The 284875-nt window shown below is 35.6% G+C and overlaps 1 protein-coding gene across 1 annotated transcript; it reads left to right on the forward strand.

Moving 5' to 3' along the window:
* Positions 1 to 2527: 2527 nt before the first annotated feature.
* ncam2 (neural cell adhesion molecule 2) lies at positions 2528 to 226498 on the forward strand (the record flags this gene model as incomplete). Its single annotated transcript, XM_079420652.1, has 18 exons — positions 2528 to 2579; positions 162209 to 162283; positions 166356 to 166562; positions 171979 to 172122; positions 174471 to 174608; positions 178333 to 178450; positions 184617 to 184786; positions 189775 to 189920; positions 195671 to 195821; positions 199867 to 200054; positions 201024 to 201120; positions 204371 to 204544; positions 208019 to 208132; positions 208538 to 208659; positions 214731 to 214905; positions 220883 to 221090; positions 223129 to 223248; positions 226384 to 226498. 18 exons carry the CDS (start codon positions 2528 to 2530, stop codon positions 226496 to 226498), a joined length of 2514 nt encoding a protein of 837 aa, XP_079276778.1.
* Between the last annotated feature and the right edge of the window lie 58377 nt (positions 226499 to 284875).

A 284875-nucleotide genomic window follows, 5' to 3' on the forward strand; every position in this document is an offset into this window, starting at 1 on the left:
TGCATTAAAGTTTTTACAGAAGGGATTTTGTATTTCTCTTTTGATCTCTCCATAAATCATAAATTACTGTCAACTGACAGAAAAAAATTACCACATCTTTTTGGGTAATAAAATGCTATATAAATCATCCAAATAATATAAGAATAAACACCTCAGTAAAACCTTTCAGAACATATATAGGAATAAGACTGTTAGGTTTGGTGTAAGTAATTGCTAATGAAGGGGAGAAACAAACTCATTTTGAGAAAACAGACATATTGAAATGGAAATCTACAAATGCAAATAGATAAAGTGCCATAAAATAAACACTGTATGCATGTATTTTGGATGTTTTCTTTCCACTAGTCTGTTATGGAAACCAAATACAGCAAAATCTCAAAATTGACTGGTGCATGAAAAAACAAAGCATGCCTGTGGTGTCTTGCCTTGAAATGACTTCATTGTAAGTGTTGAGACAAAAGCCAATAACATCACACAAGTGGATGTATTAAAAACAAACATGTCTGGCAAGACTGCACTACACTTCTGAGACTATAAATCTCAACAGTAGAATCTTACATTAAAACATCCAACTTTACAACTGAGTTTAAATATTAATAAAAATGGAAATTTCGTAAAAGCATGTCATACCATGGTGCATTTTAGTTTTGGTGGAATAAGAAATTCTACTTTTAGAATTCTATTTTTAGGAGTTCTAGCTGCAATGAGCACTATTATTTTACCACAGATAAAATGTGCCTCGTACCTGATTTTTATTCGTCACATACACAATTATACAGAGTATAACCTGGCAGAAATCACTGCAATAGGTGGGCTGAGAAATCCCACCTGTCCCTGTGACAGAACTAGACAAACAGCACAAGAGTCAGGGATGAGATTTTAAGTTGAAGCACAGCAGTGTGGATTAGATGTTTAGATGCAGTAAATGAGATTTGACAGTTTCAGCAGAGGAGGAGCTTTCAGTGAATAGGAAATTATTATTTCCTCACACTTCCAAAACTGGTTTATATGACACATGAATGAGTAAATGAAGAGCAAATATTCATATTTCTCAGCAAACTGCACAATATTTTGCATTGTGGGATTGTTTTCATGTCAACAGAGTTATGACAGCTTCTAATAAAAATGCTCAGCTGAGTTAGACAAACTTAATTCGTAGCATTAACACAAATTTTTAAGTTGATAACTCAAAATGAGTTATCATGACAACTCTTGGAGCGACTGGCATAGTAATGTACATGACAGTGTTAATGTGTTCGGTCTTGGCGGAATAGATCTGCTGCTGCAGCAGAGCAAGTACGAGACTTGCTAATGCCAATATATCCACAACATGCTGCTGTGAGCATGTAAGAAATGCTGCTGCTGCACATATGATATATAAATAACCCCATTTATAGCTTACGTGAAATATCTTTACAGGTGGAGCTGGGGAAGGTGGAGGGTTTCTGAAGCGCACTGCAACTGCAAAAGCAAGCACTAGCCAAGTATCTGAATGTTGAGCAGTGAGCTCATTGGCTGCTGATACAAAAAGAACCAATCAGCTGTGATAATGTCATTATGTCATGTTGAATTAGACCTATCAGACTACACCATCTAGAGTTTCATGCCAGAACTTTGGATTTGCGCTGACTAATTCAGTTGTAGCCCCTGAACCAATTAATCTTATTTCAGTTTAAATCAACATCTAGCAAAGCACATGCTAAATGTAACTTATTTAACGAACAAATATTAATTGTTACATTGTCATTGCTAAAAAAGTAAAAAAAAAAAAAATATGGTGTAGAAACATTTTGATAAGAAAATTCACTTTTTATGTAAACATTTAGGGGGAAAATGTAACAAACTCTTAATCATCAAACATAACAGCATTAACAGGTCTTTCTATGCATTAAAAACACATTAAATAACACTTCCTTTCAACATGTACTCCTATGCAAAGCATGCTGGTAAGAATACTCCCCAATTTACAAAGTAACAAGACAATTTTATTAAGTTACTACAGTTTTTCAATTAAATAATTTTAATTAACATAGAAATATTAGGTTAATGCAGTCATCAACATTATTATGTCAAAATAATTAATATCAAAATAATGTTGGCAACTTAAAATTCTTATATGAATAAAATATTGCATCCATGGATTTAAGTTGTGGTAACAGGTCCACTGAATTATTATTTTAAATTAAAAAAAAACAATCTGTAGCCCTGCAAGTTATACATGTTTTCACTGTATTTTTGCATATCATGTTGTGTTGTTTAACAAGAACCACTGAGAGAGAGAGAGAGATAAATCAATAAATAAATACGAGATATAGTGAGAGAGCTCTTAATGGTCTGTTTATTTATTTGTTTGTTTTACAAAATAGTATTTTTACGCAGTGATTCAGATCCAGACACACACACACACACACACACACACACAGAGAGAGAGAGAGAGAGAGAGAGAGAGAGAGCGCGCGCTTCATTCGGTCTCATTGAGGTTTCAACTCGCGACAGAAGCGGCTGTCCGTCACTCTCTCTGCTGAAAATGATGCTAAACTTCACATGTCTGCTGGGATTGCTGCTCTGCGGCTGTCAAGGTAAACAGATCATTTGAGTGGGCGGTCAGTTGGGCAGCTCGGTCTGATTGAGGGGAGAACGGGTGGTTTCGGGTGTTATATGGATGGACACTGGATTAAAGACAACAGTTGTGCTGTTATTTCAGCGAGGAGATCCTGTGAGGAGAATAAATGCGTGTCATGATTCCTTGGCGATAATTTATGAGTTTCGGCAGTTAAACATTCATTTCCTGAGGAAAACATCAGGGTATAGCTGATCGGATGTTATGAAATATGATTTATTTAGTTAACACTGCGATAAATGTACTCTAGCAGAAGATAATCGGTCCGTCTTCTGTAGTTTTGTGAGGTAATCAGTGCGTTAGTATGTCCCTCATACTTTTGACCGTTATTTCGTTCCCGCGTTAAATTATTTTAAACGCGCAATTGTCGTTTTCCTCATAATTTGATTGATTTATATTTGTTGGTCCGGCTTGTTCTCAGTTTGTATCTGTCTCTTGTAACTTGATGGATTTATTCATAAGAATGTGCGCTGTAATGTTTATAAGGGTCGTAAAGTCCGAGGAACGCTTATTAAATCCTGGCACGCGCGTTTGGAGGTGACGCTTCATCGCGTTTATTTACAACGAGACTGATTTATTTCAGAAGCTGTTTGTTGGGTTCTGTGTGCATCAGACAGATTGTGACGGAGAGTTTCAACGCGATGGAAAAGCTCCTCTTATAAGGAACGAAGGTGATCGGAACGCCCTCTTTATTAAAATAACTGTTTTTCTCCTGGACTTCGCTGTTTGTGCAGCAGCTTCGTTCATTATAACGCTCGTGTTCTAGATCGGGATCTGTGTCAGAACGACAGGTGGAGGTAGAGCGCTGTTTGCACTTCAAGTGTATCAGCATCTCTCTGTTCATCCAGATCTCACTACGGGGAAAAAGCACTGGGGGTTTCTTTAAATTAGTCTTGGGGTTACTGCCTCTCTTAGTCTGTTTAGTTCTAGTTATTAGGAAGCCTGACAAATTAACTGTTTTGCTGAATGAAGAGTTTTACCAGCCTTTGTTCTTTTTTAAGTGCGTCAAATAGCTCGCCTTGTCTATGAAATTAAACCACTGTTGTTTAATCCCCTGAAGCTATTTATTTAATATATTTTTTTTGTATGCTATTTGAATGCTGGAAATCTCATCTATTGGATGTGTTCATCTCACATGCAACTATTAAGATGTGCATTTAAAATTCACATTTCATTCTAGTGTGCAGTGCCAAAGCAACTGGACATCTTTCCTTTTTTGGATTATTTTTGAAGACTTTTGCTCAAAATACAAGTATCAGTGCTACGTGTTTATTGTCAGCAGCCGATCTGACATGATGTTGTTCATCACAGTGGAGGATGATAAGGACAAATTGTGAAAAATACCCATCTTTGGCTGGTGGCGAGTGCTAATTTCCCACCCTGATTATACTTACCATGCCGTCAAAATCATACCGATCATTTCAGAAATGCATTGTGTAGCAGTATGATTTATTTGATTGGCTTTATGGATTTTAATGGTTGACCAGCTGTTTCAGTGATCATATCCATGTTAAATACTAGGTTGATTTAAGTAGTCAATTAATTCCATTACACACATTGGCTGCGTCCAGAACAGATGCCAGATGTCATTGGCTCAGTAGATGACATTTCTGCATGAAATGCATCTCTTTAAGTCAGTGTTTTTTCAACCTTCCTGAGATCTTTGTGATGCTCTCCATTGTTGAAAATAATAGCTTACTTGAAGGCCTCAGGACTCATTTGGCGCATCTGGGGCTGAGAATGCCAAAATTTTTGCATATAATGTCAGTTTACATGTTGTACATTTTGAGTTTAGCTGGTTTTAGCTTTTAATCAAGTTTTAAGTCTTTTAACAGTATCATATTTTAAATCATTTAAAATAATTTTGTTTCCTTTGTAAGTTTGTTGAGGCCCCCTAGTGGTTAAAAATGTCTATTTTAGATTGCGCCTGCGACTTTCTACATAGATTATTTTTGATAAAAAAGCATTTTTAAGGTTACAAACACAGAACAGTGAACACTGAAAGAAGTATATCAAGTATAACGTTTATTTTTTTTCTGTTTTATGTTACAGCTGATGAAATATGTTGATGAAACGAAACAGTGGCATCCCAGCTAACAAAAGTATTCTATGGACGTTTTGCTAATGTTTTTATTACATTATGAAAATGTTATTTCGGAATGTTCGTTGAACATTCTAAACATTCAGTTTTCTAAAAATGTTTTCTTTGTCAAGCAAACTTTCCATTCCATTCCATTTGACCATTTTGCAAACATTATGGGAATGTTACTTTTCTCTGAACGTTCTGAAAAAGTAGTAACATTTAAAAAGTTTCAGGAATAAAACTTTCCATGAGCAATGAATAAATAATGTCTATGATAATGTTTTGAACATTATTAAAGACCAGATAGCTTTGAGTGAGCATTCTATTAATGTTAGTAGAAAGTTTGTATAACGTTGAGAGAACGTTCACTGTTGGTTGGGAATGGGATATCTGTTATTATAGGAAAAAATGTGAAATGTTGTCCAGAATCCTGACTGTAAATCTGTCAAAAATACTTGCTTTCTTTAAATTTTGTGCACGTGTGTGTATAAATAATTACTGAGTATTGAAGTCTGCAGTTGTCCACTGAAGGATTGTGTCCTCAGGAAAGAATGATCGAAACCAAAAACACTTCATGAGCAGATTTTCCAAAAGTGAATTTAAGCAGCCTGAACTGAGCTGTCCTAAATTTTGACTCTGAATTTTGCAATAATATTACAGCTCTTATTGATGTTCTTCAAGTTCAGATAAGTCATTGTAAGATACTGAGCTTGATATTCTGTTAATGTTTAAAAACGCCCATATTCATGCACTCCAGGTTGAATGTTAACGCTTGAAATTGTCATTCATTTTATTTTGTCCTTTTGTGGGACAGAAACTGTTTGCTTGAGGGCTTTTTCTCAAGAGCCCTTCTTTGTGATTCCTCACACAGCATCACGGATATAAAAACATTCTGTCTTCATTCCGTCTTCACGCTCAGTGTTTTTGAGGTCTGGGCTCTCGGCGCAGTGAATTATGCGCTCTGCGGCGTGGCTGCAGCTATCGTGTGCTATGTTAAGTGCCATAATTAAGAGATTTCTCTGAGTTGCGGTGAAGAATCTCAGTGGTGGGAGTATTAAAAGATTTATGTGGTGTGCCGTGTGGAGAGTGTATGTCTGAAGTGCATCTCCACTGAGATACGTGCACACTGGGGATGGGAAAAAAAGACAGCTAGAGTAATGGTCATGTTTGTACAAACACGTACGCATGCAGATGCATGCATGCTCTCAATATGAAAGCATACTGGAGTAACCTTTATTTACCTCTGTGCCTGGGGAAATAGCCACACTGCAGCATCAAAAGAGCTCAAAGGAATAAGAAATTTACTGTAAAATAGTATGTTTCTGGAACAAATGTAGGATTCCATCACTTGCTCTCCAATGGATGCTCTGCAGTGAATGGGTGCCGTCAGAATGAGAGTCCTAACAACTGATAAACACATCACAATAATCCACACCACTCCAGTCCATCAGTTAACATCTGGAGAAGACAAAAGCTGAAACAAACCCATCATCGACACGGTTTTAACTTTAAACATTTGCTTCCGTTTTCAATACTAGTCCATAATCCATAATAACGCTTCCTTCAGTGAAAAAGTGGTCTGGCCTGAATCTGGAAAGAAATCTGCACAGATCAAGCACCATTTACAAGCCAAAACAGCTCTAAACAAATATGTGGTGGATTTTGATGTGAGAGACAAAGGGAGATGGATTTGTCACTGGAGGAAGCATTATTATGGATTATGGACTCATATTTTAGTTAAAAATGTCTTGATGGATTTGCTTCAGCTTTTGTCTTCTCAAGACATTAACAGATGGACTGGAGTGGCGTGGATTATTGTGATGTTTTTATCAGCTGTTTGGACTCTCATTCTGACGGCACCCATTCACTGCAGAGGATTCATTGGTGAGCAAGAGACGCAATGCTTAATTTCTCCAAATCTGACGAAGAAACAAACTCATCTATATCTTGGGTGAGCACATTTTCAGAAAAAAAAACATTTTAGTTTTTTGGGTGAACTATTTTTTTTAATGTAGAAATTACAGAGAAATGAAGAAACACATTGAACTCAGTTTTGAAGTAGAAAGACTAAAATTGTATTTTCTTTTAAAACATACTCTGATAATCTTTGTTTGATTACTTCAAGTGAAACTTGACTTCAAAACCACCACTAATAAATATAGATAAACCTGTCAAGTACAAAAAACCTGTGTATAGCTGTGCAACCACTAACATTTTGTACAAAATCCTGCATTTGGCTTGTATTCTGTAAAAGTCACAGCATCGTTTGATTAATGAGCGGAAGAAAGGACGTATAGATATAAACCCTTGAAAACAGAACTATATCAAGCCCCTCCCTCCCAGGGGAAATATACATGAGTAAAATCATTTTAAAGTGCAGTCGCATTCAGCAGGCCTCAGAGCTGCATAAAGTGGTAATTTCAATGAAGTAGATGCTGCATTCATATAATAATATGCTTTGATTCCCATGAGCCACAGAATCAGGGCAGATTTGCATAGATTCTGCTCATAAAATACAGGTAATCCTGAGAACAGTTCACATGTTAACATAAACTACCCAGCTTTTATGTCTGCGAAACAGCATAGGGAGTTTTTTAATTGAGTTTGGTTGGTTTTGTACCCAGTAGAGGTTAAATTAAATGATGTTGTCATTTAACAGTCTTTTATCCAAAGCAACTTCTAGTACTTTCAGTTAAACAGATTTTCCATCTAAAAATGAAAGTTTCCTTCAAATGCAATGTTTGTGTATAAGTTGCATTTTATTATTATATTTACGCATTTAACAGATGCCTTTATCCAAAGCAACTTATAATAGAGGATCATAAACCATTTGTCACAGAGCCAACAATCAGAAATATTGTATAATACTGGTAAATAAAACCAGTTTTCAGAAATGATAAACGTGTACTTTACTTCCCCTTACTCCACAACAAATCCTTCAAATTTAATGGTATATAGACCAAGAACAAAAAAAAAAAAACATAAATTATAGACAGCTTTCATTATAAACAACATTTATTATAAACACTAAGCATAAATTAATTTAAACACCCCCCCCCCCCCCCCCCACCAAAAAAAATATACATAAGGTGCTATACAGTAACAAACTATGTTCAAGTTGAATGTGAGGAGAGATAAAAACTGAAACCCATGATATAAACATTTCTGTATGAATGCACAGACCAGTCATTTCTAATTTGCCAACAATTTATTTGTTGTGTCGGATGTTATTTACTGATTTGCTGTCAAATCATCTTGTCAAATTCGAAAATATATTAAAAAAAGATAGCAATGTTTTCTGTTACAACAGACTTTTCAGATTGAGTCGTGTAACTATTATATGTTTTAGATCTCCACAAAATTACAATGTGCTAAATATTTACTCACTCTCAGGCCAACCAAGATGAGGTAGATGAGTCTGTTTCTTCATCAGATTTGGAGGAATGTAGCATTGCATCAGTGTCTCAGCAATGGATCCTCTGCAGTGAATGGGTGCCGTCAGAATGAGAGTCCAAACAGCTGATAAAAACATCACAATAATCCACACCACTCCAGTCCATCAGTTAACATCTGGAGAAGACAAATCCAGCATTAAGATGTTTTTAGCTAAAATATGAGTCCATAATAACGCTTCCTCCAGTGAAAAAGTGTTCTGGTCTGAATCAGGAGAAATCTGCACAGATCAAGCAGCGTTTACAAGCCAAAACAGCTCTAAACAAATATGTGGCTGGATTTTGATGTGAGAGACAACAGGAGAGGCACTTTTTCACTGGAGGAAGCATTATTATGGATTATAAACACATTTTAGTTAAAAACATCTTGATGGATTTGTTTGAACTTTTGTCTTCTGAAGATATTAACCGATGGACTGGAGTGGTGTGGATTATTGTGATGTTTTTATCAGCTGTTTGGACTCTCATTCTGACGGCACCCATTCACTGCAGAGGATCCATTGGTAAGCAAATGATGCAATGCTTCTTTTCTCCAAATCTGATGCAAAGCAGATCATAATTTTTGCATGTTTGCAACTTGTTCCTTTAATTGTCTTATTGAACATTTCACGTACATTCATGCATTTCATCCCTTACATTGTGTTCATGTTCAACACCAGAACTAGGAATGAGTTTACAAAATCTGTGTGATTGTGGATAAAAGCAGATGTGAAATTTCCTGAATGTAAAGGAACGAATGTTTGGATTTAGAAATCAGAATCGCGTTTTATCTCAATGAATGTCTCTGCTGTGAATGGTTGCTATCTATTCCTGCTCCTGCGTTTCATGTGCACCATCACGGTGACTCATCAAGACTTCGGTTTCCACATCCTCCTCCTCTCATGGCTTATGCTGCTACAGCGCAGAGAGCAGGGGAAACACAATATCTGCAGCCGAGTTTGAGACGCTTCACAGGCAGCTGTGAGTGGGCGTCCAGCGAGCTTTCAGAGAGACACAGACTGTCAGTCTCTGTGAAGACTTTTCTCACATCCACAGTCGTGTTGTGTCTCGGTCACTCCCCACAGGAACGAACAATCACTAATGAGATCTCTCTAAAATCTTGCTTGTTTCTCCCAGACAGCGCTTTGGTTATTTGGAGAGCATATGGGAAGCGTTAGGTCTTTAGCTTGAGAAAAAGACCTCTGTAATCTCACAAGTCTGAAGAGATCTCAACAATGTCTCAAGATTTTACAAGATACCGTAACCTGCAATCAAAAGTCAAAGTTATAAGATCAGTCCGAGTTTCAAGGCATGAATAATTTGTGCATTCAGGAACATGCTGTGACCCCAGTCAGGCTGAAAGTCTGTTCTGGATGGCCCAGTTTGATTCTTCATGCAATAATAATAATAATATATAGCTGAAATAAAATCTGACATAGCTGATATATGAAATAATATCTGTATAATATATATATATATATATATATATATATATATATATATATATATATATATATACACATATATATATATAGAGAGAGAGAGAGCCATTAGATGAATCTCATGAAACCTGTTGACAACATTTGTGGGTCACATTTCACTCCAAAATCAAAAGATGCATGCACTATTATTATTAATATTGTTATTATCATCATCTAAAGATGTAATAATATTAATAATAATATATTTTTTATGTTTGGCACCACTAAGATTGTTTTTCTTGTATTAAGACATTATTTTCTTGACAATTACCATCATCAAAATGCAGACAAACAGACAAACAAACAATAAATAAATAAATAAAAAATCACATGACTTTTTTTATTAGTATTTGTTGTACTTGTTTATGCTGTTTTTCTAAATGTACTCTAATGAAGTAAAAATGCAAAAAAATTAAACAATAGACATTATGACAATAACAAAGTTAAAAGTAAATAGATGCATTAAGTAGATGCATTACACTAATGAAAATATAGGGAAGAAAGGTCCTTATTTTTTGCAAGCACAGTGGAAACGGTAAAAGTTTGTTTTGTTATTTATCAAAAATGCTTATCATCCTGCAAAGTTATTAGTTTCAAATGGCCCAAGCCTTTTTTTTTTTGGTTCTTTTATCTGAAAGTGCTTATTTATCTGTAAGGGTTTCATTAGTCAAAAGAAGCATCTTCATTCTGTTTCATTGTGGAGATAAATAGTGCTACTCAATAATAACAACAATAACTGCAGTAGGTCGACAGTAATGAGGCCTTTGTAGAATAATCATTGATTACTGCTGAAATTAATCATGCTGCTAGAGCTCCATAGGTGGCCACAAAAGAATGAATCCAAGAATGAAAATATCCTATTTGTTAGAAACAGCATTACACACATGCATTAAAATAAACACCTTTGTCTGTATGGATTCCTTTGTTTTGAGATGGGCAGAATGACCAAAATTTCATGCAACTATTAAAACCATTGACTTTTTAAAAAGAAGGTCAACACTTGATGATTTAAGGTTTTACTGAGAGTGCTGAAATTGTTCTTCTATTGTTTTGCAATTTAGTTTTGCATTCTGAGAGCTGTCTGACCCTCCCATAGACAGCAATGGAATTAACACGATCAACGTCCAGAAACGTAGCAAGGAGATCGGTAAAATAATCCATGTGACATCAGGGGTTCAACCGTAATTTTACGAAGCTATGAGAATACTTTTTGTATGCAAAGAAAACAAAAATAATGACTTTATTCAACAATTCCAGAGTATCCACTGAACGCAAACAAATCGTTCAAAACAAAGTGTAGCTAAATAAAATTGTTTCTTGTATTTCTTGTCATCAAAACACTGTTTATGCTCTCATTTTGTCAGTCCAAATGTGGAGAAAAAAAGGGAACTGCAATGATCCCAAGCATACAGCCTCATCTGTAAAGCATGGTGGAGATGGTGTCATGGTATGGGCATGCATGGAACAGGCCAAGTCAATCTCCAGATTTAAATCTGATTGAACATGAATTTCAGCAGCTGAAGAGAAGAGTAAAGGCAGAAACTCCCCAAAACAAGCAACAATTGGGATTGGCTGCATTAAAGGCTGGGAGAAGTATTTCAAAGGATGAGAGCAAGAGTCTGGTGATGTCTATGGGTCACAGACTCACTGCTGTGATTGTGTGCAAGGGATCTGCAACTAAATAATAACTTTTAATATTTTATATCTGCCTTTGTTCAACTGTCCCAGATTCAAAGGTTAACATGGCTAAAATCTTTCCTTCTAACTGATTTAACAGATCTACACTCTCCATTTGGATTGATTTAGATGTTCCAATGAAGGCTTTTCGGTCCAACTGAGTTATAAAAAATCTATTTTGATTTCATGAATAAAAAAAAATTATAATTAGGCTTTTTTTTGTTTTGATCTTGTAATCTATAATGAAAATATGACTCACTTGACACCTATGAAGTATGCATACAATAAAAATAAATTAATATAATAAGTAATTTATAAATAAAATTTAAGTTAAAATACAGAACCAATGTTTTTTTTTTTCCTAGTTCAAAGGCCATTTTATTCGTAAATACATCAAAACTTCAATTTCATATTGAATTTCACAAATTAGGTTGCATATAAACATGCATGTTGCAAGCAGCCAATGATTTTCTTTCTTTTCATTTTAACCATTTCAACCAATTTCTTAATTTTTTTAACTTTTAACATTTGGATCCGTTGACTAGTGAGAATCTCTGAGAAGCAGGTCCAGTTGTAAAATCTGATTTTAGTTGTATTCCTGTTTGATTTCAAGCTGAACAAAAAAATTCTGTGAAAAACAAGGGGAAACGTGTTTTGATGATGGTGAAGGTTTGTGTACGCTTCTCTTTTTACTCTGAAATGAACAGAAATGTGCCTCTAGGAGTTTCAGCGTCTCTTGATTGCTCGTGTTTAGCTGCGGTAAAGAGCATGGATGTGTTGTTCTGTGTAGAGTGGCCTTTCATGAGGATGAAGGGACACATAAGACAGAGACGTCGCGTCAAAACAAGAAGATCTCACGAGACACTCGACTGAGACTGAGCTTCAAACACAAACTCTCAGTGCTCGTGGACTAACTAATGCCGATCAATATGTTCATGCTCATTGCTTATGCATGTGGATCTCTCTCCATCTGTCTCTCTCTATGTCTGTCTGTCTTCACACAAGCAAGTTTTATTGCTCAGAAGTTGCTCTTTCATAGCTCGAAAGATTTCCCTGCTGAAAAGACCAGCATATATTGTGTTTTGGATGCTGGCTTCCCATAAAGCTTTTTACCCAGCAAATCATTCCTGCACAAGTAGCACCAACCTTCAGTTAAACTGGTGAAAAGCACGACTATGCTGGTCTTTTCACAATCACAATCAGATTCCATCCAGATATGCACAGAATTAATTCTGTGATGCCTGTATAAGTATCAGGGATGTGGATTTTATTTACTGCATGATGATTGAAATTGCGCAAATGGCGCAAGTTATTACCTAAATAAACTGTGAAAAGATTGTTTTCTAAAACATCATGGACGGAATGATCCTGAGAGCTCGCGGTGCCATCTGCAGGACAGTTTAAAGCATTCAAATGATTCAAAGCGCCAAATGCGAGTAGAATCGGGCGCTGAAACGAGTTACTTGACCTGGTGACTTTTTATGAATGGCGGTGAGAATTTGAGATTGCTAGTGCTGCCATATTTGCAACGGTTGGGATGTAATTGTTTAATAGGCTGTAGTCTGATGCGCTACATGTCTGCTGTTACAGTACTGTGTTTAGTTTTGATTCACTGTTACTGCTAGCTGCGCTGCGCTTGGTGTGAGCCGCTTTATTTTGCATTTGGGAACGCAACATTCATCATTAGAAACATTTAAAAATCTGTTGTTGTTTACAAAGAGAAGTTTCAGTGTCACATAATCCTTCAGAAATCATTCTAATATGCTGATGAGCTGCTCAAGAAACATTTCTCATTATTATCAATGTTAAAAACTGTTTTGCTGCTTAATATTTTTGTGGAAACAATGATACCACTCAAACATATGTATAAGATTAAAAAAAGAGAGAGGAATTAATAATTTTATGCATGAAAGTGATAAAAAGTGAAAAATTCCGTTAAATTTTTTTCTAAATTCAATTTTTCTGGACTTTAATGGTCAAATTAAATTATATTAATCAAAAAGCATGCCTAATTAATTAAAATCATGAAACTTTTACAATTTAACATTAATTGATTAAAAGTGTAACAAAAATGACAAGTTTAGGGCTGTATGAAATGTTGCATTTTTTCCTCACCTTGTTTTATTGTTACAAAATTCTGTGTTTTAGCATGTCTAATAATTTGAATGCATACAATTTTTTTTATTTATTCTTACAGTTACCTTATGAAATGTTTTTTTCCCCCTTAGAAATTCTGTATTTAAATTTTACTGGTTATCAGATGAAGGCATAAAACATTGATTTAATTTATATTTTAATTAATAAAAATTAAACATTTACATTTTTGGCAAATAAAAGGGATTTACTATTAATATTAAAATATTTTGTGATTATTTCTCAAAAAAAATAAGTTTTATTATTTTTCAACAGTAGTAGTAGTATCACGCACATTCTAATAAATAATAGCAATATAGCCTATTTCTGGCACAATGCCTTTAATAAGTTTAACCAAACTTTTATTTTTACCTTTAAAGTTCTGTGTGTATATGATATGACGCTAGTTTTACTCAAATGAAATGGTAAAATGCTCGTGAAGTGACTCTCAGAGCAGTTCTGGAGATGTTGTTCATGTATTTATTATGTCCTCATCATTAAGAAGGCAGACACTGAAATCACCGCGAGCGCCACGTGCGCTGTGTATGTAGTAAACAAAACCACGCGTCTGCTCCATTCATACAGAGATGCAGGATTCATATTTAAATCGACTTTTGCGGCTTAATATTTACAGATACTAGTCCATATTGCGATTTGATTTAAGTGTAATGACCTACTTTTGATTAATTCATCCACACTTTGACAAATTCCGTGACATTCCGCGGGAAACTGTAAATTCTGTTTTTATGACTGGATTCCGCGATTCCGTCCGCGTTTTCTGCATCGCGGAAATCATAGAGCCCTACATATTTTATTAATACATTTGATAAATGCAAATAAATGTTGTTCATTAAACTTTATATTTATCAAAAAATCCTGAAAAATACCATTTCCACACAAAATATGAAGCAGCAAAATTGTTTTCAACATTGATAATAATCATAAATTTTCTTGAGAGTCAAATAAACTGTAATGATTTCTAAAAGATCATGTGACACTGAAAACTGGAAATTATGCTTTGCATCACAGGAATAACATTACATTTTATAATAGTCTATATTAAAATTGAAAACTTTTTAAAATTTGAAATAATGTTGCTGTTTATTTTATTTTGATCAAATAAATTTAGATGAGCAGAAGATATTTATTTCAAAATCATTAATAGTGATATTTCCAAACTTTTGGCAGGTACTTTAATAATAATAACAATTTTATATAATATAATAGTACTTTATCATAATATATTATATTGTTATCATTATTAAACGCTGCTTTTTAATTTTAATTACAGGACAATAGTATGTATTATTACAATATAAGAAATATCTTTTAATGTGCTAAAATATATATTTTTAATAATAAGTGATGAGGTCATGACTTGTGAGTGTGACTTGGGGCGTGGTCAGATTTTCCTTCTTTTTTGTCTCTAGCTGATCACATGCTTGAGTATTTTTGTCTCTCAGAGTGCCGGTAGCCATTGACTTTCATTTTATGAATCACCAAGGACCACGGTTTCTAAAAATCTTGTTTACTGTTCTACTGAAGAAAAATATGCCATCTACATCTTTGCCTGAGGGGGAGTAAATTAACAGCACATTTTCATTTTTGGGTGAACTGTCTCCATTTGCTCTCTGGCTAATCTTGTTATCTAAGAGAATTGAATCTCATTTGTGACGTTTCCTTTTCTTTCTCTTTTTATTCCATTCTATTCCATTATCCTCATACATCATTTTATTATTAAATAATATTAAGCCATTTTCTGCAGAGGACCGAAGCACTTAACGTGGAGTGATTAAATCAATAATAATTAATTAATCAAAAACTGAATGTAGAAATGTATTTATACTAATTAATTAAATTAAATTGTCCATAAATGCACCCATTTATTGTCTAATAGTCCATTAAAATTGAGCAATTATTCTTTTAAATATGTCAGTCTTCCCTTCAGTTTTGAGCACTTTTGTCCTCTCCATGTTTTATCGTTCAAATCACCTTTCTTTTTTTTGGCTTTGACTTTCATAAGTAATTGCCCTTTGCAAATTATGATGACATATTCACTAAATTCAGTGGTAAATGCTTTGTGCGTTTCATCCAGGCTGTACGTTCAAGCGTGTTTGCGTAAACTCAGTTAATGATGTTTATCTAGGAAGGAGTAATGATGCTTCCTTTATATCAGATGCACATGTTTACTGTGCTACTGGAACGGCTGCGGCTCATGATTGAGCAATGACGGCGTTAACGTACGAGTCTGATTGGTTCAGTTAAGTAGCGTTTGCTAAACAGAGGTAATGGTGTTTGTTATCAGACGCAGTGGAATAAGAGAATGTGTTTGTTTGTGACAGAGCTGTGATACCGCAGGGGCAGTCGATGGCTTCATTTATCACAGCCGCTGGTGAAGCATCTCACACACACACACACACACACACACACACTCCATCCTTTGTCTGTGGAGCACATCGGTAAACATTAAACACCATTGATTAGTTAACTACATTTCCCATCATCCTCCAGTCAGTCTAGACACCTACTGTTAGAGTACTCTCTTAATAGTATCTGAAAGCATAAATAAAATAAGTAATTGTTCAAATGACCTTTTTTGTTTGTTTTCATCAAACGCATGAAATAATCTTCTAATTATAGTCAACTGTAAATTATAATCTAATATCATAATCAAATTAGCTAAAGTACGTGAAACACGAGGTGAACTGTGGGAATTGTGAGATGGAAAATTAATTTCCATTTAAGTTTTTCTGAATTCCAATTTTATTAATGAACTCAGTTTTAATATTTACATTTTAACAATCGAATAGTATGTGTAATTTAAGTCTCCCGAATGACTAAAAACTAAACTTTAGGGCCCTATGAAATATGTTTTATTTTTTTCTTGAAATTCAGTTTCTATTTTTTACCAAATTCAGTTATTTGTTTTAATTATGATTTTTATTTATTTATTTACAATAATAGGGCCTGACGAAATGTGTTTTTCTCTCCAGTAATCCTGTATGATTTAATTTTTCTGATTATTAAATGAAGCCATAAACCATCAACAGTTCAATTAATGTTTTAAAGGGGTCCTATTATGCTTTTTCACTTTTTGAATTTTAGTCAGTGTGCAGTGTTACACCCAAAAGCTTCAAAGTGCAATTATTTAATAAAACTAAATGCTCAATCTGTATTTTGCATGATTACAGGCTCTTGTCCACTGAGCATTGACATTAGCTCCATTGAAAACAGTTTTTTTTTTTTTTGATAGATCCTCGTGGCCATGAATCAACTGACTTGCATGGTCATATTCATGTAGAAAAGAGTAGATTAAATGATGCCTGATGGTGTGATATTCAATCACCCATGCATGCTTTTCAGACTGTAAATGGCTATATTCATGGGTGCATCTGCAGAGAGTTTTCTGGAGCCATAAGATGAAACACTAGTATTTCACTGCTTTCCACAGATCATAAATAAGCTTATCTTATCTCATTCCTCATTCTAAAATTCATATTCTCTATAGATTTTACAGATGAGTAGTCCTTGATGTTACCTGATGCACAGCACACTTTAAATATTTTTAAAGAGTATGATGCATGATTGCATCTTCAGTGTTTTTGTAGCATGCCTGATAGTATTATAATGAGGTATAAAAGATGAGCTTATGTTTACGAACTTGCAAAGCGATAAAACACTCCGCTTCTTAACCGCATGGAATCCTCCGCTTTCAGACAGATCCACGGACACATCGCTTCTGTCCTAATCCAGCCGTTTACAGTTTCAAAGGCGAGCATGGCTCTCCCCGGCCTCTCTAAGTGATGCAAGCAGCCACCAAAGCGGAGGAGTGAGCCAGAGAGCACATAATGAAAGCAAAGACGGACGAGAGTAGCTGGGTTGCGGCTCCCGGAGGACTGCAGATCCAGTGTGTTTCGTCGTCTTGGCCGCAGCTTTGAAGCTGCAGTGATGTGTAATAAGGACTACGGGGAGATGGCCTGGCCTTCAGGTCCTCAGCAGAGCAGAGGAAAAGTGTCCAAATACAAAAGACACCAGTGGGAGGAAAACTATAAATGAGAAAGAAACATTTGAAGTTCTTATTACTATTATTAAAAGGAGTTGTTATATTAACTCTTTCCCTGCCAAACACTGAATTTTCCGAGTTTCCGTGTTCTCACTGTTATACGCTCGGGGCGCTATTATGCATCTCCTGAATGAGTCCAGGATGTGGCGATCAAAAACACAGGCGAGGAAGACGCAGAAATGGACAATCTCGTATGTATGCAAATGCATATGAAATATGATGCGATTTTTTAAATATGCCTAATATGATTGCCTATTTTTAAATAGGCAAAACAACACAAAATTCCTAAAACGAACTAAAATGAAAACAGGAAATTTAAAAATAAAATGAACTGAAAAACTATCATTCAAAAACTGTAACATTATATCAAAATAACACTGGTTTCTTCAAGAAAACAATTGAAATGAACTTGTTTAAGTCTTATTGTAGGAGCTCTCAAATGACTTCTCTTTTGATTTGTCACTGCAAATTGTTGTCAGAATAGTGCACTAAACCCATGATAGTGAGCAGCTTAATCTAATTTCATTGAGCCAGATTGGGAGAATAAATATTAAAATGAAGTGTTATTCTATGTGTTGAGTATAGGGAGAGACTATAATGTTTCATGTTCAGTTATGTTGGAGACTATATTTAGCATGCCTACATGCACCATTGCATTCAGAACGTAATTCAAGTTTATTTCAGGTTTATTATAGTAACAAAACAAAAATATTTGTATTAATTTAAATAAATAAAATAAATGTTAATTGAAAATAAAATACCTACAAAAGTTTTTTTGGAATTTCTTTAGTTTAACTCGAAATATTAAAATAACTAAATCTAAAAAAATTAACTTTTAAAAACATTATTATATATTAAGAAATATATAAAAAAAACTAATAAAAATGACAAAGATGTACAACTAAATTACTAAACATTTCACTAAAATTGAAATAAAAATAGGAAATAATTAAATCTATAAACTATAATAGTATGACAATGATACTAAAACAACACTGGTTTCCTCAACAACATATTATTTGTTTTAATTGTTCTAGTTTAGTTTTGATCTCTCGAATGGCTTCTGTGCGAATCATTGTCAGTATAAACAACTAAACCTGTTCTCAGATGAGTTTTTACGGTTGGGTCATTAGATGTTTCTGGTCTGCGTCCGTATGTTACTCTATCCATGTTGATGTCCCAGCTCTCTGTAAACTAACCTGGGGTCACTATTTTATTTGGGCATAATCAGTCAAGGTCAAAGGAAAGACGACGTAGACGATTGTCCTATAAGCATCGGGTAAAAGCGAAGAGTAACCAGAGCTGGCTGGACTCGACTGAATAACGCTTCAAGTTCTCCTCCAAGACAATAACAAGAGCGATGATGTGTCCGCGCAGGTCGTGTGGCCTCGGGGTAGAGTTATCAACCAAAGTAAATCCTTCAACATGGCTTCTCCTAAACCCATAAACTCAGGTGTAGCCGCTAGGAAAGCAGCTCTAGCTGGAAGGTGCCACAATCCACAGATTAATTGTGCGAGCCGCAGCGCTCCGCGGCTTCATTTAGAGCAGTCATGCTACATAAACTCCACTATGAACAAGTTGTTCCCTCAAGGGCCGAAGCAACCTCCAGCATGCTCCCAAAATAACACGGTCTCGCTGGCATCCCTCGATATTCGGCACGGATAATACTCGCATCCCCAGGAGCCTCAATAAGCACCGCACCACGGACAATAGGCCCTCCTCCTTTGTTTTCCTCACCTTTATGGGGTCAGTTTGTAGGATGTTTTCTGTTTTCTCTCTCTTCTTTGCTTATCAGCCTCTGTCGGTCCCTTTATCCCGAGGATTGACCCGGGGTGTTGGGGTGCGTTTCAAACTCCCCTCCATAGTCGCCAGATTAGTGTTGTTGTTTTTTACTTTAGACAGCAGCCACACACACACACAACAGCACACAAAAACACTACTACCAACTATACTCCAGTTGTTTTAGCTGCTGTTTTGAGTGTTGCAGTCTTTCTCATTCATTCATTCACCGTTTAAATGGAAATACTTATTAGCTTTTTTAAAATAAAACATTTATTAAAATATTTTCTTAATACAATATTTGCTTATAAAAATACTTATATTGCTAAGCTGCTGTTTTGAATGTCTTTCCTGTTTATTGCTTTATTGATTGATTTACTTAAGAGTACCTCTTTTAAAATAAACTCTTAAAATGTTGTTGCCTCTACTGAAAATACTTGTTTTGGGTGTTTCTTATTCATTTTATTCTTTCATTGATTGATTGATTGATTTATTCATTCATTCACTACATTCTTTATTCACTTATTTATTCACTTAATTTTTCAAATGATACTTATTGCCTATTTTGAAATAAATACTTGTTGCCTCTACAACAAGTATTGGGGTGGTGATGGCGCAGTGGATAAGACACATGCCTTTGGTGTGAGAGACCCGGGTTCGAATCCACTGTGAGACACCAATGTGTCCCTGAGCAAGACACTTAACCCCCTAGTTGCTCCAGAGGCGTGCGACCTCGGACATATATAGCAATTGTAAGTCGCTTTGGATAAAAGCGTCAGATAAATGAATAAATGTAAATGTCTACCTCAGGGTGATGGGGTGCGTTTCAAACTCCCTTCCCAAGTGGCCAGATTAGTGCTTTTCATTTTAGACAGCAGCCACACACACAGACGACAGCATGCATGCTATTTCTGGACATCTGAACGAGATAAAGACTTGAGAAGTTGAGTACAAAAGACTTGACAATAGTGATAATCTGTGTCCAAGACCTTGCCGTGGTTTCTCCGTTTATTCCCAATTGATCAGATTAGCTGCTATTAGCATCCTTTTCATTATCTAAAGCCTCAAATCCGCTGCATGATTCAGGAGGATCAAATCAGCACAAGACGCTCGACAAATAACAATGATCGTCAAACAGAGGCAGGCCGTTGTGTTGGGATTAAGCAGGCGGGAGGCTTACGGACACTTCCAGATAATTTGTGGCAATAAAAGAGCACGTCTGATGCCACGGAAGGCCAAAACGCTTTCTGCAGCTTCTTACATCGGGATTCTTGCGTCGTATAAACCTGAATGCATGGGCTTTTGTGTCGAAGTTCATTGAGCTCCACCTCACCAAGAGCCCTGATAACATGCAGTGAAGTGGATAAATAAAAACTCTCACAGATGCAGTGATGCAGTTCATTTGATCTGCCCATCACTGCACTGTAGAGATGGCACTTACAGTAGGCTGTCTATTGTAAACTTTTGGCTACTGAGGGAAAGTCATTTGGCCATTGGTAAAGTCATTACACATTGCATGTGGATGAATGGCATGACCAACATTTTATATCAATGTATTTATTTGCTTGTATGCGGTTTTTTTTTTTTTTTACTGTCATAATGCAGTCAAAATCTGTATATAATTTTCACATTCCAGATCTGTTTAGAACCAGAGAATTGTTGTTTTATAAAATAGTCTTTGCCGTCTTATCTATTTATTGATTTATTTATTTGTGTGTTTGTTTAAATACCATTTATTTTATTTATTTAGCTGTGCCTACTTTATGAATTAAATGTTTATTACTTACAGTATTTTAAAAATAAAATAAAATAAAATACAAATAAAAAAAAAAAATAAAAAAAAAAATATATATTTTATTTTATAAAAAAAAAAAAAAATAATAAAAAACGTAATAATAATAATAAAAAAATATATATATACTGTATATATATATATATATAGCCATCATTTTGAGTGTTGATTTTTCCTATTTATTTATTTATATATTTAGCCATGCTTATTTAGCAGTTTAAATACTTGACTATTTTTATTGTAATATTTGTTGATGCTTCTTTTCTTGAGTTTACTGTGTTCACATTTATTCAGCTTCATACCAATCAGTCCGTTCACTACTCTAATGATGTGTGTTTAAATGTTATCCGCTAGTTTAATGCGCTGAGTGCTGATGCTCACGCACTCTAAATGCATCATCACAATGGTAGAAGACATTATTTTTGATGGTTGTTAATGAGGATGGCATGAGGTAGATGATTTACAGGTCATGGACTGATCTCATGAATTGTTGCAAAGCCTCATAGAATATTCAATGGAGGCGGTGTTTATGGATGCATGACTTTAGTGTCTCTTCACACAAACAGTCAAATTCAGTTCTACAGTATTTATTTTCATCCTATGCAAATGCTAAAGTTAATTTCTACAGTGGGGCTTTTGGTAATTCTGTTAGAGGACCAGATTTAGTCGGTGCATTTCCAGTAAACGTTTGACATCGTCATACTCAGCGTGTGCTTTGAGATCAGACGCGTCCGTACCTCAGCCTCCCGCTCGCCAGCTCTGTAATTCCTCTTTTGTAAGTTTGCGGCTCACGAGCCACATGATGATTCAGCAGAAGTGCATGTAAAACAGCCACGAGCCCCAAACAACCTCATTTATCCACTTCTCATTGCTGCTTATAGAGCAGCACCATTCGTCCACATCTCATCTGCACTTCATTCGCTATACATAGCCATGCATTCATCATTCTCATTGGTTAATGTTTTATTTGCTGTGAACATGCATAGAATACATAGAATAAATAACGTGAAGCATGACTCACTATTAGAAATAGTTTTTTTTTGTTCTTTTTCATTTTTCCTAAAGGGGTACAGTTGGCTCATATGGATATCTATATAGTATCTATCTAATGTATTAATAATAATAAAAAATAATATATATATACACACAATATATAGTATTGTATAAGATAGTATATATTGTAAACAAAAATATACAATTAAAATATAAAACTAATATATTTTAATATTTAATTTTTTATATATTTATTTTTATTAGTAACATTTAAATACAATATACTTAAATTGTATATTAAAATATAAGCTATATTGATTATTACAACACTATTTTGTATTGTATCTTATACTTTATTAGATTTTATATTTTGTATATTTTAACTTCTATTAGTAAAGTTTTTAATGTTTTAATAAATATTTAAGATTTTAATATATTGTAATATAATATTAAAGTATTAGATATTATTTTTCATAATATATATTATTTGTAATGTATTTTATATAGTTATATTTTATATTTCAATGTTATTTAGTAATGTTTTTAAAAAAAAATATTAAAATAAAATATATATTAAAGTATACTATATAATTCAAGTAGGATATATATTTTATATAAAATATTTAAATGTATGTATTTTTTAAATGTATCATACTTCAGTATTTTGTATTTTATATTTATAATTTATTTTAAATTTTTCTTTGTTTTTGGAGCTTTTAAATAAAATTAAAATGTTAAAATATATAAAGTATGAGATATATTAATTTAAATGTTTCATTAGTATATGTTCTACTTTAAAATATTTTATTTTTATATATTTTAATTATTTTACGGATTTTTTTTATAACCCATTTTCTTAAAATTCCTCAAATTTTCAATGCACGTCGGAAAAAAAATCACTAAGAATGGATTGCATTTGGTAATAGTGTTGATTGTTTGCATGCGCGTCTGCATTGTTTGAGCACTCGTTCACACTGAAGGTGGTGTAGGGTTGTGGGATGGGTGGGTGGATGGGATCTGAAGAGGTCGTGACGTTCAAGAGAGTAATCAGAGTAAAAGAATAATCACGGCAATAGTCATCATAGCCTAATCACTTTTTCAGCCCCATTCATATTCAAATGAGAGGCAGACAAGAGCAGCACATGCTCATCAGCCCCTTTTGAAGAAAAAAACACAACATATGATTGGAAACACTCATTACTTCTGTCTTACAGCTCATCAGCTCAGATGCACTGCTGGGAATCGACTGTAATCTTACTGAGAGAATATGCTTAACTCCCAGAAATGTCTTAACTTTGTGCTAATGTTTAAAAGCTTCGCTTTAAGGAGGCAGACAGTTTTATTCTGGTGATGGTTGAAGAAACTCTCTCAAGGGTTTGCTTTGATGAAAATCTGTTGGCAGAGCTTTTAAAGATTTCAATCTCGTAGCTAGTTAGGCTGGTTAAGGGAATACTATTGTTTCAGCTAAAGATGAAGAATCTGTCATCATTTCCTCACCTTCATGTTGTTCTGATGTTTAGCAGAAAGCTTCATGCTGGCGGTTGAGTAGTTTAGTTTCGTGTGAATACATGGTGAAAAGCTGGGAGGTTTTAAAAGAGTGCTAAGGGAATTATACATATGAATATATGAATGAATTAATTGTATGAATGTACCTCTGAAGGTTCTGACTGTCTTCAGAAAAGATTGGATGGCATTTTGTTTTCATATTCACTCCATGTAATACCTAATATAGTAGTGTTTTAATCGCAATGCTGTTTTGTACACAAAGGTTACGGGAAGCAGCTGTAATTCTGCTGTTCCAGAAGCGCCATCTGCTGTCAGAGACTGGATTTACAGAGACTTACATTCACATTCAGCCTGTGTGCAGCAGGTTTTGTCTGGTTGATGAAAAACAATATCTAGAATTATTTAATAATTAATAATTGTATTCATTATTTAATAAAATACGTGCGAAGCATAAACAAAGCGTCAGTGAAGAGTTCATCGCTGCTACTGTTACTTTCTGGAAGAAGACGCGTTGAGTAAAGGCTGGATTTCCCTCAAAATCGATCTGATGAGTAAGTAATGTTTATTCTCTGCATTAGTTAACGTTTTATTGTGACATAAACTTGAACACATTACTAGTTGGGTTGTTTCCAAACTACAACATGATGAATACTACACATCTAAGAATGTTTAGACCATGTTTATTATTAATAATCTGTTCACAAATATATTTTAATAACGTGCTAAACGAGAACAATTAGTTCTCAGATATAAAATATATGTTTTATAGTACGAAGTATATCCTTTTATAGTACAAAGCATGCATGAGTCTATGACTTCAGAATCATATATTTTATACTATAAAATTATACATCAGGATGGCTATAATTCCTGACTAAAATGTTTGAAATCCAGTAAAACATTGTGAATATGACGGGCAATTCATTGTATTTAAATTTCTTATGGCATGATGATGTTTTCATGCTCTATATAAAACAATAAAAGTAATATGAGAGTACATTGTAACTTGATGAATGCTACGAGTGTAAGTATGTTTACAACATGTTTATTATTAATGGCCTACTCTGTTCAAAAATAGATTTTAATAACGTGCTAAACAATAATAATTAGTTTCTCAGATATAAAATGTCTTTTTTTTACGATAATACAAAGCATGAATGAGTCTATGACTACAAAACCTATATGGTAGCATTCATCATGTTGTCGTTTGGGAAAAACCCAACTAAATGTGTTCAAGTAAACAAACTAACAGTAGCCGCGATGAACAATCTTGCTTTGTTTATGTTGGGCGTCTCCACGCGACTCACGTGGTTATTTACATGTGAATGGCTCGTGCCGCGAGGGGGCGGGATCGCATTAGAAACAATGAGTTAGACGGGAAAGACTGAACATATACGAATTACTTTATCACAGAATATTTGTTTTCGATATGAAAGCAGACACTTCAAGCTTTCTATAGAGATAACAGATCGCGGAGACGAAGAAGACAGAGAGCACACCCTGTTTGTTTTCTTTTTTGTTTTGTTTCTGTTTTACAATCTTTTTTGTTTTGTTGTAATTGTGAGTGTGCACAAAAAAGTAGACACTTAACAGTTTCGATTGATGTATAAAATTTTTTTGTGTGACCAAAACCAACAGAGTATTTTTAGTGTCTTTTGCACTGATCTTAAAAAAACCGAGCTTGTACCGTCGCCCCCCCCCCCCCCATTTAACTGAAAAACCATCGCTTCAGTGCCCCTCTTAAGTTAACTCTGCTTCAAAGTTTGCATGCATGCAGACTGATGTTTTGTATCTTGATGCACCAAATTTGAATATGCACAAACTTTGATCTGTTTGACTTTAGTCTACTTTTATGGCAGTTTTATGCTACTTTTTGTCATTATTAGAGCTTGACAGAAGCTGATAACAGTATGTTTTCATTTCATGCACAAGAGCAGCGTGAACATGGTGGTCCTTTTGCTTTAAAAATACTCTACGAATGATATGATAAACCAAGAGAAGGAGTCTGGCCTTGACCAGCTTCAGAAAAACACATTGAAAACATTCAGCCGCTTTATTATTTAATCTCCCAGTCTTTGGATAAGCACCATGAAATATCCCATTTCATGCAGAGAAAATAAGCCACGGCACATTCTCCAGCCGTCTAACCTCAAACCTGCGCGGTTAACCCTCGATGAACAGGCTTGGACCACAGAAACCCTGTTATGATGTACAGTATCTGGGAAGCAGATGTCATGTTGTTGTTGTTGTGGACGGCGGTTCTGTGGCGAAGGTTTGGTAAAAGCAGGTTAGGACCTACTTCTGGATCCTCTAGAGAGGTTTTAGTGATAACCTTAGATAATTAGCCTCAGTCTCCCGCTGCCCGTGCGTTTGGGAATTGTTGGTAGATAACGCCACATGTTGTGCACCAGCGTAAACATATTTATCTCCAGATGCACCTGGCTGCTATATCTACAGCTGTAGGAGATTCATTTCAGTCTGAAAAACCACAGGATCACACCGTATCACCTCAAATATTCCTTTGCATGTACTTTATCATGTTCTCTGGACATTGTTCAGCCCAGTTTCACATCGGAAATGGCACTCGATGTCCTCGTAAAATAGCCGAATGTGGCCTGTTAGTCTTTATTTTGTGGCTTTTCTCATCCTGAATGTGGGTTTATTATAATAGCACTCAAAAAGTGCACTTTTTATTGTAATAATATATATGTTTGGGGTCAGTATGATATATTTTTGGAATTAATTAATACTTTTATTTAGTAAGGATGCATTATTTTGATCAAAATTGCCAGTGAAGACATTTATGTTGTTACAAAATATTTCTGTTTCATATAAATGCTGTTCTTTTGAACTTTGCTCATCAAAGATTCCTGAAAAATAAAATGACAGTTTCCTCAAAAATATTGTGCAGCACAACTGTGTTCAACATTGATAATAATCAGAAATGTTTGTTGATCAGCAAATCAGTATATTATTATGATTTCTGAAGATCATGTGACACTGAAGACTGGAGTAATGATGCTGAAAATACAGCTGCAGATCACAGAAATAAATTACACTTTAACACATATTCAAATAAAAAAATTGTTTTATTATTTTTTTTTATTTTATTTTTTTAACTTTTCCAAAGCCTTAACAAATAATTTTTGTTTTTGCAAACTGCAATTGCAATTGATTTCTCTCCCATATTAACCTCTTCTGCCAAAATAAATTTAAATATACATAAAATATAAACAAAATAAATAGCACACATAATAAACCAATAGATGAGCATTACTGTATATACACATTTTACAAGTGATCATATCCATATCAAACATAAATAAATACATTAATAAACAATCTAAAAATTATTAAATAATTAATATATTGACATAAAGAGTTGTCTCCAAATATGTGATTTTAGGTTTCCAAATCCTTTCTTTGAACAGATCAAGTTACTTTAAATTGTAATAATATTTCATGTAATACAGTATTTTTGATCAAATAAATGCATCAGCAGAGATTTCCATTCAAAAGCATTACAAATCTTTTACACTTTGGAGTGTTTTAAAGAGACTGCCATATGCGGCCGACTCTATATTATTTGCATAACCCCGCCTCCTGTCAGTGATGTCACCGTCTCACTGTAATGTGAAGCCCGAGGCAGTGCTGCTGTAGATTAATAGCAGCCATTAGCATCGACCTGCAGCTAATGCAATCAGACAGATTCAAACAAACAGCCAATGAATGAATTATCTGAGAAAATATACAGTGAGAGAAAGGACGAGGAAACATTTCTGCCACTTAAAAGCGTGAAGCCAGTTAAATGATTTACTTTTCTTCTCCCTGGCTTCGGTTTAATGGGAAATAATGATTAAAATGAAAGACTGAAAGCGTCTGAGACTCATAGTGGCTTTCTATCTCAGAAATTACTGTAGTGCTCCATTAGTGTGGGTTTTTCAATAGACGATGTCAATATTTAGAGCATATGCATTGACAGTAAATGGTCAGATAGGACAGCTTTCGGTAGCATGTGTCTGTGTTCATGCACGTTCGTGTTTTCTGTCATATTTGTGTTGGAAAGCTGTTGTTGCTCCCAAACGTAGTGTTTTTCACGGGAGCTGAGGATGTTGCATCAAGCTTGCATCATTTGATTGTGTTCAGCGCTGGACTGTTTTGAGAAGGATGTGAGACCCGCTGTCATTTACTGAGATCACAGCAGGTCTTGCATTGCCCACCTGCATTCATGAGCATCCCATCAGCAGCGAGAGCACATGATTTCAAACCAGTCTATTAGCTTAGTGGTTTATTTTAGTACAATTTTTTAATAATAAATAAATATGTTTAAATATTACTATTTAGGGTTCATTTGATTTGTTTGTTTATTTATTCAATTTAATGTTTTACTTATTTTCAGTGCTTATTTCAGCTAGTTGCCAAGACAACATTTGCAATTATTTTATTTTATTTTAATTATTTAGTAATATAATTTTAACAGTTAAATGATTTCTAAATATTATGCAGCTTTTGATTCAAGTATATAGGTTTACATTTAATTAATTAATTAGCTTTTACATTAAATTTTTTGTTTTCCTTTTTTTGGGTTTTTAGTAAATTTGTTCTTTTGTCTTTTTTTTAATTTCTTAAGGTTTATTTTTTATTTCCGTTTAGTTTATTATTATTTCCAAAACTTTTACTGTTTTAAATTATATTTCTAATTTCCTTATTTTATCATTTTATTTTAAGCATTTAAACATTTAATTTAATTTCAGCTTTGTTTCACTTAACACAGAATGTTTTTCATGGTTCCAGCTTTAATTCTTATTTATTTCCATTTAGTAATTAGTTTTTGTAGGTCCGTCTTTACAGAAGTGTACTTGGTTCTATGGGCTTGTTCACACCAGTGACACTAATTCTTCTCTAACAAGCAGCACTGATGAAAAGAGTGCTGTTAATAATGTCCCACAGCCTCGATCATGATGACTACAGAAGCGGCCTGAATGCGATATTGCGATATGTAACAATAATTTGCACCTGACTCTGAAAACATGGCCTGACTGGCACATTTATTCATGTGATTTTTCACACGTTCGCTGTAGCCATCTCGCAGCATCCCAGAATGCCCCAGTGTTTATGTCTGTGTTTCAGAGGTGCTGAACTCGATGTGTGTTTACGGGTCCGGAGACGTGCCGCCGGGGCTCGTGGGTAATTGCAGCGAGAGAGACATTTGCCTTCTGCTGTTGGACGTGTGACAGCGAGGCCTCATGGGAAGGTCACATGCAAACACACACCGATGCAATTAACCGCCGAATGCATCCAAAGCAATCCGACTGACTAATGCACACTTTATTTCAGTGTCGAGATTTAAGGTTAAAGTTCATGTACAGTGGAGTGAAAACTCGGAGCAGTGTTATTTTAGTATATCTTATATACTATTATAATTTGTATTCATATTTTGATTTAGCTTTTGTTTAAAATAATTAGATTTTATGTATTTATTTATTTATAATTTATACTTTGTGGTCATTTTAAATATTACTATTTATTTATTTAGTTTTATGTTATCAGATTTCATTTTTATTTATTGTAATTTTGTTATGGGCTTTTGTAATTTTTATTACTTTATGGTCATATTGCTGTTCGTTCATTTTTAGTTTTTGTTGTAGTTCAGTTTCCTGTTAGTAATTTTAGTGCTTCTACTATAACTTAATTTAATTTGTTGATAAGGCAACATTTCATATTTATATTTGATTTTATATTAATTTGAATTAAGTCATGTTTTAATAGTTTTATTAATGATAATAACCCTGACTCTGAGACCACAATAAATAAATAAGCAAAGAAAAGGTATGAAGTAATTTAAGAATTATTCAAGAACATTTAGATTTTTTTAGAAGTAATTAATTTATTATTCTTGAGAAAATTGTTTAGATCTGTTTTAAGTAATTCATTTTTAAAGTGATCCCCATTGAATAATGCAAATCTATTTAATAATAATAAAAACAAAGATTTATGTTAATTTGATACATTTCTGTAGTTTGATGTCAGGACAATTTTCACATTTATTTCAAATGATCTGGAAATTAAAAAAGCTCACACTCTTAAAAACTGCTGGGCTAAAAACAACCCAATTTGGGTTATTATGGGTTATTATTTTTTATGGTTTAAAATGACTACATTGCTATAATGATCCCAAATTGAGCTAGGCATTAAACCTGATTTAAAATCACTTTTACACACAAAGAATGACTATCAAAAGGTAAATATTTATTAAAAACAAGAGAAAACAGTCAAAAAGTAACATGCATGTAAGAAGAATAATGCAAATCTATTTAATAATAATAAAAACAAAGATTTATGTTAATTTGATACATTTCTGTAGTTTGATGTCAGGACAATTTTACATTTATTTCAAATGATCTGGAAATTAAAAAAGCTACCACATGAAAGGAAGACCAAGAATGATGACTCTCCAAATCAGACAACTCCAAAGTTGAAAAACACAGACATCAATGGTTTACATAAAATATGATCACACTGTTAAAATCAATAAAATCCTTTGAAAAAAGAAGCATAGCATGTCAAATGAGAACTCGATCACCGCAGACGTGCAATTATGAATCTATGCAAATTGAATCTTTCATGGCATTATGCATTTGTAATTGACCTGCCGTCTGAATGTGTCTGAATCACAGATGCTTGTTCTTACATAACGTCTCTTATCTGCTGACTTTATGAGGCTTCTGAGAGGTTTTGAGTCGTTATTTCATGAGCGAGAGTCTGTCGCGCTCGTCTGGGGTCAGACTGAACATCAATGAAATATAAATCATATTCACTTCAATGTTTGATGCAACTTAAAAGGACCTACAAATGCTGTAAAAATGTTAATGCATTAATGTAAACCAAACAGACTTTATTGTAAAGAGTTAGCAAAACCTTACAGAGGAGTGAAGTAAAGAATTAAAAGTAAACATTCAGAGATTTCTTTCAAATGTAAGGCAGTTTGTCCTGCGCTGGGCGTCGAGGAGGTGTTGATGTGCAGAACGAATTGAGGCTTATTGAGAACAAGGAAGCTTAAGGACCTGGAGAAAATACAGAGAGAAAAATAAACCGCTGGCAATATTCATCATGCTTTTCTCCACACATGGCTTCTTTAAGATAAAGGACATGTCTGTATTCAGACCAGTGTTATTTCAGTATCACTGAAATACTATTATAGTTGTTGTTAAAATTTTGATTTAGTTTATTTGTATATTTTTTGTTTTTAAATTTTAAGTTTTAATTGTTTGTCTTTTTTTCAATATATATAATTATTATAATTTTTTTTTCAGTTTTCAAAAAAAATTATACAACAAATTGAACTAAATGAAAATGAGAAAATACGTTGAAATATAGGTAATAAATAAATATATGTTGAAATAATAGGTAAACTAAAACTAGACTAAGACTGAAAAAAATAAATAAACCTAAATAGTAATATTAAAAAATAATAATAAATGTAAAAAAGGTATTATAAAGTTTTAATTCACTCTTCCACAAATTAAGGCCTAAAAAGGTCTTAAATCATAGCAGAAAATCTTAAATTCATTGCATTAAATGTTGCATACACTAGGAAAAAAAAAATCCCTTAGTTTTTTTATTTTTATTTTCTAGAACAAATGTTCAAAACAACAAAATAAAGATTTACATTGTTAAAAAAGTAAAAGGTCGTTGCAAATCTGTTGTTTTTGTCCTTTTAATTACTTTAAATACTTTATTAAATAACATCATATTATATAATATTATTTTATATTAGAATATTATTATTTTTTTAAATATGTGACTATATAATTTTTATTTTATTACATCAAATTCAAAAAGAGGGTTAGAAATCCTGCCTTGGAGGTTGAAAGTAAAATTACTAACTGGAAATAAATCAAAACTAAAACTGAAATAGAAATAAATTCAACCTAAATAGTAATATAAAATAACACACACACACACAAATAAAAAGATAAAACGCATAACAAATTTACCTTAATGAACATACCTCATTTAGTAATGCGTCCTGAGCGTTAGCACAGTACAGAATTAAATGAGCAGTCTGTACTGAGTCTATGAGGAAACAAACTAATAAAGATATATGAGATAAACCGCAATGTGTTTATTATTTCCCCTAGTGGTCAATGCAGGGACTACACAAATAAATAAACAAAAATCATTAACAGCCATCAAAAGCGACCATGGATTGTGTCAGAATGAAAAGGTTTGAAAGCTACATATAAATGGCAAAGATGTTTGCCGGCTCTTATTATCTTCATAAAACCCATTGTTGCAATTCCTCTGATGAATATCATATTCATAATCTTCCAAGGCTGTTCCTAAAACGAAACCATTAGCATCATTTCATTACCTCAGTAAATGACATCTGCCATCACGGGGGGCTTCGGCGGATTCAATTAGCCGTGGTGTTTGTCTGTGCGTTTAATACCCAGCAGCCTGTGTTTCTGATGACTGCATGTAAACAGAGCAGACCTGAGAACAGCCCACAGCGATTACTGACCAGAAACTCACACAGCGGACCTGTACGCTTGAGCCTTTAATGATATTCATGAAGTCAAAAGAGTCCAAGGTAGTTCCCCAAAAGTCAGAATAAAGGAACATTCAGGATTCAGTGTGAGTGAGGTTATATAATGTTGATTACAATAACAAAAATAAATAAGGTTGCTTGGAGGTACTTGCAATGGAAGCAAATGGGGCCACATTAGTTTAATACATATGAATAAATATTTAAAATGTACTCAAAAGAAAAGTACATTTATTTGATCAAACATGCAGTAAAATCAGTAAAAATTGTGAAATATTATTTCAATTTCAAATAGCTGTTTTTTATGTGAATATGTGTTAAACTGTCATTTATTTCTGTGATCTGCAGCTGTATTTTCAGCATCATTACTCCACATGATCTTCAGAAATCACTCTAATATACTGATTTACTGCTCAACTAACATTTCTGATTATAATCAGTGTGTTGAAAACAGTTGTGCTGCACAATATTTTTGTGAACACTGTGCTTTATTATACTTTGTGCAATGCATACAGTAAGAAGTACACTAGTATTTTATTCTGAATAATATTTACATAGCAGTAAACAACCGTGATGTGCTAAATCCTCTTTCCTTCCTCGTATACGCAACAGAAAACATCACACTGTGAAACACTTGTTTCTGAAGATAAAACACACACACGTCGTGATCTACAGACACTGCAGAAATGTCAGAAAGCCAGCGTGAGATGTCTGATGCTCTATCTCTGTAAAAGTGCACAGGAAGCTCAGGGGACAAGCACTGAGAAACGAAACGTTTACCTTCACCAGGACTAAATGATGCCAACACGCCGGCCTAAAACGAACATTTGCTGTTCATTTACTCGTCTTCATACCATACAAGATGACTTTTTTTTTCTTCAGTGGAACAGTGAAGATGATTTTTAGCAGAAACCATGGTTCTTGCGTGAGTCAATGGCTACCGTCACTTTGAGATCGTTTCACTTCATAAGATCTCAATATATCGTCAAGAGCCACAGGGATTCATTTTGTCATGCCTGTATATGTTTTTTTTACATTCAATGTGTCGATAGCCATTGACTTGCATTTTATGAATCACAATGAAGCACAGTTTCAGCTAAAAATCTTCTTTACTGTTTTACTGAAGAAAAAAAAGGCATCTTGGATGGCCTGGGGGCGAGTAAATTAACAGCTAAGGTTCATTTTTGGCTGAACTATCCGAGTTTTTATGGCATGTCTAAAGAACAATGAATGTACTGCTGCGTATTTTCTGTTTGATATTATGAAATCGGTGCACTTAAGAGCAATCGTCAGCTCTATAATCTCAGTGTCCCACTTTTCTAGAGAAAGATGCTGAAAACTGAGGCGCTTAAATTGAGTCGCTGCCTACGTAGGCTGCATTTTAAGACATCGTAAGTCTGTTCCCGGTGCGCAGGCTGAAGGTAGGCAGTGTGATTATAGCCTTTAAGATGTTTTCTTTTGGCCAGATGCTGAAAAACTCATATCGAGCGCTAATTTCTTTCCATGCAGCACTGAAATCTAGTGGCAGAGCTGCGATTAACGCGTGGCATCCTTCCAGGACCGTCATACGTGAGCTAATCCACTTCTTCTGACTGAGATGGATTACAGACGCTTCAGATGCTGTGTGTGTGATTACAATCAGACGGGACGCTGGAATCTGATGGAATCTGATGGGCCGTTCAATAGCGATCGCATGGGTCTGCTTGAATGTAAAGCAGCTCGCAGTTGTTTGGTTGATTCTGACAGAAGGTGAACTTCAGTAACCGTTCTGAGGTTCAGATGGATGATAGATTATTATAAATTTTTTATCTTAATATAACATAAAAATATCTCAGTATGACCTTAATATTGTTTTAAAATGAAGAAACCATCTAGAAACCATCCAGAACATCTTAGCAACATAGCAAGACACTAGAAACCATTCTTCTTGATGTTGTTCAAACTATTTATTGTTATTAGTTTAATTTCTTATTTTATTTGTTTGTTTAACAAACAAGTTCCTTCGCAACAGCTGTCAGTACGTCATAAATAGAGTTGATTATAATAGGCTCTATTGTATTGCCGCTCGTGTCCGGTGTAGACACGGTGTTATATTTGTTATTTCTGATTTAGTAAAAAAATAATAATAATAGTGTTAAATTTCTCAGTACAGCGTTTTTGTTTAGTGATATACCAAATAATATACTATGTATTGAAATTATACATGGTATAAAAAAATAATAATACTTTTTTTTTTTTTTTACTAATAATTTGTGCCAGGTTTTTTTTTCTATTTCTATTTAACATTATAGTTTCAGTTTTAGTTTTTTATTTTTATTCCATAATTTTTTATTTTAGCTAGTGTTTGAGTCATAAATAGGTCTTTTAATTTAGTTTTTTGATGATTGTTTTTGTGTCATTTAAAATTATATGCATATATATTTCTTTAGACATTTTTATATTTTAAAAGGCATCATTTAAAATGTTGAACGTTTTCCTTAATGGTTAACGTTTTCTAAAATCGTTTCATTTCTCTTGTTTTTATTTAGTTCCATTTTTTTGTTTCTACACGTTTCATAATGTACCATATGTGACCGTGCAGCACAAAAGCTGTCATGAGTAGCACAGGTATATTTGTAGCAATAGCCAAAACTCAGGTCAAAATTATCCATTTTTCTTTTATGCCAAAAATCATTAGGATATTAATTAAAGATCATGTTCCATGAAGATATTTTGTAAATTTCATACTGTAAATATATCAAAACTTCATTTTTGATTAGTAATATGCATTGCTAAGAACTTCATTTGAACAACTTTAAAGGAGATTTTCTCAATATTTAGATTTTTTTGCACCCTCAGATTCCAGATTTTCTAATAGTTGTATCTCAGACAAATATTGTCCGATCATAACAAACCATACATCAATGTAAAGATTATTTATTCAGCTTTCAGATGATGTATAAATCTCAATTTCGAAAAATGGACCCTTGTGACTGGTTTTGTGGTCCAAGGTCACATATATTAAAACTAAACCAGCTGAAATGAATTTGTGTCTATTTTTGCTTTATTTTAGCTGGTATTTCTCATGCAGTTTTCGGTACAGATAATGCCGCAGTAGTGAGGCTGTGTTGCGTTTACACTAGAGGATCCTCTAAACATAAGGTCAAACTGTGTTCCAAGCCCTTGAGATCGTAAGAAACATCAGAAGTCATCGTTCCCTGAGCGAGACGAGTAAACGCGTCCCCGAGCTTCACCTGCTCAAGGTCGATCATTTCAGTTCAGCAGAAATTAGCCGTTTCACCCGGTCAGCGGGGAGCTCGTCACCCCTGAGGTTCGCCAGGCTCATTTACATATGGAAATGAAGACAAACTCACACATGAATATTTCAGCGCCGCTGTGGAAGTGCCGCAGAGCGTTGGCTGTTGATTTTGACGCCTGCTAGCGAGAGAAAGACGGTGTCAGAGAGGCTCCTGCGAGTGTGTTTACCGCGGTTAATGACCTCTATTATGCTAGTATTATTTTTACTGTCATCATTATCATAACGTTAGCGTGTGCGATTCATTTCTCTGTCTCACCCCCGGGACAGCGAGCGCTCACCCTCGACAGCAGAACAAAACACGCGTCAATGATTCAATCACAGTGTTTTTCTCTACAGCCTGTGTCAGCCGTTCCTATCCCGTCACTTCAGTCTCCACTTTAGTCTGAAAGTCATCATTTGACAATCTGCGTGACATTATGGTTAAGAATCAAGTCAACATGACTCAAAATTGACTTTATTTACTCTCTTAATTCATGTTGGCAATTTATTATTCTATAGAAAAACAATATATTTGTTATCCAACAAGCAAAGTTGCACTCAGATCTGTCTTCATTCTCATATTCATATGAGTTTTCATGATCCAGACAATTCTAAATGAATAAAATGATGGGTTGAAGGCCATTGTACTCATTAAATAGTATGTTTTCATTTGGAAAACATCATTAAAATGTTTTTTTTAACACTTTTCATGTCGACTTTATTACACAAAGGCATTGCTTAAAGGTACAGTTCCCCCAAAAAATACATTTAGGTCATCATTTACTTACCCTTTGTGGAAATCTTACTTGCTAATTAACTAACTAAATAAATAAATCATGTAGAAAAAATAATTGATTGCTTGTTTTCTTCATTGATTGATTAATCCTTTCATTGAAAGCCAGTGAAGTCCAGTGTTGTTTTGAATAGAAGTAGACTGATATATATATATATATTGCTTATGTTTTTGACACAATGGTAAAAATAGCTATTTTATTTTATTTATATATCCATCCATTGAAAGCCAGTGGTCTCCAGTGTTGACTGTCATCTGTTATCATTGTGTCAAAAACAGAAGCAAGACAATAAATACATATCAAAATATCTTCTTTTGTGTTCTTATAGTCATACAGGTTTGGAGCAACATGATGGAGAGTAAATCATGACACAATTGTTCTTTTGTTTTAAGTGAACTCTCCCTTTATGATTTCATATGGCTTTTTTGGGTAAACAAATCAACCAGTAACTGATAACAGCAATGTCCTGTCATTTAATATGGGATGTCAGCTGTCCATGTCCTTGATATATGAATTCAGTGTCCAACACCAGACACATAAAGCCAGTTTAAAGGAAAGTGGAGTCTGTTTGTCCTTTTGAAATGATAAATACAATAAAACGCCTCCCTCTTCTCATAAAATATGGTAGTTTAGTTTATAGTGAACTGCTGGAAAGTTTCTACAAGCGAAAAAGTTTGAAGATCAATTTGAGGTTCAATGGAACCAGACCATAAAGAAGAATCAGATGGAGTTGTGTAAATGTCAGCGGTGGAATTAGACGATTCACAAGGTAACAAACAGAGCTTTGGTTTTGGGGAAACGGATCCTGAGCTGGACGTGTTTGTAGGAAACACGAATGATTATACATCGTCTGTCACGGTCAAGGGCGCGAGAGAAGAAGACCTAGATGAAAAGATCTCAGCAAAGACTGCTGGAAATAATGATGGGAGTTCATTACTGTAGCAAACACCTCCTGTCTTTATTTGTCAGCTGCTTCTTTGATCCAGACTTTGAAGAAAACAAACTCTACAACTATATCGGATTGAACAGTTTTCTTTAGTTGCTGTTTTGGTATGTTTAAGGGCTGGCAAAGTTAATGAACTGGTTTCATTTAGAAGTGTTTTTCAGCATGAAATCTCTGCACAGTTTACTGTTTTTTGCTATCTAGTGCCATTTTAACGTTTAATGATTAAACAAATAATGTATTGCGTATTGAAATCTAAAGTGACATGGATTTGTGGCTGTTTTTATTTCAGTTAATTTTGGAGGCATAAAAATCTATTTTATTTTATTTAGTTATTTTTTGGCTTTAATGTTTAACCAAGAACAAAGCCATACGCGTGATTCGTAATGCTCAGGTGAAATGCTGTAGTAATACTAAATCTGTGGAAGTATTTGATATCACGCATAAGGCAATGAATGAATGGTGGATGTTTGTTTACTACACACTTACTAAAGGTGTTTTCATCTTCTGCCGTCTCACTATGTTATTAACACACGAATATCCTCTCCAGCTGCCCTGAGAGTCATTTCATTAGCATTGTACCGTTTAATTTGAGAAAACTACCGTCATATCACATACACAGTGTTAGGGGGCGAACAAGACGTGAGGCGTGCGGATCCATATGCAAACTTTTATTTATAAAGTCAATTCACAGGCAGGGTCAAACGACGGCAGACAGGTATGGCATGGGCAAGCGTGGGTTGACGATCGGTGAACAATATCCAATAGGGCGAGGCAGAGAGATAATCCAGGTACACAAGCAAAGATCCAAACGAGGGGCAAACAGAGTCCAAACGGCAAGGCAAAGGGGTTAATCCAGGAGACGTGGGCAGGAATCAAAACACAGGAAAACAGGCTAGGCAAGACTAGGAATGGCTTGGTAGAGTAGCTATCGACAGAGACTGTGACAAATGCTAAACAATACTCGGCCGTGACAGAGAGGAAGTCCAAGGCTTATAAAGCGTGTGTGATTGGGTGATAGTTCTCAGCTGTGTGTGTGTCGTCAGTGCAATGCATGATGGACAATGGAGTCCAGTGTGCTGTGTAGTGTGAAAGTCCATGTAGTGAGCAGGTGACCTCTGGTGGTGAACAAATGGAGGTTCATGGCCGGGATTCGTGACACACGGCAACCTGTCAAAATAAAAGTTTAGTTGAACGTGCAGAAACTGTGTCATATTATATATTACTATTTAGCAGTTTTAAGACTCCATGCTATTACTACTAATAAATATTAATAAATCTTTATTTTTAAAGGAATAATCCCATTTGTTTTCTTTTTAATTTTAACCGTGAACCTCTGTTGTGCAGCACTTTGTTTGGCAAAAAATAAAAGGGTTTAATTTTCATTTGATTAAGATAAATTAATGTTTTATGCCTTCATCTGATTTCCAGAAAAATTAAGAACATTTTATAGGACCCTATTATTGTTTAACAAAGGACCCTATACAAAAAAAAATAATAGGTGTGTGTGTAAAATACAGGCCTGTGGCTCTTAATTTCTTTTTATTAATTCACCATTTGTAAACTGATGTTTACTGTTCATTTTTTGAAATATCAATAGCTTTTGTATTAAAACTATATTTACTAAATGTAATAAAAAAATGGAGAATCGAATCGAACCGGGACATCTGAATCGATACCCAGTCCTAGTTTACACAAAGATTGTTGATTTTTGTATTTTATTTATTCAATTTTCAGTTTCAGGTTTCTTTATTTTATATATTTATGTATTTGTTTAGCTTATAATATCCCTTTTCAGTTTATTTATTTATTTTACGCCTGGTTATTACAAGGTGCAGGATCATGAATATTAAAGAGCATAAATATAAAAACACAGTCTTGAGAGTTTGTTCTCATGTAAAACGAGATCTCTGTTGGCTTGAGCAAAACTCACACAAAGCCCGAGAATCTCCTACAAGCCAAATTAGCTTGACCAAAGCCAGAGAGTTTGCTTTCCTTTTAGCACATCGATCATTTTTATAGAGAACAAGTGGACATGCTGCAAGAACATGAAATTTCAAAAAAGGCATTTTTCTGATCACTGTTTCATAATTGATTTGAAATTCATAATTCTGTGGGAACTAGTAACCCGCTTTGAAGCATCTCAGATTATTCTCCTTTCTTATGATAAAAACAGGCACAAATGAGCAAATAATACGAGTTTAGAGCTAGATAATGACTATGAAACAGCTATAACATCAAAACGTGATTTTGAGTGCAGATTTGAGACGTTGTTGAGATCTGCATGTGAGTTAAGTACTTTTTCTCCATTTACTTTCATTGTTATAGAGGAGAAGCATTTTTCTTTCCTAATTGATTGTCATTTGATCATCAGTGGTAAATGACACCACAATTAATATGTGTATCGGCAATAAATGATTCAGGCTCATAAAATAGTTTTGACGCACGAATAAGCGAATAAGACACGAGTGGTTTACTCTCATGTATAGCAGCTCAGAATCACTGGGGAAATGTCGTGTAGCAGCGTTTATCTGTCAACGCTCAAACATTTCGACCTCATTTCATCATTCGGTAAAGCTTCTTTATATCTAAAGCAATCACACGTTTGACTGAAGTACAAACAGAAGCAGCGTATGAATCAAGCTTGTGTGATTGTGATAAAGATGATGTATTTGATACCAAACGTCAAAAGTATTTTTCACATTTATTTATTTTTTTCATAGATGTTTAAAAAAAAAATAAAAAATTGTTAAATGAGCCATGAACATTGTTGAATCACAACATAAAGTGGATGAAAATCAGACAAAAAGACAAAGATACAAGAATGGGAACTTTATTGATGGAAAGAACTACAATCCCATGAAGCATTGCAAATGAAATTGATCAGATTAAAAATATAAACTGTTCATTTAAAGTTGTTATAGATGTATACACACACACACACACACTTAAGCATTTTGTGGTGCTTTATGGGAGTGGGTGGAGCTAAAGATCTTTTTTGACTGCGTCTCTCTGATTGGTGGAAGTCTCTAGAGCATTTTTGTTGTGCTCAATTAAATTTCAATGCTTTGGTATTTTTCATCATATAGTTGCAAAAAAAGATGTGTTTTGTTAATTTTGCAATTAACAGGGGCTTGCAATGAATTCTGGGCACTGAGACTAATCTAGGTTGAGAAACAGCTTCTAGTTGTGGAATTGATGCATGAGATAGTGAGCTGGCTTGATATCTACTGACTACAAGATCACTACCAGTAACAACAACAATAATAATAATAATTATTATTATTTCTCCTGAGGTATTTGGAGAGGAAATTCTGAGATATTGATAATGGAGCCTGGAAAGTGTAGCCTGTGAGCAATAATGATTTCTTGTTAAGAGCACATAGTTATTAAAATTTAAAATAGATAAAAATAATAAAAATAAATAATTAACCATTTTTTTTCTCATAAGCAATTTCTGAAGATTCTAAGACATTGTTTATACTTTAATAAAATGGAAAGATCAACCTGTGAGAAATATTTTCGGTAAAAAAAAAAATATAATTATAAATTAATACTAATAATAATAATATTTATTATTATTAGTAGTAGTAGTATTAGTAGTAGTAAAATAGTTATAATTATATAATAATTATTTTACATTTATTATTATCGTCATCATCATTTTTCCTAAGGAATTTCAAGAGAAAATTGTGATGCTGTTTATACTTTAATTAAATTTAATGAAATCTTTGAAAGAGCAACATGTGAGGAAAAAAATAAATAAATGATAATAACTTCAGAAAATTCAGAGACATTGTTTATAGCTTAATGAAATGAGCTTTGAAAGAGCTTGTGAGCAATAAAAGTTTAATTTCTCGCTGATAAAGAGACGTTTGAGGGAATCGCTGGCAAAACGACTTTCATCTACATCAATTGGTGTCACGGGGCACGTTTGATGACTGTGTGGAGTTATCATCTCCCTGATGGACGTCTGAAACGTGTCGCAGGAAACTTGCCAAATATGAGAGATTTCAGGAGAACTACAGCTGCTTTATCCCGTTTCTCTCATGTCCCTTTCCAGTTAAGAAATCTCATCACCAATAATAGCAGTATCTTGCAGGATGGTTTAACGTGAGAATCAGTCATATTTCTGTTCGCTCTGTGATGTTCAGATGCGTTGTTGTAGTTTTATGGTATCCACTGTTGCATTAATCTTCAAAGTTGAAAACAATGAATGGAAATGATGTGAGCTTGAGGGCAGAAATCCACATGAAAGTATTATAGTTCATCGACTGACACAAAACATTTGCTTCTTCACGAGTTCTTTCACTCCATCATATTTTAAGCAGTTTATAAACAGTCTATAAGCGACTTTATAAATATCTATGGAAATTGCAGGGACATATTTTTATGAAACTCATTTGTTCTATCAGTTTTGCTGTGCAAGCAATTAGTTTTTTCAGCGTGCACACAATAACGAACAGTGTTTGCTTGTTTGCTTGGAAATATGTTGCTATTAAGATGATAGTAATATGATGCAGTTAAAATAGGCCAGGTTTAATTGCGTCTCGCATCATCTGTACACTAAACATCTGCGCTGCTGCAGCTCAGTTTGTGTGCGTTTGACAGCCGGATGTCAGACTGACGTGATGATGGAGACGTGACAGGCGTCTCATAACATCTCACGCCTGATTAATGCTAATACACTGGAAGAAGCTCAGTTCTCATTTAGAGGAACAGAAGTATGTCATATCAGCTTGAGTTCATGTGTAATAATTCTGTACGGACTGTGTTTAGTCTAATGAACTTTTGATATTGATATTTGATAGTGATTGATTAATAGTGCAGAAACAATGTAATTAATTTCATATGTGAATGTGTGTGTATGTGCATGTGTGTTATGACTTCTGATTTTCTAAAGTCGACTTTTAGTTGGTGCAACCCCTGGTGTGTTTGCACCTATTTAACAATATCTCGTGGACAATTTTGTACCCAGAAGTGAGAGAAACTTGATGAAAGATATGTTTGGGAACATCCTCATTTGTAAAAATGGTATACAATAATGGTATACTACGGTGGCCGAGAGAACTCAACGCGCTGCAAATAGAAAAAACACCTGCAAATTAAGAAAACAACTTCATCAATTTGACAACACGTGCTGCAAATGCACACAACACAGCCAAATAAAGAAACGAAATCTAAAATCTAAAATTCTTTATTTGGTTGTGTTGTGAGCATTTGCAGCACGTGTTGTCAAATTGATGAAGTTGTTTTCTTAATTTGCAGGTGCTTTTTCTATTTGCATGTGTTTCCTGAAGTTGCAGCATGTTGAGCTCTCTCGGCCACTTTTGTATATATTTTAAATTTTTTATACTTTTAAATATATATTTATTTTAATCCATATGTTCAGTAAAAAAATAATAATAATAATTAATTCATTAATTTAAATTGGTGTGTAGTCAATTATGTATATCAGGCTTCAAATGCAACTTATTAAAAAAAAATCAAAGCAAGAAAAAATCATTGACACTAAATCTGCTGTCAATTAATGTAATTAGTACACACTGAGGACACAAATTTAAATTGCAAATGTGTTGAAATTACATGCTTTTCATAAATATTGCAAGAAATTTCAGAAAATTCTGCTTTGTCACCTGTTTGGATGGATTCTTTTTAGCTTTTTTAATTTGAATTGATATCTGTTTCACGTCACAGGTGTTACTGCACTGAAAAAAAGGTGTACGGTTTACTTTGAAACAACTGTAACAATAATTTTTTAAGTAACACAAATGAATTAAAAGTGAGATTTAGAAGTAGAAAGACGGAAGCAAGTAGTATTTTCTTGAAAAATCTACTCTAATAATCTTTTATTTGCAACTTGTTTCCACACAGTTTATTAGTATTTCATTGCAATTGAAGTGCAGAGAGTCTCAAGTCTGTGTTTTCTAAAGCATGGTAAAGAACTGATTTCCAGCACATCTATCATGTGCCTGAGGACTGTGGTTCTCTGCGGCCGCAGCGGCGACTCCCAGAGCTGCACTTCATTTTCCCAGCAGCGTCTGGATCAAAGCACCTCTGCATTAACGAAGATGAATCATCCAATACCATCGATCGATGACTGTGACACTGTATCTGGGGCAGAAAGTCTCTGGCTGAGATGAAGTTATACTATAAACGCTCACGACGTCACTCTGCATTCACGCCTCTTCAGTTAAATCGCCTCGCGGGATATTATTTGAAGCGAATGCATTTGATTCTGTTTGCTCCCATGTTTTGAGACTGAAAGCAGCCTTTTGAAGGGCGACTGCTGTCCTACATTCTCCTCCGCCTGGTTTAGTTTTCTGAGCGGACGATGATAAGCAGGAAAACGAGCCGGATGTCTTGGAAAAGTAATTCAGTAGGCTTGTCAATCGCTTCCCAAATTTCTAAGACGCTCCGTCTCTGTTTTGGTTCACTGTAATCTCATTAGCCCACTTAGAGGAATACTGCACATCAATTTCTCTGGTTATGTGAACGGGCCATATTTAATGATCTCTAATTACCTCTTGTGAACAGGAGAGGCATCATAAGGCATATTTAGTCAATTGAATATGCATAGCATTATGACAAGCTTGGGTCAAGATGCATAACTTTGCATTGGCTGAAATTTAATGATGTTATTGACATAAATGGATGGTTTTAAAAAATATCAAGTGTGTTTTTGCATCAAATTATGAGTTATTTACTAAAATTGTAGCTAGTGTTTTGAAAAGGAAAATGGTGAGCTGATTCATCAGCATATGCCAATAACTGTATCCTACAAGTGCAAATGTCTGAGTAAATGTGTAAAATGATTCAAATCTTCTTCAGATCGTCATATACATGTTTAGAAAATGTAGTTCACATAAAATAAAATAAAATAAAATCGTTCTTCTTATTTACCCTTTATATTTCTGACCCTTTACAAAAATATATATATATATATCACTGAGATACTATTAGTTTTCATTAATATTTTCAATGAGTTTTAATTGTCACATGTCCATTTTAAGTTTTTGTAATTTTGTGATTTTGTAATTTTAGATTTTTTTTTATTTATTAAAAAAATAACGAATTTTTGATTTTTATATATATATAGTTTTTATTAATTTTATTTCAGTATAATCTGTCAAATACGATCTGCTCCAAGTCATTATTAGGTGATGTGATGTAGTAATGCTATAAATATGAGGCCGTGACATCAGAATACAGTAATGGATGCATATAATATGAGTCCAAATGAAGACCTGAGCTGTGATAATTAGCCACACGTGTGATTTTAAGATGCTGTCAGAAATGAGCTCATTACCGTAATTAAGCAGCCAGAGCTCATCTCTGAACAAGAGCAGCGTGGGATACGAGAAAGGGGCCGCCTTATGTTCCCCTCTCTGCTGAAGATGGGGAAGCTTATGATCTGTTTCAAGTCATTTCACACATTAATATTTCATGGGAGATTTCACAGACGCAATAGAGATTATATTTGTGAGAAAAGCTGCATTTGAACTTTGACCTTGATGATTACGCTCTTATATTTAGAATATTTTGAGGAGTTTCAGTGGGGATATTCAAATTATCAGACTTTTAAAGCCAACGTCTTGCATAAATGTGTATTACATAACATGCACTTAATACATAATGCAAATGCTGAGAAACTGAGAAATAGAATAAATTCTTTGAAGTCTGTAAACGCAACATTGCATAATTATAATTTCAAGTTTTATTAATAACAAGTATCAATGTCTCATGCAGTTTTGCTTCTCTGTTCAACTGTCCTCAATTTAAAGGAATAGGCTAGTTCACCGAAAAAAGAAAATTAGCTGAAAACATACTCACCCTCAGGCCATCCGAGATGTAGATGAGTTTGTTTCTTCATCAGGTTTGTATAAATGTGTCTCTGCATCAGTGTCTCAGCAATGGATGCTCTGCAGTGAATGGGTGCCGTCAGAATGAGAGTCTGATAAAAACATCACAATAATCCACACCACTCCAGTCCATCAGTTAACATCTGGAGAAGACAAAAGCTGAAACAAATCCATCATGATGCTACATTTCTCCAAAAAATGAAGAAACAAACTCATCTACATCTTGGATGGCCTGAGAGTGAGCTCATTTCCAGCACATTTCCATTTTTGGCTGAACTATTCCTTAAGGATGCATAGATATTTTTACTTAAAACGGAGACAGAAGTCAGTTATTTTTATTTTAGGAAAGCACATTTTGAATCTTCCATAATTTTTATCAGAATACTTCACTGCTTTTTGCATTGCTACTTTTATGTAGTTGCTTGTACTTCTCAATACTGCATAAAAGCATCAGCATCACATATGAGGTCCATCTATATGGACTGAAGATGCTTATGTCAATGCTAACTCGCTCTTATTCGATTCTTTTCTTAGACACACTCACACACGCATGCATTTGTTGGATAATATTCCCTTGAGTTATTACGAGAAGCCGTAACGTGATGTTCAAAGCGCTCTGAAACAACATTCAGACAACACTCCATCAGGTTTGTGCCTGAGAAGGAACATAATTCACTCACTCCCTACTTTTCATTTGCATACAGCGCTGTGTTATTTGCATAGCGGCAGCGTTGGTAATTTGCATGCGAGGCAGAGACGCAGGGAGTCGCTTCTCTGAGGTGATGCGCTCATGCCTCATGCAACTTCTCCCCATTTGTCTACAGCGCTCGCCCACAAACGCCTGTGATGATGGGGAACGCGGACTAGCTTAACTTACTCTTCATGTCTCTTTAGCTCCATGCATCCAGTAAAATACTTCGTTAGACGGTAGAGTGGAAGGTGACTAAAATTATCCCAAAGCGAATCTTGAAACGTGGACTTTTCCTGCATGTTGTGCTTTGGATTCTAGTATGCGGCGTCCTGTGGGACAGAAAATCACAAACAAGATCTCGGTTTCATGTTTCTCTTAGACAGCAAGACGATTACATGGAGAGCAAACTCTCCTGGGAAATCTCCTCAGAAGAGATCTCAACCATGACTCAAACTGTGCTCAGATTTGCCTAGCTTAAGTTCATTAAATTAATTAAAGTTCAGGTATATTTTCCAAGTTTAGTTTATGTAGTGTACTTTATATAGTATGCTAATTTCAACATACAAGTAGTGTACTTGTATGTGTATTATTTCAATACTTCTTGGGACTAAACTAGCCTGTAAACATAAACATTTAAATGTAGACTTTGTGTAGTGTTTGTTTAGTATTGCAACAATACAAGTCAATTGTATGTAAACTGTTAGTTTACTTTAAGTGAACTAAGCTCAAGTATATTTTCCAAGTGCACCTAGTATATGTACTAATAATTTACTCAATGTACTAATGGTATACTTGTATGTGTATTATTTCAGTGCTTTTTGAGACTAAATCAGCCTGCTTTTAGTCTATAAAGGTAAATATTTAAGTGTATTTTGAGTGCACAGTTTACATCTAAATGTTTCTTTAGTATTGCAACAATACAAGTTAACTTAAGCTAGTTAAACTCAAGTAAACGTAAGCTAAGATCAAGTATATATTCCAACTTTATGTAGTAAACTAATAGCAATGTATTAGTATTGAGCTTGTATGTGTATTATTTCAATGCTTTTGGAACCAAATCGGCCTAATTTTACTCTATAAAACTAGACATTTGCATTTATTTTAAAGTGTAACAGTAGTAAACTTTGAGTACACAAGTGTTTCTTTAGTATTACAACTATACTACAAGTTAACTTTTAGTATACTGATATTTTGCGATAGATAGTAAACTATAAGTATAATGTTAAGTTCACAATTATACTTGAAATGCAACAATTATTAAGATAGTTTCTGAGAGTGTTCTTAAAAGTGTACTTTTGAAAACTAAAATGGGTTAAAGGAATATAAATAACAGTATGTTAAAGAAGTTAGATGTAAACTAGTTTTGTGCTCAAAGTTTACTACTGGTACACTTAGGCCTGGTTTCACAGACAGGGCTTAGACTAAGCCACGATTAGGCCATAGTTCAATTAGGACATTTAAGTAACTTTTATGAACGTACTTAGAAAAAACATTACTGGTGTGCATCTTGAGACAAAACAAAGGCACTGATATATTTTTAAATCAGTCAGTGCAAGCTTCTTTCAGTTGAAACAGCTCAGACTTACACTTTAGTCTAGGATTAGGCTTAAGCCTCGTCTGTGAAACCGGGGGTTTTAATGTATGATTTCTATTAAATAAAAATGTCAATTTAGTCCCAAGAAGTGATAAAATGGTACACATACAAGCATACTATTCAGTCAATAACTCTCTCTTTTTGTAACTAGTTCCTGTTATCACTAGTACCTGCTGTCATTACAGAACAAAAATGGGTCATTTAATTGTTTTCAGTTTTTTCTTTTCCTGTTGCATCACTTTGTAGCCTAGCAGTGCTAATTAATGCCAATTGAATTAACTGAGAGTAATTTTTCTGCCTTTCTGTTCCGCATTATTCTTTTCAGTGAAATTCTGCCCAATTATACACAAATGTACCCACTAACATCCACCAAAAAAAAAAGTCTTGGTCCCGCTTGAGAGATCCCTTTACAGCCACTTGACCAGTTATTCAAGCTAAAACTCCCATTAAACACTTAAAGTATGATTACTGCCAGCCCTCACGAAAGGAAGTTCATGTTTTGTGCTTCTGAAAGGCTTTTCTAGATCTTTCCGACTGTTAGATTGCCTCGCTGGAAAAGTGTGCTAATAACCCCTCGCTTAAGTGCGGTCCTCGTCTCGGAGATGAAATCGGCATACGGTACTGTGGTATTATGTGCTGGAGAATGCGGGCAAACACAGTGTTTTTAGGGAATGAGAGTGGAGTGGTTAACTGGGTTGAGTGATTCTAATGCAGTGAGATTAGTGACATTTACTGGTTTCTGAGAAATATTCTTCCAGGCTTCAACACTAAAGTGAGTGAAGAATGGCATTGTTTCTCTTGAGGTTCAGCAGGTTTAATGTGCATGCAGCAAAATATCTTTATATATGTTGTTGTTGTTTAGTTGTATATGTATGTTTAATACAAAATATCTGTGAGGTGCAAATATATAGAATATTACTGAATGCAAAACCCCATGATTGCTCAGTCAGAATCAAGTAAGCTCAGACTCAACACAGATCAATATTTTATGTCCATGCATTCATTTATTTATTTATTTGATAAATAGCCATGCATCAAGCAGGATAATGCACAGACAGACAGTCATTATCACAAAATAAAGATTGATTGATCAGGATCTCGATTTGAAGCGGAGATTGAGTTCACTGCGCTCTCGATCTGTCATATAATAAAATAATTTCTCACATCAATACTTTGTGCATTTTTTATTTATTAGAGAGTAGATGGTGCTTTGCGTACTGATCACTGTTGAGGTTTATGTGTGTGTGTTTTTTTCTGTGATATTTAAGCTAACTCAGTTTTAGTACGCAGATAAATTACGTTTTATGTGTAATTTAAGAAGTCATTCATTCATTTGTACAAATTATATGTAAACTAATACAGCCTTTTATGTGAAATACTATAATATTAGACCAAATGACATGCATTTCCTTCAGATATCCAGCTAGATTGCAGTTATTTTAGAAATTGCTTAATGCGTGTCATTAAATACAGTACATGCATTCTGTAATGTATGTCCTTAAGTAAATGCCATAGCTAATTGTTTTGAGAATATATACGGAATAAGAATTAACATCAGAGACTATAAAGAGATGATGTATAAACGTGCATTAAAACATCTTCCCTTGTGTTTTAATGCTCATGATGTAGTGGACTGTTACTGGCCTCTTTGTGGTGATATATATAGACTGTATTTGGAGGATAAGCTTTAAACTACTAAACTTTGTCATTAATTTAGAAAGTTCATGGCATGATGCTGTTCAAGCAATTCTAACTAGGGATGTTAGCACTTTATCTGTGTGAATAAAACTGCTTTATTGGTGTATTTGAACTTATGAGGCATTTTCTATAGCTAACAAAAATATGTTTTAAATAGGGCTGGGTTTCTCGATTTTCCACCGCAAAAAGATATCAGCTTGCAAACAAATATTGATTATATTACATTGAATAAATCTATAATGAAAACAAGTCATGATATACATTTGATATATTTCAACGACCTGGAGTAGAAACATAAGTTATTGTAATACATTTTTATTGGTGTTGGGGGAAATAACAGACTGTACCTGATTGCATATATATATCCAAATTTACTAAATTTACCAATATTATATAGAATTCAATTGAATTACATGCATTACATTTTAAAATAAAGTTTTGACAAACACGTTTTAAAATCTTACATTTCAGTCTTAAAACCAATTTTTAGTAGGGATGTAACGATTAACCGCGAGCCGATTAAGTGCAGCGCTGCTTTGTTTACGGCGGAAACCAAGTAAACGCTTAAAGTCCGTGTAAAGTCAATATTAAATGTGTGTTCTGAGTTTGTCACACCACAGAAAAATGTGTTATTAACCACCCAGCCAAATTTGAATGCTAAAAAAACCAGCCGAGTAAAAAAAATAAGCTATCAAATCTTGAAAAAATAAGCGGTATTTTCTGGTCTCAAACGCTGGGGGCGTGTCCACTGGCGGCGCTGAAACCACGCCCACTCGCGGGAAAGCTGCCGTCTCTCTCAGCTGTCTTCCTCTGCAGCTTATTTAATAAGGAGACCGAGCTGTTTTGTAAATGATCGCAACCAGGTATTACGCATTTACATGACGAAGGCATAGCTAGCTAGCAAACTGTAGGCTGTAGTAGCTAACGGTAATGAGAGTAACTCGCGATTGAGCCGTGAACCACTGATGCTAATGCGCTCTAGTTATTAGGTGTGTTCGACATGAAGCAGCGCTGCAGAACGATCAGTGTATGAGACGAGAGCGATTCGAAATCATGAGGAGCCATCTGCTCTCTATAGCTCTCACTGTACGATGTCACACACCGGTCGGTCTGTGCAGTCAGTGCTGCTTCAAGTCGAACACACGTCTAAAATCAGGGCTAAATCAGGACTAAAAAAAATAAAATAATCATGAATCGAATCGTGAGTTGAGTGAATCGTTGCATCACTAATTTTTAGAAATGCGATATGAGTCAAAATAATTAACGATTATAGGTATTTTTTCTGCCTGGTTAATAATTCTATACCTTATCTGAACTGTGTAGATGTTTAGAATGAAATGTACAACTGTGTATTCTGATTTTGAACAATAACCACAGACAGGTTGCATGAAAATGTAAAGTGGAATGAAATTGGCAGCAGGTGGCGCTTATGAAACAGCAGAAATATTGCTGTAAGCAAAGCAGCGCTTTATAAGGCAGTGTATGGAGGGAAGAAAAAAGAAAGAAAATGGCATCAAAATGTGCTTAATGTTAGACAGTATTTACAGAAGTTTTTCCAAATCCCAGTAACCAAATACATTTTTAATGATAATTTAAAATATTTAACAGCAATTCTAACCGTCTGAAAATTTGTCTTGTTTTATCATCAAACTGTAACCGTTTCATCCATATTTGTGACCCTGAAAATAGAGTAAACTTGGTGACCCTTTATAAATCTTTAGCGACCCCCAGGTTGGGAACCTAGATGAATGTCCAACAAAAAGTTTCAGGAAAAAAACGTATAAAAATGTTTTTGTGCTAATGTTTTGAGAACATTAAGTACCAGATATTCTGTTTATAACCTTGCCAGAACATTTTGAGAACGTTTTTCTGTTAGCTTGGTTTGTGTCTGTCAGTCTTCAGCTGCTTTTGTCGGTTTTTGTGAACAAACTCAGAAAGCCTGATTCAAGATAAACGAGTTTGAACGTCTAACACTAATTCTCTCTTTTCTCTTTCTCTTTCATGTTCGGTGCTCGTCTTAATTGCCGTCACAGGTAAGTCAGCGCTCGTTCACTTATTATTCACATCATAACTTGGCCTAATGATGACTTCCAGAACAACGTTTACTCTCATCTGTTGTTGACGATGCGTTGAGTGAACTCGGTAAAAAATGAACCAATGAAAAATGAAGATGAATGTGTGGGATCTGAGATAATGTGTTTTAGATGTGTTTGTTCTCGGCTTGATGTTGAGTGATTTAGCTGTTCATAAATCATCGAGGTTTATGAGTGAGAGACATTTGCTTGATCAAGGAACTCGAGGAGTCGTGGCTTATCGCCTGGAAAGAAACAAACAAACGAGTCCATCTCCATCGTCTAATTCCACGCACATCTTTACGTTCTGGTGTGTGTTTCTGCTTCATGTTGTCCATGAATAACCGCGGCTCTGGCTGTAAGTGTGAGATACAAAGCAGAAGTGAAAGTGGGTTAGTCTATATCGTGCCGTAAATTGGATTTGAGAAATAACTCTTGAAAAGAGGTCACATCTCTTTTGAGAAGATTTTACTGTACCTCCCGTATCACTGAAAGTGCTGAAGATAGTGAGACTCACTATCTTTTACTGACCCGTGCTTAGGAAGGATTTCTTTTGAGTTTCTTTATATATCTTATATGAAATCAAAACATATTCTTTCGTAATGCATATTTGACTTTCATAAATATGAACGATTCATTGGTACAAATGTTTCTAAAGCATGTTTGCCTTTGTATTCTTTCATCGAAATTATAATTTCATTTAAAAGTGCATTTAATTTCTGCCAAAAAAAAACAAATCACTGAATGCCGAAATCAGTTGTGATTCATTTTTGTTAATTGTAGTCCATTTTGTGTATGTATGAAAGAAATCCATCCTCTGCTTATGCTGTAAATTGTTTTAAGTCTGTTTTAAGTCTGTCTTTTTGAGCTGTTTGTTGAAAGTTTGTTTCAGGATTCGAGTTACACTGGTTTTGATTTGGTGATTTGATTAATGATGGCTTTTAATAATTAAATCTAGGAAGTAGTCAACAAGATTTTCCTTACAGGCTTTGCAGTCATTTTATTTATTTATTAGATTTTTTTGTGTTGATTTGTGGCTGGATTTTTGGAGAGCCGAGACCACCTGTAAACAGCAGATGGTTGTTTCAATAATTCATCTTTCCAGCATCAGGTTTGTTCCTCATTTAGAATTACATTTATAATTGGTTCAATTCCTGAGTTTGAATTGAATTTGAATTGTATAATATTTAATTTTCGTCTTTTTCCAGACACTTTAGATACTATTAATAATCCATATTTGAAATACCACTGATTAAAATGTGTATGTAATTTATATATTGTATAAATATATTTAAATAGTATAATAATGAATAAATTATATTGCATTTTAGTAATATTTTATATATAAAATTATATTCCTGTTTTTATTTAATATTTCAAATAGACGTGTTTAGATGGCAACTTCTTGATTCTTTTAATTTATTATAGTATTTTTTCGCAAGTAAAGAAATTGTTTAAAATATTAATAAAGGCATCTCACAGCTGAATTTGACTAAGTTTGCGAGATTAGTGAAATTAAATGTTTATTAGAAATTCAAAGAGCTTGTTTAAGTGAGATGAGTATTTGCTGAATTCTGATGGTAAGTAGGAAGGTATTAAATAGAAATAGAAGCAATCACTGTAGTTTTTATTCTGTATACCATATATTTTGTTTAAAAGTTCTGTATAATAATTTATTGGCCAGTAGTCTTAAACAGAGATACTATGAAGAAAGAGCTAAAAATCAAAAGTCCACATATTGACCAAACAGGAGAGAGGAATACCAAATATCTGCCGATATATCGGTTGACGACTAAAAATGACACATTTTTGGTTCACAATTGAACTGTGTAAAAAAAATAAAAAAAATTTCAAAGTTGTGAAGAGTACACACACAAAACAAAAAAAATATATATATTTTATTAGTATGTCTACTTTAAAATTGCATTTTTAATTTAATGTATTACTTTTTCATTGTAATTGATTGTGAAATTTACATTTAAATTTTTTTTCCACACAATTTTTTTTTTTCCAACATACTGATTTTAGGCAGCTTTTTTTCCATTTTTTTTGGCTTGTTGATGTTGAGTCAATATTTTCTGTTATTTGCGACTGGTTGATTTTTAACGTTTTATAACTTTCAGCTCTGGTTATTTAACTTCTAGAAACAGTATTTTTCCCTTTGATGTTCTAAATGGGTTCATGTAAGAATATACGTCCACGTCTCCTTTTCATAAAAGCTTGTGTTTTAGGTGCATAAATGAAAGCAATATTCTGCGAATCAAATTAGACAAACTGCACAGTGGCACAACGTGAGTTCAGCTTTGGTTATCTGATTTAATAACTTACAGCAAAGTATTCAGCTGATTGGAATAAAAACGTCCCTGACTTTTCCCTTTGGTTTGCTCTAATGGGTTCATGAAAGAATACACATCCACTTGTCCTTGTCATAAAATCTGTTTTAGGTTGTTTCAAAACAATATTCTGCTGCAGATGGTTTTCGGAGTCATTTGGAGTTTTGGATCGAGATATTAATGATCGCGACTCATTGATTCAGAATCAATGTTCAGGTGAAGGCTGATAAGAAGACGAGTAGTGATAAGGAAACGGGTTATCCAGACAGGAAGGACACTTCAAAGACACTTGAGGACCAAGTATCCCATGAGGCTTTGGTTTCAGTAGAATAGCAGATGATCTTCAATGCTTCATTACTTTTTCACAACAGAATTGGGGCGATAATGGAAACAGTCATAGCAAAGCTGGCCGAGGCGTTTTATATGTGCTTAAATCTTTGATATGTTCATCTGAGTAGTACATTGGAGCAAATCCAATTACATTCTCATCTAATTAAACTCACATATGTGCTGAAATATTGACGGCGCTGTAATAGCCGTGACCGAATCTAACAGGGTTCTGCATTACTGTGAGTTTCCCGCAGGACTCGATTCAGTTCTGATGTGACAGTCTGACAGCTCGTCTTGTTGTACTGGGTGAGTTTAATGTTTGTAAAGGTTCTGAATTAATTAATGTGAACTGATTGGTTTATTGATTCCAGCAGGTCGTCAAGCAGTTCACATCTGAAAGCATTTGTGGCTGGATTTGTGTTTCAGTACTTCAATATTCCCGCATCGAGGTCTGTGAGTCATTTTAAACTGAACTAATAATTGAATCAATTCCTGAATTGAATTTAAATTAAATTTGAGATCGGATTTATGGTGTTTCGTTGAACAAATGCAGCATGCAATAGGTAGTTTATTTGCAGATGTCCGTTCTTCCTCTTATACATTGCTCTATGACATAATCGAAAAGAATCAACAGCGTTAAAAATGCAGGATTGTGGGCATGCACGGTAAATCTTCAGGAGTGGGTGGAATAAAAACTAGAAAGACGGCAAAAATCCTCCCCTTGCAGCAGAAGCATCTGGAGGCTAACGGGAGGTTTTCAGCGATCTGGGACATTACCGTCCCCTCGAGTCGACACGACTGCAGAGAGAAGAGATGGGAAACTCACATGTACTTGAGAAAGAGTCAAATCGCTCTCTCACGCTGCACTGGCACAGGCTTGAATGAATCACTTAGCCTCTCAAGAACCTCACAATGGCATCAAATGGCCATTAATTCATCAATAATGCACAGCGGCTCGGTCAGAGCTGTTACTGAAGGTAACGTCTTGCGTGCTGATCTCTAAAGGAAGAGATTTGTCTCAGTCGTTTGCTGCATCGCTGATCTCACATCAGTTTGTGACTGATTTCTGTGGCTGTTCTCAACAGAATACAAGCATGCTACTGTTTTAATTCACTTGATCAAATAAATTAACTAAAATGATTTAAAATATATAGATGTATATAAAAATGTTAAAATGACAAACACAAAATTACTAAAATTTTAAATAATTAAAATGAAAACAGAACATATAAAAACTGATTCAAAATATTAATAAAAATATAATACTATCTCAGTAATACTAAAATATTTCAAGGCATGTTTATTTGATTTTTTGTAAATGTATTTGTTTACATTTATGCATTTATCAAAAGTGACTGAAGGTAAACATTTGATTTGTTGATGTATTGGGAAAATTGGAAAATCTTTCTTTATTCATCATTTTTAAAGACCACCAAATGATAAGCTAAAAAAACTAATAAAAATGTATCCTTAATGATAATTCACATGCAACATAATTATATGTTTTAATAATAATATTTTATATTATAATGTTTCTTTTTTGTTGCATAATACATATATACAATAAAACAGTAATCAGTGTTATAGTTAACTAAAATTAAAAACACGTTTTTCTCGAAATAAAAGTAAACATTAATTTTAAAATTATAAATTCAAATACATTAAAATGACACTTTACTAAAAAACTAAAATTAAAACAGAAAATATAAAAATAAAAACTGATTTGAAATATTAATAAAAACTATAATAGTATCTCAGTGAGAGTAAAGTAGCACTGGTCGAGTGTAAATTGAGCAGTAAGCCAGTAGTTCACAGTGAACACAGCCTGTGGTGTTTTGTGAGATTTAGGAAGAGCATGTTGGTTCTCCGTTTGTGACAAAAGACGAGGTTTTACCCAGATCTCCCTGTGCACTCGCGGTCAGCCAGTATTAATGTGTTGAGAGCTCCAGTTGTGATCTTTTGTTCTCAGTGTGCTGAGAGAGATTACAGCTGCAGAGAAGATTTTCCCTGTCGTTTAAAGAGAATAGGAGATAAATGGGGAAGATCAGTTTGAGTGCGAGCCTTTTACCTCTTTTCAGGGAGTCACATTGTGCAGCATTCAGCTGAAGTGAGATCTGTCCCTGGAGATAAGGAAATGGGACGAGCCACACAGCGTCTTTGAGGAGTATTACATCACAAAAGACTCAGGGGGTAACTGCAACTTTTTAGGGCTTTTTATTGGAAAAACTCAAAGTTGAGGATCTGGAAATGTTCAAACTGGAGTTGTACCTTGCCTCTGTGAAGAATAAAACTGATGTGCACACTGCTAGGCCATGCAGTCATTGAAAGTTTACCAGCATAAAAGGTTTACTTCATGTTTTCAAAAGCTGATATCATATCTGGGTCAAGTTTTGGGAGAAAAAAAAAATCTATATTTGTTATTTATTCATCTTTTGCGTATTAATAAATAAATAATGCAATAAATAAATAAATAAATAAAAATAACTGCACTTTGTAAATACTTTTTATTTTTTAAATATTTTTTTTGGTAAATAAAAATACATAATATGTGCAAATAAAAAAAGATATAATGTGAAATTATGCATAGGAAAGAATGTAAAAAATAACAACAACATACCTGTATTTTGTATAAAGAAAAAAGCATATTTTAGCTTTGCAATTATATGCTATATATTTTTCATGACAGTAATGAGAATGTGGGGTTCTTAAAATAATAATAACACTTAAAAAAGGTTTCATTTCTTGTTATTTTATTCTGACGTTTTGGGTAAAATACGACCTGGTTGTGTTCTTGACAGGTTTAGACAGTTATGTGATGAATATGCTTCCGGAGAAACACGCAAACAGAAACATAATGGTCTGAAATAAGTCAAAGAGAGAGAGAAATGGCTCAGGATCCCGAAGCAGCGGAGAGAAAGCTCAGGAATAAATAGTTAACATCCATTTTCCTGCTTCCAGCAGCAGCACATCTTCATCCTCAGAGGTCTTCAGTTATTGATGGGCTGTCACACACTCCTGATAGCATCGGCACACAAACACACACTCTGGGCTTGTTTTGGCTGATTCTCATCAAGGCTGCAGGATGCACACAAAAACACGCAGATGTTTCTAAACCTGAATGCACACACATCTGAACAAATGCATCTCATTTTAATGGCCACAGACACACTGGAAGTCTTGGGAGTGACAATCGCTTTATTTATGGAAATCATGCCATGCGTTTACAGACAAGGGCCTGATTTTTAAAGACACGCGGCGAATGATTCGAAATGTGAACAATTTTTATCTCATAACTGTGACTTTGTATCTTATAATTGACTAATGATCTCAACCTTGACTTTATATCATAATTATGACTTTTATCTCAATTTCGATTTGTCATCTCATTGTGAATTTTTAACTGAAAATTATGACTTATTATCTTATAATTTTGACTTTTTATCTCTTGATTAAGACCTAGTATCAAAATTTTCACTTTTTGTCATAATTGTGACTTTTTATCTCGCAATTATGACTTAGTATCTCATATTGACAGTTTCATTATTTTGACTTATTTCTCAATTTTGACAATCTCATTATGACTTAATATCATATAATTTGGGCTTTTTGTTACATACGTTTGACTTTCAAGCTCATCGTGACTTTTAATCTGATAATAATGGCTTATATCTTTTATCTCTTAATTAATGCTTAGCATAATATATTTGACTTTTTATCTAATAATTTAGATTTATGTCATACTTTTCCTTTTTGTCTCATTATTATAACTTAATAACCCTAATTATGACTTCATATCTCATCATTTTAATTTTATCTCATAGTTATGACTTAGTATAATCATTTTTCAGGACCTCAAGATTTTTGTGACTTTATTATTATTTTTAAGGAAATATTTTCTAATAAGTACAAGTAATTTCAGTGATGTAATTATCACAAAGCAGTTGCTCATTTGTGCATAGAATAATATTATATAATAATTGTCTGTTTATCTGTACATTTTGATAAATAATGTTGGATTATTTTATTATTGGTATAGAGTATGAAATTATTTATTTGTTAATATTAACACCTTGCACAATTACATCTAGATGAGTTCAATGCTAACAAAAAGCCACAAACATGAAACAAATGTAATTAAATGTTTGGACTCGATTGCGTGTTCATGAATGTTTGAGCACCCTGCACCTTATTACTACAAATGTGGACACAAGAATACTTTGCGTATTCACTCTGCTATTACTCTGGCTGATGTAGTGTTCAGTACAGACGCTGGCTCTCAGATGAAGGCTCCAGTCCAGGCTCATTATGTAAGCTGTGTTGATTTGTAGCGTGTCTATTGCCTGTTGAATTAAGGCTGTAATCGCTGCCTTTAGACTCTCATTAGTTAAAGCCTCCAGAAGTGCATGTAAATCGTTGTATACTACCTTAGCAGGAAACCGCTACTGTGCTTGTGCGTAGCATTCGTTTTCATTAGCTTGATTGCAGTGTAGTTTCTACCCAGTCTCACTGAATCAGCGGGGGGTTAAAGGTCTAAGAAATTTATGTTCCCGGTTTAATAGCGTTTATTTGTGGGCGGGATCAAAAAAACATCCTAAATATAGAGATTCTGTACGATCTTTTGTCTTGTAACCCTTAACCGACAGTTTAGTTATTCACTGCTGTTTCTCACAGAGCGTGTTTGCAGGGAAATGCTTCTGTAAGAGAAGAAACACTTTACATTTGAAGAAACTGTGAGCGATGCTTGTTTATGCAAACCTGCCGTCATGGTGCTAGAATGTTGCTATGCAGTTACTGGGTTACTGTTACTAGGTAGTTGCTTGGGTGTTCTGGAAGGTTGTAATGTGTTTTCTAGGGTGTTCTGGGTGGTTGCTAGGGAATTGCTAGGTTGTTTTGAGTGGTTACTAAAGCAAGCAGTTTCTGCGTGGTTCCTATGCTCTTGATAGGGTGTTTTGGGTGGTTGCTATACAGTTACTCGGGTGTTCTGGATGGTTTCTATACAATTGCTAGGGTTTCAAAGTATTTGTTAGGGTGCTCTGTGTGGTTGCTACAGTAAGTAGTTTCTAGGGTATTCTGGGTGGTTGCTATATGGTTGCTAGGTAGTTGTTAGGGTGTTCTGGGTCTTTACTGTGCAGTTTCTAGTATGCTCTGGCATGTTTCTAGGTAGTTGCAAGCATATTTTAGATGGTTGGCATGCAGTTGTTATCATGATCCGGGTGGTTTTAATATAGTTGCTAGTTAGTTGCTGTTTTTCTGGGTGGTTGCTAAGTAGTTGCTAGGGTCTTGCTATGCAGTTTCTTGGGTGTTTTGAGTGGTTGATAGGTAGCTCTGGGGTGTTCAGGATTATTGCTACAGTTTTTGGCTGTTCTGCTTGGTTGTCAAATGGTTGCTAGGTTTTTTAGTGGTCTTACAGTATTATGCTTTTGATTGGGTGTTTTGGATGGTTGCTAATATACAGTTGTTTAAATGCTTTAGTGGTTAGTTGCTATATGGTTTCTTGGTAGTTGTTAGGGTGTTAATATGCAGTTTTTTGGATGTTGCCATGCAATTCCTGGGGTGTTCTGGGTGGTTGAAAGGTTGCTAGGGTGTTCTGGGTGATTTCTAAAGTAAGTAATTTCTGAGGTGTCTGAGTAGTTATTATACAGTTGCTAGGAGGGTTTGAGTGGTTGCTGTGCAGTTGTTAGCGTTTCATGGATGGTTGCTATCCAGTTGCTAGGGTGTTGTGGGTGGTTACTACGCAGCTACACGGGTGTTCTGAGTGGTTGCTACAATAGGTAGTTTCTAGGGTGTTCTGGGTAGTTGCTATATGGTTGCTAGGTATTTATTAGGGTGTTCTGAGTCTTTAATGTGCAGTTGCTAAGGTGTTTTGGCATGTATCTAGGTAGTTGCAAGGATGTTTTGGATGCAGTTGCTATCATGTTCTGGGTGGTTTTAATACAGTTGCTAGTTAGTTTCTGTAGTTTTCTGTGTGTTTGCTAGGTAATTGAAAGGATGTTTTAGGTTGTTGAGAGGATGTTTTGGGTGGTTGCTATGCAGTTGCTAGGGTGACTTCTTTGTAGGAAATTCCAAAAATATGGCTCAGTTTCCTCCTTCAATTTCTCCTCATAAGTTTGAGAAGAAACACATGAGACATAAATGAGGAATAATCAAAAACTCCTTTGTCTCTGGAGCCGTAATAGAGTGGTAACAGTTTCCTCAAGGGTTCAGCGTGATTCACCATATTCAGATTGTAACAGGCCACTGTAATTATATCCGAGCACTCATGTCAGTTCCCGACAGAGTGTCTGTCGCCAGTAATAGTGAAGATGTGATGTTGGGCCGAAGAAGCACACTTTAAAGTGAGTGCACATATACAGCATGAAACGCAGTGCCTTGTGGGTAGCGGAGGGAAGCAGATGGTATGTGCAATGACAGAGTGAGATGATGACAGACCTTTGAGAGACTCCTTGGGCTCAGAGCGCATCTACAGGACGACACGCTGTTCTCCCGCTAGTCCTGCTGCCAGACGCCGTCGCTCCACGTCTGCTCGTTTTCACCTCGTTTACACACACATGCACATTTGTTCATAGATAGTCAATAGTCTTTTTTTCTACCAGCTTTACTCTGTTTTACTACGGTGTGCAAACACACATGTCAGTGTGTTTTCTGCCAGGATGTTTTGTTTTCAGATGTAGAATGATGCTTGCATGTTTCACCAAGTTCTGGTGTATAAATTTAGTGTGTAAATTAAAAAATCTAGGGTGTTCTGAGTGGTTACAATGCATTTGCTAGGATGTTGTGGATGGTTTCTATGTAGTTGCTATGATGTTCTGGGTGATTGCTACAGTAGGTAGTTTCTATGATATTATGGTAGTTGCTGTATGGTTGCTAGGGTATTCTGAGTGGTTACTATGCAGTTGCTAGGGTCTTCTGGATGGTTGCTATGTTGTTGCTAGGATGTTCTGGGTTATCACTACAGTAAGTAGTTTCTAGGATGTTATGTGGTTGCTAGGTAGTTGCTAGGGTATTCTGAGTGGTTACTATGCAGTTGCTAGGGTGTTCTGGATGGTTGCTATGTATTTGCTAGAATGTTTTGGGTGATCGCTACAGTAGGTAGTTTCTAGGGTGTTATGGTAGTTGCTGTATGGTTGCAAGAGTGTTCTGAGTAATTACTATGCAATTGCTAATGTGAACGTGATGGTTGCTAGGTAAGTTGCTGGGTGTTCTGGGTAGTAGCTATGTCATCGCTAGGTAGTTGCTGGTGTGTTTAGCTTAGTTATTATGGATGCTTTCTGAATCCGTAGAGCCAATGCAGTATGCTTCTGATCTTTACACTGTTGTGTCTTTCACACACTTTCAAAGTCCTCATGTGCTTTCTGGAGCCACTTTGCATTGCATTTACTGACAAATGCGAGATGCTCATCCATGCAGAGTTGTTCCTTTTTTCCTTCTTCTCTGATCGCAGTCCAACAAAGCTGTCTGACTTCTCTGAACATCACAGCTTTGTATCTCAAGCCTTCTGAGATGATTCAGAGTTTCAGAGTATTGAGTGATCTGCATTGCTTGTAAACAGTGTCCAAATGCAGGTATAATTTGGCTTTGAGTAAATCAAACAGATTTTCTGACTGATGTGATGTTGACTTCAATTCAGTCCCAGTTTCACGCCTCAGTCAGATTAGTTTGTACTCACACCTCCGGCCCGTGTCTCGCAGATTCCTTCTGTTCAGTTCGGCACCAATATTAACAGGTTGCAGTTTTCACTGGAAATGTGAGCCGTGTCATGTCACATCCCACTGTTAAGTTAATAGTGGCATCCTATGACAGAGATGTGCACCTTTCTGAAATTAACTTTGAAATTTTAATTTGAATGTAACTCACAAAATAGACAATTTGCAAGAAAATGTAGAAAATTAAGCTATTTTTAGTTTGCATTACTTGTAGGAGTTCTTTCTTTCTTTCTGATGTGCTACCATTAAGAATAAATACTTTACAATTTTAATAATAAAATAAAAATGAAATGTTAATCATTCATATAATAATAATTATAAAATATAATAATAATAAAGACAATTATATTATTAACATAGACAGTAGGGAAAGTTCATCAGGATGCACTTTGAACTTTTACTTTCCAGCATTATATGAACATTTACAAAGAAAGTGAGCAAAGTATAAGTTTTAAGATTGTATCTACTTTTTATTTCCCAGAATGCAGTACCAGTTAAAATGCAATTCAGTGAATTCCTCTTCCTGTCATTCCAATTCAAATTTCTGCTCAGCTTCCTGTGGGGTCGACTCTCATTAACTCATTGCAGCATCACTGAAATGTTCGTTGTCACTTTATGATTATTAAAGATCCAATTCAGTTCAGGTGACGTCATGCTGTGTAGGGCGGCGTCTCCTGCTGGCTCCACCCCTGCGGTGTGATTGACAGGTCTGTGGTTTGGCCCAGAGGCGGCGAGTCTTAAACACAGTGGAGTCACTTCACCTGCAGCTCCAGCAGCTGCTGCACTGACACACACACAGCAGGACACCAGAGACAGAGACACGCTTACGCTCAGACTCCCATCACAGCAGCAGCACTGGGGAAGGTTTTAGGGATTTTTGATGATACTGTCCACAAAATACTCCTCTCATCAGCAACAAACACTGCATTTGTGTCACACTTCCTTTGGTCAGACCTTTAGAGAACCATCATGTTTTCTTTGCCCCGTTTACAGCCTCAGATCACACACAAGCTTGTGGTCTCGACTGAGTGAAATCAGACAGTTCTGTAGCTGCATGATTCTCACAATCAATCAATCAATCAATATTTTGTACTTAGATACTATTTAGATTTAGTGTATACAATTTTTAAAAAATCTCTCTCTCCCTTTATTTATTGTTCAGCATTCACCTTGCACCAAATTTAATAATAATGATGATAATAATAATAATTATAATTACTATTACTTGTTGTTTTATTTTGCTGCTTGTCTCTATTATTTTTATTATTACTACTACTACTACTACTACTAATATTATTATTATTATACATATGCATATGCATCATAATATACATCATAGTAATAAATCAGGATTACAAAACAAATTAAATAAAATTTAAAAAATTAAATAATTACATGTATTATTAGTTTGTTACAACTGTGTAATCCAAATGGATAAAATAAAATACAATGAAATAAAGTCCATGCACAAAATAATAGTAATTAAAATTTGGTGTAAGGTAATAATGCAATCAAAAATGTTGTTGTTGTTTGTGTTTTGTTTTTTTGTTTCTTTTGATTTTTTGTGGTGGAGAATGGCATGCCAGATTGCCAGGTTTTGTGAGATTTCACCCTGCTGCAAAAATGAAAAGGCAAGAAGTTATTACCACACCTCTCGGTCTTATAAGAGAGTTATAATAGCACATGTTGCTGGACTATTAAGCTGTTTGTTCATTAGAGTCCAATTGATGTTGGGAAATTGGCAAACTGCTGAAGAACTTCCCATCCAACAACAGCAGCAGAGACGTTCCTCCTAATGGCTCTGGCAGTATTCGGCGTGTGTTTTGTGATATTCATCTCGTCGGCTGATCCTGGAGCAGCTGTGTGTCTCCTCTGGGAAAGCAGCTTGTGACCGGCGGCGTCTCGCTGACTGATTGAGCTCATTACATCAGACTGTCTCACACTAATGTGCTGCTTTAGCACAACATCTGCTGCGTCATGTTTCCATCCAGGAGTTTGCAGAAGTCTTGAGTGATGAGGAGGTCACTGGTTTGTTTTCAGTCTTCTGCATTTATATAATGGCTGTTGAAAACATTTTGTCGAATGCAACGAGCCAGAGAAGCTCCTCCAGTCGTGTAACTGAAGTCCACCCCAAACTGACTAATGATGTTTATGGAAAACCCTATTTTTTCCCTTTTATTTTTGGCAGTCAATAAATATTCACTTCCTTTAGTCTCAGAGGAAGAGCAGAGAAACTGTAGATGTTTGCTTTGTGTCTAATGGGGTTGTAAAGGTGACCCTGTGATGACACATAGTCAGATTGATGATTACTTTAAATATCTCTTCATATAATCTTTGCTCTGCGGCCGGTGCAATTATTCCACTTATTTTGTGGAATAACAGTGAAAATATGCATTTGATTTTTTTATCTCTACTGCTCACCAAGGTTGCATTTATTTGACCAAAAATATTGAAATATTGTAAAATATTTTTATAATTTAAAATAAGTTTTCTATGTGAATATCTGTTAAAATTGAATTTATTCCTGTGATCAAAGCTGAATTTTCAGCATCATTACTTTAGATTCACAGATGGATAGAAAAGAAGAGCATTTATTTGAAATAGAAATATTTTGTTACATTATAAAACATTTATTTTTAATAGAAGATAGTAAATATAGTTACAGTTAATATTTTTATTTATTTACTCATTCAGTGAAAGTGGAGTTTAGATTTGGGCCAAATTTATTGTCACCACAATATCTTTAGTTTTTTCCCCTGAAATGTTGATATTTTTATTTCTCCTCATTTTATTTGAAGCCAAGCATTCAGAGCATTTTGCACATTTCAGTCTGATACGCTGATTCTGAACTTCTCCTGACTTCTGTGTGCTTTCTTGTCATCTTCTCAGGCTTTGCTCAGTGGGCAGATCTGCTCATTAATTGGGTGGAAATGAGCCAATCTCACGCGTCAGTAACAATAGCAGTGCTATGCTACATTAACCTCTGCCTGTGTCCCGTGCTCATAAAAGAGAACAGCTTCTTTTGGAAATCACTCTCAATGAATGGGTAGATGAGGAAATTAGACGTCCTCGCTGCCGCCTGCTTTTTCCACACTGTGATTGGTTTTAGTGCAGTAAAGAAGAGTGAGATTCTCATATCCTCTGTTTGTTATGGTTTTAATCGAGGCACTGGAATGCTTATCGACGATCAGCGTTACAGACACGTGTGTGTAATCTAATAAGTCCCAGCGCTGTTTTCATAGTGTAATAAAGTCCACTCTCTCACACAGTTTGTGACCACATTCTTTTGATTATTGAAGCGTTTCTTTTATGGTACGAGTCAATCTTATTACATCCACAAACCTACAGTCTCACAGCGAAACATTTCACTTGCTCAACCAAAACCTCAAAAAAAAAGCTTTTTGATTGATTATTTTAATTTTTATAACAGTAGTTTATTCAATTATTTTGCATAAGTGTCATGATCATAATTTCTGCCAGATGTTTTAAGAATATTGTAATTAATAATAGTAATAATTTAAAATGAAATAGTATTTTAACGATGTTCAATGATAAAAAAGATGCACGGCTGATATGTTTTTATTTTTTTTAAACTGTTTATATATATTTTTGAGTTTTAATATCATTTTAGAATTTTTTTTTTAAAAATATTGTTATTTTATATTAATATTAATTAAATTAAAATTAAATCATATTTAACAATGTTCAATAATTTAAAAAAGACGCACAGCAGATGCATTTTTATTTATTTATTTTCTTAATTTTTATATCAGTAGTTATATAGTGTAAATAATTAATAATAATGTATTACTGACAAATATGCATTGCATTAAGTTTCTTAATTTGATGGAAAGATGGAAACAGATGGAAATTGTATTTGCAATTCAAATATTTAATATGTTTATCCGCTCGGATCAAAGAGCAGAATCAGATGTGTTTACTCGGTCACGCGAGCACTAAACAGCGCCGTGAGATCCAGTGTGAACACAAATGATTTAAACTAGTTTATAGCCAAACAGGAGAAACACTGTGTGCAACGAGACAGTCAGAAGGCTTTTCAATCTCCATCGTTTACCATGGATTTACTGTAGTAACACTCACTGCACCATGGTATTGTGGCAGAAATGTGGGATATTCACATTTAATTTTATTACAGGAGTAATGGTATATAATTATAGTATGTATTTGTGATGAAGCTATATATATATTTTTTTGCAAACAAAGTGTTGCACAACAGAGATTTAATGTTAAAATTACATACAAAAAATGTGTGAATATTCTTTAAAAATATTTGTATTATACATATTATTATTATTATTACAAATACATTATTATTATTATTACATTGACATACATTGTACAAAGATTGTTGTCACAATTTCTTTACATTAAGCCGAGCTTTTATTTTGACGGGTTGCCGCAAAGATCTTTAAGTTGTTATTCATTCATATTTTTTATTCACATTGATTTTTCTGACTGGATCCTGCGTGCCCTGTTTCCCTGGTCTCTGGCTCTGTGCGTCTCTCTGGAGGAGGTTTGTAGTGAGATGGGAGTGATTGTGAGAAGCTCATGCTGGGAGATGATTAAAAGCTGTCCAGCTTTATTATGGCTCTTGTAGAGAAGCACAAACAAACCACTTCAGGCGGGATAAAGCAGAGCAGCACGTTTATTACGCCGGCCGAACGAAAGCAGTGTGCTGCGCTTGTGTTTTGTCTTCTTCTAGATCTTTCTTTTGTTGTTGTTCAGTGTCATGAAGGTCCACTTACGCTTTAATCTGCTGCGCTGATGGTCTGCAAACTCAAACCTTCTGTCATGCTGTTACTGTCTGTATTACTCTGGTGTGGAGTAATGGAAGCGTTTCATACTCATCCCAAACTACAGAGCTGCAGTGCACAACTACATTATAAAACATTATAATAAACAGCTATGAATCATCAGCTCCAGTGGAGCAGATGGTAATGCGTGTGCTGTGGTCTTTCTGACCCGATCGACCCAGGTTCGAATCCGCCTTTTGCCACATTTTTTTTCCCACTGTTCAGATCTCATATCGCATGAATATTGCGTAGCGTGTCAGCTCTGTGTATTAAATGCTGCTCTATCTGAAAGCAGGGGATGGAGATTTACTACTAATCACAGAACCGGCTTTACTGACGAGATGCACATGATAATCAGCCCTTTTGTAGTGACATGTATTGATGTCACTAAGCAAGTGTTTTTCTTTCTATTTTTCTAGTGCCGTTTAGTGAGGGTTTTTAGTGATGTGTCACTAACCAGTTGTTTTTGTAGTAATGTTTACTTATGTAGAATCAAAGCAGTCTTAAGTGCTCCTTTAGTGAGAGACTGAATAATCCCAGCCAGTATTTCCCATGATGCAACACTCTATTTATGAAGCGATGATAACAGTGATGATTTGTTTGTTTGTTTGCGTCTCAGTTCTGGTCCTGGTTTACATTCTGCATCTCATTAGCACAGATAGTTGTGTCATAAATGTATCACGCTTAAGTGTGATAAACACAAATGCTAATGTGGCTTGTTAAATGTTAATGGCAACAAGCAGACATACAAAATCATGTACACTCCCGAGTCGATACTATCACGATACTTGGGTGCCAATACAATATGTATTGTGATTTTTTAAAGAATTTTGATTCTACAAGTATTTCAGTTCGATATTGTTGTGTTGTGATTTTTATTTTTTGTTTTTAACTCTAGACCATGGGAAAACAATTCACAATTGTCACAATTAAAAAGAAAAATCACATCTTAGCAGTCATTTTCCTGTTTTATTTCAGTTTTCAGTAAACATAAACAAAAAAGCCACAAAACGTCCAATAGAAAAATACTTTTTGAAATAAAATGCCCATCAAACTAGTTCCATTAATACAATAAAATAAAATGACGAGTCCGTAAAAGCTTTCTTTAACGTCAGACGTAACTCAAAAGTCATTTTTTTAAATACTGGATTGCATTAAATAAAATATATAAGCCATGACCCACTTACCATATTATATATATATATATAATTTGTTAAAAAACAAAAACAAAGCAAATTTATTTCACAAAAATTAAGTTAAGAATATGATTAATACTGAATAAACAGCCTATAAAGACAGCAGTAATGATCATGACGTGAAGCGTTCTCAGTCTGTAAGCCCCTCCGATGGCCGCTGGTGTTTACAGACGCTGAGGATGCAGAACATCTGTAGCAGCAGGTGTCTCTGACCGCAGATGCCTCGGGCCGGTCAGAGTTAGAGTCCAGCGAAGCGAGGAGTGTGCATCTGTCCTGCAGCCGCTCGGTGGCAGATATGCACGGGTCACACCTGCTTTACATCCACCTGCGATCACGAACCCGCGTGCCACCAGACGGACAAGCACACACTAACAAGGAAAGTTTACTGCTACAGCTGGTATTCAGAAGTGACTGTGTGTGATGTCTAGCCGCTAGTGATACCAAACTGAATTACAACTTGTTTCTAGACAAGTTTTCGAAATATGTCCATATGTTTTCACCTAATAACTAGGTATGATGACATACCAACCACTCGCGGCTTGTGTTCCAAACTGCGTGGTACTGTTAATGTGTGTGTCATTCAATATCTACTCCTGGCCGCCTGGTGGGAGTGTGTTTTTCCTGAATACGACGGTAACTACATCGAGTGCAAACCCCCTACACCACTTCGGGATTTCAGCCCTGAGGTGTTTTCAGGTCACCGTGACTTTCGGCAGATTTGCGTGGCTTTCAACCAGTCGGCGGGCTTCATCTAAGCTTTAGACACTACTGAAAGGTAGGTGGACATAAATACATAGCTTTTATCTTGGTACTGATGAAATTCCGTCAAAATCCATAGAGGAGAAGGTATTTTACTAAATCGCGGAAATTGGGTAGTCACATTTGTGGCGGGTAGATTAGCGAACGCCCTGTCGGATGCAGTCGTCGTTCTAAAAAACAAAACAAACATTGTCTGTATTTAACTCATTCTCACGGTGTTTTTCTCATGTAGTTTAATATGTATATCATGGTTTTTCTGACATACTCGTCAAAATGGTTAGATTACTGAGGACTAGCCTGTAACTCTGTCTAATTTAATTGATATGACAGTAGGCCTGGGCAATTGCGATGTGGATATGACAAAGTGAACAAGCATAGTATTATTTAGATCTTTTATGCACTTTTTCATGTAACCTCTAGCTGAATACAGCAAATCTGTGCACATCATTTAAAAGTGGCATTGGATCTATGAATGTGATCAAAAAGTAATACACGCTTGTTTTCTGTTAATTTTGTTTACTCTTTTATCCAAAGTATCCTGCAACACATAAGACATGTTGATTAGAACATTTTATGTCCAGTTTAACAAAATACAGAAAGCTAACTAATGAGCGAGAATTTAGTCAGTTTGAAGAAGTATGTAGCCGAAAATGTTGTGGAATCTCCACTACCACCACAGTTCCCCGCGCAGTCACCTTCTACTGAACAAGTTCCCGAAACATAGTCCTTTGAAGACAAGACAGGTTGCTAGGACCAATTGTCCTTCTTGTACCAGATATAAGGAGTCTCTAAAAAACATGAGGCAGAAACATCTGCAGATGCAGAGAAGCAAGTACCTGGCAATTAAGACACTCAGAGCACGGCAGAAAAATAAGGGAACAATAAGGATACTTAATCAGAAACTGAAAAGAAAAGAAAAGCAAATATCCGACTTGAAAAATCTGTTGAAATCACATGAGGCTGAAACCATTGCTAAATTAAAAAAGCAATACAAAGTGAAAGCAAGAAGTCATATGCACCTGAAGAAATCCCTTACACACATGAGGCGAGAGGACAAATCAAATGCTGTTGATGATGTGGAACAAAGATGCTGTGAATTAGAAGAAATAATCAATTCAATGGACAGTGAGATTCATGATCTTCAGGTAGAAAACCTTCTTTTGGGAGAAAAAATCCAGGATTTGGAAAGTGAAAAAAAGCTTACAAAAACAGATCATACTCAAATGAAATGCGATTGGTGGTGTTTGATGCGATATCCAATCAGGTGCCCACATCTACAATTTGATTAAAAAGTTTGGCCTGCGCTTCAAAATTAGTTTAAATGATGTGCCAAAAAGGACTACTGTGGAAGCCATGACCAGAGAACTGGGGGCAATAAGTGACCTCCAGACGGCCGAAGCACTTTTAGTGAACTCACAGTGTACCCTGGGTTTTGATCCAACCACACAGGAGGGAATCCACTTAAACAGCATACATTTCACCACCAAAGAGAACTGTTATGTTGTTGCTGTAGATGAACTTCCAGGAGGCACTGCTGAGGATTACCAGATCCATATTTGTGACTCCATCAGTAACCTTGCTAATGTCTACTGTCATTTTTTTGAGACGGACTACGAAGTCATTCTTCAAAAAATGATAGGGAATATATCAAACACGCTCACTGACCGCTGCGCTGCCAATCATGCAGCCATTCGTTTAGTCTGTGCGTCTTAGAACAAGGCCTTGAATGAGCGGAATTGCAACTTTCATCCTCTGGAAACAATCGCTTCAAAGACAAAGAGCGCTCTGAAGGAGATCGAGAAATACATGGGGATTACTGGGAAAATCAAGGGGAAAGAGTGCATTGGAGCCAACATTGTGGTTCAGATGAATAAGATGAGGTACATGGATGGCAAGGGTGACCCTCATGGCTTTAAGACCTTTCTGAATGACAAAAATGTCATACCACGCTACAGAGGTAATCGACTGCACATTCTTTTCCATATATGTGGGATATTCTCAAGTCATCATGCTGCTCTAAAGTCATATCTCTGTGGAGGAACATCCTGTGGAAGCCTTCATGATAGCATACTGGAAGACTTCAACTCTACAGCTGGACAGGTTGAAATGCAAGTGCTGGGTTTGCTTGGGAAGTTACTGACTGGACCCTGGATGACCAAATTCTACACTGGTGCAGATGACCAAAATGATCACATTAAAGGTATTGAAATTATCAAAGAGACCGTGCAGAAACTGAAAGATCAACTACACTCACCTGCTGAATTCCTCACTCGCACAACAGACCTCTTTGGAAATCTGCTGAATGCTTCAGACAAAGTCCTTGAGAAATTGCAACAACCACCAAAAGACAGTCATGTTCACTCAAATGATGGAAAGCTGTCTGAGAGCGGTCATTTTAGTCCTTGAAAGGCAGTATCAACAATACTTTGCTGATACATGGACAGTGACAGAGAAACTAAAACAAGAGACAACCTCAGCGAGATCACACAACATGATGCGGAAGAGCTGATGGGGATGTTTAGTGCGTTGAAGAAGAAAGCTCCAAATGCCACCATCTGCTACTTGTCCTGTGAAATGCGAGCACGGAAAAAACAACACTGTGGACTACTTGGACAGTTTAGACAAGGAAAAACAAGAGCTGGTCATCAGGAAGGCAGTGAGGCTGGGTGTAATACAAAGAAGAAAGAGGAGGAAGAAGCAAGGAGAGCTGCAGGAGGAATTGCACAAACGTCAAGCCACAAAAGAAAGAAAGAGAAGCAAACAAGAACGGAAAGTGTTAGAGAAAAACATTGAAGAATTAGGTGCAGACAAGATCAAGGAAGCGTCTCCAGAACTCTCAGAAGAAAAAATGAGCTTGATCAAGGAGTTGTTGGGTGGCAGAGGGGTGGGGGCATCTGTATGTCATGCGTGGGATTTGGGTGGCAAAATGGGAAAATTGAAACTTTCCATGCTAAAAAAAAGAAATACACTGTTGGCTATTGGGCCATGAGCGGGGAGGGGTATGAATTTGATGCCCATGACACTGATGTGTTCATCTATGCGATGGCAGCAGACGTCATCTTGGGTGACTTGGTTGTACAATAGCCTGTCAATCATCAGTTATCAGAACAAGTACACAGATTGCATGTATATTTGTCGTACCGATCATTCATTGTTAGTATGAAAAAAAAAAAATTTAAATGGATGACTATAAATATGAATGTATATTTGCATTTTTAGCATAAATGGTTTAAGGTCGGGTGGTCACTCATTGTCCAAATTGCACAACATAACGTGGAAGCCTGCGTCCCAAAGTGCACACTATCAATCCTAAAGTCTATGTGATTATTACTAATTTTCAATACTATTCAAGACTAAAAGTGATTTTTTTTAACACTGACCAGTTGCAAATGTGATATATTTTTGCAACGATTCAATATTAAGAAGTTTATATTGTGGTATGTATTAGACAAAATATTGTCTGATTTTGCAAAATGGTGTAAACGAAAATATTACGTATGAAGCCAAAGAACAACTGTTGTGCGTCTCCTAACAAAACAGGTGTTTGACTTGAAGCAGCACTGCACAGGTGTTCTGTGTATGACATCAATGCACCGCAGGAGCGATGATGTCAAATAAATCTTGCTGTTGTAAAGTTATACATCTACAGTTGTGTTGCTGGGTTCTAAAGCAGGTTGTATTTGATTTTTTATCAGTCTGTATTTGCAGCATTTTCACTGTCCACTCGGTTCAAATGTGGATGAATGGCTACACACACTGTCAGAGCTGTGTGAGATCACTACCATCCTGCTCTTGTGGGGGTGGGCAGGGGTGTTCATTTTTTTGTCAACTCACAAAAGTTCACAAGTTTTTAACATCCTAAAAGCTCTTTATTCCACAGATACTATAAGTTAGTCGGTGTATTCAGTAGGTGTAATGCATTGTAAGTAGCTTCAGAGGTATTGCAAGTATTACAACAAAAATAAAACAGTGCATTGACATAAAAAAGGAAATTTACTTTTGGTACTTGAGTACTTTTAAATGCAAGTACCTTCTGTACTTTTACTTAAGTAAAAATCTGTCTTTACAGCTTTCACTTGTAATGGAGTAATATTTGACCAGCAGTATCTGTACTTTCACTCGAGTAATGGAGTTGTGTACTTTGTCCGCCTCTGATTTTATCATAATACTTTGTGTAAGGTCGCAAGAAAGACTCGTGTTTGTAGAAGTCGCTCTTTTGTGTGTGTATCCTCTAATCATAAACTAATGGGAATCCTGAAAATTCATCGGTGAAAAGTTCGAGAGACTTGTATAACAGCCAAATTATATTTTGAAGCAGGAAAACAAGTAGGATGTTGGTTGTTTTAATGACGGAAAATGCATTTAAAAACTTTAGAAGTGTAATTATAAAGCAGCATATTTCCCCTGATTTCAGCTTGAGCTCTAAACTGATTTCATGGCTGTCTCTTTAACTAATGACTAACCCTCCGGATCATTTCATTACGTCTAATGCATTCAGAGAAGTTGGAGAGTGCCAGTACAAACTTTCTCTTAAGTATGACCTATTTTATGTATCACTATTGTTGTTGTTTTGTCTTGAGGGAGGAAATATTCTTTTAATTTACGTGTGACAAAATTAACACTCGCTAATACCAAATGCAATTAAATAACCGTTCATTAGGAGTTTCATTAGAAACCGCAACATCAGACACATGTTTAAGACAATCTGTAGTTTCTAATGTAATATTTATTACAATCAGCAGGTAATAAGTTGACTTTAGACCTGGTATATGTGTGTGTTTCCATCATATGAGCCGTGGGTCACGTTAATTTCCTCCTCGTCTTGTATCTGACAGCGATAACAGACGGACAGGTTATGAGCTTGATAATGACGTTTGTACGTCTAGGCTTTGCTGTGAAAGTCGAGGCTTTGATGTGTGTGATGATCTGCTTCTTCTGCTTGTAGAAAGATTAATAGAACGGTTTTGAGGCTGTGTGTTTGTCCTCAAGGACGCTTTCCTCTTCAGCTTGTTTATTTGGGAATGACAGCTCTCTTTCTCTCTGTCTCTCGACTTTGAGCTCTCTGAGATAAATGATGACAATAAACTGCAAAAAACTTGCATTGCTGTCTTGTTTACCAGGACAAATATCTGAACATTCGTAAATCAAGATAAGAAGCAACATAAGTCAAGTCTTCTTACAATGAAGAGTTTATTCTTAAAACAAGAAAAAATATCTGCCAGTGGGGTTGTTTTCTTTTTGAATTAAGTTTATTTTTTTGACCCCATTGACCGATTTTTTTCTTCTTCTAATTTTAAGCATAAACTCACTTAATTTTAATACATTTTTACAAGAAAACAAAACTTTATGCTATTGTCCTAATCAAGTAAGTAAGATTAATCTTTTTATTTTTGCATCTATTTTTTTTCTTTTTTTTTAACTTTCTCATGACAACATTTGACAACAGACCACAAATAGTCTGTCAATTGCTAAACAAGGACACTTTCTTTTTTCTTTTTCAGAAAACTCACGTGACAGAAAGTTCATGAATGAGCTTTAAAGGGATAGTTCACCTAAAAATGAAAACTCATTGCTGTTAATTTACTCCCCCTCTGGCCGTCCAAGATGCAGGTGACTTTTTTCTTCAGTAAAACAGTAAAGAAGATTTTTAACTGAAACCGTGATACTTGGTGATTCCGGCACTTTTAGAGACAAAAATACTTATACAGACAACACAGAATTAATACTCGTGGCTCCTGAAGATATATTAAGATCTGTGCAAGAAACTGAACATTATTTAAAACATTATTACCTGTAATCCAGAGCCTCAGACAAACGGGGAAATCTGATTCTTTTCTGTGATCTGATTCTTTCAGACAGTTGAATCTTTTCAATTCACTAGTTTGTAGGGGTGTAAATTGGATGATTCGTCACGATACGATATCGCTTCTCATACCCAGCGATACGATATTTGCTGATACCTCAAAAAATTCTACGATACGATTTGATTCGATACAGGAGTATATCGATCGATATTTCAGTATGATATTATATAGGCCTACCTATTTTAAACAACCATCTACTTTTTTCTTAACTCACAAATGCAACCAAAATATATAACACGAACATTTATCAGAAATTTTCACATATCTCAATTGGTCTCATTCACAAAAAAAAAATAAAAAATTGGCCTGTACACTTTTCTTTTTTATATATAATAATAAAGAAAATAAACAATTGGAAAAACTATTCTGGCTGTTACTAGGGCTCAGTGCTAAAAAATATTTTCTACAGATAACCAAATTACAAGCAATAGCAGAAAATAAATACAATAGAACAAAGACACAATTCAATAAACAGTGCTTTTCAGGTATTTCTGCTCAGTCTAAAAGAAATGTCCCGGTACGCTACAGAAATGTAATACTGAAATGTAAAATAACTATAGTCTTCACTGTATTGATGTTACAAAGGTTATTTAGTCAGGAGCAGTGAGCACATATATTTTTCTTTGACAGCATTAGATTTATTATTACAATAGTTTGCTTTCACTTTAAAAATGAAAGCACAGATTTAGTATAGCCTACTGATACATTGTTGTGGTGTTTATTACGCTGAGTGACGGTTTTATGTGAATGAGAAGCAGATGAAACGCGAACGTCGTCGTGTACGAGAACATGATCTCTCATTACAATTACACCGCCGCTATCTCTGAGAAAACCACAAGCTTCATCTGTACTACTGGAAATGAGATCTCAGAGGAGCAGATGATGTACGGTTTGGAAATCTAACGCTTTTAACTCTTGTTTTTAGATTAATGACGTCTGAGGGCGATGTATGCGAGATCATGTCTGTGTTAATGAACAAATATAATTACTCCTGGAGAGAGACGGCACACGGGGTGTGTTTGGAATAGTGCTCTAACATACTGATGCTATACATGCATACTGTGAACTATTATGATCTGTTACTTCTGATAAAGTGTGACTTTAACGTTCCTGTTTGATGAATAAAATGAAAGTAATAAGATGCTTTTAATCTATTTCTTGATGCATTATTTTTTCTTTTTCTTTTTTATTAATGCATTAAATTGATTCATTTCTTGACTCATTATTTGACCTGACTGCCTTTTTTAACACACAAATTAGTTTTTTTTGTAGTGTAAAAATAAATACTTTTATTCATCAAAGACACATTAAATTGATCAAAAATGACAGTAAAGACATTTATAATGTTACCAAAGATTTATATTTAAAATAAATGCTGTTCTTTTGAACTTTATATTCATCTGTGAATCCTGAATAATTAAATGTATCTCAGTTTCCTTTAAAATATGAAGCAGCACAACTGTTTCTCAAGCAGCAAATCAGTATATTATTATGATTTCTGAAGGATCATGTGACTCTGAAGACTGGAGTAATGATGCTGAAAATACAGCTGCGCATCACAGAAATAAATTACTGTTTAACACATATTCACATAGAAAACAGCTGTTTTAAATTGTAAAATTTTCACTGTATTATTGATTAAATAAATGCAGCCTTGGTCAGTAGAAAGATTGTTTCTGCCATGGTGGAAAAAAAAGTAATTGTGACTTTTTAATCTCATAATTCAGACTTTTATCACAATTGTGAGACTATATCTGACAATTCATACTTTTGTTTGGACAAATATTGAGTTAAGAATGAGATATTACTTATATAATTTGATATTACTTGCAGAAATGGATGGTAAAGTGTGAGAACAACACAAACACAGCTGTGCTGTTGTCTCACGCTCTGTTAGCAGTGAAATGCATGTGATGTGACATCCAGATAAAGTCACATGCATCAATACGTCTCAGTTGTGTGTGATGTGATTAACATCTCTCTAAACCCCGTCGATTATATGCTGAGCCTCGGGCTAGTTAGTTTAGATAACAGATTTACACATACTTACAGCATTCTGCCATCTATTATCCTCCTGTTATATAATCCTCTCATCTCAAGCGCTCAAACACAACACAAAAACCTTTCACTGCTGATCTGCAACACTAGATGCTTTCAGTTCAACTAGTTAACCAGTCGGTCTTAAAGAAAGCGGATGTGTAGCCCTTCTCTGACAGAGTCTGTAACCTTTCATTGCATTAAACTATCATGGTCCTTATTCAATAATAATGCGGACAGCAGCGCTCACAGCAGATGATTTAAAGTCTGACAGTAATTGTGTTGAGATGTATTATTGACGGTGTTGGATGAAGTTAGTTTAAGTGATGTAGCTTCTGTAGGCTATAACAAATACACTTACTAACTAGTGAATGGTTAAAGAGGGTTTAGAGAGCTAACAGTCTGTCAGGATGTCAAACATCTGTCTGAAAAGTTGTCTTTACATTCATCTGCTTTATACACCTGAAAGCATTTCAAAAGTTTTGTCTTGTATTAATATTTAATGTTCAACAGAGTTTTTTATTAATTCTTCACTTGTTGTTCCCACCATGAAGAAAATACATAATGAATAAACGAATGATTGTTCAAACAAATAAAAATATGAAATCCAAAAATATCTACTGGGTTACTAAGATGTCAAAATAAATGTTCTAAGAACATCTAGCTAATATTCCATTAAGTTTAAACATTAATTAAAGCACATTAATTAAATAATTATGTTCTGTGAACATTCAAAATGTCCAGTTTTTTAAATATATATATTTTATTCCCCTTGGTTATGTAAATGTTAAGGAAACATTCCATGTTATTATTTGGCAAATATTATGTTACTTTTGAATGTTTCTCTGAACATTCTGAAACAAGAAGTTACATTTAAAAAAAAATAAGTAAATGTAGCATCAAAAAAGGGAAAAGGTGTTCTTTTATTTATTTACTTATCACAAAGGTTTTATTCATGTTACTGGAAGAACGTTTGCTCATCATTTCAATTTATTTTTAAAGCACATTTAAAACAACTTTCGTTGACCAAAGTGCTGCACATAAAACATAAACCTAATTACAGCATTTAAAAAATGGACAAACCTAATCGCTGCATTAGTATTGCATAGGCTTACATACAACAGAAAAAACACATAACCTTAAAACACCCAATCACCTAACAATTAAAAGATGAGTGTTTAACAAACATTTAAATTCAGACACTAGAAGCAGTTTTGATAGATAGAGTGTTCCATAATTTGGGACCAACAACAGAGAAGTCTCCCCTACATTTTAGTCTTGTTCTGGGAACCCACAACATATGTGTAGTCTGAGATCTCAGTGACCTAACAGGATTGTATGCAGTATGCAACCCTGAGAGATATTGAGGAGCAAGACAATTTACAGCCTTGTACACAAAAAGCAACATTTTAAACTCCATACGATACTGCAGTGGTAACCAGTGCAGTGAGCATAAGATAGCTGTAATATGTACCCATTTGCGACTGTCCATGAGCAGCTGAAGTCGATGTGTAGATGAGAACAGCAAGCCACAATTAAGTGAGTTACAATAATCGAGTCGCGAAGAGATAAAAGCATGTATTACAGTCTCAAAACTCTTCCTGCTCAGGAAGGGTTTAACCTTCGCTAATCTACGAAGATGGTAGAATCCGGAGCTCACAGTGGCATTCATTTCTTTATCTAGCTTCAGTTCGCAGTCAAGTATAAATCCCAGATTTGTAGCATCATGGACTTGATATGGGGTAAGAGAGCCCAAATCAATTGTGCTCAAGTCAGTTTTGCCATTTGTTCCGAACAAAATAACTTGTGTTTTATCATTATTTAGATGTAGAAAGTAATTTTAAGAGAACTTTGCAAGAATGTTGAACATTGTCTAAACTTTTTTTTTTGGTCATATATGTATGTATATATATCGGAAAGAACAGTAGAATAGAAACAGGAAGTAATGAGAGAAGACAACAAGATTCTTCCTTTTATAATTAGTAGTTGGTAGTAAAACTGCTTGGTGAAGTATCTGATAGATGAGCAGTTCCAGGTGCATTTTCTGTGCTAATTTTGGTGGAAAATCTGCAGAATGGCTGTAAACATGTTAAAATGTGTTACATTGAGCCGAGGGTAATTGAGCGCTTCTATTGGACGCTGAAAGCATCATCAAATAAGCCAGAATATTAAATAAACAATCACACGAGAGATGTGAAGACGTTACATGATGGATGGATTTTTCTGCAGAAATCTCATGTTCCCATTCCGTACAGACCTGAAGAACAGCTACTCGTTAGCTGCAGTTTGTTTAATTGATGAAGTGCTGTCATGACAAGATAGAAACGTGTGTGTGTGTGTGTGAAATCTCATAAAGCTCGTGTAATTCTCTTTTTCTGTGGTGATCTGTGTAGCTGTAATCACATTTGTGTTAATGATGTGTTGACTAATGGCCGTTGTGTTAATTCCCGTTGACCGGTGTTTGAAGGGCATCGCTGTAGAGTTTCGCCTGCATTCACCAATAATTGGCACCGGTAAGATTTTGCACGCTACGCCATTTGAATCGTTGTTTTCTGAGGGAATAAAGCATCATGGTTGCTCGCTAATTGGCGTAAGCGGATGCTGTGAGCGCTAATTTTGTACTGACTGATAATGTCTTATTAAATCTGGTTTCCATGCAAATGCCAGGGAATAATCAGCGCGGTGATGTGTGTGGGATGATGCTGTGTGTGTGTTGTGTAATTGTTGTGCTCACAGATATAATTGCATGTGTTTGTGAAAACCCTGAGTGTGAAAACTGCAGCAGTGTTTGTTCTTTTATTCTTCATTCGTTTTACTCAGTTTGTGGTAGAGAGGGTCAGCAGAAACCTGTACAAATAACAATCTCCATGTTTTGTGTCTGAATCAGAGTTAAAAACTACAGCATACTGACATTTTCAGCTGGGTTTCAGCTCATTTGTTTTCAAAATGCTGGGTATTTTTGTTCTGGTAACAAGCTACTTTTTTTAACAAATAGAAGCGTAGCTCCTGTTTTTATATCAAATTGTTTGCAGTTTTACTGCCGAAGGAAATTTAAGCAATAATCCAACCTGAACTGTCTCTGCTTTGGTTGCAAAAGTTTATGTAATTGTTTATAAAACCATTTGTAAAACCAGAAAAACCAAAGAATGGAAGACTTTACAGAAGAAAAAAAAAAGTGCTTCAGTTTCATGACAAGGTTGTTAAAACCATTAAAAAAACATTTTCGTTACTTGAAATAAATTAAATGTTGACTGAAATAAATTAAGGAATAAAAAAAAAACACCTTGTATTTTATTTCAGCTACACTAAAAAAAAAATCAATGTTATAAATAGTTTTTAATTTAATAAATTTTTTATTTAATAATAACATTTTTTGTATATCTTGATGTACTAACATAACTAAAACAGAAAAATATAAATGATATACTAATAAAAATGACAAAAACACAACAAAATTGTCAAAACTTTACAATGAAATTGAAAATGGAAAATATATATATAAAAAAAATTAAATATGAATAATAGAGATGGACCGATACTGAATTTCTCTGCCGATAGCCGATTCGTCAGAGTGATATCGGCCGATACTGATGCCGATACCGATAGTTATGCACGAGTTAAAAATTGACGTGGTTGCATTTGCGCATGGTCTGCGCTGCTCCAAAACGTCTGCTCTGCTCCATGCATAAAGCGTGCTCTGCAGAGCCGCTGCACAGTGCAGCAGGAGTAAGATTTCTGATCATGTGAAGAGAGTGAGAGAGGCGCTTTTCAATGAGTGCTCTTTCGGAGAAGAGCCTGGTTTATACTCGCCGCGTCAGCACCAGCGGCAAAAATTACGCGAATACTGAGGAAAGGATGGCGGACGGGATGGAGAATTTGGTTTTCAAGTGAAAGTAAAATAAAAGACTGCTTCTTAAACCAGTGAAGGTGAACATGTTGGTTTTGTCTTTGCTGTTTATCTCACGTTACGCTATGGAAGCTTTCTTTAAATGTTCTTTATTTATTTGATTCCTCTGTGTTTGCTAAACGTTCTGGTGTAGCCTATGCCATGCTTCGTCTTGTTCGTTTATGTTAATTACATTATATATGTTAGTTTGTAGCGTACTGTTTTATTAATGTTGTACTTTTTAGGCTTGCTGTGATAGACGGTGTTGGCGGTGATACCGGTGTTAAGCCGTAACACCACCGCGGCACGTCCCCCACCGTTGATTTGATTTTTTTATAGTAATAAAATTCATTTAGTTCAGTTAGAGGACACTACAATTAAAACTGAACGCGGCTGCTCAATGCAGCACACCGAACGAAAAACAGTTGCGCATCACAGATCAGATTTAATTTATCACGTGAGGAGAGTGCGTCGAGCTGACTGACAAGAACAGTGAGGTGAAAAAGACAAGACAATGGCGGAAGAGTTTCAAAACCAAGTGTAAAACTGAAAACAAACAACTGCTTGATACGGAACCGCCGCAAATTTAAAAGTGAAAGTAAAATGTGCACGTGCTTTTTCAAACTAGGCTATTTAAAAGTGAAGGAAAGTGAGGGAAAGAGGGAAAACTCAAACGAACTTAAAGCAAACAACTGCTTGACGCTGAATTGCCGCTAATTTGAAAGTGAAAGTAAAACGCGCACTGTGCTTGCAGGCTATTTAAAACCGAAGGAATGCGAGGAAAAGAGGGAAAACTCAAACGACCCCCCCCCCCCCCCTCATTTACATTAGACAGATATGATACATTTTGGTAAGCCATACTGTATCTTTCAACATCTTATGAAGTACATTCATGTGTAATTTGCGCTATAACTTATTAAACTGGAAGAGACTTGAACTTGAACTGAGGTGCAATAGCGATCTGTCATGTCACATTTAAAAGCGTCAAAACGGCATTCATTGTTTCTATTTCTGAGTGTATATGATATGAGGATAGTTTTACTGTCAAATGCTCGTGAGTGACTCTCAGAGCAGTTCTGGAGAGATTACTCATGTATGTATGACCTTATTTAGTGAGACGGCAGACATTAATATCACCGCAAGCGTCACACGCGCTTCTGTATGAGTAGTAAACATCGGTGCGCGATACAGAGATGTAGAGACAGAAATGACATGCTGTCGTTTAAATAAGATAAATAACACAAGGCTATTTAGTTTGTGTAATAAAAGAACAAGGTTAAACCTGTTCTATAGGAAAGGTAAATTTAAATGACTTCTGTTGTGATCTGGCGCTATAGAGAAAATACATTAACTTGACCTTCAACGGGGCCGCCCTCCCTAATATAATGGCAGGGGAAACACTGGGTTTACTCATTTCATAAATCACAAGCACATTATTGTTTGGTTTTTGACTGGACGATACTGGATAAAATCAGTTTGTTTTGTTCAATCCATCTGAATCTGTTTATCGCTGAGAGCAGTAGTACATCTGATGAGTTAAAGATGCGAGTCTCAGCTGAATGTTTGAAGGCAGACCTGCGGTGCTGCTCCTGCAGGAGGAGATCACGAAAGAAAACCACTGTGCGTTAATTAACATTTTAATTGCTGTAATTTTCCTATGAACGTTTACTCAGCTGTTACATGTGCAGCTGCTTTCATAATGATAGAAGCAGCTGGAGTTCCTGCTGGAATATTCCTCATCCTAAATGTAGTGTGAAGAAAGCTGCACCTGTGAGAAAAACACTGCTGGAATGCTGCTAGCCAGCCAACAGGGAACCTTCACAACTTTCTGAGAACATTCTCTAAGTTCTGAACAAACATTCTTCTAATAGAACCTTTGTTATCTGGTTTTTAATAATGTTCTCAAAACACTATTTATACATCAATCATGGAACGTTATTTCTGAAACATTTTAATTGGACGTTCATCAAACACTTTTAAATGTTACTGCTTGTTTCAGATCATTCACAGAACAGTCAAAAGTAACATTTCCATAATGTTCGCACAATTCTAAAATGGAACATTCCAATAATGTTTGCATTACAAAGAAAAAAAAAGTTTTTAAAACATTTAGAAAACATTTTGAATGTTAAGAGAATTTCATACAGAACATGCATAACTTAATGGCAGCGCTTACAGAATTTTCTTAGAATATATTTTTGTTAGCTGGGGGTGATTTTGCCTAATTTTCATTTTTCTTAATTTTTCTCCTTTTTTTGGGGTGTGCTATTTATTTATTTGTTTGTTTGTCTTTTTAAACTAGCAATTTGCAAGAGTTAAGTGTAAGTCTACTTAAGTGTAATTTCATATACAACTATTTATTTGATTGGACTAATTTGGATCATTATTATTTTTCTTTTTTGTGTAAAAACAAATATATTTGCTTTGCCTAATTTCTTATTTATTTATTGATTGATTGATTGATGTATGTATGTATGCACACTGCACTAAGCCTCACATTTCTTAAAGGTCCACTGAAGTTCTTAAAGGTCCACTGAAGTGCTTTGAAACACACGTAATTTCAACTGAAACAGGAAGACAGTACGACATATCAAGAGCGCCCTCTTTTTAAAATAGCCAATAGCATTTTGTTTAAATCTGCTTGGGCCAGAGTCATTGAGCTCGGTAAAGCTGCATTTGACAGCCACAGTCTAATAGATTACCCCTTAGATTCAATATGAAACTCTTACTAAAACAAAATAGTGATCATAACCATGCTGAGGCTGTGTAGTTTTAAAAGTGTTTAATATATGCCGACTCGCACATACGATCAGCTCCATGCGATCGCATCTCTGGACCGGAGCCAAAGTCCAGATCAGACTGTGTGCGCTGCCGTGGTTCGCGCGACACAACTCGAAACCAGACCTCATTTGCCCCAATCGAAAGTATGTTTACACTGTCTGAATCGTTCCCTATCGCCTACATTGTTCACTACGTGCCATTTACTGTACAGGAAATACTAACACTGTGACCAAATGACCGACCTCAGCTGCAGCTTCAGCGTCTAGTTATAGTGTACGGAGCGGGCAATTTTGAGTCTAGAGACCATTTGATTGGTCAGAAGGTTTGATGAGGAGATGAAGTATGAGGTGACTTCAAAAAAATCGTTGATCCCTTTTGGCGGAAGTGACGAACTGCAAGCTTTGAATGCTTATGTCTTCTAAATGCGAATTTTAGCAACCTGGCTCAACCTTTTTCTTTTTACAGTGTACAAACCCGACCCGAACCAGAAGCTATTCATTAAACGTTAACCCAAACCCGTCCCGAAACCCGAAAGTATTTCGGGTAGCAGACCTCTATTTGGAGCACACATACTAACACCCGAAAAACTTTAATTTTGATTTCACTGGGACTTTAAGTAAAATCCGTTTTTCCAATGATTTTGAGGACTTTTATTATTTTTAAAATGTGAAAGTAACAGTAATTGTTATAAGAAATCTGATCAAGTGTGTTTGGTTCACTCAATGCTTACTACTGTATAATCATGTAAGGTCACGGAATCATCATGTGGTTTGTTTAGGATGAGTAAACTCAGATCGGATGCTCTCCTCTCATCTGTTGCTGTGAGTGCTTTGGTTATCATCCATCTTTAATGGATCTGGAGTGTTGGTGATTATGATGCAGGCTCTCATATAGACATGTGCGACGCTTTCAAACACTGAAGCTTTAAAACAGGCCGCCTTCTGAGCAAATCAAGATATTCATTGAGGAAAATCAATTCTAGGACATGACTTGATTTCATCCGTGAGGAATTGATTAGACGGTGAAAAGTGTCTCTATATGAAAACTAAGAGGATTTGATGTCAGTTGCACAGGAAAGTCATTTCAGAAGCTATTATTATTTTGATGAAACATATCTCAGCATGCAAATACTAGCGCTGTGCTTTCACAAGTATATACTGCACTCATCTGTCAGCCTTCACATGACGGGAATCAATCGCTCTGTCAGATCTCCAGAGGTCATTCTCTTCTGGATAAAGGTGAACGTTCTGTCACGTTCATTATTCAAACTGAAAATAATATTCACAAAAGACAGATAAAATGACACGGTGGCAGTTATTTTGTTAGTTAGTGTTTCATTATTGAAAGCGGCATTTAAATCGTCAATCTGTGAACTCCGCAGAGATCATTAAGTACAAACGGCGTTTGATGATAGACGTCCAAATGGCAGCGAGTTCTTTTCATTTGGAGAAAAGCACCGCATGGCCCTTCCGAGGCAATTTGCACTTCCATTTCTATTCAATCGGCGTCATTAATGTGACGGAAGGACAATCATCTTCACACTCCAACACTTACTGCAGAAATCGTGGCTGTTCTGCTGAAGATTCGAGGTGCGTGATGTTCAGATGATCCTAAATGTATTGCTTGTATATGTTTTTGTGAAATTTATGACCAAAAACTACTTTTACCTGAAAGCTTGATGGTTTTGTCCATTACCTGCTCAAGATGGTTTGGACAATATGTTCAAAAATCTATTTTTGACAAACCTAGAATAATATGTAATGTAACATAGGCCCTATATAAAATTCATATTTTGGTATTTTATACAATTTTGAATTGGCTTTTATATATTTTGAGTTTTTTATTATTATTATTTTAAGACTTTTAATAATTTTATTGTGCTTTTATCATATTGTAGTTTTTTTTTTTTTTACTTTTCTTTTTTCCCTTCCAGTTTTAGTAATTTTAATCTTTTTTTGTTTGTTTTGTTTTTGTTTTTCCACTTTGATGCCAAGGCAGCATTTATAGTTTGTTCTATAAGTCTTTCATCTGATTATTTTTATATTCATCTAACAATTTTACTATTATTTATATAGTATTGTAATATTTTGAATTAATATTATGCCCCTGGTTTCACAAACAAGGCTTAAGACTAGTCCTAGATTAAAATGTAAGTCTGAGCTGTTTCAACTGAAAGATTTTTGCAATAACTGACCTTAAAATATATCAGTACCTTTATTTTGTAATGTACACCAGTACCTTTTTTCCTAAGCACGTTTATAAAAATTACTTAAATGTCCTAATTGAGCTATTAGTCTAAGCCCTGTCTGTGAAACCAGGCCATGATGTTTTAAATAAGCTTTTATTGATATATTTTCAGTTTTCATTTTAATTTTGTTGATTTATGTGCTTTTGTCATTTAATTTATTTTTATTTAAATTTGAGTAATTTTAGTACTTTCATTTAAACGTCAAGGCAACATTTCTAATCACCAAATAAATAAATAAATATAAATATTGTAATGTATTTTATGTTTTGCCAAGGGAACCTATTTATAATTTTAATTTGTTTTAACAATAACAACCCTGATTTATAGTAGTATAAAAACAAAAACCATATTAATATAATAACCAGCTTAAAGTGACAAAAAGTCTCACATTTCTGATTTTTCCAGTGATTTCCAGAATTTCCGTTGTGCAACGTACCTGTTTTAAGAAATCTAACCAAGTATGTTAGAATGCATGCAACTTCTGACTAAATTGACTGAAATTCTTGACTAAAAACTCTTGCACCTGAACGCTTGATGGTTTTGTGGAGAGATTTGTCCATTACCTGCTCAAAACGGCTTGGAAATATGCTCAGAAGTTGAGTTTTGTGGTGCAGGAGTGCTGCACAAACGCTCAATGTCCTCGCTGTAAATTCCCAAGCAGAGCTGGATTTTGCAGAGGCGTTTGGCTGAAGGCACACTGATAAGAGCAGGACTGGCTCATGCATGAGGACACGGCGCTCCTCTAAGCCAGATTCTCCAGCGCTGAAGCACAGAAGTGGAACATGAAACAGCCTCAGAACTAATGACCGTAATTCCCTCTGATTTCCCTTCAGACGCGCCGAGCTGGAGACTTCAGTCCGAGTCCACATCTGACCTGCTTCACAGACGGATGACGCATCAAGACTTTGGGATAATTCATGTTTCTTTCTCTTCTGCTCATCATGGCTGCATTTATTTGATCAAAAATACAGTAAACATTTTGAAATATTATTGCAATTTCAAACAGCTGTTTTCTATATGGATATCTGTTAACCCTACAAAACCGACGGGAGCGCCCGCACTCTGGTTTGCATGTCTCTGTTTAAGAGCCTGTACATCAGTGGAAACCAGGGTCTCCCTGGCCAGTTTGGCGCTACTCGCAGTAGCCTGTGGTGTCCCTGAAGGACTCTGTGAACAGTTGCCAAGATCAATGGTATAGGGGAAAGGCATACAGTAATTGACCTGGCCAGTTGTGGGCTAGAGCATCCTGCCCCAGAGGACTGGATTCCTCTGCTAGTGAAAACCAGAGGGGGCACTGAGTTGATGCTACCGAGGCAAAGAGGTCCACTTTTGCTCTGCCAAATCATCTCCACCTCCTCTGGGTTGAGTCTCCACTCCCCCGACGGAGGTATGTGGCGTAAAGTCCGGCACCACATTTGTCACTCCTGGGATGTGCATTGCTCTGATACTCGCCAACCGAGGGAAGGCCCGGTCAACAGCTCCTGTGATACTTGAAGAGACTGGCTGGATCTTGTGCCCCCTTGATGGATGATGTGATAAATCACTGATGTATTGTCTGACCTGACAAGAACATGCCTGCCTTCCAAATTCAGCGCAAAGTGCTTCAGTGCCAGTAGCACTGCTCGTAGTTCTAGGGTATTTATATTCTCCCCGTTTTGCCGGGAACCCATACGCGCCACCGTGTTATATGCCTGTATGAGAAGATCATCTGTAATCTGACATTGAGGCCGAGGGCAATGGACATTAGGCCTCAAGACCTCTTCTGGAGAGAGAACAAAAGAGGCGATAATTGGATCAACCTTAGGCATTTGGCCCAGGCCAAAAGTGTCTGCATCTTGCATCGCAGCCAAAGCTCTGCCTGCACTAGTGTGGTGCGTAAGTGTTTTTGGGTTAGCCCAACACTTCTGCAATTCATCAATATAATCTTTTGATGGTGGAATGGTAAGAAGAGTTGTCTATATTATATATTGTGTCCTGTTGCTGTCTTTCTGTTGCACTGTGGAACTTCTGCCACTACAACAAATTCCTTGTATGTGTAAACATACTTGGCCAATAAAGCTCATTCTGAAGAGTTGGTTGAGCCGAACCTCTAAAAAAAGCACTAGTAGAGGTTGCTACTGCCGGGGCTGTATTAAGACCTAGACGAGCCAATGCAGCCCGAAGAGCTCGCTTCACCACTTCCTGCTTTGACTGTGGACCCTCTAAAGATCCCCGACCAGTATCCTGGGATTGATCATAAGAGACCTGGGACTGAATCTCCGATATAACCTCCCTTTCTTCCTCGTCATAGAACTGAGTGTGAGAAGCAGTCATCGACATGACATCCTCCTCAGAAATGGGTGACTCCAAAGTGGGGGCTTCAACTGAAGAAACTAGTTTCTCGCCCGTTCGCAAATTCATAAGCAAGGCCTTAATCTGAGAAAACTCAGCTGTTAACACATCCACTTTCTTAGCTAAGGGGTCTTCCTTAGATCGTTTACCAGCCGAAGCACCCGTTTACATTTAGTTGCCGATTTACGTGGTGGTGGTCCCTCCACCATAGCTATCCTTGAAGTCTTCCTCTCCCAAGACATAACTCCGCAGTTCATACAGGCATTCTCTGTGAGACCTTGTTTCAGGTGTTCCAAGCCTAAACAGGAAGGGCAACAGTCGTGTCCATCATCCTTTTGCAGAGTGGCCATGCACAATGTGCAGGCATGAGATACTTTTTCCATCTTAGCCCAGAGGAAATTTCTGTAAGCCGAGCGAAAAAACTCTGACCGTCTCCAGATATATATATATTATTATACAATATATACTTATAGTATGCAATAGCAAAGTCTACATTCACCCAGAAGTATCAACTACTATTAGCCGCTAAACACACACGGATACCGCACGTAACAGAGTGCACCCACTCTTAATGCGGTCTTGTACAGCTGTGAGATACTACAATACCCTCCGGCAGCGCCACAGAGCGAAAACACTCTATCTAGCTACCAAACAATGCTGGGAAAAACGAAAACGAACCCCGAGCATAAATGTAACAACTCACCACACTGTATCCTCAATGAAATCGACTGAATCCGATGCAGCCTCTGGAGGACGCGCAGTCGCGAAACACCAACAGCTGATCTGTAGCGAAGCTGAAAAAAGGATTCCAAGTGTCTTCCTTTAATATTCTCCGAACTGTAATACATGCACGCCATAAGATTATAGGGACAGTCTGCAGGAAGTCACGGGGTTAAATAGGGGAGCACCCCGAGTCATCCTGGTCACGAGGGACTTTGTTTGTATTAGACTCGACCTGTGCATCTGCGATGAGATAACATTCAGTGTGAAGAACGAAATAGAACATCCTTGAGCTCTTAGAGAGTCATCAGGAGCTGAAATCGATCGTGTCTCAGACTGCATACGTGATGTTTCTCTCACTACACTTTTAATTGCTTTAATTAGACAGTGTTCTGGCTGATAGAGATGAATGGGCCGGCTGTGTTGGGGATGCTGTTGATTAAGTACACACAATGCCAATAATGATCTACTGAACAATTCCCTACAGTTTACCAGGGAATGTGCACAACACAGTTTACTCCTGAAAAGAAATATGACGACTAACATTGTGATTCACACCTTAATGTCCTTTATACTTTTCTTTTATTTTCTTATTTAAATGGCTGCAATCCATTTCAGACTGAATACCATCCTATTTATTTAAACTTTTGTTTACTAGATAAATGTAGTATATTTCAATACAATTTATTAATATTTTATAGAAGCAAAACAGTGTTTTGTTTTATTTATTTTAATTTAATTTAGTCAATCTATTTCCATAATCTTTATCTTATTGATTGCTTGATTAATGGATTGATTGAAACTTGTATTTATTTACTAGACATGTAGTAATTTCTAATGCAGTTTATTCATGTATTTTATTTGACCATTTTCTTTATAGAAGTAAAACAGTATTTTATTTTATCTTTATATTTTTTTTATTAGAAGGATTAAAGTAATCCTCTTTTTTTTTGCAGTTCATTTTAAGAATCCTCATAATCTGGTGAATTTATGCTGCTATAAGGGTTTTACAGTTTTCATTAACATTTATCTGTCTAAACAGATTCAAAGTAAGATTCATGGCGACTCACTATATTTTATTTTGAGGATCTACAACCATCTTCACGCAGCTTCACTAACTACTCATCTGCAGGTTCTTTAATTAAACCCGTCCTTGGTATATCTCATTTCGAGTTGATGCAGAACTTTTATCATTATTATATTCTCCTGAAACGTCTCAGCTCAGGATCTCTGGAGGGAGTTATTGATAGTGTCTCAATGCTACACAGTCAGCATGTTTGTCTTGTTTGTCTGTTTTTGATAAGGATGCTCTCTCTTTGATCGTGGTTCCCCATCGGTCGGCTTCATTTGTCTGCAGAGATGTTTGGAGGAAGGCGTTGTGTGGGATGAGAGTCTCTAGAGTCTCTCTTTTAAAAAGCGCTTCATTAGCGCCACTTTGATCTGATTGGAAATTAATGCAGTGACTATAATGTGATGCGGTGAGAAATATACAGCTTATACAGAATTATGGATGATTGCAGTTCATATCGAGTTTATTGGCCTTTAAATAAGTCAAACTAAGTCATTACAGCATTTTATAATCAAATGCATTCAGACTGATTATATTTAATGCCCTGCGGGAAAGAAAATCACAGGCGAGATCTCTCTAATATCTCAAATATTTCTCCTATGCTGAAAAGAATATGGTTTAAGATGTAGTTTTCACTCAGAAATTGCTAGTAAATTCTCACAAATAATATAAACAAATGGCAAGTAACTAGGGGTGGAACTGTACACAGATGTCATGGTTAGTTGCGTACCTCGGTTCGGGGGTCACGGTTCAATATGATGTCGGTACAACAGGAAAAACAAAAACTACTATGCTCGGTTTCTTTTCATTTATTTTGAACAGACACAGGGGCGTTTCTTCCGAGGAGGCAAGGGAGGCTGTGTCTCCTCTCCTCAAAACTGGATGAGAACAACAACAATACGTTCTATTAGTAGTATATTTCAATTAAATACACTCTGACTGCTTTCAACATCCATTTAAATAAATAAATTATATTAAGAAATAAAATAAATAATTATTAGAAACTTATGATAATATACCCCTAACCATAAAATTTTAGTCATTATACAATTGTCATACTTTAGTTTAAGGTATTACATAAATAATAGAATAAATAGAATACACTTAAAAAGAATTGTGCTGTCAAACAAATAATTGCATCAAAAATTAAAGTTTTTGTTTACATAATATATGCATATGTTTATATATTAAATATATTTATATATAACATAAATTATATAAATATAGACATGTAAATATATACTGTATGTGTGTATTATATACACAGAACACATGCATATATTAAAACCTTTATTTTGTATGCGATTAATCATGATTATTCATTTGACAGCACTATTAAAAATATAAAACGAATATATAAATATACAAGGATAATGTATTTAAAATATATAAATATACAACTGAGAGCTCCAGAGATGAAATGGTGTGCATAAACGTTTCTCCAGAGGCTTTTGAAGATGTTTGAGACCCATGACTGACCTTCAGCACGAGCTGTAATGAGTAGCTGCTCTGCTTCAGACTCAAGGACCTGAGTGAAACCACAACTATGGGGACGCTCGGCGTCTCCGTCCGCGTCCGTGTCACAGTTTAGCGTCTCGTGTAATCGTCTGCAAATGTTCTTTTGATCCAGCCGGCGTGTGTAGGTGGACATTACTCCAGACACAGGCGTGTAAATCCAGACGCAGTGACAGATGGGTAAATCACTCGAGTCAAACGTGCTTTCTCTGCGCTCGCCTCAGACCTCCACTCATCTCCTTCATTTCCTTCTGTATTTTTAGCCAACTTTCTGCCGTTTGATTTGGTTTGACATCTACAACAAGCTCAGAGCAGGAAAAAAAACGCTTCATTATTTTTTATTATTCACAGACACTGTAGCTTGGCTCACTTCCACATATATATTCCTAATGGAGATCTGCTCAATTAACTCTTAACAAGGCCCAACCTGAAGTACTGTACTAATTATGATACTTTTCTGATTGCAATTTACATTTATATCATGATTTAAACCAAAAGCATTTTAATCGCTCACTAAAGGCTATTTTACTTTGCATTAAGCATTAATATTTAGCCATTTAATGATTTATAGCATCTATAACATCAGTTATTTATGTTTTTTTATTTGTTTGTTTTTGCGCTACATAATTCTCTGTAACTTAAGGTCTCATTTTTTCATTAGTTAATGCAATAACTAACATGAACAAATAATGATCAATACATTTGTACAGCATTTATTAACTTTTGTTAATGTTAGTTAATAAAAATATTCCTGTTTTTAGTTCACAAGGCATTAACTAATGTTACTTTTAACTTTTGATTTGAATAATGTATTAGTAAATGTTGAAGTTAACATTAGTTAAGATGAATAAATACTTTAAAGTATGGTTAGTTCTTGTTAGCTAATATAGTTAACTAATGTCAAGTGAAACCCTGTGCCATCTTTTTAAACTTAAACAATGTTTTTTAGAAGCTATGATTATAATCATTTTAATCTATAATATCAATTATTTATTTCAATTATATTTTTACATCTTTACATTTTATAATGATAATATTTGTAATTTCTAAACATTTAATGTTATTTATTTATGTATGTACTTGTTTACTACTGTTTATTTATTGCATATATTACAATGTATTTTGTATTTTAGAATTTATAATATAAATTATTTATAACAATTATATTTTAACATGTTGATATTATTTAAATTTGATAATGATAATATTATTATATATTGTCATTGTATTATTTATTTTTATTTATTAATTGATATTTATCAATGTGTTGTAATTCATGTGGCAAAGTTTTTTCAGAACACATTTCTAGAAGTTTTTTTTATCACACACACACACACACACACATACACACGCACACACACACACATACACACGCACACACACACACACACACACACACACACACACACACACACATACACACGCACACACACACACACACACACACATACACACGCACACACACACACACACACACACACACTACACACACTACACACACACATGTTGGTTTTTGTGGTTTATGGAGACTCTCCATAGGCGTAATGGTTTTTATACTGAACAAACTGTGTGTGCTATTGCCCTACACCAACCCTACACCTAAACTTAGCCCTCACAGGAGACTTTGTGCATTTCTACTTTCCCCAAAAAACTCACTCTGTATGATTTATAAGTGTTTTGAAAAGTGGGGACATGGGTCAATGTCCTGGAAAGTCACCTTCACCTTGTCATACCTGTCATTATACAAATTTATGTCCTCATTTGTCACAAAAACGCGCACACACACACACACTCTCTCTCACACACACACACATACACACACACACACACACACCTATTCAGATAAATGAATTAGTAACTTAAATTAAAAAATGTTATTGACTAACCAGTGTTTAAGGTCACTATCAAAGGAACTGGAAGGTGTTTTGTTGTTGTTGTTTGTTTATTTCGCTCTCCTAATCACAGTTGTATGGTTAGCTGTGTTTGTATGGTATCGGCGCCGCTGTAGAGAGACTTCAGCGTGTGCTAAACGCTGTGAGACAGCATTATGTCGGCACGAACAAACAGAAGACGACTAATGAATGAATGACATCATTGCTTCATTTGCATAGACTCTGGAGCCGCTGCCATCTGCGTGATTCATTCGTTTAGCATGACGCTGCTAAATAAACCACACCACACTGACCAAGGCTTTCTTTAGCTGAGCTGAAACAAAGCATGTGAGGAATGTTTCTAAACGTCTCTTTCCCTGCCTTTCTTTACAACTCTCCTTGAAAGGCACTTTAGCACGAGTGCTTCTGCTCAATTAATCTGATTAGTCTTCAAAGAGAATAAACGAGCAGCCGCTAATTACTGAAACAGACTTTTTGGCTTTTAAAAAGGTCAATGCATTTTTTATTATTTTATAAAGTTTCCTGCACTTATAATCTTAATATGGCTATCAAAAATGGCTATAATTTAGATATAAATTATGATTTTTAGCTCTGATTTTAGGTTTGAAGGCTCTGGTGGAAGGGGCGTGTCTACAGTGAGACTCAATGGACACGCCCACTGCTGTAATTGGCTAACATCTTTGCATATGCAATGAGCTTTACATGAGGATCTCTCTCGAAAACTTGCTGCTTTTTTACTATAACAGCTGTCATGATGAGCTAATGGTGAAAAGTGTTGATTATAGTCTATATTTAGAGCTGAACACAGATACAATGATCTCCTTACTGCAGCGTGATTTCTGCAACCTCTCAGATACTTCATCATAATTAACAGAGTAAAAACAGGATGTAAATAAGAGACAGCGTAAACTACGTCATTTATTTCAAAGGGGTTGAAAACAGTTTACGTAATCACCAAACAGGCAAAAGTTCACTTTAAGGGTCAATGGAATGAAGTGGCATTGATGAAGTTCATTTGTTTATGTTTCTTATGGCTTCATGTCACTAGCTTTAAATATGCAACTTTGCTGAATAACAAATGCATAAAAGTGACCAGATGTATATAAACTAATGCAGATAGATGGTGATATTAAACTTTTGGTTCAGACTTGCGTGTGTTTCTGTCACTTTTAACCGTTTGAGGTGCTATAATGTAATTGTCAGTGCTGGGTAGTAACTGATTACATGTAATCTGAATTACGTAATCAGACTCCAACTGTAGCTACTTGTAATTAGATTAGGTTACATTTTTAAATACTTGTAATCAGACTACAGTTACTTTTTTACTATTTTAAATTCATAATTATACATTCAGAAAGTCAGCTGGCTATAATTGCACATGAAATCAAGAAGCTGTACAGCATTTGACAAGGATTTACAAAAATCATTTCAGTTTTAAGAAGTCTTTTCTCAGCGTTTCAACATTGCATCAACTGCTAATCAACTCAGCTCTGATTATCGTCTTCTCAGCCTTGACAGCAAATACACTGCTGTTCTTTCTCTACTAATGCAGCATCTAGCCAACAAAATTCATTATTTTATAGTGATATGAAAGAAATCGATAATCAGTGCCGACTAATCGGCAAAACTGATAAATCGGTCAACCTCTAGTTTTTATCACAGAGATAACCTCTCACGTGTGTAAATATTGAGAACATTTTGATTCTCCGTTTCATGACCTCTTTAAAAGTGTGATTTGACCAATGTGGGGCAGCGAGAGCCAGGATTGAGACTGGCGTGACTGGAGAGAGCAGTGGAGGAGACACAGGCCAGTGATCAGACGTTCCTGCTTACAGAATGACCCTGGAGATGAACCACCCTCAGCGTGAATGTCAAGCAGAAACGTGGCACGACAAAACCCCCGCGTCCCACCAAAGTCACATCAGAGAACACAAACTTTTAGATGACAAAAAGAATAATTCAACACGAAGGAGAAAGTGAAGCCTGAACTTTACTGTTGTAGTGAGGGGCGGAGAAACATCATGCATCAGCTGAGCTCATGAATATTAATGAGGTGATGTCACGTCCAGCCAGCAGTGCTGTTGTAACATTAACTTAAAAGGCAATTAATATTCAGTGAAGTGCATTGATTTGGCTGTGCTTGAAACTGCAGAATGAGATCACTGTATAAACAAATTAAATCGAGAAGATAAATCACACTAAACTGTCTTTTGCTTTACAGTTGAAAGTGTAACTGAAATTATTGAAGAAAATTGTGACACTGATGCTGTTTTCATGTTATACCATGTGTGTGTGTGTATATATATTTTTATTTATTTATTTTTCTTTGAAGTGAGCTTAAAAAAAAAAATGGTGTCAGAAAAATGGAAACTTCATTCAAAGTGAGAACAATATTGTTTTTATTACCCGATTAGCAGATATTGTTCTTGTTTTCAGCAGGGGAGAAAATACTTTTTTATTTTATTGTATTTTATTTATTTATTTTTTACATTTTACTTCTCAATCATTTGTATCTTAAGTTAAGATTGTTTAGACTTTTGTTCAGGAAAACAAGACAAAAATACTGAAATCCTTTTTTTTATGCAGAGTGCGGATAATTTGACATCTTGTTTAGATTATATGGTCTTTTGCATTTCTCTTTATTGATTTATTTATTATTCTTGCTTTAAGCAAATGGGTTCTGACCATGTGGATTTTTGTAAGGTTAATTGCGAGGTCATTTATCTCACACCGGTGCTTTAAGAAATACAGTGCATGTCTGTTCATTACACAGCATTCATTAAACATAAACAAACGTGGTGTGTCGAGAGGTCAGCTAGCTGCAGCAACAAGCTAATTGTTATTACTGCTATTTATTAATGCATTTGAGGGGTTCTAAGTATATGATAATACCTCAGATCCATATAAACTACAGAGCTATTACACTACTTGTGACCTTTTCAGGATAAGAATAAAGTCATCCAAATTATAAAATAAAATTATAATAAAATAATACGAATGGAAGTATGGGAATTATGTAGTGTATTTGCTTTTCGCTAACCACAAACCTTTTAAATAAATAAATGATATAAGGATATAAATAGTTACTATAGTAATATTTTAATAAATATACAGTTATTGTCCTTTAAATTATTATTCTTAGTTTAAATAAAAATACAATTAAAACAATAAATAAATAAATAAATATTCTAATAATATGTTAATAAGTATACCATTTTTATAATATAAATTATAATTATAATTAAAATATAAAATTAAAACATTAATAATAAATAGTATTATAATAATATAATGTATTATTAATTATATAAACAAGTTGAATTATTAATTATTTAATAATTGTTAATAAATTGTCTATAAGCTACATCTGAGATATGAGATCTATGTGATATTTCCACATTTCATATATATATGTGCATGTTGATGTGGTTTATGAGGACACAAATTTGTATAATGACATGGGTATGACAGAGGTATTACAATATGAAGGTGGTTTATGAGGACACTGCCTATGTCCCCGTAATTCAAAAGGCTTAAAAAACATACTAAATGGTGTTTTTTTGAAAATCTAAAAATGCACAAAGTCTCCTGTGAGGGCTAAGTTTAGGTGTAGGGTTGGTGTAGGGTAATAGCACACACAGTTTGTTCAGTATAAAAACCATTACGCCTATGGAGAGTCCCCATAAACCACAAAAACCAACATGTGTGTGTGTGTGTGTGTGTGTGAGAGAGAGAGAGAGAGAGAGAGAGTGTGTGTGTGTGAGAGAGAGAGAGAGAGAGAGAGAGAGTGAGTGTGTGTGTGTGTGTGTGTGTGTGTGTGTGTAAGGACCAAATGTCCCCACAAGGAGAGTAAAACCTGACATATTTGACATTGTGAGGGCCGGCCTGTGGTCCTCATGCACGAGAGAGAAACAAATAGTAAATGATGTTTATCTGAAAGTGTAACAATGCAAACAGGTTTTCTGTAAGCGGTAGGTTTAGGGTTAATGTTGACTTAGGGGATAAAAAAATATAGTTTGGGCAGTATAAAAACAATAGAAGTCTATGGAAAGTCCCCACGATTCACAGAAACAAACGTGTGTGTGTGTGTGTGTGTGTGTTTGTGTGTGTGTGTGTGTCAGATTTAGCATATAGACAACAGATGGAGCAGACAACTTATAGTGCACATGGAGACTTTTGCTTTCAGTCTCCTTTTTCTCAGATGTTTCTCTTGAGAAAAGTATCTCAGTAATCTCACATGTGTCTCCTTTTTAGGATCATATTTGCTGAGATACCACTGAGATCTCAATATCAACTCAAAGAGTCTCAAACATTTCTCATCAAATGATTCATTTTATAGCTCGGAAATCTTACTGCATGGCAACTAGTGACTCATTTGGGGCTGTTTTTATTCCTCCACAGTAATTTCAGCAGACAATAGTTGATTTTAGGCATAAATAAGACTCTGAGAGAGCAGCTTCTGAGCAGTAATGTTTTCCTCTCATGCACGAGCTTCAAAGAGAGAGGAATCACAGAAGTCAGAGGCTCGTGTCTTCAGGACCGCCGGCGAAACACGTAAACAATAACACAAGGGCAGCCTTGTTTTTCCCTCTTTTTCCGTCCTTTCGGCGGCTGAACGGGAGATGAATGAGGAAATACAAATGTCACACATGTCGATAAGTTCAACTAAATGCCACTGCGCCATACAAATGTCATTCCTCACTCATTACCGCCGTCCATTGAAGCACAGCGTCCTCTAAACGCTCTGTTGAGAGCGAGAGGGAGCCTGAGACGAGGACGGGTTAGTTTGACACTGCTAACCACCGTCTCACACACACACACACACACAGAGCCCATTAAAACATTAAACGGCTGCTCTCCCAGGCCTGTGTGTCAGCAGCCAGGTCTATTTCAGCTCCTCTTGATGTTTGCTCAGGTTGTCACGGATGACATTTTCCCACGGCGGACAGACGGTAGGCGTTTAGCATGCGAGCAGCGTTTGTTGAGTAATGAAGAAATGGAGGGAAAGCATTTCACCCGTCCTGTTAGTAAAGAGATACTCAGAGCTGGGTGGATTACTTACAAATTGTAATCAATTACTGATTCCTAATTACATGACAAAAACTACAAATGACAAAGACTACTTTTCGATTACGTTTTACCTACCTCCTTTATTACATTGGGTTCAATAGGCTAATTTTGTACCATATTGATATAAAAATACAAAGAGTAAGAAAATATATTCATTGTAAATAACAATATGAAGTGTATTAAATATTACATTATGTCAAGGTTTCCCAAACTGGGGTTTGTGAAGGAACTGCAGGAGGGTCGTGTCAAAGTTTGTGAATCCCTGCATTACATGTAAATAAAAAATCATGTGAATCTGTGCATTTCAAAGTGTTTGAAACACAGAAGCCTCCCAAAGACAGTAAAAGACATAGTAAAAAATAACCCACAAAATCTGTTTTTCCCCTGGATTCCTTTGTAATAATAAAAAAATAATGTCTAATCAACAGAATAAAAAAAGAAGTTGTTTTAATTGAAGAAAATCAAACAAATATTTTATTTATTTATTTTTGGCAAACAAAGTGCTATTTTTACTATAAAAATTAAAACATTAAAAAAGTGATTATTCCTTAAACAAATATTATCATTATTACTACAATGAAACATACGTCATGCACAATAGCAATATATTTCTGTCACAATTTATTCAAGTTAAACCAAACTTTTATTTTGACGGGTTGCCGTAAGAGCTTTGTGTGTGTAGCCTTTATGATATGATTTTTTTTTTTTTTAATTAAACTGTAAATTGAAATGAGTCTCAGAGCAGTTCTGGAGATGTTGTTGATGTATTTATATCCAAAATTTCTCAAATTTCATGTTATGCAGTAAATTAAATTTTTACAACTGGATTCCGCGATTCCGTCCACATTTTCAAAATCATAGGGTCCGACATAAATTGCATCTTTCCCAAACATGTGCGTTATTAAACAAAACACACATTGCACATTTATCATCATACTAATTATGTTTTTGCTTCTTTTCATGTGTCAATGATGGGCGATTCTTCATAAAATATTCATCCCAACCTTCAATTCCATCCATTGCAATGTTCTCAACTCTTCTCCTCGTCATCAGGTAAGTGATGTCTGATTATAGCAGCTTTCTCTGCTGAGAAACGCAGCCTCATCCATGCTAACGGTTACCTTTGCTGCGTATTAGCATTCAGCTGATTTACAAACCCAGAGTTCATTTGCGCTGTAATTCCCAACGCTTGTCGTGCCACAAATTGAACATTCAGATCGGTCCACTCACTTCCAAATGAATTATGTTGCTCAGATTCACGCAACACAAAGTCGTTCCCCTCCTGGATTAGAAAGCAACATTGTTCCTCAAATCTCTGCTTGGATTCGGCGCTCACTGATTGTTTGGGGCTAATTCATCTGAGCGCGGTGAAGCCCCAGAAGCCCTCGCTTTGCCCCGGGCTGATGTTTGAAGACGTCACGCTGGCTAATCCTGTTACAGGATTGCTGGCGCTATTGTCCGTTTATCTGTTCTGCTTTTATTCGCTCGGCTCGCATCCGCACCTTAGTGTCGGAGCGTAACGCCGTCACTTCCTGAGCAATCCGCTCATCTCTGCCAGTGTTTGCTGTGTTTACACCAGTCACTTTGGGGAAATCTGGTGTCTTTGATACTGTCTTTACTGACACACTGATGAATCAGTATGTTTTGATAAAATGTCATGGATGTCTGTTGACAATAGTGCAGACTTTTTAGATGTTTGACTGTTCTGTTGGCTTCTGTCACAGAAATAGGGTGTGAAAACGTTTAAATGGTCTTTGGTTGTTTTTCCTCAAAGGATCTATCTATCTATCTATCTATCTATCTATCTATCTATCTATCTATCTATCTATCTATCTATCTATCTATCTATCTATCTATCTATCTATCTATCTATCATCTAATTTTTATTATCTATCTATCTATCCATCCATCTATCTATCTATCTATCATCTAATTTTTATTATCTATCTATCTTATCTATCTAATTGATAATATTTTTATAATTTCATGATAAAATTATATATATAATTAAATGAATATTCTTTAATAAGAATCATTGTTTGCATATTAGAATGATTTCTGAAGATCGTGTGACTGAAGACACTAATGATGCTGAAAATATAGCTTTGATCACAGAAATAAATGACATTTTAACAGATATTCACATAGAAAACAGTTATTTTAAATAATACTAATATTTAACAATTTTTACTGTATTTCTGATCAATAAATGCAGCCTTGGTGAGCAGAAGACACTACTTTCAAAAATATTACAAAAATTGATCTGATCCAAACTTTTGAACATTAGTTTTCAAAAGTTTTTTTTTTTTAATAATTTATATTTATATATTGAATGTGGTTAACTCTACAATTTGTACAACAATGTCAAAAATATTGTCAAACTTTAAATAAAACTAAACTAAACTACTAATGATGACCCAATGATGGCACTTTATAATTTTAATATATAATATAATATAATATTTATATAATCGTAATGTCCTAATTATATGGCATGCATAATTCTATAATAATGCAATATTTTATTTATTTATTTAAATGAGTTGAGCATTGAAGTGGAACAGGTGGTACCCTATTTGCTGAAATGGAAAGCTTGTGTCAGCAGGATGGTTTCTGTCCTGACGGAACGTGAGCAGTGAGTCTGTCGTCTCATTAGGGCTCCAGATATTCACTCTCTCCTCCGGCGAGGACGGCGGGTCACGGAGATCGAGCTGTGGCACAGACGCTGACCTTTTATAATCTCAAATTAGCCTTTCTGTCTGCCGTTTAAGTGAAGACCAAGAAGTTCACGGCGCCTTCAGAGGGGCAAACGAGCTCCTCAAAGACGCGTCGGCAGTCGATTGTGTTCCTGCCAGACGACCTTTGACCCCCTGCAGCTGATTCACATTCAGTGGCCAAAAGACACTTCGTACATTATTACTAGCGTTCAGCATCTATGCTTAGAAAAATATAGAGACGCGTGGAAACATCTGGCATGAATGTGCTGCGAGCTCATATTTACATATGCAAATGAGATTTGTGGCAGATGCACAACTTATTTGTTCAGTTGCATCACACTTGTAAACGTGAATGTCTTTCAGTAGCTCAAGTGTCTTTATTTTCAGTGCTAGATCTAGTGTTACCGCAATAACAAACCAGTGTGTGAAACTCTCGGATGTATTTTAAAGAGTCTATGCCGCAAACTTTTTTGAAAATCCAGCATTTAGTTGACCCTGGTAAGCGTTTGTCGTCATATTTGTAAACAGTGTTTCGTTACTGAATGAATCCACGTTTTTGATTCAATGATTCAGTAACCCATTCATAAAGACAGTAGTCACTTGACTCGTTTTTGCATGAATCAGCCGTTTGAATGAATGACTTGCTCATTAAAACTGGCATCTACTGGTGCTTTGGTTTCATATTTAAAAGTACTGCATTTTTCCCAACATTTTTAACTTGTATGTTCAAAAATATTTAAAACATTAATCTTATAAAATTATTTATGCATCTGACATTTTGTGGTGTAAATGCATTTATGGCACCTCAGCTTCATTAAACAGTCTGTGTAAATACATCTAATGCCACTTCAGATGCAGCTTCTGTTTCCTCTGCGGTGAAAAGATGGAGTTTGTTGATAGTATGCGCACTCTGCACATTAAAATTTGCTAAAATAAATTACAAAGAGAAGTATGAACACCGATGACAAGAGAGTTGCACTGTCCAAAACGTTTGTGGTATAAATGTGCTTTTTTTACTTGAAGCATATGTTGTCTTTTTCCTTTATTTTGTTGTCAGAGTGCACCAGAACGCTTCATTTACATGTTAAATTCTCAAAAACAATTATGAAAATTTTACCCCCCCCAAAAGGGAAATGATCTGTATTGGAAAAGTGAATAAATAAATATAGTTAATTATATGTTTATTATATTTAATTCTATTTTATTACAATTTTTTAATTTTTAGATTCGTTATTTTATTATAATTATAATTTATTATTATTATTATTATTATATAAATAATTTTATTAAAGATTGTGCAGTTGCTAAAAATTGTGGAATCACTTAAATATCTATGGTTTATTAATTGAATATGTTGGCACACCTTGTGTTCTGTAGAGCTGCTTTAAAGCTGTAATTGAATTGGTTTTATAATTGATTAATTTTACAACATTAACACTGCTGTTTTCCTTTTTATTAATGTGAAGCAGCTGTGTAAATATAATACAAATATATATTATATAAATTAATATTATATTATATTGTTTTATTAAAGTATATACAGTTTTTGAAACTTATGGAGACTATTGTAATAGTTTTAATCAGTTTGATATATTGACACTCCAAGTTTCCGTTAATCAAAAAAGTTTAAAAACAAACTGCTTTATTATAATTACATACTGGAGGAATTATTATAACGCTAACTTAAAATAAATATTTAAATATTGTGTTAGACAAATGGAGATTTCAAGAGAACAACTGGTGAATAAAATTCAGAAGTTCACAAAAGTGTGTGTGTGTGTGTATATATACATACATATGTGTGTGTGTGTGTATGCACATATATATATATATATATATATATATATATATACACACACACACACACACACACACACACACACTTTTGGTATTACATACTGTGCGAAAATACATACCAAATACAAAAAAAAAAAATAATAATAATAATAAATTGTATCTTTTTGTTACTTTTTTGTAAGCAATAGTGTCAGATGATACGTATGCCATGATACTGAATGATATTCTTTATGGTTGGGTACCGTTCACATTTTAACCGGTACGGTACCAGTATCAGTACCTGAAAATCAGTACCAGTACCCAACGGTACCTTTTTTCGGTACTTTACTCTCTGTGTAATAACAAAAACATTTATTGCAGTGAAAATTTAAGTCCAAAACTCTCAATTTCAACATTTTGAACAATAGGGCCCTACATTTTTTTTTCTTTTTTTCCTTCCAGAAATTCTTGTGTGTTTTATTTTGTCTGATAATCAAATAAAGGCATGAAACATTTTATTTATTTTTAATCAAATGAAAATTAAACCCTTTTATTTTTTGGTAAACAGCAGAGGTTTACTGTTAAAATTAATACATGGTAGAAAAATTGTGAATATTCCTATAAAAAAGTTTTAATAATAATTGTATTTTTTCTACAATTAAGTGGTTAATGTGGTTGTAATAATTATTTTTATAATTTAATTGATTTATTTAAATTTGACAGTAAATGGAATATATAAAGACGTACATTATACTGTACAAAAGTAATACAAGAGTAATATATTTCTGTTACAAGTTAAACCGCACTTTTATTTTGACAGGTTGCCGTGACGTTTCTGTGTGTATACAGTATGATATGATGCTAGTTTTCTCTTTTTGTGTTTTAATATTCACATACTCTAGTTCATATCGCGATTCGAAGTGACAGACCTTCCTTTATTCATCCAAAACTTGATGAATTCCGTGGCATTCCGTGCTTTTGAGTAAATTCTGTTTTTATGAATGAAGCCATATGACCCTAGAAATGTAAGCACACTTCATATATTTCAGTTTGCCCTGTGTGTTGTGTTTTAAAGAGTTGCAGGGGTGACATGATGTCACAGGGTGTCTCTCGCTCTCGTATGTGCTCAAATGCGTTCTCAGGTACCGAATGATTTAATGTGAATCGGTAGTACCGGCGCAATTTGGTCGGTACCCTTAAAATTAGAGAGTTCGGTACCCAACCCTAATATTCATGCATCATATAAAACACCATTGTATTACAGTGCTGCATTTATGCTCATGTGATCAGAGTGAAATATCTCTCACACGGTCAGTGACATTGCCGTGAGCGTCTGTGTTCTCAGTAGAGGAGCGGCGCTGGTGAATGCAGCTACGGCCCAGTAAGCAGCGCACCAGCGGGATGTTACAGAGCTTTACTGCGGCCCAGCGGCATAATTAGCACACGGCTCAGTCCCATAATTCCTGCTACGGGGATAATGTCATGAGAGCGAGATCAGTCCTCTAACACTATGAGGGAGCTCGTCTGTAACGCTGTGTTTCTGCAGCACTTCCACGGTTCTGTTCTTACAGTCATCATCTTAATGTTGGTGTTGTGTGTCAGATTGCATATCTTCTAATGACAGTGTGTGCATATTAAGCCATTTGTATTGTGCTTTCTTAGTGTATTTATGGTAGGGATGTAACGGTATGCAATTTCTTATAACGATTATAGTGACCAAATCGAATACGGTTTTAATGATAATTAAAATATGAAACCGTAAAACTAACCGTGGGGAATTTTATCATGATTTATCGTCAATCGTTACATCCCTAATTTATGGATTTGTTTATTGTGAGAGCTGGTAGTTGTCTGATTATAATGTGTTTCTGTTGACATGGAACATTTACAACCTGTTTTGCTTCAATTGTGTGATGTATTTCAGAGTGAAACAGGATAGGAATTAGGGGGAAATGTAGGACTGGATTTGATTGTTATGCATGGAATCACTGAAGAATCATCACAGGAATGTGAATTAAGAGGAAATAGACTGAGTTTTGATTTCATGTTGACTTTTTGGCTGGTCATAATAGATTTGTGCTTCATTCATACGGCTAGAGACCGAGTTTGTGAAAATATGAGTAGAATCCTCATCTCATGTCTGTGTGCTGAAGCTCAGGTTTGATGAACTCTCATCTGAGAAATAATAATAATAATAACTGACCAGTGTTATTTTAATAACATTAAAACACTATAGTTTTATTAATATTTAGAATTTTTATTTTAATATTTACCATTTTCATTTGAATCTTAATTAAACATTTAGTAATTTTGTTGTTGTTTTCTGTTTTTTTTTTTTTATATATATTGAAATATTTGGACTTTTTATTTTTACTTTTTTATATTTTAATTTTAGTTTTATTTAAACTTTTAGTATTTTTTTTTTCCTTTTGAATATTTAGAATTTATTTTTGGATTTTCCATTTTAATTTTGTGGTTGTTTTAAGTATGTCTATAATTTTATATTTTTTTCAGTATTTTATGATTAAAATATGGTCGTTGTTTTTATTTATATGTTGAACATTTTAATAGATTTTATTGAATTTTAATTAAACTTTGTAATTTTGTTATTTATTTATGCATGTATACAGTATGTATTGGCTGTATAGCTATTTATTATTTATTTATTTAGTACTTCTACTTCAATTAAACATAAATATGTTGCATTGGGACCAAACCATTTTTTTTTCTTCCTAAGGTTGACAAGAACTTTAAGAATTTACAGAGGAGTAGATGATATATTTTAAGATTTGGAAGCTATAAAGATCTGTTTTTCTTACATCTTCAACATCTGAAACTCATTGAACAGATCACCCAAAAATCAGAGTTTAGTCATCATTTCCTCTCCTCAAAACATCCTGCTTTTGTTGTTCACTGAAGAAGGAAAGTCATCTGAAATGTGAGTGAGATTTCATGATGATAGAATCATTTCTTACCGTGCTGCCTGTAATATAATATCAAACTCAATCAAACAGCTCCTTCAGACTCTTATTCAGAGGAAAGGACGGAAATAACTGGACTGACGCTCGATTCTCTCCTGGAAACTAGAGAGGCATCAGTATGCATTGCTCTGGAGCTGAGCTTTCAAGTCAATATGTGTTATTTGTGAGATCTGTAATGAAGTCTTTCTGCGGTGAGGGATCGCTTCAGAAGCGCAGAATTAACAGGGCTGATGGGATGGCGAGTGAAAGCGGTGCTCCTCGAGGGAACATGTGGCCGTTCTCTTCAATCAGCGCCGCGCTCTTCTATTGTTTGGAAATTGCTTTAGCGATCTGACGACACAATTATCTCTGCGCGGGAAGTTGCTTGGCTTTCAGCACTCACTGTATTCAGAGGAGACAGAACAATGAGACCTTGAGCAGAAAACAAAAACCCAATCAAAACCACGAAATGACAGAAGTGTGGGAAAAAAATAGCAAATAGACGCTATATAATGTGTTGTCTTACAGATCACATCTGGCTTATATTTTACGATTAACTGGAAATAAGTACTTTATTCATATAAATCTATTTTTTTTAATCTAATTTATTACATGATGTGTTGATTAATTAATCAAATTAATCACAAAAATAAATTTGACTGTGACAATACCAAAAAAATGGTGCCCCAGAACTGCTCAGTTTCCCACATTCTTCAGAATATCTTCCTTTGTGTTCAGCAGAACAAAGACATTCATACAGGCTTGGAACGACCTGAGAGTGAGTAAATGATGACACAATTTTCACTTTTGGGTGAACTATCCCTTTAAAGGGTTAGTTCACCCGAAAACGAGAATTAGGCCATGTTTTACTCGCAAAGCAAACCTCAAAGCATCCTAGGCGTATATGACTTTCTTCTTTCAGACCAATCCAATCAGAGTTATATTAAAGCCTAATTTAATATAAGATGTGAGATGAAGCTTCACAGCGCTATTACGTGTGTTTTTACCGCAGCGCTGCTCTACAAACATCAGCCGAGGCTCGCGGGAAAACCTCGTCACGTTTGAGGGATTCATCTGCTCCTCTGTTTGAGAGTTGAGCAGATGAACGAGGCCTTGGGTTGTTCTCTGACCGACTGCAGGTGAGACGGACGAGGCAAACCAGATGAATGAATAAAGCCAAATCTGAGCTGTGCTTGGAAAGGTGTGGCATTAATCCTGTTAGCATGCAGATGCTGGTTTTTGTGTTTGTGCCTCCAGCCGTATTATGAAACAGTCCGGTTTGTAATCAGCTCGTCCCTGAAGTGCAGAACAAATGACGGCGGACGCCTGCAGACAAAAGGAGTATAGATTCATTAAACACACAGTAATCCAGTTAACATGTGCCCAACTCTTACAGCTGACCTTCATTACGAAAGCAGCCGTACAGTTCGCAACGGCGGAAGGATTTGCTCCTCATACCCTTGTATTTTTTATTGTCTAAATGACAGCGAAGGAGGAGGAGAAACTTTTTCATTCTCAAGAGCTTTTGATTGGATGCCTGCAATGATGTCATTAACAAGATGATGTCATCGGTCTATTATTACAGCTATATAGCAGTATATGCTTTAATGTTGCCTTATGAACATAAGATACAGTATATTCTCATTGACTATACATTCAGCGGGAGCTGATTTTTATCTCCATTTCATCTCACTTCTAAAGCATCCGCTAATGGTTTATTAAGATTGATTGATTTATATTGACCAAAGTATTTAATTTTTTTTTTTTTTTTCAATATATGTCCTAATGCCTTAAATGTCTAAACTATGATCAGTCAGTAACAAAAAAAAAAAAAACATTAATTCATTTCACAATACAGTTCCTTACATAGCAGAATGTGATTGGCCAAAAATAAATCTTTAAAATAATTAATTATTATAATTGTTTTTTACTTATTTTCCTAGCAGTTAAGTTTATTTATTTTATTTTTTGAGTATGCGATTATGATTGGTCACTCATTTATTTGTTTGTATGTTTGCTTGTTTGACCAAGACATTTCCTTATGTGTCTCTTCTGAATACTAAATTATAATTTGCCAATACAAATGTATTTATTTCGAGCTCTCCATGCTATCTCCACCTCTGTTTAGGATAAACAGTTGATGTGTTGTGATTGTGACTGAGGTTCTTGTGGTCATATCGAGTGTTTAAGACTCAAACATCCACTAACGCTTGTGTTTGTAATGAATTGACAGATAAATATCAGGATGGAGGTGTTTGCTTTTCATCGTGAGTTTGCATATAAAGCTCTTTATATGTGTTTCATTGAATCTTTTAACAAACACTGCTATGCTCCGTCACATGAAATCACTGCGGCGTTTTCTCTTGATGTGCTGCCAAATGAGTCTTTAGTGTGTTATTCATTCAGTGAGACAGCGCCATACATCCTTCATAACAGCTGTATTTGTTCCTCATCATCCTGTATTTATACAGTGTACATATAAACGCCAGTGACTGACAGCTGCTTCTGAACAGTTATCAGGAACGAGTAAAGATGGCGAACACACGTAATGACAAAGTGCTTAACTGCAGGTGGTGTGAACAGATGAAATGACGGTGTGTTTTTCTCTTCTCGAGGCTCCTGTACGCTGACAGACTCGTCTTTATCAGCCGTCAGTGTCGCTCAAGGCTGCGTTCGCTCTCATGCATATAGTCCAGTGTCTCCTGCAAGATTTTGGCATCAGAGTCCTTTGAGTCGTCTGACATGGCAGCTTTTGGGCGAGAGAGTGTAATGTCTCGTCCCTCAGTCTGATAAACTGTTCAGAAATGTGATGGATGTCAGCGCTTATCGTCGCTTAATGCCGCAGCGGCAAATACAAATCATGTGAAAGTGGTTCGCGAAATTACCACCTGGTGGCGCAAAGGGATGGTTCACACGCTTGTTCAGTAAAGTGGAAATGTGAAGTAGAAGTCTGCGCGGGACTGTTTTTTCAGCCCCACTCCCGCGAGGTTATATTCTATATATTCATATATTCTATATATATATATGCTGTCCACTTAGAATAAATTTCTTCCCGACCCGACCATTCTCGTTAAATTTAGATCTCGTTTCCAGAATCTCACATTTAAACTTCCGCTACTGAAAGAGAGCTAAAAGTGTAGGGGAGCGCGGGGCACAAAGTAACACTTTAGACTTTCTCAAATTGTGTAAATCCACTTGTTCAGAGTATCGTTTTTCATCCACAGTAATTTCACACGTGTCTGGTACAAATAGGTTGCTTTGTTTCATAAATACAGTGTAAAAAAACTATACGTTTTTCTTTATTTACCCTCAAAAATTGGAAGTGAAATGTGACAACATGCCCCGTAGGGGAGAACATTGTAACAGCTGAAGGGCACGTTGTAACGACCATATGACAACCTAAAATGTTATCTGATCTTATGAAAAAAATATACAAGACAAACTAAAATATTTTGTCGATAAAATAAAATAATTAGTTATTTTAAATAAAATAACGGCGTTTTTTAATAATTAAAAGTAATCTGATTTTTGAGTTTGACAATGAACATATTGGTTTTGTTTTTCTTAGTTCCTGTTTCCTTATTTGGTCATTTTCCTGTCCTTGTTTAGTTTGATTATGATTACGTTCAGCTAGTGCTGGGCGATATGAGCAAAAATTAATTTCTCTGTATTTTTTTGGCTGATTTGCAGTATATGGTATATATCTCGGTATTCTACACTTTTGTATTTGGATAAATAAAGTGACTGTAACCATAGGCATATATTATGTTAAAAAGGGTTAAAATCACATTACATTCTAACATTGCAATCTAAAAACAAAAATAATGCTTTTAAAGCAGGTTGCATTTAATAAACAAAAAAATGAAAATAATAAAAAAGCACAGATTAATCGAGTAAAAAGGTTGTTTTGATTACCCCATAAGAGTCACTTTAGAGTTAGTGCTATCACACAAATTCACTTACTTGTAGGTTTAAAAGTTATAGCGCTCCTATTTCATTGCACTCTGTCTGTTTGGCGCGCAAGTCTGTGAAGCTCATGCACTTCTGACAACAAAATGGAAATATTTCCATGGCTTGTAACATTTACAGATGGAGAAAACCTGTGAAATGTAAGTTATGCATTTAGGAAAACAGCACATCTCAAACACATTAAACAGCGCGTCTCTGTCAGCGGCACACACAGCCTTTCTGTCAGAGCATCTGACGGCGAGCCGCTTTAAACTGAAACTATAGGCTTCTATATCTTACCAGTTTTTTAAAGCTCTTCATATAAAGTTTGTCACATGTTTAGAACAAATTGCATCATGCACTTTCTCCACAGCAGCTGAGTCTGTGTCCTCCGCTATATTTTCATATGCGCTCGTTTCAAACTACTGTATATCAATATAAACGGTATTGCCTTATATCGTATCGCTTATAAAGAATATATTGGTATATCGTCCAAACTCGATGTGCCGCCCAGCCCTGCGTTCAGCTGTGTGATTAATTATCCCTTGTATTTAACTTCCTGTCTGTTCAGTTAGTTCTCGTCTGGTCTACTTGTTTCGTTCCCTGTGTTCCTGTGTGTCTCAGCCCTGCCTTGTTTATCCCTGTTGGTTTGGATTAAAGACTGTTGATTATAAGTTATTATCGTCTCCGTGTTCCTCGTTCCTCCCCGCTGTGTGCACCGTGACAACATTACAATTTGGCCTGTAGTTTGTTTGTTTATTTATTTACATTTCTTCTTATTATTATTATTACCTCTACTTTAAATTGTATAATACCATGCATTACATTTTGGCCTATAACTCATTCCTTACAATTTGTGGTAAATAGTGTTGTCATTATTTTGTTAAGCATATAATGATATCAAATTATATATTGTTATATCATTACTAACAATAAATACATAAATAAATGAACTAATCAGTAGTTTTTTACATTAAATATTTAATTGTTTAATAATATAATATAGGAACATGAAGATGTTTTGATGATAGTTTGGAGTATTTGACTTGCTATTTGTTCAGAAAGTCAATGTTAACGAGGCTAAAACTTATTCAGTAAACAGTTTGTGATACTAAATCTATAATCTACAGCCCAGAACTTGAGTTTGAGTCAGCGGCTCCAGTCGAAGCTTCACGCTCATGCAAACAGCTGCGTTTATCATTTGCTCGTCATGCAACTGCGCAGGCTGATTGTTCCAGTCGCGGTCATTAACGGAGATTTGGGGCCCGTCCGGCCCTCAGGCGTGAGTGACATCATTATTCATCGAGACACAGCCTCAGGATCTCATTCGATGGGAATAATTGAATTTATCCTAATGAGCGTGCGTTTGTCCGGTATTCTCTCACCTGCTGGACGCTGTAATTGACAGCTATGAGAAGCCTGCAGTAAATTGCTGGGACTAAATGTTTGCTCGTGTGCTAAATGAAGCTTTATGACACACATTCACTGACAGAGCCTTGAGCTGCTGAGACATTAGCTGCCGCGCTGTTTGTGTGAAGCTGCATGAGTTTATGCTGCATTTCAGTCATTTACAGTCAGATTAGAAATACTATTATATGTGCAGGAGGTGTTACATTTCTACAGGTTGATCTTTAGCAGAATAACACCATGAAAACACGAATATGAAGTCAATATTTGTATACGATTGTGCATGGTTCAGACTCTTCTTTGAGGAAATGCTGTTTACCGACGGACGCTTGTCAATCAATATTTAATTTAACAGCCATTCATCTTCTCATATGGATCTTCATATCTGCTGTTTTTCATCAGCAGTCGGAGATATTTGTCATTTTACAGTAAATGTGTGAAAGTTTGTGTTCGTGTGCAGGAATACTACCATTATTTTGCCAGTGTCATTACTTTAATTACCGTCATTACTGTAAACCATGTGATTGATAATCATGATGTTTTTCCATTACTGTAACTTGTACAGGATTTAACACATTTTTAAAGTGGCTTTAATATAATGAAAGTTAAAATTACTTGTGATGTATTTGGTTAAAACATAAAAACTCAAGGCAGTTTTTTAGTTGAAGTGTTTTTTTGTATACCATCAAAAATAAAGAAAGAAAATATACATTTAATTGTATTTTATATACAATAACTATTTTATGAAAAAATGTTTATAAAATATTTTATTAATATTAATTATAAAATAATTTATTTGAAATAATATTTTATATTTAAAAATAATTTAATTTCATGACAATAATGGCTTGTTCCTAGACATTTTCTTCACAGTTTCATAAAATTATTTACTTAAAATTTGATTGATTGCACAACAATAGTGACTTTTTCCTGGACATACATTTATTTTTTTACACTGAGAAAAATATATATATATATTGAATTTACTATTTATAAGCTAAGTGGTTGCAATCAGTTTATTTTAGCTCAACAAATGTAGTTGACCAACTTTCAAATAATTTTAGTTTTTTATTTAAATGTAGCTAAAATAAATAGTTTGCAACCACTTACCTTAAAAATTAGTATTTATTTATTTTACTTAAAATACTCTTTTGTGTGTGTGTGTTGGGGGGGGGGGGGTGTTCCTGGACATGCATACATTTTATTTTTTATTTATATGTGAATTAATGAATGACTTGTTCCTTGTTTTGACAGTTTTTATCCTGTGATGAACACGTTTTAAGCCTCTCAGGGTTTACTGTGACGCTAAAGAGCGTAAGAGCTCAGTGTGTGTTAGCTAAATAAACTACTTACACAAGAAAAGCTATTCCACACGAATATGAAAAGATAAAAGATTTCTTTCCACAGCGGCTTGTGCCTTCATCTGAGTAACTTGCAGGCTTGCAGAGCTTTGTTCTGTGTGGAAGGGAAAGATCTGCGGCTCCGTACACAATCTTCATCTGCGATGGGCTGCAGGCTAATCAGAGTTAGCAGATTTCTCATCTTCTGAGCTTTGTGTATGCGCTTAAGAGTTCAAAGACAGAGCTTGTTATCTGCGTTAGAAAGCCACCCGCCCATGACCTTTACTCTCTGCTTTTATTTTTAACTCGCTCTTCTGTAACTGTTCTGTCAGTTAAATAGAAGTAATCAGATTTTCATCGGTCAGAATCATAATTAAAGCTTAATTAACAAAAACTTTTTATAGTATGATATCTTTATTAAACAGATGGTTTAAACTGTCAAGGTCAATGAAGGACAAAGTATGGAAAATCTATTGGAATCAGATGTATTTATTTATTTATTGATTGATTGGCCAATTTCCTTATATGTCAATATAATGATCGGTCAATCAATCACAGTATAAATATATAATATTTTGTGTAAAACATTTTCATAAGTTTTTAATAAACATTTTTTGAGTAAAATAATAATATTTTAATTATTATATTAATATGTTATTATTTAAAGAAAGCTTCTGTGCAATACAAAATTAATTTGTAAAACAATTATGACATGTTTTCACATTAAATTGTGGAAAATAAATAAATAAGAGTATTATATTATATATTATATTATGCATTATTTTATCTTTTTGTATATTTTTAATAAACATTTTTGGGTAAAATATTAAGGTTTAATAGTACATAATTATTTCAAACTAAGCAAATGGCATCGATTAACAGCCTCGTGGCTCACAGCAGGCCTGTCTAGTGATTATTGTTCAGATCAATTCCCCTATGAAGAAAATGAATGTTCCACTTTATGTCAGTTATGAAACTGTGGGCCAATCGGATTAGTCTGGGGGCGGGGCTAGTGTACTGAGTGTTTATGGTTTATTGCACCTAATGTGATCAGATGCTCCCTTCAGTTGTTCCTCATTTGTTCGTTTCTTTGGATAACAGCATCTGCTAAATGAGCAGTTGTGAAACATGAAAAACATCTATAAACACGCCTTCTGCTTAATCGCTGTGTTCTGTCATATTGTTTTTTCCAGGTGTTTTATGAAAGCAATAAGCCAGGCTGTGTGTTTGAGTTAAAGGAAGTGTAAAGCATGAATCCGTACACGTTTGAGATGTTTGTTGATTATATAAGTGTTCGTTTACATCATCAGCTAATCTTGTTTCAGATGTCCGGTGTGTTTTATTGCGGCTCGTTTGTGCCGTCAGATGAGCTCTTCTCCAGAAACAAACAGAACGAGAGACTGTTTTTCAGCGATTACTCGAGGGTTCGTGACTCTTACTCGGGTGTTAAGTGCTTTGAAGTGAACGAGCGCCGAGGGCAGCGTCTCATAAACACCTGCGCTTCTGCATCGCTGGTACAGGTGTGTGTGTGTGTGTGTGTGTGAGAGCTATTATTAGACAGACACAACAACACATTTACTGACATGTTATTTACACAAATGTCTCAACATTCAAAGCTTCACAAACAAAATTGATTTTGTGTTCAATTGGATTGTCTGACCCTTGCGTAGAGATTTTGACAGGATGACTGCTGTCCAAAAACAGAATATTTCAGTTTAGAAATACATAAGTGGATAAGAAAGTCAAGATATTAAATGTCATGGATGTATATTTTACTATTTTGTAGAAAATGACGTTTCACCTGAGATTCAGAGCCAAATTACAGGAGGATAAAATGACTTTAGAAAGATGGCAGCATCATTGTATTATTTTTACACAGAGACTGTTTGGTCTGTTAGTAAAATCTGTTGACTTTAGCAATCTTTGTTGCATTATATGCCAGTGGTGGCAGTTCAAAAATGGGGGAAAAGCACTTTTTGTGTGCTTTTTCAAGTTTGCATGCCTGTAATTCAAGAAGTAGCAAAGGTTCTTTACAAAGTTTACTTTTGCTTTCTTAATTTTTAAGGCTCTGTGTGGTTCATTTCCAGAGATATTGGGATGTCAATGTGGCTCCATGAGTAAATTGTTAAATTGTACACATTTTCAGTGGTGAAAAACCAAATGTGGATCACTTTGCATTTAGCTGATACTTTTTGCTTTTGAAGTGGAATGTCTGAAGAACAAATAATGTTAAAAATAAAAATGTATATTGTTTCCTTCAATCAAAGGAAAACCATTGCATTGAACATAGCCATTTGAGTGCCATTTTTTTTCCCCCCAAAGTTTGCTTGCATGTAATTCAAGATGGATTAAAGGTATCTTAAAGGGGTCATTGGATGCTAAATTCACTTTAAAAGTTGTTTGAACATAAATGTGTGTTGGAAGTGTGTGTACACATCCACCCTATAATGGTAAAATTCCACCCAGTGTTTTTTTTTTTAATCCCTATTTTAAAATCCCCTTTCTCAAATCAGGCTGTTCTGAGAGTCATGTCAGAATGACGTAGTTCTGTACAGGCCCCTCCCACGATAGTTGATTGACAAGGACATATTACTTTAGACCAGCCCTCAGTGAGCTGTCATCAGTCCACCATTGTGTCGACTCCGGTGCAGGGGAAGAAAAGATGTCTCCGATTAAGTGATTGAGGTGTTTTGTTGTTGGATGTAATAATGAATATAGCAGTCGTCTGTAACGCCACACCAGCAGAGGGAACCCTTGCCCAAGTACTGAATGTTACCGCTCCTTCTGCTTCCTATATGGTGACTTCCTGTTTGGCAGCCATATAAAGAGTCTTGCAATGCAAAGTCTTGTTGCACTGTATTTGGACTCTACTGAATGTTTTCCATGTCTTGTTTTTGCCTTGCCTGTATTTTGGACTTTGGACTGTTCTCTTGTTTTATGATTGTTTGCCGCCTGCCTTGACCATCGCCTGTGTTTTGGATTACGCTTTTGCCTTGCCCTGGATATTGTTGTTTGCTGGTGTTCGACCCTGCCTGCCTTGACCACGATCTGTACAATAAAGCTTGCAATTGGATCCTATCCCTGTTGTCATGCTCCAGTACTTTTTACATCGTCATTTACTTATTAATGCCGCTGAAGACGCAGAGGATTAATGTTATTTTTGCTTTGAAGGGAATGCACCGATCCCGATCTGCCTAAATGCGTCTATGTTCGCACAAATAATTCGTGATCCAGCTTCATCTACAGAAGAAGTGAGTATAAGGTTTTTTTTATGAATCTTTGCAAATCGCCTTTCCTAATAATGTGCTAGTTAGCCAGTTTCGCGGCTGAAGTTTACAGTCTGTTCGTCACCCCACAGAAGAGGGGCGGGGGCAGCAGAATTAATTAAGACCCTAAAGAATCATATCAATTTGTGGAAAATGGGCATCCGATGACCCCTTTAATATCCTTTTATATTCTGGTTATTAACTTTTCTTTTGTCATTTTCATTTTTCAAGCTATATATGGTTTAATCCCTGAGATATGGGGAGTCCAATATGACTTGATGTTCAATTGTTGATTTTTACCCATTTTTATTGTTTGAAAACCAAACTTGTGTCATTTGCACACAGCCAATATTTATTGTAGTTAAAGATACATTTCTGAAGAACAAATGACATTGAAAGTATAGTTGAAATACAGATAGATACATAGATGTTTTTATTAATATTTATTTATGTATTGGTTTTTATTAAATTAATATATATATTTTTTTATATTTATTATGTTAGTTTTTAAAAAATGGTCTGCATGTGCATTATTATTGTTATTATACTACTGCTATTGCTTTGTAGGATACAAGTGTGTTCAATTAAACACTCCATGTTATACTGTAAGTTATTTCTTTATGCATGATTTGTATAATATTCAATGTATTTGTGCACAGCATTCATGTTCTGGTCTGCAGAAACAGTGTGATAGTAGTATGGTACTCTGAACATAACCAACATTGTGAAAATCTAGTACAAAGTGTACATAACAGTACAGTACATCTGCACAAGTTGGCAGCTTTTCTAGATTTTTTTACTCTTATTATTTTTTCTGCTGTTTAGGAGTAATAGATATTTGAAGAGTTGCTCTATTTGGGTTGAGGATGACTTTTGAGTATTCTGACAGTTACAGTATGTTTTATGGCACTTTTATCTCAAAAGATGATGTAAATGTGATTTGAGTGCTTGTAAATGTGGTCAGTGTTGTTTTCATGTTCCAAACATCTACAGCAGATCTGGCAAGATCTGACAGCATGAAGATGATGTGTTATACAGTTTAAAGACTCGATTCCTCTGGAAAATGCTTTTATTGCTTTTGTAACTGCGGCGTTCATAATGCTCCTGTGGTGATGTAAACACCGGTGCGTTTTTATATTTATACACACATCTGCCTTTCATGTCTGTATAGGCATGAATACGAACTGAAATTGAAGAAATTAAGTGAACCAACCCAATAATTAGGCATTCTGCAAACATGTCAGGTTTTCATGGTGCTTTCAATGCAGTGCTGGTAGGTGTAATTTATTCTATTCCACACTTCCAAAAAGAAGGCTATCGAGAAGATTTACCACCGCTTTAAAAAGGAAATTCAAAGCAAGCTGAACTGAGACGCCGGCGAGTCATGATTTTCATTTGGGAGTCTTAGGAAAATAGATTTTGCATGTTTGCCATACGAAACTCTAGAAACTACAAATCTTCTTATCTGTAATCCTGTTCTACATAAACACGCTTTAACACATCAGTACGCCGCTTTAACAAAAATATCTGCGCTGGAGCAACGAGGCAGAGACTTTATTATAAGAGCGAGATCTTTGAGCTGCTGTTGAATACGCTCGTCTAATCCAGCAGATTATGAGCAGATAATCATTTCATAGAGCATCGAGTGCTTTATGAGAGCCAGAGCTGTGACTGCACTCTTCCACATGTGCGGCGCTGATGAAACGGTAACAGATTAGTGATGTTGTTCCTGTTGCGTGTGGCTCACACAATGCAATCGAAACTGACTGCTCTTTACTGATGTGTATTATGAATGCTGTATGTTTAGTGCGCTCTGAATCACTCCACACAGTTTCAGGTCGCATTGACTTCATCAGGACTAGATCTTCTGGTCTTTATGAATCTAATTAAAGCTGCACTACAGAACTTTGCTCTCTCTATCGCCATCTGTGGTTGAAATATTAAATTGCACGCACATTACTTGCAATAATTTGCTTTAGCTGATATAATTTTTAAAAAAGGCAACATTTCTAATTTTCATTTACTTGATGTGCTGAAATATCTACAACTAAATATTATATAGGAATATTAAAAAACAAAACTAATAATCAAACCACAAAATGGTAACTGAAATGAAAAGGCTCCAAAAAATGCTACATATTCATATTATTATTAAATAATAATAATAACTTTAATAGTACAGTATCTATGTGATACTAAAATAATGCTGTTCTACATGGATGAATCAAATATTTATTATATTTATTATAATATTTTTTTTTTTTACCCAAATATATATAGTGCATTCAGAAAGTAATCAGACCCCCTTTCACTTTTTTCAATTTTGTTATGTTGCAGCCTGATACTACAATTGTTGAAATTATTTTTTTCATTAATCTACACTCCGTACCTCATAATGACAAAGTGAAAACCGAATTTTAAAAATGTCTGTAAATTTATTAAAAAGAAGAAAAAAAACATGAAATATCACTTTACATAAATATTGAAACAACACTTGAAATTTAGCTCAGGTGCCTCCCAATTCTCTTGATCATTGCTGAGATGTTTCTACACCTTGATTGGAGTCCACCTGCGGTAAATTAAATTGATTGGACTTGGAAAGGCACACAGCTGAAAATGAATATCAGAGCGAAATCCAACCCATGAGGTCAAAGGAACTGCCTGCAGAGCTCAGAGACAGACTCAATCCTCTAAGTAAAGACACATGAAAACACACTGGGAATTTGCAGCACCTAAAGGACCCTCAGACTCTGAGAAACAAGATGCTTTGGTCTGATGAACCTCAATTCCAAGCATCATGTTTGAAGGAAACCAGCTCTGCTCATCATCTGCAGAGTAGCATCCTAAAAGTAAAGTGTGCTAGCTTCATGCTGTGGGCTGTTTTTCAGCGGCAGGGACTGGGAGACTCATTAGAGTAGAAGAAAAAAATCTCAATGCACCAAAATATAGAAATAGCCTTAAAGGGATAGTTCACCCAAAAGGGAAAATTCTATCATTTACTCACCCTCAAGTAGTTCCAAACCTGTATGAATTTCTTTGTTCTGCCGAACACAAGTTTTGGGGCACCATTGACTTCCATAGTAGGAAAAAAAACACTATGGGAGTCAATGGTGCCCCAGAACTACTCTGTTTCCCACATTTGTCAGAATATCTTCCTTTGTGTTCAGCAGAACAAAAACATTTATACAGGTTTGGAACTACTTGTTACATTGATCAAGGGAAAAAAATCCCTCCTTAACTAGTATTTTCTAATGCTAATTAAGACCTAATATTTATCTGGCGCAGTAACAAGACATGGGCCGTCCTCTCCTGTTCTCCACGGATCTCCTGCTCTCCAGCAGTGACAGTGCGTCATAAACTCCCTTCTCAATTTGTTCCTGCAGACTTTGATGTGCATCTCCTCCTCTTCTGTTATTTAACAAAGCAATGTCTAGAAGGCCGTCTCCTCTCCGCTCGGCTCTCGCTGTCTTCAAATGATCATTTGTGTTTCCTCGCTTTGGGCTCCGGCTCTATTTACACTCAAGGCTTGAGATGTCAGAGCTGCACTAATGGCCGGAGCAGTGACTGACAAAAGCAATTTGCTGTGGAACTTCAAAAAGAGAATTACAATGTTCTTCACGTTGTTCTGCACGTTTTTATTTGAGATTTAATTCATTAGTGACCAAAGATCTCGACTTCTACCGGAACAAGACACGATGCGACAAAGTGATGAGTTTGAGGTCAATGTGATTTTTTTAAAATGTTTTTGAAAGAACTCACCAAGGCTGCATTTATTGATCCAAAATACTGTAAAAATTGTGAAATATTATTACAATGTAAAATATCTGTTTTCAATGTGAATACCTGTTAGAAGATATTTTTTTTCTGTTATCAAATCTGTATTTTCAGCATCATTACTGCAGTCTTCAGTGTCACACGATCCTTCAGAAATCATTCTAATATACTGATTTACTGATCAACAAACATTTCTGATTATTATCAATGTTGAAAACAGTTGTGCTGCACAATATTTTTGTGGAAACTGTGATGCATTTTATTTTTCAGGATTCTTTGATGAATAGAAAGTGAAAAAGAACAGCATTTGTTAGAAATATAAATATTTTGTAACATTATAAATGTTTTACTGTCATTTTTGTAAGGGTTGAAAAATAAACCACTGAAAAATGGTTGTGAAAAGCTAATTCTGACTGGTTATATTATATTATATAATAATCTATATAATGACTGTAAAAATCATGGAAATGTGTCAAAAAGTCTATAAAATGCACCTTTATACAGGAGCCCCACATTTTTTAAGTAATATTAATATTACTAACCTACAGTTTGAACAGTAGTTTATATTTGCAAACAGAAATTCACTTAAACTTAATTCATATGATGCATGACCTCACTTACCTTCACTAACGAAAAACACAATTCATACACACACAGGTATATTTGCACACATCTGAATGTTTCTACATGTACAAACTGATGTTGAATCTGCATTTGCATTTTATCATGTGTTTGAGTTCCCTTTAGCCAATCAGATGTGAGTCTTCAAACCAACCAATCATAATACGCCTCACTCAAGAAGCATACTGTAACTTGCGAGCATAAATGATTAAATATTGAATATGAAAAGCGGCTAAAGTCGTGACCCTCTCTGTCTCCCATCGCCTTGATGTCTTAGTTGTTTCTCACGGTTATTGTAAGATCAAAAGCCTCACCAATCTCCGGCGCTCATCAAAGCCCTTCGAGACGTCGCCCATAAAAACAGACTTTAACACGCGGCGCTTTGCATCATCCATCATCTCGCTCACATTTGACTCCACGGTCCAAGAGGTTCGGCAATTAATAGAAAGCATCTTTCCGGAGGCGTCTTAAATGTCAAACCTGGATGTGAATGCTAATGGTGACAACAATCGAGCCGTTTATTTGTCCTTCTCCAGCCTAAGTTTATTTATTTATAATCAGGAAAGCTTTGGGTAGCTTATTAGCGCTGTGCTAATCCATATGCTCCAGCGTGAAATGAGACTCCATGGATCTGGGCCAAGCAAACACACGCAAGCTCATTTTCCCATGTTTTGTCTCTCTGTCAGAGCCTATTTGCATAAAATCCAATTTTCCCACATGGAAAGCTTAGCGCTATAATGGACGCTCAGGGCGGATATCGCACTGAATAGGATCGCTGACGCCGATTGTCCCATTTCAGAGTCGAAGAATCAAACAGAAGACTTGGAAAATAACATCAGGACAAGTTAAAAGTTCACTTCAGAAGTCTACACACTCATTCTTCCCATAATACATCAGGAGATCCCAGCTAACAGAAGCATTTTTTAAAAGTTATAGGACAAAACGTTCTTAAAGAAATGCTCTTATTAGTCTTTATTAATATTGGATATACGTTGTCATAGCATTGAGAGAAAATGCATCTATCACTAGCAAAACCTAGTGACTAGCCTAGAACATGCTATCAGTGTACAAATGTATGCTAACAGCATGTTATTAAAGCTAGTAATGTGCTAATTCCAGAGGTGTTTCAGAAGTACCTGAAAACCATACTTGAGTAAACAGGCAGAGGCAAGGATCTATGTGCAGGTATTTCATGGAAAAGCTAGAACAAACAATGAGCCAAAAACCAAAGGGAACAAAGAACAGAATGATGGGAAAACAGACAACCATTACATTCAACACCTTACAAAGAACTAAAGAAACACTAGGTATATATATATATATATATACAGTAGGCACTGGATGTGCTGGTTTTGGCCTCATTGCCAGCTGCAGTCATATAAAACACCTGTGATTCACAACTACTTGCTAAGTCGCTCGCATTCATGTAAAGTAACCTTGTTGACAAGTTTGGATGAGTAAGGGCAAAACACACAAGATATAGTACTTTCAGTGCTCTGTACTTGGCAATATTACATATTTTGTAGCAGAAATAAACTGCTGCAGAAAAGCTAGGTGCCATGCAAAATGTAATGTGTATCTGCAACATTCATTACAAATGTAGTGGAGTATAGAGTACAGATACTCATTCAAAAATGTAGTGAATTAGAGAGTAAAAGTTGCTAATATCTTTGACACTCAGTACAACTACAAAGTATCCGAAAATATACTCAAGTACAGTAATTAGTTACATTTACTCCAATACTTTACACCTCTGGCTAATTCATGCTAGAAACTTTGATTGCTGATATCCATAGGTCAGCTTCATGTAGACAATTTAGTAAAGATATAAATGACTTGTTCTGTTTTCGTAAAGGTAGGTACACCTGAGTATCATCAGCAAAACAATGAAAAGAAACTCCATGCCTTTGAAAAATACAACCTAAGGGTGACATATACATTAAGAACAGGATTGGACCAAACATTTAACCTTGAGGAACTCCACAAATCAATGGAGCAGATTTGGAATAAAATAAAACGGTCTGGTCCGGCTTTTTCAAGCCAAATTTAAAATTTGACTTGTCAAACTTCATTATCTAGTTTGATTGTTGAATCTGCATTTACATATTGTCATGAAAACTGGACATTTTAACGTTTATAGAATATTAAAAATAAACTTTCAGATAACCTTATATATTGGGTGAGAATAAAGTTAGTGGCATGTCTTTTTTATTTTTTTGCATTGAAATAACATTCTATAATCGCAACAAGAAAACTGGGCATTTTAACATTCTTAGTATAAAACTTTAATGTATTTTTCGTAACCTTAAGAAAACTTTGATGCATTTTTTGTAACCTTAAGAAAACTGGACTGGACATTTCAGAAATATTTCAAAACAATGTTCTCACAATGTTTTTATAGCCTAAATGTGTTACCCAGGATCCCATTATATGTTCTCTACAGCTAATCCAATGGGATTTAGCGTGTTGTGTGAGCACAAACCAGGTGATATTTACTGCGTGGAGGTATTTCGGTGCATTTGTCTCCCGCGAGACTCTAATCCTCACAGAAACCCATCGTCTCCTACGCACTCATCTAAAATTAAAGAGGAACCTTGGCACGGAGGTCAAATCAAGCTGCAGACAGACTCACAGTTAGAGAATCAGAGAAACATCTGGACTTAATGAAGGAAACTCAAACTCAATCGTGTAAATTAGACACAGATACGAAGTCAACACTGGGATGAGAGGAACACACATTCAGATATGACCTGCATTTCAAAACAGGTGACGTCCCACAGGTGTAGGTAAACATCACACAGAGAAAGATAAATGAGCCGCAGTCTGGTGACCAGTGATATTTATCATCTGGAATACTGTTTATGTGCCGCCGTCCGTCCGTCTGTCTGTGCGTAAAGGTCGTTCACAAGGTCAAGCTGCTTGAATATTTTAAAGTCACACAATAAGAGCCATTCGGAAGGGATTTGATGTTTAATATGTAGCAGTAGCAGTACTTTGGGCCACTGAAATTTTACAGTGGGCGGGGCTATTTGATGTTGTTTAACATACTGTATAGCAGGACTTTGAGCCAATCAGATTTCATAGAGGGCGGGACTAAAGCACAACAAAGCAGAAACTGACATGGACAGACCTGTTTGGTTTAAACTTAGTTTTAAGTTTTAAGACACGTGAGATCTTTCAGAGGGCTTTTCTCAAAAGAAATGTATTTTCTGTGTCAGAGAAACACTATTATTCATTTATTTGAAGTGATGACAGATGTCATATCTACACTATGCAGATCTCCACCTTGTGTTTGGTCCCTCAGAAGTAGAGGTCTTCAAGGGTCCAAAAATTTGTACCCGAACCTGAAGAGACCCGTAAATATGCTGCACGGAACCGACCCGGACCCGTATTTTATTTGAAAGTTGGACCCGAACCCGTGCAGACCCGAGAAATGCCTTAAATGTACTACCCGGACCCAACGCGGACCCGGCTGGGAAGACACAGACCTGACTGCACCTGTCCCGATCACATATTGCACAGGATATGCCATTAAGTCAATAAACAAGTTGCGAAAAAAAAAAAAAAAATCCCTTAACTACTGTTAGTAGTCCTCTCCCTGACTGCGATGCATACAATCCTCTTTGCCAATAAATTTCCCTCCATGTTAGGCTGTTCCTCTCTCTTGCCGTCTGAAAGACTCTTAATCCACTCATTATTCCAGCTTTAAAAGTCTACTTGCTGTCATGGAGACGGATGACTAACGCATGTTTATTTTTTTATTCCACCTTATTTCCCGCTCTCACTGTTCTCATCCTAATTTTACAAACTGCAAGTTACACAGACGCATGCTGACTGACGCTGATCTCCGGCGAGTGCTGTGTTCTCCGATCGACTCGGGTATTACACACAAAGTTAAAAAGACCCGGGACCCGAAGTAATAGATTTGGACCTAACCCGTACGGCTTCTGGCTCGGGTCCTCGGGTGTCGGGTCCTCCATGAAGACCTCTACTCAGAAGTGCACTGCACTACACTACAGTATTTTGTCAGGACCTGAGTGAATACAGGCATCCAGCACATGACGTCCAGCAGACACACTCGGTTTGGCAGCGATAATGAGTGTCCAGGTGAAGCAGCGGCCCGTGACAGCTCTTCACTCCGTGCCGCAGGCCAGGGTAAATGACCAAGGATAACCAGCTAGTCATGAAATATATGCAAGAGCAAGAAACAGTGCATGAAGCAGACAGATGTTCAACAGCAGGTGAACTGAACCCAAACACAACCACAAGAGTACAAATAAAGACTCACATGGTGTTTATGAAAAAAATTCAATAAATGGATACAATATATACAAAAAGCTACACGTTTTTTTGCAGATTAAAACCTAAAATGGTCTTAAATTGGAACAGAAACTATTTAATTCATAAAGTTATAGCATGAAATGTAGCAAGTATTGCATAAATAAATAAATAGTATTTATTTATAAAAAAAGATTCTTGTTTTCTAGTTTAAACATCAATTTACATTTACTTGAGATGCAAAATGAAGACTTTTTTTGGGAAATTGAACAAAATAAAGTGTATTTATTCTTAAAACAAGAACAAAATATCTGTCAATGGGGAATGAAAATCTGAATTAAGTTGGATTAAGTTTGTATATTATTTATTTATTTATGTGTGAGCTCATTGGCAGATACTTGTTCTTGTTTTAATCATAAACTCACTTTAATCAATTTCACAGAAAACATTCTTATTCTATATAATTGAATTTTTCCTAATTCTCATGTAAATGTATCTTGATCTTCTTGAAATCTTAAGACATTTGGACTGGAAAACAAGGCAGAAATACCGAGGAAGAGCATCAGTTTTTACAGTGTGATCAGAAGGTGCAGTAAAAGTTATTTCAGTATTCTAGTTAAGCAATTGTTCATGTAAAATTACTTAAAAATACTAGAAATCTCTTAGAAGATGTATTTTCAAACTGTTGCTAACATTTTTTTCTATATATTTAGAGACCATATTGATGCATTGTGTCGATTTATTACTTAAATTTCCTTTGCGTGGTCTTAAAATGATCTTAAAGTTTGAAAATGACCTTTATAAACCTGCAGAACAACGCATAATGCATATTGTATGCACATATTGTGTGCAATAGTGCATTTTTAAATAGAAATACTTTGTTTATTAAACTTTTCATTGTTGCTTGTTACTTTGGAACAGTTTGTGTTTGCTCAGTGTTACTTTATAGATTATGAAGAGTAAATATTGGCTTTCAAACTGCGTTGTGTTGCTGTAAGTGTCTCGTACTGGGAATAACTAGCGTTACTGCTCCGGGTGTGTGTGCACGGTGTGTGTGTGTGTTCACTGCTGTGTGTGTGCACGGTGTGTGTGTGTTCACTGCTGTGTGTGTGCACGGTGTGTGTGTGTTCACTGATGTGTGTGTGTGTGTGTGTTCACTGCTGTGTGTGTGCACGGTGTGTGTGTGTTCACTGCTGTGTGTGTGTGCACTGTGTGTGTGTGTGTTCACTGCTGTGTGTGTGCACGGTGTGTGTGTGTTCACTGCTGTGTGTGTGCACGGTGTGTGTGTGTTCACTGCTGTGTGTGTGTGTGTGTGTTCACTGCTGTGTGTGTGCACGGTGTGTGTGTGTTCACTGCTGTGTGTGTGTGCACGGTGTGTGTGTGTGTGTTCACTGCTGTGTGTGTGTGTGTGTGTTCACTGCTGTGTGTGTGCACGGTGTGTGTGTGTTCACTGCTGTGTGTGTGTTCACTGCTGTGTGTGTGCACGGTGTGTGTGTGTGTTCACTGCTGTGTGTGTGCACGGTGTGTGTGTGTTCACTGCTGTGTGTGTGCACGGTGTGTGTGTGTGTTCACTGCTGTGTGTGTGTGTGTGTGTTCACTGCTGTGTGTGTGCACGGTGTGTGTGTGTTCACTGCTGTGTGTGTGTGCACTGTGTGTGTGTGTGTTCACTGCTGTGTGTGTGCACGGTGTGCGTGTGTTCACTGCTGTGTGTGTGTGTGTGTGTGTGTTCACTGCTGTGTGTGTGCACGGTGTGTGTGTGTTCACTGCTGTGTGTGTGTGTGTGTGTTCACTGCTGTGTGTGTGCACGGTGTGTGTGTGTTCACTGCTGTGTGTGTGTGCACGGTGTGTGTGTGTGTGTTCACTGCTGTGTGTGTGTGTGTGTGTGTGTTCACTGCTGTGTGTGTGCACGGTGTGTGTGTGTTCACTGCTGTGTGTGTGTTCACTGCTGTGTGTGTGCACGGTGTGTGTGTGTGTTCACTGCTGTGTGTGTGCACGGTGTGTGTGTGTTCACTGCTGTGTGTGTGTGTGTGTGTTCACTGCTGTGTGTGTGCATGGTGTGTGTGTGTTCACTGCTGTGTGTGTGTGCACTGTGTGTGTGTGTGTTCACTGCTGTGTGTGTGCACGGTGTGTGTGTGTTCACTGCTGTGTGTGTTCACTGCTGTGTGTGTGTGTTCACTGCTGTGTGTGTTCACTGCTGTGTGTGTGTGTTCACTGCTGTGTGTGTTCACTGCTGTGTGTGTGTGTTCACTGCTGTGTGTGTGCATGTTGGATGGGTTAAATGCAGAGCAAGAATTCCGAGTATGGGTCACTTCACTTACGCAGCATGCATTGTTTGGATCAGATTGGATCTGTGTTGGTCGACTCGGTTGTTGCCAAGACAGACAATCTGGCAAAGCCAAAGCGGTCTGGCGAATTAGTTTCTTACTCAAAATTACACAGTGAGAAGCTGCTGAAGGATCATGGGAGAGTTTTTCACTAGAGACGTGTCTGTGAAATCAAATATGCAGTCTTAGACCAGATATACTCAACAGACTGTAAACTGGATGATAGAGCTGGTTTTATTGATAAAGATGTTTCTTCTTGTTATTTCAAGGTTGCTGCCTCAAGAATTTGATTAAAATAACGTTTTAATCAGAGGTTTTCATAATTTCTTTTTTCTTTCATTAAAGTAATAAGGCACTCAAAGTGTGCTAATATTGACTGTATTCTCAATAAGTAATCGCACAGCCACTTGTAAATTATTGCTTTAGTATGTATTTGCTCAGAAACCACTTTAAAGACTGATTTGTTCTCAGTCAGAAAAACAATAAAATTGAATTGGTTAGAAAAGCTTAAATCAATCAAGAAATGTTCTTCACAGATTTGCTAAATAATTAATAATAAAAATTATTTTATACTTTTTTACACAATAATTAAATATATATATATATATATATATATATATGTGTTATAATTGTTTTACAACAATATATACAAAATGCTTGAAGTGATATTTACCATTTTTTTATTGAAACATTTGAATCAAGCGAAAAGCTGTGTATATATACATAATGATGTGATTTTATATATATACTCTATATATATACACACACACACACACACATATACACACACACACACACACACACACACACACACATATATACACACACACACACACATATATATATATTATATATATATATATTAGGGCCGGGACTCGATTAAAAAAATTAATCTAATTAATTAGAGGCTTTGTAATTAATTAATCGAAATTAATCGCATATAAATATTTGACCTGAGAACAGTGAGAAGTAAGTTTTTTTATATGGATTTTTAAATTTCCCATCCACAGGGCCAACCAAAGCGGTCTCATCAGCTTCTTTGTCCATGTTCACTGTGGTTTGTCTTTGGCTGTTTCTCAATATGCGTTCTTCAGCGATCTTGCGTCCTTGTGTTCTCGTTCTACGTCATCATTAACCGTCGAAGTTCAGTTCCAAATCTCAAGAACGCAAGTACAGAGGATGCATGAAAGTGCCCGAATATGTTATTGAAACTGAGGATGCATCGAGTGTAGACTTGAGAGAATCGAGCCGTTAGAAATCCCAGAAGACCTTGTGGGTGGCCGGTGTACGGAAGCCTGTAAGCTTTAAACTCGCTCTCTCAAATACTTAACGGCTCTTCAAGTTGAAAGTAAACATTTATCGTTTTGTTTTGGTTAATTTTAATAAAGTTATAAGACCCGGAGAAAGTCTGTATTTTTATTGGCATATTAAAATGAATCTTAACAATAAAACATATAACGCTGTAAAATAAAACAATACAATTATATGAAAGTAATATATATATAGTATGAAATGTTTTAATAAGTTATGACATTTTGTAATATTGTTCAATGGCCGCTGCTTATGCTGAGACTATGCGGTCAGTTAAGCAGGAACGCAGTACATCTCAGTTCTCATAAGTGTGCGTTCTGTGTTCTCGCGTCCTTCCGAGTTCGTTCTTCCAAGGAAGCTTGGCAAGACCGGTCTCCACGAGAACGCAAGTCCGTTCTTTGCGTTCGCTAGTAGGTGCTCCAGTATAATCGGTCCGCCGAAACTCCAGTGAGAAACGTTCCGCGGTGCAAAAATAAGTGCGATTAAAATGCGTTAAAAAAATTTAACGCGTTATTTTTGTGTAATTAATTAATCTAAATTAACGCGTTAAAGTCCCGGCCCTAATATATATATATATACACATATATAATGATGTGAAATGCAGTGGACATTTATATATTATTTTTATATATAAAATATTTAATAGCATTTAAGATATTAAATATTTAAAATATTTATTTATGTAAAAGTATTTGAAATGTTTGTTTGTTTGTTTTATATTTTATAACAATTATCATTATACGTATTGCTTTATTTATATTCATCAGTATAACTATGTTTAGTAATTAACAATGATCTTTTTATGTAGAAAAATAAATAAATTATGTGAAAAGCCATTTATTTATATATATTTTGCTTTATTTTATTGTAAATACATTTATTTTTTCATCTCTGAGTGATACAACAAACACGATATTAGTTTACTAGAGCAATTATAGGACCTTAATGCCCCCCAAAAAGTGCAGTAGAATCATTTTGATATTATTTTCAACTAGTTAATTCTATATCAGTGACGTAATAATATCAGCTGTATCAGAAAAAGGAAACTGCCAGGACTTTAGGACACCAGTATGTTGGTCTCAGCTGAGCGCTGATCTCAGTCCGGTCCGGTCCGGTCCGGTGCTGTCACTGTGGCTCTGCTCCGGATCAGCGGCTCCATTGAGAGTCTAATCCAGGCCTGTGTCCATCTCTTATCACCCTCCGGCCGGCCTGCCTGAAACAGCCTAACGCTGCCGGGTGGATCCGCGGTTTGGACGACAGGCTACATTAATGAAATGTTAATGAGACGTTTATGAAATGGTAATGTTTCTCAGTGGCTTCTTTCTGACGTGTAATCAGCGATAGCAGCGACTGCAGGCCTCTGATTACAGCCCACAGGCTTTTCTCACTCAATGCTGATGATTATGGAAATGATGTGCTGAGATAGTTGTGCATTCAGGACGGCTCTGTCGTCTGTATGGCTCTCTGAAAACTTCGCTGTTATGATGAAATGTGATGAGGGCCGTCGCTATCAGACCTGAAAGACAATGCAAAGTCATAATTGAGACTATTTAATGTCTTAAAGTCACTTAAAGTCCTAATGCGATGCAGATGAAGGATTGCAGTTGGAAACTGACAGAAATCTGTTTTATTGTCGTCTTTAAGTTTACAGACACAGATAATGAATGTTGCTTTGCTGCTGGAAAGTTTGTGTGACATGATAATGATTTGGTTAGAATGAAATGGACACTTTCATGCTTCTTTCTTTTCATCTCTAGACAAACAAACAATAAAAAAACACTAGTGGAACGCAACAAATAGCAAAAGATGAGCAACAAGTGACAATCTGTGATTTATTTGTGTGTTTTGTCTCTAGTGCTGCCACTGAGAATGATAGGAAATGGTTTTATTTTATGAATCTGGTTTAAATGACTATTTTCTAACTCTAACACTATAACACAGAACTTTGGGTTTTTAGTTTGATTTATTTGGGAAGCATTTTCCAAATCAGGGATAATTTTGTCTAAAAATATATAAATATGGTTTCATATCTTTCATGGTTTATATCTTAATAAACCCTTGATATTATTATATTATAGGTTTTAATAATTAATAGTAATTGATAGTTTTATTTTATTATACGATAAAATTATATATATATATATGTGTATATATATATATATATATATACACATACAGTTTCTCACATAAGTTAGTACACCCCTCATATTTTTGTAAATATTTTATTATATCTTTTCATGTGACAACACTGAAGAAACAACACTTTGCTACAATGTACAGTAGTGAGTGTACAGCTTGTATAACAGAGTAAATTTACTGTCCCCTCAAAATAACTCAACACACAGCCATTAATGTCTAAACCGCTGGCCACAAAAGTGAGGACACCCCTAAGGGAAAATGTTAATATATAAATATTAATATTGTTAAATTTATATTATTAATTTAATATTCTTTAATAAGTTTGCATATTATTATGATTTCTGAAGGGTCAGGTGACACTGAAGACTGGAGTAATGATGCTGAAAATTCAGCTTTGATCAGAAATAAATTACATTTACATTACTATGGATTCACATAGAAATGACAATTTTTGATCAAATAAATGCAGACTTTAATTGTTTCGAAAGAGTCTACACTTACTCGCGCACACACACACACACACACATTGGAGGGGAAGTCGTGGCCTAATGGTTAGAGAGTCGGACTCGTAATCCAAAGGTTGCGGGTTCGAGCCCCCGGCCGGCAGGGATTGTAGGTGGGGGGAGTGAATGTCCAGCGCTCTCTCCACCCTCAATACCACGACTGAGGTGCCCTTGAGCAAGACACCGAACCCCCAACTGCTCCCCGGGCGCCGCAGCATGGCTGCCCACTGCTCCGGGTGTGTGTTCACGGTGTGTGTGTGTGTGTGTGTGTGTGTGTGCATTTGTTCACTACTCACTGCTGTGTGTGTGCACTTGGATGGGTTAAACGCAGAGCACCAATTTCGAGTATGGGTCACCATACTTGACAATACGTCACGACTTTATACACACACACACACAGAGAGAGAGAGAGTTCGAAGATCGCTGATTCGCTGCACACACACATAAACTTGTCAACGCTTCCCCGTGTTTTTTATTAATAAAATAGCCTAGATACTAGATTGCTACATTATATTCCCCAGCAGTGAGTAAAATGTTTTTGAAGTAATTGTACTGTTCCAATACTTTTGGAGGGGACTATATATGTATATTATGTGTGGAATGGTACACAGATGTCATGGTTCGATACGATTTCGGTACAACAGAAAAATAAAATCTACTATGCTCGGTTTCTTTTCATATATTTTGAACAAATTACAATTTTTTTCCACCTAGATGTGAAAATACTAAACATCATTACATTGTTATATATAAAATCTCCAGTACACATACAAGGAATAAATTCTTGAAATATATTTGATTTAGTTTACAGATAAACAAGGGGGAAAAACCAGTGCGACACGTAACATAGCCTGCAGTTTCAGTTCATTTTTGTGCCGGTATGAGGAAACAGTTGAAGTGATCGTGCTGGAGCGCACACACAATGTGAGGGGTGTATTCACTTCTGTGAGATACCTACTGTATATATGTGTGTGTGTGTGTGTGTGTGTGTGTATGCAGCTTCTGTCTTGTTTTTGTGTTTGTGAGTGACTTTCATTATCTACATCACAGTTTATTTTAATTGCTGACATATTACTGTTCACAGCCTTCATTTTAACGCCAGCATCCAGATTATATAATAAAATAAAGCTGTGACATTGTGAATCAGTCTTCACAGAATGCCTCAGAAGAACAGAGCAGAGTTATTACATCTGGCCTCATGTGTGCAGCGTGATTTACGGCGGTCAGGGCTGTTTCTGCAGCTAATTAACTGAACGTGTAACATGTGACCCTGACAGATTGAACATACAGACCTACAGTGTGGTTTTACCGCAGTCAGTCAGGTCATGATTTACAGTAGAAACATCTGGTGTTACTGCAGCGCTCGACAGTGCAACACATGAAATATCTCATGTTAAATGTGCTTATGTGAGAAACAGTATCAAATTAACCAATAGGATTTCACTGTGGGCGGAGCTTCTAAGTGCTGCACGAATATAAATAAGCAGTCTATAGAATGGCATGTATGTGTGTTTGGTTATAGTGTTTATTTTACTAGCTTAAAGTACTAATTGAACTACTTTAACTTTATTCTTCAGTTGTGTGGCAGCAGCTGTTTGGATAATAGTGTCGTTTTCTTCGTTAATGAGTTGTATATTTTTTTCCAGCGAAGTGTGACGAAGCACAGCATCTCTAGTTTCACGCTGTTTTAGCAGCTGCTTTACAGTCCAGCAGATAATGTAATGTGCTTTACTAAAGCAATCGAACCCGATCCAGACTCACACATGCTGCCATGACACCAGCGCTGCTGTGCCTTTCATTAGTCAACAAGAACATGTACAACAATATATGTACAGCAGAGACTTTTTACAACAACAACAACACATAATTAGTGCTGCCAAATGATTAATCGTGATTAATTGCATACAAAAAAGTTTTTGTTTGCATACTATACGTGTTTTGTGTATATCTGTTATGTTTATATAAATGCACAGACATACAGCATATATTTAGAAAATATTTACATATATTTGCATGTCTACATTTACATTCATGTAATTTATAGTATAAATAAATATATTTAATATGTAAACATAAAATTTTACTGAAATATATGCATGTGTGTGTATTTATATATACATAATAAATATACACAGCACACACATATATTATGTAAACAAAAACTTTTATTTTGGATGTGATTAATCGCGATTAATCGTTTGACACCACTAAAAAAAAAAAATTAATATGCTTTACTAAATATATATTTTTTCTTAATCATTTTAGTTAATTGGTGATTAATGTGAATCATTCATTAATAAATAAAGCTTCTCTGATTATATTTAGGTTTTGTAAACTGTTTTGATTTTATTTATTTATATTATATTAACTATTTACTTTTTCATAATATAATATGATAATATTTAGGTTTTGTTTAAGATATAAAAAAATTATGAAAGATATGAAACCATATTTATAAATCCATAAACAATAAACCATGCATTATATTATAATGTAATTATAACATAATTATATTAAATTTTTAGAATAAATAATAAATATCTAATACATTTATATAATACATTTAAAAACATAATATAATAGCCTGTTGAAAACCTGTATTATCAGATTTTTGTTTTACATTTGTTTTTATATTATATATTTAATTTCAATTTAATATGTATTCTTTAAAGTCAAGAAGAAAATGTAAAGATTCATAAAGAGCAAATCTAGATGCATATAGAGTGAAATGCATGAGTGTGTGTTTTATTGATCTCTAACAGAGCTGAAGCGATCTGTAACTGCGGCACAGACACTGTAATTACACACAACACGTTTATGCATCATGTCTAATATCCACACAGAAGCAGGTTTACCGTCGATCAGGGAGTTTCCAAACAAACGTGACCCTGAGACGGCGGCGGGTCAGCGGGGATGAACAGATCGCTTCAGCTCTGTTACACTTTACCTTCTCAGAAACCAGAGCAGACACATTATCACTCAAACCAGATTTAGAGTCCAAGGCTAAATGTGAATTAAGCGTTTATTCTTGCCAAGGGAGATGGACAAATCAATAAGAAATAACAGCTCCAGGCTGCCAGCTGACAAACGCCGGGCCAAGCAGATGAAGGAGGGGGTTTTGGTATAGATGTGCTTTAAATAGTGAGTTTGAAAAGGTTACTTCCTTGGCAAATACAGTAGTACACTATTGAGTGGATCTGAGAGTTTATTATAAAGGAATCGTTCACCTCTGCCATCCTTCATTTCTTAAAAGCAATGTCTCTTACTTGAAAACAAAAGGAGATGCTAAGCTAAAATTACTCTACTTTTCATTATATATTCAAAGAGTTATAAGAGATATGTGTGAGAAACCAAAACACAGATCCACCGCAGCTATTCAAACTTCAACCACGGGTCAACATTACAGCATTAGAAGTTTTCCAAAATTGTATTTGTAAGTGATGTTTTAATATGCAAATGATGCATTATAAAAGTAAAAGTAAAGTAAAGTCGTGACGTATTGTCAAGTATGGTGACCCATACTCGAAATTGGTGCTCTGCGTTTAACCCATCCAAGTGCACACACACAGCAGTGAGTAGTGAACAAATGCACACACACACACACCGTGAACACACACCCGGAGCAGTGGGCAGCCATGCTGCGGCGCCCGGGGAGCAGTTGTGGGTTCGGTGCCTTGCTCAAGGGCACCTCAGTCGTGGTATTGAGGGTGGAGAGAGCGCTGGACATTCACTCCCCCCACCTACAATTCCTGCCGGCCGGGGGCTCGAACTCGCAACCTTTCGATTACGAGTCCGACTCTCTAACCATTAGGCCACGACTTCCCCATTATTATATAGGTAAATATGCATTGATTTGCATACACCTCCAGAATATGAGCACTGAATAAAGTCAGATTTAAAACTTTTGTTCATATTAATAATAATAATAATAGTTTTGTAAAGAGATGATACCAGAGAGTTTTGGTTTCATATATTTACAGGGCTATGCATAAGTTTAGACACCCATGCTAAAGTTGACTAAAAAGAGAAATAAAAAATCATCTTTTGGAAATTGAACTTTATGCCTTAATTAAAAAAATTTGGAAAAATCCAACCTTTAAGGACACCAATTTTCTTTGTGAATGAATAATGTATCGTAAATAAATAAATGTTCTTCCTTAAAATACAGGGTGCATAAGTCTGGGCACCCCTATGTTAAATTCCCATAGAGGCAGGCAGATTTTTATTTTTAAAGGCCAGTTACTTCATGGATCCAGGATACTATGCATCCTGATAAAGTTCCCTTGGCTTTTGGAATTAAAATAGCACCACATCATCACATAGCCGTCATCATACCTAGAGATTGGCATGGTTTTATTTCAGTTAGCCTAATAACTGGTTTGATTTGCATTGAGAGATGATCTTATGGAAAGTACTCCATGCCAATCTCTAGGTATGGTGAAGGCTATGTGATGATGTGGTAAGTTCATAAGTTCATTAAGTTCAATTTCCAAAAGATGATTTTTTATTTCTCTTTTTAGTCAACTTTAGCATGGGTGTCTAAACTTATGCATAGCACTGTATATTATTTATTTAGTATTTTTAATAACTTTTTATTTTATATATTGTATATGTACATTTACTATTTTTGTTACTATTTTTTTTTTTATAAAGATATGAAACAAACAGTTTTCATTTCATATATTTTATATATGTAATATTTTTTATTTACTTTTTTCGTTATTATATAATATATATTATATTATATTTAGGGTTTGTAAAGATATGAAACAGTTTTAATTTCATATATTTCATATTTTTAATTAACTTTTTTCGTTATTATATTATATTATATTTAGGGTTTGTAAAGATATTTAAAACTACGGGGAAAACTAGGTCACAAGGGAAAACGCAGACATGTTACAGATATGAAACCAAACTGTTTTCATTTTATATAGTTATACATTATAATATTTTTTATTAGCTTTTTCACTGTTATGTTATATGTTATATTATACAATTTATTTTATGCAAAGAGATAAAGTGCAATACAATAAATGTGTATTTGTTATTTTTATTAGTTTAAAAAAATGTTATGAACCCAAATAGCCCAAATTTTCAGAATTAGCCAATGCATGAAAACAGTGTTCCCTAAATATCATGATTGGTTTTGAGACACGAGGAAGCGTTTGGCATCGTTGACGTCAAGCGTGCATGAATGTGTGCGTTTGGAAATGAGCTTTGAGAGCTGCCAGATCCGAGCGCTGAATGTGGGTCACATGTGGATGACAGGGTGCTCATTTTGCATGAACTCAGCCTTTATCACGGCACTGAAAGGGGAAATTCTCCTGCAGGAGCGGGACAAAAGCAGGGCATTTCAGATCAGCTTTTCTTTTTTTGCCTCTGTGACAGTGTGAGCGTGGCCACAGCGGGAACGCTGGTGTCCTCAAAGTACTCTGCGTGCCACGACAGCCAAAAACCTGTCAGGTTTAGAGAAGAAGATATATGAGCATATTGTTTGTGTCTCTGAGGGCGTCTGGTTCCTCGCCGGCGGCCCCTTCATCTCTGTCCACCCGCTGAATCTTTGGGAAGCGTCTGCTTGTGAATGTGAGAATTGGAGTCGTGATGCATGTGAATCACGGATCTGCACCGGTGTGTGACGCGCTCTGATATTTTAGGTTGTAAAATGCAAAGAGCTGTTCATGAGAAATGAAAAGCAGTGCATTAAAAAAAGGGTTATTACAAAACAAAAACTGAATAATGCATAAATAAATGTTAATGTGTAATTTCATGTTTAAGTCATGTTTAACTTTATGCATTAAAATTGAAAAAAAACTATATAGACGCAAACAAAAAAAGAAAACTTAAAAATGACTGAAGCACAACAAAATTACAAATGACAAATAACTATTAATAGAAAATGAATAAAAATTCAATTAGTGTCAATGTGGTACTAAACTAGCACTGTTACACAGCACAAAAAGATAGAAAAAATTTAATGTAGACAAAAATAAATCAAATTACTAAAACTGAAAACAAATGAATTGTTGCGTTAAATCAAACTAGTGCAATCTGCAAGTCACTTGAATTTAATTACTGAAGCTAAAACAAAATCAAGTAGAAATGACAGAAATTATTGTAAACATTTAAATGAATGGCAAACATGATGAATGTAGATGCAGACGATCAGTGTTGTGTTGATGTTAATGACGAGTTGTTAAGTGATCGTCGTCTTCGAAAGGTCAACAACAAACGAGGTCAAAACTGAAATGGAGAACTTGTTTCATTGCTTGACCTGATTGGATCCGCCTCGCTCGTTAGAGGTGTGACTAACGAAGGACTAACTCTGAATCCAGGACAACAGCATCCCTCACAACAACACAGATGGTATTACAGTCCAGTTCCTCTTGTTATCAGGTGTTTCATCTCGTTACGGCTCCACAGGTCTCGTTACCCACATCTGCCTCCTCTGTTCTTCATTAGCGTCTATCGCTGACGTCTCAGGCTCGTTCCTGAAGTTCATACGGGCAGAACAACACATTCAGAGGTGAAGAACAAACCATCTAAACACACGTGGAGCTCAGAATGAAAATTCAAGAGGAGGTTCATCTAAAGTTTGCTTTAGTCTATTCATCGGAGTGCAACACATTAAACACCTTTTCAAAATTTTGCCTCTTTTTTTTTTCAAAACTTCACACACAGATCCAAGAATTGCACACATAAAATGCAAAATGCCTTGCATCTCTTGCAAAATGAAGCACTGCATTCAAAATAGCAAACACATTTGCCATAATATTAATTCCTGTTAGATTTTTGTATGTTACAGAATTGTGTGTTGTGTTTTGCAAAAAGTGTTTTATGAAATGGAAAACCGAATCAAAGCCAGATAATTGGTTTTGCAGATTTGGTGTGTGCTTTTGCTGTTTAAGTGTCAGCTTTCAGAAATTGTGTGACGAGTTAATTATTTTATTTTTTTCACTCATTCATTCATATACGATCCTTTAGACCAAGACGGCAAAACTGCAGTAGAGCATCATTCAGAAGAAACAGCTCTTGTATTTCATTTGGAAACACTTATAAACATTTATACATCATTTGTTCACTTTTTGAGGTAGAAACATGTTATTTTTACCCCCTTGCATTTCTTCATTTTCAACTTTTTTTAAAAGAAATTAATATTTTTCTTCATCAAGAACACATGAAATTGATCGGAAGTTACAGTAAAGACATAATGTTACAAAAGACTTCTATTTCAAATAAATGTTGTTCTTTTGAGCGTTCTATTTATCAAAGAATCCTGAATAATGGAAATCCTGAGTAACGATGCTAACAACTTAACTTTATCACCAGAATAAATTATATTTAACAATATATGTACACAGAAAAAAGGTATTTTAAATTGTTACAATGCACATTTTATTCAATATTTTATTAATAAAACATTGTTTTATTTTCTCAACTGCTTACACACAAAATCTTGTCACACAGTTTCTGAAAGCTGAGACTCAAACAGCAGAAGCACACACCAAATCTGCAAAACCATACACTAACACATACCACATAAACAGAGTAAGGAGAGATGAGGATGATGGCGAATGGTTTTCAGATCCTCAGCACCACTGACAAGCATCTGATCTTGTAAAATGTGTGGTAAGTACTGCCCTTCATAGTACAAACAGTGCGATCGCCAATCTCGAAAGTGAAAGTGAAAGTAAAAAGCGATTGTGCATTCAAAAGGCTCCCTGATGCCCGCAATTATATACAATACAGTATAATTACCCAATGATATAACTGCCAGAGAAAGTATTGAAATATGTATTTTCCTCCCATCCGTATTTATTCTGTAGTACACCTCATTTTCTTTTCAAACACGGTATTGGGATGCGGTGGGGGGGGATCATGATGTCTATCAGCCATCGGCGATGGATAATGGGATCATCTATCAGCCCAACCCTACCTTGGACTCAGTTTTTAACACTTTATGCAAAACACAAAAATCTAACAGGACGTATCTTGATTTCCTTTTTCAAACACAACCAATCAGAATGCCTCACTAATTCATCAGCGCCTCACATGTTCTTCACTGAACACCAACCAATCAATAAACACACATCTACACAACTACACATGCTTGATGTGTTTCTTTTCTGTCGTACTATGATACTGTATTCACAACCACAAATGCTTACAGTAAAAAAAGTTTGCTTTCAATCTTGCTTTCGTGTTTACCTTGAATTTATCAACATCTCTCTGCCAATTACTTTCAGTCTTGTGCAGAAATGTACACAGGAGCTCATGAAAGAAGAGCTTTAGGTTTTGAGTAAGTGTGTGTATATCCAAAGATATAATATTATGGCAAAGGTGTTTGCAATGTTAGACAAATGTTTGCTTTTGAGATGTGTTTGTGATATTTTGAATGCAGTGCTTCATTTTGCAAGAGATGTGAGGCATTTTATATTTTGTGTGTGCACATTTTGGATTTGTGTGTAAAGTTTTGAAAAAAAAGGCAAAGTTTTGAAAATGTAAGCAGTTGAAAAAAACCTAATAAAATTGTATTGTTTTTTTTTTTTACTGTATTTTTGATCAAATAAATGCAGACTTGGTGAGCAGAAGAAACATAACAAATGTTACCAGCTCCAAACTTTTGAATGGTGTGTTACTGCTTCAGTGTTTACATTTAATTCTTTCCATGCATAAAATCCTTCTGTCACAATGTGAGAAAGTGTGAAGACCTGTAGCTCTGATACGAGTCGTGTGAGCGCTGATGGAGTGCATTTAGACAGCATGTGAGTGTGTGGCGGGTCTCTCACACAGCAGCCGTGTGGCCGCAGGGCATGTGTGTGTGTGTGTGGACGAGTGCTTTAGCTTTGATTGACATGTTTTTGTACATCATCTGTAATGCTGTACATCTTTGTTCTTCACCGGGAGTGTGTTGGAGGGTTTAGACAAGCCATGGCTCTTGATTTTAATTCCCAGAGGCAGCACCAGCCCTTTCTTCTTTCATTTCTGTGTTCAAAGCGTTCAAGATAGCCAATAATGTCTTCAGCTTTCAAGAGACGATCCCATTGTTGTGCGGATTGGTTTCATCAAAAATGGTCATCCTCATATAACTTTGTTTCTATGACTGACTTTCTTTCCTCCAGAATGCGATGTTGAGCAGAATGTTCAGGCTGCACAGGTTTCACACAGTTAAGCTCTAATGACATAAACGCATCGGTACAGTAGTTTGTGTGACTTTATTTCAAGTCTTCTGAAGTCATATGAAAGTTTAGTTTGAGACAAAATGTAAGTTTTTACTCCAAAAAAAGCTCAAATACAGACTTGCAGATTTGTGTTTGGTTTCAAAAAACAAGAGCCAATGACATTATCAGTATCACCGAGCCATAATTAACATATTTATATTTCTTTATGATTAAAGAAGTTCCTTTAATGGTGTATTTTGGAGCTTGAGAGCATCTGATCACTGTATGATGTTATTATATGGAAAATGCCTCATATTTATGCGTGTCCTGTGACTACACGAGGACAGAATTTGTTATTGTGTTGCTAGGCAGTTCCTTTGGCATTTTGAGTAGTTGCTAGGGTTTTCTGGTTGGTTGCTAGGGCATTGCTGTGTGGTTGTCAGGATGTTTTGGGTAGTTGCTATGGCAGTACTAGATTGTTGGTAGACTTTTCTAGGTAGTTATAGGGAGTTTTTGGTGGCTGCTAGGGTGTTTTGAGTAGTTTGGCTGTTTTGGGGGTTGCTATGGTTTTCTTATTAGTTGTTGGGCTGTTTGGGGGTTGCTAGGGTTTTTTGAGTAGTTGTTAGGCTGTTTTGGGGGGTTGTTAGGGTGGTTGTGTTTTTGGTAGGCTGCCTTGGGTGGTTGCTAGGGTGTTTTAAGTAGTTGTTAGGCTGGTTGTTAAGGTATTTTGGGGGTTGCTATGTTGTTTTGAGTAGTTAGGCTGTTTGGGGGTTGCTACGATGTTTTGAGTAGTTCTTAAGCTATTTTGGGTGGTTGTCAATATGTTTTGTGGGTTGCTAGGGTGTTCTGGGTGGTTTAAGAAAATGGATTAAGATTCCATTTGAAATTATTATTTCACAAAATGTTTTACATTCAATAATTAATAATTAATTGCATAAAATAATTAAGGCATCTTTATATTACATTACTATAGGCCTATATAGTTTGGGTTAGTAGGGTGTTTTTTAAAGAAATTAATAATTTTATTCATAAATGACACATTGAATTGATCAAAAGTGATGAAAAAGTCATAATGTTACAAAAGATTTCTAAAAAAAGCTATTCTTGGTGGCTTCTAGGCTGCTTTCAGTGGTTACTAGGGTGTTTTGGATGGTTGCTAGGTTGTTTTGGCTGGTTGCTAGGTTTGTTTTGGTAACTGAGGTATTTTGGGGGGTTGCTAGGGTGTTTTGGGTGGTTGCTAGGGTGTTTAGATGGTTGCTAGGGTGTTTAGATGGTTGCTAGGGTGTTTGTAATGGTTTCTAGGGGTTAATTTTTGTTGTTGCTTGGACAGCACTATGGATTGTAAAGAACATAAGGGTTCAGTGAAGATATTTGAATTTGACTCGTTCAGAGAGACACTTTTAATATTCATTTTCAGTATTCAAGAATGTACTGGAGGCGTATCAGCAATAAAGTTACATTACTCACCTTAGAAAACAGACAAATACATTCATCATTTCCTCTTCTCTGTGTGGTTTTAATAAAGCATTTTATTATGTGCACGGATGCAGGAACTTGTTTAATAGACGCATCGCTTCTCATGCAGTGCTTTCCATTCCTATGTTCTTCCGGTGAGACTCACAGCTCTCAGTTCCTGTGATTTTCGTCTCGCTGCTCGTGACAAATTTTGGCGCCAGATGCTGGAATCCATTTGCTGTAATATGGAGCGAATCTTGGAATGCGGATGGAGCATATGCAGCGCGGTTTAATGAAGTGCAGAAACAGAGCTGCTAACAAACCTCCTGCAGTAAATTAGCCAGCAGAAGGTCCATAAAAGTGTCTCATATACAGAAGCTGGGCTCGTTCAAACTAATGACAGACTCCGGCCGATCACACTTCTCCTTGGGTCTGATGCAGCCTCTCGCTTGATTGGCAGAACCTGCGTTATTTTCCTGTGACCAAACATTCATATGTACGACAGGTTTTGCTCTCATCACATGCAATTCTGATGTTGTTTAAAAGGGTCAAATGAAATTTTCCTGGTTTTTTTAACATATAAAATGTCACTGGACTATAAAAACTTCCTGTTTGTTTTGTTTGTAGTCTGAAAGCAGCTTATATTGAAGCCAAGCTGCTAAAACATTCTCGTTTTTGAATTTGTCACATTATAACCAGTGTTGGGAGTAACGCATTACAAGTAACATGAGTTATGAAATCAGATTACTTTTTTCAAGCACCTGTATATACTGTAGTAAAGAAACACTTTTTTAATTTACATTACACTTTTGATGTGAAAGCACTTTTACATTTGCCAAAAATATAACTTTATATTGAAAACAAACAAGCCCAGGCCACATTTAAAAAGTAACGCAAAAGTAACATAACACATTACTTTCCATAAAAAGTAACTAAGTAACCTAATTCGTTATTTAGGGAGTAGCTCAATATTGTAATAGATTACTTTTAAAAGTAACTTTCTCTAACGCTGAATATGACGTCATAGTGTGACAAAACCCCGCCTCCTCAGAGGAAGATCAGCGCCTACTTTGCATCTTTAGCAGTGGAAAAACACAGACTTTGCATTGCTTTATTTCTGATCCTAACATTGGGAAAGACTGGAGGAACTTTATGTTTAATAACGTTCCAGATCCTGTCAGTAAGAACCTGGTCATTTGTCAGTTTTCTTGTAAAATTTACTCCAATAATCTTGTAATTTTTTGCCATAACCTTGTTATTTTGTCAAAAGTAGCTCAGAGCAAATGGGATAAAAATGGTATTTTGTTTATAGCCGGACATGCAGGGTTGATTAGCATCATGATAATGTTTACATCAGCAAAATGCAGCTTTATTTGATAACAGAAATGATGCTAGTTGGAATAATAGCTTTGGGGTTGATATATTTATGAGATCTTTATTAGCTCGCAGTGTTTTAAACATCATCAAATACTTCTGAATTTATGAGAGTCTCATATCACGCTTCACTGGAGCTCTGTTCATTAGCTTTATATGACATGCTAGTCAATGCAAAACGGCTGCTAAATGGATAAGCAGGTGCTCATTCTGTCTGCACTGCTGAAATACCGGCACATACTGTTGTTATATGGTGTGGTGTTGTGGTTAATGATCTGACTCGCTTACTGAAGGTTTAGATCAGAATGCAGTTGAGCGCTGCAGTGATTGTGTGTTTTTGTAGGCCAACCCATAAACCCAATTGTATTTTCCATTGGCTTTTGGATTATGGCAGAAAATAAGCTCTGTGACTAACAAATGTTAATTGTTGATGTTTTACATGTTTATTTCATCATCCCGGCTAACAGGGAACATTCTCAGAACTTTGGCTGATGTTCTCGGCAAATATTCTTCCAGTAACGTTAATAAAACATTAATTCTGGTTATGTGATCTTTAATAATGTTCTCAAATTTTGCACATTATTTATACATCATTCATAGAACGCTTTTTTCATAGATGTTTTAATTGGATGTTTCAGAATGTTACTTGTTTCAGAATGTTCAGAGAACTTCCAAAAGTAACATCCCCATAATGTTTGCAAAATGATACAATGGAACATTCCCTTAACGTTTGCATAACTAAGAAAAAAAAAAAAAGTTTTTTAAAACATTTAAAAACTGAATGTTTTGAACTTTAAGAAAATGTATTTAATAATATTTTCATAACTTAATAAGAACAATAGCAAAACATTAGAATACATTTTTTAGCATTCAAAAACAGGGCTGGGTATCGTTCAAAAATTTTCAGTACTAATACCAATACGTTGACTTCGATACCGGCTCCTGAACGATACTTTTTCCAATACCAATTTTATTTTTCAGCTTGTTGATGTTTATACAGACTCAAAGACTCGAGCCACTGCACAAAGAAACAAAATGTAACCAACACAATCAATTACTGCAAATAGTTTTAATAAAGTTCAAATAGTTTTCAGTTTACACATCTGCTACATTTACACTAGTGCATGTTCGTTTTGAAATGCATGGCTCAGACAGAATCATCATTCTATTCATGTTCCACTGATTTACTGATGAGCATTGGCTGCTTCCAGCGCTCTCTGCCTCTGTTCTCTCTTCTACGATCGCTGTTCTTCTGACTGAGATAATAACATATTTCAGCAACATTACATGGCCAAAACACACGGCAATTGGAAGTTATTACAAACACTCGATGGTGGTTTAAACAGAGTTTTTCAGTGTACATGAATGGTCACGTAACGCGCTTTCGGTCGTGTAATATGGACGGAGATGCAATGGAAACGCCTATGGACGAGGAATGTTTTCATTTTAAAACAAAAACGCACCAATGTAAATGTAGCCTCACATCTATGGGGGTTGGGATGCTTTCACACTACAGCCTCACATGTGTGTAACCGGTGTGTAAACTAGTAGGTGTGTTTGACTGTGCAGACCGATCGGTGTATTACAGTACCACGAGCGCTATAAAGAGCAGACTGCTCCGTATGCTTTAGAATCGCTCTCACAGATATCAAACACTGATTGATCTGTGTTGTGCAGCGCCGCCTCAAGTGCTGCAGGCTTATTGCCTCACTGACGTTTACGAGATTAACCCCTTAGGTATCGAAGTTTGGTACCGAATGACAAGACGTTTTTCGATACTCGATGGTATCGAGGCAATTCGGTCGGTGCCTAAAAGTATCGAACTCGATACCCAACCCTATTCAAAAAACCCATTTACTTCAGGGCAATGGAACCATAAATGCTTAAATGCAACTTGTTTTTAGGGTTTGGCAAACAAAAGTATTTCTTCCATGCAATTCAGAATGAAATTCATGCAATCTCAGTGTTGCCACAAGGGGCGCTATGTTGGGAATTAGTGTAAACTGTCTTCTTCGACAGTTCGTTTTCTCACTTTCAGATCTGCTTCTGTCATAACAAAGTAAATATTTGAAGATAATCTTGCTGAGCAATTTAGTTAAACTGTTGACTTATAGAATCAATTAAATTAAAATTACATTTCTATTGGTTATGTGAATGTTAGATACCAGAAAAATAACGCATTGCATTTGTTACTGCCACCCTTTGCAAACAAAAAAATATTTTCTGAGAACAATTTGCTGACGTTCCTTGTAAGTTATGAAAACATTATTTCTGAATGTTCTTAGAACATTCAAAATTTCCAATTTTTTAAATGTTTGAAAATGTTTTTTTTCTTGGTACGTGAATGTTAAAGAAAACATTAAAGGATGTTAAATATTATAATTTTGGGAACATCATGAGAACGTTACTTTTGAATGTTCTCTGAAAGTTCTGAAACAATATTTAAAAAATGTTTTAAATGTTTCATAAAAAGTTCCATGAATATTGTACAAGTAACATTTTTTGCAAGTGTTTCGAAAACATTATTAAAGACCAGATAAATAATGTTCTCTTAACGTTACTGGTAGAACATTTTTTCAGAACGTTTCCTGTTCGCCATAATGCTAGAAAACCCATTAGAATCCTTAAACTGTCATGAGATGTTCAGCTTGTCACTGTGTGCACGAGGCTTTTCCTCTAAATCCCACATTATTCCCGGAGCCGTGTGCTGTTCGGAGGTCCGATCCTGATGCAAATCACAGAGATCCTTTAGAAACGCCGTTCAACTCTTTGCGTTTTGATATTCCACACGTGTTCTCGTCTGTCATAGTATGGTACATTATTATTATTTACGTCCCTTGTTAAACGTTGGCGTTCAGTCGGGCCGCTGGCTGGGTGCCACACTTTCAATAAGAGCCCTTTGTGAAGAGCCCTTTGAGAGCGTCCAAAGCAAACTGAAGCGAGCAGCACGCGATGCCAAGTGAAGCATCAGCGTTTCAAAGTTGGCTGGTGCTGTTTACTACTTTGTGGATGTGCGTTACACTCCATTCGTTTAATGTGGCCTTTCATTTAATGGTGATTGTCAGCTAGTGCCGCTGGGAACTTCCTGTTTGTTCGTGCTGCGTCTGGAACAACAGCAGTAATGCATCTGAGTCAGGATCATAATTGCGTCTTCATTATTGATTTTGCAATGGAAATGGTCTTCGCTTTCAAAGGCTGCATTGAGCGTGTGTTTTGAGGTTGTTGTTATTAGTGATGCTCTCAGAAATGCCATAGTATTATTGTGTTTGATTTACACATTACAAGCTGATCCGTAATGATTTGCATTTTGGTTTTACCACATTTAGAGCACAAATCTTTGATGATTGGATGTATTTATTTATTTTAATGATTTTGTACTTTTTATTATTATAGAATTATTTTTCAGTTTTCATTTTATTTTTAGTTATACTTTTATTGTTTTTATTAGATTTTGCTTCATTTTAGAATTATTTGTTATACTATATTATACAATTTTACAATTTATATATAATTGTTGTTTTATTTAGTAATAATTCATGTCTTTTAATAATTTATTTTATATATATATATATATATGAACACATACATCATATTTCAAATACTGAAATAACACAACAATTTTTATTTATATACTACTATAGTTTTAGTAAATTTTGAATTGACTTTTTTTAATTGTCATTTTATTTTTAGTCATTTTGTTATGCGCTTTTGTCATTTTAGTAGTTTTTAGTTTTTTGGTTTTCATTTCTTAGTGTTTTCCCTGAAATTTTCTAAATTGTTTACTTTTTAATTTCAATTTTAGTTCTACAAAACTAAAAAAAAAAAAAATTCATAAATATACCTGCTATTTTATTTAGCAATTTATTGTAATTTTTTTAATATTCTGTTGATTCATAATTGCATTTTGTTTTTCATTGACTTCCTTTTTTAAATTGCTTAAAAAAATAGTCAAATGCTCCTCCTCTCTTTATTTGTTTCCACTAGAGCTTTAATAAGCAGAACAGGCTTCAGTGAAAACATTGGCCATAAATGAAACACTTCACCAGCCTGCTGGTGTTGTCAGTCAAAATATAAATCAACATTTTATGCAGAGCATCATTTTTAGGGGTGAAATTGACCTAGATGTGTTGTTGTTAGTTGAAATCCTCTCTCTGTTATGTAAGAGCCGGAGTGTTTGTGAGTCTGTGTGTTTGCCCATCATTTTCTAAGGCTCATTATCAGCTCCTTTGCCTTTAACTTTCTGGTCTCCATGGCAACTCACCCCACATGCTTAAGGCTTCTCAAGGTGGAGAGAGTGAATGTCCAGCGCTCTCTCCACCCTCAATACCACGACTGAGGTGCCCTTGAGCAAGACACCGAACCCCCAATTGCTCCCCGGGCGCCACAGCATAAATGCTGCCCACTGCTCCGGGTGTGTGTTCACGGTGTGTGTGTGTGTTCACTGCTGTGTGTGTGTGTGTGTGTGTGTTCACTGCTGTGTGTGTGTGTGTGTGTGTGTTCACTGCTGTGTGTGTGTGTGTGTGTGTGTTCACTGCTGTGTGTGTGTGTGTGCACGTTGGATGGGATAAATGCAGAGCACAAATTCCGAGTATGGGTCACCATACTTGGCAGTATGTCACTTTCACTTTCACTTTCACTTTCAATCTAAACCCAATTTAAGCATCTTCCCTTCGGGTCTGGATACCTGTGTTAAATACACACCTGCTGAAAGCGCTGAAAATGCAAACCTGTTCCTGTCTCAGGCGTATATAATCAGAGCTGGACACAAACACACTCTGCATGAATGTTAGAAATGCCTGATTTATTGCATATTAAATGTCATCCGAACTGTTAACATGCTGGGGATGGTAGAAATAATACTCAGAATAGTGATTGCTGTTTATTTCAGGTGGGAATGAATAAACCAAATGCATTTTATGAAACAACAAACTTTATTACTAACAGGTTGCTGATCTAACCTGATCTTAACTTCTCAAAGGTTAGTTTCATGTCATATTTCCATCATGCCTACAGCCAAATTTAATCACTTAAAACTCGGACAGCTAGCAGGGTTATTAAAACTACATTGTGAAAAAAACTCGCATCGTGAAAAAAAAATGTCAGTTCAACTTAAATTAAGCTGATTTAAAAATGTAATTAAATCTTTTAAAAAATAAAGAAGAATTTTAAGAATTAAAATAGTAGAAAAACATATGTTGACTTATCGATCAAATAATTTTTTAACTAAAAAGAAATAAAATATAAACTTTTAAAATGAAATGTTATTTTAGCTAGTTGGCAAGGCAACATTTCTTATTTTGGTTTAGTTTAAGATGAAATACTAAAATAAACTGAAGTTAAACAACTTAAAACTATATAGATTCATTTAAAAAAAACGTATTTTATAATTGTTTTTATTTACAAAAAATAATATAACTAACAAAATATGAAAACAGAAAATATAAAAATGAAATAAACAAAAACTATAATAGTATATCAATTATAATAAAATGTACATCATTATTTTATTTGTTTATTGGCGGTGTTGGGCTGATCATTTATTAGTAGTATATATTATATATTATGTATTATTAATCTATTATTTATTGTTGCAGATTTATTTATGTATGTATGATGATGCAGTTGCTGTTCGGTTTATTTGATGTCTTCCCAGCATCCCTCAAGCGTACTGTACATACTGCACTACAGTTTAAAACACACTGAAGCCCACTGCACACTGTACTTGATATTTACGGTAAAATCAATAGAAAGCCCTCGGTCCTCAGCGGGATATTGATTGACTCTCACTGCACCTGCACACACTCGAGGGAAACACATGGAGAAACTCTTACTTTACTCAACACACGCCAGAGTCTTGATGCGTGTGGGATTTCAAATCAAATCTTACTATTTCAGGATCAAGTTTTATTTCCACAGGAGTTTGTCCTCCATGATGCTCTTCTACGTTATTTGCTTATGCGTCATAAATATGGAGTTCATCATGTTGTGCTTAAGTCTTTTTAATTGTTTTCCTAGAACGCAGTGAGAACAAATGGAGAGCAAATATACACTTTTCCTGCTTATCAGGTGTTTCTCCTCAGAAAATTATGGAGTTCATAATTAATTTCCATGTAGTGCTAACAAATTGAGTCTTTTTAGTATCTTAATTGTTTCTCCTAGACTGCAATGAGATCAAATGGAGACTTTCTTGCTTCTCAGATATTTTTCCTAAGGAAAAGAGCCCAGTAAACCTCATTTGTGACTCTCTTAGTGTTTTAGATCTCAGTAACATCTCATATTGGGTGCAGATTTGTTCAGATAATAAGTGACCCTGGAGCACAAAAGCAGTCTTAAGTCGCTGGGGTATATTTGTAGCAATAGCCAAAAATACATTGTATGGGTCAAAATTATCAATTTTTTTTATGCCAAAAATCATTAGGATAATAAGTAAAGATCATGTTCCATGAAGATATTTTGTAAATTTCCTACCGTAAATATATCACAAAATAATTTCTGATTAGTAATATGCATTGCTAAGGACTTCATTTGGACAACTTTAAAGGTGATTTTCTCAATATTTAGATTTTGTTGCACCCTCAGATTCCAGATTTTCCAGAAAGATTATTTATTCAGCTTTCAGATAATGTATAAATCTAATTTTCGAAAAATTGACCCTTATGACTGGTTTTGTGGTCCAGGGTCACATATAGAGTTAGGATGGACTTCATCATTGTGTTCCATGTAGTGCTTACAAATTGAATCTTTTTAAAATCCAAGACAGTGAGAAAAAAATGGAGACTTTTCCTGGTTTCCGGATGTTTTTACTCAGAAAAAGACCCCAGTAATCTTAAATGTGTCTCTGTTAGATCTTCAGATCTCAACAACATCTCAAATTGGGTTTGGATTTGCTCAGAGACCAAATTGTGCAATCAAAAGATCTCACTATGAGCTCAATCTTACAGCTTTATATTCCCAGTCAGCATTCAAGTGCTAACCAAGCAAAACCTCCCTTAAATTACAAGTTCTGATGAGATCTTCAGTCGCCTTCAATGATGCTTCGTTGGGTCACGCAAACACGCTTGAATAGCGAATGCTAAATGATGCATTGGAGAAGAAGAGCAATTCAAAGCTCGTCAATGAGATCAATGAGACGCGGCGCACTGACCCGGCGTAGGAGCCGAGATGTGTTGAAGATAACGAGCAAAGATGTGTTTAGGGGCAGTTTGGTCACTTGGATATGATTGAAATGGACTCTTTGGTCAATCCCACCAGTGTAATGTTCAGCTGTAGGCTTTATAGGGAGCATCAGTGGCTGTTAAGGGTTGTAGAGCGCTTCACATCCACCGGCCGACTATTGATTTCAGGAAAGAATGGTCACTTAATATGAAGCAGGGCAGCGTTCACATCCATTTCATTCAGATCAATACTACTAACAAAGAAGATTCAGAGAAAGGTCTTGCGCTCTGAATGTGATTTGGGTGAATGTGTGTGGAGAACAAGCAACAGATGAGACTTGAGCATCTAATAACGTCAAAACAATCTTAGACTAGGTTTATGCAGGCTTGAGAAATCAAAAATAAACTCTCTTTATAATCTTGAGATCATTCACTGAAATCTCTCGTGTTTCTCAGATCCTGAGTAGATGAGATCTCAACAGAGTCTCAAACTGCGCTCAGATATAGAAGATCGCAGTAATGTTTTCATTGATATACTATTAGTTTGTATTAATATTTTTTAACTTTTGAGTTTTTATATTCTGTTATGAATTCTTTTTTTATTTGTTGTGTTTTTGTCATTTTAAATGTGTCTATAGTTTATAATTTTCTGAATTTAAACATTTTTTTTTTATTTTGTCGTGTTCATATATTTTTTTTAAGCATGTCTGTAGTTTTTAATTATCTATTTTGTTTTTTAGTTTTTGTAATTTTTTTTTTATACATATTTTAAAGGGGACCTATTATGCAAAAATCACTTCTATAAGGTGTTTGAACACAGTTGTGTGGCTGCAGTGTGTGAAAACATCCAGCCTATAATGGTCAAAATCCACCCACTCATTTTTTATAAAATCAATAAATCATAAACAGTCTCTCAGAAAGAGCTGTTTCAGATTTTCCCTCTGTTTATGTCACCGAGGGGAAAAAGGCCCAGCTCTTGAAGCTCCGCCCTCTTCTCCAGGAGCACCAGCTCATTTGCATTAAAGCAACACACTCAATATCAGAGCGTTTGGGCTCACACCCTAAAAGTGGCAATTTTAACAAGCTATAAAAATGTATCTGTGTGGTATATTGAGCTAAAACTTCACATATACGCTCTGGGGACATCAGAGACTTATTATAGAGTCTTTATAGTTTAATTATTTATCTAAGTGTAAAGTTTTCTAATTTTGTTGTGTTTTATCACTTTTAATATTAAGTATATCTATTTAGTTTAAAATTTTCTGAATTTAAATAAATTTTTAAATTAATTAATTGTAAATTTAAAAGTAATTTCATTGTGTTTTATTTGTATTATTTTAAGCATGTCTATAAGTTATTATTTATGTTTTGTGTTTTTTGTAATTTTTTTATATTTAAGCATGTCTATGTAGTTTTGAATTATTTATCTTAATTTAAGTTTTTGTAATTTTTATATCTAAATAATATATACATCTTTAATCATAATCTAAATAAATCTAGCTGAAAATAAAATGTTTAATTGATATTTGATCTGATTTCAGTTCATAATGGAAATATTAATTTTTTTTATATTTTTAATATTTAGTTTTAGATAACGATAATGACCCTGATACAAACTGTTCCACATTAGTTTTATATCTATATTCTCTTCCTCCAAGGGAACTTTAGAGGAAACATCTGAGATAAAAGTGAAAGTATAATGAAACATGAGTGAATCTGTAAAGGAACAGTAATTCCTCTCGCTGGGCTCCGCTGGGCTCTTGTTTACTCTAGTAATGTCATGTAATATCCTTTCACACGAGGCATTCTGAAACAAAAGACTTCTATTACAGGAACTGATGTAAAGGCCTGTAATTATTTCTCTGTTTGATTGGAAATGGCACAGCAGCATCTAATTACTGTAAGCAGAGATGTCATTGGCCCACGCTAACGACCCGTTACAGGAGAAAGAAACAAACCGAATCAGTCACCGGGTCGAGAGGCGCAAACCATCTGCAGATCATGAGTTTACAGCCACCAAACTCACAGTGTGAGTAATTATATATGTTAGTTATGATATACCTGAAACCTACAGCCTCAACTGTATATCACAACAAAAATATCTCTATTTACATTATATTGTTACATTATACAAGCATATAAAATATACTGTATGTATGTAAACTACAACATAACATATATATTAAATATACTTCATTTTATTTCATTATTTTCTCTTTTTATTTGGATATAGCCTATTCATACTACTGTTCAAAGGGCTCAGTTAGATTTATTAATTTGTTTGTTTGTTTGAAAGAAATTAATATTTGTATTCATCAAGGATGCATTAAATTGATCAAAAGTGACAGTAAAGACATCTATAATGTTACAAAACATTTCTATTTCAAATAAATGCTGTTCTTTTGAATCTGTGAATCCTGAAAATATCACAGTTGTATCACAAATGTATCATAGTTTCCACAAAAATATTGGGCAGCACAACTGTGTTCAACATTGATAATAATCTGAAATGTTTGTTGAGCAGTAAATCAGTATATTATTATGATTTCTGAAGATCATGTGACACTGAAGACTGGAGTAATGATGCTGAAAATACAGCTGCAGATCACAGAAATAAATTACAGTTTAACACATATTCACATAGAAAACATTTTAAATTACAAAAATATTTCACAATTTTACTGTTTTTGCTGTATTTTTGCTGTAATGCAGCTTTGGTGAGATTTTAGTTTTTTTCAGAAACATTTTAAAAATCACACTTTTTGAAACAGTAGTGTATATACAAAGTATTTTTTCTTCTTTCAACTGTAATTGATGGGGAATGCTAAGGCGCCCCTAGTGGCAAAGAATTGCATCGCACTATAAATTGCATTCTGGCACATGCAGCACGTGAAGCAAGGCTTGTGTAGCTGGAAGCGTCTGTGTTTAAGGCCGTTCATGTGGAATGCTGTTTTATCTCATGGGCATCAGTTTGAGCGTGTTTTTCTCTGAGGACTTCTTCATTTGGCATTCAGATTCATTCTAGAATCCCATCTGCAGGCCGGCCTGTACGTCTTCAGCTGTGAAGGAACCATTTCTAAGGCTTTCAGGGCAGATTTTGCGAGATGTTGTTGTGCTGTCAGTGAAATAGGACAGGAATAAAGTGGAACTGACACACAGACGGGACACAGAGATAACAGGAGAGCGGCAGTGACTGCGATGTGACCTTTCACTGAGGCGTCTTAGCAATATCTGCTGGGATCTGGATCAGATGAACTGTTAGACGGCGTTCCTGGAACCGTGCGGATGAATAATTGAAAAACAGATGCACGGTCTCACGTGTCTGATGTCTCACTGGCCGCATCGATACAGACGGGAAATGACCTGAGGAATCAAACTGATGGAAAGACAAACAGCATCACATGAGCCTTTAGAGACGTGAATGCACAGCCGTGTCAGACGATGCTATTTAGATACAAGACATGGAAAATGTACAAAAACATGCTGATACTGCGGTGCTTTGTTTGCATTTGCAGTCCATCAAGCTTTATTTTTCATTATTTGAAATTCTTTTTATTTATTTATTTATTTTTTGTCCATTTTAAAGGAATATCAATTTATTATTATACACATGCAGAGATAATATGTGCAAACTTTTTCTCAAATTTCAGGGTTAATCTGGCCATTTTTCTTTCTTTTTCTTTTTTTTCTTTTCTTTTCTTTGCAACTTGCAATATTTCTATTCTGATTTTTTTTTTCTTCTTCAGAAAGACTTGTTTATATTTCACAATTACTATTTTTATGTCAAAACTGTGAAATATAAACTTGCAATTAAAAAAAATATATAATAAAACCAAATAAATAAATACACATACATGAATAAAAAGTTAAGTCCATGGCATAAATAAGCCTCATTTAATAGAGGTCAGCACTAGTGATGTTTGTCTCCTGCAAAACAATATTGTCAGAGTACTGCATTTTACTGACACAGTGTGACATGTTTTAGAGTCAAACGGGATGAAAATAAATGTAGAGCAGGGTTGAATTCTGTGGTTATTTCTCAGATATTCTGCACGTCCTGCTGTGTTGTAAGGCCTTCATTGTGTTGACATGTTGTAGTGTTTGAGTACTGTGTGTCAGCGGGGGTCTGCTGTCTGTCATTCTCTCAGCGGGCGCAGACCCTCGGCGGACGCTGTCGCTGCGGGTTTTAAGCTGAAAGAGAAAGTTCTTGTGTGGTAACAGTCCTCGCTGCGGGGTTCTGGCGCGAGTGAAAACCAGTTTCCACACTTACAGATCAGATCTTCACCAGCAACCTGTTAACTGTGAAATGGCTGCGAGTTGGTAAATGATGAAAGTATTGGTTCACATCTTTACTTAAAGCTCCTCAGAGGAAGTAACAGGTGGTGAAGGACATCAGGACCATAATGCACATCTTTAAGAACGTTATGAAACAGTGAAAATTTGATCAATGACATAGAAAAACTGAAATAGCATTTGGTTGTAAAATGTGCTCCAGTGCTCTCAGTAAGTTGTAAAAGTGTTAGTTTTACCGCACTGATGTGTCTCCTCCATTGAGCAGCTGTATTTTTAGATCAAGCTCTCATTGAGACTCACCTGAGCACCTAAAGGGCCAAATACTGTCAGTCCGAGAACGTACAGCTCGTTTAATTAACCCGACGAGACGAGGCATGACAGAGCAAAAGAACCAGGAGCGTCTAGAAATAAAGAGGCCTAAAAATATAACAAGCCATCAAATATAAATTCGATCCAGTGCACACATCAGATTCTAATGGCTCTTGATATGATTAGCATGTTAAGATAATATACTTTTATGTGTTTTGTCACTTGCTCAAAGTGACGACTAAGCAGAAGTAGTGTAACGAGCCATAAAGTCCATTTAAGCATTATGACTTTATAGCAGAATATGGAATATTAGCCCTTTACTGTCAGGATTATGAGTACTTTACATTTGCATTTTTACATTTATGCATTTGGCAGATGCTTTTATCCAAGACGACATTTAATATTATTTCAGTCTTTCTACTTAAAATAGTAGAAAAAAGCTTAAATGGAAGCTTAAATTGACAAATTTAAGATTTTTTTTTTTTATATATAGATTAGAACTTTGGTAACTCACTAAAATAAACATGTTTAAGTTGATGTATTTAAAGTAATAAAACTGAGATAAATTTAATTAAATAAATAAAAACCATAAACACTAAAAACACAATAAAAATGAAAGCTAATTCATTAACAAAGGGTTAATAAATGCTGTAAACATATCATAGTTAGTTCATGTTAACCAGGTTTTCTATATGTAATGGTGTAGAATGAATAATAATTGTCCTGTTTCAGAATCAACAGGTTGCATGAAGCGTTCAGAAGCTGAAATGTGTGTTAGATCTGCTGGACGTCTCCATCATCAGAACTCCCCGCCGGCGTAAACACAACACAAACTTCACAAATGATATTTGTGCGGTAAACATGCTTCAATGCTGAAAGACTGAAGGCCCTGAGCGGCGTCAGACACATGCCACTATTAGTGCTGACGGATGTGGTTCAGTGCAGTTTGAGCTGCGCTGCTGTTCTCTGAGGAACCGTCCTCTGGGACTACAGAAGATCAGCTCCCACACGCCACACGAGACGGGTGTCTGATTCCACATCGGCTGTAGAGCATCTCAGAGAAATCAAAGCTCAAATCACAGGAGATGCTGTCGGGAAGCAGTGCATGCTGGGAGACTGGGATCCTGTTCTATAACACAGTGCACGGGGAAGCTCAAGTCATGGGTCGACTGCTGCAGTAATGTGTGTTTTTATATAAGAAGCACAGTCACCTAATTGTAGTTAAACAAACAGACCATACTAAGGCTGGGAATCGATAAAAAAAAAGAAAAAAGTTTAGTGAAGTACTTTAATGTCTGCCTTGGTTTTATACCACTGTAGATTTATATCAGTGTAGTTACTTTTTTTTATTGAAATAAAGCTGAATGGAAAACGTAAAATTTAATAACTTTTTTTCTAGATAAATAAATATGTTTAAGTTGAAGAAAACTGAAATAAAATAGCAATATAGAAACATTAAAAATGGCAAACAAATACTATAATTTTACCAAAATTAAAATGAAAACTAAATTATTTTAAATAACTCAGTTAAATAACTGCAAGCTCATTTTAAGATTTTTATGTAATGTATATATTTATACTACAATAACTGTCTGTTTTTCATATAAACAAGAAAAAATAATATACAGTTATATATCATAAAAAATCTACATTTTTTTAATCTACATGTGAAATTCAGTTAGCTGTCTTTATTTCATATAAAAATAATAATGTATTATATATAAACATTTATACATAAATGAAATGAAAATGACTGATTTAGCAACAATTGACTCTTCTCAGTCAGTTATTTTAACAAATTAGTCAAAAGAATCTAACGACTCACAGTCAATGAACTGGTTCTTTATATACTAAACTGCAGGTCATTATTGCTTAATAATGCATGTACAACTTCCTCAAAAGTAATTAAAGAATCATTAATATAATTTTTTACGGAAGCAGAATTGTGAATCAGAACCAGAAGCGCTAAATTCCTTGTGTTTCCCAGCCGTGCTTCTTATACTGCTGTGTCATAACTGTACTGTACAGTACTGACTCAATCCTCAGATACTGAACTCTGAAGGTTCAGGCAGGAGCAGCATGGCTTCAGGCAAGCGTACCGCGGTAAACGGGGTAAAACTACAGCTGGATTCTCACAGGTGCGTGTGGGACTTTAAAACACATTTAAAGGAAACATGAAGAGGATCGCTGACACAAACCTCCTTCTCTACAGTCCCAGATGGGAAGCAGCAGCAGTATTTACGCCTGAGGGCGTCTCAGCGTGTGTCTGTGTCACACAAACACATCCCAGCATGCACTGCCACTCTTTTAGTGCCTCTGTGGCGCTCAACCCACCGGTAACCCTCCGTACATCCGCAGAGACTCGCACAGCGCCTGGATTTCTCTGTCAAATCACAGTCAATTAGAGCTATTCGCCCCTCGGCACGTCCTTTCTGTGCTTAATTACAGTTAATACAAGGTGAGGCTGTTCTGCATGATAATGAGTTAGTGAAGGTTAAACATTTCTGAAAGAAGTCTCTTCTGCTCACAGAGGCTGCATTTATTTGATCAAAAATCTGTAAAATTGTGAAATATTATTGCAATTTAAATCAGCTGTTTTCTATGTGAAAATCTGTTCAAATGTAATTTATTTCTGTGATGCGCAGCTGTATTTTCATCATCATTACTCCAGTCTTCAGTGTCACATGATCTTCAGAAATCATAATAATATACTGATTTACTGCTCAACAAACATTTCTGATTATTATCAATGTTGAAAACAGTTGTGCTGCACAATATTTTTTTGGAAACTGTGATGCATTTTATTTTTTCTGCATGAAAGGTAATATTCGAAAAGGCATAATAGGGGCACTTTAATTAAAATAATGCATATTTGATGAATAAAAAGAGTAATTTCTTTTCATTCATTCTTACTCCCAAATGAACATGTAGAACAATTGGAACAGCATTTGATCTATTCTAAGCTACATTAATTTACCTAATTACTTTGCAATAAACTGAGGTCAAAGTAGAAGTGGTTGTAGTTAAAGAATATATGATTCTCTCTATATTCCTAACCATTTTCTCTTTTCTCTTGACTATGATCAGCGTTTGCCCTCATTCTGTTATTAAGTTTTTAATTATGTTACAGTTTAATTTAACAATGTCTTTAGGGGAAAACAGAAATAACATAAATTGCTTTGCAAATTTCACACTATTCACTGAGTCGGTAAGTAATTTTAAAAATAAATTAATACTTTTATTCAACAAGGATGCATTAAATTGATCAAAAGTGAAAATAAAGACATTAATTATGTTACAAATGATTTATATAAAAAAAAAATGCTGTTCTTTTGAACTTTCTCATTATCAAAGAATATAATAATTTAATTAAGAATTTGTATCTCATAATTCTGATTTACTATTTCTTAATTCTTTATTGCATAATTTTGACTTTTTTTCTAATTATGATAATATCTTATCATAATCATGACGTTTTATCTCATAATTTTGACTTAGTGTCTTATAATTTTGCCTTTCTATAACATAATTATGACTTATGCATAATGTCGACTTTTTTTATTACTGACTTTTTATATTATTTTTTTAACAAAATGCTGTTCTTTTGAACTTTCTATTCATCTGTGAATCCTGAAAAATAAAATGCATCACAGTTTCCACAAAAATATTGTGCAGCACAACTGTGTTCAACATTGATAATAATCAGAAATGTTTGTTGAGCAGTAAATCAGTATATTATAATGATTTCTGAAGATCATGTGACACTGAAGACTGCAGTAATGATGCTGAAAATACAGCTGCGCATCACATAAATAAATTATATTTGAACAGATATTCACATAGAAAACTGCTTTTTTAAATAGTAATAATATTTCACTATTTGACTGTATTTTTGATCAAATGAACGCAGTCTTGGTGAGCAGAAGAGACCTGTTGTTTTGTGAAGCTTGTCTAAATGAGTAACAGTAATGATAGATGGCAGATCTCAGCAAAGCGTGCTCTAAAACAGTAAACACTCATTTATTTGTGAAGTTTGTTCTGCTAAGCTGTCTTGAGTTTGTTAGAAATGTTGTTTATGTGCATTATGTCGCTGTAACTCTTCTGGAGTTTAATGACTCGCACAGGTTTGTGTTTTATTATTTTGCGTGGGCACGATTTCAGATTAATTTTCACACCTGCCAAACGGCCGTGAATGAATGAACGCTCTAATCCGATTAGTCTGACAAACAAGCTCCGTGTTGTTTTTTATTGTGTCCAAACAGCATCTGGATCATTAATTCACTTCAAGTCTTCAGTTACACTCCAAACACTTTTAGTTTTGCACAAAATGACAATTCTGTCACCGCTGACTCGCCCACGACTCCTTTTGTGCTCCGTGGTTTGGTTTGGAACGACCTGCGGGTGAATAAATGATGACAGAATTTTAATTTTCAGCTTTAAAATGTAAAACGAGCTCGGTGGCACTAAAGCTTGTGAACGCACACCCGCGTTTGCCTCTTACGGCTCTAGTGACATTTCCTCTCCACCTCAGGTGGCAGCCATCAAAGTCAGTCCTGTGCCAGTCGTAGTCTCTAATTGCGGAGTTCAGGGCCACGCTTTGGTCATTAATCAGCCCATAGCTTCCCAAATTAGATATCCTCGCCAGACGAGCAGCAGTTAGCCGAGTCTGAGGAGAAGAGTGCAAAAATACTACAGCAGACCAACAATAAAAGGACAGGCTGCTTCCTCTCCACCAGCATCCCTGAGAGGAATAAATCAGCCGCGCGCTTGACGTGTTAAAGATTTACACAGCGACAGCGGAGGAATCACGCTGCCATCTATAGGTGGCTTTCTGTCGTGCTGATGCATGCTGGGTTGTTTTATGAGATCTGAATAGCAAACCTTCATTTTTTTACGTTTTGTATTGTTGCTGCCATATGTTAAACTGCTTTAAATTACTTTTTTCCCCCACATCAATCTACACTCCATACACCATATTGACAAAGCAAAAACAGAATTGTCACAACTTTATTAAAAATAAAAAAACTGAAATTAAGTACATTGCATAAGTATTCATACCCTTAACTAAGTATTTAGCTGAAGCTCCATTCTTCTCCTCACCTCGTCACCTCTCAAGCTCTGTCAGGTTGGATGGGGCAGACGCACATTTTCAGGTTTCTCCAGAAATATTTGATTGGGTTCAAGCTCAGGCTGTGGCTGGGCCACTCAAGGACATTCACAGAGTTGTCTATAAGCCACTCTTGCTGTGTGTTTAGGTCCATTGTCCTGTTGGAAGGTAAACCTTCTGCCCGTCTGAGGTTCTGAATGCTCTGGACTGGGTTTTCATTAAGGCTCAATATTTCTCAATATTTTGGTGCATTGAGCTTTTCTTCTTCTCTGACGAGTCCCTCGGTGCCTGCTGCTGAAAAACAGCCCCTCATCTTAAGGCTGCTACCAGCACACTTTACTTTTGGGATGGTACTCTGCAGGTGGTGAGCAGAGCTTGTTTCCTTCAAACATGATGCTTAGAATCGAGGTTCATCAGACCAGAGAACATTATTTATCACAGTCTGAGGGTCCTTTAGGTGCTGTTTGTCTAAGTGTGTCTTCACTCCAGGAGAGGATTGAGTCTTGCCACACTGCCATAAAGCCCAGATCGATGGAGTGTTGCAGCGATGTTTGTCCTTCTGTAGATTTCTCCTATCTCCACATATGATCATGGAGCTGGTTAGTGTCACCACTCTAACCAAAGCCCTTTTCCATCAATTGCTCAGTTTGGCCAGGAGGCCAGCTCTAGGAAGAGTCCTGCTTGTTTCAAACTTCTTCCATTAAGGGTAACAGAGACTACATGCTTCTGTGACCGTCCACCGAAGCAGATTATTTTCTGAACTCTTCCCCAGATGTGTGGCTTGACGCAAACGTGTTTCTGAGCTCTACAGACAGTTCTTTTGACCTCAAGGTTTGGTTTTTGCTCTGATATTCATTATCAGTTGTTAGATCTTTTATTAAGACATGTGTGCCTTTCCAAATCATACCCATTGCCACAGGTAAACTTCACTTAAAGGGTAGTAACATCTACAAGCAATATGAATGCTCCTGAGCTAAATTTCAACTGTCCCAGATAAGGGTATGAGTACTTATGCAGTGGAATCATTAAAGTTTTTTGCTTTACCATTATAGTGTATGGAGTGTAGATTGATGTGGGGGGAAAAAAGTAATTTAAAGCAGTTTAACATAAGGAAGCAACATAACAAAACATGAAAAAATAAGGGGTATGATAGATATATATGTATATACAGTATGTGTGTATATGAGTTTATGAAGTTTGCTTTCCATCAGAGCATTTAAAGTGGTAGCCTGTTTCAGTATAGGGATTTATATGCTTGCAATCTGCAAATGAGTGGGAAATATGTTCAAATACTCCATTTAATTCACTTTACATTACTTCTTTCACTGACCGTAGTTCTGACCTTGAAATCAGAATAAAATAATGTAATATCTTCAGAGTCATTCATGCATGTGAAAATGGGCTGGGTGTTGAACAAATCGTTGTTCAGATTCAGACAGGAATCTTGTGTTTGTGGTGTTTTTCTGCTATTAAGTGAAAATGCAAGATTAATTCACCTTACAAATGGTTTTAAAACCAAAAATGCTACAAAATGCATCATATTTCAGGGTGTTTCTTGTGAAGTCTTTGCTGAGGTCGCCACTGGCGACTATACATATTTACACGTTATGACTTAAATTTTTCCTCATTGTTTTGCGATCACATCTTTTGTTATGTTCACATATTAAACTGAAACGATGAAAAAGAAACCCCTGCTAAACGCAGCTCAGTTGGGCAGCGCGAGAGAGATCAAAATGATGGAGACGTGCAAAGTGAAAGTGCAGAGAAGCAGTGTCTATTTCATGCACAACTTGAACAAACTACAACAGGTAAAGCTATCAGCTGTGTGGATATTGACAATATCGTTAACAATTCTCGTGTACAGTCATTGCTAATTAATATGACTTCTTCTTATCAAGATCTTAGTCTATATGCTGTGTTCTGTTAATGCGTGCAAACTTCATATTGGCCTTTTTGTTGCGCACTTGCAGTCCAGTAATCGCAATAAGCTTTGTTACTTTTTAATAAACGGTTTAATAATCAGTTTTAAAATTCTACCAAATTCATAAAGATTTCATATAATAAATATGGTTTTGGCACTCTTTAATGCTCTCCCAATCGCTTTAGCGCCTCAGTGCAAGTGGCAAGTGAATCTTTCTCTACTATAGTACGAAATGATGATGAATTAACATCAAAGACAGGCTATTTTATAAGAGAGCCTACAGTACAACTTACTGAAATGTCCCATGTAATCGCTCATTATGTATCAAACTGCGCAAAACTTGTAAAGCTTGTGAATATTGCCACATAACAATACATTTGCCTCAGAATAACCATTTGGTGTCCATAAGCTCATCAGTCAGCTAGAATAATAACTATAATGAGGAGCATTTTGCTGTTTATGCTCTAGCCTATGGCATATTAATATTTTTACTTAACCTGTTGTCTACATGATAAGAAATGCAAGCTAAAGATAAAATTCAAAACGTCCTGTAAAATTGCATGTTACTAATGAAGAAAAACCGACTGGATGCGTGAAAGATATGACAACATTTCTATAGCATGCATTGAGGAGGAGCCAAAACTATTGGTACAGATTCTGTGTAATAAACAATTATTTTGTGTATATTTCATGTTGGAAAAGACGTTTGGTTCCCATTTTAAGTGAGCTTTAGTTCCCAGGTCATCTATAAGATGGATTAAAATGCTGATAAAGTCAAGAAAAGATGAAACATAAACACATGACTGATTGAAATGTTAAAATGTGAAAAAATAAATAAAATAAAACATGTTTATTCTGTGGCACCTAAAAAAAATAATTTGGCACCTAATTTTTTTTCTTATAGGAGCCGGTGGCTCCTTACTCTGTTTTTTTTTTCTTTGTATTTAGTGAGAAAGTGTGATGTACTTAAACAAAACAGATGCTGTTTTTGGAATCAGCACCTGGAAAATTAGAAAACAAAACAAGTATTGGGTTTCATTCAGCTGTATTATTCATACTTTTTGTATTTCAGATATTATAGAAAATTGCTCATGTTTCATTTAAAATATGAAGTGTTTGTCTCAGATGTGTGTGTAGTTCATAAGGAGTAAAAACAGCAGAAATGAGTCACTGTCATACGTCATGAGTTCATATTGAGATCTCTAAGTGCAAATCTGAGCACAGTTTGAGACGGTGTTGAGATCTGATGACATTACTGGCCTCATCTTCTTAGAAGAAACATCTGAGAAGCAGAAGTTGCATTTAATGTCCGTCCTGCATTCAGACTTTGATGATATTGATGAATTTTGCAGCATGAACGCTGTTATTTTCCTGTTTATCTTCGTGAAGCTGCTTGGAAACGATCTGTAGTGTATAAAGCGCTATATATATAAATAAATATGACTTGATTATGATGAATAACGAGTTTCTCTCTTTCTGTCACAGCGGTGCTTCAGGTGTCAATATCACTGAATAAAGTGGAACTGAGTGTTGGAGAGTCGAAATTCTTCACATGCACAGGTAAGAACAAAACCCTGCTGACATAATAACACGCATGACTGATCACATGTACGTGGTTTTAAAATAGACATCTCAGTAATCCATCACAACAGGATCTGAATGTTGTGGATGATTGTGGATCATAAAATACAGTTCAAAAGTTTGTTTTTATTCATGTTATTCAGAGAGGCTGCATATATTTGATCAAAAATACAGTAAAAATTGTGAAATATTATTATAATTAAAGAAATCTGTTTTCTATGTGAATATGTGTTAAAATATAATGTATTTCTGTGATCTGCAGCTGTATTTCCAGCATCATTACTCCAGTCTTCAGTGTCACATGATCTTCAGAAATCATAATAATATACTGATTTACTGATCAAGAAATATATATCATTATTATCAATGTTGAAAACAGTTGTGCTGCACAATATTTTTGTGGAAACTGATGCATTTTATTTTTCAGGATTCACAGATGAATAGAAAGTTCAAAAGAACAGCATTTATTTGAAATAGAAATCTTTACAGTCCCTTTGGGTCAATTCAATGCATACTTTATGAATAAAAGTAATAATTTCTTTTTAAAAACGTTCTGAATGATATTGTAATTACTGTCAGCAGAAGCAGAACTATCTTCAATTATATTAATTACTACTGAATATGTGTCACGGGTTGTCAAGGAAGGAGGACAGCAAACGAAGAAGCTTCCAAACAGACTTTACTGATAATACTGAATCGGTACAACACATAACATAAGCTAATCACCGACAATGGAGAGACTCAAATAAGGAGTATAAATACACACATGGTAAATGAGGGAACTACACAGGAACAGCTGGTCAAGGATTAACTAATCAGGAACCATGGCAACTAATTAGAGCTCATAACAGACATGACAGGAACTGAACTAAAACAAGCATAATCATGACAATATGCTGTAAACATGAGAACATTGAGCTCAAGGCAATAATTATGTATACTATGTGTCTATATACTAGATATGAACACAGTAAGATTATAAAATATAACTGTTAACATTGAGAATATCAGAAAAACACAGTAATTAAAAAAAATATTTTTTAATATCAGTTTAATAGAGATATAATCTTATATGATCTGGGTAAAGTGCACAGAGTTTCTGAACAGAAAGTCGTTTAAATGAAACACATTTAATGTTTGCAATTAAACAAATGTATAATTTTTATATTTCTTGAGTAGAAGAAAAAAAGTTGAATTGCAGTGGTTTGAAAAGTCACCTGTTTCTCCTGCTGGATGATTAAGTTTTTCATCGCCCGATTACCCACATGGACGATGTGCTGTTGCCATGACAACAAATTGATTTCTTTCCATCGTTCATATGCCAGCCGGCCATAAATGCATTAGCCCCCGTGAATTTCACCGTGTGTCCGAGCGAGAAGCGTCTCGCTGGAGCTCTGTCAATAGCAAGAACAAGCAGGAAGAGATTGATCAGAGACACACACACACACACACACAATAAAGCACTGTTTCACTCTCTTCACTGCTGCAGTTTAAATACAGTTTCATACAGACTGTTTTCTGTTTCGATTGACCTCACTGTGCATCACTTTCAACCTTTGAGTTGTTGGTTCTGAATGTGCACCTTTAACATGCATGGCACTTTTCTCAAAATGTTCTTCATATTTACAGTATGTGTCCTTAATTGCAACCATCTTTCTCACAGTTCTGACTTTTATCTTATAATGAATGAGAGTCAGTGAGCATGAGCATCTGTAAACCATTCATTTACCTAGTCAAGATAGTCAAGATATAATGAAGGAATGCTTATGAAATTCAAATGGGATTCTATTGCATAAATATAAAATTTTATTTAAAAAAATACAAATTATATAATATATATAGTGTATAATTTAAAAAAGACTTTTTAATGCACTAATATAACTATTTATCTTGAAATTCTGCATTCATATATCACAATTCTTTGTTTATATCTCAAAATGTTCAGTTTATCTCTTGCAATTCTGCATTTATATCTTATATTTCTTGCTATATTATCTTTTTTAAAATATTTTTTGTATTATTTTTTTTTTTTATGTATTTATTTGGGTGGAAATTCAGAGAAAAAAAAATCCAGAATTCCAAGATATAGTATAAAGTCAGATTTGCAGAAATTTTGCTTAATTCTGCATTTATTTCTGCCATTCTGACGTTTTTGAATTGCAAAAAAAAAAGCAAGTGTGAATTCTGAGATGTAAGCTCAGAAATGTTAGAATTGTGAGATAAAACGTTGCATTTATTTATTTGAAATAAGTTTCAATTTATTATTATTATTATTTTAATTTTTAGATTTATTTTAACATTTAACATTTATGCATTTAGCAGACGCTTTTATCCAAAGCGACTTACATGCGAAGTTACAGTTTTTACATTTTATCAGCTCTTGTTAATTTTATTCATTTTTTTTTATTTTTCTTCACACTAACAAAAAAAAAAATGGTTCTTTTAAGAACATGATCACTGAAAGGTTCTTTGGGGAGCCAAAAATGGCTCTTCAATGGCATTGCTAAGAAAACCTGCTGCTTACTGTCAAACGTGCAATGGGTTTAAATGTGTTTAAATAAGTTCAACCAAAAAAAACAAAAAAACATTTCTGTCATCATTTTCTCATCCTCATGAGATGTTTCGAACTCAGTCAATGATTAGTGGCTGTCCAGCTAAAACAAAAGGACAAAAATGCACCATAAACGTGTCATAACACTATCATAACAGTCACCCACGACTTGTTCACTAAGAACAAGATATGTGCAAGTATGTTATCTTGTTAAAATTTTGTGAAGTTAATGTGATATTAATGAACCAAGCACCATTGGGGTCTCACCAAAAATGTGCGATGGTGAGAACATTTCCATCTAATAACTCTTAAATCTTTGTCTTTGTCAAAAAAAAAAAAAAACTAACTGTTATTAAAGTTCACTAATTGGTTACTAATTTCAAAAGACTTGAAATATATTGCAGGAGTCATATGGACTAATTTTATTACTCTTTTCTTGGTCATTTCGGGAGATTGACAGCACCTGATTGCAGTCATATTAATGCTTAAGGATTTGAAGGCTTGCATTTTATCAGTTCATGTATACACTGACCTTGAGAATGTTTTCTTTTGCTTTCCTTTAAAAAAAAAAAAACATAGTACATAAAAACACTTGTTATTTGGTGTGAAACAGAACAGGGATTTGCACTTGTTTTGGTCACTGAAAACATAAACAAAGGAGCCAATTCCTTTAAAAAAAAAAAAAAAACATGCAAAAATCATGAATGATGACTTCTGGTGTTGCATCAAGGAAGCAAATGAAAACATCGCCTCAATGAATGCAGCAGATTGAAGCTCTGCTGTTTTGTCCATGCAACTCTTTCCTCAGCTCTCCTCTCCTCATCTTTCTAACTCTGTAACTCGCTAACAAGCATCTCCCTGTCCCTCATGCATGACCCGTCCCAGGACTCCAGCGCTCTCACGGAGAGGTTAGAGAGTTCAGGCCTTTCTGACTGCAGAGGGCCAGGAAAACAGACTCCCACACGGCTGCTTTATGACCTTCAGCCTAGCAGCTTTACAGAGCAAAGCACCTGGAGTTTGCATATGGTGCTCGCTCGTTCTCCATGTGGCCCCTCATTAAAGCCAACGGCGGCCAGAGCTAAAGAGCTGTCGCAAATTACAGCATAAACCTGATCGGAAATGAGACGTTCGCTCAGATGCATTGGATTTTTCATGCAGGAATGGTTTTATGGGAGTATGCATGTGAGGTTTTACTTCTAACTGTGTTAATCTGTTTAACTGTGCATTTGAATGAGCACTGTGCTATATGTCCGAACTGACTGCAATGAATTTTATGTATAATCATTTTCTTTAAATTTATTTTAAATCATTTTCTATATCATTTTAAAATTCCTTGTTTTTATTATTCTTATTTCCATGTTTTTATTGATTTTAATGTCTATTTCACCTTCTTTTATGTAAAGCACTTTGAATTACCACTGTGTATGAAATGTGCTATATAAATAAACTTGCCTTGCCTTGCCTTGCCTTAATAGCTGCCTATATGTTGATTTTTTTCAGCCATTGGTGAGCCGGTGAGCATAAACTGGTTCAGTCCTCAAGGCGAGCGCATTATCTCCAACCAGAGAGTCATCGTGCATACGGAGGGCGTGCGCTCCAGGCTGACCATTTACAATGCCATCATCGAGGATGCTGGGATATACCGATGCCAGGCTGTGGACGCCAAGGGACAAAGCCAGGAGGCCACGGTGGTGCTGGAGATTTACCGTGAGTTACCGCAGTAAATCCATGAGAGTCAGTCAGCTTGAGCTTCTGTAAATCAATTATTAGTTCATCATGGAGGAATGCTTACAGAGTCATAACAATGTTCTGTTGGAAAAATGTAAAAAATAAAAATTAATAAATAAATGATTTATATTATAAAATATATTATATTGTATAAAATTAAGCTTTTTTCAACTTTTTTTAATATAAATTATGTCAAGATCATGAAGGAATGCTCATAATATTCTATTATGTAAAAAATATTATATTATAAAAATGTAAAATCAAACAGACAAACTATATACATATTAAAACATTAAAACATTTTTAAATAGATTTTATTGTCATGTTTTTTTTATTATATTAAATGTGATTATATTAAATTTCTTACCGTAAATATATCAAAACTTCATTTTTGTTTAGTAACAAAGTACAGTACATTGTTAATTGTTAATTTTTGATGAGTAATATGCATTGCTAAGAACTTCATTTGAACAACTTTAAAGGTGATTTTCTCAATATTTAGCTTTTTTTGCACCCTCAGATTCCAGATTTTCTAATAGTTGTATCTCAGACAAATATTGTCCTATCATAACAAACCATACATCAATGGAAAGGTGAATCAAATGGATTTATTCAGCTTTCAGATGATGCATAAATCTCAATTTCGAAAAATTTATAGTTAAGACTGGTTTTGTGGTCCAGGGTCACAAATAGTTTATTCATATATATATATATATATATATATATATATATATATATATATACAGTGGCATGCAAAAGTTTGGGAAGCCCTTGCAGAATCTGTGAAAATGTGAATACTTTTAACAAAATAAGAGAGATCATACAAAATGCATGTTATTTTTTATTTAGTACTGTCCTGAGTAAGATATTTTACATAAAAGATGTTTACATATAGTCCACAAGATAAACAAACAGCTGAAATTATTAAAATAACCACATTCAAAAGTTTGTGAACCCTTGGTTCTTAATACTGTGTGTGGTTACCTGGATGATCTACGACTGTGTTTTTGTTTTGTGATGGTTGTGTTTGAGTCCCTTGTTTGTTCTGAACAGTTCAACTGAGCACTGTTCTTCAGAAAAATCCTCCAGGTCCTGCAGAATCTTCAGTTTTCCAGCATCTTTTGCATATTTGAACCCTTTCCAGCAGTAACTGTATGATTTTGAGATCCATCTTTTCACACTGAGGACAATTGAGGGACTCAAACACAACAATTAAAAAAGGTTCAAACATTCACTGATGCTCCAGAAGGAAACACGGTGCCGGGGGTGAAATTTAAACATCTTTTATGTAAAATATCTTACTCAGGACAGTACTAAATAAAAAATAACATGCATTTTGTATGATCTGTCTTATTTTGTTAAAATTATTCACATTTTCCCAGATTCTGCAAGGGGTTCCCAAACTTTTGCATGGCACTGTATATAATTGACCTTTTTAATAAATTATATAGATAGATAGATTGATAGATACAGATTTATTCAAATAAAGAATTTTTAAATATATAATATATGCATTTTTTGCATTGGCAATTCAGTACACATTCCTTGAGGACCTCTGTGTGTTTTTCACTTGCAGTTACTCATGTAATAATGATATAAGCCTCTAAAATGATGATGAAATGTTTCACCGTGTCATTATGCTCATCATTATCAGACATCATCGCCTTCAGTAAGTCTTCCATGAATACCGTGGTGTTTCTGGGCTGAGCTGAGCTTCTTCACCTTACAACAAGGGAGTTTTATGTAGATTTTATTAATATTGAGGCAAATTAGCAGCTAACTTAAATGAGGCTTGTCACATTGACACTTGTAATTCAGATCCGGCAGAAACAAAGGCACACACTGTCCTCCTGCAAAGCACCAATTCATCTGAAATAGAGCAAATCAGCCAAGACCTGTGAGGTTAAATAATGTCAGAATGGTCACATTTTCACTTAAGATTGCATTCAAGAGCGAACGACATTAGATATCAGCTAGCTGTACTTGTACTACCTGCATGTTGAGGTGAAAATAGTCTCATTTTCAGACTCGTTCACTGTCTGTCTGCAGACAGTCTTGTGCATTTTGCACATACTGTAATTATTGCAAAAATTAGCTCTCTGGTACTTTAACTTTAACTATTTTATTAGTAGTAGGAGTAGTATTATGTTTAAAAAGTTCTGTTTTGTTTGTATATTGTATGTGTTCTGCTTTCTGTGATGTATGATTTACAAATGTAATCAAATTAATTCATAAAACTTTAACTGCTCAATCAATCTTTTCAAATGCATTCACATGAAAATATGACAATTTACATAAAAAAATAATGTTTTTATTTTATGCTACAACAGATTAAATTAAATCAATTAAAACCGGATGAAAATAAAAATGTTTTATTATTTTATTGTTTTATTTTTGTATAACTGTGGGTATTAGTACTCTGCAAAGTACATTTTAGTATAGAATAGTAATAATTTTGAGTTAAACTGAACTTTGTCATGAAGACCTCAGATTTTTTTTTATTTTATGTTATTTTATTTTTCCCAAATTCTGTGATGTCTTTATTAATTCTCCTGCATTCATAGATTTTTTATAAATTATTTATTTATTTTTTTATTGCTATTATTACTATTGTTATTAGTACATTTAAGCATGTAATAATAGCAATATATTTCTGTCGTAATTTCATGTTAAACCAAACTTTTGTTTTTGGAACCGAAAGTTATGAATTTTCCACGATTCCGGTATTTCTCAGAAAACAGAACCAGTTTTGGATAAGAATCGGCTCTCGGTTCACAGCCCTATTGCTTTTGATGTCATTCATGCCGAACTGGAAGATTATGAAGGTCAATACACTAAAAAACAAAACAAAAAAAAACACAAAATACAAGCAAATCACTCTCATCGCACTTTGTTTTGGACTAAATCAAACCAATAAGACGGGTTCCTTTTCTCATTCAGAGATTTCTGTCAGATGACCTTCAGTACAGTGCACTTGGACTAAATAAATACTGTATGTGTAATAGTGTAGAATCAGACCCAGTGTGGCGCCCGCCCTGACCTCACATCTCAAGCCAAATGATGAGATTCAGAACAGAAACATGATTTCAGCCAAACAGCGAGAGATTCTGTCTGTTTACAAGCGCGCTTGTGTAAATACTGAGAGGATGAATGCCATCACATTCAAAGCATGCAGAGACGAGGGAGAAAAATAATCATTTTGATTAGCCGGTGAAACAGCTTGATTCTTTCGATTCGTGATGAGCGTTATACTTGGAGTTAAAAGAGATGCACTTCTGTGAAAAATCGAGCTGCTTTCACTGAGGTACTGTAAATGTTTGTATAAAGAACTCAGTGGTTGCTCATTCATCACTCAAGAGAAGAGTGGAGAAATAAACAGTGATGTTTTGATAGTGATACTTTACTTTTATTCTGCTGACAATATTTAACTTTATTCTACTGACCCTAACTCTAACCAAACAGTCTACTAATTAGAGTGAGTTAAGTTAGTTACTTCGGAAACAAATCCTCCGCGGAGGTGAGAGCAGATCCGTTGCTGGCCGACGAGTTAAACACCTTCTTCGGCCGCTTCGAATGCAACGGCGGCGGCGCGTCTCTGCTGTCCAGCGCGTCAGGAAGCAGCAGGCAGAGCAGCGATGATCCTGTAATCCTGTAATCCTGTAATCGGAGGATGAGGTTCGGAGGGCGCTAAAGAAAGTGAACGTCAGGAAAGCAGCCGGACCTGATGGGATAACCGGCCGTGTTCTGAGGTCCTGGGCTGATCAGCTCGCTGGTTTGTTCACGTCTATCTTTAATAAAAAAATAAAAAAATCCGTAATAATCCCTGTGCCTAAGAACAATAAACCCTCTTGCCTGAATGACTATCGCCCAGTTGCCCTCACATCTATAGTCATGAAGGTTTTTGAGAGACTTGTTAAGAGCCACATCTGCTCCTCCATCCCTGATACTCTGGACCCTCTTCAGTTTGCCTATCGCCCAAATAGATCCACGGACGATGCCATCTCTCACGTCCTCCACTCTTCCCTCACACACTTGGACAGCAACAATGGGAATTATGTAAGGCTGCTATTCACTGATTATAGCTCAGCTTTCAACACTATAGTCCCCATCAAGCTGGCTTCTAAACTCACAGACCTCGGCCTAAACTCCTTACTCTGTGACTGGATTCAAGACTTCCTCACCGGCAGACATCAAGTGGTGAAAGTTGGCCAGTTCACCTCAAACTCCATCACCCTGAACATAGGAGCCCCACAGGGCTGTGTCCTGAGTCCCCTGCTCTACTCTCTCTACACGCATGACTGCGTGTCCTCTCACAGCTCCACATCTATTATCAAATTCGCTGATGATACTGTGGTTCTGGGCCTCATCTCCAACAACGATGAGACCGCATACTTGGATGAGGTAGAGAGACTCACATCATGGTGCCAGGACAACTGTCTCTCTCTGAATGTGAGCAAAACTAAAGAGCTGATCATGGACTTTAGGAAGAGACAGCAGCAGCCCTACACTCCTCTTATGATCAGTGGGACCCCTGTGGAGAGGGTGAGTAGCTTCAAGTACCTCGGTGTAAACATCTCCGAGAACCTGACTTGGACTACACACATCCAAACGCAGGTTAAGAAAGCCAGGCAAAGACTGTACCATCTGCGACAGCTGAGGAAATTCAGGGTCTCACCAGCAATCCTGAAAACTTTCTATTCAACTTTCTATATCAAAAATACATTGTCAAAATTATCAATTTTTCTTTTATGCCAAAAATCATTAGGATATTAAGTAAAGATCATGTTTCATGAAGATATTTTGTAAATTTCTTACTGTAAATATATCAAAACTTCATTTTTGATTAGTAATATGCATTGCAAAGAACTTCATTTGAACTTCAGACAAGTTTGCATCTGTAGATTTTAATTACAATACATATATTTAAAAAAAAAAACTTTATTTTTTATCAGTAATATGCATTGCTAAGAACTTCATTTGAACAACTTTAAAGGAGATTTTCTCAATATTTAGATTTTTTTGCACCCTCAGATTCCAGATTTTCTAATAGTTGTATCTCAGACAAATATTGTCCGATCATAACAAACCATACATCAATGGGAAGCTCGTTTATTCAGCTTTCGGATGATTGACCCTTGGTTTGCTGGTCCATGGTCACATATGACAGTAAATGGCTACCGTCTACTGCTTGGTTATAAATATTCTTCAAAATACCTTCTTTTGTGTTCAACAGACGAAAGAATCTCATTCAGATTTGAAATAACTTGAGTGTGAGTAAACGATGACAGAATTTTCGTCTTTTGGGGTGAACTATCCCTTTAATTGTATAAACCCTGACTGAGATCTCTGACACTTGATGGCAGGGTTTGATGACGCTGTGTTTGTTTGCTCTCAGAGAAGCTGACGTTCCGCGAGGTGAAGACGCCGCAGGAGTTTCGTCAGAGCGAGGACGCTGAGGTCGTCTGTGATGTCATCAGTTCACCGGTGCCGGCCGTGTCCTGGTTCTACAAGAACCGAGAAATCACCTCTGAACCCAGCAGTAAGAGCGCTCACAATTCATATACACACTCATATATTCATATACAACACGCTACTCCAGAGTATCACAATATCATGGAATTACTGTGGTACATGTTAAAAAATTAAAGTAATAATAACTAAATTATATATATAAAAAAGAGTAAATATTGTGAATTCCCATCTTAATGGAATGTATTTCATTATATTTTCTAGAATATATTAAATTATTATATTTTATTATATGACATGATTAATATATTTTATTACATGATATGATTATCATATTTTTAAATATGATGGTTTCATTATAAATATGGTGATTATCTCTAAGGTGGACACCCAACTTGATGTATTATATTTACCATCTGAATCTAACCATGTTTTTCCAGCAAATGGAAAAGTCATCCAGCTATTTATGTAAATTAAATATGTTAGACATGTTAATTATTGTGCTTTTAACCTCAACAGCAGGGGACTTTTAACCCTAAATACCACACTTTTACATATTCTTGTTGTTATTGAAAAACATCCACTAAAAACCACCAAAACACCAGTGGATTCAAACACATAAATATTTGAATGCATTTTGGATTAAACCACATTCAGTGTCTGAATTCAGTAAAGTTCTCTGCTGAGGGAATACAAACTTTTGTCTACATTTTAGGTGTCAAACCATTCATTAGAATTCAAAGGCAGAACTTTGACAAGCTATCTGCACTTTCCAGCCTGGGAGATTAAAAGATGGAGATTTGATTATTTTTATTCTAATTACAGAGTTGGTTATACATCTCTCTCCTGAACGAGAGGAGAAAAGGTGTGTGTTTATCAGCGAGGGACGACAAAAGCCAAAGAAAGGCTGTAATCCGAAAGGTGTTTCATTTAGCAAATGTCCTTGAAATGGAAGCAGAAGTAGTTTTGATGATTGGTGATAATATTTTCCTATTATTGCTCACAGATGAAAAAGTCTGTTGATTAAATCCTCAGCTTTCTTCTTTCTCACAGCACATTCTGTCAAATGCTTTAAATGTAACACAATGACTTTAAGTTCACTTGGAAACCTTTGCCTGATGGTTTCAGTTTAGCGATCAATCCAAAGATTTCAGGACGGTGACGTCTGAAATGTTCTTTGGCAAGGACACAAATCCATTTGTTATTACTGCCATTTGATAAAGCAAATATCAGTATCACTATTACAGTATTACATTACATTGTTTGAGTATTGCATTTGTAACATTACTTGCTTGATTAAACTCGTGCAGTTTGTGTCATGTAAGTATCTATCTGCCTCTCTGTCTCAGATTATAGAACAGCCTAGCAACAGCACACAAACACACACTCAGAAGACCCTAGCAACACATTGACAAACAATCAGAACAAACTAGCAACCACCTGGAACACCACAGTGACTGCTTAGCAACACACTGGCAAACATTCCGAACATTGTAACAACTGCACAGCAACACATTTGCAAACAATCACTCTCAATACACCATAAGAGCTACACAGCAACTCACTAGCAACCACCTTAAACAGTGAATGTAACAACATGTTCACAGACATGGGACACCGTAGCAACTGCATAGCAACACAGTAGCACCTCAGCCACTGCATAGTCACATGTTGCCAAACATCAGATCAACCTAGTAATTGCATAACAACACACTCTGCCTGCAACACCTTAGAGATTGCACATCAACACATTGGCAAACACTCAGAACACCATAGCATTGCAACATGTATCCAAAAACTCAAAACAACATAGCAACTGCATAGAAACACTCTAGCAACCACCTGAAAGCACACCAGCAACTGTATAGCAGCATGTTGGCAAACATAGAGTTTGCTCTCACGGTTGCTTCATTTCTTTTATTAAACTACACAGCATATTTACATTTGGCATTTGCCAATTTCTTTTTCTCAAATTCTGTGCTGTACCTTGCTTTCCTGTTAAAAACCCAATTTTTAAAAGCATCTCTAGCCTCCAAATGCAACTCAGATACATATTCATTCCATCCAGCCCTAAAAAGTTCACGTTTAACTACTTTTTGACAGAAAGGTCTACCGGCATTATTTAAACAATACACTATTTCATCATACATCAAACGTAGTTCATTAATATGCTTAGGATTCTTACACATAATAGTCTCAGTTGATACAGCAATGTTACTTAAACTCTTCTCTGTTGATATTTTATATTGCCAAAGGTCATGTAAGACGTGTTCAATCTAATTTCCCACAATTCTCATGATTATCATAATTACATTTAACATAGAAACACTAGCAACCATTTGTAACTCCCAAGCAACTGTAGAATATCATAGCATAGTCTCACACAGCTGTAACGTCTGTTTGTGTCTCTTCCTGAAGGCAGACTTCAGGTGCTTCCCAGCAACAACCTGCAGATCCTGCGAGTGAGTAAAGCTGACGAGGGAGTGTACCGCTGTGAGGCGCGTGTGGAGGCCCGAGGAGAAATCGACTTCAGGGACATCGTGGTGCTGGTCAACGGTAAGAGCTGTTCTTCACACACTAACTCACTGATCTCTGAGCAACGCAATAAGCGTACAGCGCTCCACTGTCACAGACCGACCAGCCAACCCTTTACCAACTCACTTAAAGGGGTCATATGACGTTGCTAAAAAGAACATTATTTTGTGTATTTGGTGTAATGCAATGTGTTTATATGGTTTAAGGTTCAAAAAACACATTATTTTCCACATATGTAACTTTTTTTTAATTAAATGTATTTTTTTTTTACAATTTTTAAATGTAACTTTTTACATTTTTAATTCAATTAATCAGTTAATCAAATTAATTAGTATTGATGCTGTAAATGCATTTACTGAAACAACTTCTGTTGTAATATTAACTCTAAAACCCATTTGAGAAGTTGCATCTGTGTTGTCAAACAAAACACATCACTTGAATAACTTCATTGCCAATCATTATTCTCTCAAAAGGCCTCTAGAATCTGTTTCCTTACCAGAAGAACAGCCTCAAACAGATGGCGCACATATGCAACATGACCGTGTTAACTCAAGATGGAAGGTCAAAGCAGAACAAGGCGTTTCATTACAGCAGCGGATGGCGTTCCAGCACACCGTTACGATCCGTTGTAGCTCAGGCAAGGCTGGGAATAAATCTAGGGGAAAATTCTGGATTCAATCTCCAGTCTTGGACACGAGACCCAGGCGTCGTCGCTTGCTAGTCAGCGCTCGCTAAGTGATTTAAGCAGCAGGTTGTTCTGTTTCCGAGGCAGACGACGCTTGCCATGTCTTGGGGATAATAGGATGTGCCTCATTGAGCAAGCTTATTGGATCTTCCTGAAAGCTATAAGTGGTGATGCTAAATTGAATGCAATGCACTTTTATTCGTCTTTGCGTGTTATTACATCAGTTTAAAGAAGTATGAGTTGTGCAAATACTATTGTGTCCGTTCAGGCAGAGCTCGGCGCTATCAAATCCTGACGACGGCTCATTCTGCAGAACAAGGTAAATGAATGCTTTGAAAAGACAGGCAGCGTTTTGTGAAGCGTTAGTGAAGATAAGGTCGCCGTTTGCTTGTGAGTCACAGAAGCTTGAAGTTTATGTTAATTGAAACATTTAGTCACAAAACTAGTCAGCAGAAAATTGAGTGCAAAGATGCTGAGTTGATAAACTAGAAGTGGATTTGAGATGCCAAACACCCATTTTAGTTTGAATGTGAAAAGACTAGCATTTTCGTCTGAATTTGTATCTTCGAGCTGGTTTATGTTGGTTAACTGGGACTTTACCACCAGCAAACACAATAACCACATATACTTCATGTTCGTTTCCCATCAAAAAATTCATAGATTTGTAGTTAACCATCCACATTTCCATTCAGACAAAGGAACATCAAATGATTCACTTCAAATTCAATGCTTTCAAAAAAAAAAAAAAAAAAATATATATATATATATATATATATATATATATATATATATGAAGAGTTAATTTGCAAAAACCAATAACTCCTTTCAGAAATCATATTTTTTTATTGTGCATTCCATGTAATATTTATCAAACTGCAGTTGGATTGTTTTGATTAAGTACTAATAACTTAAATACAGGTAATTTACAAAATTAAAGTTAATTGAAAGTATGTTTTTTTACATATTAAAACTTGTTTTATAGCAAAATCAGATAACTGCACATTTCATATTGTAGACCCCACTCGTTTAATCTAATCTCCTCAGATGACAATTTAGATGCCTTACAAACATTGTTGTTGTGATCATAGATTTATGGATGTGATTACACACGATACACAGAGCTTTTCCCTATATATATATATATATATATATTAGTGCTGTCAAAATTAGCATTAACGCAGGTGATTATTTTTTTCAGTTTATATCCATTTATAAAATATTTAACGCAATTAACACGGGGCTAGATTTGGCCACCCCACTCACAACTGCACTTTTTCTTGACAAGAACTGCATTTATTGAAGAAATACAGTATATATAATATACCATTATATATGTACATCACATATATTTACAGGAATCATTTCTGCAACTTGTCAGAGTGGTTTTAATATGTAAACAAAATAATAGAAGTTAATTTATGTCATCAGAAACTATTTATATTAAAGTTAGTCTTAGTTAAACGAGAAAAACAGCAGCAAGTCACTCGTTGTTTACCATCGTGTCAGTTATTCAACTATCTGGACCATCCCAGCTGTCATATGTTTTTGTGCTCGTTTCTGCACCAGGTTTCTTTACTAGCTTAACCAGCAAGAATAGGTTGACCTGGTTAATATACATACGTAACCAGCATAAACCAGCATTTGTGACGCTCCGAGCTGGTGATTTCATCAGAGATCCTTCACATTACTGAGCGATGACTTGAGAAGCGCCTGCTCTTTGTTTGCTCGTCTGTGTTTCTTCTAACTATCCTGTACATCTGTGTGCGTGGACGCGTTTACGCTGATGATTAGCATGCAGACGTGTGCTAGCGTGCTCTTTCCGTGCCCTTAACCCTGACTTTCATCATCAGAGGAGCGCAGACAGGGCTGAATCGCCATCTTCTGTCCGCATCTGCTTGATCCTTTAAAAGGAAATGTCACTGAGATAGAGGGCGTCTCATTTACGTCATCCTTCGCTGATACGCATCACCAAAAAAACGAGTAATTTCAGCCTCTTTGAATTCTAACAGGAGGCGGATCACAGCGTGGCGAATAATGATTGTGCTGGAGAGACATTGTTAGGGGCTGTTTGATTCTCTTAAAGCTTCGTATCAGATGGATTCGGCCCATCAGACTGATACCACACAAAGCTGTTTTGAAATAAGGATGTTACTCTGGGACAACACACACTCACGTGGATTGCTGAAATACTGTTAGAAAGTTAAATAAGTTTCATTAAGAGCTTAAAATAACAATAGCAACAGCTGATTGATTGATTAATAATTCAGTGTTTACCCAAAGATTAATAAAAAAAAAGACCAGAAACATGCTCTACGCAAACAAGCATTATTGAGCAATGCATTGAAAGCTTGTGTTCTTGTACTAAATATTTAATGCTTATTTCTGTGTTTATTTCTTACTTAACCTTTTTCTCTCTGTCAGGAAATACTGCTTCTTCAATATTATTATGTCTAATATTTGTATACATTTATATATTTAGCTTGGGGTCTTGTAGCACATATTTAATGTGTGTTTTACTAAATCTCTCAGAAATATTAAATATTAGTTAGTCAATATTATTTATTATTTTGTGTGTATAGATAGTGTGTAATGTGTGTAAAAATGTATGTGTATATATATATATATGTGTGTATATATGTATGTATATGTTTACACATTTATACATATTTTTTATTTATATAAATATTCTTATTATTTATATGATATATTTATATTTTATTATATAATAAAAATATTGTTTATTTAAATATTATTCTTAAGTGCAAAAAAAAAAGAAAGAAAAATGGAAAGAGCCACTTCACTTGCACACTTCTTTTGATATCTCATGTGCATGCATTCAGACATGTCAATTTATAGTCGCATATGCATTGGAATAAATTAGACAAAAAACACAATCAGAGCAGACTGACTGGTCAAGAATCCATTCTAATAGTATTGGAGTTTGAATATTGGATAACATTTAGTCCAATTCAAACATAACACATGCAAGCATCTGACTTCACCTGTATAGGTGAAGACATGGAAACAAGTGTTAAATATGCATGTCTGGTATCGTTCCAGTTCCTCCGGTTCTGTCAGTGCCGCAGCAGTCCTTCAATGCCACCGCCGACTACCAGGAGTCAGTGACGTTCACCTGCATCACGTCTGGCTCCCCCGACCCTCAGGTGACCTGGTACTGGTGGGTAACAGTAATGTTTGTCAAGAGACACTCTAAATGTTGCTGCTTGGTCCAAAAGCTGAGTGACAAAACCTGAAGATGCAGTGGTGTGTAGTGCAGTATGTAGGGCACTGGACATCCCAGCTAGTATGTAGGGCGCAGTGTCCTCGATTCATCTATTCTATCTGTATGCAAATGGCAGCGGCTCTGTGGGGTCGGGCCGTGAAGAGCTGATGTGTGCTTTGATCAGACGTTCAAAGCCTTCCATGATAACAGAGGTAAGGGCCGGAAATGTTCAAACTCGGAGATCTTTCTATTGTGTGAGGGAGACATTGAACGTGCCTGTGTAAAATGTTTGCTGGCTGACCTGTGTGGATGGAAGAAGAAGTTGCATTGCAGATTTGAACATTTTGTTCTTGAGATCTTTGTGAAAGGCTAGGAGTAGATGCTTGTAAAAAAATTTAAAATTTAGACTCTGTTTTCCATATAGTCTCATTGCTGTCTGGAGATATATAGTCTAGGGCTGTCAAGCAATTACAATTTTATTTTAGATTAAAATCTAATTTATTACATGAAATGCTTATTAATTAATCGCAAATTCATCATGCATCAATTTTGAGTGTTAAATGAGAAAAGCATTGTAAACACATTACAAAACGTAGTTTTATATAAACATAGCTTTCATAGAAATACATGCATTTTTTAATATTCATATTTACACTGAGATACAGTTAATTCATGACTTGTAAATTGCAATAGTAATGTTAGTGGTTAAATAGTAAGTTACTATTGTGTTAAATGGGAAAAAAATTGAATAAACATCACAAAACGTAGCTTTATGAAGAAATATTTTGATTCAACATTGCATAAAAAAATGTCAGAAATGGGTTTTAATGGGTATTTAAAAATTTTATATTGAAATATGAAATGATTTTTAAGAAATTAAAGCTCTCATTATTAAAAAGTAATAAAATACACTCAATATTAAACTAAAACCACCAGTAGGTGGCCACAAATCACTGTCTAAATGAGTGAGTTATTGAATCATTCATTCAACCGATTCATTCAGTGGCTGAATCAATGAATCACTGAGTCACTCGATTTGTTCAAAACCATGTATTCATTCAGTAATGTCGCGTCGTTCAGAAAGGCACAACAGTTTTGTCCAATTTTTATTTGCAAAATTGAGCAAGACAGCCAATATTGACAATAAAAATGTAACACTTTTATTGAACTTTTGTATAAAATCAATTGTGTAGATATTGAAGAAAAGCAGCACTCTTGCTGGTGTGATATTGCTAAACTATATCATATGATATAAATAAAAAAAAGGCATTTCTGTCGTCATATCTTGAATTTTAGGCTCATGTAACTGCATTCTAATGGGCTTCATCACACGGTCGGTTGTCCTGCATCAGCAACTTCATCAGTGTAAGATGACAGACAGGACTGAGCCAAATTATTGTGTTAAATCGACAGCCATAATGAAGACTTCTGTGTTTCTCATGGATGGGATTGAATCAGGGTGAAGGTCTGGAGGTCTTCAGTGGGAGTGAAGTTATAACATCTGAAACCAGCAGTCTGAATATGACAAGCACAAAGTGCAGCACAATTAGTTTTCACAGATTTATGATTGGCACAATAGTTTTCTAAATTGCTGAAATTAAAGTGCATTAAATCGGAGGTATTTTTACAGAACAAAGGTCTCTTTAATTCACTCAAACTTCAAAATTACAGTTATTAACAGCAGAGATGTTAAAGTGTGTTATATGAGTCATGTCACATAAGTTTGCTGGTATGAAGATACTGTGTAGATTCACAAATTAATATTTTTAAATGCTGTTCCGTTTAACAGATAGGATCTCGCAGGTTTCAATTAATTATTGTTAATTTGATTAGTAAGCATCAAGAAAGAGGCTATTATCCAGTTCTGTAGTACTACTGCACAATAAAGATTAAAAAAGGCATTTTCTTATAAATGTATGCATTATAGCTTTCATTTTCATGTAAATAAATGCTACGTTTAGCAACATTTTTATTTATCATATTTATTATTATGCAATTTACAAATAAATGCATTCAAAAATAAATTTTACCAATTGGTTATGTAATTAAAAAAATCATTGTATTTCTTAAAATGTAAAAAAAAAAGACAAAGTTTTGATTATGTTGTGACCATAAATATACTTATACATATTATTAATTAGATAATAAGGATCAATAAGTAATATTCTAATTCAATAATTCAATGCAATAAAAATTTATATAATAAAAAGCATTTTAATTTAGACAATGTTAATAATATGTATATTTATTACATTTATTGTTATATATTTAACATATACAATTTTATATATATATTTCAATTCCCTCCTCTGTCTCCGCTGGTCCCGTCCAGCTCTGCGCTTCCAGAGCGCCCCCAAGTGTCTGCACTTCCCGTGCGCCCCCAATAGTCTGCGCTTCCTGAGCGCCCCCAATAGTCCGCGCTTCCCGAGCGCCCCCAAGTGTCTGCGCTTCAAGAGCACCCCCAAGTACTTGATCGAGCCCCTACTTCCCCCAAGGATTTTTTTTTGGGGGGGGGGGGGGGGTAGTAGGGCTCCTGCCGAAGAGGCCGAGGAGGGGGCTGGGGCCGCGGTCTCGGAGGGTGACCCGCCATGGCTGCCCAAGCTCCCGGATCCACCATGGCCTCCCGAGTCTCCTGTCCCGCCATGGCCTCCCGAGTCACCTGTCCCGCCATGGCCTCCCGAGTCTCCTGTCCTGCCATGGCCTCCCGAGTCTCCTGTCCCGCCATGGCCTCCCGAGTCTCCTGTCCCGCCATGGCCTCCCGAGTCTCCTGTCCTGCCATGGCCTCCCGAGTCTCCTGTGCCGCCATGGCCTCCCGAGTCCCCTGTTCTGCCATGGCTCCTGGAACGGTGGCCCTGCCCCCTGATCCCTGGAGGCCTCCAGAGCGCCCACCCCCCCCCCTCCCTGTTGGATGGTATATGGCGCGAGGACGCGCCTTTCGGAGGGGGGCTTTGTTTCCCTGTGTCTTGTGTTTCCATGTGCTCCCTGTGTTTCATTATGCCTTTATTTGGTTTTGTTCCTGTTCCTGTCCCCCTTTTGATTGATTAGTTTATTAGTCCCCAGCCCTGCGTTATTAATTATCTAGTTAAGTCTCCCCTTTATAAGCCCTGCGTATCCCTGTGTCTGTGTCCGGTCTGATCGTCTTCATGTGTTCATCTGTGTCTCCAGTGATCCCTGAGTTTGGTAAATAAAGATCTGAGTTTATTAAAGAAGTTCGTCGCCTCCTCGTTCCCTTCTCCAGAGTGTGTCGTGACAGAAGGCCGGACCAAGACATATATATATATATTACTTGTATGTATGTATACATATATTACTTTGGAAACGCAATACATTCTTTTTTATGTATATATTTCATAATCTGCTAATGGTTACTTTTTGATGTGATTATATGTATGTATGTGTGTATATATATATATATGTATATATATATATATATAGAGAGAGAGAGAGAGAGAGAGTATCGTTTGTTTATAGTTTATGTTGTTACCATAAAATTACTTAATATTATTAATTAGATTTATAACCATCAATAAGTAATATTCTAATACAGTGCAATAAACATTGATATCATAAAATATTAATTCGATTTATAACATCAATACTGTACTGTGCTTTATATGCTCAATCAGTCAGATTATTAGGTTAATGTCACTTTACCGAAGTGTCTTCATTATTGTTAGTGTCTTGTCATCATTATTTCCAGCTGTTAATTAGTTATTGTTTGCATCTGTTCTGTATCTCTTTAAATGAATAGTTCAGTCAGAAAGGAAAATTTTGTCATCATTTACTTGCCTTCATGTCGATTAATAACATTTTCATTTGTGCAACACAAAAGGAGGTGTTGAGCAGATGTTCACTTCATTTTCACTGAATAATGACTCAAGACAGAATTGTCATTTTCGATATTGTATATCATTCCTCTGAACTCTTTGCTCAGTGTGTCTCACTGAGTCTCTGCACTTTACGACTGCTTCGTTAGCTTGTTAAAGTCTAATTGGGTCCGTGTTCCTTTGTTTTTCTTGATGGCCCAGCGGCTAATTGTGTCTCTGAACAGAGACCTGCGTTCACTTCCTTTAATTGTGGCCTTGTTATTGTGATTGAATCGTTAGCATTGTGAATCTTCATTTCTGTAGTTAGTGTTCTTTTTTCTCTGCCCTTTTGTAGTTTAAACTCAGAAACTCTTAGTTTAACTAACAAACAGGGTTATTTGAATTAATTATTTTATTCAAGAAGGATGCATTGAATGATGGGTTGTATAGTGTGATAGAAGACTAGTTAGGCAGGCAGGAGCTAAACCATTTAGGGCCTTATAAGCAAGTAGTAATATTTTGTAACTGATACGGAACTTAATAAGTAGCCAGTGTAGAGATTGTGAAATTGGGGTAATAAAATCATATTTTCTTGACCTGGAAAGGACTCTAGCAGCTGCATTTTGGACTACCTGTAGCTTGTTTATTGAAGATGCACAACAACCACCTAGCAGTGCATTCAATAGTCCAGTCTTGAGGTCATGAATGCATAGCTTTACTGCATCAGAAACAGGTAACATGTTCTGTTGCTTAGCAGTGTTTCGAAAATGGAAGAATGTTGTTTTTGTAACATTAAATTTTCTGCTGTCTAACATAGCACCCACATTTTTGACTGCATAGGAAATAACAGTACATCCATCTAGATGCAAACTGTAAACTAAGAGATTCTGTGTACTGTCCAATTAGTAATATCTCTGTCTAACCGAATTTAAGAAAATTATAGTGGTCATCTAATATTTCACATTTTTACATTTCACACTCTGTTAGCTTAGATAATTTAGAGGTTTCACCTGGTCTTGTTGAAATATATAGTTGAGTATCATCAACATAATAATGGTAATTAATCCCATATTTTCTAATAATATTACCAAGGGGCAACATGTATAATGAAAATTGCAGAGGGCCTAAGACAGATCCTTGTGGCACTCCATACTTTACAGGAATTAATTGCATTGATTCCCCAGCTTCTAGAAAAATATTTGGCAGCACAACTGTTTTCAACATTGATAATAATCAGAAATATTTATTGAGCAGCATATCAGCATATTAGAATGATTTCTGAAGGATCATGTGACATAATGTAATGATGCTGAAAATTCATCTTTGATTCCACGAATAAATTACATTTTAACATATATTCACATAGAAAACAGCTGTTTTAAATTGTAATAATATTGAATTTTTTTATTGTATTTTAATCAAATAAATGCAGCCTTGGTGAGCAGAAGAGATTTATTGTCTTGATCTCATGGTCACAACACTTATTATATTGGACATATTTATAATTATTATATATATTTATTCATTTCATTTAAAAAAAGCTAAAATACAACATATATATTTTTTAATTTATGTTGTTACATAAAATTGCTCCTTATCATTATATAAGATGTTTGTTTTTCCCTTAAAGGAACATGCCACTATTTTTTGAAAAAAATGTTTAACTCCCCAAGAGTTAAACAATTGAGTTTTACCGTTTTTGAATCCATTCAGCCGATCTCCGGATCTGGCCGTAGCACTTTTAGCTGCAGCTTAGCAAAGATCATTGAATCTGATTAGACCGTTAGCATCTCGCTCAAAAATGACCGAAGAGTTTCAATATTTTTCCTATTTAAACTTGACTCTTCTGTAGTTATATTGTGTAGTAAGGCGGACGGAAAATTAAAAATTGCGATTTTTCTAGGCCGATATGACTAGGAACTATACTCTCATTCTGGCGTAATAATCAAGGAACATTGCTGCCGTACCATGGGGGGCTTATTTAATATAATAAGCTACAGTTAAAAGTGCTACCACCAGAACCGGAGATCGGCTGAATGGATGCGAAAACAGTAAAACTCAACTGTTTAACTCTCGGGGAGTTGGAAAATTAGCCTATTTTCAAAAATACTGGCGTGTTGCTTTAAGAGTCTGTATGCAGTCATGTAGAATTTGCTATTTAATTACCTCATGGATAGATGGACTTTTATCCTCCAAATTAATTTACACACACTAATTGAACTGGGAAGAGATCCATATTCTATAGGCTGTTAACTCAATTACAGATGTGTTCTCAGCTGCAGTCAATCATCTCATCTGATGGTTTGTGTCCACAGGAAGGGTCACGTGATCGAGCGATCGGAGCAGTATGTGCTTAACACGCTGGATGGGGGCAAAAGCACGCTGACTATCAAAAACATCCGGCAGGGTGACGGTGGGCCGTACACATGCCGCGCGAGCAACAAGGCCGGGAGCTCCGAGAGCCAGCTCTTCCTCAAAGTGTTCGGTGAGGAAACGTTTGCATCTTTTGTACGTTGATTAATTTTTATAAGGTGTTTTGTTGAGGCGTCTCAGAGGAAGTCTTTCCTCATGACAACGGTACAAACAATTGTTCTTTTGTTTTTCCAATTATTTGCCTTCCACTCAGATTCTCTTGAATAAAATGAAGCGATGCATCTTCGGATGCGCCGGCGGCGCAGTAAATGTGCCGCTATCTCGAATTTCATTTCAGAGAAATGAAAGACTGTTCAATTATCATGAAAAACTTCAGCAGGTTCTTTATGTGGCCCGCATTCAATTTCTGTTTTCATGAAGCTGCTGTGCATATTCACAAACTGAATTGATTGGACCTCCTATCTGTTGTATGGAAATGTATGGAGATTTATTCTCTGCCATCACGATCCTCCAGATGCACGTTTATATGATGTTCGTATTGATAGGAGTTTTGTTCTGTAAAATGTGGAGCGGAGACGAGCTGAACAGGAGAGACGAGAAACAAAAACCAGATAAAAAAGCACAAACAGCTGAAGAGGATAAAGATGCTAGATATAAGGGCACTGCTAGATATTAGTGCTTTACTCCTCAAAAACCTGATTAAAACACAGCTGCTTTGTGGAATTAATATTTAGGGAATCCTCCGATAACAATGGAAATAAAAGATACAGATTAAAATATAGAATAACTTTAACATAGATAAGAAATAGACATTCTTCTTTCATAAAAGATTTATTTAAATATACATTAAAAGATTAAGATATCACTAACAGGTAAAGTAAAATATAATGAGTATATAGCCTAGTCTAATATTTCACGAAAGGCTCTTCTCTAGACTTCATTTCTCTGGTGAACTGACGAGCTGTGGACACTATAAAGACTTATGCCTGAGGTAAATGAAATGCTATGTGATATTTTGATTCATGTTTATTTTGCATTAAAACTAGAAGTACAGAGGAAAGGATAATGAAACTTACAACGTTCTAGTTGAGTCTTGTATTAAGAGCAAATAGTGCAGCCAATCTGGGGTGCGTTTCCCAAACACAACTGTGGTTGCAAGATCCGTTGTTGCATTCCATTCCATTGTTAGAGTTTAATGGTACTTGTTATCTAGCAAAGCTTTTGGGAGTTATTAGTAGAATTAGGGTTAAGCGTCTGCTCTAATGACAGCAGGTTTCGCTGGCTGGATTTGAGGTTCATAGCGTGCTCTGTGTTTGGTGTGAGTGTGAGTCTGCTGACCTCGCTGTCATTACAGACCTTGTGTTTACAGCGTGTCGTCTGTCGTCTGAACACCGTCGCCGCTCTCAGGAGAGCATGTTGAGAAGAAGAGCACGACATACGAGCATCAGTTCACTGTCAACAGCTGCAGTTTACAGCCACTGACAGGAGTTTCACAGTCATTCATTCAGCTGCGCCTGCGGAAAGTGCATCATCACAAAATGAAAAATACAGTAAAAAAAAAAAAAAAAAAAAAGCTGGGTTGAGAGTAACATGATTTGGGTTATATATTTTATGCAGTGTTATATATTTTATGCAGTTGGGTATTTATGTTATTCCAAAAGTTCCCAAGGATTTGTAAATCCAGAGAAATTCCAGTTTTAAATAATGATTCTTCCCTGGTCAATCAATGACATAATATCCGCATATCCTCAGTTCCCGCTTGTAAAATCTATGGCAACACACAGACACAAATGCTGCGGTACAGTTAAACTAAATCCATTATGTCTGTCGTGAATAAAATGCAAATGAAATGAAAAGTGTTGACCGCAGCATTAAATTTAGACCTGCTCAATGTTGCGCCATGACTTTTGTATGCGTTTTTACAGTGTTGCGCATTATAACCAATCACACACGAGTCTGTTGAGCTTATGAATGCAATGGCCAATCAGAGGCGTTTCGATTAGTTTTTTGTTCACTGCACGCGCTCGCTGACTGAATTTAGCTCTCACGAGAATTCGCTCATAATAAGCAACAAAGTGCAGATGTACGCGTGATGTAAGATATTCATTCATACAAGCGTGTATAGACAGCTTTACTGATTGTAAGGGGAGTTTTTGAGTGCTTAAACTCGCGCTAGACTTAAGTCAGTCATAATGTTCTTTGACAACGTAAATGTTCTTTGCTTGCATTCTCTGTATAATTTATTCGCTGTTTGAATAACTGTGGAAGGTACAGGTAATAAAAAAAATGAATTCAGTGTAATCAATCGTTGTCCATTTTCCACCAAAATAATGTTCTCGAATGATGCCACAGTGGTTGCTAGGGTGTACTTTTGCAGTTGCCAGGGTTTTGTGTGTGGCTACACCATTCAGAACACCTTAGCAACACTCTGGCATCAAGTTTCTTAAGTGCAAACCTCACCCATGTTTTCAGCAGCAGTATATCGTTGATGTTTCCTGGAGTGTTTCCCGGCTTGCAGCGATGTGTTTGTCTTTGCTGGAGTGTGTGTACGTAGAAGACGCATGCTTTCGCTCTCCGCAGCCTCTGGGCGTTTCTGCTGCGTCTCCCGCTACAAATAACTCCTTGATCTCTGCAGACGCTGTGAAGAGCTGTTTCTGCTGGCTTTCATTCACTCCAGCATGGATTTATTCAGCGGCGCTCTGTGCGAGAGCAGGAACGGCATGCATGAAACTTGTTTGCCCTCAACTCTGCTGGTGTTTAGGGCAAAACTCAGAAAGATACATAGAGCAGCTTATCTGTGGGACACACACACAGACTTCTAACAGGGTTTATCTGTGAGTTCAGCATTAAACAAGACCTTCCTGATGTGAACGTGTGCCACTAAAACTCTCCGGCTGAGAGAGAGTTCATGCAGGAGAAGACATCTACGGGAAAGACGTTCAGAGCATAAAGACATTTTCAAAAGATTTTTCTTAAAGAAAATTAAGAATTAAAAAATAAAATTGCATAAAGTAAATCAAGATTTTGTTATTATTAAAAATGGGAGGGCGGGGGGGGGGGGGGGGTAGTACTAGAAATGTTTTACTAGAAAAAAAAAATCATAAAGAAAGGTTTTTGTTATTATAAATGGGAAGAAAAGACTTTGCATAATGAAAATTAAGGGTTTTATTATTAATTGGGGGGGGGGGGGGGGTTGCGTAGCAAAAATAAAGGATTTTAATTATAAATTAAAGAAATATCTAAATTATAGATATTAGTGCTGTCAAAATTAGCGCGTTTAATTTTTTCAGTTTAACGTGTTAAAATTATTTAACGCCGTTAACGCAGGGGCGGGGCCTAGGGTTGACCACCCCACTCATAACTGCTAATTATGTCTCTGTTTTCTTGACAAGAAGTGCATTTATTCAGTCGCAGAATGTCTTTACGAGCATATCAAACAGGAGACGCAACTTCACTTCAGCGCCAGGCGCGAGTCAAACAGCGTGGAAACTGTACTGTGCTCGCAGCACGTGCTCTTCAATACACGCACAAATGTGCCGGCGCGCACATAGCCTGTATCATTTCATATTGAATTGCGAAAGAAACTACGAGTATGCAATGTCGTGATCAGTTAAGTCATGAAGTTACCAAAAAGATGATTAAAGCTGCCTTAAAACTGTGCATGCATGTAATATGTTATATGTGAGTTACATTAAGAACATGTCTCTGAAATGGTTTTCAAAACTGTCCTGGAGCATCCCAGCACTGTCTCCCTCATCTAACACACTCGATTCAACTCGTCAGATCATTAGCAGACACTGAAATGGGTCATAAAAGGTAGAGTTGAGAGAAAATATGATGCGTGTCAGATCCACGTCACGTTCAGCAGCGACATCTCTTAAAGAAATAGCAGCCAAAACAACCTAATAACCAGCTGCTGTGATGCCTGTTCATCAAGAACAAAAGAAAAAAGAGGAAATCAATAACTTTTAGTTTTAAGGATTCAGTCAGAAAAATAAAGAGGCCATTAAACAAATATTAAAAATAGACTGTCTTTATGTTGTTTGTACATTCATTTGAAGATTGAATGTGAAATCATTGCAATATAAAAGTATATTTAAAAACTTTAATGTTAGGTGAGATTAATCGCGATTAATTTCAGAAAAATGTGCGATTAATTCGTTTTTTAATCGATTGACAGCACAAATATATATATATATATATAAATTAAAACAGACTTAATTTTTATAATTTCTCATTTTGCTTACCTAGCTATATATACTGTATATATATATATATATTGTGGCGGGAGGAGCCAACGACAGACACAGTGGGCGTGGCGTCAAGCCTCGGAGAGGTTTTTATTAAACAATATTTAAAATAAAGTGTCCAAAAGGGGGAAAAGTGTCCAAAATAAACAGGGATCTGGTGTCCTCGTTGTGCTGCGGGGCTCGTGAAGGAGGGCAGTGTTCAGGAGGGAAGGGTCCAGGTAAGGGGCGGAGTCCGGCGGCCGCACGCGCTCCCGTCTGGAGGTCCCGGGGCGCGGGTGACGGCGGCTTCTGTGGCGGCTTCGTCCATCTCCTTCATCCCCCGGGTGCTCGACGGGATTCCACGGCCCGGCGTCCTTGCCCGACGGCCGTATCGCGGGTGCAGTGTCGGCCGGACTGCGGGTCTGCGAGGAGAGGCGCGCTCGGCGTTTAAACGGCGGCGGTGATGAGGCTCTATTCACGTCAGGTGCGCCTCATCACACGCCGCCAGCCCTGGCTGTTTCAGCGCCCCTCCTCTCTCTCACACACCCACTCCCGTCGGGAGCCTGGTGAAGGGCGGCGAATAAGGGACGGGGTGGTGATGATGGACAGGGGGGAGGCAGCCGACTCGTCACAATATATATATATATATATATATATATATATATATAATTTTAATTTGCTCTTATTTGTTTCTAAAATGAGAATGAGAGCCCGAGTCTGTTCAAGTGTAAGTGTGATGTCCTCTATCAGACAGAACATTGTATTTAGTGCAAAATGAGGTGTGATTCAAAGCAATTACTCTAAAATAAACTCACAGAAACGTCTGCAGTGACTCAAAGCCGTTCGCCCGTCTGTCTGTCTGTCTGTTCAGTCCAGCCGCACATCACTCAGCTGAGGAACGTGACGGCCGTAGAGGGAAGCGCTGCTATGATCTCCTGTACAGCCGAGGGAGAACCGCTGCCCGAGATCTCATGGAGGAGAGCCAGTGATGGACAGACATTCACAGATGGAGATAAGGTGAATAACACACAGATCTGATGCAACCCATCCAAAACTGAAGATCTCTCGTTTTCACTCAGGTTTGAAACGGCATTAGAGTGAGTAAATAATGGCAGAGTTTTTGTTTTTAGCTGAACTAGCCCTTTAAAGGGATAGTTCACTTCAAAATGTAAATTTGTTGTTAATTTGCTCACCCTCAGGCCATCCAAGATTTGACTTTTTTTCTTCAATAGAACAGTAAAGAAGATTTTTTAGCTGAAACTGTGCTCCTTGTTGATTCATAAAATACAAATCAATGGCTACCGACAATTTGAGAGACAAAAAAGCAAATATAGTCAACACAAAATGAATCCCTGTGGCTCTTGACGATATATTGAGGTCTTATGAAGTGAAACGATCGGTCTGTGCAAGAAATTTAACGTTATTTACAGCATTATTACCTGTAATCCAGAGCCTCAGACAAACGGTTCAGTTCATGAATGAATCATTCTTTTGAACCGGTTCTCTTTAGTGAACTATATGAATCAGTTCATCAAATCGGTCTGAATCATCTGAAACATTTCTCAGCTCGAGCAGCACAGATCTACAAGTTACTCAATCAAACTCACTTTCAGAAGCCTGACAGTCACTTCGACTGGAAATGAGCCGAAATAGCAGCGTGTCTGGTCCTGTGATTAATGAACTGATTCAATGCTCCAGTTCCTCCAACAGTCACTGAACTGAGGAAACGGTTCGACTCGGACCGAAGATCAATGACCCAACACTTGATTGAAGGGACGAATTACGGTTTTTATGGTTTCTCATGGTTTATGTAAAACGTTGAGCTGTTGAAGGCTAGTTTATTTACTTAAAATGCTTTAGACTTCATTATTTGTGCTAATATCCTTGCAAATACGTTACATCATTGTGTGATTACGTAAACAAACTAGTGCACTTAACCAGTTCATTGAAACAAACTTAAGAAAAGAATCAGTTCACAGAAAATGTTTCTGTTGCTTGAGGCTCTGGATTATAGGTAATAATGTTGTAAATAATAATCAGTTTCTTGCACTGACCGATCATTTCGCTTCATAAGACCTCAATAAATCTTCAGGAGCCACAGGAATTAATTGTATGCTGCCTGTATATGTCTTTTTTGACTCTCAAAGTGCCGTTAGCCATTGACTTGCATTAAATGAATCACCAAGGATCACGGTTTCAGCTAAAAATGTTCTTTACTGTTCTACTGAAGAAAAATGTCGCCTACATCTTGGATGGCCAGAGGGAGAGTAAATTAACCACAACTGTTCACTTTTGGGTGAACTTTCCCTTTAAATCTCACCTGCAGTATTGATGCGGTACAGTGATCGTGTAGCTCTTCCTGTTCCATTATCATTAGCACAGGCAGCATTTCTAATGATTTCATCGTTACAGGACTCAGGTACATGACAGCTCCTCACAGTCCTGTTCAGCGTTGTGTAGATAATCACTGGTGTTCAGTCATCTGTGTCGGCCACGCCTCCCGTTTCCACTCATTTCCCTCCAGCAGAACAGCATCCTGCAGCAGCTGATGATGAACACACTGTACAGCAGGAGTCTGAGATGCATGAGAAACACATGGAGCTGATGAACCAAATGAGCAGAATCAAATGCCTGTCTGTCTCTCTGTCAATTCAATTCAAATTAGCTTTATTGGCATGACTTGCACAGTATTGCCAAAACATTGTCCATTACATGAATAAGAAACAAACGATTATATAATACATAGAACAAGTCAGTCTGTCTGTCTGTCTGGCTATCTTACTATCTGTCTGTTTATCTGTCTGTTTATCTGTATATCAGTCAGTCAGTCTGTCTGTCTGTCTATCTGGCTGGCTATCTGTCTGTTTGTTTGTCTGTCTGTCTATCTATCTGTATATCAGTCTGTCTATCTGATTGTCCGTCTATCTATCTGTCCGTCTATCCGTCTGTTCGTCTGTCTGTCTGTCTGTCTGCCCATTCGCTCCTCTGTTGTCCTCTTTTCTCTCTCGGTATGCTGTTGTTGTGTCATCTCACAGAGATCTCAGTAGCATATCAAACAGTCAGGAAGCATCTGCCCAAGGCGAGATGGTGTCAGACACACACACACACAGAGAGAAAAAACAGTGTGTGTCTGCGGTTTTTATTCACTGATCAGTTTCTGGTATCTGCTTACAGGCCAGCTCTCCGATATAATTTGTATTTGGAGGTCGTAACACCACAAAATGAGAAATATGATTCTGGCAGCTGATTTTATTAGTTGTTTATTACATACATTCAGTCGGAAAGGTGGTTTTTCACAATGCATTGTAGTTTTATGCAGGGTTGTTTGTGAGAGATTCTGTAGTTTATATTCATGTGTTTGAGTTCACATGCACCATTGCTTGTGTGTTTGTGTATTGTTTTGTGCATTGTGTTTTTGAGTTAAAAAATTAATGCTGTGTCATTTACTAATTCAATCATTACTAGTATTAGTGGTCATGCCAAACATCTACTGTACAACATCCTAGCATCCGCAGAGCAGTGTTTCAAAACCCACACCCCAGCAACCATACAGCACTGCTCTAGCAAACACTGAGAACACCCTAGCAACCACCTAATGACACACTACCAACTACTCAGAACCACTTAGTAATTCAATAGATATGCCCAAGCAAACACCTAGAATACCCTAGAAACAGCTCAGCAACACAATGAAAAAACACTCATAACACTCTAGAAAACATAGTAATACCCTATTAACTCTTCAGAACACCTTAATTATAGTCGTATTTATAGTTATGCCCTAGAAACCACCTAACAACAGCTTAGCAACTATTCAGAACACCTTAATTATAGTCGCATTTATAGCGGTATGCCCAAGCAAACACCTAAAATACCCTAGCAACAGCTTAGCAACAAGCTGTAAAAAACAAACAAAAAAAACACTCATAACACTCTAGCAAAAACATAGTAACACCCTAACAATTATTCAAAACACCTTAGTGACCATATGTATATATGCCCTGGCAGACCGCTTAGCAACACACTATAAAAATACCTAACAACTATTCAGAACACCCTAGCAAGGGTTCTATTCAGAACACATTGGTAACCATATAGAAATCCCCTTGCAGACACCTAGAACACCCTAGCAACCGCTTGGCAACACACTATAAAAAACACTCATAACACCCTAGCAACCATATATATGTCCCATTGCAGACACATAGAACACCCTAGCAACCACCTAACAGCACCCTAGCAACTATTCAGAACACCTTAGTAACCATATAAAATTTCCCTTGCAGACACCTGGCAACCACCTAACAACACCCTAGCAACTATTCAGAGCACCATAGTAACCATACAGAAATCCCCTTGCAGACACCTAGAACACCCTAGAAACTACTTAGCAACATGCTATAATAACTACTCATAACACCCTAGCAACCATATAAAATTCCCTTGCGTACACCTTACAACCTAGCAACCACTTAACAACACCCTAGCAACAATCCAGTACACCTTAGTAACCATATAGAAATCCCCTGTCAGAACACCCTAACATCTGCAGAATAACACACTATAAAAACACTCACAACACCCTAGCAACAACATACCAATGCCCTAGCAACTGCTTAGAACACCTTAGTTACCATATAGATTTCCCCTAGCCAACATCTACAAAGCACCACATAGCACCACAATGAAATTCACTCAGAACATCCTAGTAAGCGCATTGCAGCCACCCACGACATACAGTCAAACTCCAGTCATATTTTCTTCAGTAAATTCTTCAGTGTTTTTGTGCGTTTACATGTGTATATGTGTTTGCGTCATGTTCTCCAGGTGTGAAACACTAGGCGCAGGTGTGTCAGCTCTCATTGTCCGTGTAAAAATGAATCTCATGCATTAGCGTGAAGGGAGGAAAGCCTGCGGGTCATCTGCTAGCCTACAATAACAACCCCTGTCAAATAAAACACACAGCCGCTGCAGGACTGTCAGGCACTGAAGCTAGTGCTGCACTCTAGACCGCGAGGCATCAAGCGGAGGGTGGACACGTATTGATTTTTCAGTGAAGGCGAAGAACACTGATCGTTAAAGTGGGCGTTGGGGGACGGACTCATCTAATCCCTTTATATTCAAACTTCCCTATCTCATCGTGAGCACAGATAGTGTGACCACATTACAGTCAGAAAGTGCTGCATTTATATTCATTGTAGCTCATTTGCTCTTGTGTACCGACGCATTACCTGATTAACACAAACTCAGTTTGCTGTTTTCCTTGGATTGCTAATAAGATTCTGTCTGGGTTAGTGTAGTTAACTAAAAATAAGATCATAAAAGAACTATTTGCTACTTGAAATAAAATAAAAGCAAACATAAAATACTTTTTTCATCTAGTTGCCAAGGCAAAATTTCTCATTTTCATTTAATTTATCCTGATGTACTAAAATAACTAAAACTTTGTTTTTTCCATGTTGTTTTTATGCAGGGATGTTTGTGAGAGATTCTGTAGTTTTTTATCTGTAGTTTTAAATATTATTATTACACTGCTGGTAGTGTTTGTGTAAATTGTGTTTTTGTTTTTGCACCTTAGTAACCATACAGCAATACTCTACCAAACACCTAGAACAGCCGCATGGGATCACTCTAAAAATCACTCATAACATCTTAAAAACTGCATAGCAACACTCTAAAAATTATTTATAACATCTTAACAAATGCATAGCAACACCCTAGCAACTACTCAGAACACTTTAGTAACTATACGCCCTAACAAACACCTAGAACACCCTAGCAACCACATAGCAACACCCTAGCAACTATTCAGAACACCTTAGTAACTGCATGCCCTAGCAGACACCTAGAACACCCTAGCAACCCCCAAGCAACTACTCAGAACACTTTAGTAACTATACGCCCTAGCAAGCACCTCCAACACCCTAGCAATCACATATTTACATTTACATTCATGCATTTAGCAGAGCGACTTACATTGCATTCAAGTTACAGTTTTTTTTACATTTTATCAGCTCTTGCTTTCCCTGGGAATCGAACCCATGACCTTGGCGTTGCTAGCGCCATGCTCTACTATTTGAGCTACAGGAAAGCTATACATAGCAACACCCTAGCAACTACTCAGAACACTTTAGTATCTACACATCCTAGCAAACACCTAGAACACCTTAGCAACTGCATAGCAACTCCCTGGCAACTACTCAGAAAACTTTAGTAACTATACGCCCTAGCAAGCACCTCCAACACACTAGCAACCACATAGCAACAACTTAGCAACTACTCAGAACACTTTAGTAATTATACGCCCTAGCAAACGCCTACAACACCCTAGCAACCACATAGCAACACCCAAGCAACTACTCAGGACACATTAGTAACCATATGCCCTAGCAAACCGCTAGAACACCCTAGTATCTGCATAGCAACACCCTAGCAACTACTCAGAACACATTAGTAACCATATGCCCTTGCAAACCCCTAGAACACCCTAGCAATCCCATAGCAACTAAGTAGAACACTATAGTAACCATATAGATATGCAAACACCTGGAACACCCTTAAATAAAATAACTAAAACTACATTCAAAATAAAAATGAAGGCAAATTTTATAAACCAAAATATTTAATAAAAAAATTGCAAATAATATAAATAACAATAATAAATATATTTATAAAAAATGTAATAGTATGTCATTGATTGTGCTTGTGTCTGTCTGTCTGTGTGTGCGTGACAGTGCTTGTTTCACTGATGTGTTTGTGTTGTGTAGAGTCAGGACGGCCGTGTGGAAGTGCGCGGACGCCACGGAAAATCCATGCTGACCATCAGCGGCGTTCGACTCTCAGACTGGGGCCGATTCGACTGTGAAGCTCTCAGCAGGATTGGGGGCCATCAGAAGAGCATGTTCCTGGATATTGAGTGTAAGATGCACAAAATGCACACATTTACACCAACTACAAATATACCATAGCATTGTTTTCAGTGTTGGGTAAATTACTCACTTAACTGGGTAAATTAATTGCATCCTCAACTTGGTTTACAAATGACTCTTTCTAAAAGGTAGCGCATTACTTATTACTAATTGCTTTTATATTCTATTTCTTGCAATGCATTGATAGACATGAGACTGCTCTTTCATTTTTTAGCATGTTAAACGTTACATTTATATAAATTTAAAACATGTTAAATTTTAATGTTAAATTCACTATCGTTTTACATAGAATTGTTCTATAGTGTATACAGTATTACATCAGAAGTAACTCATTAAATTAAGAGTAAAGAAAAATTAAGAGTAATCTATAAAAGTAATCAGATTACATTAACTAATTATTTGGTAATGCATTGCACCCAACGCTGTTTCTCTGTGGCCTTTTCAAAGTGTCTCAAATTATTAAGTTTCAAATTATTTTACCCCACAATTTTTCTTTATTGGCCTCAAAAAGAAAAAACTCAACAGAGCCAATTATGGAAGAAATTCTTCCCAAGTAATTCATTCCTCAGGTTCTTATTAATTTGCAGGTCCGTTTACTGAAATACCAACACGTTGTTGAGGTTACTTGTTTTCTGTATCTCTTTTTATTGCTTCAACTTCTTTTGTCTGCATTTCATTCATTAGGATATCATTGCACATCACTCGTGTTTAACGCTGCAAATGCTGCATGTGTCACAATCAGACAAATGCGATGAGATGCTAATAAAGCTCCTCGTGTCCCTGAATGCACGTGCTGACCTTGACATCGGCGTGCAGCTGGAGTGTCTTCATGTCATGCGCTTAGAGGTTCACGGCCAGCGTGTGAAAAAGGATATTGTGAATAAGCGTGACAGGAGGCAGTCGAGCGTTACTGGACGCTAATGAACTCATTTATTTAGTACAGGCTCGTGTTTGCGCTGCTCCTCAGATGTAATGGACGAACCAGCATCAGTCTCTCTAATGAAAGCCTTCTAGTTGGCGTAAAGCAGGAATAATGCCATATGAATGCAGACGCCTTCGGTGCTTAAAACTGAAGCTTCGGCGAAAAATGCATTTCATCTTTATGACTCTGTCTACTGTAGACGCATCTGACACATAATGGAGTGAGACTGTAACATCTTTCCTTATTGCAATCAATACTATATTCTCTAAAGGCTGTTTTATGTGCATGATTCACATCAACATTCCCCAGTGCATGGAAATAAATTCAAGTAGTTCAGGGTTGTGTTATTTTATTATAGATTTTCATTAATATTTTTAACGTTTTGTTTTTATTATTTCCATTTTTTATTTAGATTTTATTCAGTGTTTTAGTAATTTAGTAGGTTATTGTGTTTTGCCATTTTTTATTATTTTTTGTCTATATAGTTTTTATTCATTTTTGTTTTAGTTTTAGTTGCAATAACATACATGAAAAAAATCAACAGTCGCATGTAGTACAGCCAAGTGTTATTTTAGTATCATTTTAGAATAATGGTATGTTTACATTTACATTTATCCATTTAGCAGATGCTTTTATCCAAAGCAATATAATTGAGGAATACAACAAGCAAATACAACAGCACTATTATAGTTCCCCTCCAGAAACTCGAGCTGCGTCGAAAACGCCACCACCGTGACTGCGCTCTGAATCACGTGTGAAATCTGTCCAATGGATGCACGAGACGTCATAGACGGGTGACGTCACCGACCGGGAAGCTATAAAAGCACGTGCGGTGGAACCGGCGTCAGCTTTTTGTCATTTAGCAACCGCCACTCTGTGTGTGTCTGTCATTTCATGTTGTGAGCCTTATTTAGTGTTGTCTGTCCTTACACAAGCACATATAAGCTCCAATATGTCAAAGAGTGATCACAAGACTAAGCGGTTCCTCCCTCGCCGATCTCTAGCTCAGGGGGCTGCTGTGCGGGAGCAGCCCTTGCCACATACCAGCTCCTCACATAGAGAGGCACAAAAGCAGAGCATTGCTACTTGCCCCCCCTCCCCCCCCCCCCTCCCCGCAGTGGGGCCGAGGTGGCAAAAGCTCTGGGTTGGGGGCCTCTAAGACTATGCTGGATCTATGGACCGTACTTCAGTCTAGGAGGTCCTCGACCAAGAAGCCCAGACGGGCATGGCCCAGGGATTACGAGGGCAGACCCCTCTGGGGACATGCGGGTTACACCGCATTACATAGTGTCCGTCTCTCCTCAGTGCCCTCGGGAGATCAGTCTGCTAACCCTGCCAGAGTTCCAGGGCGCAGCGGTCTCCAGCGAGCGCTCCCCTCAGTTATTTCTGCCTGGAAACGTAGCAGAGCTGAGGAGCTCGCCGCCCCTTCGGGAGCCTCTAGAGCAGCTAGTTCGGCCGTCTCTTGCCGGTCCTCCACTTCAGGTCACTGAGTTAGCAGCTCTGAGTACACCAGAGGCCAGTCTCGAGAGACTGGTTCCCTTAGTAGACTATTTGGCAGCATGGAAACTACTGTGTTTCTCAATGGGTCCTGCGCACGGTAGAAAGAGGCTATCGCATTCAGTTCGGCACCCCGCCGCCACCATTCAACGGGGTGATTCCCACACTGGTGCACCCCGAGCAGGCTCTGGTTATGGAACAAGAAGTAAACACTCTCTTGAGGAAGGAGGCCATCGAGGTGGTCCCTCCTCACGAAAGGGAGTCCGGGTTCTACAGCCTGTACTTCATAGTTCCAAAGAAGGATGGAGGATTGCGTCCCATTTTAGATCTGCATCAGTTGAACCGCTCAGTCATGCGACTGAAGTTCAAGATGCTTACCATCAAGCAGGTCGTGTCTCAGATAAGGTCAAAGGACTGGTTTGTCACGATCGATCTAAAGGACGCATACTTCCACGTCTCCATCCTTCCCACTCACAGGAAGTTCCAGAGGTTTGCTTTTGGGGGCAAAGCTTACCAATATCGGGTTCTTCCCTTCGGCCTTGCACTCTCACCCCGCACTTTTACGAAGTGTTTGGATGCTGATCTGGCTCCTCTGCGACTCCAGGGCATCCGCATACTCAATTACATCGACAATTGGTTGATCTTAGCTCAATCAGAGCAACTAGCGATTCAACATCGAGATCTCGTTCTCGCACACATGAAAGAGCTGGGGTTGAGACTGAACACCAAGAAAAGTGTGTTTTCTCCCGTACAGAGAACCACTTATCTAGGCATGGTGTGGGATTCGACCACGATGCAGGCACACATGTCCCCTGCTCGGATCGAGTAGATCCTCACGTCAGTCAAGAGAGTGAGAGAAGGCCAGTCACTCACTGTCAAGCAGTTTCAAACACCCGAGGTGGTGAAGCAGATATGCAGAGTGTTTGGCCAGGCACAGGTGGACCTCTTTGCGACTCAGGAGACATTGCAATGTCCCCTCTGGATCTCTCTAGTTCCTCCTGCTCCATTGGGGCTGGATGCTATGGTACAGACTTGGCCGAGGCTTCGTCTGTATGCCTTTCCTCCGCTCGCTCTGCTCCCGGGAGTTCTGTCGAGAGTGTGCCGGGATGGGGTCCGTCTCCTACTAGTAGCCCCGTTCTTGCCGGGCCGAGTATGGTTCTCGGACCTGATTTCTCTCCTCGACGGTGCTCCATGGGAGATTCCCGTCAGGAGAGATCTCCTCTCACAGGCGAGGGGCACTATCGTCCACCCTCACCCGGAGCTGTGGAAGTTGTGGGTGTGGCCCACAACTTTACATTTGCTATAATTAGAACTTCTTGTATTAAAAACAATCAAGCCCTGCTCATATTTAAAAAGTAACGCAAAAGTACCATAATGCATTACTTTCCATAAAAAGTAGCTAAGTAACATAATTAGTTATTTTTTTAGGGAGTAATGCAATATTGTAATGCGTTACTTTTAATAGTTTCCCCAACACTGGATGTAAGACATTTGAAAGGATCTTTAAAAACCTTTTTTTTATTGCCTCAAATTCTTTTGTCGACATTTCATTCATTAGGATAACATTGCCAACCTCCAGTTTTATTTTGCTGAGTCTCTGTTTTTCTTTCACCAGATGTTCCGAAGTTCCAAACCAATCAAACCATCTTCTACTCATGGGAGGGAAACCCGGTGAACATCAGCTGTGATGTGAAGTCCAACCCTCCGGCGACCATGCTGTGGAGACGAGACCGCTTCACCATCTCCAGCCAGGGAACCAGCAACATCCGCATTCACAGCGCAGACGGCCGATCGCTTCTAGAGGTTTTAGTACTTTATTTACATTGCACATTACTTTTGAGTTCTGTTCAAACTGCTTTGCTCAGCCATGACAGTAGTTGATCTGAAAAAACAAAATAACTAACTAACTAACCGTAAAAGGTGGTTTATGCTGCTTTATTGCTAATTAATTGACTTAATTTGATGCATTTAAAAATGTAAATGCGTAAAATTGAGTTAATGTGTAAAATTGAGCTTGTGTAACTAAAAACGTTACACAACGTCTTGTGAAGAGTATGTTTCAAGGCTTTAGTTTTAGTTTGGTGCTGGTTTAGGACCAGTTTTATTTAGGTATCATTGAGTTACTATTGTTGTTTTTTATTAATATTTTGAATTTGGATTTTAGAATTACATTTTTTAGGTTTTATTTTTAAATTTTAGATTTGTATTATATGTTAGTTAAAGTTATAGTTATGCATTTTATTTATTTAAAATATATCTATATACATTGAAAAAAGTTGGGCAAACTTAAAAGTTTCAGGCAACCAGCTTCAGCAGATTTTTGAGTTTTCTCAACTACTTGTTTTATACAAGTTTATACAACAAAAAGTTGAGAAATTTCCTAAAAAATTAATCGAGAAAACTCAATCTGCTGAAGTTGGTTGCCTTAGACTTTTAAGTTGGCTCAACTTTTATTTTTTACAGTATAGTTTTTACACCGTTTTTAATATATATTTTTCATTTTAATTCCAGGTAAAGTTTTAGTTGTGTGTTTTTACCTTGTTTGTTTGTTTATTTTAAACATATCTGTGTAGTTTTTATTCATTTTGCATGATCTTTCTGGTGAAGCAGGTTTACAAGGGAAGTCTTTCTGGTGAAACTAATTAATAAAAAAAAAACATCCAAAACAAAAAGTGCTGGTTAGCACATAGTTTCACTACTAAAAAAAATCCCTTGCCATATTCTCGCGCTCATTTCTCATTCTCCTCACCTCTGGTTTGTGTCGATCCACAGGTCACTCCAGTGTCCGACAGGGATTTTGGACGCTACAACTGCACAGCCAGAAACAACATCGGCGCTCGATACCAGGAGTTTATATTAGCACAGGCAGGTCTGTGTTTACCAGTAACACCAAACTTCTCTTGACCAAAATACACTTTTTAATTTTTAATCCTGGTCTTTGAAAGATATTTACAGTTTAGTTTGAAGAACCACCAATAGAACTCTATATATTCGGATTTGTTTTCTGTCTGTGAAACAATCACTACTTCACAGCTAACAGGAAACGTTTCACTAACTTTCACTAATGTTTTTTTTTTTAAGTTCTATATGTCAGGACAAAACATTCTTAATGTTTATGGAACGTTTGTATAACATTATTAATATTTGATATACATTCTCATAACATTGAGATAAAATGTTATTAGATCAGCATTCTTGGATTGTATTTATGTTATTTTAACGTGATGAACATTCTAAGCAACATTTTTATAACCTTTAAATAACGTTATAATCACGACAAGACAATGCACATTTTAACATTCTTAGAATAAAAAAACAAAAAAACATTTAAGTGACGTTCTATTTTGATAATAAATAAAGTTAGTTGAACGCTGTAAGAAATGCTTATGTAACCTTTAAATAACATAATCACCGTGAGAAAATTGGGCATTTTAGAGTTCAAATAAATGGTCAAATAATGTTACAATTTGGGTGAAAACAGAGTTAGTAGAACATTTTTAGAAACTTTTTTTTTAGTTTTAGTTTGAGATACTATTGTAGTTTTTTTTATTAATATTATGAATTAGGATTTATTTTTCTTTTTTCCATTTTCATTTAATTTTAGTTAAAGTTTTAGTTGTTTATTTATTTGTTTGTGTTTGTTTTAAATATGTCTATATAACATTTATAAACTTTTTATTGATTTTATTTTCCATTTTTATTGTAATTTTCGTTAACGTTGTAGTTATTTATTTATTAATTTGTTTATTCATTAATTTAAAGCATTTTTATTTTTTATTGTATAATGTGTATGTATATATGTTTTGAATTTTTATTTTATTTCACCTTGTTTGTTTGTTTGCTTTAAATATATCTGTTGTAGTTTTAATTAATTTTTTTTATTTTTTATTTTTTTTATCTGTTGTAGGTTGACCAGGGAAGTTTTATGGTGAAACTAATTAATAATAATAATAAAAAAAAAACATCCAAAACAAAAGGTGCTGGTTAGCACATAGTTTCATCAAAATTTTAACCCTTAAACGAAAGAAAAAGAAAACTGGCAATTTTAATGTTTTAGAAACAAAAATGTTCCCACTATGTTTTTCTAACCTAAATGTGTTACCCAGGTTATTACTTAGTGTTTGTAAGTTGACTCTAAGGATGTTTCTTGATCTTATTTTCTCCATTCTTGAAATGGACTCATATAATATCAGAGTACATTTGGTTGGAGACGAGGTAACATGTTGACCCGAGAAACTGGTTTGTGTTTGATTTAAACCTGTTGTCATGTCCAGTGCACTGATGTATTATTAAAATTTTCCATAACAGTATGTCCTTCCCATCTAGCCACTGCTAATTTAACTGAAGCTAATCTTGTGTAGTGCTGCGTGATTTACTAGAGAGCTCTCTAATATACCAGAGTACTGTCCCATTTACTGTAGAGCTGCTTAATATGCCATGAAGAGCTGCAGTTCACTTCAGAGAGGACTTCATCCAGCCCGAGAGAGTACACACACACACACACATGCACATAAATCCTGCATTCAAGACATAAAATAGCATGCAATCCAGAAGGTATGGGGTGCAAATATTAAACACAAATGATTTAGAAATATTTTTGGATATTTATGTTTTACCTCTTTTATATATTTTAAATGCCATTCTCTGAAAGTGACATTTTGCTCGTGAAGCAAATGAAATATCTCTACTTTTATCTATTGCTTCATATGTGATATTTCTGTTAATTGCTGGGGAGCTTTTGCAATTCATTTATCTTTGACATTTTGTGGGCCTTTTCATCTTAAAAAGGGCAAAAGCATCTTCATTTACATACGAGTGTTTTTTTTATTTTTTATATATTTTTTAAATAAACAAAATGCTGCCAGTTACCAACCGCAGAGTTGTTGATCATGTAACAGCTGGGATGTTTTCTTTCAGGTCTGTGTCACTTTTTATATATGCTAATATGCAAATGTGTGAATATTTAATCCAGTGATGAATAATTAGCATATTTTGAACATTTCAGTGGGTAAAAACATTACAAATCACTGCTTTTATGTAAACTACATTTCCAAAAGTTTTTAATAATTCACATTTTTTTAAGGTTACTGAAGGGAGTCTCTTCTTGTCATCAAGGCTGCATTTTTTTAAACAAAAATGCAATAAAAATTGTAAAACATTTTCAAAATGTCTGTTTTCTATGCAAATCTGTTAAAATGCTATTTTACTTGTTACAATGTTACAAAATATTTATATTTGAAAAAAATGCTGTTCTTTTGAACTTTCTATTCATCTGGGAATCCTGAAAAATAAAATGTATCACAGTTTCCACAAAAATATTAATGTTTTCAACATTGATAATAATCAGAAATGTTTGTTGAGCAGTAAATCAGTATATTAGAATGATTTCTGAAGATCATGTGACTGAAGACTGGAGTAAATGATGCTGAAAATACAGTTTTGATCACAGAAATAAATTACATTTTAACACATATTCACATAGAAAACAGCTACTTTAAATTGAAGTAATATTTCACTATTTTTACTGTATTTTTTAATCAAATAAATGCAGCCCCAAGTGAGCAGAAGAGACTTTTGAGCAGTAGTGTATAAATTAATCTAGCAGCGTTTAATTTTGAAGACAGAAAACTCATTGTAGAATAAACACACGCTTTAAAGATGACAGAAATGGCCTCTTAGCAGAGTTTGAAGCGTTTGCTCTCACAATGACGAATGTCTTTCATGACCAGAGTGATTCTTCTTCAACAGGAAGTTGAGCTGCGGCCTGCTTCCTGTTGAGCGATGGCTCTTGGCTCTCGTCACTCACTAACACGGCAGCAGCACAAATGATGATGCATTCTGAGTTTATCTGATGCTCCGTCATCTGTTTATTTCATCACAGGATGAAAAGTCTGTCTGACTCTTTATTTTACATAAAATGAATGAAGCTGCCGGTCACACACACTTTACATCTATAATACAGATAAACCGCTGAAGGTCTAGACAATGATCAGAATAAAATACTAGTGTATTAAGCACTCTAATGTTTGTTTTTGAATTGAAATGTGACCTTCACCCATTAAAATGTTGCTTCTCAAGTGTTTATTCAAAAGCATCATCATGTTTGTGTTTGTTCACAGACGTCCCGTCGCACCCGTACTCCGTTCGCCTCACCGCCGTCTCCCAGCGTCTCGCCACCGTCTCCTTCATGAAGCCTGACTCTCACGGAGGTGTCCCCATCAGCTACTACATCATCCACTACAGAGACACGAGCGCACAGGACTGGAGGACCGTCAGATCACACGCAGTTCAGAGTGAGCCGCTCATCACACTCACTATCACTGTTATATGTGACCCTGGACCAAAGCTGAATCAGCTGGAAGATGGACTTATACACCTTCTGAATAATTAATCTTTCCATTGATGTATGGTTTGTTATGATCGGACAATATTTGTCTGAGATACAACTATTAGAAAATCTGGAATCTGAGGGTGCAAAAAAATCTAAATATTGAGAAAATCTCCTTTAAAGTTGTTCAAATGAAGTTCTTAGCAATGCATATTACTAATCAAAAAATAAGTTTTGATATATTTACGGTAGGAAATTTACAAAATATCTTCATGGAACATGATCTTAATATCCTAATGATTTTTGGCATAAAAGAAAAATGTATAATTTCGATCGATACAATGTATTGTTGGCTATTGCTAAATATTTGAAGCATTTATGTGATTCAGAATAGAATTTAAGACACAAGAAACTGAAATATATTTATATTAAACAGATCTCGTGTGAGAGATGTTTCTATTCTCAGAGCAAAAGTAAAGTAAAAACAGCATTTGGCCAAAAGAAGTGCATGTTTACCATCTTATATTTTTTCCTAAAAGCCATTATCAGTTCTCGAAGCGAGTGTTTTTGCAGGATCAGGATGTGTCGACAGTCATTTCCATTACGTTTGGAGCTTCTAAACACATTTGCACTTGCAGCAGCAGCAGCGATAATGACTTCAAGCTGTTTGTTCATTAAACTGCTTTACTTTCGGCCAAGAATTTTCTTTTCATTAAGCCTTTAAATAATGCTTATTGTGCTAAGTGTGATGTAAAACACTAATAACAAATAAAACACTTTCAAGTGCATGTAGTTCCTCATCTCCGCGCCTCAGTCCCGCAGAGCTTCATGCATCGCAGAAAATGGAAAACAATGAGTTCAAGATCTGACCAACAAGGGAAATTCAATTCATAGACGGCGGTCTAAAACGTCCTTGTTATGGTCTCAAGCTCAAATTTAGAGCATAATTACTTCAATTACTTCCACATACTCTTTGTGGACTTTTAATTAAGAACTCAATGTTCTTTGACTAAGTACAATAAGCGCACTCATTGAGCCGCTTCATTTTTATTAGTGCTTTCTCATGTAAATGAATGACTGCAATCACTGGCCAAGGTCTTAGATTTGCTAAAGTAGTGCTTTAATGTAAAATACATAGTTAGTGGTAGATATATTGAATGATTTCACAATTATTACAGCCTCTTGATGAGAATGTAGCATTAAAAACCAACCTGATAAATCAGCGAGACATCCTTGAGCAACCAGATCTACCAGCGTTATTTTATTATTTATATACTATATCAGTTTAAGTTCAATAAATGAAAACAATGCTTTTACATTGTTTACAAAAAAGTTTTTTTGTAAATATTTACATTAAAAATCAATTTAAAAAAGTTAATCCAGTTTTAGTCGTTTTTTTTACTTTAATCTTTTCATCTAATATTTAATATTATTTTATTTCAGCTTAACTTCAATGAATGAATTTTTTTATAGTTTTAATTAATTAACAATATTCAATAATGAATAAATGTGTAAATATAAAATGCAAGATAAATCTCTAAAATTGAAAATAACCTCACATTTTACTGTAAATATTGTTATATACTATTAAAGTGTTAAAGTAGTAATATTCTGAATTAGCTTTTATTTTTATATTTTCAGTCAAAAAATATTTTTTTTATGTAATCTTGTCATTTTTATTAGTTTTTTTTTATTTTATTTTTTTTATTCAGTTTAGCTGCAATTTATTTTATTTTATTTTTACTAATGTTAGTATTTTAGTTGAATCTTATTTAATTTAAGTTATTTGCCAAGGCAACATTTTTCATTTAATTAATTTATTGATTTATTCATTCATTCATTCATTCATTCATTCTAATAGAGAAAAACATGTTTTATTTAATTAATTTATTGATTTATTCATTCATTCATTCATTCTAATAGAGAAAAACATGTTTCATTTAATTAATTTATTGATTTATTCATTCATTCATTCATTCATTCTAATAGAGAAAAACATGTTTTATTTAATTAATTTATTGATTTATTCATTCATTCATTCATTCATTCTAATAGAGAAAAACATGTTTCATTTAATTAATTTATTGATTTATTCATTCATTCATTCATTCATTCTAATAGAGAAAAACATGTTTCATTTAATTAATTTATTGATTTATTCATTCATTCATTCATTCATTCTAATAGAGAAAAACATGTTTTATTTAATTAATTTATTGATTTATTCATTCATTCATTCATTCATTCTAATAGAGAAAAACATGTTTCATTTAATTAATTTATTGATTTATTCATTCATTCATTCATTCATTCATTCTAATAGAGAAAAACATGTTTCATTTAATTAATTTATTGATTTATTCATTCATTCATTCATTCATTCATTCTAATAGAGAAAAACATGTTTTATTTAATTAATTTATTGATTTATTCATTCATTCATTCATTCATTCATTCATTCATTCATTCTAATAGAGAAAAACATGTTTCATTTAATTAATTTATTGATTTATTCATTCATTCATTCATTCATTCTAATAGAGAAAAACATGTTTCATTTAATTAATTTATTGATTTATTCATTCATTCATTCATTCATTCTAATAGAGAAAAACATGTTTCATTTAATTAATTTATTGATTTATTCATTCATTCATTCATTCATTCTAATAGAGAAAAACATGTTTCATTTAATTAATTTATTGATTTATTCATTCATTCATTCATTCTAATAGAGAAAAACATGTTTTATTTAATTTTAATTGTTTTTAAATTCATGGACTTTTCATCAGATATTAAATTACTGGCATTGGCTGTTGTGTTATAATAAATGTTTTGAGCCCCTTTAAGATAAATGTCTTGTGTTTTTCATGATCTGTCTGTCACTTTGGTTTAAAGTCTCTGCTAAATAAAAAAAAATGTAAATGTAAAAAGCAGGATGAAGCTCTAAACTCAAAAATGAGCTCACATTTTACACCCAATATTTACAGTAAATGTGATGTTTACTTACAATGAATTACTGAAATTATTCAAGCAATTACAGTGTTGTCCAAAATGATTATAACACTCGTATCTCCAGCAGCTAAAAATGTTTTGAAGTCAGTTATTTGTATCTTTTGCTGTAGGTTTCTTGAAGCAGAGACACAGTTCTGCTGGATTTAGTCTCAGTTTGTTCTGTTTCTTCATGTCATTCCAGACAGACTGATGATGATCTCAAAAATCTCACTGGATTATTACAATTAATGGCTAAATGAATGTTTCCTACTGACACACCACAGCAAAAGATACAAATAACTGACTTCAAACCATTTTTAGCTGCTGGAGATACTAGTGTTCTGATCATTTTGGCCACCAGTGTATGTGTCTTCTATCAGCATTTAGAAGCAGCTCAAATATAAGGGAGTTTCTTTCTTTCTTCTCTCTCTCTCCGGTGTCTCAGTGGTTCTGGCGAACCTGGAGCCCAACACGACGTATGAGGTGCGTGTGGCGGCCGTCAACGGAAAGGGTCAGGGGGATTTCAGCCACACGGAAACCTTCCAGACGTTACCCATCCGTGAGTCTTTCTCCATCTCTCTCCTCTCTAGGCACTTTCAGCTGGACGTACACTACCAGACAAACATTTATGTTTTTAAAGAAGTCTCTTCTGCTCACCAAGCCTGCATTTATTTGATCCAAAATACAGCAAAGGCAGTAAAATTGTGAAATATTTTTGCTATTTAGAACAGCTGTTTTCTATTTGAATATATTTATAGAAGAGAATTCATTAAAAATCTTACTGTTCAGAAACTTTTAACTGGTGGAGTATTTAAACTCAAGCTGTTTGGTTCGGTTCATGTCAAGCACAACAAGACTTTTCTCTCAGTGTGGTATTATCCTGTACTGTCATGCTCGTCAGATCTCAGTGAATGTTAGATTATAGTGAGATCTGGAGCCGTGTCTGATGGTCTTGTTTCCTCAGGCGAGCCGAGTCCTCCGACGGTTCACGGTCAGAGAGGTGTTGGGAAGGCCTACAGACTCGGACTGATCAAACAGGACGACGGCGGGATGCCCATCGTCGAGTACATCGTCAAGTATAAAACAGTGCGTACGCGCAATAAACATTAACTGAAATTACATTCATATCATTTTTTAAATATAATAAGAAAGTTATAACTCATTTTTTATGCAAGTTGCCAAAGCAACAAACTAAAACTGAAATAAAAATGAATAAAACTATACAGACATAAAAAAAACACTAAAAATTACAATTAATTCAAATTTGACTAAAATTAAAATAAAATGGAAAATATAAAAATAAAACCTGATTCAAAATATTAATAAAAACTATATTATTATCTCTATATTATTATTAAATATTTCCTTTTAACTTTCATTTTTGTTTAGGTTTTAGTAACTTTAGTGCTTTAATTGAAATAAAATCAACATTAACTCAAATAAAATTATAAAATAAGCATTAACTGAAAAAATAAATATAAAAGTTAAACTCATGTTTATGTAAGTTGCCAAAGCAACATTTCTCATTTTAACTTGATGGAAAAAAAAAAACTAAAACCAAAGATGCAATAAAAATTAACAAAACTATATGCATAAAAACCACTAAAAATGAACATTTGACTAATAAATAAATAAAAATTAAAATAAAATGTAAAATATGAATAAAAACTATACTAATATCTCAATAATATGAAAATAACAATTTTAAATATTTCCTTTTAACTTTAATTTTTGTTTTGGTTTTAGTCACTTTAGTGCTTTCATTTATTAAGTTAGTTATAAGGCGACATTTCTAATTTTCATTTAAGTTTTTGAAATGTTAGTTTTTCATTTAATACTTATTTTTAATTTAATTTCAATTAATGATTTTTTTTTTTTTTTTTTTTTTATAAAATAATTTATATATATATATAATTTATATAATATTATTTACATTTATTATTTTTTGTTAACAACAACAGCACTTGCAGTAAACTAAAAAAATTTATTTTATTGCTAATATCGTTAGATCTTTTATAGTTTTTTTCATTTAAATCATGTATTAGTATCTGTATTTCAATTTGACTAAAATTAGTGTCTGCTAAATGAATGTCAATGTATAATTCAAGTTAAATCTAGATTAATATTTGATCAGAAATACAGTAGAAAAAATAATATTGTGAAACATTATTACATTTTTAAATAACTTTTTACTAAAACTAATAAATCAGGATATTAGAATGATTTCTGAAGGATCATGTGACACTGAAGACTGGAGTAATGAGTAAATTCAGCTTTGAAATCACAGGAATAAATTACAGTTTAACAGACATTCACAAAGAAAACAGCTATTTTAAACTGTAATAATATTCCACTGTTGTACTGTATTTTGCAGCCATCATGAGCAGAATAGTTTTTTTTTCAAAAGCATTTAAAATTGTAATTATTTCAGACTTTGGACCATCAGCATAGTCGACTAATGTTAAGCTACACAACACAGTTTGCTTTAGGCAATGTTTGCATGCATGAATTGATTGTAAATGCAATGTTGTGTTTTGAGGATTTTAGTCTTCTCCGTCAGGTGAAATCATAAATAAACATTTCTATAAGCAAAGCTGCAAGCTGAATACCAACACTTGTGATTAAATGTCACAGATGTTAGAAAGAAACGCTAGATTTGTTACATGTTGAGTTTGTACTGTATGTAAGGAACGCTTTAAGCTTCTTTTGCACATATTGTGTTAATCTGAGCTGAAGTTAGCATGTTTCTGACGGGCCGGAGCTGTGTAAGCGTCTGAAGAATCATGCCATGGCCTCATTTGCTTAAAGAATACAGACACGTGAGAGAAACGCTTTGAAGTCCTTCTGTTCTCCACAGAGGAGCAGCAGGAGGTGATTCGCCGTGAGTTTCCTCTCCGTCTCGGATATAAGAAACAAAAAGAGCCAAGCGGAGCGTCCGCCACGCTCAATACTAACACTTACACCTGCACTAACCTGTGCTTCGTCCTGCTTTCAGGGGAGTCTCAGACAACACAGATAAGGAAGCCTATTTTAAGACCATTCAGATTTTTCCACAATATTTATTTAAACGATTAAGATCATTTAGCCACAAATTATCATTACTGTAATGCAATAAGTAAATAAGAAGTATCTTCTGCTCACCAAGGCTGCATTTATTTGATTAAAAAGAAAATTGTGAAATATTATTGCAATTTAAATGTTTTCTATGTGAATATGTGTTAAACTGTAATATATTTCTGTGATCAAAGCTGTATTTTCAGCATCATTACTGCAGTCTTCAGTGTCACATGATCTTCAGAAATCATTATAATATACTGATTTACTGCTCAAGAAACATTTATTATTGTTATCAATGTTTCAAACAGTTGAGTACATTTTATCATCATTCTTTGATGAACAGAAAGATGCAAAGATCAGCATTTATCTGAAATATAAAACTTTTATAACATTATACACTCTACCATTCAAAAGGTTGGAGTCAGTAAAAAAACATTAATGGGGGGGATTATAGAAATTAATACTTTTAATTAGCAAGGATGCTTTAAATTGATCAAAAGTGATGATAAAGACATTTATAATGTTACAAAAGATTTATATTTCAGATAAATGCTGTTCTTCTGAACTTTCTATTCATCAAAGAAACCGGAAAAATATCTACTCAGCTGTTTTCAGTTTAATAATAATAATAATAATATTTATTTTTATTCATCTATCTATCTATCTATCTATCTATCTGTCTGTCTGTCTGTCTGTCTGTCTGTCTGTCTGTCTGTCTGTCTGTCTGTCTGTCTGTCTGTCGTTTCAAGGTTATTTTCATAAAAGAAAACTAAAACTAAGATGAAAACGATTGAAAAAAACTATTTCGTAAACTGAAATAAAATAAAAATGTCAAAATAATTGAAAAAATAAAACGAAACGAAACTAACAACAGTTACTGAAAAACTAACTAAAATAAAATAATAATTATCAAAAATAAGAAATTGTTTTCGTAATCATTACGCTCTCACCCCAACCGCACCCGCATTAAACCTATTACATCAGGTAGGCAAAAATATTTAATTTCTCGTGTAACACAAGTAATTAGGCTTTCTAAGTTGGTGCTTTGAAGAAAAACAGACACGGAGAGTAACATGATAATAACAGAAAAAAGATGAGAACGAGCATCTTTCTGTAAACAATACAAAACTTTTTCCTAGCATCTTGTGATTGCTCTTGCTTTCAAACAAATATACATAGGCTAAATTACATCATACACACGCTTATATATATTTATATTATTTATATAAATTATAAAAAAAAAAAAAAAAAATGCCAAATAAAAATTTACAGTACATTATTTTTTTTGCATTGTTTTTCTTTGTTTATTTCTTTTTCCTTACAATTTTACAATTGTATTTTGTGTGAAATATTTTTTATATACTTAGCAAATTAATGTATCCTTATTCAATAAAAATATTAATTAAAAAAAAAAAAAAATTTTATTGACACCAGACTATGGAACAGTTTTGTAATAAAATTAATAAATACAAATAAATAAATAAATATCAGTGACATGCCATGGTGATATTTGTTGAATTGAATATAATTTATTATTATTATTATTAAATAAAGTCTTTGTGTTGCATTAGTGAATATTTTGGGATACTTTGAATATGTAATATATAAAATATATTTTAAAAGAGATAAAAACTAAAACTCATTAAAAAATACAAAATTTTCAAGCAAAACATTAATTTACAGTAAATATCCCGTCTTTTACATTTGATCAGTAAAGCGTGTTTCTGCTCATCAGAGCTGCGGTACAAAACAGCATTACAGATGAAAGTGTCAGAGAGAAACAAGACTGGCGTTCATTACCAGAGCTTTTGAAGGCCGTCCCGGTGAGATGTGTCTAAAATAAAAGATATCAGACACACAACAGTGATTTCAATCAGAAGATCAACAGCACAAGCTTGACATTAAAGTCAACATGAAATCAAAACAGACTCTCCTAATTCATGTTCCTCTTTCTATTGTGAGTGTTTAGTTTTCTGTAAACGTGCTTAACCTCCAAACAACTTTCTTTTTCACCTGAAAAGTCCACTTTTCTCAGTTCTCGATTAATAATATCAATCCTCAGTCTACATACATTACCGGTCAAACGTTTTAGAACAGTACGATTTTTAATGTTTTTTTAAAGAAGTCTCTTCTGCTCAGCCTTCATTTATTTGATCTGAAGTACAGAAAACACAGTCAAATTTTGAAATATTTTTACTATTTAAAATCTATTTGAATATATTTTAAAATGTAATTTTTTTTTTCTATACTTCGGATCAAATAAATGCAGGCTGAGCAGAAGAGACTTCTTTAAAAAAAACATTAAAAATCTTACAGTTCTAAAACTTTTGACCGGTAATATATATGAAATATTATGGGAGTAAAATGGGTTTCAGGTTGACTTTAAAAGACACAAAATAGAAAATAAAGGACACTATTATCTCCGTCAGCCAATGAAAACATGTTTCCATCAATCACTTGAGAAATCTGATTGAAGTTGCTGGTGTTTGTATGCGATTGAAGCTCAGTCTGCAAAGCTTTAAGGGAAGTGAAATCTCTTTAAAGTGCTTTAATGAAATACAGTGATTCCTGCAGTAAAGAAGATCAGATACTTCCAGACATATCAGGTCAGGATGAGTCTAAACGTTCTGCCTTTGCATTGATTCTTTATTCCTCCTTTAGATCTTTTTTGCTCTTAGTTTTTGTTCATTTTCTGTCTCATTTAATATTGTTTTCGATGCGACATCATACTGCTGAACTAATGGAGACGAAGAGTTCAGGGAGAAATGAAAATCCTGTCGTTGTTTTCTCATCCTCATATCGATCCAAACATTTGAAGACTGAAGACCCAAAAATAAAACACTATTTCCAGGTCATCTCAAGCAGGGTTATTATTGTGAAAAAATGGTCAAATGAAAAAATAAAAAATGATGATAATAATAATAAAATACTGACTCTAAACCTTTAAATGGTAGTGTACAATTAATTAATAAATATGCAATACATATATACATATTTTATAAGTAACAGGAGTATTTATATTTAAGCATCAATATGTATTTAAATATATTTAAATATTTAAATAAAATCTTTGTTATTGTAGTGAAAACTAAACTAAAAAATAATAATATTAATTAAATTAATGTTAACAGAAATAAAATAAAATATAAACAACTTACTGACCCCAAATTGGTGGTGAACATATAATCAAGAAATATACATATATGTCATGGAAATATTTATAACTGAATTTAATTAATTAACATTTTCAATTAATTGATTAAAAACTGAACTTAAACCAAAACCATTAAATAATGTTAATAGTTTAAATAAATGAAATTAAAAAAATAAAGTGTTAGTGAAATAAAATAAGCGTTAAGTGAAATACAATAACATAAAAAGTAATGCATAATAATTGCTGCCAAATGCAACACAAAGAAAACAGTTGTTGAAAATAACAAAAAGGTCTGAAATAACTCAAATTAAATAAAATTAAATTAATTAAGAAAATTAATAAATACTACATAGACATTTTTTTTAATTGACAAAAAATGCATAAGAAAATTACTACTACAAACTGACTTTTAACTAAAATTAAAGTGTAAAAATATAAAAACTAAAATCTGATTTAAAATATGAGCAGAAACTTTAGCAGTACTGTATCAGTGTTCTGAAGTCCTGTGTTGCGTTGTGTGAGAAGCAGACGCAGATGAGTCCGGGTGTGTGTGTGTGTGTGTGTGTGTGTGTGTGTGTGTGTGTGTGTGTGTGTGTGTGTTTATGTTACATTGTTGGGCCCAAATGTCCCCACAAGGATAGTAAAACCTGAAATTTTTGACATTGTGGAGACTGGCTTGTGGTCCCCATGAGGGAAAAAAAGTATTACAAATATTAAATGATGTTTATCTGAAAGTGTTAGAATGCAAACAGGTTTTCTGTGAGGGGTGGGTTTAGGGTTAGGGGATAGAAAATATTTGGTCAGTATAAAAGTAATAGAAGTCTATGGAAAGTCCCCACAATTCACAGAAACAAACGTGTGTGTGTGTGTGTGCGTGTGTGTGTGTGTGTGTGTGTGTGTGTGTGTGTGTGTGTGTGTGTGTGTGTGTGTGTGTGTGTGTGTGCAGGATAAAGAGGAGCAGTGGATGACGAAGCTGGTTCCCGGCGTGAATGATTTCGTGCTGCTGCAGCCGCTGCAGTGGAACACGCGCTACAGCGTGGAGATAACGGCACGCAACGTCAAGGGCCTGTCGGAGCCCACCTTCTTCCAGTTCCTCATGCCGCAGAAACCCGACATCACAGGTACATCCGCTCTGGATCTAGGGCTGAATCCTGTCAAATTTATTATTGCTTTTATTATCCAGAGTTCGGCTGTGTCCCATTTGGCATATACTCTGTTATAAACCCTACATAGGGAGCGACCTACAAGCTTCACAAGCTATTTTAGCATTTATTCGTATGTTTAGTTAGTTTTTATTTTTCTGTTTTCATTTTGATTGTTTGTTTTAGTATGTTTGATGTGGTTTTGTCTTTTTTTTGTATTAAAAATATAGCGAAGACATTATAATTTGCAAAAATGAAGCCTGTTTTAGGACCATCAAAATGTTTTACTTTTATGGAATTTTTTGATGGGGATTTTCATTTTTGTATTACAGTATTTTTTTTTACTAAAACTGGCATTTATTTTTATTTTTTTAAATCTCCATGAATTAGTAGTACAGTAAATAATACTACATATAAATTATTTACCATTTAAATATTGTGTAATGTAACTACTTTAATTTAATTAATATTGTAATTTTTTCCCCTTTTCAGTAATTAAATTTCTCTGGTAAATGGTGATTTTCATTATTCAGTTACAGTATTTTTTTTTACTACAATTATTGTATTTTTTAATTTTCATAAATTGGGCAGTGCCGCAAATACTACTAAGTATAAATCCTTTGCCATTTAAATATTTATATGAATATTTATTTTGTTCTTCATTACAGTAATGAGTTCATATTATAGTAATTTAAGCAATTTTGTTGTTTTTTTGTAATTTGTATTAGTTGTTTTTTTCACGTCTATTTAGTTTTTAAACTTTTTAAATGTTGACCCAAAAATGAACTAAGTGAACTATCTCTTTAAGGAAAAGCATTTAATTCACTGTAAATGTATTTTGTAAAAAGAAAGTCAGTCTTACTAGAAAATGGGTTTTTGACGACAGAGACAAAGTCACAATTCCAAGTGCATACTAATCTCTCTGCGTCGCGGGACGACTATCAAAATGAATGCACATACATGGGACCGCACATAAATAAATGACAGTCCATGCATATCAAAGACTTCGAGATCAGACTCTTTATTATTATTGTTTAAAAAAATAAACGTGACAATCAATAATTTTAAAATATGGAATTGTGGCTTCATACTCTTCAAGCACATCATCTCCTTTTGATTTTTCTGTTAAGCCAGCATGAACCATCTGTGACCATATTAATGAAATAGTTCACTTAAAATTGTAATTCCAAACCCATACGACTCACTTTTGCTGAATACAAAACACAATTTAATGCTTAAAGATGATAAGATAATAAAGCGTCTAAAGTAGTTCATTGCAACTCATGTGCCATACTGCAAGACTTGTGAGAAATAATATACTTTGTAAAATACAAAACACTACGGAGGCCGTCTGGCGACATACGTGTCGTTTCTTACTGTAGTTCATCGTGCGAGTTTGTGAACTTTAGCATGATTTATTAAACAGACTCATGAGACGCTGGAAACTTTCCTCATCCGTATTCCTGCCGTCCTCATAAACCGATACCATAATCTGAGGGACTTTTGATCAAAACAGTGAAGTCACGGTGGATCAGGTAGAGATGAGACGCCTGCAGCCAATCAGATCAGGTCAGATCAGAAGCGCTGCGGTGTGATTGGCTGATGCCGTCTGAGGAGCTGATCTGTCTTCATGAGACGCCAGCAGCTGCTTTATTCGCTTCACAGTCCTTCTGGAAGCGGAGAACATAAGAAACAGCTGAATCTCATGCAAATATGTGTCACCTCAAAATCAAAAGAAAGAAGGAAGACTGGAACAAAGCTAGCTAGTGTGTTTTACTGTACTGATTTATTTATTTTTAATTACCCAAAATTGTGCAGTACAACAAATTGTGTACATGCTTCAAAAAATTTATATTTTAATAATATTAAATCAAGTTGATATTGTATTTTTACAGTAATGAGAATTTGGGGATAAATTGTGATTGTGTGTAGTATTATTATTATTTATTTATTTATTTTACTAAAATGTTGCATTTTTTTTTAAACATAAATTGGGCAGTGAAGCAATTATTGTTTTGTATAAATACTTTACCATTTCAACCATTTGTATTGATATATAATTTAATTCATTAATTTTTATATTATCTTTGAGGATTTTAATAATTTAATAAATCAAGCAGTACAGCAAATGCTACTATGTGTAATTACTTTAGAATTTAAATATTTAATTAAATAGTTTAATAGTTTGTAATATTATATTACAATCAGTATTTTAATACTATATAATACTGGATACTACTGGGTAGTGAATGCTAAGGATAAATGAAGGTTATGTTCAAATCTGTCTCAGTATATGAGGGACTTCTCCTGAGACGAGCCCTTAGTAGTCAGCAGCAGACAGCAGGCGGTTCACTAGTTCAGGAACAGATCGCTGCTTTCAGGTCAGCAGACGGCGGCTGTAAAACGCTGCGTGGGCATGAATATGATGATATGGATATGGCTCTATATAATATTGTATGATAGCAATGCTTCATACAGGACAGTCACTTCAGCGGCGCTCAGGGCCATTTTTGTGAGTCATTTGGCGCTCTATTGGCAGATAATGTTAGTGGAACTCAGCAGCAGCGGAAAGAGAGTGTATTTCTCACAGAAAGTGTTCAGGATCGCACTAACGGACTGAAAACTGAAATAAAAATTACTCATATGAGGGCTATGTTACACATACAGATGAAAATATGAATGCTTTCTTTTTACTTATTATACAATTAACAAAAGAAAAGTCCTCTAACACTAGCTTGCTCTATTCCTTTTCTTGTCTATTTGTTTTCTTGTCATTTATTATATCATTTAAAAAACAAACCTTGCTATGTGTACTGCATTAAGCTTGTTATAGCACTTGCATATCATTGCTCTTTTGTTGATTTTGATTGCTTCCATTGTTCTCATTTGTAAGACAGTTTGGATAAAAGCATCTGCTAAATGACTAAATGTAAATGTAATTAAAAAGCCCCCAAAAAACTTTGCATTAATGTTATAGATCTGCGTCTGTTTTTATTTCCCATAGTGAGTTTTATTACATTAAAACTCCTCTTTTTGGTGGTTCACTTATAGTTTTAAACTTCTTAAGTTGAGTTATAAAATCACTGGTGTTATCATAACTGATGTTGACAATCTAGTCACATCAGATTACATGAGTGTGAGTTACATGCTCATAAACCTCTACAAATAACAAGCACAAAAGTGCCAGCAATTAAACCTGTAGGTGAATATTGATTAAAATGAAGATACAGTATGAGAGACACGCTACATCCTCAGATTTCAACTTTCAAAGTACCTCAATGAAAACCAATCATTCTCGTTTGATGCTGATTGGTTAGTCAGTGTTTAAAGGGACAGTTCACCCAAAAATGAAATTTACGCTCCCTGATGTTGTTCCAAATCTGTATAAGTTTCTTTCTTCTGTTGCACACAAGAGAAGATATTTTAAAGAATGTTGGATTCCAAACAGTTGACGGCAGCCATTGACTTCCCTTTAATATGAAGTCAGTGAAGGAATAGTTCACTCAAAAATGAAAATGTGCTGAAAATGTGTTCACCGTCAGGCCATCCAAGATGTGGATGAGTTTGTTTCTTCATCAGGTTTGTAGAAATGTGTCTCTGCATCAGTGTCTCAGCAATGGATGCTCTGCAGTGAATGGGTGCCGTCAGAATGAGAGTCTGATAAAAACATCACAATAATCCACACCACTCCAGTCCATCAGCTAACATCCGGAGAAGACACACTCATCTACATCTTGGATGGCCAGCTAATGCATTTCTGGCTGAACTATTATTTTAACTTCAAGCGGCATTAAATATTTGTGCAAAAGTGAGCATTTTGAAGTTTGGTTTCTGTTTGCTTCATCCAGCACTGAACATGAATTATACGTTTGATGCTCTGTGCGTTTCTCTCTTTGATAAGAATCAATGAAACCCTCTGAAGATGTTCAGGGCACTGATGTTCACTCAAGGTTTCCCATATTTAAGAGTTTTCTTCTAATCAATCAGTGCTTCAGGTGTCTGCAGTACATTAATAGACATTTAGATGCTCTCAGATGGTGTTTACGCTGCAGGTCAGTCCACGTATTCGCTCGATAAACCGTAATATGAAGATAAATGTCAGTCTCCGCTGGTTCTTTGTATTTCTAACTCGTTGTGTGTGAATCTTTGATGCCTTCATCCATGACGCACCAAAACAACGTGAAGATGCACTGCAGAATCATGTCCTAACTTCAGATCAATACGGGAAGAGATGTGGACTAAACACATCAGAAACAGTCATTTCTCTGAACCTGTGATTACTGAGGAATCGTTTAAAAGGTTTATTTTCTTTCTATAGCTACAGTAAGTACATGCTTTTAGTAGAAGAAAGAACTGCACAAGTAATGGCCTATATTTTTTCTTCAACTATTGGACTGCATCTTTAAGTATTTCAATGTATTGTAAAGTATGTTAACCGTCATGTTTCTTTCAGAATGACTTTCTTGTCTTTATGTTATCATAAAGGAGTGATGTACTTCAGAAATATGACTATTAGCCAATAAGATAACATTTGACTCAAAAATATAGATCCAAAATAGACTGGCAGCCAGGGTTGTATTGTAAACTAAAACTACATCTACTGAAATAGATTAGATAGAAAAGTACTAAAATTACTCAAATTTAAATCAAATAACTAAAATAAAAATATCAAAAGCATATCAAATTGCTAAAATTATTCAATAATTCAAAATTTGTATACTATAATAATATAGAAATAATATTTATTCATTTGTTTTATAGACAGAAAAATGGAGGATGTTTGATGTATTTTATAAAAGTATGTTTACTGAACAGTTTCATTGTTAAATAAAACTATAAAAAATCAATTATGTTTATTGAAATAACATAAGAAATAAAATTAAACAATAATATTAGATGAAAACTGAACTGAAATAAGTTTAATTTGACTAAAATGAACCAAATAAAAATAAAGCTAAATATTACTGCTGTCAAATGATTAATTGTGATTAATCGCATACAAAATAAAAGTTTTTGTTTACATAATGTGTGTGTACTGTGTATATTTATTATGTATGCATGTATATATTTAAGAAAAATATGTTATGTTTATGTATTTAATATATTTATAAATAATATAAGTATATAAATGTATATGCATGTAAATATTTCCAAAATAGATGCTGTATGTGAGAGTATGTATATATTCATAATAAACATACACAGTACACACAAATATATTATGTAAACAAAAACTTTTATTTTGGACGCGATTAATAGTTTGATAGCACTAATAAAATATTTAAAACAAAAAGCACATCACAAAATTAACCAAATTATAACTAAAATAATAATAAAGCTAAATATAAATATTAAAAACAAAAAGCACGTCACAAAATTACTCAAATTAAAATACAAATAAAATCTAACTCAAAATATGAATAAATGCTATAATAGTATATAAATAATACTAAAATAACACTACTGGTAACAGACATCAATCATCAAATGTTGTTTTTTTTAGCATGTGAACTTTGATTGCATATGTGTGTGTGTTTTGTTTTTGTTTTTTAAATATGACCAAATTTTAATAAATATAGTAATGTTCGACCCTGGCAAAAAAAAAAGAACCATAATGGAAGTATATGGCAAAACAAATCTGACAGCGGTGTTTACACTAAATTGACAATTAGTGTGTTGTGCATTGCATTTATTCTTATTTATAGATAGAAAAACAGAAAGAGCGTAACATTTGGACGTTTGATGCATGTTATAAAATTCACTGTTCCCATAAAATTACATGTAAGTGGCACTGAACCATACAGAGATGTTAAAAGCCTTGTCGTCTCTCTCAGACACAAACAGAACGTGATCATGAAGAAACATCTGAGCTGCTGTTTTTATCTCCATCGGTGTGTTTTCAGTCCTGCTGATGGATCTGAGCGGTTATTGAGTGTGTTTTGCTCTCCGGTCTCAGCAGACTCCCTGTTCAGCGGCCTGGGCCTCGGCGCGGTGGTGGGGCTCGGCGTGGCGGCTCTTCTTCTGCTGCTGGTGCTGGTGGACATCAGCTGCTTCTTCCTGCGTCAGTGCGGCCTGCTCATGTGCATCACGCGCAAGCTCTGCAGCAAGAAAACCTCCACCAGCGGCAAGAGCAAAGAGCTGGAGGAGGGCAAAGCAGCCTATCTGTGAGTTCATCAGCGGTCGTTTGCATGAGTGCCGTCGACTCTCGGTCCGTCTGTCTCTCTCATGCGCTCCTCGTTGCACTAGATCTTTTGTTTTATGTGATGCATGACTGTTTGTGAGTATGTGACAGCTGGTCAGACTAGAAGATTGGTTAGACCAGCTTAAACCAGCAAATTTATGATAGTTTCCCAGCCAACATTTGTATGTGGGGCCCATATGGGTATGAAGTGGGCTGAAAAATGTGCCCCATGTAGGATTGTCCGCGGGTTACATAATGGCCCCATGTTAATTGCCCAGATGAATTTCATGTAGGATTGTACTTCGTACTAGGTGGGACCCAAGTGGGCAACATGCACAAAACCCATATTGGTCCCAGCTTTAATTAGGTTGTTTTTGTCTCACAGTAAAAATGTTGCTCTAACATTGTTTTCTCAATCAACATCGAAGCATCTGAAATTAATATTTTTATTCATCAAGAATGCATGAAATTGGTCAAAAGTGACAGATTTCTATTTCAAATAAATTCTATTCATCCTGAAAAATAAAATGCATCGGTTTCCACAAAAATATTGTGCAGCACAACTGTTTCCAACATTGGTAATAATCAGAAATGTTTGTTGAGCAGTAAATCAGTATATTATAATGATTTCTGAAGATCATGTGACACTGAAGACTGGAGTAATGATGCTGAAAATACAGCTGCAGATCACAGAAATCAATTATATTTTAACATACGTTCACAATGAAAACATTGCAATAATATTTCCCAATTTTGACTGTATTTGTAATCAAATTCATGCAGCCTTGGTGAGCAGAAGAGACTAAGTAACGATTTACCGACACCAAACCTTTGAACAGTCACTGAGAGACATTTGGTTGAGAAAACGTTAGAGTAACGTTGTCTTTGTGACTCTGTGTTTGCATCGTTTAGCATCATTTCAGTGATTTTTATAATCATTTTAACATTCACATTTGAAGGGCTGCTAATGAAGTCATCATCTGTCTCTGAATCTGATGATTGATAGAAAGTTACAGTCATTATCTAATAATGAGGGTTCAATTCCACCCCCAATTTACAGTAAATTATTTCATAATATATATTCCCATTACCATTAAACGCTATTAATAATATGCACATATAGATATGCAGTAATGGGCTCGTTTGATAACGTTCTGCTCAATGAGTTCAGTAAATGATCAGACAGATGGTTTGTTTTCTTTAGCATTAGACAGACCTTATGAGATCATTTGCTAATAAAAGCCGGAGTCTATTGATCTGTTTGCATTAGCGGCGCATTAAGTCCAGCGTTGGTGGGTGTACTGTCATAATCATCTTATGGAAGATTCTTTCAGATATTATTACTCACATAAATGGTTGAAGCACTCGCTATAGTGTGATTAGCACTGAGACAGAAGTCAAAATAAAATCTCTGGAGATTGAGATTTAGATCTGTCTAACAGTGCAGGAAGAAGTAAGGACATTATAACATGCCTTAGCATCTTTTTAAACTAAAGCATCTTTAATAGATACATGATTGTGTTCAGAATGGAAACAATGTTTTATGAGTAGTTCACCCCAAAATTTTATTTGCTGAAAATGTGCTCACCCTCAGACCATCCGAGATGTAGATGAGTTTGTTTCTTCTGAAGATGTTACCCGATGGACTGGAGTGGTGTGGATTATTGTGATGTTTTTATCAGAGTCTCATTCTGACGGCACCCATTCACTGCAGAGCATCCATTGCTGAGACACTGATGCAGAGTCACATTTCTACAAACCTGATGAAGAAACACACTCATCTATATCTCGGATGATCTGAGGATGAGCGCATTTTAATTTCTGGCAGAACTTTTCCTTTAATGCAGTATGCACTTGGTAAAATTAGTATTTAAGACATTATGCAATGATAAACAGTAAGTATGTGAAACAGCTGAAATAGTAGTTTGTTATTGTGCCATTCTGAACATTCCCAGTGTGCTCTTGTGTTGCTGTGTGTGTTTTAGTGTGATGGACACCTGCATGTGTGTTTGTGTGAGTAGGGTTGATGGCTCGAAGGAGCCCATCGTGGAGATGAGAACTGAAGAAGAGAGAATTACTAACCAGGACGACGGCAGTCCAGTGCACGAACCCAATGAGACGACTCCTCTGACAGAGCCAGAGTAAGAGTTAGAGCTGAAATGTCAAGTGCGTCAGAGACTATACAGGCTGTTTGGAGCATTACACATAACCATACGAAAGTTTGGGGTTAGTGAGATTATTTTAAAAGAAATTAGTACTTTTATTCATCAAGGATGCATTAAAATGATCAAAAGTGACAGTAAAGACGTTTATATATATGTTCTTCCTAACTTCAGGCCTTATTCTCATGTCATATATAACTGTGACGTTCTGCAGAACAACAAGCTTTAAAACGCTTTTTTCTTGCTGAAAAGCAGACGGTCAGATGTGTTTTCTCTCAGGTACATCGCAGTGTGAGCTTCACAGAGAACATCACTACATCACTCTCATCAACGTAGTCCATATCAACAACAGAATATATCTTTACTCCATAATATAGTGGCTATTTTGGGAAAATCACAGGTATTTTGAGCAGGATTTAAAAAAAAAAAGTGCTAATATCAAATTAAATTAAGTAGCCTATATAAAATTGCTAAATAAATCTATCAGTACTTTTTTACTTAAGTACATAAAAAATCGAGTACTTTTGTTCTTTCACTCGAGTAAAATTGAAAAAGCAGTACTTTTACTGGAGTAATATTTTACGTATCTGTACTTTTACTGAAGTACTTGATTTGTGTACTTTGTCCACCACTGATTGATAATAATCAGAAATGTTTGTTGAGCAGTAAATCAGTATATTACATTTACATTTATTCATTTAGCTGACGCTTTTATCCAAAGCGACTTACAATTGCTATATATATGTCAGAGGTCGCACGCCTCTGGAGCAACTAGGGGTTAAGTGTCTTGCTCAGGGACACATTGGTGTCTCACAGTGGATTCGAACCCGGGTCTCTCACACCAAAGGCATGTGTCTTGTCCACTGTGCCATCACCACCTCTATATTATTATGATTTCTGAAGATCATGTGACACTGAAGACTGGAGTAATGATGCTGAAAATACAGATTTGATCACAGAAATAAATTACAGTTTAACACATATTCACATAGAAAACAGCTGTTTGAAGTTGTAATAATATTTCACAATTTTTACTGTATTTTTGATCACATAAATGCAGCCTTGATAAACATGTGCCTTAATTCATAAACATTAATTAATTGTACCAACCCCAAACTTTTCAGCAATAGTTTATGTTCAGTAGTACCCAAGATCACAATCTTTGACTCTAATCAAATTTCTTAGATCTGTTCAAATATAACCAAGAAACTCAGAACCGTCCTTCAGTCTGTTCTGTCCAAGCAACCACTCTGAACGCCTTAGCAACGGTATACTAATGCTCAAGGCATATTTGACCTCCAAACTACTAATATCTATTAATCTATTAATTATCAGGCGAGGTTTTACAGTATATAGCCAAAAATTCAAAGTTTGTCTTGTCTAATATTCCTTTTATAATTAACTTTTTTTATTATTATTATTATTATTTATTTATTGGGTTTAGTAGCCCTTAAAACTCACTAAGGGGGTGTTTTTAAACTAAAAATGGAAAAATGTTTTATTGGATGTTCGTTTACAGGACAATGGTGATTTGGGAGCCTGAAAATGCTAACTTTTGACAACGGGTTTCAAAATTCAAGTTTTTGAAAACTATACCTTTATCATTTCTGTGTAACGATATCAAAATCTCACGATACGATAATATTGCGATATTTAAAAAATAAAAGACACATGAAGAATTGGAAAAATCGCACTTTGAGAGTTCATAATTAAGAGCTGCAACCCATGTTCTTAACTAAGAAAACATAAGTCAGAAAAAAGTCAGTGAATTGGCTTGTACCTGAACTTTAAGGGGACTGAACCCTCTTTTTATTTGTGATAAAGCCAAACAAATTAGAATATAATAATAACAACAACTACAATTACATGAATAGCCATATAATATAAAACAATTGCACTGTAATATAAATGAAAATAATAGGTATATTATTTTTGCTTTACAGTAGGGAAATTACAAAACTTCTTTCCTAATTTCTACACTTGGGAGAGATATTTTCAATCTGGACTGCATTTAAACCGCTTGCTGTCAGTAATTCATACTGCACTTTTATTTCAGACAGCTTTTATTTTGAAGGAAAACTCCAGCTTTGGAGAAAACATGCTTACAAAAAAGTGTCTCACTACAAATTTTGTAAAATGCTGTAATCATCTGCCGCAAAAATAAAGCATAACTGGTGGCTGTTTCGTTCCCAAACGCGTGCTAAACTCACAGCACATGAAATAAAGGAGTTGACTGCATTCATTCAGTGTGAATGGAGCCGTTCTGAGACGCAGAAAACACCGGATCACGAGCTGATCGCATGAGCAATGTGCGCGCTTCGCTTTGAAACACGCAGCGAAAACAGACTTGATGAAGAGATTATATTGTGCTTTCGGTTTGAGTTCGTTTGACAGATACTGTGCCAAAGCATAATGGCCCAAAACACAACTTTAAAGACCTTTCATGTTAGAATAAGAAGTTTACATTTATTTTAAAAACTACACTTTTGCCGTTTCATATCATCACATTTTTATATCGAGATATTGATAATATCGTTACATCCCTAATACATACCATTTTGTGGCTCTTTAACGTGTCATGGCAGATCGCTGCAGTGCCTCAGTTCAAGCGGCATGTGAACCGATCGTCTCTTCCTACTAGTTATAGCACAAAATAAACATGAATGAACATCAAAACACTTCATTTTAACCGTGCAAAGATGTCGATTTTTCAAGTTCAAGTCCACAGACATTAATCTACTCTCCTGTCTGGTTGGTTTGTCAGACAAAAAAATGGCAGATTCTGCATTATGATTGGTCAGATCACCTGTCAATCAACTCCCTGCGAAGGGTCAATTAGATGCTTTTCATCAAAAGTCACCAGCCATTGACAGGTGTAGCAAAATGTTAGTTTTAGCCTTTGTTTTTTTGCATCAACATGGTCAGGTGATGTACAGATGCCATTTACATTTTCAGTTTGTCGTGTGACTGTTATCGTAGAACATTTGCATGCTAATGAGATGCATGACCTTTCCAAAGTCACGTCCTTCTGTTGTCAGATGTTCGGCCCTGTTTGTGTCACAAAGCATGTTGGGTGAGAGAATGGTGACTAAATGCCACTGATTCTGACTGCAGGAAGCTCCCGCTGAAGGAGGAGAATGGCAAGGAGGTGCTAAAGCCAGACTTGATCGAGATCAAGGTCCACACGGACAACAGCATCCACACAAAACAGGACGACAGCAAAGCGTAATGGAGCCCGGAGACCATCCCAGCCGGAACAAACTCAGACCAAATGTAGAAAGCAGAAAATATCATAAAAGAGAAACAAAAAGAGAAGAAACAAGAAAAAAAGGCTGTGTAAATATGTTCAAATGCAAACGGAGACTGTGTTTTTGTGATAAATCTACTGTCCTTTCTATTCACGATGACTCCAGCGCTACTCTTCGGTTGGCGTTTGCGTCTTGATGTTTTGGTTTGGCCATGGAGGATCTCAGAAATTAATTTACAGACCTTTCTTCTACTTTCAAGGCATGTCGAGTCCAATTTTTTCTGCCCAGCGGGACATTGTGTTGTGTCTATAGTCTTGATGATTTCAGATTCTGGGCTTCTCATCTAAATGTATTAGAGGCTTCATCGTTTTTGGGCTTTTTTGATGTTTTGGTAGGACTTTTCCATGGGGAAAATCCAGATGGATTGGATTTCTTCTATTTTTCCAGGCATGTCCGGCGAGAACTAGGTGGTGCGTCTTATGTATGTCGATTTCTGAAGCTTGAAGACCTCATCCGTTCGTGTTTTCCATTTCATCGTCCTGAGTTTTAAACGCAGGGGTCACTTCGCAAAAGAAACCTGGCAAAACTTTGTAGTAAAGTGACTTTGTAGTTTGGATTTGCTCAACTGCCATGATGCCAGATGAAATGCTCTTATTAATTTATGTTGATTAATGTGTGCATGTGTGAGCGTATGTGAGAATGAGAACGCAAATACACAAACAAAGATGCCAATGTTTGACAGATGCTTTGTGAGCGCAGTGTTGCTTTAATTCGTTATTCAGGTAACTGCTGTGAACATGAAAACAGTTTAATTAATTTGCTCAGGAGGATTATCTTCAAACAGTTAAGATGGAAAACTTTTATCAATATTTTATTTCATTTTTTTTATATAATTTTAGTCTTAATTTTTCTAAATTATTATGTGATTTTCTCATTTCTTTGTGATTTTTATTTTGTCATTTTTATCATTTTTTTCTTTTATTTTAATTATAATTATATATATGTGACCCTGGACCACAAAACCAGTCTTAAGTGTGAGTTTAATAAATTAATAACTACTATTCCCATTGATGTATGGTTTGTTATGGTAGGACAATATTTGTCTGAGATACAACTATTTGAAAATCTGGAATCTGAGGGAGCAAAAAAATCTAAATATTGAGAAAATCTCCTTTAAAGTTGTTCAAATGAAGTTCTTAGCAATGCATATTACTAAGTGAAGTGACATACTGCCAAGTATGGTTACCCATACTCGGAATTCGTGCTCTGCATTTAACCCATCCAACGTACACACACACAGCAGTGCACACACACAGCAGTGAACACACACACACACACACACAGCAGTGAACACACACTCGGAGCAGTGGGCATTTATGCTGCGGCGCCCGGGGAGCAGTTGGGGGTTCGGTGTCTTGCTCAAGGGCACCTCAGTCGTGGTATTGAGGGTGGAGAGAGCGCTGGACATTCACTCCCTCCACCTACAATCCCTGCCGGCCCGAGACTCGAACCCACAACCATTGGATTACCTCTCTAACCATTAGGCCACGACTTCCCCACTAATCAAATTTTGATATATTTAAGATAATAAATTTACAAAATATCTTCATGGAACTGTCAGGGTTCTGTCACTTCGGTCTAGTTTATTCGTGGTTTTGTGACGGAGCCTGACACTCCCTCCTTGTCTTGTTTTCTGGTGATCGCACGGCTTCGAGTGTGCTCCAGCTGCGCGCTCTCTTGTCTGCGTGCTCTGTTTCATGTTGGGGCGTGGTGTTCGGATCCCGGCACTCCTGTCTTGTTCAGACTCTGTTCTGGTTTCGTGTCGGGGTTCGGACACTCACGCTCCAGGTTTGTTCTTGCTGGGGAGCATGCGATTTCGAGTTCGCTCGGGCCGTGCGCTCCTCTGTCCTCTGTGTGTGTGTGTGTGTGTGTGTGTGTGTGTTTTGTTCGGCACACGGTTCGGTTTCGGCCGCGTACTTTCTCGTTTTGTTTTGCTCCGTGTTGCACGCAGCTGGTGTTTTTTCACTGGGTGCGGGCTTTCGTGTTTGTTTTTTGTGAACGCGGCTGATGAGTCTTCTCATTAGCTGCGTGTTCGTGTCCTGTTTTGCACATGGCTAGTGATTTGTTTTGCTGGCCATGTGCTTGTGTTTTTGTTTTGTTTGAGCACATGGCTGGTCTTGTTTAGTTCTATGTGCCATGTGCTCTCGTCAATTGTCTTGACCCCACCCACCTTGTTTCCTGATTATTGGTTAATTTGCCCCACCTGTTACCTCATTACCCTCCTCATTTGCTCCCTTTATAATCTCCTTGTGTTTTCAGTCCTGTTCCAGTTCGTCGTCGTATGTTTTGTTTATTTTTATTATTAATAAAAGCCCATTCTCTGCAGTACTGAGTCCTCGCCTCATCCCTTCTCCCCACAACCCTGACAGGGACATGATCTTAATATCCTAATGATTTTTGGCATAAAAGAGAAATGTATAATTTTGACCCATACAATGTATTGTTGGCTATTGCTACAGATATACCTGTGTTACTGATGACTGCTTTTGTGCTGCAGGGTCACATATATATTAGTCAACATTGCTAATTTTTGATTGTTGAAGTGTTTTTATTTTATTTTAGTTTGTTTTTTTATAATTCTATTATGTAGTTTTGTTTAGATATTTTATTTAGCATTCATTTATTTTTATTGTTTTTAAACTTATTTTATTTCGCTTAGTTTCTAAAGCTACATTGCTAATTCAGTTTGTTTTTGTAATTGTACAATAATATTTATATTTTAATTCAATGCAATGACATTTATTAATATTCATTTATATTTTCAGTTTTCAAGTTTTTGTAATTATTTATTTTTGTTATTCTTATTTAAAATATTGCATCTTATACATGTATTATTTATTTTTGTTTTATTTAGTAATTTTAGTACTCCAAGGCAACATTTCAATTTTTTAAGTTTTAAAGATTTTTTTTATCTAATATTTATATATTTTTTGCTTTATTTCAATTAATGAAAAGTATTATACTGTACAACACTTATTGCCACAAGAACATATGTTAATTGGGTAACACACGCTTCCAGCGCATGCACATGTCAGTCATTCGCGTCTGTTTATTTGTGTAGCGTGAGATTTTGGTCGATGTTGTTGATAAAAGCAACGTTTGCCACTTGAGCCACTTTAGTTCTTATTATATTTGATATATTTTACTATGGTTCACAGCTGTTTGTACATACATGAGTATGACGTATGATGTAGTGTTCCTGTATAACACGTGTTCCCAGAACATTAGGAATGAAGTTCCAGATCAGGCCGAGTCTCTTCTGTGGGTCATTAATGGAGCAGCAGGGCATTATCTACCAAATCTGCTTGTAAAGCCTGTATGATGTCAATGAAACCAGTCACACCTGCTTATGAAGTGGCAAAAAAGATCCATTCATTTGTACTTTTGCATTTTTAGTGAAGACATCTGGATAGAAGTTGTTGTTTTTTTTTCTCCTGAACTCCACGTATGTGAAGTACTGTATTCATTGCATCAAGCCAGAAATGACAAGAGTTACATTAATCATGAACTGTTTCCAGCTGCTTCTCGCTCATTAGTGAGTTTCATTCAGCGACTCTTCTGTGTTTCAGTCTCATTCAGATGAGTTTCTGTTCAAATACTCTATGCATAAGCAGAAAAGACTTTAGCTTTGTTGTTCTGGGTGATTGAAGCTCTTTTTCATCCGTGTTTGTCGCAGGTCTTTAGTTGATGGAGAACATCTGAATCCTGATCTTACCACTGGAACACCTGTTAACACTGTAATTTACCGCTGTAAATAAATGTGTACTAGTATAAGACGGTGCTTGTAAAATATTCTGTCAGCGTCCATTTATTTCCATCAGCTACTCTAAAAAGTTTAGAAGAAGCCTCTGCTGCTCACCAATGCTGCATTTATTTGATCAAAACTTCAGTAAAATACTGAAATATTATTGCAATTTAAAATAGCTGTTTTCTATGTGAATGTCTGTTAAACTGTAATTTATTTCTGTGATCAAATCTGAATTTTCAGCATCATTCAGAAATCATTCTGATATGCCGATTTGCTGCTCAGTTACGCTGAAAATTCAGCTTTTATCACAGAAATAAATTTAATTTTAACATACAGTATATTCACATAGAAAACAGCTATTTTTAATTTCACAAAATTGCTGTTTTTACTGTTTTTTTGATCAAATAACTGCAGCCTTGGTGAGCAGAGGCGACTTCTTTAAAAAACAATGGAAATATATGAATCTTTGTAGTATATTTGAACTAATTGTATGAATTGTATTTAATTTATATTCATAGCAGGAGTGGCTTATGATCCAGGATTGTTAGCTGAGATACACGACACTTGTTAATTTCCCAGATGGAGCAAAACAGCTGCCAATTGCAGGTACAAATGAAACTGAACAGGAGGAACATTTTATTGCTTAAAGGTTACTCTTTCATAGCTTCACGAAATGTAATTGGTTTCTTAGTTATGTGTTACTCCAGATGTTTCTCATAATATTCCTTTGGGGAAATAAAAATAGACACAAATGAATCAGAAAGTAAGACATTTTGAGGAATTTAATGAAAACATTTGAATTCATATTGAGACTTTTGCAGACTATGATATATTGATGAATCTGAGCACATGGAATTGTTGTTAGTGTTTCTTTCTCTCTCTCTCAAGGACATTTTCTTTATTTGTCTTTATATATCATTTATAAAGTTTGTTAATTTTAGTTTTTTTTTTACTTTTAAATTGTAACTATTCATCTAATATTTTTTAATATTTTGAATTGGCTTCTATTTTTTACATTTTCAGATTTTATTTTAATTGTATTTTTGTCATTTTATTATGTGCTATTGCCATTTAATAGTTTTTTTTTTTCATTTAGATTTATTTCAGTTTTAGTATTAGTAATTTTAGTACTTCAGCTTGAATTTATTTTATTTTACTTCATTGCGAAGGCAACATTCATTTATTTATTTATATACTTATTGTTCATTTGAACAATAGAACACATGAAATGTACAACAAAAGTCACAAATTAATCACAAATCAATTTAGTTTGTGTGTCATGTTGTAATTGATATGTTTATAAAATCATGGCCTGTATTTATTGAAATCCAGCATCTGCTGCACATCTTTCTAAATTTTTTTACACATAAATGTGTAGCTGGAATGAAATAGTAAATTCATAAATTTCTAATATCTCAAATGTTTCTCCAAGCAGTCAAACTGAGATTTTTTACAGATGTTACTCCTGAGAAAACAACATAATCTCACGTTTCTCCTCTTGAGTCTCAAACTGATCTCAGAATTGCTCAAGGCACCGAACTGTCTTGATCTGAGCTGCTCATTATATTTCTACATGGCAACTGGAGCTACTCATTTGGCGGTTTTGTTTCTCTAGGAATTTTTGAGGATACATTTGAAATGTTTTTCCCTCCAAAAATCCAGCCATGCTTTCTTCAGTGGACTAACTGACACTCACTGCTGTTCTTTTCCAAGATCTTCAGGTAAACGAGCTGCAGAATGGTTGTTATTCCTGAAGCGTTGTGTGCCGTTCGATTGTGTTTGTGTAGCGTTTCGGGCCGCTGCCTTCAGCTTGCACACATCTCTATCGGATTCTCTATTAAAGTTCACAACGTCAGTAATACAAGAGCCTTCGGGCTTTAAAAAAAAATCAATTACCTTTAACGCACAGCGATTAGCGCCTAATTGTTCCATTGAGTCGTAAAACCATCTGAAGGTGACGTGGAGTCAGATAACTTTTAGTGGTGCATTATGGGTCATCATCTTGTTTCTGCACATCATGCATTGTTTTTATGATTATATTTGAACACATAAAGCAGATGTTGTTTGTTGTGCGTTAGTTATTCTAGAGCGGATTTTGAATAAATCATCTAAAGGTCACTGAAGTCAAATCTCTTTATAAAGTTTTTCCTCTTGTTGATTTATTGATCGATTCGTGTGTGAATCCGCACTAGAAGGAAGACTCTGAAAGTTTGAGTGCTTATATAATATTATAATCTAGTCGAGAGCTTTAAGTCACTCCAGATTTTGCATGCGAGAGCTCATCAGCTCCTGAGGCCAAGCTTGACAGCGCTTGCTTCAGTACTTAAGCCTAAAAAAGAAAAGAATGAATATTGTGTGCCAGAGAAAGGCTTTTTTTAAGCTGATCTTTAATAAATATTGCTTACTGTTGCAGGTTTGTAGGCCAACTTAATTAAGCAATTAAGATATTACTGGTATGAAAGGTCATTTGTAATAAAAAGCAGTAGATTAATAAACCGCTGGATTCTCCTGATAATAAAGCTAAAGGTTGTTTCTAGATGAAGGTCTGCTTGTCATTCCCTGCTGAATGTGAGAATTAATTAAGCAGGTTTTTAAGTATTGCACATTTAGAAGCATTGAAACTCAATGAATATTCATCGTAAAAAAACTTTTCTCCAATGCATTCTTAAAAACGTTTCTCCTCATAAATGGTATTATACTGATGCATTAAATCAATAAAGCAAGTTGTTATATATATATATATATATATATATATATTGTGCATGTAGAAGCATGCATTGCACCTGTTGAATATCAGTCATATCACTTGTTTTGCTGTTCACAATCAAATTGTAAACTTTTCTTCAGTGCATTCTTGAAATTTGGATGGATTTCATTCCTCAAACAGCATTACACTGATGCATTCAATTCAATTAAGAACAAATTATCTGTTATAAATATGCCTGTTTGGCTGTTCACAATTAAAATGGAAAGTGTTCTTAAATGCATTCTTGAACTGTAGATATATTTCACTGTTTTTTTTTTTCTTCTCATAAACAGCATTACACTGATGTATTAAAGTGCCCCTGTTATGGGTTATGAAAGGTTCATATTTTGGTTTTGGGCGTCCCCAACAACAGGTGGACATGCATGCAAGGTCAAAAAAATACTTTCATTGTCTTATAATATGCATTTATTTTTACCTCATTTGCTCAACGACTCCCAAACGATTCATTTTCCAGACCCCTCCTTTGCGTGACGCTAATCTGCGGTGATTGGTCGATTTCATTTAAAGCAGTGTTTGTGAGCTTTTAACGCTCCAATAGCGACACCTAGTGGCAAAGAATGAATTTGCATTTTCATTCAGACCAACGCGAAAATCAAGTTTCCCCAGGTCTGTGTGTGCAACAAGTGGGCATTTTTCATGTTGACGTCAACATGAAACGGCTAGGTATTTGTTTTAAAAACGACTCGTTTCAGTGATTCAGAGTCGACTCTTTCTTTAGAGAGAAAATAACTTTATGCAGGATGTTTTCATTCACTTAGAGCTGTGCTACACACTGCATGGAAGGTAATTTTCAAAAATCCATAATAGGGGCACTTTAAATTAATTGAGTCAATTAAGCATTGCACATGTATAAGCATTAAAACTTGATGAATATCCATCATAAAATACACTTTTTTTGGCAGTTCACATATAAAATGGAAAGTTTTCTCAAATGTATTCCTCAAATATTGATAGATTTCATTGACTTTCTCCTCATAAACAGCATTACACTGATGCATTAATTAAATTAAATTAAGAATTAATTAAGCAAATTAAGTATTGCACATGGAAAAGCATTAACACTTGATGAATATCCATCATAAACACACTTGTTTAGCTGTTCACATTCAGAATGGAAAGTATTCTTGAATGTATTCTTGAAATGTAATGTTTTATTTTTTCTCAAACGGCATTACGCTGTTGCATTAAATAAAATGTACACTGTTGCATTAACATAAAGTTATTTAAAGCTAAATTAAATTAATTACTTTAAGGGGTTTTTTGTTTGTTTTGCACATGTAGAAGCATTGTAAGTTAATAAATATCCATTGTAAATATGCCTGTATGGCTGTTCACATTCAACATGAAAAGAGTTCTTGAATGCATTCTTTAAAGGTTGGATTCAGTGTCTTTTCTCCTCATAAACAGTGTTACACTGATGCACTGAATGTCTTAAATCAGATGCAAACTCAATATAACTTTATTAAATTATGACATTCATCCTCAGTAGCCAGCAATTGGATGCATTCCATTATTTATTTATTTTTTTGGATCAAAATCCCAGATGCCGAACCATAAATCCTCTTTGGAGAGGCCCAGGCTGACTTCTCATAGCATGATCCTCGTTTTGATCCCAGCAAAGGCCAGTAAATAGATTAGAGAGGCACATCCCCACTGTTTGAACTGTACAGTTAGCGAGGAACACCGAGGGAGGAAGACTGAATCCCTTTAGCCGAGACCTCGAGGGTTGTGAGAGCGCAGATATGTTGTGTAATCCTCATTCTGGGCTTTCACGGGTCAGCGCCACACGCTTCAGTCAGGATGGATGTTACAGCGATCTGGACACCAGAACCTCAGACACTCGGGTTGCCAGGTCTTTGTTGAATGGTGAGTATTGCATCTTATATTTTCTTTCATTTAAAGTGCAGCTCTGACATAAACATACTACAGTCCACAATAAAATAAGGTTTGCAACTACTTTAGAGATTGACTGATACAATATTTGTATGGTTATATTTAATGTAATACAATACAAAAATAAATATAAAACAATATAATACAAAAATAAATCATTATGCATTAAGATTTTTTTTTTTATTAATAGTAATATTTATAATTGCTTTTGTTATTTATGCCTATATACTCATGCAAATTTGTTTTGGGAACTTTAAAAAAAATGTATATTTAATTATTTAATATTATTACTAATAAGTTGTAAATAAAACAAAGATTATTGGTGTGTGTTTTACAAGAAAATGCCAAATACAACCAGAACCTTTCACAATTAGTTGAATGAGTTATTTGAAATTTACCAGCAATTTCTTATGACAAATGTTTTCATTTATTGATTTTTTTAGTGATCTAAATGGTCAAAATTTATTTTAATCTTTGTTTTGTGCATCTAATTGTTAAAATGCACATATTAGTAAGATAGTTTAATGTAAATAATGTTAGAATATGTGGGGGAAAATCAGTTATATAAAATTGTATTTCATTTTTATTTATTTATTTAATATCTGATTTTTATAGATATACTGTATCTGAGTCATATATCAGTCATCAACTGATTTTATTCTTATATTGTGTTCATCTATATCGAGATATTATCCAAAGCAACTTTTCCGTAATTTTTCCTGTGTTCCTGTGACTCGGGTTCATTTGTGTCAGCTTTGTGTCACTTTGACTAGAACAAGAAGTGACGCCATCTGACAGATCTGAGAAAAATAACACATAAACCCACATGAGAAGATCTAATAAATACAGAGAGAAGAACAAACAGAGGATGGGTAATGGTGTGTGAGACTGAATCTATTCACAGATTCTATTTAACAATAACTCATTAACTCTGCATGAGCACATGCAAATGATGGGTGTTTCTGAGAGACATTCAGAGTGCTTGTCTGTGCATGAGCCGCCGTCACTGACAGCAACGAACACATTTCAGCATCAGATTGCCTTTTATTGAACACAAACGAACAAAATTAATACTCTGCTACTCAACTAGAGATGTTTCATTTGTTACAGGTATGTCTGTAGCACGAAATGTTTTAAAAAACTCACTTTTCAATGACCTAGGTGTCGCATTTCCAGGGGAATATCCGATCTGTCCACTTACATGGCAGGCACAAATGCATCCGATTCATATCTGATTTATTTCCACATATGGATGAGGCCTGTAACCGATCGGAGAATATCGGAATCCATGCGATTTTTTCCTGCTTACACGGTCATGGGCCATATCTGATCTGTGCCACATGGGAGGAAAAAATCGGAATTGGGTCACTTGACCTAAATGTGTTGTGTGGTTGCCAGGGCGTTGTTATGCAGTTGCTAAGGTGTTTTTAGTGTTGTTTAACATGTTACTAGAGTGTTGCTATTCAGTGGCTAGAATGTTTTGGGTGGTTGCCAGGGTGTTGTTATGCAGTTGCTAAGGTGTTTTGAATAGTGGCCAGGGCATTGCTATGCAGTTGTTAAGGTGTTTTGAGTGTTGTTTAACATGTTACTAGGGTGTTGCTATTCAGTGGCTAGAATGTTTTATGTGGTTGCCAGGGTGTTGTTATGCATGTGGTTGTTTGGGTGTTTATGCAGTTACTAGTACGTTTTGGGTGGTTGCCAGGGTGTAATGTTTGTTTGATAGGTGTTTGCTAAATGTATCGAGTAGTTGCATGTTGCATTTCTGTGCTGCTGCTAGGATTATTTGGGTTGTTGCCAGTGTGTTGCTATGCAGTTATCAAGATGTTTTGGATGGTTGCCATTACTGGAATGCTTTAGATGGTGGCCAGCGTGTTACAGGGTGTATGCATTTGCTTAAGTGTTCTGAGTAGTTGTTAGTACCTTGCAAGGTGGTAGCTATAGTGTTCTGGGTTGTTTCCAGGGTGTTCCATTTGGTCACTAAGGGGTTGCTAAAATCTACTGAATCTTTGAATATTGCATTTTTGTGCTGTTGCTAGGATGGTTTGTGTTCTTGCCAGGGTGTTGCTATGCAGTTGCTTTTGTGTTCTGGGTGCTTGTAAGAATGTTTCAATGTGGTTTCCAGGTTGTTGCCAGGGTATTGTTATGGAGTTACTAGGATATTTTGGATGATTGCTGCTACTGGGATGTTTAGATGTTTAGGTGGCCAGGGTGTTGCTATGTGGTTGCTAAGGTGTTTCCATGCAGTTGCTAGTTTTGGGTGATTGCCCACATGATATATTCGGTTGCTAGGGGGTTTCTTAAATGTGGTTGCATGTTGTGTGCTGCTGCTAGGATGTTTTGGGTTGTTACCAGGGTGTTGCTATGCAGTTACTATGATGTTTTGGATGGTTGCAGGGTTGCTTTCCTATGCAATTGCTTAGGTGTTCTGAATTGTTCATGCTAAAATAATGTACTATGAGATGTTAGCAAAAGATTAAATGGAAGGATTTTATCCTTTTTCTGAAGACATTGAGAGGATCACAGCGATTCTGTCTGATTTATGAAGTGAAAGATAATGGGATCAGTGTTGTACATCTGCATAGACTGCTGTACCACCTCATTCTGTTGAAACAGAGATCGCTCGCGGTCAAACGTAACCTCAGTTCGCAGTATTCATCAAGTGTGCCGTCCTGTAAAGCTCTAGTGCTCCTCCAGACCTGCTGCAGTTTGGCAGCGATCCACGGTACATTTGGTCTCCTCCAAAAGCTCTTGAGTGCAATTTGGATTGAGACTTGTCCATTAAGCCCACTGGAGCAACTGAAGAGGGTCCATCAATCACAGAACACTGGAGACGGGGCCATTACACAGGAATTATGACCTCATCACGAGCTGAATATCCCTCCGACCAAATACGCTCCAAATGTTTGAATGTTAAACGGATGCCATCGTTGTTTGGCCCGAAGGGTTTGCAATGAGAGTTTATAGCCTGTCTGCAGTCTGCATTATGTAAGCTCTTTTTGCTGTATGTTTGATTTAAACGAATTGATGTTGGTTGTTTCTTTTAAGTTAGGCATCAGTATTGTTAGTGCTCCTTACCAAGGGGCACCATAGCAACACAATAAAACCTCTAAGGGCACCGAAGTAACTGCATAGCAACACATTACAACCTATCCGGATACCTTAGCAATTGCATAGCAACACATTAAAACCTCTCAAGACACCTTGGCAACTGCATAACAACACACTAAAATCTCCCAGGACACCTTGGCAATTGCATAGCAACACACATAAACTCTAGGTGCACCTTAGCAACTGCATAGCATCACACTATAAACTCTAGGGGCACCTTAGCAACTGCATAGCAACACACTAAAACCTCTAAGGACACCAAAGTAACTGCATAGCAACACATTCAAACTTCTCAGGACACCCTAGGAACTACATAGCAACACACCGAAAAGTCTCTTAGAACACCTTATCAATTGCATAGCAACACACTAAAATATCTTAGGACACCTTGGCAACTGCGTAGCAACACACTATAAACTCTAGGTGTACCTTTGCAAATGGATACACACTACACACTACAATCTCTGGGGCAACTGTATAGCAACGCACTAAAATCTCTTAGAACATTGTAGCAACTGCATAGCGACACACTAAAACCTCTCAGGACACCTTAGCAACTGCATAGCAACATGATAAATCCTCTAACAACATCTTAGCAACTGCATAGCAACACACTAAAACCTCTCAGGACACCTTAGCAACTGCATAACAACACACTAAAACCTCCCTCGACACTTTGGCAACTGCAAATTTCTAGGGCACCTTAGCAACGCCCTAGCAACCAGTAACAACACACATTCCTCAGCTTTATTTAGCCTTTTTCAATAGTTTTTCCTGTCTTATTGTGATTTTATGTTTGTAATACAGCTGAACGTTCTCATCCAGCAGCTTTTGCACTGACAAACGCTGCTCACATTTTCCTCAGAATCTGTTTGTCAAATAACATGCACTGAAGGCCAAATGTAGAAGAACTGAATCATGCTTTTAAGATATGCAAAGCTTTATTAACTGAGACAAAAATAAATACAAATTGTTTAAAAACTAATCTAACAGACGTACAAATGAAATCAACAGCCATGAGGACGGATAATTGCTGTTTACTAAATCCATGGCCGGCCCAGGCGCTCATGAAGACTTAAGACGGATCGACTGAAACCTCCTGACGGACCAAAACCAGACGATTGGCTAAAAATGGCCCGGATTCTTTTCTCTTTAGATTCATGCAGAATTAATTGGCCACTTTGGGGATTATGGACAGAGCTAATTGCTGGAAATTAGGAAAATGCTTTTCAGTTTTAGAGAATCATACAGAGAAAAATGATCATAATTTCATATTGCAGACTCATTATGGAGATTTAATATTCTGTGTCCTGATGTTTTTCATAAATTACATTTGTTAAATGTATGTACCAGGATGATATTAACCACTGATTTATTTATTTGTTCGTTATTTTCTCTTTTCCTGAAGAATGAATGCGGTCGATCAGGATAAACATGCTGTAATGTTATCAGATGATGTTTGTGTCTTTGATTATGATTTTATGTCCCATTTATAAAGCTTCGAGCGTCTACAGGACATCAGAGCAGCAGAAGCCAGAGATGTTATTGATCCGGCAGTCGTGTTCACATCACTGTGATTGATCATAATGGGTTTTAGTGTTTGTGTTGTACTTCTATGTGTCTGTACACAAACAAACTAATTAGAATAAGCACATCTGTCTCACTCATTCACACTGCTTTCCCTTGTTATTCTGCAGCAACAGATGAACATCCTGTGAAACAAAAGAATCAGCTTGATGAGGAAGACCTTGAAATAGAGCTCAAAAACACAACACAACTTTAGTCCACATGACTAGTGCATTATATTTCTTCTGTATCTTCTAATATATTTTATTGCATTGCATCGTTGCATTTACTCTTTATTATTACTCTTCTTTTATTGTTTTAATGAATTGAATTTTGCAATTTATACATTTTTCTGTCATTGTTTTTATATTGATTTGCCATTTTATTTTATTTTATTTTATTTTATTTTATTTTGTATTTACGCTTTGCCAATATTTTATTGCATTGCATTTTAAATTCTGCTATTTTGATGCCAGTACTATCTTTTCTCTCATTGTTTTGTATTTTATATTGATTCTTTGCCAATTTCAGTGTTTTGCATTATATTTCAAATTGTTATTTTGCAACTATTAATTATTTTTATTTTTTTTACCTTTTCTATAGATTCTTTGTCATTTTATTTTATTGCATTGTATTGCATTTCAAATTCTGTTATTTTGCCACTAGTAACACTTTTTGTATTTCGTATTAATGCTTTGCCAATATTTTAGTGCATTGCATTGAACTGCAAATTGTTTTGACATCAGTACCATTTTTTCTGTCATTGTTTTTGTATTTTGTATTAATAATTTGCCAATTGCAGTGTATTTCGTTGTATTGCAAATTATGTTATTTTGCAACTATTTGTACTATTTTTGTCATTTTTTTGTATGGATGCCTTGATGCTTTGCTATTTTTTTTTTTTTTTTGCTTTGTTTAATTTTATTGCATTGCAAATTCTCCCACTAGTAACACTCTTTGTTTTTGTATTTTGTATCGATGCTTTGCCAATATTTTATTGCATTGCATTTCATTGTAAATTCTGTTATTTACAACAGACCATTTTTTTCTGTCATTGTTTTTGTGTTTTGTATTGATGCTTTGCCAATATTCCTTGCATACAAACTAGTCTCAGATCAGTGGCAATAACCATACTCCTCTCTACTAACATCATCCTACCTGACCCTCCCGTCTCGTTAAGACCCCGCTGGCTCATATGAGGGGTCGAGGACCGGCGAGGGCTGAGGGTCAGACGCCCGTCGGGCTGGATGTGACAGACCCATCTGCTGCGCAGCGGACAGCGCCTTCAGCCAGCTGTGACCGGGACCCAGCTGTCATTCTGATGCTCCACACAGGCTCATGATTCAGCTCTTATGATGGATGAACAGCAGAAATGTCAACATTGCTAGCATGCTTTATCACAAGAGCCAGCACCCATTTAATACTAAGTTTAATTTATTTAATGATTTATACACTTTTGCTCAAAAATGGGATTTTATTCAGTGAGGATGATTAAATGTTTTTACCCATTTTTATTTCAAATAAATGCTTTCAAATACACTTTCTATTCATCTGTGAATCCTGAAAAATAAAATATATCACAGTTTCCACAAAAATATTTAGCGGCACAACTGTTTTCAACATTGATAATATTTATAAATGTTTCTATAGCATCAAATCAACATATTATAATGATTTCTGAAGATCATGTGACACTGAAGACTGGTGTAATCATGCTGAAAATTCAGCTGCGCATCACAGGATTATTAATTTTATTTAATTGTTTTATTGCTATGCATTGCAATTTATGTTATTTTTCATTGCAATTTCTGTTATTTCATTGAATTATAATTTTTGTTTTATTTTATTGCATTGTATTTCACTGCATTTCTTTAGAATTTCTGGGGGGGGGGGGGGGGGGGGGGGTGTTTGTTTTGTGTCACTAGCACCATAGTCTGTTTTTTTATGAAAATTAAGCTTCGCCATCTCAGGAATAAATGTATTAATTATTTTATTGCATTGCAATTTATTTTTTCACTATAGTACAATTTTATTTGTTTTATTTTTTATATTAAAATTCAACTTTGATCACAGGAATACATTTAATTGTATAATATATTCACATATAAAACAGCTATTTTAAATTGTAATATTTTTTCACCAATTTTACTGTATTTTTGATGCAGTCTTAATGAGCAGAGGAGACTTCTTTCAAAAACATTACAAAATTTTATTGGCTCCAAACTTTTAAACAATAGTGTATCTGAAAGTTGATCAAACTCCAGTAATAAGTGCAGAAAGCTCATAGAGATCTAGTTTACTTGCTACTAAGTGAAACAAATTCTGAATGATGCGTTTGTTTTTTAGGCAGACTTGAAAATTCCCGGCATCTGCCTAAATCCAGCCGAACGGATTGGAAATGCCATTTTGTGCTCGATATACATCAGACGGTCAGTGATGGAGATGCTGAACAGAGAGGAGGCCGGGAATACAGAGAAACATTAACTAGAAGAGAAGCCCATTCCTAATCAAGATGGAGAAAAAGAGCAACGGAAGAAGGAAGGAGATTGAACTCCGCTGTCCGGACGACATGAGACATCATTAAATCCACGGACCTCGAGCGACCTGCTGCTTTGAAGTTCTCTTGTTCATATCGTTATGAACGGCAGAGATTCGGTCTGACTCACCGGCTACATTCAATAAAACTCATTAGCACTCGCAGGAAAGCAGAACAGACGGTTTTGTTCTATTTCTGCTCTGGTTTTCCTGTAGAGATGTGTTCATGAATCGCATGCTAATCACTTTATTGGGAACTGTATATGCAGTACTGTAGCTCCTTTGAAGCTGTGGAATTATACGCTGATCAATAGCTGAATTGCTGACGCTAATAAGAGCGTTCAGCTTAATTGATTTTGTTGGCGTAATAGTGTGGCGTTCACTCTGAGCTCAATCCAATCTCACGTTCCCATTCCAGCACAAACACGCCAAACGTTGCACTAAATAGGCCGAATGCACGGAAATAGAAAGTTTCTACAAAAACATGAGCCGAATTAAAGCCAAACTCTCATGTGGTTGACACAGAAGAATATTAATAACAGATTTACCACTGAGAAACTCCAACAAGGCAGAGATTTATCGGACATCTAGGCAGATCTCCCGCTGTGTTGAAGTGTGATTCACTCTGATGGATGCGTTACATTATGAACTGTTTTATCGTTTTGTGTAACCCGATCTCATGGTACAATTTTCTTTTTCTAAAAAAATTTACTTTGGCGTGCATATGATACACAATTGGTAGGTTTAGGAGTGTGGGGTAGCTGCGTATTATATGCACGCCAACAAAGTGCGTAAGCTATCATATGCACGACAAAACTGTGTATTATATGCATGTCAAACACGTACCGTATGCACGCCAAAATCAGTTTCTGCGTATAAATAGCAGGTAAGGTCACACTTTATATTAGGTGGCCTTAACTACTATGTACTTACATCAAAAAATAAGTACAATGTATTTATTGTGGTCATATTGTATTGCAAAACACTTTTTCTGCTATTGGGGTGGGATATGGGTATGGTTAGGGGCAGGTTTTCTAGTATGGGTAGGTTTAAGGGTTAAGGTGTAAGGGATGGTTCAACAGTGTAATTATAAATGTAATTGCAGAAAGTAATTACAGATGTACTAACAATATATATATAACAATACATATAGTAATATATAGTACTTATATTTTTTAAAATATAAGTACAATGTAAAAACATGTATGTACACAATAAGTGCATTGTACCAAATTATTAATTTAAATTTAAGTACACAGTAGTTAAGGACACTTAATATAAAGTGGGACCGCAGGTAAAAAAAATAAAAATGCATATTGATTCGTATTTTCATGAGACTGGAGTATCTACAGACCACAAAATAACAGAAAGAGTAACAGTATCCACGATGCTGGTGAGTTTTGCGCTGGTTGATATTTTGTGTCTTTTTGTTTCTGGTTATCCTTGATGGTGATTTGAACTAAATAGTATTTTTTTTCTATTTCAGCCTGATATCACAGATTTTTTAAAATAATGATTTATTTTTCAGTCTGATACCACAGATTAAAAAAGTACAGTAAGTTCTTTTTAAAAGCCAATATTCTTCATATATCATTTATTTTATTGTGATTTGTTTTACAGGAGAATATGGTCTATTTATAAGTAAATAACATATCATTATCAACAATACATTGATAATTAAGTTTCAGAGTTTTATTTTTTGTTTTATTAAAAACAATTTCAGAATAGTTTACAATTATAAATCAATAAACAAAATCACTAGTGTAAATGTCACATTTTATTGATTGACTGATTGATGATGTTATTCATTTATATAACTATATAATAAAATCAGTGTTGTAAATCTCTCGTCTCTGTGTCGGTCAGACATCTGTCGTCTTCACAGTCAGATGCTGTATTTCTGTCCTGTATTGAACTGCTGTATGTTTTCCACAGATTTACTCTGAAGAAAAGCAAATCCGCTGATGTGGTAAGGAGACGGTGAAGGATTTCATCGGGTCTCCTGATTCCCAGATAGTGATCGATGTGTTTAGTTAAGTGAACAATTCTGCTGCTCTTATTTGTTATTTCTCAGGAGTTCCCATTATTCCATCTACAGGCACCAGTCTGCCAAAAAACTCTACAACAAATCAATACAGCCATCCAGAGACTCGCTGCCTCACACACTCAGAATAACTATCCTTCAGGTGCTGCAGCTTACTTCAGCCACACTTATACATGTCTGAATGTCATTCATTAGACCATAACATGTCAAATCAAGAGTCATTTGTTGTAAATAGAGATGCACAAACAGGGTTATTATAGCTAACTAAAATGAAACCATAAAACACACATTTAAAATAAAATGCATATACACACTTTACAAACAAAACCATTTTTATTTATTTTTTATGTTTAAATCAATATAAAAGTAGATATTATGAACCTGGGACAAGGGTTATTATTGTTAACTAAAACTAAAACCATTATATATAACTTCAACCTGTTTTATTTCAGCATTTTTTGTCCATTCCTTATTTACATTTAGTTGAAGTTGAAGTACTAAATTAACTAAAACTAAATAAACTAAAAATTAAAATAAAGCATAAAAAACTATACAGACATATTTTATAAAAAAACAGTAATAATAAGTAAAATTACAAAAACGCCACAAACTTTCAAATGAAAAAATAAAATCTAATTTAAAATAACAAAAAAAAAATAATAAAGTATATCAATGAACTTAAAATAACATCAGTCACATGCTCAGGTGATAGGCTTCAAATTAATTTTGTGTGATCTACCAAATACCATTCAGATGTTTTTAAGTGTATGAAGACTTTTTATTGATGGTGTTGGTGTGTCATGCTGCGGATGGATGGACATTCAGCCTCAGGATCACTGTAGGCTCGTTAAGCTCCTCTGACATCAGCAGCTCAATAATTAACCCCGCGCTTTCCTCTGCTTACTGTCATTAACTCTAATAACAGTCACACACACTGACAGCAGAAGCACATCACCACGGATACGGCGGTTACTAACCTGAGCGACAAGAAAATATTAAGTGCTGCTATGGTATTCTGGTGGTTGCTAGGCTGTTGCCAGGTGGTTGTTGGGGTGTTGTGGGTGGTTGGAAGGGCATTTGCTCTGGTATTCTAGGGGTTTGTTAGTTTGTTGCTATATGTTCTGAGTGATTACAAAGGTGTTATGGTGCAATGAGTGGTTGCTAGGGCGTTGCTATGTGGTTGCTACACTTTCGCTGTGGTATTCTGGGTGGTATTTCAAAGTTGCTAGGGTGTAGGGTGTTATTATTATTATTATTATTAGTGTATAGTGTTGGTGTTGGTTGCTATAGAGTGGTTGCTAGGGTATTGATATGATGTTCTGGGTAATTACAGGGGTTTGCTATGGTGTTAGGTGGTTGCCAGGGCACTGATATGTGGTTGCTAGACAGTTGCTATGGTGTTCTGGATGGTTACTAAGTCATTGCTTGGCAGTTACTAGGGTGTACTGGATGGTTGCTTGTCGCCGTTATGTGATTTCTAGGCAGTATCTATGGTATTCTGAGTGATTCCTAGGTCATTGCTAGGCAGTTATTAGGATGTTCTGAGTGATTGCTAGGGAATTGTTATATAGTTGCTAGACAGTTCTTAGAATATGCAATGCAAAAGTGTTGCTAGACGTTGACATTGTGACCAAGGTGATTGCTGTATGATTTGCCAGACAGTTGCTACTCTATTCTGGGTGGTTGCTAGGGTGTTGACGTGGTTACTTGGCAGTTATCATGGTTTTCTGAGTGGTTGTTTGGTCATTACTAGACAGTTGCTAGGGTTCTCTGGGTGTTTTTTTTTTTCTTCTGTAAAGCACTTTGGTTTACTTAGGTGGTTTTGAATGCTTTATATGCTTTATAAATACTGGTTGAGTTGTTAGGCAGTTGCTAGGGTGTTCACAATATAATTAGATCTATTAATAGTGATGATTACAGTAAACATTTCTACCAAGCAAAGTGTTCTGAGTGGTGCTGTGTGGAGTTGCTATGCAGTTGCTAAGGTGTTCTGAGTGTTACTATGTGATTGCTAAAGTGTTCTGAGTGTTGCTATGCAGTTACTAAGGATTTTTGATTGTTTTGTGTTTTTGCTAAAGTGTTCTGAGTGTTGCTGTGTGGAGTTGCTATGCTGTTGTTACGGTGTTCAGAGTGTTGCTATGTGGTTGCTAAGGTGTTCTGAGTGTTGCTATATGGTTGCTAATGTGCTCTGAGTGTTGTTATGCAGTTACTAAGGTGTTTTGATTGTTTTGTGTTTTTGCTAAAGTGTTCTGAGTGTTGCTGTGTGGAGTTGCTATGCAGTTGCTAAGGTGTTCTGAGAGTTACTATGTGATTGCTAAAGTGTTCTCAGTGTTGCTATGCAGTTACTAAGGATTTTTGATTGTTTTGTGTTTTTGCTAAAGTGTTCTGAGTGTTGCTATGTGGTGTTACTATGCAGTTGTTACGGTGTTCAGAGTGTTGCTATGTGGTTGCTAAGGTATTCTGAGTGTTGCTATATGGTTGCTAAGGTGTTCTGAGTGTATCAATGCAGTTGCCAACAAACAAAAGCAATCATCTGCAGTGCTTTATACTGGTCATACACTAATTTTTGAGTGTGTAAACCTTCATCTTCAGTATCTGGTTCTTCTCAAGTGTCCATCAAGTAGATGTGTGTTTCTTCTCAGGCTGACCCTATTACATCAATCCCATCATGCACTTCAGCCTGTAGTGTCTTTTTGTGTGGGGAATCTGTACGGTGTCTCTGTGATGCCCGTCTGTCCTGTTTATACCTCTCAGTCAAAGCTGATCAGAAGAGCAGATGTGCTTTGAGTTTTGTGTCAATGCAGAAATAAATCCACTCACACTACAGCAGCTGATTCACACTCAACCTCAGATTGTTCTCACACACGATTATTTAATTTTAAAAATAATAAATAGTATTTCACAACTGCGTATTTTTGCAGTATTAGGATCAAATGCAGCCTGGGTGAGCAGAAGGCACTTCTGTAAAAAAATAAAATAAATAAAAATCAGCAGTGTTTTATTTTTGCTGTGTTATATCTTACATACTAACCCATGTCAAACGTCTTCTGGCTTTCTGTGTGAATGTTTTCAAAAGTTCATATGGTGAGGATTCCATTAAAATTGCATGTGACTGTGATGGACATGTTCTCGTTGGAATGGCATGTGTTCTGTCATGATTTACTGGAGCTATGTGCTATTAGTCGGGTCGCTGAAGGGCTTAATAAACATTTGCAGAATCTGCTAGCAGACGACAGTTAACTGTATATGTCTAAAAAAAACAGATCATGTGGAATATGCACCTCAATTCATGTGGTGACACTGATAACAGGACTGTGAAAGTATTACACATACCAGTTAAAAAATTACCTTTTGTGAGGAATATGTCTATATTCACTTGTTGTTCTATGTGTGTGTGTGTGTGTGTGTGTGTGTGTGTGTGTGTGTGTGAGAGAGTGTGTACATATATATATATATATCATATAAAATCATAAAATAAAAATAAAAGATTATATGATTATTATCATTGGTGACATCAACTTGAAATTAAGGTCTTTTCGGATGTAAATTTGTAAGTTATTACATTTTGATACAAGATTATGAAGACAAACTTTTTATATAATATCACAAATCATTCACAATAAGTGCAGGAACACAAATAAAGGAGTAATTAGGGAGTCAGTATTGTTTTCATGTGAATATATATTAATACTTTTAATAATTATAAAAATGTATTCTAAATTATGAATTTACATAACCCGATTTGCTGCAATCAAATTTATTATAAATTTCCTAACTGTTCTATATATTTTTTGTTTTGTTTTATAACATTTAATAATTATGAAAAGTATTCTAAATTATGAATTTACATAACCCGATTTGCAACAAATTAGTTATAAACTTGTTAAAAGTTTTATATAGGTTTATGTTTTACACCATGTGTTAATTATGAAAAGTATTGTAAATGATGAATTTGCATAACCTCATTTGTTCTAAAAAGAGCCAATGTGCTTAATTTGGCCTCATGAGATTTATTTTTCAATCTCCTCTCAGTGCAGAACTTAGTTTATCTTTGAAGATGCTCGGAGAAGAATTAAAAAATAACCAAGCGCAGAAGCGTTTGTCTTATCGCTCCAATTTACTTTTGGTTTGGGACCAATTTCAGAGATGCAATTTCAGATCACAACGATTCACCGATTGACTTTCTAAGTTTAAATCCTTCACGTTTGTAAAGCTAAATATAACTGCAGTCGGGTGAGAAATAAATCTTGAGACGGTGGGAAGCTCTCTGTCGCTGATAGTCAAGGATAAACTAACCTCAGCAAAATCTCATCCACTTGCCTCACCATGGAAACTAGTCCTTTACCTCTTGAGAGCTAACCAGAGCATGCTGGGAATGTTGACGCTGATGCTCAGATCACTTGAGAAGTGCTTCCTAAAGCAGTAGTTCAGCCAAAAATGAAAATGTCAGACCATCGAAGATGTAGATGAGTTTGCTTCTTCATCAGATTTGGAGAAATGTGTCTCTGCATCAGTGTCTCAGCAATGGATGCTCTGCAGTGAATGGGTGCCGTCAGAATGAGAGTCTGATAAAAACATCACAATAATCCACACCACTCCAGTCCATCAGTTAACATCTGGAGAAGACAAAAACTGAAACAAATCCAGCATTAAGACATTTTTCCATGAGTCTATAATCCATAATGACGCTTCCTCCAGTGAAAAAGTGGTCTGATTCAGGAGAGAAATCTGCAGATCAAGCACCGTTTACAACCCAAAACAGTTCTAAACTTAAACAGATGTTAACTGATGGACTGGAGTGGTGTGGATTATTGTGATGTTTTTATCAGCTGTTTGGACTCTCATTCTGACGGCACCCATTCACTGCAGAGCATCCATTGCTGAGACACTGATGCAGAGACACATTTCAATAAATCTGATGAAGAAACAAACATATCTACATCATAGATTGCCTGATGGTGAACACATTTTCGGCACATTTTCATTTTTGGCTGAACTATTCCTACTTTGTACAAAACTCACATTTTGTTCAGAATGCATGTGTGAAAGTCTAGTTTTGGTAATGCAAACGCTGGTTTATGTAAGCTAGAAAGACATTTCTGCTAAACATCAGAAACCTCCATGTGGAGCCGATAGTACATTATTTTTCTTCTTGTTGGCTGCAAGTCCAGTGAATATAACAGTGTGTAAGGCAGTATGAAAGGATTACGTTATGTTTACATCTCTGCATTTATTTATTTCCATTTTTGCCTCGCTTGGCACACTGGAAGACGACTGATTTCTCCAAAGAGTTTTCTGGGCTGAACATCTGGTCTTTGATGTTGTTGGGTGAACACGGCTCCGCTGAGAGACGATGAGCAGTCGCCGCAATCCAGAGCAGAAGAACGCCTGCTTTCATCTCCTGCATGCCTGAATTTTTGCAATTTTCCTCCAGTATGCCTCCGTGGCTGCAGTGTGAATTTCAAACCCTGCCGTTTATTTCTGACTGTGAGGCCATTTACTGCGGTATGTACTGGTAAAGCTCAGCGCTGGGGCGCTTCTGGACTCAAAGAGGAGAATAAAGGAGAAAATGGATTTGATATTTCTTGTTATAAACGATCCAAATACATCCAGCTGTGAAGATTGTGGCACAAATGATCCAAAAGTGACCGACCGCCTTCAACTGCTGGACAATTTGATTCAACGTTCAAAACATGAACCAAGACTAGACCTTACAGGTAACATGTATGTCAATATCCCTCATGATATACAGAGATATATGGCATATATTACATTCCCATATGGACTGTTAGCTGGGATATAACTTCAGAAGGCTTGAAATTTCCTAACTTATGAAAACGTCTATATGAGGGTTTATGTTGTATAAAACATGGATATTGCATGTGTCAGTGTGTATTCAAAATAAATGCATGTGTGCTAGAACACTTACAAACCATATGCTGTGCAGTCATATTCAATAGTTAATAATACACATTTAACATTAATTTTCTTTTTCCTTGGTTAATATGTCTCACAGGTGGATCTACTCTCAGAACGGCCAAGTATGTATGTTTCTTTAACACTCTTACATAAGAAGTGCTGTTATTATGGAATAGGTGCTTTAATATCCATTATGGTTGTTAAATCAATTTGTGCTCAGAGTTTGATTGAGTCCGACCCCTCGTGTCTGTAAGAGGTGAGGGACCATCGCTCATCCGCCTGGGCCGCATCTTATCAGTCACGCTGTGGACCTCCTGCTAGCGCCCGGATGGAGAAACATCTATTTCTGCTCAAAGGTTAATAGTCTTTTGTCACGTCCTGACAGCCTGTTGCGCTTTAGTAATTTCCCACGCGTCCTCTCTTTTGGAAAATGGCAGGTCAAGGATGGTGACAAAGAGTCAGCGAGCGAACGGGTCATTTTTCACCGCAGGAGGTGTGAGTTACACAAAGGTTGAAATTGGCCTGTCACTTATCCGCAGGGACTGATGGGAGGAGATCGGAGCGAGACAAACGCTCTGCTTCAAACCCTACTGAGATGCCTACAGAGGCCGATCCCTGCATAGGCTGAAATTGAACCTTGCAAGTTGGCATGAGTGACCTGATTTGGGAAAACGACACAAATACTGGATTAAATTGGCCTTTTGCAATTTGATTTTAGCTATCATTTTTAGTTCTGAAATATAAATATAATCAACAAGTCAAACTTATATCATAAGGCAAGTCTTTACATCTAAAAACATAGTTTTTTCATGCATCAGTTTTAATGTTTTGTGGTATTTGAGTTTTATAAAGTGTTGTTTGAGACTAGTGGAAAGAATCTAAACATCTAAAATACAATTTTATTGCACTGCACATATCTTTATAGAGTTTCTTTCTCCACTTCAGCATCACTTACATACACCAAACTGATGTTTCTAGCTTTGACCTTGACACTATTTCTGTATTTCCATCAGCTACTGTGAGAAATTTAGGTATCATTGTAGACCCATCACTGACCTTGGATGACTACATCAGCAAACTCTATTCCTAAAAACATGGTGAAAATGTATTTGTTTTGTGGCATTTAGTCCATGTTTGGCCAAAAGAAAGAGCTCGAACCCTATAGATTTAAGAAGATTTTAGATAATAGAATTACAGGTTGGTTGAATCAAATGAAATTTGTCAAAATATGCTGCAAATGAAATGAAGCTGTTCAGGTGACACTCCTGAGAAGGATTAATGAAGCTTTTCATAAATCTTGCCTCACAAAACTTTCGTTCTGTTTCAGCTTCTGACGGCAGAATATCAAATGATTTTTATTTTGTGACCTTATCCTGTGTGTGTGTGTGTGTGTGTGTGTGTGTGTGTTACTGTATCTCTTGTAGTGCTGCATTAATTTGACCTTTTTCTTTGAAGTTCCTGTTGAAGGTCCTTCCTTTTAATGTTGATTCAGTGACAACAAACCTTGACCTTTTGATGCTTTGTCCTCTTAATAAAGAAACAAAGTCAGACTTTTGGAAACTATTATGAAAGCCATTTCAACATTTCAAGAATTATTGTTGTTAAGCTCATAATAACAATGATCTCCTTGATTTTAGAAGGAAAAATCTATTAATAGCTTAACTGTGGCTCTAAATTAGCAACGGAGAGCAAATGTTGTAGATATTTCTCCTGATAAACACCTCAGTCATCTCATATGCACAGAAGTCTGTTTCTGCATAATAAAACAAAGCTTATTTAGAAGAACAAAAGTTGTGAGATAAATAGTCAATTTCCTTGTTATCTATTTCTTTAGTCAGTGGCAAAAAAATTATTAAAACTTAAGAGAAAAGAAAGAAAGAAAACAGATTTGCAAAATATAAAATAAGTTCTGAGGGGGAAAATCTAAATTGTGATATAAAATTTAAACTCATAATTCAGAGAAAAATAGATACAATTGTGAGAATTCAATTCAACAGAATTCAAAAAGTAAAAATTGTGAGATATAAACAGAATTCACAGGGAAAAAGTATTAGTTATGAGATATAAACATATAATTCAAAGAAAAACAGTCATAATTGCGAGATATAAAACAGAATTCAGAGAGACAAAGAAATAGTTATGAGATATAAAATCACAAAAGGAAAAAAAGTCACATTTGTGAGATATGAACTCATTTCTGAGGAAAAAAAGTAAAAATAGTGAAATATAAAATCATAATTCAAAGAAAAAAGTCCATTGCGAGATATAAACTCAGCTTTAAGAGTTTTATTTTCATCTCAAATGATCTGAGCAGCTCTGCATTCATTTTACAACTCTAGAGTCTTACTGGATGAACCAGTGACTCATTTGAGTCTGTTTTTATTTCTCCTCATTTCAGGAGAAACATCTGAGACGTCACTGAAGGATGCTGAACATATTCTCCAGTCTCTGAACGTAGGAGCAATAACCCGGCGCTCCAGCAGGTTTCGGTGCCCTGAGTGTTTGATCTTCATCTGTAAGATCTTCCCTTCTTTTAACGTCCTAATCAAACTCTGAGTGGACATCATGAGTGTCATACAATCCCAGCTGGACCCAATTACTGCTCACATGCTCCTGGAAAGACAACGTGAAGGATTCTGAACTTCAGTATGACAAGACTTTCACTCAACCAAGAAATGCTTTGACCATTAACACTCAGTCCTCCAGCAGACGGCTTTATTGATTCGGCATGACGCGATATTGTCAGTGAAGCCGTTTCAGGGCATCATTTTCCTCTCGAGTCGTCCTTTACAGGAATACGTCCCTCAGAAGTGAAGATGCTATCATCATTTACTCGCCCTCATGTCCCTCCAAACCCATCAATTGAACATAAGAGAAGCAGATGGTGGATGAAGATGTAAAGGATGAGATATTGAACTGCTGTCATAACATTTACATGTGTAGGTGTGACTAACGAAATGAGCTTCGGGTAATAAACAACCCCATATAAAACCCCAAAACACATTCTGTTCAATGCAGTGTCATTTAAGTATTATTTCGTATTTTAATTAGCTTTTATTTTTTAATTATTTTCATTTTGAAGTTTGTGCTTTTGTCTTTATATATATGTTTCTATTTAGTTTTAGTTTTATTTCATTTTTAGTTTTAGCAATTAAACTTTAATTAAATTTTGTATTGTCATTTTTTATTTTCATCTAATGAAAAGGATTTTAGTTTTAATTTAACTATATCTATGTGACTAATTAAATGTAAGTAAATGACTCTTTGATCAGGTGGTCAGATGTTCTTCTCAGATGATGCTGGAGATCTGCAGGTTTTGATCATGTTGTTATCTTCTTTAATGCATGATGTGTTTGTCTTTATTTGAAGACATGTGGATGATAAAAGCGTATTCGGACCAGTGGGGAAATACCCTGCCGTCTTTCATCACTATTCCCACAGCGTCTGCTCAGGTAAGCGACATCTCATGACCTTTACAATCTCATAATATTTATTTTCCCACTGCGCTCGAGCAGAACATCGTCCGTATCTCGGGTTCTTCAGCTCTGTTTCAAACCCTAGTGAGTCTAGACGGGATCTGAAGGCATTTGGCTGCACATCTGACATGAAAAGAACAAAACCAAGCAACAACAAACTCCATTTCGTCTCAGTCACTGAGGTGCATTTCATTCAAGGTGCGGCCTACCTAGGGACCAAATGTTTTTTTCTTTAGTTATATAAAGTTGAGGATAAAACATTCTTATGACTTTAATATTTGAGATATATTCTCATAACGTTGAGAAAAAGTTCTTAGATCAAGATTCTTAAAACATTGTCATGATGTTATTTGTACTTGAACGTTCTTATAATGCCAAGACAAAATGTTCTTAGAATATTAAATATAAATATTCAGAATTTAGAATTAGAAATATTTTAGTCACCTGTAAATAATGTTATAATCACATCAAGAAAACTGGATTTTTTTTAACATTCTTAGAATATTAAAAAATAACAAATAAATTAATTTTATTTTGGGTGGAAAAAAAATAAATACAATTAATAGAATGTTTAGTAATGTTAGTAATAGTAATGTTTTAGGAACCTTGGACATTTTAACGATCTTAATATATTCAAAATATTCAAAATATGTTTTATTTGAATGTTTTAATAATGTTCTACGACAAAGAAACTGGACATTTCAACGTTTTAGAAACATTTGAAAACAATGTTTTTATAATCTATATTTGTTACCTGTGTGAGCAGACAGTAAACAACAAGGCAGCTCTGTTTTGGAACACAGCCGGAGTCTCTATCTCCTGCCGTCCTTTCTGGAAGGAGTTTCCACAGCACACACAAACACACACACACACACACACACACACACACTCACACTCACACACACACACACACACACACACACACACACACACACAAACACACACACACACACACACACACACTCACACACACAAACACACACGTTTGTTTCTATGAATTGTGGGGACTTTCCATAGACTTCTACCGACCAAATGATATTTTCTATCCCCTAACCCTAAACCAACCCCTTACCGAAAACCTGTTTGCATTCTTACACTTTCAGATAAACATCATTTACTATTTCTTTATAATTTTTTTTCACTCGTGGAGACCGCATGCTGCTCCCCACAATGTCAAATATGTTTTACTATCCTTGTGGGGACATTTGGTCCTTACACACACTCACACACACACACACACACACACACACACACACGTTTGTTTCTGTGAATTGTGGGGACTTTCCATAGACTTCTATTACTTTCATACTGACCAAATGATATTTTCGATCCCCTAACCCTAAATCTACCCCTCACAGAAAACCTATTTGCATTCTTACACTTTCAGATAAACATCATTTACTATTTTTTCCCCCCTCTTGCCGGTTCCCCACAGGCTGGTCCACAATGTCAAAAATGTCAGGTTTTACTATCCTTGTGGAGACATTTGGTCCCCACAATGTAGCATAAACAAGTACACACACACACACACACACATGTTTATTTTTGTGAAAAGTGGGTTCATCCCATAGGTGTAATGGTTTTTATACTGTACAAACTGTATGTGCTATTGTCCTACACCAACCCTACACCTAAACTTAGCCCTCACAGGAGACTTTGTGCATTTCTACTTTCCCAAAAAAACTCACTCTGTATGATTTATAAGTGTTTTGAAAAGTGGGGACATGGGGCAATGTCCTGAAAAGTCACCTTCACCTTGTCATACCTGTCATTATACAAATTTATGTCCTCATTTGTCACAAAAACGCGCACACACACACACACTCTCTCTCTCACACACACACACACACAGACACACACACACACACACAGCGTGTGAGCGTGTTGGAGGCGAGCGGGTGGCGAAGGACTCGTGTCATTATTGATCAAACTCTAGCGGCCACCGAGTGGCAGAATTTTGGCCAGACGAGTCGAGCATCTGTCAGAGTCTGTACAGTTGTTTAGGAGAGGTAAATAAGGACAGCAGCGTGTGTGTGTGTGTGTGTGTGTGTGTGTGTGTGTGTGTGTGTGTGTGTGTGTGTGGAGACCGCTTGCCAAGCAATCTTTTTAATCATGGACTTGTATGAATAGTTCACTGAAAAATGACTTTACTCACCCTCATGTTGTTCCAAACCCAACCTTCTTAAAAGAAGACTTTCTTTATCATGCAATGAATTTGAAGAAACAGGAAACTGCTAAACATGCTTTTGCATTTCAACAATGGTTTTTATCGAGACAAACTTTGTTTACTGAAAAATACAAGTCCATAATCCACAATAACGCTTCCTCCAGTGGAAAAGTGTTCTGGTCTGAATCAGGAGAGAAATCTGCACAGATGCCAACACAGTCCAGAAGAGCTCTAAACAAACATGTGGCTGAATTCTGATGTGAGAGACAACAGGAGATTGACTTTTTCACTGGAGGAAGTGTTATTATGGATTATGGACTTGTATTTTAGACATATTTTGTAAGTTCTGTATCTGTAAAGTTCTGTATCTGCCATATATTAGTCTGTGAAGCTGCAACAAATTTATGATCAAAAAACATAGGAGCAGTGATTTGTCTCTAAAATCTTAAAATGTCCAATTTTCTTCTTATGATTAGAACATTATTTAAAATGTTACAATAATGTTAGCACAACTAGGCAAAAGGGTGGAACATTTCTGATACATTTCTGGAAACATTCCAGGATTTTTTGGAAACTTTTTTTTTTTTTTTTTTTTTTGGAAACTTTTTGAAAATGTTCCACCCTCATTAACTGTAACAGTATAACATTCTTCAAACGTTAATTTGTAATATTGCACAATGATATAGCCTACCAGCATTATGACAATATCGTAATTACAAACATTACTGTATGTGGGCTATTGATTGAAAATGTTTGAATTATTGAGGATATGGTCGATCTCCCAATTTTTAGCTGCACCCTTCAGCCATTGTAAGGCCATGATTGACAACATTATTTGATCTGATATGCAGCTCTGTCCTTGGCTTCTTCTTCCTCTTCCTCTTCCTCTGTTTTGTCTCTGTACACTTCCATGCATCATTACTCCTCTTCTTCCTCTCGGCTGATCGTTTTCTGGATGTTCATCCATCATCAGAATTTGTAACCTTTGTGTTGTCCTCTGTCTACATGCTTTCCAATTGATGGGTCATGAAATGCACCTTTGAGCTATTTCAGAGAACTGGTTTATAATTGGTTGATCCGTTCTCTTCATTAGTGAGAGTCAAGATTCACTTGCACAATTCATGGCAAATGTACATAATCAGTTGCATGAATGTACCAAAGCAATCGCAACTTGTTCAAAAGAATGAGAAACTGCTTTTATGATGTGCACGAGTGAATAGAGGATGTGGAGGTTGAACAAGTGCTTTTGAAATTTTCATTTCTGTTCTGAGAAATGCACCAAAGCAACTGAGAAAAACTGTAACAGAGTTATATTGACAACACGACTAAGCATCTTGTTTGTGAACAATGACACAAGGACTTTTCATTCTGATGGCACTGATATGTTCATTGACAAATACTTCCTTTTGAGAGATAAACTAAAGATTTTGAGCGAGTTACAGGCTTTTGCAGGTAGTCTATTGTGTGGTGCTGTTTGTACCAATTGTTTTGAGAAATGCACATACTTCTTTGCAAATACTACAGTAAGGATGATTCGAGAAATGCACCAAAGCGATTGAGAAAAACTGTATTCAGGTTTGAAACAATGGATCCAGAGAGACGTGAAGGAAGAGGTCAAGGACTCCACAGAGGAGGAGGAGAAGGAGAAGGGAGTAGAGAAAGAAATGAAGGAAGAGGAAGAGTAGGATATGGAGAGGGAGTACAGAGAGGAGGAGGAGGACGATAACACGGAAGAGAAAGAGGAAGGGCAAGACGACAAGCAGTCTCAGATATTTTAGTTAATGCGTGCCAGGGTTGGATCAGGCAGATTTTACCCCTCTCTGCCTGTTGAAGAGGTTCTTTGGCCTGTCCCAGACCAAAGACGGGATGCTGGGGCAGAATAATTATTTTTGTTGTTGTTTGCTGTATTGTAATGTACTGTACAGTACATTAAATGAAGGAATAAAACACTTGGGGAGAACCACAAGCAACACGTACTACCGTTTTTTAGTAGTATTGTTTTGAATTGATCTCATCAGTGTGTAAAGCTGTGTTGTAATATGTGTGTTTTTGAGGGTTTGTGTGAGTCAAAGTTTGGTTTTTCAACAAGATTGAGTGGAGAGCTTCATTTTGAACTGAATAAAGGTCAAAAGTTTTGGTGAATTGAGTTAGAAGTTAAGAAAAAAAAAAGTTGAGAAAATTTAAAGCAACCAGCTTCAGCAGATTTTTGAGTTTTCTCAAATGACCTTTTTGCAAAAAAAAGGCTTAATTTCAAGAAATGTGTTTAAGCAATCAAGAAAAACTGTAATGATGCTATGAGAAAAAATATTGTAGGAACATTCCCTGTCAGCTGGGAATACATTTAAATACAGCAGTTTGGAACCTAACTAAGTAAATTATGATTTTTGCATTTACATTTATGCATTTGGCAGATGCTTTTATTCAAAGTGACTTGCATTGCACTAAATCAGTTCATGCATTCTCTGGGAATCAAACCCACGACCTTGGTGTTGCAATCGCCAAGCAGTGCAGGAATGCATATTTGTACCTATCAAATCATATTCACACTTCTGCATATTCATACCGTCTCCTTTTGTGTTCCAACTGGCAGGAGACATTCAGTTTCTGTCCGTTCATGACTCATCCTGAAGGACGGACCGTCGCATCTGCGCTCCGTCCGAACAAAACCCCTCAGAAAACACACACAGCACTGCAGAGTCCCTCAAGGACTGGAAGACAGACGAGAAAAACACAGAATTGTTGCGTAAATAGAATAAGACAAAGAGCAAATTGTCTTGATTTCATGCTTGTTTACAGGACAGATAATGTTGTCTTGGTGTCTCGGGCCTTCGTTCCCGATGTTTATTTTCCATCAGACGTGTACAGCATCCACAAGCGCGCCACCATCTGTCAGATCCCGTGCTCCATCATACATCAACATTAGCAGCATTTCATTAATTCCAAACAGGTTTGTTTCTTTCAAAGAGAATTTCCAGTAACACACACCCGGAGGAAGATAATGATATTAAAGCACTTTAAAACAATTCAGCAAGGTTAATCATCTGATGCCTTTTGTTTTTAGATGTTTTGGAGAGCGATAATAGCAACGCTGAATTTTGAATATGCACATGAATGTGTATTTATTCTCTTTGTTTGCTCTTGTGTCTGTGGGCCGTGTGGATCTTGATGATATTGATGAAGCTGGTGAAGTTCAATGCAGTGAACACAAGGGATGCAATTATGGTATGGCCAAAAAAAAACATGGTACAACAAAGGCACTAATAACCAAAGGGACACACTGACACGATAAAGCAGTCAGAAAGTCATGCAATTTTACAGAAACACTCTTACAGCTGTGTTATTTTACTGGTATAGTTTTTGTTTTTGGTAACACTTTAGAATAAGGAACACTTATTCACTATGAACTATGACATTTCCCTCAATAAATTCCTAATTTGCTGCTTATTAATAGTTAGTTTAAGTTAAATTTAGGTGTTGAGTAGGATTAGGGATGTAGAATAAGGCATTAACATGTGCTTAATTACTACTAATAAATGGCTAATATTCTAGTAATATATGCATGCTAATAAGCAACTAAGAGACCCTAAAAAAAGTGTTACCTTGTTTTTGAATGATTTTATTTTTTTATTTTCAAGTTTTGATGTGTTTGTGTCATTTTTATTAGTTTTTGTTGTCCTCAGGAGACATACGTTCTATATTTTACTTTCATTTTTCATGTTGATATTGCCTTCATACGCCCACAGGTGTCTAAATATTGTATATTTCCAATAATGTGTAGTAGGGCTTTTTTAGCCTTTTTTTTTTTTTTGACCACGCTGCTGTTTAAAAGTTTCGAGTTAGTAAATAAATTTATCAAGGATGCATTAAACTGATCAAAAGTGAGAGTAAAGACATTAATAATGTCACAAAAGATGTATATTTCAAATAAATGCTGTTCTTTTGAACTTTCTATTCATCTGTGAATCCTGAAAAATAAAATGCATCACGGTTTCCACAAAAATATTGTGCAGCACAACTGTGTTCAACATTGATAATAATCAGAAATGTTTGTTGAACAGTAAATCAGTATATTATTATGATTTCTGAAGATCATGTGACACTGAAGACTGGAGTAATGATGCTGAAAATACAGCTGCAGATCATAGGAATAAATTACAGTTTAACACATATTCACATAGAACACAGCTATTTTAATAATAATAATATTTCACAATTTTTAGAGCATTTTTAATCAAATAAATGCTCTTTGGTGAGCAGAAGAGACTTATTTATGAGACATATTTAAGGACACCCATCTTTGGCTTCAGTTGCATGAGAATCCAGAGTCCTTTTAGCATTTTAACTGTAAAAAACTCATGCATCCTCCGATGGAGAATCTATGCTTTCAAACCATCAGAAAAGACTTCATGACATTGCTTTTCTCATAATCAAACTCCACTGTTTCTTCTGCTTTATGAAGCTGTATTTAGGGCAACGGTGAAGGACTAATAATATTGCAGTTTTCCGTCAGGCTCTAATAAACGGATGACGTATTAAATGTCACACTTATCAGATGAAGGTCAAAATAATTCCACATCTCTTATGCACGAGACATCTTTTCTCTTATTTTATTTTTAAATCATATTGTGCCGAAAATATATCAAAGTGAAAGGTAATTTATTCACAGAGAATGAATAGAAGATGCTGAGGTCTGGAGGAAAATTAAACGTTCAGTTAAAGAGTCTGGATATGGCATCAGGAGCCGATGCAAAAGGCATGACATTTAGAGCTTCATGAAAACAGTTTGTGCTCGAATGGTTTGTGTTCTGTATCAAGGGCACTGGAAAGTCATGATGGGTCAAGTTTAAAATGAAGCGATAAGCAACTAATATTTAGACACTTTTAATCCAGTAAAAGCTCTTTTAGTGTAATTGTAGAAATGTCCAGCTTCAGCTGCTGCTTCAGAGTCAAATCTTGACTGATTTTGATCAAGTAAAGGTCAGAATAACTGCAGTCATATCTCCAGATGAACACTTATTGGACTGAAGCAGCTCAGCTTTACTTGATTCTCCATCAATCATTTTTTAGTAAAATCAGTGCGTCTCAAATCTGATCATCAGGATCTTTTGAGGAGCGTTTGTTTCCAGAAGCTTTACTTTCACTGTTCCTCAGCGGAGGAATGATCTTCATCTCACATCTTCTGAGGAGTGTTTATTTCTTCATCTCTCAATCAGCATTGCATTATATGTTTGGATCATTTCAATCTCATCTTACTAAGACATATTATTGGAGATATAGAGTGATATTTAGATCATTTTATGTCAGTATCTGCTGTACTGTTATAAAGATCTCGTTGATTTACATTACAAGCATCAGAATTTCATCATATTGAATATCAGCATCCAAATTCATATTTTTATTATTCATAAGTCTCTGAATAAGATTAAACAGCTTTTTCCTCCATATTCTCACTATATCAGAATATATGAGCCTGATGGATCAAATATTCAACAAAAACAGATATTGTCTAAAGGTTCATTAGTTTCAGTTCAAAATAAATAAATTTGATGACTATTATTTCTTATGTCAGGCTTTCCAGCAGTAAACCTTTAGATCTCATTCAGTCCTCAGACCGGCGGTGCTCCAGCAGAGAGGATGATGGGAAATACTCTGGCAGCGTTCAGTTTGCTCCGTCACAAGCAGCGCAGAGCCCTGACAGCTGGGTACAAGTAATGCCTGTTCAGAACGTACAGCGCCTTCAGAGAATTACAGGAACAGCAGACAAACAGAGCGTTCGCTTCAGAACCGCAGCGGTGTGACTGGGACTCCTTCCAACATCAGCTGCTCACTCAAGAAGAGGCAGAGAAAGTCAAACTTGGGGAAAATTAATTAGATATGGCCCAGAAATGATCTAGGGCTGCTGTTTATTATTATTTGCATTATCTAATAGATAATGACAAAAAGTCACCAAGGCTGCATTATTTAATCAAAAATACTGTAAAAATTGTTAAATATTATTACAATTTAAAATAGCTGTTGAATGTAATTTATTTCTGTGATGCGCAGCTGTATTTTCAGCATCATTACTCCAGTCTTCAGTGTCACATGATCTTCAGAAATCATAATAATATACTGATTTGCTGCTCAACAAACATTTCTGATTATTATCAATGTTTAAAACAGTTGTGCTGCCCAATATTTTCGTGGAAACTGTGCTACATTTATTTTTCAGGATTCACAGATGAATAGAAAGTTCAGAAGAACAGCATTTATTTGAAACAGAAATCTTTTGTAACATAATAGATGTCTTTACTGGCACTTTTGATCAATTTAATGTGTTGTTGATAAATAAAATTATTAATATCTTTAAAAACAATCTTACTAAACCCAAACCTTTTCAACTGTATACAGCGTGCAACACAGAAAGCTTAACTTTCTACAGTAAACTCCGGTAGAGTTTGACATTCAAATGTCACAAATAGTTTTTTTTAAACACAGTAAACCACTGTTTTGATGTTATTCAGTGAGTTTGTAGCACTAGAATGTTCTGTTCTCTGCTGTTTGGGAACACGGTGTCTCTCTCTGCTCTCGTTTTCCTTCCAGGTGGTTTCCTAAACTACATAAAAGTTATATTGGCTACTTTCTTGCCACTATACCATGTAATCTATACTTTACTCAAGTGCATTCTAGATGGGTGAGGATGCAAGTCATAATGCTTCCTCGAGGGACATTAATCTGACTAGTAAGCCAATTCTCAAATGACTTTTGTTCTACCCACTTAAATGATAGAAGTACCCGCGTTGTCCAATCTATACAGACTGTGTCTGTCCCCCGAATAGCGAGGTCAAAATATAAATTTAATGCTGGATCTAGAAAAAATCTGATCGTGATTAAACCAGAAAAACACAAAATAAATGAACAAAAACAATTTTTGAAGCTTGGGCTCCTAAATATTAGATCACTTGCACCCAAAGCAGTTATTGTAAATGAAATGATCACAGATAATAATTTTGATGTACTCTGCCTGACTGAAACCTGGCTGAAACCAAATGAATATTTTGGTCTAAATGAGTCTACTCCACCGAGCTACTGTTATAAACATGAACCCCGTCAGACTGGCCGTGGCGGCGGTGTGGCAACAATATATAGTGATATTCTCAATGTTACTCAGAAAACAGGATACAGGAGGTTTAAGTCATTCGAAATACTTCTGCTTAATGTTACACTGTTAGATATGCAAAATAAATCTCTCTTATCTCTTGCTCTGGCTACTGTGTATAGACCGCCAGGGCCATATACAGATTTCCTAAAAGAATTTGCAGATTTCCTCTCAGATCTATTGGTTAATGTTGATAAACTGCTAATTGTCGGAGATTTTAACATTCACGTTGATAATACAAATGATGTGCTAGGACTTGCGTTTACTGACCTAATAAACTCTTTTGGAGTCAAGCAAAACGTCACCGGGCCCACTCATCGTTTTAATCATACGCTAGATTTAATTATATCGCATGGACTTGATCTTACTGATATAGATAGCGTACCTCAAAGTGATGATGTTACTGATCATTTCCTTGTATCGTGCATGCTGCGTATTACTGATATTAATTATATGGCTCCGCGTTATCGTCCGGGCAGAACTATTGTTCCAGCCACCAAAGACAGATTCACAAATAACCTGCCTGATTTATCTCAACTGCTCTGTGTACCCATAAATACACATGAACTAGACGAAATGACTAGCAACATGGGCACTATCTTCTCTAATACATTAGAAGCTGTTGCCCCCCTCAAATTGAAAAAGATTAGAGAAAAACGTACTGCGCCATGGTACAACAGTTATACCCATTCTCTCAAGAAAGAAACTCGTATTCTTGAGCGCAAATGGAGAAAAACTAACTTGGAAGTTTTTAGAATTGCGTGGAAAAACAGTATGTCCAGCTATAGACAGGCTCTAAAAGCTGCCAGGGTAGAGCATATCCGCAAACTCATAGATAATAACCAAAACAATCCAAGGTTCTTATTTAGCACAGTGGCTAGACTAACAAATAAACAGACACCGCCCGATCTAAATATTCCCTCACAATTTAATAGTAATGATTTTATGAATTTCTTTACTGATAAAATAGATAACATCAGAAATACAATAACAAATGCAGATTCTACTGCGTCTAGTATTTCAGCTTCATTCATCGCACCTAAAGAAAAAATGCCGTGCTTTACAACTATAGGACAGGAAGAGCTAAATAAACTTATCAGTGCATCTAAACCAACAACGTGTTTATTAGATCCTGTACCCACTAAACTACTGAAAGAGTTGTTACCCGTAGCAGAAGAACCGCTTCTCAATATTATTAACTCATCGTTAGCCTTAGGTCACGTCCCAAAACCATTCAAGCTGGCGGTTATTAAGCCTCTTATTAAGAAACCACAACTAGATTCTAATGAACTGGCAAATTACAGACCCATTTCAAATCTTCCGTTTATGTCAAAAATTTTAGAAAAAGTTGTGTCTGCTCAATTGTGCTCCTTCTTGCAAAAAAATGATCTCTATGAGGAATTTCAGTCAGGTTTCAGGCCTCACCATAGCACAGAAACTGCACTTGTTAAAATTACAAATGACTTGCTTCTTGCTTCAGATCAAGGCTGCATCTCATTGCTAGTATTACTTGATCTTAGTGCTGCGTTTGACACTATAGACCATGATATACTCATAGATCGACTACAAAACCATATTGGTATTCAAGGGCAGGCTTTAAGATGGTTTAAATCATACCTGTCCGATCGCTACCACTTTGTTCATTTAAATGGAGAGTCATCACAATTATCACCAGTAAAGTATGGAGTACCACAAGGATCAGTCCTAGGTCCTCTTCTATTTTCAATATACATGTTGCCTCTTGGTAATATTATTAGAAAATACGGGATTAGTTTTCATTGCTATGCTGATGATACTCAACTATATATCTCAACAAGACCAGATGAAACTTCTAAACTATCTAAGATAATAGATTGTGTAAAAAATTTAAAAGATTGGATGACCAATAATTTCCTCCTATTAAATTCAGATAAGACAGAGATATTACTTATTGGACCAAAAAACAATACACAGAATCTCTTGGATTACAATTTACAACTAGACGGATGCACTGTCACATCCTCTAAAGTCAAAAATCTGGGTGTTATATTAGACAGCAACTTGTCCTTTAAAAATCATATTTCCCATGTTACAAAAACAGCATTCTTCCATCTTAGAAACATTGCCAAGCTTCGAAACATGCTACCTGTTTCTGATGCAGAAAAGCTAGTTCATGCATTCATGACCTCTAGACTGGACTATTGTAATGCACTGCTAGCTGGTTGTCCTGCATCTTCAATAAACAAGCTACAGATAGTCCAAAATGCAGCGGCTAGAGTTCTTACAAGGTCAAGAAAATATGATCATATTACCCCAATTTTACAGTCTCTGCATTGGCTACCTATTCAGTTCCGTATCATTTACAAAATATTATTACTTGCCTATAAGGCCCTAAATGGTTTAGCTCCTGCGTACCTAACTTGTCTTCTACCACGCTACAATCCAACCCGCTCCTTAAGGTCGCAAAACTCTGGACTTTTGGTAGTACCTAGGATAGCAAAGTCCACTAAAGGAGGTAGAGCTTTTTCACATTTGGCTCCCAAACTCTGGAATAGCCTTCCTGATAACGTTCGGGGTTCAGACACACTCTCTATGTTTAAATCTAGATTAAAGACACATCTCTTTAGCCAAGCATTCACATAATGCATTTTATAATCTTGTACTGTAGTATATCTGATCAAATGTACATTATTATTATTCTTTAGCTTGGGATGGAACAGCAGCTACGCTAATTATGTTTCTATTTGTCTCTGTTTCTGCCACGGGATTAACATCCCGTGGTAATTAGGAATGACAGAAGCTTCAGTCTGGATCCAACCCCTAAATGATCTGAGATGACCGAACACCTGAGAAAAGATAATGCCAACCCCTCAGAGGATGCCAACGCTCAGACAACATACAGAATTACCAAATGACCACTGGAACTAGTTGAGACTTTACAATCTGACTTTGCTGCAGTTAAATTGAACTGCTGGTTTGTTGGCCAGAGGCCAATGTTTGATATTGATATTGTGATATGTTTGATATTGATATTGTGATATGTTTGATATTGTGCAGTTGCTTTGACACAATTTACATTGTTAAAAGCGCTATATAAATAAAGGTGACTTGACTTGACTTGACTTAAACGAATCCTGTTGACATGTTTTTACCAGTGACCTGAATACTAACACACCTGGTTTAATGTTACAGATAATTGAAGGAAACTCTATCATCCGCTGGAGTACTGAGAGGGTTGATAATGCCAGAGCATCAGGACCGCTCACTTGAAATGAAATTGGAATTGCATGGAAGACAGGTCCAAAATAGTGTTTCAGATGTGAAAAAAGTTTTTCTTTTATTTTTTTAATGAAGTTGGGGATAATCAGCGTGCTTCCAGTCACCAGGCTAATTTACTGCATAATCTCTTGGTGAAAGAAAACAACAAAGTTTTTTGAAGAGTTTTGCCCATTATAGTTTGTCTGATTAAACTATAGCTTCAGTGTCTAGATCAGTGATTCCCAACCGGTTTGCTTCAGATCTGATGCTTTTAAAAGTTTAAAATAAAGGTTCCAGAAGGGAGTTTTTGCAGCAATGCAATAAAAGAACCTTTCATTCATTATTACCTCTCAGTTCTTAAATAAACCATGTTTTCTTTGTGCAAAGAACATTTTAATAATCTATTCTAAAGAACCACTATAAAGCACCTTTTGTGCAAAGGAAAGGTTCCATGGATGTTAAAATAGTGATTTTTTTTTTAACCAAGAATTGCCAAAATGATCCACAAATAGTGATTTTTTAACTGAGAATTGCCAAAATTATCCACAAATAGTGATTTTTAACCCCAAAACCGAGAATTGCCAAAATGATCCAAATAGTGATTTTTTTTTACCGAGAATTGCCAAAATTATCCACAAGTAGCGATTTTTAACCCAGAAACTGAGAATTGCCAAAATGATCCACAAATAATGCTTTTTTAATTAATCGATCAAATAAAAATAAATGAATAAATAATATTGCCAAACTTACCTGCTTTTTTCATTTAAAAACTGAGGTGCATGATCTCAGATCAGTGAGGCCTGTGTTCTGTGTTCAGTCAGTTTCAAAAAGAAATACAAAACTTGTGAAAAACTTGTTTTGGGTTTTTAAAATAAAAAAAGGTGGTAAAAATATTGAATCCAATATTTGATGATAACATTGCATAATGACAGATTTATCACCAGTTTTTAAAAGGCTGCACTAGTAAAAAAAGCAATATATTTAAAATATTTATTACATACCAAGTATAGTTCAAATCTATTAACATATTTACTGACATATCGCATACTAACATATTTTGTTTCTCTGTTTTTAACAGAGATTGAAGGAAAATGCCCTCTACATTAACACAGGGACTCCGGTAACTAAAGGCATTACTCTGAAATCACTTTAAACACTTGTTCATGATTATTAATAATAGGCCACTGGCCTCTTAAATGCATGATGAATGATTTACATGTAGAAAGATACTGGCTGCTTAACCATATTAGACGCAGGGCTTGAACTTTCATTACGATTAATAAGAGATATCCCACAGGAACTGCATTTTGACCTTATTCATTTCACAGATGCCTTATATCGCTGTTGAGAGCCTGATTGGATTTTCCATCACCTGTGGAGCTTTGCATGACTGACGGAGATGATGACTATATGTCTGCTGGTTTGTAATATCCCAGATGCCCCATTAGCCCAGAATCCTGAAAGATTTGTGTTGCAATCCGGCAGTCTAATGTGTGCGGTGACGTGAAGTGAACCGTTCCTGAGATAACAGCAGCTCTGTGAAGATTATACACACTGATCATTAGATATCTATCACGGAGCTTGACACGGATAATCACAGACGCCGAGGCAATAATATTTGGGTGCTTTCATTAAAAGAGAATAGATGGAAGTCTGGTAAGCAGGAATAAGTCAAGCAAAATTACTCGACAGGTTCCTGACTCGCTGTGAAGGGCCACAGGTGCCGTCAGTGTCTGAGAGGAGCTTCTGTTTTAATGAATACTGATGCAGACTTCAAGTGGAGTCCAACATATCATATTTATGAGGTCTGACCACATGAATGACCAAGCAAAGTTGTGTTTACAGTGCAAGCTGGAAACTGAAATCAGTGTCAATATAAAATGTGCCAATCACAACACAGTTTTTTGTCACCATCATCTGACTGATTGATTTAATTTCATTTCAAAGTATTTTTCGGTTTCTACATTGTTCATTACATAAAGGAGTAGATCATCCAAAAATGAAAACTGAAACCTTCTGAAATTAACTTAATGAAAACATTAATATAATACAACATTAACAGATAAGGCTTTATCATAGACAACAAAAATGCAAGTCACTGACAATCTGCTTTATACAAAAAATAAATAAATAAATAAATACCATATATAAATACGCAATAGAAAATATTTTCTTGTCGTGATTTAAATGTTATTAACATGTTACAAAAACTTTTCTTTCAATGTTCTACTAACTTTATTTTCACCCAAAATATAACATCGTTTGAATGTTTATTTTTTACATTCTAAGAACGTTAAAATGTCCAATTCTTGTCGTGATTAGAGCGTTATTTAAAGGTTACAAAAAGTTCTTGGAACGTTCATCAAGTGCAAATAACATCAAAAAGACATGGAAATTTTGCATGGAAATGCGTACCAATAGCTCAATTTCTTTGGTGTATTTTACGTGCTATTTATATGCAGAAACTGATTTTGTCGTGCATATGATACGCAGTTCTTTTGCATGCATATTTGCATATAATACGCGCCTACCCCACACCCCTAAACCTAATTGCGTATCATATGCACAACAAAGTCCATTTTTGCGTATAAATAGTACACCAAATAGAAACAGAAAAACACACATTAATGAAATCAGGTTATTTTGTCTTATGATTTATATTACTTAAAAAAAACCTTAGTGAAAGTTGTGGTAACGTTCCCTGTTAGCTGGGCCTTGAACGCAGTCAGAAATACCGGCAAGAGTCCGTCCGTTAACGTTCCCGTTCATCTCAGTGGCAGTTCGGTATTATTACATAATCAGCAGCAAACGGAGAGCGGGCCGGCTGCAGTATTAGTATCTGGTTCTGATCAAAGTTGCACATCAAAGGGAATTTATGCAGGATGTTGGGTCGGTTTCTGCCGCAGGCTGCATGGTACTTCTCCCCTTTACCTTTTTGAAGTTCTGCACAGAAGTGCATGTTGAATGAGGGCCATGAAGACGACCACACACCAACCAAACTGTGGAGGATTCAAGTGTGTGTGTGTGCATGTTTATGTGGTTTGAGGACACAAATGTGTATAATGACATGGGTATGACAGAGGTATTACAATATGAAGGTGGTTTATGAGGACACTGCCTATGTCCCCGTAATTCAAAAGGCTTAAAAAACATACTAAATGGTGTTTTTTGAAAATCTAAAAATGCACAAAGTCTCCTGTGAGGGCTAAGTTTAGGTGTAGGGTTGGTGTAGGGCAATAGCACACACAGTTTGAATGAATGAATGAATGATGCATTACAAACATGTGTGTGTGAGAGTGTGTGTGTGTGTGTGTGTGTGTGTGTGTGTGTGTGTGTTTATGTGTGTGTGTGTGTGTGTGTGTGTGTGTGTGTGTGTGTTCTGCAGATTTTTTCAAACTAAACTTCTCATCAGTTTCGCATCAAGCTGCTTGCGGTGTAGCTTCCCATAAATGTGAATAAGCCGTGAATCATCTTTAACGTGGAAGATTTTCATCATTTGTTCATGCACATCATGCTTCCAGCGCTCTAAACGCCACAGTTTGAACCTCATGAATCAGTCACGAGCTGTTCGTGTGGATCAGCTTTAACACGTGAATGAATCGTCCCGGATCCGTTGATGTGGATCGTTCGGTTGAGCCGAGGAGTCATTATTTGTTTCCTCAAGGAGCCCGAAGCGAGGCGACAAAAGGTCTGTTAAAAATGAGACTGTGGCTTTCTGGCCCATTATCCTGAGGGAGAAGCTCTGACCACGGTCTTCCATTACTCTGGCATCTCTATCCCCTCCAGAGGAAGCGCTCCGGCCTCACAGCCCTTCATCATCTCGATACATGTAAGGAATGTCTTCCTCCGGGCCAGGGCAGAGCCGATGCCAGGTGACCTCCATCGGGGGGGCATTTAAATTTCTAGGGGGGCACAAATTATGCTGCCGGGGGGGGGGGGGGGGGGGGGGGGGGTTGTGCACAGTAACTCGTTTGGGGGGGGGGGGGGGTCACGGCCCGCGAGTTGGACGCTGTTATGTGTGAGATTCTGGAGCTTTGAAAAACCAAAGATTTTAGATTATATGGTGTTTCTTAATGTAGGATAAAGTAAAAAATGCTAAACACTTTCAAAAAAATAACTAGCCTAAATAACCCTCACTGGTAAAACATGGTCTAACGTCTAGTAAAATGTCTGTGTTTTATGTTATATGCTTGCAAATGTTTATTTTGTCAGAATGCACACTGTCTGTATGCTAACAAAATGTTCTGAGAATGTTTTCTAACGCTACTTTATAGGTTATGAAAACGTAGTGTTCTCGAATAATCCAATTTTTTTTTTAATTCTTGCTTATACCAGTGTTAAGAAAACCAGTCATATGTGTAAAATTTAGAAATTTTCATCTCAAAGCTGAATAAATAATGTTTCCATTGATGTATGGTTTGTTATGATAGGACAATATTTGTCTGAGATACAACTATTAGAAAATCTGGAATCTGAGGGAGCAAAAAAATCTAAATATTGAGAAAATCTCCTTTAAAGTTGTTCAAATGAAGCTTTTAGCAATACATATTACTAATCAAAAATTATGTTTTGATATATTTATGGTAGGAAATTTACTAAATATCTTCATGGAACATGATCTTAATATCCTAATGATTTTTGACATAATTTTTTTTTTTATATATATAATTTTGACTCATACAATATGTCACAATTTGGTTATTGCTACAAATATACCTGCTACTTAAGACTGGTTTTGTGCTCCAGGATCACATTTATGTATATTAGCATTCAAAGCATCAGGGTTTTTAAATGCTTAAAATCATTGTTCTTGGTTCTCGGGACGTTATTGAAATCATTAAGGAAACGTTTCATTTGATCATTTTGCACACATTATGGGAACATTAATTTTTAATGTTCTCTGAACGTTCTGAAACAAGTTGTAACATATAAAAAACGTTAGAAATTAACAATACTATTAATGTTACTGGAAGACTGTTTGCTTATAACTTTGAAAGAACACTTTCACAACATTATTAAACATTATTACAATATTTTCTGTTCGCTAGGTGTAATTATGACATCTACCACCAGGAACTACCTCACAGATGAATATTTTATTCTCAGATGTTGCTCATTCGTAGCCCAGAGGAATTCAGTAAGTCTTGGGTGTATTTCAGTCAGTTTTCTCCTAAAATCCTTCAGGAGGAATGAAAACAGACCTAAAATGAGTCAATAATTGGTATAGAGCTTAGCTATAAAAATGTGGATGTGGATGGCAGCTCAGCTCATTTGATCTTAAAAGAAATTATTGAGATCTCTGAAAGTCAAAAGGGAAGTTAACATTACGTTAACATTATTAGAATGTCCATTGAAAGTTATCTGGTAATTAATAATGTTCTCAAAACATTAGTACAAACTTTTTTTCTGAAACGTTTTATTTGTAAGTTCATCTAACTTTTTAAATGTTGCTACTTTTTTTGGAACATTCAGAGAACATTCAAAAGTAACGTTCTCATAATGTTTGCAAAATGATACACAATGGAATGTTACCTTAATGTTCACAAAACCAACAAAACATTTAAGAGAACATTCAGAAGTAACATTTTCATAACTTAACGGGAATGTTAGCAAACATGCTTAAACCATTAATTAAAGATCTCAAGAGAAACATCAGAGGACTCCGGTAAAGGCTCAGTTCATTAAGGTTTATGAGAAACAATCAAGAGGGCTGTGATTCTTCTCATCTGCATGCATTTGTGATTTGAGTTTGCTTTAATAAAACCAAAATATGTTCCATACAGTCTCTATCACTACATCAGCTAAAGTACACTGATAGTCGAGCGATTGAAACCATCTCAACCAGTTTCTCCTCCTCTAAGATCACTCTGACCTCGATCCTGCAGGACGTGCTTGTTCTCCTCATAAACAGCAGAGGTAGGATGCGTGTCATCAACCTGCTGCGAGAGAAACTAATCTAACGTCAACATCAAACGCTTGTATTTTTGCCCGCATCTGTGTTCCAGCGTAATTGTGGTCAGTCGCACAGTTTGGAAGCTTGTGGAGATGATTTGCATGGAAATGAGCTGTAGATCTGGAGATAAGCACTACATCCGTGAGAATCTGCTGCCAGTCGGCTTGAACATGAGCGTCTCTCTGAGGTCCAAACGCTCCGACATAATAAACACTTGAGCGTAAGATGCTCTGGAGGGTGTTTGTGGAAGAACGGTTCTCAAATGCTGGTGTTTGGCTTGTCTTGAGGAATAAACTGCTGGGAGAATCTCAATTATCAGGACAGCTGCAGTTTTTCCTTGCTTCAGTCTCCTTTGCTTTGCTGAGTGGGGTGTTGTATTGTGAAGAACGCTTTGATAAAGCTGACTTGACATAAACATTCCTTAGAAGAAAGTGTAAAAAAAATTCAGTGTGTCAAAAAATCATACAATCATTGACCAAAACACTAAATAACGTTTATTTAGTGCTACTCCGATGGCGTGTTTGGATTGTGCCAGCATGTTATAATATTGTTCTATATTATACTTATATTTTATTTTAAAGAAAACAAACAAACTCAGAATTGTGAGCTATAAGTCAGAATTGGGAGCTGCAAACTTTCAATTGTGAAAAAAGAAACTCATAATTCCGAAATATAAAGTTATAATTGCGAGATATAATGTCAGAATTGCAAGAAATAAAGTCAGAATTGCGGGATATTATTATTATTATTATTTTTAATTATTCCATGGAAGAAACCAAAAAACTGAATTGCAAGATATAAAGATGTAAGATAGTGAGATATAAACTCAGAATTGTGAGATATAAACAAGATTTTTTTTTTAACTAGAAATTGCAGAATTGCGGGAAAGTCTGAATTGTAAGATATAAAAAAAATAATTGCTACTTTTTATATATATATATAACCAGAAACAGGCTTCCATATGTGACTGATCACTAGAACAAACAGACACATTATTCAATTACCATTAAGCTGTGATTTGGGTTGTTAGTTTGAGTTAAAGAGGACGTTCACAGGTAAGTTTGGGGTTGATGTTTGTCTGAAGAGTCTATTTACAGTCTCATGATCCTGTCTCGCTGCAGGCAGGCAGACAGGTGGCCATTAGCTCATGATGGAGCCAATGAAGGCTGTCTGCACAGATGACTGCCTCCTAGTTTGGGCTTCAAATGTCATTTTCTATGCTACATTTCTCATCCCCTGCAGACCTGGGCCTCTGTACCAATTTAGATGTCAACCCTTGACATTTCACAGATTTTCCTCAACCCTGAGTCACCCCTGGATCTCAAGTTGGGGAGGAGCAGGGTTTTCTGGCCGTAGGAAGACGGGTTGATCTGCATCAGGTACGGAGGGTGAAGGTCACGCACCTGTCATCTGTGCTTGGTTATCTGAGTAATTGTAGTCATCCAGATTCAATGCATCAGTAACGGATCGAACCTCCCATTTAATGATGGAGTGTGCAAATACAAGTGTTTTTACTGTTCAACCTCTCATGCTCTGTGAACATTATCATACACCACAGGAGAAATCTGTCATTTTTTCCTGAAAGTAATGAAATTTCCACCAGTGTCAATTTATCTCACATTATTATTATTGCATGAATAGCATTATGTGAAGGAAATGATAATGGTGGAAACTACATAGAAATGTTGTTTATATATCTTGGAAATGTGTCTGTATTTTGATTTATAGCTGGTTTTATTTATTTATTTTTAATGTTTTGCTATTGTGTGTGTATAATTTTCAACAACAACCTGGCAGAAGAATTAAAATCTCCTGGAGGACATAAAAACGTACATTCAATCTCAGATTTACGACTTTATATCTCACGATTCTGACTTTAAATCTTACAATTTGAAATTGTTTGTATGTCCTCCAGGAGATTTGAATTCTTCAGCCAGGTTGTTGTTGAAAATTAGAACATGTTCTTAAGTGACTTGCCGGGTTGAATAAAGGTTAATAATAATAATCATAATCTCAAAATTCTGATATATATATATATATATATATATCTCACAATACTGATTTTACATCTCTCAATTTCAACATTCCATCTCACAATCCCTTTATACCTCACAATTACTTTATACCTTGCAATTCCGACTTCATATCTGTTACAGTCTTCAGCTAGTGTGCCCTAGATGGCAACCAGAGGACACTGTCTTTTGAGTGAGTACGTGGCTTGTTGTGTTTGTTGGTGCCATGTGCATTGTCTATTCTCTGACCCCGCCCATCTTGTTACCTCATTATTGTTTCATTGATTCCACCTGTGCCTCCTTCATTACCTGCCCTACTTACCCTGCGTTCCATTCGAAAGGGCTCATCCCTATGCCCAAAGGGTTTACCCTCCGGAGTGAGAGCTTTGAAGGGTGTAGGGGACCAAACAACTGTTTCTTGAAGTGCCCTTCTGTGTCATCATCTCGTGCCCACAGTGAGGCGCAGTCATCATGGAAAGAATTTGTGCAAAGGATCATGGAAGCCCAAAGTGTCCATCAGTTGTAGCCTTCGAAATCCTTCATTCAGAAGGGCCCTTAGAAGTGGACAGTTTTGAGCGCTTCGGTTTGGAATATGGCGTCCATGATTGTTTTCACTCCGAAGTGCCCTTCGGAGGGCGATATATTCCATTTGGAAAACACCGATTGTCTCCCTGTGTTTGCATTCCTGTGCTGGTTTGTTATTTGTATGCAAGTGTGTTGTTGTACCTGTGTTGCTCTCTGTCTTACCTTCTGTCTGTTTTCCCCCCTCGGGGTAGTTTTTATTTAGTTTTATTTTTTATCATTAAAAGCCTGTTTCTTCCTGCATTTGAGTCCTCGCTTCATCCCTTTACCCGACCGTGACAATATCTCCCAATTTGGGCTTTACAACTTGCAATTCTGACGTTACATCTCAATTCCGACTTTATACCTTGCAATTGCATCTTTATATCTCACAATTCCAACAACAACAAAAAAAAATATTCAACAATTCCAACTTTATAGTTCTGACTTTATATCTCACAATTCCGAAAAAGGGACAAATCATGAGATTAACAGTCATAATTACCATTTTTAGTTTTTATCCCATTTATAAAGCAAGCTGCCATAGTCACATGCCATTTACAGCTGGAAAACGAGCCGGCAGCAGAACTGAACGCGCATGAGCAGAGATGGCAGACTTTCTCATGTTCTTCAGCAGGTGCTATTGTGATGAATGTGAATGCTGGTGGTCATATCTCTACAGGTGTTACACAACTCCTTGACTGAGAGTCTAATTCAAGAAAAAGTTAGTATTACAGAAAAAAGTACAAGCCGCATAAACATTAATCATGCAGCTGCATTAATGAGCATCTTACAGGCTCTTTTGTACCCAAGGGTTGAATTTTATTAAAATAAAAACTGTGAAAATAGTATTCAAGTGGGTGTTTTTAAGATCTATGATGCTTTAAGATAGAAAATGCCAGCTATGAAATTATTCTATTAAATTGTTATTTTATTTTTTTATCCAAAAATGCATGCACCATGCAGAGTTATCAAGCAAAATGCATAATTGGAGATTTGGTGGAAATGACATTCCAGCAGAAAAATGAATTCTCGTGTTGTATCAGTGCATCCTAATGGTCATCTGCTGCTTTCTGAGGTTTATTTCTCTTTTTAAATTCACAGAATATGAAACTGTAGTTTTACACTGATGGAGCAACACTGACACCCAGCAGTCAATGGATGTATTTCACACACACACATCATCCCGCTTATCCACATTTCCATCATCTCAACAGGTATTTCTTAATATACTGCATGAAATATTAAATCCATTTTTTATTAGTCAATAATATTAGATTGTTTATCATAGTCTGATAAACACTTCTTATCACTGAATATGTCTCAGACTCACACCTAAATATAAGATTGATATTTGGACAGTTTTAACATAAACTAATAAACTTAATTTCATGCATATTTATCGGTCAAACAGGCCAGATTTCTGCATTTAAAAATAACAGTTTAGTTTTTTATTAACTATTTGCATTTATTTGATTTTATTTAAGAAGCATATTTTCAAAATGGATTTATTAAGATGGCTTAGAATCAGCATAAATCTGTTCATTTTGTAAACAATTACATTTATTCGGTTAAAAGTGTGAATATGATTAAAATATATCTAGCTGTGGAACAAGCAATACTCATTTTGTTAAAATCTATTTATTGATGATAAATATATACATTTTTTTTTTGTTATTGTTCATTTAAAATGTATTTAAAGTTTTTTATAGCATGATTATGGAAATCTGACCCGTTTCATTTATGTGTAACGGAGCCGACGAGACATGAGGCAAGTGGATCCAAGTGCAAGCTTTTATTAATAAACAGTCAAATCACAGGCAGGGTCAAACAACAATCCAACAACAACAATCTGGTCCAACAATATCCAGAGGGCTTGACAAGCGGGGTAATCCGAGTACACGAGCAATAGTCCAAACAGGGGCAAATAGAGTCCAAACGGAAAGACGAAGGGTAAATCCAAGATACACAGGCAGGAATGAGAAAACAGGAAACAATGCAACACGGAATGACAAGACTAACTAGAACTGGACACTAGACTCAGTAAAGCAGCTATCAGTAGGTGAGTGATAAACGCAGAACATTACATGAGACTAAAACACAGAATGGCTCGGTAAGGCAGCTAGCACAAGGGGAGTGCTATACGCAGAACAATACACGGCGATCTGTGAAAAGAAGTCCATGGTTTATAAAAGGTGTGTAATTGTGAGATGGTTCTCAGGTGTGAGCGTGTGATTGAGACAGCTGTGTGTACTCGGTGCAATGAATGATGGGAAATGCAGTCCAGGGTAAAATGTAACAGTCTGTGTGGTGTGAAGGTCAATGTGAAATATTAATCTTTTTTTGTAATGCATTTATTTGTTTGTTTGTTTAAAGGGACAAAATATTATATGCCATTCTTTAAAATGTCACATTTTTATTTATTTATCATTATTTTTTTTATTGATTGAGTGCATTAACAATATACCTTAAAATAAAAATCAATAATTAATGAATTTATACCATGCTAATATTTTGAGAACATTATTTTCTTTGATTTATATTATTACTTTTTAATGCATTCGTTAATTTATAATTATTTTATTATTTTTATGTTATTGTTTTGTGTAATCATATAATATTTTTTATTTATTTAATTCAATACAAAATACAAATTACTGACAATGTTGTGAAAAGACAGAAAGAAAACCTTTTAAAAAGAAAAATTGAAATGCAGTTATATTATCATTTATATACAAATTTCATTGATTCATTCACTGATTAGTCATTTATCTTGTATTATATTATTTTTTATTATTTTCCCAGTGTTGTTTAGTCTTACGTTTGTGTGGTTTCAATGGATATTTGTCTTCACCAGTAAGAGATAAGAAAATGAGAAGCAGTAAATTTCCATCGCTATAGCTTACAGTATCACTGTAAAAAAAATGAATCCATAAAATAACAGAAAAAGTACTGGCAGCTCATGACACACAACATTATCCATTCAGAAAAACTACTTCATATTATATAACACATGCAGCTAAGATTATTCAATAAACTCTGCTCACTTTTACTCTCTCTTCATCTGCTCATATCTGACTTTCTCACTCAGCTTCTTGGATCTCTGTCAGCTGGGACGCTTTCTAACCACAATATTCTCATAAACTGTGAATGTGTTCTCTTTAGAAACACTAAAAGCAGTCAGGACATTATAAATCCCGTTAGTTTTGGTTGTGTACTCTGTATATAATGAGAGTGCTGTGTAAGTGCATATACGAGTTTGTTTTACAGCCTGTGTGTTTGTCAGAAAATGAGGAGATGTGGGAAATGATGACATGAACTGGATTGCACAACACTTCTGAATGTGTGGAAATGTCTTCTTTGGCAGAATTTCATTCAGTTCGATTCAAAAGCCAGATTCTGATCCTTGTCATTGTGGTTTTCCCTGGTTAATCATCACGACCAAGCTGGTTAGAGTTAATCTGAATTAACCATGCTACTATGCTCCAAAAACCAGTTTGACAGCATTTTGTGTGTTTTTTTAAGCAGAATACAGTGTTCTTAATTAGGTCTTGTTGGTCAAGATGAACCGCTTTTTCTGTGTTTAGTCTTAGCAGAGCTATTTGTCAATCGCACGAACAAACAAATGCTCTGAAACTGAAAAACCACGTCTGTTAATGACTAATAAAATGGCAGTTTGGGGAGAGAAAATGTATTTTTGCTCAGTTTCACTTCTGTGTATCTTTCAAATATTGCTGTGCTGTTTATGAGGAACAGACATCTCAAATATGAACCATAATGAGTCATTTAGTTCTCCAGGGATTCATATAACTCATCTATGAACGTTTAGAGACTGTGAATGATGGAGGCGCACAACATTAAAGCTGTTTTTTTTAAATGCTGAAGGCAGATGATAGAAATGTTAAAATAACACTTAATTCTCCTTTTCATTTCCTATGAGTCTCCTGGATTTGAGACTCATTGAATGTCTGCAGGGTATTTCAGTGTGTTTCGTCACACATATCGAAACTGCCCTGATCAGTGTCAGTGGAAAAACATTTATTAATTAAATAGTTTGATGCTTGAACATTAACTGTAAGGGAATGACTCAGCATGAAGGAGTTGATACACAAACATTTATAGAAAGTCGCTTATTAACTTTTAGTTTAATTACCTCTTACTCCATCTATTTTTTAGCTGGCTAAAATACTAGTGGGCTAAAACTTTTGCACAGTACTGTATTATATATATATATATATATATATTATACTGGGGGCTTTACTCCATAATTTATGCCATGTTGGTTGGATGAAATTTAGGTAGACAACCAAGAAGTGCAAGTAAGCAGAAAGACACCTAAATCAGTAACACAATAAATATTTAGTTTGAGCATCCTTTACCAGACCCAGTTCACAGGAAAAAACGTTATTTAAGTCAACTTAAATTTGACAACTTGTAAAAATGTAAGTTATGTTGCAAGACTAAGTGTTGTGTAATGAACAGGTGGGGAGCAACATGGTGACGAGACAACGACATCCCATACCTTCACCATTGTTTCAGGCCATGCCCTTGAAACAGACTTGTTGCTTGAGGCTGTTTATCTTTTTGAAGTCCTTTTATACACTAACATCTTCCTTCCTGGGAGTTTCTCCAGCATGCAGTATATCATATTGATGGACAAGAGTCTTCATGTGTGAAGTATTGAGGGCAACAGTTTTTTCTGGCCACTTGTAACGTTTTAATTTATCACATGTATTGTCTGTGTAGGTCTCTTTGTTTGGCTTAGGTTGAATAGCACAATGTTTGGACTGATATAATCCATTTCTTAGTGTTATGATGCTGCAATGTTGACAAAAAAATAGGAGTCTACAGTACCTAGTTTATAAAGTTTTATGTTTTAAAGAATCTGATCTACAAAAACTGTTTTATTTGTGTCTGTAGGGGTTGGGTGTAACAGTAGCACCCATTCAAAAACATTTTAAAAAGAAATGTGAAGACTCATTAAATTGCTATTTACAGTTGCATTTTTTTGTGTTGTGTAATTGTATTACAGAAAAATAATAATTTTACATTCCTTTGTGATTATTTATTATTATTGGTAATATTTGTAAATATAAAGGTAGCAATGGGACAACAAATAACCCAATGTTTAGGTAATGTTTAACCCAGCAACACAGTTAACCTGACCCAATGGTTGGGTCAAATAGCTCAACCCAGCACTTGTTCTGTCCCATAGTTACCCAGCGGTTGGGTTATTTTTTAACCCAGCATTTTTAGAGTATACAGCTCATGAAAGTAAAAAATTGAGTCTCTCAGAATATTAGAATATTTCCTAAGATCAATTAAAAAAAGGATATGCAAAACAGAAAAGCTCAAGTTCTTTAAAGTATGTTCATTTCTGCACTCAATACTTGGCCGGGGCTCCTTTAGCACAAATTGCAGGATCAGTGAGGAATGGCTGGAAGCGATCAGCCGGTGGCTCTGCCGAGGCACTATTGAGCCGTCAGCTCGTCTGTATTGTTGGATCCACTGTTTCTCATCTTTCTCTTGAAAATATCCCATAGATTCCATAGGGGTTCAGGTCAGGCATGTTGGCTGGCCAATCAAACACAGTAATATCATGGTCAGCAAACCACTTGGAAGTGGTCTTGGCACTGTGGGTAGGTGCTAAAGTCCTGCTGGAAAAGGAAATCAGCATCTCCATAAAGCTTGTCAGCAGATGAAAACATAAAGTGCTCCAAAATCTCCTGGTAGATGGCTGCATTGACTTTGGACTTGATAAAACACAATGGAGCAACACCAGCAGACGTCATGGCACCCCAAATCATCACTGACTTCAGAAACTTCACACTGGACCTCAAGCACCTTGGGTTCTGTGCCTCTCCAGTATTCCTCCAGACACCAGACCTTTATTTGTCTGTATTTGTACTTTATTTGTACTTTTGTCTGAAAAGAGGACTTTGGACCACTGAGCAACAGTCCAGTTCTTTTTCTCCACAGCCCAGGTAAGACGCTTCTGACGTTGTCTCTGGTTCAGAAGTGGCTTGGTAGCTCTTTTCCTGAAGACGTCTGAGCGTGGAGACTCTTGATGCACTGACTCCAGCTTCAGTCCACTCCTTGTGAAGCTCTCACAAGTGTTTGAATCAGCTTTGCTTGACAGTATTCTCAAGCTTGCGGTCATCCCTGTTGCTTGTGCACCTTTTCCTACCCAAATTATTCCTTCCAGTCAACTTTGCATTTAATATGCTTTGATACAGCACTCTGTGAACAGCCACAGCTTTCAGTAATGACCCTCTGTGACTTACCCTCTTTGTGGAGGGTGTCAATGTTCATCTTCTGGACCATTGCCAAGTCAGCAGTCTTCTCCATTATTGTGGTTTCAAAGAAAAAGAGATACCTGGAAGTTATACTGTAGAGATGGTCATTTATTGAAACTCAAATGTAAATATTCTAATATATTGAGATACTGTATTTTTGACTTTCATGAGCTGTAAGCTCTAATCATCAAAATAAAAAAATAAAAAACTTTTGAAATGTTTTACTTTGTATGAATCTAAAATATATGAAAGTTTCACTTTCTTTTCGACTGAAGAAGTAAAGAACATGACATGGAGGTGAGTAAATTATCAGGACTTTTTTATTATGGAAGTGAATTAATCTTTTAACACTTGTGCTGATCACTAATGCTGAGTGAAGAGCATATGATAACATGTCACATTTCTGCTTGACACCTGAAGTTTTAGTGGTTAGTGAACGCTGAGGCACTCGTGCATGAGATCGAGTGTTAAACGCAGGATCGAGTGTCAATGCTGGTGGCAAAATACAAACACAAAAATGTTCTGGCAGGCGACCTAAAAAAGGTGCCTGATGTGGTAACATCTAAACAAACTGGTTTTATTCAGGTTGAAAGTATAACTTAATATGAGTAAATCAAGTTGATGGACATCGAGTTTAACTTGCTGCGGGGTCTATTTGACACAAACTTAGTTGTCAAACTGCTCAAAATACTGGTTGAAATTTTGTGAATGTTTTTTTATTTAGGGTCATGAATATGCATGCAAAATTTCGACACAGATGTGTTTTGGAAAGACTGTACAATCCCCACTGACCCTTAGTGTTTTCCAAGAGTAATATATACAGTGGTGTGAAAAAGTGTTGGCCCCCTTCCTGATTTTTTATATGTTTGTCACACTTTAATGTTTCAGATCGTCAAACAAACTTAAATATTAATCAAAGATAACACAAGTAAACACAACATGCAGTTTTTGAATGAAGTTTATTATTATGAAGGGAAAACAAAATCCAAACCCACATGGCCCTGTGTGAAAAAGTGCTTGCCCCCTAAACCTAATAACTGGTTGGGCCACCCTTAGCAGCAACAACTGCAATCAAGCGTTTGCGATAACTTGCAATGAGTCTGTTACAGTGCTGTGGAGGAGTTTTGGCCCACTCATCTTGGCAGAATTGTTGCAATTCAGCCACATTGGAGGGTTTTTAAGGTCATGCCACAGTATCTCAATAGGATTCAGGTCAGGACTTTGACTAGGCCACTCCAAAGTCTTCATTTTGTTTTACTTCAGCCATTCAGAGGTGGATTTGCTGCTGTGTTTTGGATCATTGTCCTGCTGCAGAACCCAAGTTCGCTTCAGCTTGAGGTCATGAACAGATGGCCGGACATTGTCCTTCAGGATTTTTTGGTAGACAGCTTCCATTTATCACAGCAAGTCTTCCAGGTCCTGAAGCAGCAAAACAGCCCCAGACCATCACACTACCACCACCATATTTTACTGTTGGTATAATGTTCTTTTTCTGAAATGCTGTGTTACTTTTACGCCAGATGTAATGGGACACACACCTTCCAAAAAGTTAAACTTTTGTCTCGTCAGTCCACCGAGTATTTTCCCAAAAGTCTTGGGGATCATCAAGATTTTTTCTGGCAAAACTGAGACGAGCCTTTATGTTCTTTTTGCACAGCAGCGGTTTTCTTCTTGGAACTCTGCCATGCAGGCCATTTTTGCCCAGTCTCTTTCTTATGCTGGAGTCATGAACACTGACCTTAACTGAGGCAAGTGAGGCCTGCAGTTCTTTAGATGTTGTTGTGTGGTCTTTTGTGACCTCTTGGATGAGTCGTCGCTGCGCTCTTGGGGTAATTTTGGTCGGCCGGCCACTCCTGGGAAGGTTCACCACTGTTCCATGTTTTCTCCATTTGTGGATAACGGCTCTCACTGTGGTTCGCTGGAGTCCCAAAGCTTTAGAAATGGCTTTATAACCTTTTCCAGACTGATAGATCTCAATTACTTTCTATCTCATTTGTTCCTGAATTTCTTTGGATCTCAACAAGATGTGTAGCTTTTGAGGATCTTTTGGTCTGCTTCACTTTGTCAGGCAGGTCCTATTGAAGTGATTTCTCGATTGTGAACAGGCGTGACAGACACTGGGTGTGGCTAGAGAAACTGAACTCAGGTGTGAACTTTTTCGCACGGGGCCATGTGGGTTTGGATTTTGTTTTCCCTTCATAAAAAAAAACCCTTCATTTAAAAACTGCATGTTGTGTTTACTTGTGTTATCTTTGATTAATATTTAAATTTGTTTGATGATCTGAAACATTAAAGTGTGACAAACATGCAAAAAAAAATTTAATCAGGAAGGGGGCCAACAGTTTTTCACACCACTGTATATATATATATATATATACACACACACACACACACACACAGTATGTATATGCTGTGTGTGTGTGTGTATAGGCAAGGCAAGGCAAGGCAAATTTATTTATATAGCACATTTCATACACAGTGGTAATTCAAAGTGCTTTACATAAAAGAAAGTGAAGTCATTAAAAATAATAATCTGGAGTTAAGTCTGGATTTAAATGTGGCTAATGTTTTAGCACATCTGATCTCTTCTGGAAGCTGGTTCCAACTGTGGGCAGCATAGTAGCTAAAAGCAGACTCCCCTTGTTTTGTGTGAACCCTTGGTGTTTCTAACTGGCATGAACAAGTTTCTCCAAGTCTTGACTGGAAACAAAACATCTAATTCTTGAAATGTTTTTGAGATGATAGTATGCTGCTTTAGTTACTGCTTTGACTACTAAAACTAAGGTCTGTCTCCAGAATCACACCAAGATTTTTGACTTGATTTTTAGTTGTTTGACCCCTAGAGTCAAGGTACGCATTCACCTTGAGAACTTCATCTTTGTTTCCAAATGCAATGACTTCAGTTTTCTCCTTATTTACCTGAAAAATTTTTTGGCACATCCAACTGTTAATTTCATCAATGCATTGGCAGAGGGAGTCAATGGGGCTATAGTCATTTGGAGATAAGGCTAAGTAAATCTGGGTATCATCAGCATAGCGGTGATAGGCAAGGTTCTTCCTCATTATCTGACTTAGTGGGAGCATATACAGGTTAAACAAGAGCGGTGCAAGAATTGAGCCTTGTGGGACTCCACATGCCATGTCCGTCCACTTAGACTTATGCTCTTCTATACTCACATAATAAGCTCTACCTTCTAAGTATATATATACAGGTGCATCTAAAAAATTAGAATATCGTGAAAAAGTAAATTTTTTCTTGTAACTTATTTAAAAAATGAAGGTTTTTGAGGAAAACATTCCAGGATTTTACTCCATATAATGGACTTGGTCCAAATGAAGTCAAGCTAGTGCAAGATGAGCATTTTGGTTAAAAAGGACACTGTTAAAAAAAAAATTTAAAAGTTGCGAAAACTGAAAAATTTAAAGAAACCAGCTTCAGCAGATTTTTGAGTTTTCTCAACTTGTTGTTTTAAGTTTATACAACAAAAAGTTGAGAAAACTCAAACATCTGCTGAAGCTGGTTGCTTTAAATTTTCTCAACTTTTTTTTTAAACAGTTTATATAAATGTGACCCTGGACCACAAAACCAGGCATAAGGGTCAAAATTTCAAAATTGAGACATCTGAAATTTATACATCTGAAAGCTGAATAACAAAACATTGATGTATGGTTTGTTATAATCGGACAATATTTGGCTGAGATACAACTACTAGAAAATCTGGAATCTGAGGGTGCAAAAAAATCTAAATATTGAGAAAATCTCCTTTAAAGTTGTTCAAATAAAGTTCTTAACAATGCATATTACTAATCAATAATTAAGTTTTGATATATTTACGGTAGGAAATTTACAAAATATCTTCATGGAACATGATCTTTAC

Source organism: Barbus barbus (genome assembly GCF_936440315.1).
Source record: "Barbus barbus genome assembly, chromosome: 7".
Lineage (NCBI taxonomy): Eukaryota > Metazoa > Chordata > Actinopteri > Cypriniformes > Cyprinidae > Barbus > Barbus barbus.